At 40.2% G+C, this 234,394-nt stretch overlaps 7 protein-coding genes, 1 long non-coding RNA gene, 1 other non-coding gene and 1 pseudogene across 18 annotated transcripts in view; 7 read left to right on the forward strand and 3 right to left on the reverse strand.

The window, feature by feature from the left end:
- Positions 1–7,342, reverse strand: part of LOC131333173 (nucleotide-sugar uncharacterized transporter 2-like) — a 9,522-nt gene extending 2,180 nt beyond the window's left edge. The window contains exons 1-4 of one of the 2 annotated variants that reach the window (XM_058367542.1): positions 6,957–7,342; positions 4,290–4,441; positions 3,985–4,193; positions 3,807–3,900 (exon numbers count right to left, since the gene is read on the reverse strand). In XM_058367542.1, the coding sequence (XP_058223525.1) occupies positions 3,807–3,900; positions 3,985–4,193; positions 4,290–4,441; positions 6,957–7,029 (528 nt within the window). In that variant the 5' untranslated portion in view covers positions 7,030–7,342. Of the gene's footprint in view, positions 1–3,806; positions 3,901–3,984; positions 4,194–4,289; positions 4,442–6,350; positions 6,923–6,956 lie in introns of those variants that run through there. The other variant, XM_058367550.1, reaches the window with a different exon arrangement.
- LOC131308714 (small nucleolar RNA snoR100) lies at positions 1,693–1,801 on the forward strand. Its single transcript, XR_009194538.1, has one exon. It is a non-coding gene; the product is annotated as a small nucleolar RNA snoR100 (small nucleolar RNA).
- Positions 7,343–16,173: 8,831 nt separating the features above from the next.
- Positions 16,174–16,863, forward strand: LOC131328871 (uncharacterized). The gene has a single exon (XM_058361832.1). The coding sequence runs from the start codon at positions 16,174–16,176 to the stop codon at positions 16,861–16,863; it is 690 nt and encodes a 229-aa protein (XP_058217815.1).
- Positions 16,864–44,211: 27,348 nt separating this feature from the next.
- On the forward strand, positions 44,212–44,886 carry LOC131328879 (uncharacterized). The gene has a single exon (XM_058361841.1). It carries the CDS (start codon positions 44,212–44,214, stop codon positions 44,884–44,886), a length of 675 nt encoding a protein of 224 aa, XP_058217824.1.
- A 10,287-nt stretch (positions 44,887–55,173) lies between these two features.
- LOC131322427 (uncharacterized) lies at positions 55,174–56,784 on the forward strand. Its single transcript, XR_009198833.1, has 3 exons — positions 55,174–55,298; positions 55,448–55,504; positions 55,885–56,784. It is a non-coding gene; the product is annotated as an uncharacterized LOC131322427 (long non-coding RNA).
- A 35,535-nt stretch (positions 56,785–92,319) lies between these two features.
- LOC131322416 (beta-amyrin synthase-like) lies at positions 92,320–180,287 on the forward strand. The gene is made up of 18 exons (XM_058353738.1): positions 92,320–92,453; positions 93,187–93,399; positions 97,552–97,737; positions 98,383–98,472; positions 98,631–98,828; positions 99,223–99,307; positions 99,733–99,899; positions 100,185–100,490; positions 100,652–100,771; positions 100,870–100,992; positions 101,108–101,206; positions 101,334–101,390; positions 101,499–101,689; positions 101,774–101,951; positions 102,048–102,128; positions 102,236–102,319; positions 102,401–102,545; positions 179,970–180,287. Exons 2-17 carry the CDS (start codon positions 93,193–93,195, stop codon positions 102,512–102,514), a joined length of 2,286 nt encoding a protein of 761 aa, XP_058209721.1. The 5' UTR covers positions 92,320–92,453; positions 93,187–93,192; the 3' UTR covers positions 102,515–102,545; positions 179,970–180,287.
- On the forward strand, positions 162,160–180,287 carry LOC131322419 (beta-amyrin synthase 1-like; annotated as a pseudogene).
- A 3,468-nt stretch (positions 180,288–183,755) lies between these two features.
- On the forward strand, positions 183,756–186,034 carry LOC131316423 (uncharacterized). The gene is made up of 2 exons (XM_058345782.1): positions 183,756–185,005; positions 185,581–186,034. The coding sequence occupies exons 1-2, from the start codon at positions 184,408–184,410 to the stop codon at positions 185,658–185,660; spliced, it is 678 nt and encodes a 225-aa protein (XP_058201765.1). The 5' UTR covers positions 183,756–184,407; the 3' UTR covers positions 185,661–186,034.
- A 2,419-nt stretch (positions 186,035–188,453) lies between these two features.
- On the reverse strand, positions 188,454–206,298 carry LOC131316431 (protein FAR1-RELATED SEQUENCE 3-like). 8 transcript variants are annotated; one of them, XR_009197126.1, is made up of 7 exons: positions 206,068–206,296; positions 200,528–202,869; positions 200,322–200,411; positions 197,185–197,334; positions 190,272–190,388; positions 190,010–190,055; positions 188,454–188,822 (listed from the first exon to the last, which is right to left on the reverse strand). XR_009197126.1 is itself a non-coding variant. In XM_058345816.1 (7 exons), the coding sequence occupies exons 3-6, from the start codon at positions 202,757–202,759 to the stop codon at positions 190,278–190,280; spliced, it is 2,583 nt and encodes an 860-aa protein (XP_058201799.1). In that variant the 5' UTR covers positions 202,760–202,873; positions 204,234–204,397; positions 206,072–206,296; the 3' UTR covers positions 188,454–188,822; positions 190,272–190,277. The 8 variants fall into 8 exon arrangements, 6 of the variants coding, with proteins under 6 accessions (XP_058201799.1, XP_058201790.1, XP_058201782.1 ...); XM_058345816.1 differs by lacking the exon at positions 190,010–190,055 and adding an exon at positions 204,234–204,397 and having other exon boundaries at positions 200,528–202,873; positions 206,072–206,296; XR_009197127.1 differs by lacking the exons at positions 188,454–188,822; positions 190,010–190,055 and adding exons at positions 195,399–195,714; positions 204,234–204,397 and having other exon boundaries at positions 190,291–190,388; positions 200,528–202,873; positions 206,072–206,298.
- A 1,755-nt stretch (positions 206,299–208,053) lies between these two features.
- LOC131323585 (vacuolar protein sorting-associated protein 36) lies at positions 208,054–229,799 on the reverse strand. 2 transcript variants are annotated; one of them, XM_058355449.1, is made up of 10 exons: positions 229,364–229,799; positions 227,900–228,214; positions 226,447–226,653; positions 217,694–217,787; positions 217,553–217,610; positions 217,330–217,399; positions 211,634–211,769; positions 211,448–211,532; positions 208,591–208,642; positions 208,054–208,381 (listed from the first exon to the last, which is right to left on the reverse strand). In XM_058355449.1, exons 1-9 carry the CDS (start codon positions 229,682–229,684, stop codon positions 208,591–208,593), a joined length of 1,338 nt encoding a protein of 445 aa, XP_058211432.1. In that variant the 5' UTR covers positions 229,685–229,799; the 3' UTR covers positions 208,054–208,381. The 2 variants fall into 2 exon arrangements, with proteins under 2 accessions (XP_058211432.1, XP_058211424.1); XM_058355441.1 differs by lacking the exons at positions 208,054–208,381; positions 208,591–208,642 and adding an exon at positions 209,728–209,830.
- Positions 229,800–234,394: the final 4,595 nt, after the last annotated feature.

Below are 234,394 nucleotides of genomic sequence, written 5' to 3' on the forward strand. Positions count from 1 at the left end.
ACGGAATGGCAGCTAGAATGTAGATCAAAAGTGCTCAACCTTCTTGATATGCATCTGCATCTTGTGCGACTAAGTGTACAATGAATCACTTCCATGCAACTAAATAACCTGATTAAAAGCTTTTGGACCATGTCATTAGGTACAATTTCTAGAGGTTATTAAGGCCTCTGTGGCTGTGTGATAGAGTAGAAGCCCATGAGATAGAGGCCCCTGGTCTCTTAAAGGGCCCTGTGGCTGTGTCATAGAGGAATAGAGGCTCCAAAGAAGGTAGCTGCTACAGGAAAACAAAGCTTAATCTTGGTCCCTTAAACGGCTCTGTGGGTAGTGTAACCTGTGTACACAAATGGGCTGCTCCATTGTCATGCATGACTTGCTATTGCACATTGGCCGGCCAGAAAATGTTACTGAGCCACAAAGACGCGGACATTGCCCATAAAGTGGGGAAGACTGCGGCACACAACACATCGATAAGATATGCAACAAGTGACTGAAGTATAATGAACCACCTGCCTGCCGCTGAATAACTAAGGCTTAAGGACTTGGACCATATTCTAAGGTCCACTTTTAAAGGGCCTAGGCCAGCAGACGGTGGGTCATATAGTTTGGTTGTAGTAAGATCAAGGCTCAAGCCCTAACTAATAAAACTCAAAAATAGTGTCAACTCAACTTACCTAACATAATGCTTATTGTTAACCAAGATTCCCCTCTGCATGTTATGGAAATCACACCAAGTCCCTACCAGTGTTCCGCAGTTTGAAAGTGCTAAACTTCCTTACAATGGTTCCCAAAGAGTGTAATGACTCTTCGACTACTACTACCCGTAAATACAGAATCTACCTCCAAGCCACTCTTCTTCTTATTTTCTTTTTATATAAAACTAAACAACGAAAGTAAATAAACACCACAATGTTGACAAGGTGCCAACAAAAAAGATGTTCTCAAGTCCTCTAGGAAACAGTGCGCTGCCCAAGAAAATAGGTGTGACCACCAAAAAGCCCCTTCCCAAGAAAATGTGTGCCCACCAAAACCCCTGCAATCCGCCGGAAGGTCGCTAGAAAACCCATTGCCAACAACCACCCCCAAAACCCCTCCAAAAGGCCAACTGTCTACTGGCTACGTCCCCTAAAAACCATTGTTGCCGCAGTTACGCCTCAAAACCCCTAAAACACCTGCCGAAAAACCCCTTAATGACTTAATCGAACCCTCGAAACAGTGGCTCTAAGCCGCAACACCCAAAACCACCGCCGCCACTACGACCCCTTAGAAGACCATTCTACAATCGCCTCAAACAGACGCCCCTAAACATCTCAAATCAAACCTCCCAAAACACCTCAATCGAACCTCAAAATTCCACCCCCAACTGCTACAACCACTTAGTCACCAACACCACAACAACCCCTCAAAACCCCACCATTGCTGCTCAAATAGAACCCCTAAACGTCGGCCTCAAAGCCCCCTCAACTCAAACCTCAAACGCAAGCCCCAAACGGCTGATCCCACAATCACCGCCGCCACTACAACCCCTAAAAACCCCATCACCGCTGCTGTCAACAAATGGCTCAGTTGGACCCTGAAATTCCAGCCACACATCCGTCAATTGTCTCCTCAAATCATCAATGCAAACCCCCAAGCCCCAAAAAATGGACATGAACACCAATCCAGATTTGTGTGCATACCGATGCTCTGGACTATCAATGAAGGAAGCATGGTAATGTGCACATAAATTGAATTGAGTTTCTAGACTTGCCTTCTCCAATGCCATTTGGCTTTGATTTGGGGGCATGGTTCCACAGCCAAACAAGTATAGGGGGCTACTGTTTCAATGGTATTCTGAAAGCAGCCACTTTGTGCATATTACCAAAGGTTAGGCCTGTCTCCAATCCTTCCCCGCCCATCCCCCCAATTATTGGGGACTACATGGGTTCTGTTGTTGTTTGTTTGTGTTAAAAAACAACCCAAAAGAAAATAACACACAAACACAGAGCGAGAGCGAGAGAGAGAGAGAGAGAGAGAGAGAGAGAGAGAGAGAGAGAGAGAAGGGGGAGAGAAACCCTAATAAGAACTTGTTTCTAGAGAGAAGGGAGAGTGTTTGGTTTCCTAGAGAGACAGAGTTTTCGGGTACTATATGAAACATGTAGGACACTAAGAAGACATGGCATGCTCCAGACTCGTGTCAAATATGCCTAATATGTGTCTGGTTGTCTATATAGTTTCTAGTTGGACATCCTAGGCAGAGGCTATGACACTTTGGGGACAAGGTAAAGATGCATTGAGAGGTCCAAAGACAATTCTAGAACTTAGCCCAAAGAAAAAATCTCCATAGATGCTTAATTGACGAATACTTAATTGAGTGACAGTTGACTTATATCTTCACAAGGTTAAATATTATTTTTTGTATTTTACTACACACACAGAGATAAATGTGACAGAGAAAAATATGACATCTAAAATTTCGGAAAGGTAACAGTTGGACCTCGTCCAACCAAACCATGCTTTACTGTTACAGGTTAGCTATTGATAGCAAACTTGAAGTCATTTCCCATTCTGCTTTGGGAGTTGTGGTATTTTGGCACTTGTATTACATATTGGGTTGCAAGACAGGCCATCACTAATACATCCCATGAATCAAGTCATATTCCTTCTCTGTGGTATCACTGGTTTGCTATGTCTAAAATACTCTTTGGTCCTAGTAGTAGGAGAAACATTCTACCATAGACATCAATGCATGCCGAAACATCTTTCATAATGAAAAGCTTTATATGATGCTTGAAGAAACCCTTACTAAAGAGTTCCACACAAAATATAAGTTGGACTCACACATCTTTCTTCCCTGCTTTTCTACGATGAAAAATGCAACCATGTCTCCACACATGAATTGTCCTTTCATGGATTCAAAAACGCTCTCCATTTTGTGGCAGAATCCCAACTCATCAGGCCTCAATAAAACTAATTATTCCTCCAAATTTGGCCTTCTTTGAGCTCTCAACACCCTAAAATATTTGCTGTCCAGAAGTTCAGGCAACTACATCAATCTTCCAAATCAAGCCAGTTAGCACTTTTCACCTACATCAATCTTCTAACTAACAATCTTTCTATCCCAAGCAAATCACAAACCCGGATAATTCTACATTTCGATTGTGTTAAACATCTCATGCACAGGCCAAAAGAGTCTCTCTTTGTTACAACTAGTGTGTTCTAGCGGGTGTTCGGTGTTTTTGGTTGGCATCTTGCCTTCCTTTGGGTGTGGTTACGGTTCTCGGGTGGTGCCTTTGCCGGTGTGCCCGTGATCCTTTTAATCATTTTTCCTTTCAAAGGTTAATAAAATCTTGTTTTGCTGATAGAAAAAAAAACACAAGGCATCTACACGTTTGGCATGTCACCATTCTGACATTTTTCCCTCATTGAATGTAAATAAAAACAAGACAAATGTGGATGTAGTATGAAGTGAAATGTGAGTTATTAAGCACAAATCACCCAGGATAATGGAGTAACTACAAAACCATTACGATTCTCTTTCAGTCAATTTGCTTACTTTTAACAGGGCATAAAGAAATCAGACAACAGAGAGCATGGAAACCATGCTTGCAAAAGGATGAGACCAGAAATCTTACTTGATTACATCATACATTCCAGAGACATATCTCGTATTATTATCAAGACTTAAGACTATCCCCTCTGAACAAATAAGCTGAAAAGAAATCAAGGAATCCATGTTTTGACACCCACACAATTTTGTACTCAAGCAATTGATTTTCGGAAACCAACAATGTTGCGAAGCTATATATGCCAAATGGTGAAAACTATACCTTCTGGAAAGAAACTCTTTTCCGAAAGAGCATTAACTCAGCTAAAACAATCGTTGGAGTTACAGCAATCTTAGCCATCTGATAGAACCCAACACTGAGGAATGTAGATTTTATCAAGACCTTATCCAAATTCAAATGGAAACAAATAAGCATAGCCAAGAGGGATGCCACATCTCACCTATTATACTTTAAGCTGACATTAGCAAGGCCAGTAGAGAGAGACATAACTATACCAAGAGCTGTTAACGAAGAGTATTTGGTTGATTTTGAGGGAGGAGATGTGGAAAGGAAAGATAACGCTTTCAGAATAGCCATCAATAGCCAGCTACATAGATAGTGAATAAAAGTGAGGAAAATGGGGTAGTTGAACCCAACTTTGCCAAGCACCTGATCCAAAGAGGAAAAAAAAATCTAGCAAGTTATCATCCCAAAAGCTTTTAGTTATTGTTTGGATAAACATGGTGGAAAATTAAGAATGCTGACCAACTTGTTAGTCAAAATAATGCTAACAGAAACGATAAAGTTGAATGTGAGGGCAACAGTGGGTGCCAATAACAGTTGATGTTGCCGCTTTGAACTTCCGAACGAATGCAATTTGCTAAAGACAGAAGCCCGCAGTTCCTCAAGTGCTTTTCCTACGTTAACAGGAAAGATGGACAAAGATCAATAGAGCATAAAAAGTAGAACTGACACACTTTCTTTGGTACTAGCACATTCTGTTTTGGGGAAAGAGCTGAGGAATTTCAAGCAGCTGCCCTAACCATCCAGCGACATGAAATGACCTCAATCACAGTGTCAAAACGTAATATTAAATAACTGAAGCTGTCAAGTAGATGTGATCGAGAAGTACACTCAATATTAATATAACAGATCTGTGTATTGCATTAAGAAGGTAAATGTATGAAGTACACTCAATACTTCTATTCAAAAGCTGTGTTGTGTGTTTTTGAAATACGCTCAACACTTGTGTGGAAAATAGACCACATAACCAATTGGACACTCTAATAGTTCTGCCTCCCTGGGAAGGAAATAGGACCATACTGAATTACCTTACCTTGGAAGACAAATTTCTTAAACTTAAGGCTCCACTTTTTTCAGATTTGAAATATTTTCCCCAAGGTTTTAACCCAATTTCTTTGTTCAGTTGGAGAAATAACAACTAAAACATTTTTGGATAAAAGGACAAAAATGATTCGTGTTATAAATCTCCACAAGTCCTATCCTAAATATTGATCAGTCATTGGACTCTCTAGGCTTTCGCAATCGTCAAGAGCCTGAAAAAAAGAGATTGATCTCTAGACTTTAGATGCCTTGAGAGACTAATCTATGGAATCTAGAGCATAAGTGGATGATCAATAGGAAGGCAAAGCACAGCTTGTAGTTCCTGTGTTCCGACTTTACATCTCAATCAGATATACAAATGGTTCTTGATCAGGAGCCTTGGTCATCTGGAAAACCACAATTGATCCTCAAACCATAATTGCTTGGTTTATCTATGGAGAATCAGGAGAAATCTGGCATTAATTAGGCCCTTATTGCCAAAAGGCCTCTGGCACAACGGCATCAGGGGTGCACTTAGGTGCTAGGAGTACGGATGTTAGGAGTTCAACTACTCTAAGGTTTTAATCTAACTATTCTAACAACACTAACTTTCGCCAAGCAAAAAAAAAAAGAAATAATAATCAGGCCATTATTGGGTTTCATCGTCTAGTTTAAAGCGCTCCCAGTACAAGTCCATGTCATGATTGGGTCCAGCTGGTAGGTAAGCTTCACTCATCTGTTCAGAGGTACACTTACTCCTGAGGGAACATCGTCAGAAGCAGTGGCGACTTCAGAAGTTTTCGTCACGATATTCATTAAGATGGACATTATTACTTATTACTAAAATATCATATAAAAACAACTACAACATACTGATGTTAACGTTTTCACAAAAAAACATGTGAATAGTGAATACATCACTTCTATTTGATTGATGAAATCTCTACACACGGAGTTTTTTTGTTTTCCATACACATATTCAAATAAATGGTATATGTTTCTGCCACTATTTCAAATAAATGACTCGAGTCATGTTATATTGACTTAATAGTGCCACATGTACATTAAATCCAATAGTTTATAAATTGCTTAGAGTTTGTCGTACTGTTCATAACTAGAAAACTGATACTTGCACAACATACAATTCCAACACTTTGGGCAGGCAGTGAGTTGTTTGATCAGTATTGAAGATTAATTAGGTTAAATGTTCAAAATAAATGAGAAGGGTCTTCAAAATTAAGCAAAGAGTTTTCATATGACAGACTAGCCTTATTATCTATCTAGATCTTGTAAAATGATGGCGCTCATTTGCATACAGCATATGCATTGCTTAGGATAGATGGCCCAGTGGCGCAGAGACTATAAATTCAAGTAGCTCCATTTGGGCACCGAAACTGAAAGGGGATATATATGTTTCATGAAAAGTCTTTTGCACAAAAAACTCTTCCAGCAAAACAAATCGAGAGTTAATGGAGCATGCAACTTCAGAAAAAGGCGCATTACTTTGGACTCTCCAGTTCTTTATAATCATCCCATTTCATCAGAAAAAAGAATGCTGTTTAGAAGTTACACTTTGCAGGTTTCTACTTCAGGCCTTGAGTTCAGATTTGAAAGTAAGTAAGACCAGCCAAATTCACTTCATATAACATGCCAAACGAATATTTAGAAAGAAAGAAGAACAATGAAATTAAACAACCAGCAGAGAGAGTAAACCACATTAAAAATAAAAACTGAGTAAACCCCAGAAACTGCCCCTACTTTGGTTTCTCCTGAGGTCAAAACGTCTCACGTGCTATCAACTCTCTTATGTGCTATCAACGGTAATGGGATCAGTCCATACGTGGCTTCCCCGGCTTTAATCGGACTCCCCGCTAGCGGTAACGGTGGGTTTGGGTTCCCGGAATGCGCGTAAGCTGGCCAGACACTTAATTTATAATAAAAAATAAAAAACCTAGAAATTGCCTGGGAAGAGGACTAGACGAACAAATTACCCATTATGCAAAAACGAAGGACCGCCAAATAGCATTCCCATAGAAAGTGAAAACGTAAAACTGTAACCACAAAAAAAAAAAAAAAGAGCAAAGGGGGAAATGTTTTTTTTTTATTTACCACTGTCGCCAGCGTCGCTGTCCTTGCGCTTGAGCATTTTCCGGACATTTTTTCTGCTCAAGAAATTGAACATGGCTTCCTTCCTTAATGCTCTAGCATCCACTCCTCTCCAACAATAGCAAGTGAATAAGGGGGAAACGAGTAACAATCAGCAAAGGCAAATGGGTAGTAATCTCCCAATCAAGAATGCAGCTTTAAGAGAGAGAGAGAGAGAGAGAGAGAGAGGAGTTGTGTGCAGTTGAAGAGAGCGGTGATGGCGGAAAATGGGAAAGGTTTGTCGAGGGCGAAGTAATTTGAGAGAGAGGAAATCACGGGCCTGACCGACAGAACAGAGTTGGAGTCCACACTCTTTTCCTTTCTTTTTCTGTGATTTTTTTTTTTTTTGACAGTCGAGGAAAGTGGTCGTAGGATCAAAGTAGCGTACGCTATTCATGTGAACTGACTTTGTCGCCACGTGCGGTGTTTATTTATGATGATTGTCCGTATCAACTCGGATTTGTGGCAATTTTAGAGCGCCGCTATTCGCAGCCTTTTATTTTCTCCAGTAGCTCACTGCATTTCGATAAATGGTTGTTGAAAATCATAAATAACATTTCGGTAAATTGCTGTTGAAAACAAGATTATATTTCGGTAACTACATGTCGAAAATATGTTCAACTTTCGGTAAACAACTGCTGAACATGCTTTTTCGGTAAACATCTGTTGAAAAAAATATTATATTTCGGTAATTGGATGCTGAAAATATATCTCAATTTCAGTAACTAACTGTCGAGTATAATTGAAAATTTTTAATGGGCTATGGGAGTAAATAGAGGGCTGCGAATAGCAGCGCCCCAATTTTATAGGATAAATTACATTTTGCCCCCTCTAACTATCACCTAAATACACTATATCCCCTTTAACTATTTTTTTTGGCACTTAACCACCTTTAACTACCAAAACCTGGTAAAGGTAGATGTAGACACCCCAATCCGGACCTCGAAGGGTCTTTGAACGTCCCAGTGATGAAATAAATGAAACAATACCTTCGAGAGCTTAGATAAAGGATCCCTTCAGCCCAAACCAAAAGCCCAAAAGCCTTGGACTGGACCTTTAATACCGCACAGAACACTTCTACACTGCACGGCATAATAGAATTCATTATGCCGCACGCGGTCATGAGGTTAACTGCACGGCATTTCAGGTAAAGTTCTGACTGGCTCAGCTAGTTTTCAGTCACGCCCACTTGAGCCACAGCTACAAGTTGGCTAAGCTGAAAAGGCACTTCTGGCCCGCCCAGAAAATACCTCCACCATTTGAATTCAAAATCATTGACTCTTGCCTATAAATACACCCCTCCACTCAAGAGAAAGGGGCCTTGAACCCTCTTTCTCTCTCATCATGCTTTCACACCCACTCCTCACTTCCAAGTTTTGAGAGAGTTTGCTCTAAAAACATTATCTGGGCTTCTCCTTTCTCAAAGTCCCCCATTTTTCTCCTCACCATTAAAAGTGAGTCCTTTTACTCACTTTAAAATCCCAACTACCCAATATACCCATCTATTACACATATCCACACCTCTCTTTCCTCAACTGACCTCACCAACGCTCATCCATTGTCATCCATCCTTTTCCAAGTTCAAGACCAGAGGTAAAAACCAAGTTTTCTTGGGTTAAACTCAATCTTGACCCAAAGGGAGCTTTTTCTACTGTCAGGCTTACCTATTTGGTTAAGTTTTGATTTAAAAATCATTTTTAGAAAATAAAACAGCCACTGTCCTGAATGCACCACGCCACACGGCGTATCAATGCGTCGCGCGGCGTAGTGTGTTCAAACACACGGCGTTTCATTAGCTACTTTTTTTTTCTTGTTCAAATTGTCTGCATCAAAGTTATCTTTCATAAGACCTGTTTCAGTTGTTAAGAAACTAGCTATCTGAGTTCTCAGAATGAGACCATATCTACAAGCCATGTTTCGTTTATAAACAAAGTTTTCTTGATCATCTCAAGCGATTAAACACACTAAAAGTTGTTTTGTGTCAATGGCTTGATGAAATTGTACTGTCCTAAAGTGATCTAATGACTGAGCATCTTCGAATGCCTGTTAAGAGTGGTGAAAGCCATATTCTGAGAGCTGATGACAGTCTGATAACAGAAAAGATACCCCCGCACGGCATATTGTAAAGCCGTGCATGACATTATAGTATACCGTGAAGGAGATCACAGTGGTCCAGACAGTTTGTCCATAAACTTCTCTTTTCTTTTATGCATTGCATCATCTTTATCACCTCTATACAAACACCACCACTTGCATGTCAATGTGATATATTTTCCCATGTCCCTTCCCCTCTTACTTAATTATTAAACAGCTTTATTTTTCAAAAGATTCATGAAGATTTTCCCTTTTGAAAATGTTTAGTAGAGACCGGTTTCACCGGGCGAGTATGGTGTTTTTCGACAAAACCTTCCCCATTCGTAACGTGGCTCCCGGACCCAAAGTTTTGACGTTTTTCCCTAGACCAAAATCCTTTTTCAAAAGGAGTCATCGGTTTCTCGGATCATCCATCTTAAAAAAATTCGGGTGGTGACTCTCTGTGGCGCGCGCCGGTCGGGGAAGCCCACAATGGCAACTCTGCTGGGGAACTTTGCATTAATCAAAAATTTAGAAATTAATACATAAATGAACAATCTTTTAAAAATCTGTCAAAACAGTACGCTCCATGCTACCGAAGAACAGAATGGTGACGTAACAGGATTTTACATCTGACCAATCCGAACTGGGACTTTTACTATTGTTCACTTGCGTAGTTTTCTCCAAAGTATTGATTAATAAAGTGAGCCAAGCTTGAAAAATATTTTCGAAAGAGAAATTTTTTTTTTTATGTCTTTTGGAAAATAAAGCTCTTTGTTATCATATACACTCTGCACCGCATAAGCCTTGCAAGTGTGTTTCAGCAATCTTGCCCGGTTTACCGGTGACAAGCTCTCTTGGAATGCCTTGCAACCCTCGACGATGATGAGCCATCGTGCTGTTCGACCATTATCTTGCAATACACTTGACATGGGGAGTACATCTTGGCTCTGGTCCGGGGAACCCTTTTGAGACCCAAATCGGCCTTTGCACTCATACATAACCATAGAACCATCCCAACTAAGACAGGAACCCATGGTTAGGACTTACGTGATATATCATGTTTACATGTTTCCCTTCATGTACATACATATCATTCATGCATCATTGCATTCTGCAGGCTAGGGGGTAGGGCTCCCTTAGGATTCGGTCAGTCTAGGAAACTTTAAATCCATGGAGTTTTAGATACCTCTGGTGTTTGCTATGCTCGAACGGCTCCCCTGGTCCAGGACTAACCTTAAGTGTGTATGTATTTGGATTTCGGCAATCATATTGCTTTGTCTCGAATGGTCAAGGTAAGGAGATTGGCTCTGATTCCAAAACATTCGGAATTTAACCTGCCTGACAGCACCTACCCAGATTGTCAAAAATCTTCTGTGCAAACACCTTAAGCGAGATCCAGATTACTGTAGGTCGTAGGTCTAGTTTCTAGGAAGAACGAGGAAGGGTAGGTTAAGCATCCGTGATGAGTCTTGAGTTTCCCCTCTTGCTTTGTTGCCAGTTCAGAAACATTGGTCATCCGCAAGAAGAGGCTGTACTCAATTGGTTTCATCCCTCCCAAAGACTGGTTCGCATAGACACCCTGGAAGGTACGCAGTTGTTTGAGGTTCCGGTAGTACAGGAAGAGCAACCGTCAATAGAAACACCATAGGAACCGTTAGCAGAAATACCACTTGAAAACCCCTTACCGATGGCCAACCAAGGGGATAAGGTAGAGGAGCTTAAGCAAAACATGGTCGCCTTAGATACTCAGTTTAAACAGTCCATTGCCAATGTCGATGCACAGCTCAAGGCTTCCGTTGTGTCCATGAAGAATGACATAATCATGGTAATGGAGGCCATGCAAGAAATTAGTGATAAGCTTCAAAACAAACCTTCACCACAGTCCGAGCAGCTCAAAGAAGAAGTGCCTATTGAAGATCCAAAGTTGGCCACTCTTCTGGCCAAGATCAGCAAGCTAGAGGAATCTGTTCAAGAAAACAAGCGACTTGGGAAAATGAGAAGTCGACATGAGCAAGTTGTGCTTATTTCCTAACGCCAAGTTGCCGGAAAAATTCAAAGGTGTAGACTTTGCGAAGTTTGATGGCATCGGTGACCTAAGGGCACACCTCCAAGGGTATGTTGGCTCTCTTTCCATGCGAGGAATCAAAAAGGAGGCTATGGCACAGTTATTCCATGAGTCCTTATCCGGCCCCACCTTGCAATGGTTCCTCACTCTTGAGGCCTCCAAGAAAAGGACTTCGGAAGACATTGGGACAGCCTTTGTGGGCCAATACGACTTCAATGTTGATCTAAAAATGATCACTCAGGAGTTAGAAACTACCAAGATGGGTGAAAAGGAAAGCTTTGCTGATTTCGTAAAATGATGGAGGGCAAGGGCTGCTCAAATGCAAAACAAGCCAGATCTCAAAGAACAAATACGAATCATAACCAAGAACCTGCTAAGCTCCTTCACCCCATATATGGCCCTTTCCCAAGCCGCCCCAACTTTCGAGACCTTCTATGACTCTGGATTGGCCGTGGAGGAAGCATTACGAGATGGAACTTTGGAGAAAAAGGAAACAGGGTCAAAGTCTAAAAGAGCATATTCTGGCAATAGTAACGTTCTTTTCGGGAATACCAATCAGGCTGGGACCTCATCCGCTAAACCCGCAGAAGTTAACCAAATTTCTGAAAAACTGAAAACCGAAAATCGAGCCTTCACCCAATTCAGCACCCCTAGGTCTGCCCTACTCAAGAAACTTGCAGAAGCCGGGGTATTAAAACTTCTTCCGCCACCACAAACCATTCCACCAAACCTAAACCAAAGTGTATATTGCAAATTCCACCAAATGCCTGGCCATACCATTGACAACTGCATTCACTTTCGTCATGAGATCCAAAACCTCATCGACAATAAGGGGTGATTGAAACCCCTCTGCCAGATAAACAAAATACCGTCTCAAACCCCTTACCACGACATAACACCTCTTTTTGCATTAATCAAATCACCTTAACCGCGGACCAAACCACCCAGGATTTCGATCCAACCCTTTTCATCACCCCTCATACCGAACCCAAGCCAATTGTGAAAATTCCCGAAGAAACTGCTCTCTGCTTCCTGGGAGAATGGGAAAATACGTGGGGAGACCTCATTTCAGATTGGGAAGAGTTCGAAGTAGCCAACTTTCAAGGGAACGCTGAACCACCATTCAAGCCTAGATGGGAGGTTGATTGATAGAATGTTCATGTTGACCCTCTCGATGGGTTTTCTCTACACATGATGTTCGAAAGGCAGAATGAGAACTATCAGATCCCTAAAGGAGTTTTTGAGTGGGAATGGGATCCAACCCCAAGCGAGTATCAACTCTTAGAATGGAATGACCCGTTGGATACGTTCTCCTTACCTGCAATGTTCACTGAAGAATACCAGCCCGAAATACCAGCCTATGGTTGGCCGGAGCTTGTCCCAGCTTACCCAAACCTCCCCTACAAACCTCTAGAGTCTGAGGTGGCCAGCAGTGAGTTTAACCCCATGGATTACATTGTGGAAGAAGCAGAATCAGAACCCTCGGTCACCTTCTGAAAGACGTCGATGTTGCCATGATGCACTTATGGGAAGATGAACCAAGAGCCAAACCATGGGCTAGTTCCGAAGTTATCAACATAAAAGTAGGAAACGAGGAATGGACTGTGAACAAGGCAATAATGGAAGCTGAACAATGAAAACCAGAAGATCTTTGGAAAGATTTGGTTATCGTTGATTTACCATCCAACCTTCAGGATACCTCTATCGGAACCAAGCGCAAGGCCCCTATTGACTTATGGAGTGAAGAATCGAAGTACCGCCAGATTGATCACTTGACTAGGAGTGGCCGTGTATACCAACCTCCTAACCTCCAAGTTGGAGAATTTTTTAACTCCGCAGCTCCACTAGCTAAAGAGCCCTCAAACCCATTCATTACCCCGACCAAAAATACTTTCCAACCTTTCGCCCCACTAGCCAAAGAACCTTCCCATCCTGAGAAAAACCCTTAAGGGATGGTCAAACAACAACTTGAATAAACTCAAGCTAAAATGTCTGTTTGAGGTGTGCTTGTTCATTCCACTCGACACCAAGAAGGACTCATTCAAGCCCTCTCCCACCTGGAAGTTCCCTCCGATATAACCCCATATGAACTTGTGGCACTCATTAAAACCATACCCATCAAGCATGCCATAGCCTTTACCGATCGAGATCTGCCTGCCAAAGGGACGGATCATAACAAGCCACTCCATGTCACCCTAAAATGCCATGGCAAATAGGTCCCAGTGATTTTAATTGACAATGGGTCAGCCATCAATGTTTGCCTACTCCATGTTGCTTATTGCTTGGGGTACAAAAATAAGGACTTCTCTCCGTCAGAAGTCAAGGTCCGAGCATATGACAACACTTATCGCGATGTGGTTGGAAGCTTGATGCTCCCTATGACTTTTCAAACCTATCAAACTGAGGTGGAGTTTCATGTGGTAAGTATCCCTGCTTCTTTCAACTTGTTACTAGGAAGACCCTGGCTGCATCGACCAGACATTATGGTTGTGCCTTCCACTCTTCACCAGAAAATCCGTTTAGGACTTGAGACTGGAATGCTCACCATTCACGGAGACTCTGGGATCCGCGCACCTACTGAAGACAATGCCCCACTTTTGGAAATCCAGCATGGAGAGGAAGACATTGCTCTAGGCGGCTTTTCACTAGATACCTCCAATTCTGTCTTTTCAATCCGAATTGATGATGACTTTGTCATTAGTAATGTCGCCATAAAGATAATGAAGAAAATGTCTTACATGCCGGGGCTCGGACTGGGAAAGAACCTCCAAGGGCTTGCGAAGTTTGAGGCCCATGGAACCCTCATGTGCACTACCAGCGTCGGTTATTCGCCCTCAAATAACAGTAAGACAAACAAGGGAGACAGACTGGAAGACTATTTTGTCAAGGAGAAGGCGAAACAGGTCTACCGAGGGAGCCAGAACCATTTTGGGATAAAGAGACCAACATTCTATTACCGAGTTTCGAAATATTTGCCAACGATGTCTGGCCAGAAAGTGAGGAAGAATTTGAGGCCCCAAAGAAGCCAGCAAAACCAACTGACTAGATTGAAGTCATTAACATGGGAAGCCTAGCAATCTTGTTTAGGGGGGACGAACCAATGAGTATAGTCAAAGAAGCTGAAGTGCTGATGCTAGGACATGAGGTCCTCGAAGACTTGACTTCGCTCATCATGGATGCCACTAGAGATTACAAGAATTGGGTCTTTCTACCGAGTGCAACATGCCAAGGATCTAACTCTGAGTTTGAGTTCAAGTCTGAATCCGAGTCTTCTGAGTCTTCCAAATCTATTGAGTCAGGCTTGGCACCTCTTGGCCCCACCCCTCATGGTTTTTACTTTGAATTTGAGTCCACCCGTGTGTATGGTGCCCCCGAGGCCTTTGCTAATGATGAAATAAATGAATCTGATTCCGCTTACTTCTCTGACTTTAGAATAAATTATGTCGACCCTGATGACGAAGAGATCGATTTCGATAGGGACATTCCTAAAGAAATTCGATCCCTAGTTAAAAGGGAAGACGAGAGGCATGCTCAGCCCGTAAAAGAAGAAGTTGTTATAATAAATTTGAGAGGTGAAGAGAAACCCTGAATGATTTAGATCAGTTCCGTGCTGTCTGCAGAAGAGCACCAAGCTCTCATAAGTTTGCTAAAAGAATTCGATGATGTTTTCGCATGGTCACATGCTGATATGCCCGGAATCGATCTTGAAATCGTGGAACACCGGATCCCCCTTTATCCTAATGTAAAACCCGTAAAACAGAAACTAAGGTGCATGAGACCCGATTGGGTATTTAAGATAAAGGAAGAAGTCACTAAACAAATCAACGTAGGGTTTCTAATGGTAACTGAATACCCTCAATGGGTCGCAAACATTGTTCCCGTCCCTACAAAGGATGGTAGGACTAGGGTCTGTGTTGATTTCAGGGATCTCAACAAAGCAAGCTCGAAAGATGACTTCCCACTACCGCACATTGATGTGCTAGTCGACAACACTGCTGGGCATGCTTTACTTTCCTTTATGGACGGTTTCTCAGGGTACAACCAAATCCTCATGGCCCCAGAGGATTGGGAAAAGACTACATTTGTCACTAAATGGGGGACTTTTTACTATCGGGTAATGCCTTTTGGGGTCCACCTATCAGCAAGCCGCCATGACCTTGTTACGCGACATGATCCACAAGGAAGTGGACGTCTACGTTGATGACATGATTATCAAAGCCAAGGAACGGGAAGGGCACCTGTCAGCACTCAAGACATTCTTCGAAAGAATCAGGAAATACAGGATGCGCCTTAATCCAACTAAATGCACGATCAGGGTGACAGCCGGAAAGATACTTGGATTCATGATTATCACCCGTGGTATTGAAGTTGATCCCTCGAAAATCAAGGCTATTCTAGAAATGGAGCCGCCGCAGTCTTAAAAGGATGTGAGGAGTTTTCTTGGCAAGGTGCAGTTCATTAGTTGATTCATTGCCAAACTAACTTCGACCTGTGAGCCAATCTTTCGCTTGCTCAAGAAAGGGGTGCCATTCAAATGGGACGACAAGTGCCAGAAGGCTTTTGAAGCAATTCAGACTTATCTACAAAATCCACCGGTATTAACGCCTCCCGTGTCAGGAAAACCTTTGATCCCATACCTATCAGTCACTCCATCCTCCATGGGATGTATGCTGGCACGGGAAGGAGATGATGGGGTTGAAAGAGCCGTATACTACCTAAGCAAGAGGATGATTGGATCTGAAGAACGTTATACTCCGTTGGAAAAAACATGTTGGGCACTCGCTTGGGCTTCCAAAAAATTGAGACATTACATGCTGACCTATTCAATGAGGCTAATTTCTCGAATGGATCCCCTCAAGTACCTATTCAAGAAACCGGCTCTTACCGGAAGGATGGCACGATGGTTATTGATGCTATCAGAGTTTGAATTAAAGTATGTCACCAAGAAGTCCGTAAAAGGAATCTGTTGCTGACTTCTTAGCCGATTGCCCAGTTGAAGGAGGTAAAGATGCCGAATTTCAGTTTCTTGATGAAGACATAATGACTTTAACCGAGGATATTTGGAAGCTATACTTTGATGGCGCTGTGAATCAAAAAGGGTTTGGAATTGGCCTGTTGTTAATAGCACCCGATGGATCTCACATCTCGCTCGCCTTCAAGCTGAACTTTGAGGTCACCAACAATCAAGCGGAACATGAGGCTTGCATTGTGGGTATGGAAGCAACAATTGAGATCAGCACAGAGAAATTGGAAGTGGTGGGAGATTCCAATTTGGTAGTATCACAGGCCAACGAAGATTGGAAAGTCAAAGAGCAAAAACTGAAGCCATACCATCAGGACCTCGAAGACCTCATCCCCCATTTCAATAAGGTGACTTTCACTCATGAACCGAGGCTCGAAAATCGATTTGCGGATGCCTTGGCAACTTTAGCATCCATGGTCGAAATCCCTATAGGTGTGAAACTGAGGCCGATTGTGATCGAACAAAGAGATACACCGGTATATCAACATGTCATGACTGTTGACGAGCCCGATGACGGTCACCCTTGGTATTACGATATTTGGAGGTTCGTGGAAAAAGGAGAATACCCCATTGAAGTAAGTAAGAAGGACAAAATCGCCCTCCAAAGGATGGCAGCTCAATACATCATCTGCGGAGGAAATTATTTCGAAGGTCACACTGTGGCATGCACAAATTATGCATCCATGGTGCAGAAGCAAGAAGGGTAATGGAAGAAATTCACGAAGGTGTGTGCTGCCCTCACATGAATGGCATGATGCTTGCCAAGAAGATCCTTAAATAGGGGTATTTTGGTCCACCATAGAGACAGAATGTGTGGAATACGTGCGGCGTTGCCACAAGTGCCAGATCCATGCCAACCTCACGCATGTCCCACCATTTGAACTACATCAAATGACCTCACCATGGCCTTTTTCAGTATGGGAAATTGATGTCATTGGGAGAATTGTACCAGCGGTGTCTAATGACCCACAAATTCATTTTGGTGGCCATAGATTATTTCACGAAATGGGTAGAAGCTGCTTCTTAAGCCATTCTAACTGCAGTTCAGGTCGCACACTTTATCAAGCAAAATGTCATCTACCGGTATGGAGTTCCTCAGGCATTCGTATCCGACAATGGGGTTCATTTCAAGGGAAGAGCTAGAGAAGTCTTAGAAGAGTTCCAGATTCAAGTACACAAGTCAACCACTTATCGGCCGCAGACCAACGGTGCCATGGAACTAGCCAATAAAATGATCAAGGCCATCATGGAAAAGACCATTCAATTCGCAAGAGATTGGCATGAGCAGTTACCGCTAGCTTTATGGGGATATCGCACATCCGTACGTACACCAACAGAGGCAACTCCTTACTCTTTGGTTTACGGTATGGAGGCTGTACTTCCCATTGAGTTGGAAGTTCCATCTCTTCGGACTATGATCGAATGTGAGGTCCAGGAAGCAGAATGGTTAAGCAATCGATTTGAAGAGCTCATGTTGTTTGACAAACGTTGGTTGAGGGCTCTCTATCATATTCAAGGGTATCAAAGGAGCATTGCTCATGCGTTCAACAAAAAGGTGAAGCCTAGGGACTTGTCAGAAGGTGATATGGTTTTGAAGGAAATCCGGGTGCCAGTCTACGATCCATGCGGAAAGTTCTGACTCAAGTGGTCCGGGCCATACATCATCAAGACCATCCTATCCAAAGGAGCTACGCAACTCATTGACTTGGACGGAAATGAATTTTCAACTTTGGTCAACCTGGATTAACTCAAGCGCTATTATCCCTGAGAGAAGCTCGCTGGGCTGAAAAACCACAAGGGCGGGTAGACCCAGGCAAAAGTTAAAGCAAAAGCCTGCTGGGATGAAAACCCGCGAGGGCTAGGCAAAAATTAAGGCATGCAATAAATGAGCTCGCTAGACTGAAAACCCAAAAGGGCGGTACTAAGCAAAATTTAGAGCGCAAAAGGAGAGTGTCAAAACCAGAGCGAACCCTAACCTGAACTACATTATGACCTAATTCCTTTGACATAAGGATACGTAGGCAGCCTTACTCTGAGGCCAGGTCACGATCAATCAAAATAAAAATCCAGGTTGTGAGAGTTCAAAGCATTGAATCAAGGAAAGGGGAAAACCCTCCACGACTCATTTTATTACAATAATCGCTTCTAATATATAAGGCTAAGCATGACTATCAAAAACAAAAGGTGCAACATGATAAAGATAGGGTCCATAATTTATTCCATGGTCAGGGTAGCAGGATTGAGTCAATTTCCTTGAGCTCTAGCCCTAGCAGTAATATCTCTCCTAAGCCACTTCCGGTAACTCCTGCGAACCATCACAGACGGATAAGGGTGTGCATCAGTCACTTCATGAGTCCTCTAGAACCGCTGGTAGTTGCAAAGAACGGAATGGCGAAACAAGGGCAGAACAATATCGACCATAACCTCTGCAGGGGCTTCCTATCTAAGGCCAAGCTGACGCTGAATTCAATATGGGATGTAGAAGGTAAAGGCCTCCAAACCAGCAAGGACGACCCACTGAGGGCCCATGAAGTGTACAGTCATAGGAGGAAGGTCTAGCCACGAACGCTTCCACGAATGGTCTCAGCCCGCAGACGTCTAAAGAAGCTGACCCACTCAGGAAATCGCCTGTCTGCAAATTCAAAATATCGGAGAGACAACAGCCTAACCTCATATGCCTAATTGCTCGGAGGAATGGTTAGCACATTCACCTTATTGCAAAGCCAGATCTACAAAAGAGAGAAAAATAAGTAAGAAACCTAGAGAGCCGAACCGAACATTGAGGTAAAATGAGAACATGAAAAAAAAAACCCCGGAAAAAGAGAGCTGAGAAGCCAACCTGCAGGAGGAGAGGATTACCCCCGAAAGTCTCAATCTCTCCAGAACGAACTCTATCCAAACCTATTAATGTCTCAGCCAAAACCATCGGGATCACATCTTTCCGAGCCTCGATTTGAACGAAAATACTAACCAGCGCTGAGCTAGCATGACCAGTGGAGGGTACCAAAAGGTAGGCCGCAAGCAGGCACATGCAAAGGGCAGTCATGCGCCGAGTTTGATAAGCTATGTCCGCAATATCACCTGGAGGAGAAAACATTTTGATAAGTCGCATCACGTTGAAGTGACCGTCGTTAACTAAGTAGCGAGCAACACCATTACTCAATCCAAAGGCCGTGGTTAGAGCCTTGTGGACGCTCTCACGAACAGGAGGGATAATGACTTCTCCTGAGCCGAAGCCGCCAAGGTAGGCACGAAACTCCTCCACGGTAGGACAAAGTTCTTGCTCGCCAAAACAGAACACATGGACCTCAGGATCCCAAAAACTCGCGGCTGCCCTCAAGAGCTTAGGACGAAGATGAATGTTGCGAAGGTGCCTCATGGAGTAGAGGCCATGAGCCCGGAAGTTGAGCCAATCGATGCCCTCCATTGAAACTAGCCATAGGTGGAGCGAACCGGTGAGCGAAAGGGCCATTGGGAGGAAAAATGAGCTTTAGAAGAATGAGAGTTGAGTGGAATAGAAAGAATTTGAAGTAGAAGGCCAGAATTTATAGGAAGAATGGAGGAAACAATTTCAAGGAGCCTTAGGTTTCAAAAGTGCAAATTTTTCATGTGTCTTGTATGGCAAAAGGCTTGGTCATAGCATGGGAGCACAATGTAGACATGCACTGGCTCAGAAATGCCACTACACAGGTCAAACTTCAACCATCGTGCAATCTGCCTTGGGAAACAACAAAATGCAGGCTGTCAAGAAGATAACCCGGCGCGGTGTATTAGGGCCACGCACGGCGTATTAGATCCGGGAAGATTAACACGGCGTAGCTTGATACCCCGTGAAATCTTGAGGAATGATGCATGGCGTTTTGAAAACCCGCGCGGCATATTGCGTCTGCATTTCTGCAATTTTTGATAGCAGAGGAATGGAATGAATTTGAGGCACCTCGGGGCACCGTCAACTACCAGAACACACTTAGAACACACTCCAACAAGTATTTGGGACTTTAAGGATGTTTCGTTTCAAGTCAACTCCCGAAATTCAAGGTCGTGGTGCAAAAAGTCAACATAATCCCATTCTTAAGCAGTGTCAAGGTGTCAAATCACGTCTTGGTTCGTTTCAAGCCATTTCTTCGAGTCTCACAAGTCACTACGGTCAAAGGTGACTTGGTCTGAGTTCCAGTTCGTGTCCCGAGTCAAAATTCGAAGTCGTCACCTTCCAAAGGCAACCCTTTCTTAGTTTTCTAACATGTTCTAAGCATAAAGATGAATTTCCGAGTTATATGTTAACTTTCAAGGGTTGTCACAGTCATATTCGAGCCCGTGGCAAGGGCATTTGTGTAAATTCTCAAGCGAAACGTCAATTTTTCCAAGATCAAGTAATTACTTCTTTGAATTCTACTTCTTTGTCAGCATATCTATCATTGCAAAACTGTGTACCAGACTCATTTTTGATCATTGGCTAGTTGCACATTACGGTAATAGTCTTGGTTGCTCAATTTCTTTGTACAAACAACAATAAAAGAAAATTGAATGGCAAAGATATTAAAAGAACAGTTTTTACTCATAAAATATATGAATCTGTAGGAAGGTATTCCCGAACAGGTACAATTAATGACTGAACACGTGGTATATGAAAGGACATGGTGGATGAGACAGGTCACACCGCCATAGAAGGTGGTGAACGGCCATATGGACCAGTGACATATGAAGTCATTTGTCCAGGCAGTCTGTTCAGCATATAAGGACAAAAGACATGAGAAGTCATTGGTCCAAATAATTGATAAAGACCAGTGACATGTGAAAATCACTGGTCCAGATGAACTGTTCGGCAATGAGGTGGCCGAACAGGGAAAGAACTATTGAGAAAGTAGCTTCAAATGCTAAAGCGGAAGGAACACTTTACAAGGTTCCATAACAGTGGTATCCCGTAAGGAATAAGATCCCAAGAATGTAGGATCTAGGAAAGATACGAAACGGAAATGGGATGTTCGGCCAGTCATGAAAAGGAGTCCTAAAAAGGCTAAGCTAATGAACTGATAAGGGAATAAGAATCCTAGATATCCTGGGTTTCCTATACGAAATAGGAATCCTAGGGCAACAGGGATGCTTGGGTAGCAAGCATCTAAGAATTTATAAATACGAGGTAAACCTAGAGGTAAAAGGTATGAAATATAAGGCATTCATACTGTTTTCCTACTGATAATTAGGGTTTCTCTGCTAGTACGTGATACTAACTTAGGCATCGGAGGGCCTTTGCCACAAGAGGCAAAGGTGCGCTCACCCCTTGTCTGTTTTGCAGATTAGGGTTCCAATAGTGAACTAAGGTTCCGGTGAAGAGGTACGAGTAGCCGTTACAAATCAGTGTTGTTTAAAGTATTAATTGTTTTCATCCCCCTACAATTGGCGCCGTCTGTGGGGAATGATAGAGTTCTCTAAAAAATACGACCATAGTGGAAGAAAATCCAACAACACCACTCGATCCAAAGAAACTGCTAGATGGAGGTGGACATGGGAGGACCACGAGTAAGGGCCGCCCCTTACTGTTCATAACAACTCTAGGAGCAGAGAAGGTAGGATAGCCTTAAGGTCCACAAGAAGGAGTAAATCCCACCAAAGGGATGAGTCGGTTGCACATTCAAAAAGTGTACATTACAACGAAGATGTCCTCGATAAAAAGAGGCAAGAAATCGAGGAGTATGCTCGTTTGATCAAAAAATGAGAGCACGAGATCCGGGAGTTAGAGAGAATCCGAGAACACCTGGAGGACTCTGGACTTTCACGGAGAAATTCCAAAGGAGACAGGTATGATATGGTGAAATACAGAAAGACCCCTTTCACGAGGAAAAAGAAGCAGAAGTCCCACCTTACGACGACATAGAGTTTCTCCACGAAAAGAGAAAAGCAGGAGTAAGAGCCGAACACTGGAACGGCGAAGGGCTTCTTCAAGAAGAAGAAGGTGCAGGTGCCGAAGTTCTACCCCTGAAGAAGAAGGGACCAGAAAACATCATAGGGACAAGTACGAGAGACCTGATTCTGATTGGGAAAAGACCAGACCCAACAAGACAAAGAGACAAGAAGATGAAACCATGACTGCACGAGAAGCAACAAGGAAAACACTCAGGAATATTGCATCATCACCCTTTGCAAGAAAGTTACAAGAGGCTAGGTTGCCAAGTAGAGTGAAACACGGAACGTTCATCCTCTACGAGACAGATGCTGATCCTGTGGCACATATACAGCATTACCAATAGGCGATGTTTATGCATGAAGGGGATGATGCAATTTATGTGCAACATGATTCCATCAAGTTTGGGGAAGGTGGCTTTGTCTTGGTTCCATAAGTTGGGTCTACGCTCCATCCGAACCTGGAGACAGTTAGCCGAGGAATTCACTGCTCGCTTTTTGACGAGCAGAAGAGCTCCAAAAACTTTTGAGAGCCTCTCCTTCATGAAGCAAGGAGAGGATGAGTCAATCAAGAACTATGCGAAGAAATATTGGGAGACTTTCAATGAGATTAAAGGTTGTAGTGAGGAATACGCAATAGCCACATTCAAGACCGGGTTGCCAGTTCGGGGAGAACTGTGTAAATCCTTGAACATGAGTCCAGTAGGAACACTGTCAAAGTTAATGGAACGGATAGAGCAGCACTCCAGGAAGACGGCAAGGTGGTTGCTAAACAAGTCAAAGGGCCTGCGAAGAAAGCAGATAAACCGGAGCCCAAAACTTACCGAGAGAGGAAAGACTATGGGCAGGCTAAGAAAGATCCGTACAAGGATAAACAAGCTCCTGATCCCAAATCTTTCTTTTCTATTACCACGGTTTGGAAGGAGCCCATTTATAGGATTCTTTATCAAATAAAAAATCAGCCTTACTTCAAATGGCCTCGAAGTCTAGGTGGAGATAAGAATACAAAATGCGCTACGAATCAGCACTGCAGCTACCACAAGGACTGGGGCCACATGACTGAAGACTGTGAGATGTTTAAAAGGCACCTTGATGATCTGGTCTCTCGAGGCTATCTTAAGAAATTCATTCAGGAGGACCCTAAAAATAAGGGGCAAGCCATGGAGATGGATTACGAGCAGAATACTAAAGGGGTAATCCATATAATACATGGATTGGCCACGCCTTACACAAGGAATGAGGTTAGACTGCACCAAAGATAGGTCAAACATAACCAGCATGTTATGCTTTTGGGAAAAAAGAGAGGGCGAGAAAACGACACATGCAACGAAAGCATAGTTTTTACAGACAAGGATTTGGGAGAAGTTCAACTACCCCATAACGATACTCTGGTCATAACCCGACGAATTGGGGAGTACGACATTGAGAGGATCTTGGTGGATTTGGGGAGTTGTACAGAGGTTCTCTATTATGACGTCTTTAAGAAGTTGGGACTGGCGCAGACAGATTTAGAGCAATCAATAACACCCTTGGTTGGGTTTGATGCAGGAGCAGTTTGGCCCCTTGGAAATGTTACATTACCTGTTCGGGTGGGGTCGGTAGCATTAAGGACTAACTTTCTGCTTGTAGATGTTTTTTTCTCCTATAACACAATTATAGGGAGGACCTGGCTACATAAGATGAGAGCAGTTTCCTTAACTTATCACCAAATGGTAAAATTTCCAGGATCCAATGGGATTGAAAAGATCTGGGGTAACCAGAAGGTGGCTCAATAGTGCTTGATTTCCATTGTCAAGAAAGTCCAAAAGGCCCACCAGGTTCACACCGTAGAACTACCAGATCAACCCACTATTGAGGATGTCGGGAGAAGACCAGGAGAAAAAGTGGTTGAAGGCCTAAAGAAAATACTGATCAACGAGACTGATCCTAAATGATATTTTTTAATTGGGGAATCACTACCAGCCGAAGAAGAAGCCGAACTGATGGGTTTCTTAAGAAAACATGTTGATGTGTTTGCATGGGTGCCAGAAAAGATGCCCGGAGTAGATGCGGATGTAATTTGCCACCATTTAAACGTAGATCCTCAGCATAAGCCTGTGATTCAAAAGAAGCGAAGAGCAGCCGTACAGCATGTAGATGCTGTTATTGAAGAGGTCGACCATTTGTTGGAAGCTAAAGCAATACGAGAAGTTTACTATCCAGAGTGGCTATCCAACACTGTGGTAGTTAAAAAGAAGAACGGAAAATGGCGTGTCTGTGTGGATTTCACAGACTTAAACAAGGCTTGTCCGAAAGACAGCTTCCTTCTTCCCAGGATTGACCAGTTGGTTGATGCAACTACTGGATATGAGCGGATGAGTTTTCTCGACGCATATCGAGGATATCATTAAATTGCTATGTTTGGACCTGATCAGGAGAAGACTTCTTTCATTACACCACGAGGGTTGTACTGTTATAGCGTCATGCTCTTTGGACTGAGGAACGTAGGGGCAACATATCAAAGACTGGAAACCATCATATTCAAAAAGCTCATTGGCAAAACTATGGAGGTTTTACATAGACGATATGGTGGTAAAAAGTAAGACCAAACAAGGACACATAGCGGATTTAAAGGAGGCCTTTGAAATCCTGAAAAAGTACAAACTAAAACTCAACACCTCAAAGTGTGCGTTTGGAGTTGGTTCTGGGAAGTTCTTGGGCCACCTTGTAACCATAAGAGGGATTGAGGCAAACCCTATCAAATAACGGCCCTACAGAGTCTACAAAGCCTTAGGACAACGAAAGAGGTCTAAAGATTAACTGGAATGCAAACGGCCCTCAATAGATTCATTAGCCGGTCAAGTGACCAGTGCAGACCCTTCTTTCAATTATTAAAGAAAAGGGAAGGATTTGAATGGGGAGCAGAGTGCGAGCAGGCTTTCTAGGACCTGAAGAAGTATTTGGCTAAGGCCCCACTCTTATCAGCTCCAGAGCTAGGTGAGTCTTTAGTTTTGTATCTAGCTATTTCCGAACATGCTGTAAGTGCAATGTTGTTAAGGGATAAGGGATCCGAGCAAATCCCTATCTACTATGTGAGCAAAACATTGCTAGAAGCAAAATCGAGATATCTGCCACTCGAGAAATTGCTCCTGGCGTTAAGGACAACAACTAGAAAATTGCCACATTATTTCCAGAGCCATAGGGTTGTGGTGTATACTGAGTTCCCATTGAAATCGCTGCTACGAAAAACAGACTTCTTGGGAAGAATTTTAACTTGGTCCGTAGAATTAAGCCTATATGACATTGATTATCAGCTGCGCACGGCAATCAAAGGCAAGTGTTGGCTTACTTTGTGGCAGAGTTCTCACTAGCAATAGCACCATTGCCTCCTACGAGAAAGGAGCAGGTAACTGGATCACCATTTAAGAAGGAGAAAGCACCAGCCGAACAAGATCCCCCATGAATGGAAGCTGTTTGTTGACGGATCAGCATGTAATACTGGTTCAGGAATTAGGGTTGTGCTTTTTCCACCTGAATGAATAATGTTGGAGCTATCTGTTCTGCTTGATTTCAGTGCATCAAATAACGTAGCAGAGTACGAGGCACTCTTAGCTGGATTAAGAAGTGCAAAAACCCTAAAGGTAACACAAATTAGGGTATATTGTGATTCACAACTTGTGGTAAATCAACTATCCGGGGAGTACGAAGCTCGGAGTGAGAAGATAACAACCTACATAGAAGCAGCCAAAGATTTGCTTGATACTTTTGAAAAGGTATACATCGAGCAGATGAGCTCTGGACAGAATGTCCATGCAGATTCACTAGCCTAGTTGGCTGCAGCTGTACCAACAGAACTCAAGAGAAGGGTGGCTATTGACTATCTTAGTGAACTTAGCATTGGAAGAAGTGTGGAGTTGGTTTTGGACGTGAGCCAATGACCAAGTTGGATGGATCCAATTGTGGAGTTTTTACGAGATGAAACACTCCGCTTTGATAAAAAGGAGGCTCACAAAATAAAAACCAAGTCTGCATGGTTTTGGCTGTCACCAGAAGGAAATCTCTATAGAAAATCCTTCATTGGTCCATATTTACTTTGTGTGCACCCCGAGATGGTGCAAAAATTCCTCCACAAATCCACGAGGGGACATGTGGAAGCCATGCTAGGGGCAGGCCATTGCCCACTGAGCAATTACCCAAGGTTATTGGTGGCCACACATACAGGAAGATGCAAAGGTGTACGTGAAAATTTGTGAGAAGTGTCAGAAATTCTCACTAATGATTCGAACCCCAGCAGAAGATTTGGTGCCATTAATGAGTCCTTGGCTGTTTGTTCAATGGGGAATGGACATCATGGGTCCACTCCACAAAGCAACTGGGAACAGGAAATTTCTGCTTGTAGCAACTGATTATTTCATAAAGTGGATTAAGGCGGAGCCTCTGGCCAAGACAACAGAGCCTATGATAGAGAGGTTTGTTTGGAAGAGTATAATTACTCGTTTTGGGGTACCCTATTCTTTGATTATAGATAACGGGTCCTAATTTCAGAAGAAGTTTAAGGCTTTCTGTGCCCAATACGGCATAAGAAATTATTATTCAACCTCAGCCTACCCTTAGAGTAATGGGCAGGCAGAGGCATCCAATAAAACCATTCTTGATGGGATCAAGAAAAGGTTGGATAAAGCAAAGGGAAAATGGCCCGATGAACTGCCCTTGGTCTTGTGGGCTCACCGAACAACTCCTAAGAGGTTTACGGGAGAGACTCCCTATTCATTGGCATATGGTACAGAGGCAATTATACCATTGGAAGTCGGTCTGCCGACTAATAGGACCATTTTGGTTGAAAGTGGAGGCAATGACAGAGCCCTTGATATCGAGTTGGATCTGGCCAACGAACGGAGGGAGAGAGCTCTGGTTCATTTGGCCTCATATCAGAAGCAGCTGATGAAAAACTACAACAAAAATGTCCACCCATGAGAATTTGGTGTTGGAGACCTTGTGTTTCGTAAGATGCTCGGCAACACCAAGGTGGCCAATGAAGGCAAGTTGAGGGCCAATTGAGAAGGCCCATATTGAGTTACTGAAATTGTGGGCATAGTAGCCTACAGATTGGCAGACCTGGATGGGAACCCGGTGCCAAGGCCTTGGAATGTCCATAATTTGAGGAAGTTCTTTGTTTAAAAAACTTCAGTTTATTTTTTATTCTGTTTTAGGATGCACATTGTGATTGTGTGGGAATTATGAGTATATTTCCCTTGTTTTTATTCTTGTTAGTTGTAAGAGATACGAATAACGCCCCCTTGAGTTATCAGATCATGAATAACAAATTATAAATTTTTTCAAAATTTATGGTCTTTTATGGTTGTGGATTTCCACTTCCTCTTTTTGTTTAAAATACGGAGCTAGCAAATTATACACCGCCTTTCCTCGCTTCGTATTGGGGAGCAAAGGAGTGTAGTATGAATTACGAGCAAATTCAAAACTCCACAAAATACGAATATACTTGGTTTTTTTGTTCAGGTACGAATAAACCTAGAATACTAATAATTCTGCCAATATGAATACATTTGGACAGTAATCTAAGTACGAATATACTTGGTTATAATTCCAAGTATGATTACTTGAGTATGTTTCCATAAGTACGAGTACGTTTAATGGGTGTTTATTCAAGTACGTGATACTTAGGCAAGTACGAGACACTTGCAAGCAAGTATGAAATAAATGCTTCTTCTCCAGGTATGAAATACTTGGCTAAAAACATAACGAGCATATGTTCAGGAGTAATTGACTAAGTATGAAAACACTTGGGCACAAACATAATAAGATATGACTAAGAGAACTTAGATAACACTCATGGATACAGACAATTGCAAAGTATGCAAAAAATCAACAGAGGTACCAGGCAAACATTTCAAATCAAGAGTTTATGGCCATGAGGGGCCGAGCAAAACGATAAAACTTTAAAAAGCCACCAACACATAAGTTATGCCGCAAGGGACCGAATACCTGTGTTATCAAAAGTATGAATGTACTGATGCCACACAGGGCTAAAGACTATGGTCACGAAGGACCAGCAAAAGTTTTTAGGATATAAAGTACTTATCCACAGAATCGGTCTAAATTCTCGATCACCGAGGGAGTTTGATTGGGGATTTCTGCACTTACTTCAGTAGTAGAACCACCACCAGCAGCATTCTCCTCCAGATTGACAAGTTCGTTAGTTGTTTCTTGAATAGGTGATTGAACAGGATGATGAGAATCATGGGTACCAGTGGGTGTATCCTCTCTAGCATTAGCAAAATCTTTAATCTGTTGCTCAATATCATCTTTTGGATGCTCCACTGGTTCATGAACGTTGTGAGTACAGGTGCTCGGCAGATCATTGTCCTCCCAGAGGGGAGAATCTTCAGCAACCCCCACCTTTGTTAAGCAGGCCTCCCAGCACGCAGCCCAAATCTGATCTTGGATGGCAGGCATCTGGTCCACATAACTAGTTGTCGCCGTATCAAAACCCTTTTGATACCCTTCTTCGAAAGATGTCTTCTTTGTGCTATCAATCTCTGCTAATGCCTGGCTAAGGCTGTCCTCGGCTGTCTTAAGTTTGCTCTTTGTCCAATCAAGCTCTATTTTTGCTTTGTCTCTTTCTTTTTCAAGTCTAGTGATTGTTTGCAACAGCTTGGTGTTGTCTCTCAAAAGCATGTTGCGTTCTGGCTCGATCTCTTGAAATTTCTGGCCCAGCACCACCATCTTTTGAATGAACTGGGAAGGTACCATGTATGAAACAACGAAGTTAATGATGAAATATAGTACGAGACGAGAAACGTTGTAACTTAATCAAAGACACAATTTTCCTTACCTTAATACCACTAACAAGACCAGTGGCTACAAGCCGATCAGGCGGGGATCCGGATTCTTTTTGCATGTCCACTGGAAGCAGCAACCCATGTGCAAGTGCGAAAGCTATTTTCGAGGAACTAGCACTGTCCCCAACGTGAACGGGACGGTCTCCCCTTATGAGAGGGAGAGCCCATGTTTGGGGAAGTACTTGAATGGTTGGAGATTGGGGGTGATGGATATCCATATCAGCCTGTGTGGTAGTACCTGTTTGGTCTTCGGCTCTTGGACGTTTGTCTCGGTGGGCATCACTGACATCGAGAACAGTGTCTGCTCCCCGAGGAGACGAAGAGGAACGAGCAGAATCGCCTCTGTTGCGGCGAGGTGCAGGAGGAGCGTTCCTCGTAGATGCCACCTGGCCAGTACCACGTCCTCGTGATGATACAGTCAAGAGAGAGCTTAGGTCCATGGGTTATCGAGACATCGTACCAGAATTTGGTGGAGATGGGGAATAAACAGATGAGGAAGATTGACTAGTATCACGATCAGCAGCTGCCTATTCGGGTTGTTGTTGAGAAATAGCCTAACATTGGGAGGACCTTCTAAGAACCACGCGGGGGAGGGGAATGCCTTCAGAAATTGGAACTTCACCTTGCTATCCAGCAAATGTCACTCCGGCTCTAGATCTTGAGTTCCTCGGCTGGGGAGCAGTTGAAGTTGACGCGACACTGGTGCTTGGGTTTGCAAGCCTTCTGTCGATAAAACCCTTGTAGGCAGGGCGTAGCCCAGTAAGACGTTTGCGTCGCGACTCCTACCAGCTGTCGAAGTGCTAGGCTTCCCTGTGTATTTTAGGATCCTGTTGATCTCTTCTGTTCGGACATAGCTGGGTTCTCGTCTTGGACACTTGTTAGCGTTATCCGTTGCAGATTAATTAATCAACAAGGGTTAGAAAATGCAGAAAAACAGTAAAAAGAAATTACAAATAAAGCAAACACAATTAAGAGCATACGTGGGTAGCCCCAAATGTGGGGGCAATGAAGGCCCACCATTTGGCCATCTTCCCCCATTGGCTCGAATGCTCCAGTAACGTAGAGGAAGTCAATTTCATGATCACGAGCAGAATCTGGCAAGTTTATCACGAGACACTTCTCTGCCTTTCTAACCTTGTAGTAATAGTGTTATACTCTGGCTTAAGCACAATGCTATACCACCATTGGATGTCCCATAAGCCTATTTGAGTTCCCAGGATCCAATTCAAGGCTATAATTCCAATTACTAGTCTAAATACATTCATAGAAACTTGCATGGGGTAAGGCGATACCAATTCAGGACTTGATGAAGTAATGGGTGAAGGGGGAAACGAACTCCACCTTCAACAATGGCTACAATGAGGATACACATTCTATCCCAAGTGCCACCATCCCTATCTGCTCCTAACGGGGCAAGTTCGAGCCCCACATTATCTGGAATATGCCATAGGGCTGCTCAAAAAATCCGGTGAACCGTGAAACCGGTCTGGACCGAACCGATCCGTACCTTTTGGATTTTGTCCGTGGATTAACGGTCCGGACATGGATTGAAAAATTAGAAAACCGTGACTTGCGGTTCGGTTCACGGATTTTCATTAGGAAATCGTGGATTAACCGAATTGGACCGTGCGATATTTATTTTATAGAAATAATATATATATATATATATATATATATATATATAGGTGTGTGTATTTATTTAATAAATTGTTAGTAATGTTAACACTTTTTCCCACCAATTGTAAACACCCCAATCTGGACTTCCAGATTAGTTTACTTATGGTATTTAATTCCCTGATGATGAATTGGATCAAGAACACCCCGGAAATGATAAGTGTTTGAGCTTTGAGTGTTTGCAAAATCCTTGAACCTAATCTTAGCCTAAGCCACTTCAAAAGCCAAAAACCCTACTGACGCGCGCTGATTTGAAGCCTGCGCGTAGATCAACTTGACAAGTGTTGGTCAATGGTCAAAGCTTGACCGTTGACCAACACGTGAGTAGGTGGTACACGCGCACTAGGGGCAACCATCGCGCGCCGGGGCGCACCATCGCACGGCAGATTGACTCCCGCGCGCGCCGGTCAAACTGCCAGGTGGTGGTCAACAGTTAAAGTTTGACCGTTGACCATCGCACGCCAGGGCGTGCGATGCTGACTCCAGCGCGCGACAGTCCAACCTGTCGCCATCACCTTTATGGGCTAGTAAGCTTAACCACCAAGTAAACCTCAGCCAGCCTCGTGGACTGGCTGAGCTTCTCTCCTTGCACCAACCAGATTTACCTCCTTCTCCTCCTATATATATCCCTCTTTGTTCTCTTTCAAAGGGTTAACAAAAATTGGCATTCAAAGGTTTACACCCTAAGCACCACAAAGAGCATAGCTTGTTCTTCTCCATCTCAACATTTTCAAACACCTCAATCAATCCTCAAACCTCAAAGCTCAATCATCCGTTCAAACTCAATTTAGGTATAGCATACCTACTATTTTCTGTTCTAATCCCTGAGGGGGGCTGGCAGGACCAAGGTTGGTAATCAATACCTGACCTGGTCTTAAAGCTGGCAAGATTTCAAAAATCGTTGTGGTACGGACCCACTCAGGCGCGCGACTGTCCCAGTCTGTGCTCGCTGGTCCGTGTGGGGATTGGTTCCTACTATTTTGTGCTTTATTTTGTATATAGATCACTGTTAAGCATGTTAAAAATCAGTTTACTGCTTTCCTTAGTATGAACTGCTAGCCTTAATTCAACATGAGTTTTTGCTGTTATGGAGTACCCCTGGGATCATTCTGGACCTGTCCCAGAACCCAGAAACATGTAAACCAAGCACTGGTCTGGTTGCGTCAGGGCGCGAAAATCGCGCGCCAGAGCGCAACCCTCGCGCGCCAGAGCTCCTCTGACAGTGGCTGGCCTTGCATGGGTAGTTTGGGCTTAGGCCATTATTTTGTCCCCACACAGTTTATGGGATGTTTTATTAGTTTGTAGGGCTTTTTAGCCTTTAAACATTGCTTAGAACTGTATATTATGTTGCCTATAAACTGCTTGGTTTGTCCTGGGTGTGCACTGGTCCTTCCAGAGTCCAGAGAGTTTGAGAATAAGAGCTGTGGGTTTGAGCTCACTGGCGCGCGCGTGTCTTGGAGTTGCGCGCGCATGTGTGAACAACATGCGGTGACTTGTTCAGTGCATGCTGGTTTCTTCCTGTGCATGTCACTCCAAAATAGGGGCTTCCCAGTTTGTTTAAACTCCCACAACAGTCTGTTTTCATCCTATACTAACTGCCCATCCATGCCATCTATCACATCTTGCAAATTGTTACGGTTTTAATCCCATTAAACTGTTCCCCTACCCTTAATTGGCTAAAGAATTGATTAATCAAACAGAATCGCAAATATTTTCGCAAATGCCTAAGTAGAAACCAATCTTCGGATTGGGCGAGAGGGGTTCCTTAAAACCCTTCCCCTCTCGTAACCTGGCTTCCGAACCCAGATATGGTTATGACGGACCGGTGCCTTCACTTTTTCAAATCAAATAGTGCGGCAAGCATTTCAAGTTCGGTTCCTTGGGTGTCGAATCTTCAAACACAAGGGGCGACTCTGAATTAAGCGCTCGTCTGTCAAAAAAGCGTACTCATCGATCCGCCCTATTTTTTCGGGCATGCTGCCCACACCAATTTTAGTATTTTATCTTAATAATGAGATATAGTGTAGATGTACATAAAATATAGGGAGTAAATCGAAGTTTTTTTCGTATAAATTACGGGTAACCCTAGTTGAGTTTCAGTAGTTCGTTTCTTTTCCGGTTCTTTTATGTTATGTAATGTACTATAATGATACAATCCTACTTGTGTTTTAGATTCTTTTGAATTTGATTTCTGAAGTAAGCCTTTAGTAGTTTATGTAACAAGTACTTTCTGGTGGTGTTAAACTTAATTCTTAATGTAACCTTATTCCCTTTTATTGTGGGATATATGCTTGAACTTTATTTTTTGCTAAAATCCGTGGACAAAACCGTAACCGATCCGTGAGTCCCGGATCGGATTGGAACCGGACCGTAGGACTTTTGGTCCGGACACGGATTTCATTTTGTAAAAACCGTGACTAGTGGTTCGGTCCTTGGATTCCTAGAAATTCAAACCGAACCGGACCGCGAGCAGCCCTAGAACATGGTATTCAGCCTTAAATGCCGCCATAGCAGTGGGGGTCTCACAAAGTTTTCTAAATTTACTGGGCTTGGGGCCATTATCATCCTCATTTGCCATGAATATACTCGAGAGCACCAAACGAAACGAAACCAGAAATGGGTATGATCAAACCCTAGAAGCTGACTTATCTAAGAAGATAAATCTCAGAGAGAAGAACAAGGAGTGAGAATAGAAATCTTACGAGATTAGTTAAATAGGTGTCTGCGACACGAGAAAGTTGCAGACGATGGCAACCGCGGTGATGGTAGTTGAAACTTTCGCCTGGATCTTAGAGAGAGAAAGAGAGGATTCGAGTTTTGGGTGAAAAACCCAAAAGACCCCTTTTTTGGGTTTAAGAGAGAGGACGGAGACGAAATGTCTACTCTCACACCGTTACATGATAAGTAACGGGAAAATGAGGTTCAGCATATGCCATTTTAATGCCGTTTAAACAGAACGTCAGATGAAATTTAATGCAGAGTGTACAAAACACATCATATGTGGTCATTATCTCGAGAAAAGTGATGACCAAGCTGCCAAAAAGAAAATTATATATATATATATATATATATATATATCAAAAGCTTTACCAATAGCCCCCGAGCAGTGGCAAAAGGAAAAGCTAGGGAGCAATTGTAAGAAGGTATTCCCGAACAAGTACAATTAGTGACCGAAAACGTGGTATATGGGAGCACATGGTGGATGAGACAGGTCACACCGCCGTAGAAGGCGGTGAACGGCCATATGGACCAGTAAGAGGTGAAGTCATTTGTCCAGGCAGTCTATTCGACATATAAGGACAAAAGACATGAGAAGTCATTGGTCCAAATAATTGATAAAGACCAGTGACATGTGAAATCACTGGTCCAGATGAACTGTTCGGCAATGAGGTGGCCGAACAGAGAAAGAACTATTGAGAAAGCAGCCTCAAATGCTAAAGCGGAAGGAACACTTTGCAAGGTTCCATAACAGTGGTATCCCGTAAGGAATAAGATCCTGATAATGTAGGATCTAGGAAAGATACCAAACGGAAATGGGATGTTCGGCCAGTCATGAAAAGGAGTCCTAAAAGGGCTAAGCTAATGAACTGATAAGGGAACAAGAATCATAGATATCCTGGGTTTCCTATACGAAATAGGAATCCTAGGGCAACAGGGATGCTTGGGCAGCAAGCATCTAAGAATCTATAAATACGAGATAAACCTAGATGTAAAAGGTATGAAATATAAGGCATTCATATTGTTTTCCTACTGATAATTAGTGTTTCTCTGCTAGTATGTGATACTAACTTAGGCATCAGAGGGCCTTTGCCACGAGAGGCAAAGGTGCACTTACCCCTTGTTTGTCTTGCATATTAGGGTTCCAACGGTGAACTAGGGTTTTGGTGAAAAGGTACGAGTAGCCGTTACAAATCAGTGCTTGTCCAAATACAGCCGGTAGGCGTTCAGATCGCCTTTTCCTTTTTTTACTCCTCGATACTCCTTCAACCAACGGAGGGCCCGAGGGAGTATCATATCCTTGGGGCACGACGTTGTGGGAGGGTACATATCCAGTACCTCGTATGTTCAAAGCTGCAAATCAAAGAATTAAGAGTTAGCACAAGGCATGCAATGAATGAATGGAAAGCTAACACAAAAAAAGGATTCAAGATATACCTCCCAGACTCACCAATAGCCACCAAGGCTCTTCCCTGCTCCTCGGGAAAGAGACCCCATGAAGGCGTAGCACGCCCCCAAAGCCGCTCCACCTCAGTCAAAACGGGCAATCTCCCCGATATTCCTCAGGGCTAGCAGGAATGACAAGTGCACTTGGTTGCGTCTGTTGGGAAACAAAGACGCACCGAGCACGTATAACAAGAAGCACCTCGCCATCTGCTCCTCCTGAACTCTACCCTCCGTGGGCTCCATCCAAAACTCCAACAGCTGAGCGTACGACGCATCCCCCTTCTCTGCCCTCAGCCGATACCTTAGGAGACGCCTCTGAAGCTTGGGGTCTCTCCACGCCGCAGCATCGAAAGGGATAGGGTCACCTCTGACCCTTAGGCCGGTGATCGCCACAAAGTCCAATGGCGTCACCGTCATCTCACCGAAAGAGAATTGGAACGAGTTTGTCATGTCCCACCACCTTTTGGCGAGTGCCCTCACTACTTGGCTATCATTACTCGCCGTCGTCAACACACTGACGAACTCTCTAAAACCAGCCACCCTTACCATCTCCCTCAAGGCCTCTGGGAGTCTTTCCCAAAACTTCAACACATCGACCGCACCCCCGTAGCACGAGATCGTGATCGCCTGTTACAACAAATGGATAATATTTAGTAAACGGGCATGATACTCAAGATAAGCATGATATTCTAAAGCATGGAATTGGAGAGTATAGTACATTGTATTGAAATACGAGTATTAAAGCATACCTTGTCTTGTCGCAAGGACAGGTGCTGCCGGGGGTCCCTTAGAACCAAAGCCTCGTCATAGGCGGTCCTTTCAAGCCTGTAGGCGTCCAGCAGCGCAGGCACCACCACGTGCCGAAGTGGCACGTAGGACTCCTAGGTAAAAAGATGGTCCTCCCCTAAGACCGCAGTTGCCTCGTCCACCACGGTCCTCCGTGGGACCAAAACCTCCTCCTCTACCTGTGGCCCCTCGGCCGCTTCAGTCTCAAGCTCGGCCCGGAGCTCCCTCTCACGGGACTTGAGCAAAGCCTCCGCCAACCCAAGAACCCCTCGTAGTGTCTCCACCAAATCCTCTAAGGACGCCTTCTCTGAGTAGTCACCCACTCCTATATGGCGTGACGACCCTGCACCTGCTCCACTACCTACAAACATGGCCGGTGTCTCCTATTCCTCCACTAGCTCATCCTCGACAATGGGGTCCTTCCCCAAGTCAGCTCGAGGCTATCTCACGAGAGAAGCCTCCATCCCCTCTGCTGTACCTTCGGGCCGTCACCACCTTCGGCCTCCGTGGCCCTCTCCTCCAAATTATCATCAGCCCCCGATTGGCCCGCACCCTCGACCTCGCCCCTCGACTCCATTGCACCCGAGCCTTCCACACCTTGGCCATCACCAGCCACCCCTCCACTGCTGCCACCGTCGCCACCCACCATGGCAGCCGAGGTCATGGCCTCCTCGGCCATGGCTGCCGAAACTGAGCCCCCCATGGACTCCGAAACTTCCCCGATCACTGCGTCACTCTCCGGAGGGACTGGGGACTATGTAAACTCAACCCTTAGTGGCTGATCGCCACCAGGCATGCCTATGTCGTCCATGATCAAATGTGAGAGAGAGAAAGAGCGGAGAGAGTCGAAAAAGAGATGCTCGGGAGAGAGAGAGAGAGAGTGATCGAGAGAGAGAGAGGGAAATTTTGAATGAGGCGTACTGTATCCCCTCTCAAACCGGCTCATCTAGGATCAAAACTGAACAGGGTTTAAAACCTATAAGGCTGCACGACATTTTGGCTAAAGCGCGCGGCATAATGATCAAACATGCAGAATTCTTTGAACTGTCATGCCGTGCGTCCCCTGGTAAGTTACGCACGGCGTTTTAGGTTATTCCAACAGTTCAAATTCTGAATAGTTTCTGGACGTTCAAGGTCGTGATGTTTTGGGTTCGTTTGAGTTTGTTCAGAGACCATGAAAAAAAAAGGATAGATATAAGCAAGAATAGGGGACTTTTTCATTCCATGAAACCGGGGTAATCCCCGGAATTTTCATTACATTCGTTCAAAAAAAAAAGGGGGAAAAAGAAGAAAAAAAGCAAAAACAAAAGAAACAAAATCCTACTGCCTCTTTTCTTTCTTCCATTTCTTCATCTTCAGTCATTTCCCTCGCCGGATGCATCATTCGCTCTATCCGAACGGCCGTCGGACCCATTCGGATTTCCCTCAGAATCCTCTGCATTGTCCCCCGACTCGTGCCCTGGTGCGAACTCAGGATCGTTCTTGTCATCAAGTTGGTCGAAAGCAAAATCCTGCAAATTCGACACCGCACGACGAAGAGTACGGGTCGTCGAAACAAGCCTTGCAATCTGTCGGGTGAGTTCCTCGATTTCCTCGCAATAAGAGGCCATTTCGGCCTTGAGGGAAGTGACGCGTGCCATGAGGTTCGAATCCGCCATTGGATTGGTTTCAGAAGTTGGATGCGATATGCTTTTCGGGAAGAGAGAAGAATACGGAGAGACTTGAGAGATTTTGATGGTGGTGCATGGAATGAGGCACCACCCTCCCTTATAAAGACGATAAAGCCAACGAAAGAGCACGCCTACATTAATGGGTGCCCTTAAACCAGCCGACTATTCTCGGAAATCGAAGAGTTGCATGGAAAAATGAAATGCCGCGCGTTCTAATGCTGAGCCGCACGGCATTTTTTCTTTGCATGGTTAAATTATTTTTTTCTCGGAAATTGATCAACCTAGCCACCAAAATCCTCTTGGGAATCAAACATTCCAGCCGTTTTGCAGAAGAATCTGTTGGAATGAGGCGCCTTGATTATAGGATCCTCGTTCCCCGTGACTCGTGATTTTCGTTCCCCGGACCTCGCCGTACACGTGTTCGTCCTCTGGGACTTCTCAAAGTTTTTCAACCTCCGGGGATTACTGTGATTTCTCATCCCTTGGGACTTGCAGTATTCCCTGCTCGTCTCGCCTCAATTTGCCTCCCGAAGACTCGTCTCGAATTTTCGCCCTCCAAGGGCTCGTCTCGCCTCAATTTGCCTCCCGAAGGCTCGTCTCGAATTTTCACTATCCGAGGGCTCGCCTCGTCTCAATTTGCCTCCTGAAGGCTCGTCTCGAATTTGCCTCCCGAAGGCTTGTCTCGAATTGTAGCCCTCCGGGGGCTCGCCTCGTCTTAATTTGCTTCCTGAAGGCTCGTCTCGAATTTTCACCCCCCCTGAGGGCTCGTCTCGAATTTTTGCCTCTTAAGGGCTCGTCTAGAATTTTTGCCTCCTGAGGACTCGTCTCGAATTTTTGCCTCTCGAGAGCTCGTCTCAAATTTTTGCCTTTTCAGGGCCCGTCTCGCACACACAGTTATTCACATTTAATTCACGACACTTGGCACTATAGGCACTCAATCTTCTTAAAGTTTGTAGCATGATTTCACAATTTCGTCCCCTGGGACTTGTTTTACTTGCATTGTCCCGATTGAACTACGTTGGTCTGATCCCTACACACAGGATACGTAGGCAGCTCCACGAGCACGACCACCATTGTCATTTGCTTGCATTTCAGTTTTCATTCATTTTTATCTTCGTTTAAAGATCTTAGAGCAACGGATTGGGATGCCTATTCTTTAAGCGTCACTCACACCAATCAATGGTGTCCGAATTACGTTAAAGAGGGACTACTGTAAACACCCCAATCCGGACCTCGAAGGGTCTTTGAACGTCCCAATGATGAAACAAAGGAAACAATACATTTGAGAGCTTGGATAAAAGACCCCTTCAGCCCAAACCAAAAGCCCAAAAGTCCTGGACTGGACCTATAATACCGCACGGAACACTTCTACACCGCAGGGCATAATAGAATTCATTATGCCGCATGCAGTCATGAGGTTAACCGCACGACATTTCAGGTAAAGTTCTGACTGACTCAGCTAGTTGTCGGCCACACCCATTTGAGCCACAGCTACAAGTTGGCTAAGCTGAAAAGGCCTTTCTGCCCGCCTAGAAAATACTTCCACCATTTGAATTCAAAATCCTTGGCTCTTGCCTATAAATACATCCCTCCACTCAAGAGAAAGGGGCCTTGAACCCTCTTTCTCTCTCATCATGCTTTCACACCCACTCTTCACTTCCAAGTCTAGAGAAAGTTTGTTCTAAAAATATTCTCTAGGCTTCTCCTTTCTCAAAGTCCCCCATTTTTCTCCTCACCATTAAAAGTGAGTCATTTTACTCACTTTAAGATCCTAACTACCCAATATACCCATCTATTACACATATCCACACCTCTCTTTCCTCAACCGACCTCACCAACGTTCATCCATCCTCATCCTTATCCAAGTTCAAGACTGGACGTTAAAACCAAGTTTCCTTGGGTTAAGCTCAGTCTTGACCCTGAGGGAGCTTTTTCTGCTGTCAGGCTTACCCCTTTGGTTAAGTTTTGATTTAAAAATCATTCTTGAAAAATAAAACAGCCACTGTCCTGAATGCACCACGCCGCGCGACGTATCAATGCGTTGCGTGGCGTAGTGTGTTCAGACGCACGACGTTTCATCAGCTACTTTTTTTTCTTGTTCAAACTGTCTGCATCAAAGTTATCTTTTATAAGGCCTGTTTCAGTTGTTAAGAAACCAGCTATCAGAGTTCTCAGAATGAGACCATATCTACAAGCCATGTTCCGTTTATAAACAAAGTTTTCTTGACCATCTCAAGCAATTAAACACACTAAAAGTTGTTTTATGTCCATGGCTTGATGAAATGGTACTGTCCTAAAGTGATCTAATGAATGAGCATCTTCGGATGCCTGTCAAAAGTGGTGAAAGCCATGTTTTGAGAGCTGATGACAGTCTGATAACAGAACAGATACCCCACACGGCATATTGTAAAGCTGTGTGTGACATTACAGTATACCGTGAAGGAGATCACAGTGGTTCAGACAGTTTGTCCAAAAGCTTCTCCTTTCTTTTATGCAATGCATCATCTTTATCGCCTCTGTACAGACAACACTATGTGCACGTGAACGTGATATATTTTCCCAGGTCCCTTCCCCTCTTACTTACTTATTAAAGAGCTTTATTTTTCAAAAGATTCATGAAGATTTTCCCTTTTGAAAATATTTAGTAGAGACCGGTTTCACCGGGGGAGTGGGGTGCTTTTTGACAAAACCTTTCTCATTCGTAACGTGGCTCCCGGACCCAAAGTCTCGACGTTTTTCGCTAGACCAAAACCCTTTTTCAAAATGTGTCATCGGTTTCTTAGATCATCCATCTTAAAAAAAATCCCGGTGGCGACTCTTTCGGGCGAGCGCCTGTCGGGGAAGCCCATAATAGACCTTCCGTTTAGATTCTGCTATGTCTTTGGATGGAAAGCAACATGTGCTGGTCACATGTCATCTTTAGTTCAATTTTAAGATAGACATGCCTTTTATCTTCCATTCCCCACCCCAACGTCTAACTCTTTACCTTTTCTATAGAACAAAACAGTGAAGCACCACAAAAACCTTACCCAACTTCTCTTTTCCTTTTATCGCCTCTCTCTGTATCTCTCTCTCTCTAAGACCACCACAGGAAGGCAACAATTCCAACCAAAGCTTTAATGGCGATTTTGGGGCTCAGAAATAGACCAGTCGACCGTCGGCTTTCATGAGGGTTTCTAGGGTTTCAGGGCTCGCATCCGACAACAACAGAGAGATCTCCTCTCTGCTCAACTTCGTGCTCTCTTCTTCGATCTCATCTTATCTCTCCTCATCGTCTTTTATTTCTCCGATAGGGCTCCAACGACGTCGTTTGTCATTGGTCTGAGTGGACGTGACGACAGCAGTGGAGGACTCATCGATGTTGTTGGTGTCGTTTCGGGGTGGGATTGTTCAAGCTTGAAGACAAGGTAGGCGTTGTCGTCTACAAAGATGGAACGACCATGGTGGTTGAGGGAGTTCCAAAGGAGGGTTTCGTGGGTTTGCCGGAGATGAGAAAGTTGCAGTTGGGGCAGCGGTGGAGAACGATGGCAACGGATTTAAGCTCGGCGGTAAAAAGGCAGTTGTCGTCGATGGGGTTTGATATTAAGGCATAGTGGAGGAGGGCGTTGAAGATGGGTTTGGGTAAGGGGGTGCCGTTGGCGACGACGGTTATGGTGGCGATGATGGTTCTGTTTATTTGGACTCTGTTTTGTTTCTGTTAAACGTAGATTTGTGAAGAGCAATAACCGGTTAATAAGGGTTCTTTTTCCATTCCATCGCGTTCATCTTGTTGAATTATTGATTTGAGAGATAATTAGAGATGGGTTTTGTGAGTACTATGATGTTTTTTTTCGGATTTGGAGTGGGTGTCTCAATTGGACTCGTAATTGGGTGTTATTTGTTCTTCTTCTAGCTGAGTGACGTCAATGGTGTCCGAGAAGGTGGTTTGGGTTCGATGATGGCTATGGGGTAGAAGGTGGTTTGGGTTGCGTTAGGACTCTTGGGAGGGGAAAAGAAGATTGAGAATTGGACAATGGTGTCGTATCCGTAGAGGGCAAAATGGGAAGTTAAGATTTTTCATTAACGGCATCTAAATCATTTGTGATTTACATAGTTAGAGGGGGTTAGGTGTTGAGTTTCAAAGTTAGAGGGGGTAAACTGCTAATGAATGTTAGTTAAGGGGGTTAAATGTAATTTACCCATTTTTTAAACCCGAGGGTATGGGCTAGATTACCGCTTCTCGATTGATTCAGAAGGTTAATTTTACCGTCCACTTGTGGAAAACTCAATAAGAGTCAGAGCAAAACTCTGTTTGAACTCATTAAACAATAACTTGTGAGGCTTATACGGAAAAAAGTCTTACTGGGTATGTAACTTAAATTTAATTGAGAGGTCAAGCACGTATGATTAATTAGGACTACTCTTCTTAGATAAATGCATGCTCGAAACTTTGTCTCAACCCGAGCAGGAGATTGGTTGCCCACTATTCGAAAAGGGTTGAGTAAGGATTCTCTTAACTCGGATTTGTGGCAATTTTTTTAACTCACATGTGCAGGCTAGCTTAACGATTCTTGATTGATTCGGAAGGCTAATTCCACCGTCCATTTGCAAAAACTCAAGAAAAGTTTTAGCAAAGCTATGTCTGATCTCTGTAGCAGGCCGAACATAGAACTTCACTGTGGTACGGACCGAGCCTTGTTCGTGTCAATCAGAAACCTTGTGCACGGCTCCTATTCCTGTCCTTCATCGCCACCCCACTAGCCACAGGCTCAGCGGATTACAAGCCCGTGCTCGGCCACTCCCTTGCAGCGTACCCTTTCCCGTTGGTCACGTGCCAGGGTCGGCAAGTCGTGCTCAGCCACCTGCGTAGCATGGCCGCTGCCGACGACGGATGGCTGTTGAATTATGCGTCTTCCCACGCGTAAAATCGATTATAACAGAAGATGATCATGGGTGCACATGGATCATGCCAGCTCACCCCCAAAGCGGTTACCAGTTCGGTGACGTCACGGTGACATCGTCTGGCTCGAGCAAGGCACGTGCCTGTGCTTGGAGAGCAAGTCAGGGAGACTCTATAAATACTGAAGGATAACGCTTCTGGAGAGGTACGCACTGATACACGCGAATATCCACTCAAAACCCTAGTCTCTTCCCTTTCTTCCTACACATACTTATCCTCTTGCCGGAGGGCCTTATCGGGCGACCCCCGGCTAGGTCTTAGTCGTGCGCTCACTGTGCAGGCTGTGGGGAGAAGGCTAGGAGACCACTGTACCAGCGGGGAAGGATTTAAGCCAGAAGAGACGGGCCACACAATTGGTGAACCCGACGTGAATCCTTCTCAGCTTCTGATCCAAACGGCTCAAACTCTCTTCCAAACCACCTTCCTCTCAAAAAGACAGTCAAAAACTCAACGGCGATGGGCGGAGATCCACCGAACGTTTCCGTTTCGGGGGCCAAAGACGCCAGTGGAAACGCAATTCTTCCACCGTTTTTCGAAAGGCACATGTCCATCTCGCTCCCCCCCAATTCCGGGCTATCTCCGGCCGCGGACGACATAACAATGGCCTACATCCGCCTTCTGCAACGACAAGACGACGAAAGGGATAATGAACTTGCGTCGCTAAGGGCAGAGGTGGCCCAGATGAAGCAACATTTGCAGGACGCAACCCCAGCCGCCTCCAGATCTACCGGAGGCGGACGACGGAAGCGAAGAAGCTCTCCTCCTCCACCTCCACCACGGGACCACCCCAACGAGGCGGGTCACCGCGTCTCCGTCAAAGACCGCCTTGGGTTTACGCCAGAAAAGGGAGACACCAGGGAACTTATCCTCTACAAACGACCTACAACATCTGGTACGCACCGCTCGATGACCCACCACGAGCGAACCCGCACACGAGACACCGAATCCTTCACAAGCACGTACTCGACTGGTCGCGCGGAGTTCTCTCGCACAACGGCCTCGCGCCGAAGCCGAGACTCCGTAGAAACCAGGCGCCACGTCTCTGAACGCCTCGAGGGGATCCCACCAGAAAACATGGATAATGAAAACGACGTTCGGTGGAATGGGAAAGGCGTATGGATCGAAGGGGCGGAGAACGGGAACAAAACCTATTGCGATAAGGAGAAGTCCGTCGACCACCCCCATAGGGAAACAACGGACCTACGGGACAAGCTTCGAAGCCGGGTACGCGAGAAAACCTCAGAAAGAGAAAAGCACCCAAAGAGGTCGCGCACGGATGTGCTCGGCAAACCACCGCGTCCAGGATTTGAGCGGCAACTGAAGGACCTTGGAATCTCACCCTTCACCTCCCACATCATCAACACCATTGCCGAACCCAACTTCCACCTACCAAAATTCACGAAGTTCGACCCAAGCACCTGCGAAGCTTACACTCACCTGATTCACTTTCGCTAAACCATCGAGCTATGCACTACAAAGGATGAAATCAAATGCAAAGCGTTCTCGTCCAGCCTCGGTTCTCTCGGACTCTAGTGGTTCAACAAATTGCCCGCTGGATCCATACGGAACCTGGCTGACCTTGAACGCGCCTTCAATACTCGCTTTATCACCAGCAACAAAACAGCCAAGGAGCCTGAGTCCTTGTCCCAGATGAGGAAACTCCCAAATGAAACACTCAGGCACTATGCCGAGCGCTACTGGCAACTTTTCAATGAAATTCCCGAAATCGACGAGTACTGGGCCGTGCGCACCTTCAAAAATGGGTTGGAATCTGGTAGCAAAATACTCGACGAACTGGCTATTCGACCTTCGCACGACATGGGAGAGTTGATGTGTGTCATAGAACGATTTTGTGCCCTTGAAGAATTCTACGCGGACCGAGCCGCTCAGGGGATCCCCAATTCAATAACCTGCCTACCGACGACAGCTCCTCAGCTGCAGATACCAATCGTAACTCAACAATCCCAGCCAAAGAAACATGTTAACAACATCAAAGAAGGGAAGAAACGCCAACTAAAAGAGCATGATTACGTGGCCGAAACCACCCACTTTAAAGAACCCATCTGGTCCTTCCTAAAGGAAATCATGAGGCAACCATGGTTCGAGTGGCCGCAAGGCAAGCTCGGCACGGACAATGGACAAGCTGATCAGAACCCAAGGAAGAAGTGCTCCTATCACAATGAGCTCGGCCACTACACAACGGCATGTGCTCCGTACAAGGCGCTGTTGGAGCGTCTGGCGGCCCAAGGCCATCTCGACCAATACATCGATCGAGCAAAAACACCCGCCCGCCCACCTGTCGGAAATCCCAACCTCAATGAACCACGACCGACGATACATGTCATCTACGGCCCAGTAACAAAAGAATCTGAAGCACACCTCCGAGCCGACCTCGATCACGCCTCCACTTCTAAACAGGTACTTGCTGTAAGACCCGGGTCAAAGCGACCGCGCCCGGACGAAACGCCCAAGTGGACTATCACTTTCACCGAGCGCGACCTTGAGTTCGTACAAACTCCACACTCTGATGCTCTCGTCGTTACAATGCAAATCGGAGTCCACGATGTCAAGCGAATCCTCATCGACCAGGGAAGCTCGGCAGAGGTGATGTACTATGATTTGTTCAAAAAGCTCGACCTCCCAGAGTCAGCCCTACAACCCGCCGAAGTCCTTCTAATCGGATTCAACGGAGCACCGGTTTGGCCACTCGGACGAATCTTCCTTCCGGTCGTCGCAGGTTCGAAAACATTAACCATTTAGTTCATCGTCGTCAACGTGTCGAGCCCGTATAACGCGATTCTTGGCCGAGCCTGGCTTCATAACATGCAAGCAATCGCTTCGACCTACCACCAGGTTGTCCGCTTCATCGCCTCCAATGGACGACAGGAAGACCTGCGAGGTGACCAAGTAGCCTCCAAAAAGTGCTACGTCTCGGCCGTCCACAACTCCGCCAAAGCCAAAGAAGTACAATGGGTAGAAGTCCCCAACATGGTCGTGATCAACGACGTCGGCCAGAAAGCCGAAGACAAAGCAGAAGAAGACCTCGTCCAAATGCCAATCAACGAGGATGGCTCCCAATTCTTCCTAATTAGCTCTTCCATCAGCGAGACTGACTACGAAGAAATGTTCCAATACCTCAAGAAAAATATAGAAGTCTTTGCCTGGACCCCCAACGAAATGCCGGGGGTCGATCCCAATTTCATCAGTCACTCCCTCAACATCAAGAAAGACGCTAAACCAGTCATCCAGAAGGCACGGCGTTCTGCAGCCGAACACGCTGACGCCGTTATCGAAGAAGTCAAGCGTCTGCTGGAAGCCAATGCCATCCAAGAAGTACAATACCCAACATGGTTATCCAACATGGTGGTTGTCAAATAGAAAAATGGCAAATGGCGAGTTTGCGTGGATTATACCAATCTCAACGACACTTGTCCGAAGGATTGGTTCCCACTCCCGAAGATTGATCAACTTGTGGACGCGACAGCAGGCCACGCTCGGTTAAGCTTCCTCGACGCCTACTGTGGCTACCATCAAATTTCCATGGACCCCGACGACATGGAGAAAACAGCTTTCATCACACCATACGGCATCTTCTGCTACCGTGTCATGCCCTTTGGACTCAAGAATTCAGGTGCAACGTTCAACAGAGCAATATTCAAGATGTTGCAAGAACAAATCGGCCACACCGTGGAGGCTTACATTGATGACCTTGTCATCAAAAGCAAGAAGGAATCCAACCACCTCCGAGACTTGGCGGAAGTCTTCGAAATCCTCAAATTCCACAAGCTACGGCTAAATCTTGAAAAATGCGCGTTCGGAGTGAACGCTGGGAAATTTCTCGGACACCTGGTCACTCGAAGAGGTATTGAGGCCGACCCTAACCAAATCAAGGCTGTTAAAGATTTGCGCCCACCAAGGACGATCAAGGAAGTACAAAGACTAACTAGGATGGCAGCGGCCCTAAACCGATTCATCAGCAAATCCTCAGACAAGTGCCACACATTCTTCCACGCCTTGAAGGGAAAAAGTCGACGCAGCTTTGCATGGACCCCGGATTGTGAATCAGCTTTGGCCGAACTAAAAGAATACTTAAACTCAGCCCCGCTAATGGTGAAACCCAAGGAGTTCGAAACATTATATCTCTACCTCGCCGTGTCCGCCCACGCAACTAGTTCTGCACTCGTGCGGCGGGATGGCGCCATCGACATGCCAATCTACTTCACAAGCAAAACACTTTTTCCAGCTCAAACTCGCTACGTGCCACTTGAAAAATTAGCCCTTGCTCTTGTCTCAGCGGCTAGGAAACTCCTGCCCTACTTCCAATCACACCCCATCGTCGTCTTGACAGAACACCCCCTCAAAGCTCTCTTTCGGAAGGCAGACCTCTCCAACTGGATATCAAAATGGGCTGTCGAACTTGCAAACTTTGACATCAGCTTTGAGCCATGAACGGCAATTAAGGGCCAGGTGTTGGCCGACTTCATAGCAGAACTCACTCCAGCAGACGCAGTGGCACTCAATGCTCCAACACCACCGGACGTTGCCGAACGTAGCTCTGCAACCATGCCATGGCACCTTTTTCAAGGCGAGACTTGGTGACTTAACGTTGACGGGGCTTCCAACAGCAACGGAGCCGGAGCAGGGGTAGTCTTGGTCTCACCTTGTGGAACACTTCATGAAAGCTCTCTCACCATCGACTTCCCAGCCACCAACAATGAAGCCGAATATGAAGCACTCCTCGTTGGCTTACGCTCAGCCATCGCAATGAAAGTCACCAACCTCGCTGTCTACTACGACTCCCAACTCATCGTTAACCAAGTACTCGGCGACTATGAAACTTAGGACCCTCGAATGTTGAAATACCAAGCCACGACAGCTAAGCTCATCTCTCAGTTCCGCAATTTCAGCATCGAACAGATCAACCGTGAGCACAACGCACACGCGGACGCACTTGCAGGCCTCGCCTCAGCATCCACAGCTTCAGAATTCAGAACCATCAACTTCGGCAGCGTTGACAGCCCGTCTTTTGAGCCCACTCTAGAAGTACTCAATGTCAAACTTGGTCCCAGCTAGATGGATGAGATAGTTGCGTTCCTAAAGCATGACGCCCTACCCACAGACAAGAAGGAGGCTTACCGTGTGAGAAACAAGGCCGCTTACTACTGGCTTTCTGAAAGCGGCCAACTATATAGGAAATCCATCTCCGGACAATATCTCCTCGTTGTCCACCCCACCCAAGTGCCTGAAATTTTGAAAGAACTTCATTCAGGCAGTTGCGGCTGCCACTCTGGCGACCGCTCCCTTTGTCAACGTGCCATGAGCCAAGGATACTTCTGGAAGAACATGAAGAAAGATTGTGAAGAAGTTGTCCGCAAATGCCGATTGTGCCAGCTGTTTTCACCTATCTCGAAACAGCCTGCCCAGAACCTTTCTCCCATCACTAGTCCCTGGCCCTTTGCCCAATGGGGGCTTGATATCGTGGGAAAGCTGCCAACAGCTCCTGGAGGCTTCAAGTTTCTGATTACAGCAACAGACTACTTCTCCAAATGGGTTGAAGCTGAACCCCTCATAACGACGACTGAGGCTGATGTCCGAAGATTCGTATGGCGAAACATTGTTACCAGGTTCGGCGTCCTATACGCCATTGTCTCTGACAACAGAACTCAGTTCGTCGGTAAGGACCTCACCAACCTGTGTGCCGAGTTTGGGATACGTTTCTTCAACTCCACACCAGCCTACCCCCAGGGCAATGGCCAGGCAGAGGCCACAAACAAAACCGTCTGCGCCGGCATCAAGCGTTGACTACACTCCAAAAGAGGAAAATGGGCTGAAGAATTGCCACGCGTTCTATGGGCTTACCGGTCCACACCAAGGCGTTCAACGGGCCAGACACCATTTTCAATGGCGTTCGGCATGGAAGCCGTCATCCCGTTGGAGTCCAAGTTTCCAACCCTCAGAATAGAAACATTTGACCCCAAAGCAAACGACGATGCTATGGCACAAGAGCTGATTTTGGCAGAAGAAAAGCGTGATGACGCTCGCCTGCACCTCGCTGAATACCAGCAGCAAGTAGCCAAGGGATACAACTGCAGCGTACGAATCAAAAAGTTTAAGCCAGACGATTTGGTTTGGCGAAAAGTTGTGCAAGCCAGCAAGAAAACAAAATTCAAGCCCAACTGGGAGGGACCTTTTCGTATCGTCAAGATTGCTGGTGAAGGTGCCTACGTGCTGGAGGACATGAATGGGAAAGTTCTAACTAACCCATGGAATGCACATAACCTCAAGAAGGCATACATGTAGCCAAACACTGTTCCTCATGTTCGGCCACTGTTTATCCCATTTTTCTTTATTGGCTTCGGCCCAAGTCTTTACATTTCAACCTGTATTTCTTGTTTATGGAGTCAAAGAAATTTTATCGACCAGTTTCTATTTGCAATTCCAAATTCCTTTTTCTTACTTTACATTTTACCCCGGCTTACTTGGCCAACCACAAACGATGACTTCGGTCACACCCACAAACGGCTCCTAAAAAAGCCACCTGCTTCGGCCACTATTACCGCCCAAAGTAGCAAACAACAGGACATATGGTCCGCCAAACCTAAAACACACATCACTGATGGAACTTAGGTTTCGGTTCGGATTGGCAAGACGCTCTGGTCGGCCACCGACAGGTTACACTCGCACTTCGGTGAGCAAACCAACCACACACAAACAAGACTCTCAAACGCTCTTTGGCCTAGGGGCTAACACTTTGGCCAAATCCTTAACTACTACAAAGGGCACCAAGCAATCCCACGCAATGTCAGAACAACAAATTAATGTTCGGCAACCTGTACTTCAACTTTGGTCTAAGCTCGGCTATTACTAAAATCCCGTATGATACATCCACATTAAATCAAGATATTTGATTACTTCGCCGAACCCAAACCAAAGTGGGGGCTACGGACAAACTTCACATGAAAAACAAGCTAGACCATCAAAACTTCATGAAGACATGAAAGCGATCAATCAAGTTCAGCACAAATAAAGGCGTTGCAAAAGAAGCCAGCCATTCAACTTTCAAAAAGAAAAATGTTACTGAAAATCCTAAACTAAGAGGTACGGCATAGTAAATTGTTCGGTGTCGACCCCTCATCAACTATTACACCTGGCATGGCAAAACTCCCAAGTTCGGAGTTGTCCAATCCAACAAAAAAAATTTCAAAGTTCAAAAAGAAAAAGAAATCCTAATCTTGTGGAACGACATCAGCAGCCTTTCCACTCTCGGCCTCGGCACCCTTCTCGCCATTCTTATGGGCCTGCTCGGTGTCCTGCTCGCTACTTCAGCCACGCCCCCTTCAGCATCTCCAGCCTTTTTTCCACTTAAGCCATCCCCACCTTCAGCACCGAGACCAGTAAGGTCATCAATATCCTCTTCACTCTCGGAAAGCTCCTCTGGAGGAAGTGGTGCACACTCCTCGTCGGTATACGACAGCACAAGCTCGGGCACTTCGGCTGCAGGAATTGACTTTGTCAAATTCATGTCCGGCTTCAGCTGCATGACCTCACACGCAGCTTTCACCCCAGCCTTATATCCTGCTCGGTATGCAATAGGGATCCTGCTCTTGATCTCTTCATTCACCATCGACCGAGCCTCCCTGACATACTCGGCACCAGCCTTATCATAACCAGCCTGGAAAGCCTTCTCATCCACCTCCTTCATTTTCCTCTTCTCCCTTCTCAACACCTGGCCTAGCTCACGCTCGGACTTCTTGACTTTGTCCAGAGCGTCATCCCTCTCCTGCTCGAGTTCGGCAATTTTGGCCTTGGCCAACTTCAGACCATTCTTCGCCGCCTTCGATTTTTCATGCCCAACTTTAGCATCATCACGATAGCGCGTCCTCTCGGCAGCCAACAAATCAGCCTGATCGAAAACACGCAGTAGAGCCTGTCCTGCCTGCAGAATACAAAACGATTAGTCTCGGCAACAAAAAGTACAGCTGAACATCATGTCTAAAAATATTAAGTGATCAAATACCTGAACCAGGTAGGCGCTAGCATGAGCGATGCTCGGCTGCAGCTCCCTCGGAACCCTCTCCATATCCCTCGGTAGGGCAAGACCGTGCAACATAGTGACGGCCAGCCCTGGCTCCAGTTTAACGTTATCTTCAACACTGACAACCCTACCCTCAGCTATAGCAAATGAAGGTGCGAACTCCTGCATAATCACTTGGCCCGCAGAACCCGCCGACTTTTCCATAGCTTTGGAGCCACCAGCAGCAGATGAATCAGTTTGGTCTTTGAGAACTGGCGTCGACGGCCTGGTAGGAAAGAAGTCACGAGTGAATGAAGGTGCGAACTCTTGCACAATCACTTGGCCCGCAGAACCCGCCGACTTTTCCATAGCTTTGGAGCCACCAGCAGCAGATGAATCAGTTTGGTCTTTGAGAACTGGCGTCGACGGCCTGGTAGGAAAGAAGTCACGAGTGACCTTCTGCTTCTTGGAAGCAGGTTCAGCTGTCTCAGCTTCCTTCTGCCGAGCAAGAGCACCATCCCTAAGGTTGATCTTCACAACGTTCCTCCTTCCCATATCGTTGGCAAATTTCGGTATAAGTGATCGGATGGGGGGGATGCTAATACCTGGGAATTCGGATGGCTGACTCTCCTTGAATCAGAAATTGACAGACTTCTTAAAAGTCGGGAACTTGAGTCGAGGTTCCTTCACCCTCTTGCTCTGCTTAACTCCCCCCACCTGTTTCTCAGAAATCTTTTTACCACCGGGCTTCGTGCTTGGCCCTGCCTCGTCCTCTATTCTCTTCAACTTCCCTTTATAGGAAGGTACGTAGCCAAGCAGCGTCGGCGCGTCGCGGCAGAATTGAGCCTTCAACGTTTTGACGTTCTCTTCAACAGCCAGTGACTGCTGTACCTTCGTAATCGATCGGTGATCTGCAAAAGGAGAAGATGTTAAATAAACAATAGTAAAGCAGAGTGAATTATGCTCGGCGAATTGAAATCAGAAAAACAACCTCGGAATTCTTTGATCTTCGGAACGCTATGCAAACGCGTTGATTGATCGCCGAACTCGTAATTACCGCAAACTTCAACATAGAAGTTAGCCCACTTGTCGGTATCGGGCAACCCGTTTATCAGGGGCTCCTTACAGCTGTGCGTTGACAAGTAGCTACGTTCGGTCTTGCCGTGCCTAGACATAATGTAGGTCTAAAATAGGTCGGCAACTGAAAACTCAAGATTGTGGAGTTCCTTTAGCTTAATCACGGACATCACTATCCTATAACTATTGATGGCGAAAAAGTGGGGTACTATGCCGAACCTGGCCAGCAGTTCCCTTAGGAATGGGTGAAGGGGAAAACGGAGCCCGGCCTCACAAATAGCCATGAGAGGGACGGTTATGTGCTCGAGACGATCCACCCGTTTGTCCCTAATTCGGTCACTGGCAACCCTACTGACGACGACGTCATCTGGAATATTGTATGTTCGGCAGAAGTTAGCGTACTCGTCAGGATGGCCGCTGAAGTAGTGAGCATAAGGACAAACCTGCCCTTGCTCATAAAGATCGGCGACATCCCTGTTCTCGTATGAAGTTTCGGCGGGAGCAGAACGGGAAGAAGCAGCAGCTTCAACCTGTGGACGAAGTCTAGACTCGGCTTCAGGATCAAGTTCGTGCTCGGATTCGGACTCTGTACTAGTGGTAAAAGTTATCTCAGGCGCAGTGTTGTACCCGCCATCGTATTCGTAGTCGCGTTCGGCGTTGGAATCATTGGAACCAGACATATTGGAGGAAATTGAAGAGGCCTGGCGTCGACTCCTGTACCTCTCCACATATGCTCGGATCACGAGATCTGTGGAATCGTCCCCTGAACTTTCAGAGTCGGATGAAATGATGATAATTGAGTGAGCCAGACCTAACAAAGATAAGAGTGAAACAATGAAAACCCTTGTCGTTGGCTAGAAGGCAGGGATCTTGCTACGTTCGGCTACCTAAAACTGGCCCACCCTATTATCACATTCCACAGATCCAAGTTCGGGAAACACGGACTCAAGTCAACAAGCTTGGCCAAACCCATTGTTGGCCAAGCTTATCAATGTCAGAAATTGGGGCTCGGCCAGCCTCGCCATCGGCCCAGACCACCAACATCAAGGTTGGGGCTCGGAAGAACACATTGAAGCTGGAGATGAACAGTTCGCCCATCTCCAGTAATACACTGTTCACTTGGAACAAAAAACCCCAGAAAAATGAACAGAAAATGCAGAAAATTTGCATAAACAACGAGAGAGATAGAGGAAAGAACTCGTACCTATGATTTTCAGCAAGATCTGGTGAAGAAATCTCTGGGAATCAAGATCAGGAGATGAGCCGTTGTTCTTCGAGTTCTGAGAATGGAGTTCTAGAGAGAGAGAGAGAGAACGTGGCCCTTCTCTCTCTTCGCGTCGCCCTTTATATAGGGCTAGGGTTTAAGATTTGAAACTCCCGCCCATCATTACACCGCCGAGCTTTTGGCCATTCAGCGTGTGACACGTGGCAAAAAAAGGACAACCTGCAGAGCTTGCCAGCCGTCCTCTCACCAGCCGTACCCAGCCGTGGAGCGACATCTAGCACTCCTATACTAGGGTTCTCCACCAACGGCTGATATTGCTTCTGAAGAGAGAATGGATCAGGCTCGGCTAAATCTCACCTTTAACAAAGAAAAATCACGTTCGGCTCTCGTTAGATTCAGCCAAGGCATGATATCAATCCCTACCTCATGCTCGGCATTGGTAGGGATTGAGGGGCTATTATAGCAGGCCGAACATAGAACTTCACTATGGTACGGACCGAGCCTTGTTCGTGTCAATCAGAAACCTTATGCATGGCTCCTGTTCCTGTCCTTCATCGCCACCCCACTAGCCACAGGCTCAGCGGATTACAAGCCCGTGCTCGGCCACTCCCTTGCAAAGTACCCTCTCCCGTCGGTAACGTGCCAGGGTCGGCAAGTCGTGCTCAGCCACCTGCGTAGCATGGCCGCTGCCGACGACGGATGGCTGTTGAATTATGCGTCTTCCCACGCGTAAAAGCGGTTATAACAGAAGATGATCATGGGTGCACATGGATCATGCCAGCTCACCCCCAAAGCGGTTACCAGATCTATTCGGTGACGTCACGGTGACATCGTCTGGCTTGAGCAAGAGACGTGCCTGTGCTTGGAGAGCAAGTCAGGGAGACTCTATAAATACTGAAGGATAATGCTTTTGGAGAGGTACACACTGATACACACGAATATCCACTCAAAACCCTAGTCTCTTCCCTTTCTTCCTACACATACTTATCCTCTCGCCGGAGGGCCTTGCCGGGCGACCCCCGGCCAGGTCTTAGTCGTGCGCTCACTGTGCAGGCTGCGGGGAGAAGGCTAGGAGACCACTGTACCAGCAGAGGAAGGATTCAAGCCAGAAGAGACGGGCCACACAAACTCATTAAACAATATCTTGTTGTGAGTTTTATACGGAAAAAAGTCGTACTTATATTGGTACATAACTTAAATTAATTGAAAGGTCAAGCACGTATGATTAATTAGGACTACTCTACTTAGCTAATGTTGAAATGTGTCCTATATCGCCTAGACATGCCCCATCTGTACTGGTTATAAGGCCCCAATTTCCATTTTCTTAACACCTGGGTTTTAAGAAGTAGTGTAGGCTGAGCTTTTTAACTTGATATCAGAGCTAGGGTTTCAGAGGTTTTTTCCCTTTGTTTGTGCCAAGTGTTAGAGTTTGTCCCACATCGGTTACCTTTGTTTGTGCCAATTGGTTTGGAGATGCAGTTAAAAAGCTCAGTCCACACTACTCCTTAAAACCAAAGGGTTAAGAAGAGGGAAATTGGGGCCTTATAACCATTACAGATGGGGCATGTCCAGGCGATGTGGGACACATTCCAACACACCCTCTTGGACCACAACACATGACAACCAGACAACGGTCCACCAAACAAAGGCCTAACACCAAGCTCAAATACCATGTTAAAGCATCCAATTTCAAACTAATTGGCAAAGAGTGGAGAGGCCACCTAAACTCATATACTAGTTTTGGAGGAGATAATTAACTGATGTGGGACAAACTCCAACAGCTAAATGCATGCTCGGAACTCTGTCTCAACTCAAGTAGTTGATTGGTCGCCCACTATTCGAAAAGGGTTAAGGATTCTCTTAAACTGTCCCAATTTCCTACAAGAAGAAACCCAAGAGTCTTGGGCTCGTTTGGATGGGGTATTGAGAGCGGGTATTAGCTTTCCTCCCTCCTAAGACCGTGGAACCCAGGTTTATCACCTGATTTGGCAACCCAAAAACGCAAGGGTATTAGGTTTCCCTCCCTCTTCTCTTGTACTGGCTAATACCCCCTGCGGGGGGATTATTTATGGGTGGATTTTTGGGTGTTATTAGTTAATACCCCCGGATAAGGCCGAAATAATATTCCTTCCTCCTCCATTTCAATTACAAAACAACTTTATCCCTCCATTTTATCCTTCATCCAAACCAAGTACTATTTTATCCCCTCATTTTTAATACCTCATCCAAACCAACAATTATTTAATCCCTTCTTCATAAATATTACATCAATGTGGGTCATCCCTTATTAACCAATACCCCTACTATTTTATCTCCCTCACAAATAATACCTCTAACCCTTATCCCGCATCCAAACGAGCCCTTAATCCTAATACGACAACCACCCTTAAGCTTAATGGGATGGCTAAGGCTATTAGACGTGTTAAATGTCAACCAAATCCGCACTCCTAAGTCCAAGAGACCCTAACCTAAAGGAATTCAACCTCTCATGTCCTTCCCCTACATAATAAGAACCAGTTGGGGAGATTTTTTGCTTGCCACATTTGGTCAATTTTTCCAATTTTACCCATCATCTGCTATTGATGTGTTCTTGTTCTGACATCCACAATTGTCATTTTACTTCTTGGACATTGTGGGGTATGTGGCGTGATATGAGGATAGAATATCTAGGTGGAGAACACGTACGCCTTCTCAACTCCCATAAGTAGTTGCTTCTCGGCCTTCGCCGTCTCTCTCTCTCTCTCTCTCTCTCTCTCTCTCTCTACACTTGACTGTATACCAGCGCAGTCCAAATCTCCGGCCACAACTTACCCCAAAAAATAATCTTCAGCCACATACACAGCCATTGCCATGCCGGTGAGTAACTTGCTCTCTCTCTTGCATAGGTTCTCCTTATCTCTCACTAATCTTGCATCTTCTCCCCCCCCCCCCCCCCCCCCCCCCCCCCTCCCCTCTCTCTCTCTCTCACCCACTGATTCTTTGCTTGCTTTGAAATTTCTTTGCAGATGTTTAGCACATAGCTGATTCCGTTTCAGATCTACACTTTTAGGTTACGGTTTCTGGTAAGTTCTCTTAGATGATTTCGGTTGTACAATTTGGTTCAGAACTTTAGCTATCGTAATCTTTCCTTCTGATTGACTTCGGTTACTTTAAATATGCAAAAATTTTCCTATCGAAGGAATGGATTGTTTGTTAAATTTCGATTTCCTACTTAAGTGTATATTTCAATTTGTGGATGTTAAGAGTGCAGGAAAATTTATGAAAAGTAATGGAGTATTTGTTGTGATAAATTGAAATCTAAAAATCAACAAACATGTGATTTGTGCATGTTAAGATTAATAATCTCACGGGCTGTTGCTCAATTAAAAAAAGTATTATGATGCTTTTCATGTGGTTTTTAAATGATGTGATGATTATTTATGGTTTATTTTGTTGTTTACAGTTTGTTTATCAATCAAGTAAAAACATTGGCTTTTATTGTTAGCTTCGAGTTTTGTCATCGAATACAAGGTCGGTGTTTGTGTTCCATGATGACCTACGATTATTGAGGTATCATTCCCTTCTTTGTCCTCATCTCTGCAATTGTATGCATGCCTAGGTAAGGGAGTTCTTTTCTGAATTCATTACTCGTTCTGTGTTGAGTGTGTTCCAAATTAATGGTTTGTGACCTGACTACCAGAAATCACACAAGGTATACACCTACGGTAGGATCCGTCATCTTGGCAGGAATTCTTTTAAAATTGGGAACCTATGGTTGTAGATCTAGGGTTTTCTTTGAATTTTGTTTCTATGTACCTGATTTGCCCGCCTTGCATGTGTTTGTTAGTGCTAATTTCTCTGGGCATTGATTGTTATTGTGATTGTTGGTATTGATTTTGCAAAGAGGTAAAGTTGGTTATATGGTTCTTCGGTTGGTGTGTGAGAGAGAGAGGGGGAAAAAAAGGTCAAGCAAAGAAGAAGAATTGAAGGAATGAATTTGGGTTATTGAATCTTGATTTGCTTCTCTTGGTAAGATGTTACTCTAGCAGCTAGTTTGATACCAATTATTAGTTTCAGTGGTTTGATTTTATGGGATCTATAATGAAACCATCATAACTTGGGTTAAGAAATTATGTAGTTAGATTTGGTAGAAATTGCTAAAACTTAATTTGAAAGTAAAGAACCTATAGATTTTGACTAAAAATATGTTGATAGTATAAGTTACCCACTGAATTGGTTGTTCAAGAGCTCGAAATATACCTTAGTTGTGCTGAAACTTGGGACTCGAATATGAAATCAGTTGACTAATTACTGCAATCATGTTGGGTATTCCGGAAAATGTGTTTTTATATTCTAAAAGTTATTGGTGCCTAAATTGCTGAAATTGTTGAAAAGCTGTTTTTACACATTCACTAATCCTCACTGAATTGGTTGTTCAAGAGCTCGAAATATACCTTAGTTGTGCTGAAACTTGGGACTTGAATATGAAATCAGTTGACTAATTACTGCAATCATGTTGGGTATTCCGGATCGAAAATGTGTTTTTATATTCTAAAAGTTATTGGTGCCTAAATTACTGAAATTGCAGAAAAGCTGTTTTTACACATTCAATAATCCTCACTACCTTTATTAATTATTACCTGGTACATATATTCTTTTCCTCCTCTGCTTCTTCCATGTAAACTATTTTCTCATTATGTAATAAGAGAAGTTAAGATTCAGATCGCCATTAAAAAGATAGCATATAGATATGTATTCTCCATTTCAGAGCATGCATGTTTATGTGATCTATTTTTTTATATTTCATTATCACATAAACTGAGTTCATGCATTTAGTATTTATTCGTACCACGCATGTTATTTTATAGTTATTATTAGAATGTCTCTATACATACATACATATATAAGAGAAAGTACAAAAAACTGCACTAAGGGAAAACCACACAAAACTGCACTATGGAAAAATTGCATTGCTAACTGTTATGTTGAACTACCTTGGTATATATGTTTTACTGTTATGTTTAACAAAATCTGCCTTGGTTTCTCCGTGAGAAAAAATAGGACTTCCTCACTTTCTAATTCTACTGCTTAAGTTATTTCCCCTAAGAATTCTCTCTTGAGGCCTGTGTTTTATATACAACCGCTATAAAAGAACCTTTGGATTTTGTTTTGTTGCAGATCCATCACTTTGCTCATTTACACTAATCTTATTCGTTACTTCTGTTACCACACAATTCCAGTCCATGAAAATACCATGTCTTGATTTGATCGATGTTTGAAGAGGCTAAGGATATTTGCTATGTTTTTTGCATTGATCTAATTTTGAATCTTGTCTAGCAAATTTCCTTCAGATCATGCATGTTTGTAACTATTCTTATGACATATTTGTAAGAAAACTCTCATAGCCAACACAAACCACACCACCTAATCAAACAACTGACAAAACATACTCAAATCTCCCTAATTTGCAGGATCAAATTTAATGTGGAAATCATAGATCCAACTTGAAAAATTGAGGCAACAGTATTTCCAAAAGTTGCAACAGAATTTTATAGCCTCATGGCAGCAGATGCAATGCATGTAAGACAAACATACTCAGATGTGGATAACTTTGTTGAGGATGTAATCCTAACTACCCGTCTTGGGAATTTGGTGTTGTTGAGATGGTTGTTGGAGTTTCCAGATTCGATGATATTAAACCCAATATACTTTGTTTTAGCATTAAACATGAGAAGTATAACATTATGGAATTTATTGTTTGATGGTATTTGATGAAATGTGTAAATTCTTTATGAATAAAAAAATCTATATCGAAAGTTGTGCAATTAGCCACAAAATGAAGGAACTTCTCCAAACTATAACTTTCGGCAGACAACTACTTAAGACCAAACACTTGATAAAACTTATGCATACAACTTTTGCTATGATCAACTACATCTATAATATCAGGAACTACCAAAATCGATCTCCACAACGGGCATGAAAGACGTGCCTTGCACGTCGCCATGCACCTAGCCTATATAAATAAAGGCCTTGAAACTAGCATTGCACACGGTTCGGATCGGATAGGATTTCTATGAATCCAATTCTAATCCGCAAGTCACGATTTTTTGAAAATGAAATTCGTGTCCGGATCAAAAGTCTGATGGTTTGGTTTCCAAGTTACTGTTTGGTTCCAGTTTTATTCACGAATTGCATCAACCAAATACTTCATCACATGTAAATACATGATTCTATACTCAAAAAATGTAAATACATGATTGTACTCCAAAAATGTAAAAAGATGATTACAGTAAGCACTTAGCTAGTATTCTATGTTCTAAAACACATTACATCAACTCATCAACTATCCAAGCAAGAATTCCATTTCACGTTCCAGCAAAGTACTATAATAAAAACAAAAACATAGATCTTCCATTCTCAACTGGCAAGATATGAAACTCATTCTCTAATTGGATTAAGAGAAATCTTTTCTAGAGCTGCAATGACATGAATGAAGCTAAATTATGTGTAAAATTAATTATTTACTATATGTTACATATATATTATATTTTTTATTTTAAAATATCTCACGGTCCGGTTCGGATAATTCACGATTTTCAAATAAAAATCCAAACCTAATTCGTATCTCAAGATTTTTTAATTTTTAAAATCCGTGTCCAGACTATTAATCCACTGATAAAATCCGAAAGGTACGGATCGGTTCGATCTTAACTGATTTCATGATTCATCGAATTTTTTGTGCAGCCCTCCTTGAAACCATCAAAGGTACACTACTCATACTTGTCACTTGCTTGAGTACTTTCGACATTACTGCAAGGACAAGGGCTTTGTCCCCAAGCCCAAGCCTCTCAGTCCATGCCCTTGGGCCGGGCAGGGCTGGGCTAACTTTCCTGTTTACACAAAACAACTGCCGAATCCTCCCACTTTCCTCGATCTCCTCGGTTTGTTACATACGGACAAAAGAAGCAGAGGATTTCTGACCAATTAGTTAGGTATTTTCCTTTTGTGCTTCCTTTGTATATACTAGAGTCCGGAGCACACGCATAGAAGCAAATTCTGATAAAATAAGGTTATAAACACATCAATTACTTTTAACCATTTGTTGCGCATATTTTATCCGAATTCGACATGCACACGCTTCGCGCATGCTCCGGTCTCTAGTAATCTATGAGACACAATGATGTATGTTACTAATAATTGACGATAATTTTTTATACTTTAGTTTTTTTGTGAAAATGTTTAAAAATTGACTTAAAAGACGGATTTTATTTTATTTTATTTTTATCCCCGTACGTCTCAGATTTCAAACAAAAGCATTAAGCTTTTGGCAACCATGGATTTTCGAAATTTGCTATACAGAAAGGAGAATCAAGATCATAGGTGTGTAAGTTGCAACTGCACGTCGTTTATAAACGTGGGGTACTGTGTTTGGTTATTTTACTTTTCTAACCTTACAGTTAATAGGTGCGTATGTTACTTTAAAAGTAAATTCATTATTTCGTTTGTGGCAATTTAGGGAGAGGAAATGTGAGCCAGCCTCATTTTGGAGTTCTCACCAAAGTTTGCTCCAACTTTATATATTACTGTACAGAATAGATGGTTTGGGCACTTTCTGTTTCCTTAAAACTTCACATGTAAATTTCTAATGTCCATAGAAAGCCATGTTTGTAGACAGAGACCTAAAAGAAAATTTAATTAATTTGGGTATTTCAATAGCCCATTGAGCTTTTACGTACCGTTTCATTTTTGGCTTGATAAAAAAAAAAAAACTTCAATTATTTAATGCTCATCAATTTGCATTCGAATGATTGATTTTTTTTTTTCTCCGATAATACCTAGTCAATGTCCTTAATTTGTATCTCACTCTAACCAATATCTGGTCGAAATTAAGTTTGTAAGTGTTGTGTAGTACGAAAGATCTACAACGAAGTTGAAACTTATTTGGGCATAATTGCACATAGCCTGACTTGCACACGATTTGCACTCACATTACGTGTGTCCAGCCTTTAGAGGATGAATTAGGGGCTGTTTGATAAAACTGAAAACTGAAACTGAAAGCTGAAAAATTAAGTACTGAAAGCTGAATGCTGAAATTTTTAAGCTGAAAAGCTGTTTGATAAATATATTAAGTACTGAATTAAAAAAATGATGAATTAATTTTGTTCCAATTCTCTTTTAATTTACTAACAGTCATAATATACTTATGGTAATGGTGGAGGAGTGGTGGTGGTGATGGTGGCGGAGGTGGTGGAGTGGTGGAGGTGGTAGAGTGGTGGTGGAGTGGTGTGGTGTGGTGTGGTGGAGTGGTACGTGGGAGTGGTGGTGGTGGTGTAGTGATGGTAGTGGTGGTGGAGTGGTGGTGATGGTGGTGATGATGGTGGTGGAGTGGTGGTGGTGGTGGTGTAGTGATGGTGGTGGTGGTGGTGGTGGTGGAGCGGTAGAGCGGGTGGTACTGATGGTTGTGTAGTGTAGTGGTGGTAGTGGAGTGGTGATGTGGTGGTGGTGGTGTAGGTGGTGGAAGTGGTGTAGTGGTGGTGGTAGGAGCGGTGGTGGTGGTGTAGTGATGGTAGTGGTGGTGGTGGTGGTATAATGGTTGAATATAAGTACACAAAAATTCAGCCAGAATTAAGTAGCTCAAAGCTACTTAATTTTTTTCAACTTTTTAGCCTATATTTTAAGTGGTACTTAATTTGTTAAGCAATGTAAAATGTAGTTATCAAACCTACTGAATCGCTTATTACTTAATTGATTCAGTTTTAAGTGCTGAATTTAGGTTATCAAACAAGCCAAGGCACCTTTTGACTAACTTTTTGGAGACACTTGTGTATGGGGTTTTTGGCATTTTAATATTTTCTATTAGATTTGAGTTAAATTTCAACATCACACAACATTCATTTCAATGAAAGGAAATCGAAAAAATATAAATAAAAAAAATGACCAAGGTCGGGAGAAAAAAATTCATATAAGATGATGAAAAAACTAAAAACTCCAAAAGACAGTTTTTTCGCACCTAGATTGGCTTTTTGGAAAAACAAAATTTTGGTTGCGTTGTCGTATATGAATTTGTTTCAATTTTGGTGTATGTTTATATAATTTTCCCATCTAATATTTGATATCAAACCTAACCGTCATGTCGTGCATGGAATCGGGCGCACCTATATATGCGGATTGCATTGGTGTGGCTTTACACTGAGTCACCTAGCTGGGAAATAGAGGTATGTGTTTACGTTGGCCGTGGAGCGTGGTGGTACATTATCATACTAGAGGTCAGGGCAAACGCGATACGTGTGCAAATCGAATTTTGACAAAATTTAATCAAACAAACAATATGTGTAAAGATATTGGTCAGAATTCGGCTTGCACATGACCTCTAATGTATATTAACAATTCTATAAAAAAAAAGTTATGGAATTGAAGAGAGTAGTTAAATACCTTAGGGAGGAGTTTGGTTTCACATTTGATTCTCTTTGTCAGCAACTCTTGCGGCAAACTCACCTCACACGTAAATGTATGTATGAAACGACAGTGGGAGAAGTTGTAGGGATAAGTCTGAGGTTTACGCCGGCTGGACTGGGATACCCTGTATTAAAAAAAAGAAAAGAAAGAAAATATATCAAAAAGTATATGTAGTGGAAGGACCGTTGGTTTGAGCTATGTTTGGTAGGACTGCAAACGAGCCGAGTCGAGTTTTACCGTGCTCAAACTTGTTTATTAAGTTTTTAACGAACCCGAGCTCGAACTCAATGACAACTTAACGAGTCGAGCTCGGGCCGAGCGGGCCTTGGCTTGACTCGAGCTCGAGCTTGTTCACGAACCTTAATGAATCAACAAAATACACACACACACACACGCACGCACACATAGAGTTCGGATCAGGTTAGGAATCCCTGACCTGATTCCGGTCGCACCTTCCCTTTTCAGATCAAATTTCGATGATCTAAGCCGCTCAATGTGTTCAAAATGTGATTTTAAGGGTACCTGCGAGAAATCGAGAAAAAAAACACCGTGAAGGGCTTGATTTGAGCAATTTTTTTTATTGAATTGTTCAATAAAAAACTGTTCGGATCAAGCCCTTCCCGATTTTTTTTTTGTGCCAATTTCTCACAAGTACCCTTAAAATCACGTTGTGATCACATTGAGCGGCTTAGATCATCGAAATTCGATCTGGAAAGGGGAGGTGCAGACGGTTTGAACGGAAAAAGATGTGGACTTGATCGGGACTGTCTGTATATATCCTCGCATAGGCCTAATATAGCCAAAATATTTTGATTGTAAATATATATATCTTTCATTTTTCTATACTCTACAAGAAAATGATCTCAATTTTAGAATAATAATAACATATAACATGTTTTTGTAAGGATTCTGCACCAGAGTATCAAAAATGCTAATGCTAATTGTAATAATTAACGTAAAACGTCTACTAAGTCTTGGCTTGCGAGCCAACTCGAGCCGAGCCTCTATTGGCTTGTGTTCGGCTTGATAACAAAACGAGCCTAGAATTTGAGCTTGAACTTATTTATTTATGTCTCAAGTCGAGCTCGAACGAGCTTACCAAGCCGAATCTCGAACGGCTCGCGAGCGGCTCTATTCGTTTGCAGTCCTAATGTTTGGTAGTTTCCCCTGTTCTTCTTTCACGCCGTACGCATGGATGGGGTCATGGCTCCAGCAACTTTCCATCATCCGGCCAAATCCTGACTATCGTGCAATTTCCGCGTACGCAATGGGAACTTGCCTAACTGATGATCACGTCGCTGCCTCTGCCCATTTTCTTGTTTTGCTGGTGGCCCCACGTTCCGTTCATATTGCCCTTATGTGAATGCATGTTATTGCAGGAGTTTGAAAGTGGGATCGAATAACTTCCAATATCACGGCCTGAAGATAGAGAGGAGAGAAAGTTTCTTTTTTTTTTTTTTTTGTGGGTAAAACACCTTGAAATAGAAAAAAGACTAATCGAATATATAACCTACAGATGGCAGCATACTCCAGGAGGAAAAGAAAAGGAAAGAAAAAAAAAATTGCGGGTTGCCTACATCAAACGGCTACGTAGAACTATAAGGAAAGTAACAAATGTTTTCTATCCACCAGAGGAGGGAAGAAAACAAATGGCTACACATGAATGTTTCGAATCCATTTTGAGAGAGGGAGAGGAAACAAACAGCAAAATGGGAACAACTTGTAGCTGCCTTGGTGCAATGAATGATCCTGTTTTTGGTGTAGGTGGCAGATTAGGGTGTTGTTAGGGTTGGGATTTTTGGGCTTGGCCCATTTTTATTGGTCTCTTGTCAACGTTTGGATCTCGGATAGCCTTAGGTTAATAATGCGGAAATTAATAGAATTTCTTTTGCCGATAAAAAAAAGAATGATCCTGTAATTTGTAATTTCGATGAATGATCCTGTCTCGAATGCTGGGGTGGTATTGCGAGGAAACAGATACTTGTGTTTGGTAGCAAGACGACCATGGGCGACTAACCAGATGAAGTAGACGTCAATGGGTCAAAATAACTTTCTGCAATATCCCACACTTCGTTTAAGTTACAAAAATGACCATACAAGTAGAAGTGTCAAACGGGTCGGGTCCGATCTATTTAGCTCCGTGCTAATTGTGTTTGTGTCGTGCCGTGTCGGCCCGTTACTTTATTTTGTCGTGCTATTTCTTAACCATGTTGTGCTGTGCTCCTGTCGGAACGTCTCCTACCGAGTTTCGTCGGAAAGGAAAAAAAAACTCCGAAAAGTGTAAAATATTTACTAACACAAAAAGTATAAATTGTTATGTTACAGTATAAAATAAGAAATTAATATTCCTTTTGGTATTCAAATTAGTATTTGGTGTGCCATGCCCTTCGGGCCCATCTAGAACCGTAATGTGCCGTGTTCGTCTAAGACTGTGTCGTGTCATGCCATGCCGTGCCCAGCTTATTTCCGTGCTCGTGCTCGTGCTGAACCCATCTAAAATAGTGCCCGCGCCGGGTTGTGCCACATTTGAATGTGTCGTGCCCGTCTAAAATCGTGTCAGTGCCATACCGTGCCTGTCTAAAATCATATCTGTAACGTGTAAATCATATCTGTAACGTGTCGTGCCGGCCCGTTTGACACCTCTACGTACAAGTGTTCGCCTTATTTTATTCCTAGATCGTGGAAACTAATCAAGGACCATTGATTAACATACAGTGCCGATACGAAGTTGTCGTATCATAAATAGTACATTAAAATAGCTCTCTGAGTTTTTCTGGACTTTTTGAGTTTTTTTTTTATTTTGTCCGTATTTAAAATTCTTTCTAAATTTTTAGTTTTACGTCAATTTTTTTTTACTTTTTGATTCGTCTCATTGAGATGAATAAGAAAAGTAATTTTTTTTTATTTTTACCCAAGTATTTTGAATAAGGACCACTTTTAAGCTCAAAAAGTCGAATTTAGTCCAAAAAAAATTGGCGTAAAACAAATAAGCGCGAAAAAAATTTAAATAAAGACAAAATGTTAATTTTTAGAAAAAGCTAAAGCGAAACTACTTAGTATGCACCTAAATAGGTTTTGTCTGATTCAGGATACTTCGTATCGAGGTGAGCATGCATTTGATGGAAAAATTATTGGGTGCATGGTTTTAAGGCTTTGTTACGGACTCAGATCGTCCCTACATAACTCTCTCCTTACATCTACCACACATTTTCACTGTGACGTCCCGTAGTCAGGGAAAAGATCCGGGTTGAGGCCGTGGGTGCATAGTGTTAAGGCTTTATTACGGACTCGGATCCTCCCCACATAACTCTCACCTCACATCTATCACACATTTTCACTGTGATGACGCCCTGCAGTCAGGGAAAAGACCAGGGTTGAGGCCATGGTTATCCCAAGGCTTGATGGAGGGAAAAGACCCAACTAGTCACGAGTCTCATATCACTTGGTGAAGTGTAAGTTGTGAGCTAAAAGTTGTAACGCCCCTAATTTTGGGAACGTTAAATGGATAATTTCATTGAAAAACTAAATAGAGTCTGATTTGATATTACATCATAATCTTAATAAAAGTACTTTTATACAACGAAACAAGGGGGTACTAGGGTTTCTATCTACTGCTCCGCTTCTTCCTCCATCCTGGCCAGCTCCTCAGCCCCAAAAGCTTCCAAGGTGTAGAGTTCACTCTGTTTGTCTATAAAATCTGACACATTATATCGGCGTCGCCACCAATATAATATGTCAGGGTCACCAAAGGTAATACCGTGAGCTACAAAAGCTCAATAGAACAACTCATACCCATTAACCCTTAAATTACGAACAACGATCATAAATTCAATGATTTCCTCATAGTTCATTCATATTTGACAAAACAGTTAATAATGACACATCCACATTCATTATCCAAACTAACGTTGGTGTCCATTATTTTTCGAGTTTCTCCTACGCGACTCATCGTAGACTGTGTCACCATTTTCCACATTTCATAACCATATCAACATTTTCAAAATCGTTTTTAACACACCCAACATCGGTTCTGCCGTTCCGGTCTCCCGAGTATCCTCACAATGGTTCCACCGCACCGGGTTCCCATTGGCACACTTTGCATTGGCTCCTATCTGCGGATAACCATGCCACACACCCAACCTCGGTTCCGCTGTTCCGGTCTCCCGAGTATCCTCACAATGGTTCCGTCGCACCGGGTTCCCATTGGCACACAAAATACACACCACACAATGGGCTACCACGTCCGGCCACATTGTGGTTTCCAAAACATTTTACCTTTCCAAAACACGCCTTTTCATTAATCACACCCTAGGTGTCATGTTTCTAATTTTCTCGATTTCCGTGTCACGTTTTCATGCATAGACTCTGCGGTAGGACTTTTCACATACGTAATCATTCATTGAAATCTTGAAACTAAACTACACTACTACAATAATAGATATGTATCACACTAAGGAAATTCACAAAGATCACGGTTTTCAATAAAAGTGTGATAAAAAGTGATGCTTAAATTTTTATATCGCAGTTTAACTCCAAAACTGAGATAAAAAGTGGGTTTTAACACGGAATAAAAGACCTCGCTCTTAAGGCGAGATAAAAGGAAAACAACCTCACCTTTGCGGCGTGACAAAAGATTTTAGGGCGAAAAAATGAGATAAAAGATCTCACTCTTGTGGCGTGATAAAAGAGAAAAAACCTCACCCTTGTGGCGTGATAAAAAATTTTAGGGCAAAAAAGAATGAGATAAAAGATCTCGCTCTTGTAGCGAGATAAACGACAAAAGACCTCACCCTTGTGACGTGATAAAAAAGAGAAAAGATCTAACCCTTATTGCGTGATAAAAGATTTTAGGGCGGAACAGAATGAGATAAAAGATCTTGCTCTTGTGGTGAGATAAAAAAGAAAAGATCTCAACTTTGTAGCGTGATAAAAAACTTAGCGCGAAAAAAAGTGAGATAAATAATCTCACTCTTGCGGCTAGATAAAAAGCCTACCCATTTAGGCGGGCGGTTTGAATTTTCACGTGGGCGGACTGATACTCATTTAGGCGGGTTTTGAAAAGTTATGTGAGGAAAACGATGTCGTTTAAGGACTTTGAAAAGTTTTTTTTTTTTTTAAGGTAAGAAAATAAGCCCTAATTACACTCATCCCAAAAAATCTTTACGTTTCATTTTCATCTTCACGCCCAAAAAGATATATAGAGAGAAGGCAAATTCCACGAATGGGTTTCACCAGTGCCAGTTGTTTCTTCGACGACGGTGAGTCGAGAATGGAGTTGGGTTTTGAGATTTTGGGGTCCGAAGTTTCTTGAGGGGCCTATTTGGCTCGAGATCGTCGTCGTCAATGGGTTTCTGAGGTTGTCTTATTTTTCAGCTAAAGAGATCGTTGGCCCTGTTTTCGGTTGGATTTGGATAAAAATTAATCTTGATTTTGTGTTTAGTTTTTTTTTGGAGCCTATTTTGATGTGCCACCGGTCTTACTCTGTTTCATTACTGATCACAAGAGGATTAATTAGCAGGGAGAGAAAAAAGTACTCTTGGATTCTTGCCTCTTAATTAAGCAATGATGAATTGGTTAAGTTGAAACTATTTGCCAAGTAATTCCGCAATCTGTGTTACTGTGTATGCAAGGATGGAGCCAGAGGGTTTAGTGGCGGCGGCCGCCACGTCAAGAATTTTAGAAAATGCAATTATTATATGTGACAATTTTTTTTATCTCCAACTTATATAGTCTTGCTACTGCTAGATTTTTTTCCTTATTTTTTTATTATATTCTAGTCATAAATCTTCTATTTTTTTTTCAAGAAAGAAGACCCAAAAAAGTATTCCAAAACTAAATTTAATGGGCCAAAGTGAAATAATATAAATGATGATGTGTAATTAAGAAAAAGAATTCCACACTCTAACCCTAAAACAATTTAACCTAAAAAAATTAAGGAAATTTAATTATTATGCCATTATCGATGCCCAAAATTAAAATTAGTCTTTTTTCATACTCCATGTGTAAATGACAAACATCATTTAGTTTAGTTTTTGTTATGTTATTTTAATTTTTTCTGGAGCCGATGACTATTAATATTGTAATGCATTTTTGTATTGAGGATCAGTCTTTATGAACTTTATCTTGACTTTAATTGAATCCCCGCTAATAAGCGGTGGATGAGATCTATCTCCAAATTAGTCATTCTATTAGGTTGGATATCGAGTCATGCAGAAAGATACCCCATTGAGTATTCAAGCCAGCATAAGGAAATTAATGAGTACGAGGGTATATATACACACAGAGAGATTTTCTAGTGCTTTGGGAACACAACCACGTAGATATTCTTGTATTCTTAATTTATTTTACTTTTGCTTGAACCCAATCAAATCTACAACTATGACTATGCAACCAAAACTAATGAGCTAACCAAGATTAAGAGTGACCAATCTGATTCAAATATAGCCAGGTTCATTAGAAAACATTATTTGGAGACAGTTGCATTCTTTACTTTTTATAATCACTTATATCTCTGTGTCTCGTGCCACTTTTAATTAATTAGTTGGAGATAGATTCCTTAAATTGTCTTTCGAAATTATTCCAACTATAACATTCACGAGATCGAGAATTAAGAACCAGATCAGAAGTTACTATGGGAGGATTTCTTGACCTGGGAATTATCCTGTTGAGAAGTACGTATGTGTACTATTCAAATAGTCTTGGTCTCTCTTTTTGGTTTCATTTAATTGAGAATGATTGTTTGGTGTCTAATGAGAGAATATTAGCAACTTATTGTTGAGCGAGGGAATCAAAAGGACTGAATGAAATTCATTTCCCATTAAATTAATAGGTCCCCACTTTATCAGCTGGTGGCAAACAAGGGCCTCATACGTTGTTATTGAAGCTGACTGCAAAAGTCTTCACTGAAAGTTTGCTAAAATAAACAAACGAAATGTCTCAATTGCACATTGAATGAGCTTATCGCCACACACAGTCATTCTTGTATTTGAGAAGGATTGTGTGTGGAATTTTTTTGCTCAAATCCAATATTGGAAGACTCCACACTTCATTAATTTGTTTGTTTGTTTATTTGTTTGATTGAAGATTCGTCCATTTGGATTGGAGAAGCCAGTAAATGTTATTTTTTTGTTGTTGTAGAAATTAGTATTTTGCGAGACTTGATTTAAGTGAGAGTTTTGGTTAAGAGTTTCTGATTGCACTTTTGGTTAGAGAATTTATAATAAATGGTCATACAATATAATATTGCAGAATGAATGAGCATGGGATCCACATTATAATATTGCATCATTATAATGTATGACCTATAATGACTAGCGCCAGCTGACATGTTAACCAAGGATGGAACAAAGGGGGTCTAATGGCGGCGACTGCCACGACAAGAATTTTAGAAAATGCAATTATTATATGTGACAATTTTTTTTTATCCCAAACTTATATAGTCTCACTACTGCTAGGTTTTTTTCCTTATTTTTTATTATATACTAGTCATAAATCTTCTATTTTTTTTCATGAAAGAAGACCCAAAAAAGTATTCCAAAACTAAATTTAATGGGCCAAAGTGAAATAATATAAATGATGATGTGTAATTAAGAAAAAAAATATTCCACACTCTAACACTAAAACAACTTAACCTAAAAAAAATTAAGGGAATTTAATTATTATGCCATTATCGATGCCCAAAATTAAAATTAGTCTTCGTTTGTACTCCATGTGTAAATGACAAACATCATTTAGTTTAGTTTTTGTTATGTTACTTTAATTTTTTCCGGAGCCGATGACTATTAATATTGTAATGTATTTTTTTTTATTTTTTTAGTATACATTTCGCCACTACTAGGGTAAAATCCTGGTTCCTACCTTATGTGTACGTAATAGATAGGCATGCAATGTTATGTCAGAGGCATTTCCAAATCACTCACTTTCTCTAATTGGAAATCAATTCAGTGCTAAGCACATGACTATATTGATGGCGTACGTAAACCTCTGGATTAGACCAAATGTGAAGTTTCAGCGTATGTATTTTTATATATATTTTAATATCATGTTAATTGCATTTCAAAAAATTCAGTAAATTTTAAAGAAAAAAAGTTTTTTCACTTTAGGAAGTAAATATAAATATTTTTGTTTTCCTAATGTAACAGAAGTTCTTGGCTAGCTTAGTGGTAAGGACTTGAGAAATCAACCAAGAGTGCGTGGGTTTGAAACTTGGCAATGACAAGAAAAGATAGTCTAATAGATTCAAAGAAAAGATCACGCGCAATAATTTTTCATCTCAGTTTATGGTGTGATTATTTTGAACTTTCAATCACGGTTACAGACCGTGATCTAAAGTGACATACAATCACTTTCAAAAAAGAGAAACAATCACGCCCAAGAAAAATAATCACAACTTATAATCATGATAAAAGAGAAACGATCACGCCTTTTGGCCGTGATTGTTTCTCTCCTTCAATCACGGTTTATAATCGAGATAAAAGAGAGTGACTTACAATCACATCCAGATCCATCACGGTAGCAGGAGCGTAATAAAAAACTTACAATCATGGCCAATAGCTGTGATCTTTATGGTTTATTGTAGTAGTGCTAGCAAGATCATCCAACTCTATATAACTAATCATGCTCAAATCACCACCTAAAGCATAACGTCACATGTACGGACGCATTTGGAGTGAAAATTACTTATGCTTTACTACAAGACAAGTAATACGAACAATTCATAATACATACTCATAACCATCTAAAGATCAAAATACGAATACTTTTATCAATGATAAGATCTTATCTTTTGAAAAACCATTTTTTCTTCCTTTGTGGGAAGTTCAAAACAACACATGTTTAATAGAGTAAAAGTCGATTATTCCAACGTGTTCATACTTCCATTAGCGAGAATAAGTTTACTAATTATCATGCATTTCAAAACATTATAGGTGATAGATAACCTTATATATAGGGAATCTACTTATACTTTCAACATACGGTTCTGCGTTATACGTTGAGTTTAGTGGACAAAGGGACTCTACCTTTCTTCTTGGCGGTAGTGACGACTACGGAATGTAAGTTGACGGTCGGGCGGCATAACTTCCTACAGTAAACTTCCTGGAGCTTTGAAAGAGAGAGATTTTCTCTCGAAACTACTTCGTGGTTAAAACTACTAAACTTTATGGATTGAAAGGGGGTCTTAGGATGAGTTTTTTGAAGAACTTCAAGAAGAACTTAAGAACAAGCAAGAACAACAAGAACAAGGTAAGAATACTAGAATTTCTTAGAGAGAGAAGTTGGAGGATGAAGGTGTGAGTTGAATGCTTGGACAAGGGTCCTATTTATAGCAAAATTTGGCTCTCCCTCTCCTCCATTTGGCCGGCCATATCTCTCTCTCTCCCCCATGGATTTGCTCCATTGTGTTGTCAAATCTCACCTTTAATCATGCTCATGCCTTATCAATCTATCCTAGGTGTAAGGCTAAGTAATCATGGAGATCTTCCAAGGCTTTAAAGGCAATCTTAGGTAATTATAACCTAGGTTGGTAAGTCTTGCAAGGAAGAACAAAATGATGGCTAGGCTAATGTGTAGTCTTCCCATGTGTAGTCAATCCTAGGCTAGGTTGTAGTCAATTTCTAGGATGATTAAAGGCTATGTAGTGTGCTTGAAATAGTCTAGGAATGGTTGGCATGGCCATAAATAGACTTAAGGCTATAAGGTAGCTTGTTGGAGTGACCAAACACATGCACACACCTCACCCTTTCTCTCCCTCTCTCTCGGCTTCTCTCTCCCCTCCCTCCCTCTCGGCCCCTCTCTTCTCTCTCTCTCTCTCTCTCTCTCTCTAGTACAATGTGTGTGTGTGTGTATATATATATATCTATCTATCTAGAGAAAATCTAGGAAAGTAAGCCTTGGAGGGTAATTATTAGGTTTAGGGTTATTAGTCTTAGGTTGGCATGCATGACAAGGCTAAGTTTGCTTCATTTGGAAGCAAAATGATAGCTTCTTTTGGTATGACTTGTCTTGTCAAATATATATACACTTTGGTAAGTCTAGTCTCCATTATCCCAGAGATAAAAATTTCCATAACAAATATTATCCAATGGTTAAAGAGGTAATGATGATAGATGTGACTAGATATGGTTAGGTCCAAGTAGGCTTATAAGGCTAAGGTAGGTCATGATTAAAGGTTAAGCTTCCAAAGGTAATTATATGGACCAATGGTTAATAGTTTCCTAGAAAGTAAGTCTATGGTCAAGTAGTCATGATTAAAGTAGGTTATGAGTGCTACTTTTGGTAGTATCATGATTACTATCTTTGTCCAATGATTCTTAAATGCTAGGGAAAGGTAACTAAGTCAATTGGTACTTAGATTTGCCTAACTAATTGTTTGGAAACAAAACCTATTACCTAAAGGGTAAAAATTTCCCTAACAACTATCGTTCAATGGGTAAAGAGAAAAGATACGCTAGGAAGATATAATGATGAGAAAATAAGTCAAGAATTGACTAGTCATGAAAGTGCAATGATTACATCATTTGGTCCAAAAGGTTCAATTAGGGTTTGGATGGGTTCACAAGGCTCAAAGACGGTCAAAAATGTCCATCTAAGGTTAGGAGATTGTAACTAAGTGAATTGATAATTCGGTTTTTCCAACTAGTCGGTTGAAAACTAATTCTACTTGCCATGTAGGATTTCTAGTCAAGAAAATGAAATTTAAAGGACTTAAATCTAATTATGACGGATTATAGAAATTTAAAAGGAATTTTAAAAGCAAATCCAAGTAATTAAAATAAAATTCAAATATTTAACGAAATTTTTATTTACCAAAAATTAGGGTCGTTACAAAAGTACTATAGATTAAAACCCTACCTTGTACAAGGCTTTTAAAGCCGTGAGGGTATCAAAGCTCATTGGAACTTCACAGTTAAACGTGTTTACCGTAGTCCTGGGATGGGTGACCTATGTATGTGGAAGTCCATGGAGCTTGGACGGCTAGAGCAGACAATATTGTACAAGGCAGGAGCAAGTCATTACAAATCTTTATTCAATTTAACTTAAATTAATTTTTAGTATGCGTGTTGTTGAATGATTTATGGTTTTGAATTTTTTTTTGACTTGCTTGAATATTTTGTTTGATATAAATTTAAATTAAATGTGCACCTTGATTTGTCATATGCATATCACGGATTTTACTTTGTTTCTATCCATTTTGTAAGAAAATTCTATGACTCTAAAGTTAGTTGTCATCTTCGAAACTGTGCATAGCACGGGTCTTTGCTAGTTTAAAATATATCACGAATCATAACAAATGATTGACCGAAACGCATAGTAAAGCAATAATTTCATTCCAAAGAAAACTCTTGGAACGCCATAAAATTGAGCTAATGTGTAAAACTTCATTCCTGTTAGCTTAATCGGGGGGAAAAAAAAAAAAGAAGATCAAGAAAAGAAAAGAAGTGTTCATTTCTTTGATCAAGTATATAGATACCGATCTTAGAGATATTTAAAATCACATAGCGTAGATTGATCAAGTATATAGATATCGGGGCCGGTTCAGCTCACACCCATTTTGACATCTTTTTTGACACCCGATTTTATTTTGGGTCCCACTATGATGTTCCGAACCGTTGATCTTGTTTAAATTAGTAAAATAAGGGGCCCTGCAAAAAATCAGCTCATTTTGATATCCGTAAGTGCTTGATCCAAATAGTTTTACAGAAACTGTGACAGGAACTGGTGTTTGCAAAACTGTTTGGATCAAGCCCTTACCAATATCAAAATGAGCTAAATTTTTGCAGAGCTCTCTATTTTACTCATTTAAACAAGATCAACGGTTCAGAATAGCATAGTGAGACCCGAAAAAGTGAGGTGTCAAAATGGGTGTAAGCGGAACCGTCCCCATAGATTCAATCTTAGAGATATATAGAATCACAGAACGTAGATTATACATTGATCACATATAGATAGAGCAAAAAAGGAGGTGGCTTTGAAATTTGAATTGAACAAAAAAGGAATCCAATTTTAAATTTTGAATTGAATAAGAAAAGAAAGGAAACTAATATTTATCCCACAAATCAAGGGTTTGTTAATAAAAGAATCCTGAAATCTGGCAATCGAACACGCGCCCTGAAGGACCAAAGTTGTCTACCCTTCGACCCTTTTAACAACGGGTCGAATATTCTATTTGAATCCAAGACTGGGTTTTTGAAAAATAAAAATTGATCCCCTCTCTCTCTCTAGACAAGTCTGAATCAAAGAAGAAATGAATTGTCACCTAATTGGATTATTTTCTCTTCTTGTGTGTTGAGGCTGCCGTGAGTTTTTTCCCAATAGAAATGACAGAAACACCAGCACAAAACATGACTGGTTAAAAACTGGAAATTAAACAAGGTACGATGAACAACCCAAAGAGTCTTATTGAAATAAAGTTTGGCAAATTGTCCACTCTTTGGCACTCAATTACTATCAAAAGTCACCAACTTTAACAAGCGAAAGTCGCTAACGACACTTCTTTACTTCTTCCACATGAAAGGTGAGTTTAATTCTTGCCACGAGCGCGAGTGTTTGGTATGGTGGCTGATGCCCTTTGAGTTTGCCCCACATGTATGCAGCTTACTGGCTCTTAGCTGTACCATTTTCTCATCCTTTTAGGAATAAACTAGACGTCTATCGAGTGGAGAAAAAGGGAATAAAAAACAAAATAAACGAAAGTCTTATTCCCTACTAAACTACAACTTAACTAAAATGGGCCGGTCGGACACGCACAGATTTCCTTAGAGCTTCTTTACTACTGATTCATAAAAAAATAAAATTTACCCTAGTAGCAAACCAGCACGGAAATCGCAACACCAAAAAAATAAAAGTTATTCCAATATTTTTTGATTGTGTTTATTTAATTTGAATTTCATGTGAATACGTCAACGAAAAATGATCAAGCAAGTCAAATAAAGAAGACAAAGTTTAAAATGCCAGAACAACAAAATATTACCATGGAGTTGTAAATTTGTAATACTATGGAGATGTATTACCTTCTCTGCCCTTTTTCACCGATCAAATAAAAGCAAAATAATAAACTTATTAGCAATCTAAAGACAATTCTCATATAACATACCCAAAAAAATTGGGCTGTAAACATTAGTTCAAGGGTCACAATAATCTACTCCTATGAATTAGATGTGCAATTGAATTACCACTCCTATAACTTATAAAAAAAATAAAAAATTACATATTGCTTGTTATTAAACAGTCAAGCATCTGACTAAAAATATAAAGTATCGAACTTTTCTATTCCTAGATTTTAATTCAGATGTTTTAGTCTTGATATTGATCATCTAACTTCTACACAGAAGTAAATGTTTCAAATCAGTTCTTCTGCCTCCAATTATTAATCTTACACATGCGGCACGACTTGTAATGGGTAAGGCAATCGGTAAAATCAAGAATCGGTGGGTAAAGAAAGACGTGCTCGCTTGAAAAAGAAAATTAATTTTGGCACTCCAATTTTAACTTATGGCACTCCACTTTGAGGTTGTTTGATAAAACTAAAAATTAAAAGCTGAAAAATTAAGTACTAAAAGCTGAATTTCTCACCAGTACTAGGGCCACAACGGAATGCCGTCTCGTTGAGGATGCAAATTTAATTAGAAATAGTCATTGATTTCAACATTATGTCAATCCTAATTAAAGACAAGTGAACTGTACATGTGATGCATATAAATTTCTCCAATGGTTAGATCCCAAGTCCAATCTATTGAAAGGGTGGTCCTCAAGAATTAGTTGCGGTAAGATATAAGATTAATGAAAGGCTTGTTTTGCCCACTGATTCATAGGTGGCTCATTAAGGGAAGGATGGGGAGATATTACCTACAAGTGACAGAGAGCGAGAGAGACAACCACCCGGAATATGTGTGTGTGTGTGTGAGAGAAAGAGTGTGGTGGCCAAACCGCTTTCAGTTTTCAGTTTTATCAAACAGCTCCAAAGTAAGTGCCAGTAGGTAAAATTGGAGTGCTAAAATCAATTTTCTTTTTCAAACGCGCGCATATTCTTTACCCACCGATTATCGATTTTTGATTACCAATTGTCTTACCCATTACAAGCTGTGCCGCATGTGTAAGATTAATAATCGGAGGTAGAAGAACCGATTTAAAACATTGGGAACATGACGGCCCATGACGTGTTTTGATAATTAATATCTGCCAAGGACATTTTTAGTATTAACAAATATTCTAAACATGTCAATGGCGGGTATTAATTAATTATCAAAACACGTCATTGACCGTCATTTTTCCCTAAAACAGTATTTAACTTCTGTGTAGAAGTTAGATGGTCAATACCAAGACTAAAACATCTGAATTAAAATTTAGGAATAGAAAAGTTCGATACTTTTTTTTTGTATCAGATGCTTAACTATTTTTAATAATAATAATAATAATAATCGAATGTGTTATCTTTTTCTGTATATTATAGGAGTGGTAATTCCACCACACATCTAATTTCACTAATCAATTTAATCCTATGATTATCAATCACCACAACAAAGGGATTCTATTCAAAATTCATAGATTATTGTGACCTTCAACTAATGTTTACAGTCCAATTTTTTTGGGTATGTTCCATGAGAATTATCTTTAGAATGCTAATACATTTATTGTTTTCACTTTTATTTGATAGATGAAAAAGGGGAGAGAAGATAATACATCTTCATAGGATTACAAATTTATAACTCCATGGTAATATTTTGTTGTTCTGGCATTTTTAAACTTTGTCTTCTTTATTTGACTTAATCACTTGACCATGTTTCGTTGGTGTATTCACACGAAATTCAAATTAAATAAACAGAATAAAAAAATATTGGAATAACTTTTTTTATTTATTGGTGTTGCGATTTTCGTGCTGGTTTGCTACTAGGGTAAAATTTATTTTTTTATGAATTAGTAGTTGACCAATCACTTGTTGTCACTTGTTGCAACCACAGGCCTCCTGACTAATGATGACTTTGCTCTAATACATAGTATAGTATGGTAACTTTCTTTGTGATTGTCAACCAATGAGGTATAGTGGTGGATGATATTCACCAATTTTTTAATTAGTTGCGTTTGGTAGCTGTCAGGATAGTATAATTTTGGTAAGAAAAATGGTGTTTGTGCTCTCTTATCATTCTCCGCTCCTTTTTGAGGAATGCTAGGTACAAAGAAAACTAATTACCCGATCCATTTAGCTCCGTGCCAATCGTGTTTGTGTCATGGCGTGTCAATTGGTAATCGGTAATCAAAAATCGGTAATCGGTGGGTAAAGAAAGAAGTGCTCGCTTGAAAAAGAAAATTAATTTTGGCACTCCAATTTTAACTTATGGCACTCCACTTTGAGTTTGTTTGATAAAACTGAAAATTAAAAGCTGAAAAATTAAGTACTAAAAGTTAAATTTCTCAGCAGTACTAGGGCCACAACGGAATGCCGTCTCGTTGAGGATGCAAATTTAATTAGAAATAGTCATTGATTTCAACATTATGTCAATCCTAATTAAAGACAAGTGAACTGTACATGTGATGCATATAAATTTCTGCAATGGTTAAATCCCAAGTCCAATCAATTTTCATAGGTGGCTCATTAAGGGAAGGATGGGGAGATACTACCTACAAGTGACAGAGAGCGAGAGAGACAACCACCCGGAATATGTGTGTGTGTGAGAGAGAGAGAGTGTGGTGGTCAAACCGCTTTCAGTTTTCAGTTTTATTAAACAGCTCCAAAGTAAGTGTCAGTAGGTAAAATTGGAGTGCTAAAATCAATTTTCTTTTTCAAACACGCGCATATTCTTTACCCACCGATTATCGATTTTTGATTATCAATTGTCTTACCCATTACAAGCTGTGCCGCATGTGTAAGATTAATAATCGGAGGTAGAAGAACCGATTTAACACTACTACAAAATGGAATAAAGATCACGGTTCAAAAACTAAAAAGATCTCACTTTTTGTAAAAGCGTAATAAAATGTTATGGACTATAGTTTTAATCTCAGTTATACGAAAAAACTGAGGTGGAAAGATTTTTTAATCTCAGTAATCTAAAAAGTGAGATTGTAACTTCAAGAATAGATTTCATTCTCAAAAAACTGAGATTATATATGAAAGAATATATCTCGTTTCGAAATAAACTGAGATGAAAATATTTTTTAATCTCAATAATCTAAAAGTGAGATTGTAACTTAAAGAATAGATCTTGTTTTTGAAAAACTGAGATAAAAAGAACCTTTAATCTCAATCATCTAGAAACTGATATCGTAAGTTAGAGAATACATCACATTTTTTTTAGACTTGAGATGAAAGCTCTTATATAGGAAAAGTTGAAAGTCGATTACCCCTTAATCGACTACGCGCGCAATACCCCTAAATAAATGTCACTCTCAACCATTCTACAAAAAAATATTTCGTCAAAAAATGGGGTACTTTCGGCGATGAAAATATATTTCGTCACCAAATGGATACCTTTGGTGATGAAATTTATGAATGTTGCGTTTCGTCGCCAAATGTATTTCGAGTATAACTCTATGCTCAAAACTCCATTAATTGAGATAATTCAAATTGGGTTTGAACAATAACACAAATGGCTACAACTTTCATGTTTATCAAAATTTCTAATTTTAATATTTGAAGGTTCAAAATGATGTTCGAAATATATTTTAATGTTAAATGCATATGTTATATATTAAATATTTCAATTATATATGGAAAAATGTGTATGATGTAGTTGGTTGAAGCTTCTATGAAAAACTCAAGAGACTTTAGATTCAAAACCCAGCAGGATAAATAAAGGGCGATTTTTTCCTTTAGGAAAATGCCACTTTCAATCTCGGTTTTTTTAAAAACTGAGATTATTACTCTCTAAACAACTACGGTTTTATAATGAAACTGAGATGTTAAGCTATTAAAGGTCACGGTTTTTTCTTTTTTAATCACAGTTTTTATGTTTTTAGTCACGGTATTAATGAGTTTTAATCACGATTTTTATCCTGTGGTTAAAAGATAGAGACTTTTAGTTACACCTTGATAGACCACGGTTTTGAATGCGAGATTAAAAGTGAAAGATCACACCAAATAACCGAGGTCTTTATCTATTTTTGTAGTAGTGTAAAACATTGGGAAAATGACGGCCCAGGACGTGTTTTGAAAATTAATATCTGCCAAGGATATTTTAAGTATTAACAAATATTCTCAACATATCATTGGCGGGTATTAATTAATTATCAAAACACGTCCTTGACCGTCATTTTTCTCTAAAACATTTAACTTCTATGCAGAAAGTTAGATGGTCAATACCAAGACTAAAACATCTGAATTAAAATCTAGGAATAGAAAAGTTCAATACTTTTTTTTTTATCAGATGCTTAACTATTTTTAATAATAATAAGCGAATGTGTTATCTTTTTCTATATATTATAGGAGTGATAATTCCACCACACATCTAATTTGACTAATCAATTTAATCCTATGATTATCAATCACCACAACAAAGGGATTCTATTCAAAATTCATAGATTATTGTGACCCTTCAACTAATGTTTACAGTCCAATTTTTTTGGGTATGTTCCATGAGAATTATCTTTAGAATGCTAATACGTTTATTATTTTCATTTTTATTTGATAGATGAAAAAGGGCAGAGAAGGTAAGACATCTTCATAGGATTACAAATTTATAACTTCATGGTAATATTTTGTTGTTCTGGCATTTTTAAACTTTGTCTTCTTTATTTGACTTACTTAATCACTTGACCATGTTTCGTTGGTGTATTCACACGAAATTCAAATTAAATAAACACAATAAAAAAATATTGGAATAACTTTTATTTTTTTGGTGTTGCGATTTCCGTGCTGGCTTGCTACTAGGGTAAAATTTATTTTTTTATGAATTAGTAAACAAACTCGATCTTTTATGAATTAGTAGTTGACCAATCACTTGTTGTCACTTGTCGCAACCACAGGCCTCCTGACTAATGATGACTTTGCATTAATACATAGTATAGATAAGATAACTTTCTTTGCGATTGTCAACCAATGAGGTATAGCGGTGGATTATATTCACAAAGTTTTGGGTTGCATGCATTTGGTAGCGGTCAAGATATATTGTATAATTTTGGTTAGAAAAATGATGTTTGTGCTCTCTCACATAATTGAGAGAATTTGTTGCCATCTTTAATCAGGGAGCCCAATAGGAAACATACCCCATTTTCTTCACTGTTTGACTTTAGACACATATAGTATATATACATACAGTAACTCTAATGCGTTGTCCGTTGGCTTAGTGGTCAAGGCCTAAAATTTAGAGGTTTAGTACTCTCTCATATACAGCATTTGCTCCGTTTTCGAGTGGAGCCCTCGCTAATGGACATTAAATTTTTATGGTCCGCAAGTTTAGTCGAAGTGCGGATAACTCATTTTTCCCTAAAACAATATTTAACTTCTGTGTAAAAGTTAGATGGTTAATACCAAGACTAAAACATCTGAATTAAAATCTAGGAATAGAAAAGTTCGATACATTTTTTTTTTCAGATGCTTAACTATTTTTAATAATAATAAGCGAATGTGTTATCTTTTTCTATATATTATAGGAGTGGTAATTCCAGCACACATCTAATTTGACTAATCAATTTAATCCTATGATTATCAATCACCACAACAAAGGGGTTCTATTCAAAATTCATAGATTATTGTGACCCTTCAACAAATGTTTCCAGTCCAATTTTTTTGGTTATGTTCCATAAGAATTATCTTTAGAATGCTAATACGTTTATTATTTTCAATTTTATTTGATAGATGAAAAAGGGCAGAGAAGGTAAGACATCTTCATAGGATTACAAATTTATAACTTCATGGTAATATTTTGTTGTTCTGGCATTTTTAAACTTTGTCTTCTTTATTTGACTTACTTAATCACTTGACCATGTTTCGTTGGTGTATTCACACGAAATTCAAATTAAATAAACACAATAAAAAAATATTGGAATAACTTTTGTTTTTTTGGTGTTGCGATTTCCGTGCTGGCTTGCTACTAGGGTAAAATTTATTTTTTTATGAATTAGTAAACAAACTCGATCTTTTATGAATTAGTAGTTGACCAATCACTTGTTGTCACTTGTCGCAACCACAGGCCTCCTGACTAATGATGACTTTGCTTTTGTACATAGTATAGATAAGGTAACTTTCTTTGCGATTGTCAACCAATGAGGTATAGTGGTGGATAATATTCACCAATTTTTTGGTTGCATGCATTTGGTAACGGTCATGATTGTATAATTTTGGTTAGAAAAATGATGTATGTGCTCTCTGACATAATTGAGAGAATTTGTTGCCATCTTTAATCAGGGAGCCCAATAGGAAACATACCCCATTTTCTTCACTGTTTGTCTTTAGACACACATAGTATATGTAGGGGTTCGATTTAGAGGGACCTTGACCTGAGTTAGTATTCTTCTTCCCTTGCTCCGTTCACCCGCCTCTGAACCTGCAGTAAGTCACTAGGGCTAGAATAGCCCAGTGACCCTCCGACGATCAAGTTAGATGTAGGGAGAGAGGTTTAGGTCTAGGGTTAGGGAAATATGGCATACCTCTCAAAGATGAGTATCCCTTTGTATTTATAGACCTAGGTTTACTTGGGCTCCAAGCTAGCGCGTGAAGGATACGCTCGGGTAACCGCCTCAGATGACATCACAGATGATGGGTTGGATAAAACGGTTACGAAGCACATGGCCAGACCTGACCTAGATGATCCTTTCCGCCACGTGTCGCTCTTGGTCCCCTCTTGCTATGCTACATTCTGCCAAGAGACCTTAACGGAATGCACACTTCGGTAATTAACCGAAGTGTCAACAGGAGACTTGATACCGAGCAAGTAAATAGAAGGATATACACCGGCCCGTGCCGATATGAGGCCTCGATTAATGGTGGTCCGGTTAGATTACCGAGGCCATGACCGAAGCCCCCACAGTATATATACATACAGTAACTCTAATGCGTTGTCCGTTGGCTTAGTGGTCAAGGCCTAAAATTTAGAGGTTTAGTACTCTCTCATATACAGCATTTGCTCCGGTTTCGAGTGGGGCCCTCGCTAATGGACATTAAATTTTTATGATCCGCAAGTTTAGTCGAAGTGTGGATAACTCATTTTTCCCTAAAACAATATTTAACTTCTGTGTAGAAGTTAGATGGTCAATACCAAGAATAAAACATCTGAATTAAAATCTAGGAATAGAAAAGTTCGATACTTTTTTTTTTTATCAGATGCTTAACTATTTTTAATAATAATAAGCGAATGTGTTATCTTTTTCTATATATTATAGGAGTGGTAATTCCACCACACATCTAATTTGACTAATCAATTTAATCCTATGATTATCAATCACCACAACAAAGGGATTCTATTCAAAATTCATAGATTATTGTGACCCTTCAACTAATGTTTACAGTCCAATTTTTTTGGGTATGTTCCATGAGAATTATCTTTAGAATGCTAATACGTTTATTATTTTCACTTTTATTTGATAGATGAAAAAGGGCAGAGAAGGTAAGACATCTTCATAGGATTACAAATTTATAACTTCATGGTAATATTTTGTTGTTCTGGCATTTTTAAACTTTGTCTTCTTTATTTGACTTACTTAATCACTTGACCATGTTTCGTTGGTGTATTCACACGAAATTCAAATTAAATAAACACAATAAAAAAATATTGGAATAACTTTTATTTTTTTGGTGTTGCGATTTCCGTGCTGGTTTGCTACTAGGGTAAAATTTATTTTTTTATGAATTAGTAAACAAACTCTTTTATGAATTAGTAGTTGACCAATGAATTAGTAGTTGACCAATCACTTGTTGTCACTTGTCGCAACCACAGGCCTCCTGACTAATGATGATTTTGCTTTAGTACATAGTATAGATAAGGTAACTTTCATTGCGATTGTCAACCAATGAGGTATAGTGGTGGATAATATTCACCAATTTTTTGGTTGCATGCATTTGGTAGTGGTCAAGATAGTATAATTTTGGTTAGAAAAATGATGTTTGTGCTCTCTCACATAATTGAGAGAATTTGTTGCCATCTTTAATCAGGGAGCCCAATAGGAAACATACCCCATTTTCTTCACTGTTTGTCTTTAGACACACATAGTATATATACATACAGTAACTCTAATGCGTTGTCTGTTGGCTTAGTGGTCAAGGCCTAAAATTTAGAGGTTTAGTACTCTCTCATATACAGCATTTGCTCTGGTTTCGAGTGGGGCCCTCGCTAATGGACATTAAATTTTTATGGTCCGCAAGTTTAGTCGAAGTGCGGATAACTTGGCCCGAATACCTTGTTAGGATTATAAATAAATAAATAAAAAGAATTCATACACGGCGGAAAAAAACCCGACAGCCCATTGTCTAACATGTGTTATTCCTTTTGGTAGTAATTCACTTTCAATGGTGGGAAAGGTAGACCTGTCAACGGTGGGATTAAAATTCAAAAGTGCCAAAAAAATTTGACAAATCCACTGATGATGATGTGTTTAGGCAATTTGGCAGAAGGTATAGAAATTGCTGACTCCTACCGGCCGAAAATGTATGGTCTCAATCCTCCCGACGCCAGGGGCGTTTCCACTTTTCCGCCAACAAAAACTAGAGCGTTTCCATTCGATGCACGGGACAAACAATAAATTTTGTGCGACCTCGATATTTTATAGCGGAGCCGCATAAATATTTTGCCCCGTGCATCGAACGGAAATAACGTTAGTTGATAGAAAAAGAACCATGGGTGCGTGTTTTCCCTCTGGAACAACATGCCTGTTGGGCCAATCTGGATTGTCCATACTCGCCAACAGACGACTCAGATTGCATCTCAGCAGAACAACAATATATGGACGGTCTAGATTTGTTTGATCGAAATGTAATCTGAGCCATCCATTGTCGAGTATGGACGGCCTAGATTGGCCCAACACGCATGTTGTCCGCTTAACAAGCACCCCAGAAAATATAGTTTAAGAAAAAAAAATATCAATGTGAATTTTTTGGTTCCGTGCATTGAACAAATATTAAAACAAATTAAATTACTTCAAAAAAAAATCAAATTAAATTGTAAAAAAAAAAAATCAAACATTGTACCCGTTAATTGCATTGGATAAAAAAATAACATTAGTTTTTTGCAACCCCGTTTATCGAACGGACACAACGTTAGTGATAAAAAATATAATTTGATATTTTTCCAGTCCCATGTTCTATGAATCTAGAGTGCCAAAAAAATCAAACATTATACCCATTCAATGCATTGGATAAAAAAATAACATTAGGTTATTTCCAACCCCTTGTATAGAACATGCACAACACGTGAAGACCCCTGCTAGGCATAAAATAATTTTTCCAAAGTCACTCACTCTCACTCTCTCTCTCTCTCTCTCTCTCTACTTTCCCACGTTTTTCTGTCTTCCATTTTTTTAAAAAAAAAATCAAAATTCTAAGAATTTAAGATTGAGGGTTGAGAGGCTTTTGGCTTCAACTATATTTCTATAGTATATTGATAGATGATAGATAGATAGATAGATCAATCGATGGATCGATCCCTAAAAACTTAAGGCATCTTACCATGTTATTCATGTTAACAAAAAAGTTATTTCATTTTATTATCTCGTTCGCACTAACAAAAAAATTATCAACAATAACTTTTTTACTCACATATCCATCAACAACTTATTTACCACCGGAAATAACTTGACATTTCTCAACTATTTATTCACTATCAAAAACACCTAACAATTTTTCAAAAAAAAAAAAAATCTACATGTTTTTTCATTAGTGGAAACATCCTGGATACACACCACCAATATCTTTGCCCTTCGGAATCAGGGATGGAGCCACCTTTAGAGAAATAAAATAGTTGTTTGATACTTTTTGTCTCACGTAAAAAAAATTGCTCTCGTTTAAAATTTTGTACTTTTTAGACTCCTCTCGTTGAGATGAATGATTAATCCAACAAATATAATGCAAATCTAACAAAAATTTAAAAAAAAATACAAACAAAACACACACAAAACAAAAAAAAATTTACAAGAACGCAACCTTAATTTGCTACGGCCTGACTAACGGGTGCTATACTGCACCATTTAACATTGTAAATTGTGGTGGTTAATTCACTTTATGTCACCATCATGAGTTGAGAGCTTTATATATTCGTTGCTTTGCCAAATTTCCGTTTTCCTTTGTTTTTTCATTTGTTTACACTTTTTATCCTTTACAAATTTACAATTTTTGTTTGCTTTTCTAGGTTTGCTTGTTTTTTATTTCTTTCCAGATTTACTCACACAGACACTGCTATAGTCACCACACATGTTTACTGCACGCATGTGGAACCCACTCCGAGTCCCACAAAATTCAAAAATTGTAAAATAATTTTGTGAAGTATAAGGAAAGAGGCCTCTTCTTTAGTGGACTTTTCATCAGTGGAGTCCCGTAAAAAATCAGCTCCTTAAATCACTTTTGGTTTTGCCCACATTTGAAAAATGTGGCATCTTCGTTTGTTGGAAGCTCATTTAAATCAAAAGAAACAATTGTCCATCCATTATCCTACAAATTAGAGATATAAACTGTCAAAAATGTAAATTTACACAAGTATATACATTGTACTTTTTTTAAAAGAGGAAACACATACTTTTTTTTTAAGAGGAAACACTTATACTTGATCATCTGCCATTATACCTTTTTTTTTAAAGAGAAAACACATATATACATAGGTATATACATGTACACATCCATATCCATACACAATAATGATAGAAACCACCAAAAATTGAAATTTAGGAATTGATATTACCAAGGTTGCACTAGATCTTGAGCCAATCGATCAACACCCATTCATCTATTAGAGAAAAAAAAAACGGAGGCAAATATGTATCCAAAGGGAAGCAAATCAAGCAGTAACCATTACCCAATCAGACAACAAATTGATCCATCTTGGAGAAGTAGAGAACCATTACCGAATCCACAAGTCTGAAATCTAAACCCCATCCACCTTCTTAGCTCTCAAATGCCTAAACCAGTTCATCCCAAAAAATCCTCATCGGAAATTGTCATTGACTGTGACGGAACCCTTGTTGGAGAATCACAACCGACTATGACAGAACCCACTATTCTTCATCCAATTGATTAAGCTCCTTCCAAATTTTTTATTTCTAGGGTTCTAAGTAAAAAGGAAATGGAGGGGGAAAGGACAAAATGAGGGGAAAATGACCCATTTTGGAAGGGTTATTCAAGAGTTTTCTAAGCACCTCAACAGTGGCAGTGGCAGAGCCAGAATTTAGATACGGGGGTGGCACCAATTGAACTCAGGAAAACCACTACATCACGCTTTCTCTCCTAACAAGCACCATAAATTCGAATCTCTAAGACAGGGTAGCCGTTGCATCCCACTTTCTCTCATAACAGAGAGCGTAAATTCAATCTCTAAGAGGAGGAGTCCCCTCATTCCGCTTTTTCCTTTGGCGAGCACCAAAAAATTTGACAAATAAATTGATAAGTTTCAAGGGGTGCTAGGAGAAATGAGAATTCCTCTTTCACCCTAAGTGTAGAAAAAGAGAGGAAGGAATTGCAATTTGTAATTTATTCATATATGTTTATATATAAATCGACATGTACGCGAATTCAATTTATATGTTTATTAATACCATCATATTTCCGTTAAGAAACATGCAATACAAATACTAAACTTGTGGAAAATTATTAATGCCAAATGAATCGTGTTTATTTCCAATTAATGAGAATTTAAGCAAATAGATAGTGAGAGAGAGGGAAAACAGTGTGAAACGATACATATATTTTCTTGAGAGACGGTTTTTGAAGCATGAGAGAAGATGATGAGCCCATCAGCTTTGACCAAAGTGAGTAGTCAGAGAGAGGGAAACAGTGTGAAAGGGTAAAAGTTGGGCGAGAAGAGTTTTTGGAAGGAAAAAAAAGAAATTAATAGCGTCAGGGGGAATCGCGAACCCCCACGTGTAGACCCGAGTTCTCGGAAGCCACCTTAGTCAACCACCTAAGAAAGTTCAACTTGTGATGTGTTGTCTGCATACAGAAAAACCTCGTACCATTTCGTAAAAAAGACTTTACAAAAATCAATCGCGAACGTCTAACGTATTTTTGGACGGTTCGGATTGAAAATCAATTATAACCAATAACAATTAATTGTGACCGGTCAGAATTGAAAATGAATTTCAGTCATTGATTGCGCGAATGGACTGCTGAGATTGCGCCGCTTCGTGAACAGGTTGTTCACGGAGCTTCCGTGAATAAGTTTCTCTCGTCTGCACATATTTTTATTTAATCTATTCTATGTAATTTACGTTGTTTTTTTTTTGTATTTCGGAATCGGTGGTGACACGTGCCACCTTCCTCTATAGCTCCGCCCCTAACCTCAAAGCTTAATCAAGAGTTTCTAAGACACCAACAGAAACAAGTTTAGAAGAAGAACGGTGAAAAGATGGAGGCCTGGAGGGGAAATGATGCCTTTAGAGCATTTCCGATGCATACTTCATAACTCCAAATCTTTCTCAATTTCTTCATTTTTGAGGGATTATGCACTCTAACCAATCCTCCATTTTTGCCTCTATTTTGGATGATTGATTTTCATTCTCCATATTCGGAGTATGAGGAAGGAAAATGAATAATCCTCCAAAACCACTTTTTGAATATAAAACTAGATATTCTCTTCGTTCCAATTTGATTGTCTATCTTTTCATTTTTGGATGTCCAAAATAAAAGTCCACTTTGACAAATCAACACAAAAAAGGGGCCAACTTTCCCTTTTTACCAAACTTCAAAAAGGACAAAATTGTGCATGTATGAGAGAGAGAGAGAGAGAGAGAGAGAGAGAGAGAGTTAGTTGTATTCAAAATTAGATTCTTGAACTGACTTTTGGACTTTGCCACCTAAAAAACCTCTAATTTGTTTTCTTCTTGTACTGAAACAACCAGTTTCCATTTAAATTGTACCTTAGCTATTCAAAAAATGAGGGGCGAAATTGGAAAGTTAAAAATCTTTGCAAGTAATAATTACACTTCTTTAAAAAGTTGGAATCCCGGAGTGGAACTCACAAATTAGAATGGAGGGAGTAAATAATTGAAGTTGATATTAAAGTACACAATTATTGGACTCAAAGCGAAATAAAATTTGTAATGAAGATAAAAAATAAAGACAGAGAGATTTATGGTTGGAGTAAACATGAATAATGAACCCTCTAAAATCACTTTTTGAAATATAAAACTTTGTTTTAATCCTTCCACGTAGAGTTATAGAGAAACAAAAAGAAAGAAGAGTGCTGATATTGGTACATACAATATGTACATATAATGTACATATAGATTTTGTGGGACCCAATTCGGGTCCCACAAAGATGATCCGAACCGCTTATTATTTTTAAAACATCTTTTTATGGAGCCCTGTAAAAAATCAGCTCAACCCGATAGCGGTAAGGATTTTTTCTGAATTTGTAGGGGCAAAACTAAGCAGTTAAGTAGTTTTGCCTCCACAAATTAAAAAAAAATCCTTACCGATATCGGATTGTGCTGATTTTTTACAGGGCTCCATAAAAAAATATTTGAAAAATAATGGGTGATTTGAATCATCTTTATGGGACGCGAGGTGAGCCCCACAAAACTGATATGTACATAATATAAGTACATTTTATATGACCCCTAGCATTTTTGGAGAAACAAGGACCCGCCAAAGCCAATTGTTGGTGTAATGGTTGGTTTGTCATTACTTACATAATTAAGGACAGGCTTGTAAAATCACTTAAAGGTAGTTTATGACTTTATGCGATGTCAGTTTGCATTGCGAATGCGCGTGCAGGGACGTAAAGGGCCCACATACACAACGCCTCATCACACCATTTGCTAACATCACCAAATAAACTAGCTAGATATCACAAGTAAAAGTACGGAGTAATTGATTTTATAAAGTAAGCACGAACTGACTCGAGCAGCCGGGCGAAGTTGACCTCGAATTCGTTTGCATTCTCGTCGTCATATGGAAGACTAAAAGATAACAATAACACAAAAAAAGGTAGATATCACAAGCGAAAGTAATTGATTTTGTAAAGTAAGCACAAATTATTTGTATTCCCGTTATCATATGAAAGACTGAAAGATAACATAAACGTGCGAAAAGGTAGATACTACAAGTAAAAGTAATTGATTTTGTAAAGTGTGCACAAATTATTCGTATTCTCGTCATCATATGAGAGACTGAAAGATAACATAAACAATCGTACCTTACCCCTCCCAAAAAAGCATAAATGTGTGAAGGGTTTAAAGGAGATTGATTTTAGGACTGATTCTAATTTAAGTATGAGAAAAAAATTACACTAAATATAAACCGTTAAAAACTCATTCAAAATGCATATTCATCTCACACCATTTTCCTTCCACCAAGGGAATGATTTTAAGTTAAATGGGAGTAGTTTTCATTCAAATTTCACACTTAAATTTCAAAATATATATACTACAACGAAAACTCCAAAATTTATGATCATCTTGGCACGGACGATTCAGATTGAATTTGAGCGCATGCAGAGCTGAACCATCCATTACTCGTTCAAGATTCGAGTTGTCAATTGCTGAGATGAACGATTGAATCGACCGCTTGACACCCGCTTGGCAGGGATTGCTTTTCAGCACCCCCTTTGGCCTCATTAGTACAGTTCAAACATTAATACTTATGATCACGAAGTTTCTATCTTGGATTCCTGATGTGCATAGGTATGGCCGATACAGTGATATCTTGAATAGTTATCTTGAATTCTTGAAAGATACAGTTGTTCGGTGATACGGTGCAGTCATTAGAGGGAAAATATTTAATTTTACATGGATATAATATCAATGGTCTTTGTTTTGTTTTTTTTTTATGAGAAAAAAGTCAGGAGAAAGTCGGAACTTTTTTTTTTTAATCTCAAAAAGCACGTTTATTTATTTATACAAAATGGTGGGCTCTTTTATGCTATGTGTTGTCCTGAAGAAGATGTGAAAATTTTATATTCATCTCAATGAGCAGAGATAACTCAAATGTTATAAAGTGATCATTCGTTATACTCCTAAGCAATATGAGACTATATTTCTTTAATATCCCTCCTCATGTGCGGGCATTTGAGTTCTGTCACATTTGGCCATTTTTTGGGTCCTATTATCGTGCAACCGTTTTGCTGGTTTGTTATCGCGAGTGTAGATTGTAAATTTTTAAAATGTGAGATGAAATGGGCCCCGCTCTGATATCATGCAGAAACTTTATATTCATCTCAAAATTAATTGGCAATGAGTAGAGAGGTTCCAAATGTTATTAAGTGATCACCTATTTTACTTGTAAATAATGTGAGACTTTATTTTCTTATCAGAAGATTTTTTATTTTTATTTTTGAATCATTAATACATGGACTAATTTGCTAGGATCGATGCACTTAAATCATTCCTTCATACATATACTTGTTTAAATTGAAAGGTTTTTATTGTGCCTGAACGGTACAATTGTCTGGTGATACCGGTGGTGAAAACCCCCATCACCACCACCTTTTTTCGCTTCCACCGTGTGTTTATTGTTGATCTGAACCGTTCATCTTGTAGACCCTACATAGTAGTATATGCATGCAAAATATAAACTTGATCGGATATTGATAGGGATATCAAAAATTAAATTTTGCTTTGTAGTAAAATGGATTGTCTATCTCTATTATTATTGACCGAAATCAGATCGTCCATTTTATTAACCAAAATCCAAATTTTGATATATCTATCGACTTCCGATCAAGTTGATTTTTTTACATGGCAATACTATATTGCGTGTCTTAAAATATGAACGACTCATATCACAACAATAGATACTCGGTGGGGCCCATAATAGACGGTGGTAAAAAAGTGGAATTTTATACCGACAGTTGATAGAATTTATTCTCAATTATTGGTATTCTCATCATGATATGAGGACTGAAAGCTAACATAAACATGCGAAAGGTTTATTTAGCTGAACGGGCTTGAGATTGATTTTAGGGCTCCTCTCCAACTTGCAAGTATGATAATTTGTTTACACTAAATATAAACTGTACTTGAAAAACTCATTCGTAATGCATATTCATCTCATATGGTCATACCATTCTAGCTCCTACCACCAAGGGAATGATTTCAATTATTTAAATGGGAGTAGTTTTTATTTAAATTTCATGCTTAAATTTCAAAATATTTGTACTAACGAAAACTTCAAAATTCATGTAATCATTTGAACATGAAATTTTACGGGCCCTGCATATATTGTGGCTCCGTCCATGTTTGGAATTGAATTACTTGACATATCTATCAATTACAAACAAACATGTCTTTATCTATTGAAAGTGTTTGGATCAAGCACTTTCCGGTTATATTTTGAGCTGATTTATTGAGGGTACCCTTAACATGTTTTAAACACATTGAACGGTTTGGATCATAAAAATTTGATCAAGAACTATGAGATTAAGATTTGGGATTTTTTTTGGGTTGTTCCCGGAACTGCCCCATTAAATACCCCAAAGTTTCTGATCAAATTTTGATGATCCGAACCGTTCAATGTGTTTAAAACGTGTTTTTTTAAAAGTACCATGGTAAATCAACTCAAGATATGACCGAAAAGTGCTTGATACAAAATAGTTTTTCATAAAACAATATATATATATATATATATAAAACAATAGTTTTTCATAAAACAATATATATATATATATATATATATATATATATATATATATATATATATTTATGAAAAACTATTTGGATCAAGCACTTTCCGGTCATATTTTGAGCTGATTTCTCGCGGGTATCCTTAAAGACATGTTTTAAACACATTGAACGGTTCGGATCATAAAAATTTGACCAAAAAATATAAGATTGAGATTTGGGATAATTTTTTGAGTGTTTTTTAGTTCCCAGAACCGCCCGCATATCTACCTAGAAATCTATATATTTGGAAGGGAAGCATTGACATGCTCTTCTTTGTCTTTTTTTGTCTCTTTTAATTACTATCAATCACAAACAAACATTGAATTTTCGATTGACCGGAAAAAAAAAAAAAACACGAACAAACATTGAATTTTTGATTGACTGGAAAAAAAAAATCACAAACAAACATGTCTTTGTCTTTTTTGTCTCGTTTACTCAGGATGTATTCCACTAACTAAAATAAGTATAGTACTTACTTTTTCAAATAAATAATTATTTTTTGAATTAAAAGTAATGTATTATGAGAGGATGACTTATTTTGTAATTAAAGCGGGAAATTAGTACTTAAAAAATAAGGACCTCAACAAAACAGGGCCGGAGTACATCGAAAGATAAGCAAAATTGTAGGGTCTAATTAATTAAAACAAACTGACGAACACCAAAGTGGAATGTTGCATAAAAATATAGGGCCAATGACATAGTTTTCCCATGTCATTTGTGTATAAATACGGGTTCCTCTCTTCTAAAGGCGCATACTCTCTCTCTCTCTCTAAGTACTCGATCTTTGCCGGATCTGAAACCCAATAACTAAACAACAGAATCCAACCAACTTGGATACAACAGGTAGTCCATATCTCTCTCTCTCTCTCTCTCTCTCTCTCTCTCTCTCTCTCTCCTAGATACCATTTCGAATTTGTCGCTAAGAATGCTATTTTCTTACATAAAAAAATTCATAATATAATATACAAGTAATTCGATATTTGTTTGATATGACATTCATAACCTTGATTTCCACCATTGCGGCATTTTCCTTTTGATAGCCAGGCACTTTTATTAAAGGCAAAGTGTGGTGTTATTAACGCCCAGTTTTACCAATTGTACGTTGTCAATCCATGTATGTAATAGAAGCTAGGACAATACTTATTCCAGCAAAACAGAGTTGCCGGCTGCTCTTATCTCTCTCAGTGGCGGAGCTAGGATTTTAAATCAAGTAAATTCAAGAGCTCAGAGGGCCGGGGCCTCCGGACCCAACCTAGCTCGCCACTAATTAATCTCTCTCATCCGATAAAAAAAAAAACATAAAAGAAGGCCTATTTTAAAGAAGCTGGCGAGTAATAAATCTTCAACGTATATGATGATATATTGACGATGTACTAGTACTTATAGTTCAAATCTAAACCGTTGTTGGCCTGTTGATGATGATAATAACTAAAAACTGCAAGTAATATTTAGCAGAATATAACGTGGAAGCTAAAGGTCGCACGCTATAATTTCATCTCTTCCCTCCATCGAAAGTGTTGTCAGGATGTTGATGTTCATATAAAAATTAACAACCGAAATTAATATCATTGCACAGAATACAATGTGGAGACTAAAGGTGGCAGAAGGCGGAGGTTCTTATGAGCCTTACCTATACAGCACAAACAACTTTGTTGGGCGCCAAATATGGGAATTTGATCCCGATTATGGCACCCCTGAGGAGCGCGCCCAGGTTGAAAACGCTCGCCAGCTCTTCACTCTTAACCGCTCTCGAGTCAAGCCCAACGCTGATCTTCTTCTTCAATTTCAGGTTAGGATCATTTCTTCTTCAGCAGCTCTCTCTCTCCATTGTTTTTTTGCAATTTCTCTGATGTTTGATGATCGCAAGCATAATCATTACGTATGATCAAAATAACCAGAAAATAAAAAAATATGTATCTCTGTAATTGCTTGCCGAGTGGTGAAGAGAAAAATTAACTATCCTGAGGACACTTGATTATTTCATAGACTTTCTTTACACTTTATTTCGTAATTATTTTTTCCCTTTTTTCTGCTTTTCCTTAAAGACAGAGCCGGCTTACAGCCAAGGCAAGGAAAGCGAGCGCTTCGGGCCTTCGAAAAAAATTTAAAAACTAGGGCCCCCAAATTTTTAGGATTCCTATATATATATATGATCCACAAAAAATTGCACTAGACTTCTTTACACAAAATAGGCCAAATTGAAATTTAGGAGCCACAAAATAAGCCAAAATTGTGGAATTATTCATTAGAAACACTAATGCATTAAAAAAAAAGAAAAAGAAAAAAACTTAAGAGTCGGCAGGAACTAGCAAGGAAGATATAGCCAATCAAGGAATTCTTTAAGGCCTCTCTTTTACTAGCAAGGAACTAGCAAGGAAAATACTTGCACAAGGAACTAGCAAGGCTAGCAAGGAAGATATAGCCAATCAAGGAACTAGCAAGGAAAATACTTGCACAAGGAATTCTTTAAGGCCTCTCTTTTACTATCTCCAACTCTTCACCTCTACCAAGTAAGTTTTTATTATCTTAGCCAGTTGACCTAATTGGTAAAATTTGTAGATCACTTTTGTATGAAAAATATAGGGTGACCTCATTCAAGAGGTTCGCTTCCGACTTCCAAAACTTATGAGCCGGCCTTGCTTAAAGACAAAACAGAGGTCCAGTCGAAAAGTACAGACCAAGCTTTAAGGCAAATTTCATCGACAACCCTTTAGATTTTGCCAAATGGCAGATACGTCCTTCACGTATGAAGAATGAAAATGAACCCTCATGTGGTTTCTTTGTGTATTTTACCGATACCTTAAATTAACAATTTTCTGTGTCCAAATGACATGAGCAAAAAGTGACTAACTTACATCTGGAAATTCATCCTTTGTAATAGTAAAAAATAATAAATACCCATCAACTCTCACTTTCAATCAAAACAATTTTTTTATCAATTGAAAGAGCTGTTTTGATAGGAAAAATAATTAAAATTTATAATAGCCCTTGACTTATTACTAGTTGAAAGAACTGTTTTGATCAGAAAAGATAAAGTTATTTTCTTTTTGGTTAAAAATATGAGAATTGGGAGCTTTTATTTTTATTTTATAAAAAATAGTGAATCAAGCAATATAACCCATTTCTTGATGATTTCATGATGTGTTTTGGTCAAATAGTTATCCATGGTTGGAGCATTAGTGAAATTAACATTGAACACAAGGAATTTATAGTCATTTCTCATACATTAAGAAGGAATTTGTCATGAAGAAAATCTCAGGGGGTTAGTGAAATTTACCCAAACTTTAGTTATTTTCTCTGCTTTTGTTGAGTAGAAGATTACCGAGGGACAAAAAGTAGGGGAAGTCTACGACTGCCAACGATCTTTCCATTTAGGCGAACACCACACGGATACTCCCAGGCGTTGAGTTGATTGGACGATGCTTTAGATGTCATCGACAGTAAATAAAGTTGTGAGAAAAAAAATTGTAGTAATCAAGTTACGATGTGTTTTCGGTAGTAAATAATTAGTTGTTGAGAAACATCAAATTATTTTCGGTAGTGAATAAGTTATAGATGAGTCTGTGAGTAAAGTTACTGTAGCAAAACAAAATATTTTGTTAACAAGTCGTTAGTTAGCGTGAATGAGATGATAAAATACCGAAACTTATTAACTTGTGCGAACTGTGTTTTTTTTTTCGCAAATTACTACCGGATATCTATTGATTCTATTTATAGTTGACCGACTGTCCTCATGAATGATTTTGCATCGTGGGGAATTGGGGATGCAAAAGAGTCTCAGTCAACTAGTACGGAGTATGATTAGGTTGAAAGTGTTGTGTAGACACGTATGAAGCCGGCCAATTAGCCATGACCCTCCATTTTTTTTTTTTTTAGAAACATGACCCTCCATTTCACTTGCTATTATTATGCCCACGACACTACCTACACAGTCGTCGCAAGCAATAACAACACGTTGCTTCTTCTTTTTCCCGGGGAGGAAAAGTACGAATTTAAGGCGGTGGTCCAACTAAAGAAAAAGAAGGTTTTTGAAAAAAAAAGATAATTTCAAATTTAAATATAACGAAAATAGAAAAGAAATTTTTAATTTTTTTTGTACCGTTTAAAAAATTTCAATAAGATCTATCAAACAAAATCCATATTGGTAAGAAAATTATTTGAGTTAGCACATAATTTTTGACCTTAAAATTATCTTCTTTTTCTAAAAACCGTCTTTTTATTTCGTTGGAACACCACCTAAGACTCCGTTTGTTTCGAATTTCGATGAATGTAAAATGTTTTTTCGAAAAATAATCTTTAAATTTTTATTTTTGGTCGTTTGATTGACAATTGAAATTTTTTTTTAGAAATCGATAAAATAGTGTAGAGAGAGAGGATGGCTTAAACGATGGAGAGATTTGAGAATATTGGAATTGAATGTCAGTCATGACTGACGATCTAGAAAACTGAGCAGTGAGAATTGTAGTAGAAGGTAGTGGGTTCATTTAAAAAAAATAAATTACAGAAGATTTAAGGGTAAGTCATTTCCATCTAATTAATGAAAAATATTTTACATATAAAATGTTTTCCTCATTTTTTACACAACCAAACACCAGAAAATAGATAAACATTTTACCGAAAAATATTTTACGCCCAAACAAATGGAGCCTAATTGATAATAAGAATGAAGTACAAGAAACGCAAACCTTAGAAGGAGACGGCTAGCACAAAACAAAAGCAATAAAAGGCCTACTCCCAATAAAATTGCAAAAGTAACTAAACGATCACATATGGAAGTATGACCACTCCAACACCCGCAAAAAAAAAAAAAAAACTAATGGAGAATAACGAGCAGAAAAAGAATACTAGTACCCCACACGACGCTGTGGTGCTCAAAACACGTAGGATCGTTCCAACTATCTTCAATGGTATGCTATCGCTTGCGCTTAGGGCTGCATACCTTTTGGATTCCTGAAAATTTTGACTATAGTCAATATCCATGAGCCCTGATTTTCTGCTACAAGCCCTGAGCTTGATTGGGCAAGCCATATGACGACCTCATCCTTGAAAATTCTATTCTTTGGAGGCCGTGAACCGCATAGGTCTGAGATACCTAAGCATGCGCTTTGGTTAAGCGCACCGTATGATGACCTTCATCCTCAAATCCCTAATACCTTTATCCTCGAGATTCCTCACACTTGAACTCTCAATTCTATGTTAGTGTTGGACACAATATCATGGGACAGGGTGCCCCCAGAATCAATTTTCGGTGTAGCCAATCAGCTCAATCTAATATCGGTAAGGATTTATTCTGAATTCGTAGGGACGAAACTGCTCAACTGCTTAGTTTCACCCTACGAATTCAAAATAAATACTTACCGATATCGGATTGAGCTAGTTTTTTATAGGGCTCCCAAAAAATACGTTTTAAAATTTATGGGCATTTTTTTTTGTATTTTTGTCGGACCGGGGGTGGTCCTCACATGAATGTAGTGTCAATATGTAGTGTACCTAGTATTTTTTATAAATAAATTTGTGTGTATTCACCGGATTAACTTTTTTTTTTTTTTGGATCGGCACCGGATCAACTGTTGTTTAATTGTTATTAGTACAGAAGCATTTTGTCATCAATGCTACGATAAAATTGAGTCGTTATCGTTCTCGTGTAACCACCTTGGCATACAAATACATTGACGCCCTTAAAGAATTGGTCACATGCACTTTAGCCGGTCTGACTTAAAGTTTGTATTGCACGCGGCCGCTTTAGTTCTCTAACAAATTTCAAATTGTAAGGGTCATTCCTATTTTTTTTTATCCCATATTATATTGGACAAACCAGAATTTCGCTTTAGGGGCTGCAAAACTTGAAAGATGGAAATCATCATATGATTCTGCTTTACAGGGTATCAAATAAAGTACGACATGTTCGTAGATTCGGCTAATTCTCCTTCTAAAAATGCAGTTGTTGAAGGAAAATAATTTCCAACAAACTATTCCAGCAGTTAAGGTCGGCGAAGATGCGGACGTAACCTATGAGGCTGCCACCGCCTCCGTGAAAAGGGCATTGCGTTTCTCCTCAGCCATGCAGGCCAAAGATGGCCATTGGCCCGCTGAAAATGCTGGCCCGCTATTCTTCCTGCCTCCCCTGGTAATTGTTTCCAATCACTATTTTCCTATCACCTTTTAAATACAGAAGCAAGACGGCCACAGCATGGAAATGCGGTGTCCGTCTGCCGTACATCTATTGGGGCCCACTCCAAACTCCAGAAAAATACAAAAAAATATCTATAAATTTTGAAATAATATTTTATAAGGTCTTGTAAAAAAATCAGTTCCAACAGATATCGATAGGTATGTTTTTTTGAATTCTTAGGGGCGAAACTAAATGCAGTTATGAATTCAAAAAACAGGACTCCATAAAATATTATTTTAATATTTATGAATATTTTTTTGTTATTTTTTGGGATCCGGAGTGGGCCCCAATAGACGTGTGGTGTACCTAGAATTAATGCATTACCGGGCGCGCATCTCGATGAAGAAGAAGCCCATTGCACGAAATTAACTTCGTGAAATCTCGGAGTTAGAGTACACATCCACATGTAAGGGTGACTTTGTAGTCATACAATACGAATTATTTGTGGAAACTTTACATCCATCTCAAAATCAATTGGCAATAACTGGAGATATCCCAAATATTATTAAGTGATCATCCAGTTCACTCCCAAATCATATGAGACTATATTTCCTTAACATTATCATACCGACTTTTGCTAAAATGATATGCCAAATGCAGGTCATGTGTCTGTACATTACCGGGCATCTCGACGAAATATTTTCACCAGAACACAAAAAGGAGATTCTTCGGTACATATACAACCACCAGGTAATTAAGCCTGGAATTCTTTCTCGTACTCCTTCGTGAAAAGAAACGAAAATTATATTTTCGCATGTTAAGCTTTAGCATAGTGTATATAGCAGCGAATGCGAAAACAACTAGTGCATGCAAACGAGAAGTGCTAATTGTGAATGTGATTGTAACAGAATGAAGATGGAGGGTGGGGATTCCACATAGAGGGCCACAGCACCATGTTCTGCACTGTACTCAGCTACATTTGCATGCGTATTCTGGGTGAGGGCCCGTTCGGGGGCAGAGACAATGCTGTGAAAAGAGGTCGAGAGTGGATCCATGATCATGGTGGTGTAGTCGCAATACCCTCTTGGGGGAAGACATGGCTTTCGGTATGTATGATGATCATTAGCATAAAGTAGATTATCAGTTAATAACTAATTGAGAAACCCTATAGTATCACTTTATTAGTTATTAACAGAACATATCAGTTTGTCACTTAGTAAAAGAAAACAGAGCACAACTATTTAAAGAAAAATAGAGCACGATTGTAGATGATGATCGACTTCAACAAGGCAGCAGAGAGAGAGAGAGAGAGAGAGAGAGAGAGAGAGAGAGGTGTTTGAATTACGAAATTACCAAAATTAGATTAGAAAAGTTTCTCTTCTGAGGTTCACGCCTCACCTATCGGGGCATAAAAGAGGACTGAGGATTGTTAATGCGATTTCTGTTTGTACTAATATTTTATTAATTATTTACTAACAGGTCTACTTATTGTTTGTGTAGATATTTGGTCTATTTGATTGGTCAGGCTGCAACCCCATGCCACCAGAGTTTTGGATCCTTCCTCCTTATTTACCTATGCATCCAGGTATATTCTACTACTCAACACAAATGTTTTGATAAAACTAAAATGTGATACTAATAACTATTAATTATGTTGCCAAATGGTAAATGGTAAGTTCAAATTTTACTTACCATGACTGAGTTATTTGATTATGACTTAAGTATTCTTAATTAGAGTTTCCTTCTTTTTAAGATTGAAATACTCAAAGGTCTTAAAAAAGAGAGAGACTTTCATGCACAGGGTAACTGGAATACTTACCATGTATCTGCGAAAAGAAAAGTGCATAAAACCCATTCTTTTGTAACCATTAAAAAAAGTGCTCTAATGTTGTAAAAAAAAAAAAAAAAAAATTAGAGTTTTATGCACTTAAGCATGTGATTTTAGCAAGATTTTCAAACACACACACACAAATTTACCCTTTCTTTACATATGTTCACTTGTTTATGCAGCAAAAATGTGGTGTTACTGTCGAATGGTTTACATGCCAATGTCGTATCTATACGGGAAGAGGTTTGTTGGACCCATCACAAATCTTGTTCTGCAGCTTAGGAAAGAGCTTCATTCTCAACCTTATGATGAAATTGATTGGAAGAAATACCGGCATGTTTGTGCAAAGGTAGCTACGTCACATGTTCTTTTATGTAATGCCTACAGAACTACGCGTCCTTTGTGATTTACGCTACGTCCTTTAGCATTTTTTTTGGTTAGAGTTTCAAAGCTGTAACATTGGATTGCATAAACTAGACCTTGAAAAAAGAATTGGCTGTCAGATGTGTGATTATCAGTATTCGTGGTTTGTAGTCACTAGTTCAACATTATTCAAGGTTAATGTGTTACATAACCAAATATAAGAAACAAAGTCAAGTGATCTTACAAAATGTCTTGTACTGGATGGATGCAGGAAGATATGTACTACCCACACCCCCTGATTCAGGATTTTCTATGGGATAGTCTTTACATATTAACTGAGCCGTTACTGACACGGTGGCCCTTCAACAAGTTGGTGAGAGAAAAAGCGCTTCAAACAACGATGGAATACATTCATTACGAAGATGAAAACAGTCGATACATCACCATCGGATGTGTTGAGAAGGTTCTCTGCATGCTTTCTTGTTGGGTAGAAGATCCTCATGGTGATTATTTTAAGAAACATCTTGCCAGGATTCCAGATTACATGTGGGTTGCTGAAGATGGAATGAAGATGCAGGTATCCACTCCTATATCATTATCTTGTACTAAACCTAAGCGATATTGTTTTCTAGTCGTTGATTATTTGTTGAAAATTAACGACTGCAAACAAGAGAATGAAAATTCTCAGAATATATTTATAATGCTAGCTAGCTATTGCTGAATTTTAAATTATTGCAGAGTTTTGGTAGTCAACAATGGGACACAGGCTTTGCAGTTCAGGCACTTTTGGCTTGTAATCTGCTTGAAGAAACAGGGGAAACTCTTAGAAAAGGACATGATTTTATAAAAAACTCACAGGTATATGTAATCGGCCATTCTTCTACGTAAAGTACATACGTAATTTTTTTACTTTTCACAACCACGTATTGATCTTCCGCGTCTCTTGGATTTCAAAGGTCAAGAACAACCCTTCTGGTGACTTCAAAAAAATGTTCAGGCACAACTCGAAAGGATCTTGGACTTTCTCTGATCAAGATCATGGCTGGCAAGTCTCAGACTGCACTGCAGAAGGGCTTAAGGTGAATCTGATCTTTCTTTTCTCTTTCCTTTTCTCATCCATTATGACGCGTAACTTCATATCATTAAATATCGATGAATTAACTTGTTCAATAATGATTTCCTTTTCCTTTGCAGTGTTGTCTTATACTATCACAACTGCCACCAGAAATCGTCGGTCCGAAACATGAGGCAGAAAGATTGTACGACGCCGTAAATGTCATCCTCTCTTTACAGGTAGGGTGTATTTCAAAATTACACAAAATAAGAAGTAGCATATTAATTCCATGCACTCTTGTTATGTTGATATGGTACAAGGTAATATAGACAATGAAAAGCCATTGATGATTGTTAAAATTTTCAGAGTAAAAATGGAGGTTTATCAGCTTGGGAGCCTGCAAAAGGAGGGGCTTGGCTAGAGGTAAGCTACTCGATTTTCGTCTAAGTTACTATTTTGAACATAAATAAAGGCAAGTTTCTTTTTCTTCAGTTAATTATATTCTTGTTTCCTGTCAATTTTTTTTTCCAGCTTCTTAATCCCACGGAGTTTTTCGCGGATATTGTAGTAGAACATGAGTACGTAGAATGCACAGCAGCAGCAATCCAGGCTTTTGTGCTATTCATGAAATTATATCCCGGGCGCCGTAAAAAGGAGATCGAAGCTTTCATCGCAAATGCAGTTCATTTTCTTGAAGATATCCAAATGCCAGATGGTTCATGGTATTGTATCAGTTTGACTTCCACAAGCATTCTCTCTCTCTCTCTCTCTCTCTCTCTCTCTCTCTCTGAATAGATGATGTGCAGGTATGGCAACTGGGGTGTTTGTTTCACTTATGGAACTTGGTTTGCACTTGGAGGTTTGGCAGCAGCTGGGAAGACTTACTCTAATTGTGCAGCTGTGCGTAAAGGTGTCCAATTCCTGTTGTCGGTGCAACGCCAAAATGGAGGTTGGGGAGAGAGCTACCTCTCTAGTCCCCTCAAGGTTTTTAACTTTTTAGCCAAATTATATCAAGTTAATTTTATTGTATGTGACTCAAAAACACGTAACATTATTTCTTTCAATTATTTATCAAAACAGAAATATGTACCGCTGGAAGACAACCGATCCAATTTGGTGCATACTTCATGGGCCATGATGGGTCTAATTCATTCCGGTCAGGTGAAAACAACTACTAGCTCTTGCGTTACACGATTAGTTAGATATGTTGAAAAAAATAAAAGATCCATGTACAAAACTTGTATGTGACGTTCTCGACATTGTAACAGGCTGAGAGAGACCCGTTACCTCTACATCGCGCTGCCAAGTTGCTAATCAACTCACAAATGGAAACTGGAGAATTCCCCCAACAGGTGATTGATTCACTTCACATTTCTTAAGTTGCAATCTCTTTTTTTCTCCTCTAACTCGATCTTTACCTTGAATCACCACAGGAAATAACTGGAGTATTCATGAAGAACTGCATGCTACATTATGCAGCCTACAGGAATATATACCCGCTATGGGCGCTTGCAGAGTATCGAAACAAGGTCAAATTGCATGATTAATTGTTCAAGGATCTCAGCTCGATCACGCCATTTCTTGAATCTCTCGGCTCATTGTCAATAAAATGCATGTATCAAATTTTGAAGGTTTAGGTTGTTCTTTGGTGTACTTAGTAGAAAAATGTAATGGATCAGTAGCGCTATTGATCAAGAGGCTAAAAATGTGCTCATAAAGCTGATTCAGAGGTCACGGCCGACTGATGTTTCCGAACAACCTCTCTGGATGAAATTGTAGCCATCAAACCGCCAACTTTTGTTTACACACCCAAGTAAAATAAATTAATACTAGCATGGGGCAGGACTCCCCCTTGGTCCCTTTTTCCATCTCTCTCTCTCTCTCTCATTTTATGAATAGATCCAAGCACTTTTCCTACTCTTGGCTAATGTCATATATAAATCCAAGCACTTCTCCATATCTTGGATACCTCATGAATCTACAGAATGTGTCAGTTAACTTGTTTGAATGATGGATATATACCATGTGTGAAGCCTTTCTTGAATTGGTTTCTAGGAGTGTTCAAACGGTTTGCATCTGACACTCGAACCCAATTATTTATAGACTCTACTATGGGTAGACTTGGATTAATAAGTCACAAAAGTTTAACGTAAAACTAACAAATGTGAAAAAAATTTGAATACTATACAGATAAAAAATAAGTTACTACTATACTTTTAAAGCCAAATGAGCCCTATGTTACTTATGCGGTAACTTTTTATATACACATAGCCCAAAGGTCAATAGTGATGACCTTTTCTAGACACTTATAACGCTCTTGAGATATATCCATTTTGGATTTTTTTTTATTTATAGAAAGAGTAAGAAATGCATTAATAAAGAAGAGTTAGTACAAGGAACGGAAAACATATGGGCAGAACAAACCAAACAATCTAACGAAAAACATATAGCCAACACTCAAAGGAAAGCAAAAAAAAACAATGAAAACGGAAGCAACGAAACACATTCATAGATAAGGATCCTCTGGCACCTGCCAAAAAAAAAAACTATTAGAAAAGCACGAGCAGAAAAACGATACTAGTATATCACACGACGCGTCGGTGCGTGGAACATATGAGGTTTGTGACAACTGTCTTCAATGGTATATATGCACTTGTTTGTGCTTATGCGTTGCGTATGGTTTGAATGCTTTAACAGTTTGGACATCATCAAGGTCCTTGAGTCATGATTTTTGCCTACGAGCCCTGCGTTTACGGGGACTTGCCATCTGGCGATCTCCTTCCTTAGCAATGTGTAGTGGCCCGAATAAATGGGTCTGATCACCGACCAAGCCACTAACTATGTCAAGAGGGGGTCCGGATAGCTCAACCGGCACTCAGCTAGGGGATGTATTCAAACGATAGCACAATCGCTCGGTGACAGATCCTCTCGTACATGACGTTCGGATTATTCACCGGTACAACTAGGCTTGATTGGAAGTCATATTCAGGACTCTTAGGTACCACAACTCGGGATTCTAATGAAGTCGTTCGGGAACAGTCGACCCGAACCTTGCAACTGTAGCTCGTGTGATCCAAGGGAAAAGTTTTGTCCTCGTGCATCCGAACGCTCGGTCACATGCATCATCATGACACCGAGACGGTTACAACACGAAGATCATCATTGCAGGCTAACCTAGCCATGTCCTCTGTAACTGCCTTATCTGGTGCATCACTTCTGATGTCACCCGAGGCGGTTAACCTGTGGAGGATTTTAAGTTGTTTTTAGATGGAATTTGGAAGGTGATATTATGATTGTGACTTTGTAGTTTTTGGGGTGGAAAGCTCCCAAGTTTTGGTTGGAAGTTTTCTGTTTGTATGGGTGTTCCTTTTTTTTATGAGCAGTCTTGTTGCTCATCTCTTTTCTAGTTCTACTATTCCCTCGATGTACCCCGTTGAGTTTTTATATAAAATGTTCATTTGCCGAGAAGAAAAAAATGCCACGGTACCATTTGTTCCTGCCACGCTCATTTACTACCCAGGGTGCTACGATGACCCAATTACCGTTTCTAGAACTGTCCATGTACTGAGATATTTACTACCCACGGTAGTTAGGTTTTCTTAACTACCGTTTCTAGAACTGTCCATGTACTGAGATATTTCTTCGCACCTTTCCCATTGATCGATAATCTTAATCTACATATTTTGATATTACCTCCGTCTCAAAATGGACCTTTTTGGATAGTCGTATCACTCAAACAATAAAATGTATCATAGGTGCAAACAACAACAAGAACCTTTACCATATTTCCACTAATTTTTTGATATTTTTTTTGTTATTTTGTTCATCCTTTTTGAATTTTTATTAGACATATTTTTTTTGGATTAATCATTCGTCTTGGTGAGAGAAGTCTAAAAAGTATTAAAAAAATTCAACTAAAATGTTGTTTTTTATGGACCTTTTCAACTTAGGTCCAGATTTTCATTACTTTTTATTCCTCTCATCAAAATGAATATATGATTAATCCCAAAAATTATGAAGAAAAATTAAACAAAATATTTCGAATAATAAAAGATATAGCAGTGGTAATTTTTTTAGTGGAAATGTGATAACCGTGGAAGATTTCTTGCATGTGGTTAATTGGCAGTGAAATTTTGACGTACCCAAAATAATAATAATAATAATAAAATTGGCAGGCAGAATTTCAGAAAGCTATTCTTTGTTGGCTGCTAGGATAGCATCAAACTAGATTTGGAATGTAAAAAATACTATACAAATAGATATTCACTACACGGAAAGTCCCGCGAGGGCCGGGGTATAGTAATGCATAGGGCAATTGGGTCATTCTAGCACATTAGGTAATCAATGAGCGTGGCAGGAATAATTGTTCCCGTGGCATTAGTAGTCTCCTCCTTCAATATAACTCACATAGAACGCTCCATAAATTGTTAGTACTTTTTCACTGTGCATAAAGAGTCAAAAGGCTTTTTGTTAAAAAAACAAACGTTCTTAGTGAATAAAAATTTAACTTTTAGCATAATTTTCTAATCTTTTGACGTTCGTCACTACTTAGAAATCGACAAACTAAACAAATATAAAAGAAATATTTTATATTTGTCAGGTTTTCTTGATATATTTCTTTGCCGATCAAAAAAAATAAAATAAAATAATTTATAAAGAAATCCATCACACATGTAGGCATATAGGTCTGTCCTTCGTAATTTTTTCGCTTTTGGTCAATATTTTTAACTTTTAAGTTCCATTCAAAATTAAATATAACTTCATTAGAATTTACAACTGAAGAACAATAACTGAAGACATGCAACTTGAAAAAACTAGCAACTATAATATACACGGTATAATGATTAAAGATAAAAAAAAGTTTGAACAAAAACAAATGGATAGCTATTTCCGTTGCATGGAAAAAGTGGCCATATTGAGAGATCGGGCTTGAAACTTCTTTCCCAAATTAAACATTCATAACTGATTTTATATTGACTTAATTAATAACTAGCTATAGTTTAGAAGGCATTGGTTAAATATAATGTAACGACCCTGGTTTTTCGTAAATAAAAATTTCGTTAAATATTTGAATTTTATTTTAATTACTTGGATTGCTTTTGAAATTCCTTTTTAATTTCTAATAATCCGTCATAATTATATTTGAGACTTATAAAATTATATATTTTCGCACCAAATAATCTAGTCATTTTCTAAAGACAAGTGTGCTTATAGAAGCACTTGTATATTTTCCTAATGAGTAAAATAAAATCTTTAAATTATATTTCTTGGCTAAAAATCCTACTTGACAAGTAGAATTAGCTTCCAACCAGAAAAACCTAGTTACCAGTTAACCTAGTTACATTCTCCTAACCTTAGATGGACCTTTTTGACCATCTTTGAGCATTGTGAACCTTTCTAACCCTAGACTAGAAAATCATTATATTTTCTAAGTGTACTTTTATTTTATTTTATTTTATTTTTTATTTCTTCTCTTTCTTTACCCTTGGGTCAATAATTACTAGGAAAAATTTTATCCCTTGGGTAATAAAAGTAAGTCAATTCTCTAGATTTTCTAAGTACTTATATATCTAGATATATGTACCTTATAAGGTATTTTACTAGATTTTCTAGGTACACAAATAACCTTATATACAGGTACATGTACCTTATAAAGATATTTTTTCTAGATTTGCTAAGTACACCTATATATTTATATATAGGAATATATACGTCATAGCCATTATTATATTTCTAGGGAATCCTAGACCATACTTCTAACCTTTGCCCATTGGATAATAAATACTAGGGGAATTTTTACCACATGGATAATAGAAAACCTAGACTTGCCATTGACCTCTAAAGATATTGTCCTAAGATTTTTAGGTACACATATATGTTTATATATAGGTATATGTACCCTATAAAGTTATTGTTCTAGATTCTCTAAGTGCACATATATGGTTATATATAGATATATGTACTTCTTAGCTTATTATATTTCTAGGAATTTTGACCATATCTTCTCTAGATTGACACTTGAAAGCCTTACTCTTTCCTACACTAGATCACATAGCACTTAAATATACTTATATATGCATAGTTATATATAGGTACTTTGTACTAGTGAGAGATGGAGAGATATGGGAGAGATTTGGAGAGTACATTGACACGATTTTTTTACATCCTTACAACCCAATCTTTGAACCATCACTTCTTCTTCCATCAAATTTTCCTAAAAATCTTACCCAAGTACAAAATCTAATCTTTCAAGGTCATACCTTTCATAATTGCCCATTTATCCATTGGACAATAATTGCTAAGAAAAATTTTATTCCTTGGGTAATAGCCAAGAATTTTGCTATAAATAGCACCCCATTCTCACCATTCAACTCACACCTTCCATTCTTCAACTTCTCTCTCTAGAAAGTCTTGTATTCTTGCCTTGTTCTTACTTTGTTCTTAGTGTTCTTGAGGTTCTTCTTGAGTTCTTCAAGAAACTCATCTTAGGCCGCTACTAAACCACCACTCAACCACCCTTTCGATCCAAAAAGTTTAAGTAGTTTGGTCAAGAACTAGTTTCGAGAGAAACCTTTCTCTTTCGAAGCTACCGAAAGCTCACCGTAGGAAGTTGCTCCATCCGACGTACTTACTTTTTCCGTAGCCGTACCTACCGCCAAGAAGAACGGTAGATTATCTCTACTTACCTACTCTACGTACGTATATTGTATGTTGTTTGTATATCAAAATGAATGAAAGTATTTATATTTTGATCTTAAGGATGGTTAAGCATGTATATATGATTACTTGGATTACCTGTTTGATGTGTGATAAAGCATAAGTGGTATCCACTCCAAAGGCATCCGTACATGTGGCGTTATGCTTTAAGTTATAATATGAGCATGATAGAATAATATAGAGTTGGATGATCTTGCTAGTTTAGTTTCAAGATTACAATGAATGATATATGTGTACGTCAATGAAAAGTCCTACCGCGAAGTCTATGCATGCAACGTGATACAAAAATCGAGAAAGTAGAAACATGACACCTAGGGTGTATTAATGGCAAGGTATGTTTTGAAACCGCAATGTGGCCTGACGTGGTAGCCCATTGTGTGTAAGAAAACCCGCAATGTGGCCGGACTTGGTAGCCCATTGTGTGAATTTGTGGAAACCGCAACGTGGCCGGACTTGGTAGCCCGTTGTGTGAAGGAAAAACTCGCAATGTGGCCGGATTTGATAGCCCATTGCGTGGATTGTGAAAACCACAATGTGGCCGGACATGGTAGCCCATTGTGAAGATTGCCAATGGGGCCGGACGTGGTAGCTTCATTGGTAATATGGCTTGGTTATTCGCAGAGAGGAGCCAATGCAAAATTTTGTGTGCCAATGGGAACCCGGTGCGGCGGAACCATTATGAGGATACTCGGGAGACCGGAACGGCGGAACCGAGGTTGGGTGTGTTAAAATGATTTTGAAAATGTTGATTTGGTAAATGAAAGGTGAAACCAGTGACACGGTTTACGAAATGACGCGTAGGAAAAACTCAGAAATCATGGACATCAACGACTGTTGAATAGCGAATGTGGCTGTTTTATTGTTAACTGTTTCAGTTAGATATGTATGTACTATGTGGAAATCGTTAATTTTGTGATCTACTGCTTGTAAGTTAAGAGTTAGTGGGTATGGATTATTCTATTAAGCTCTCGTAGCTCATGGTGTTACCTTTGGTGACCCTGACATATTATACTGGTAGCGACGCTGATATAATGTGTCAAACTTTGTAGATGATCAAGGTGAGCTGTACATCTTGGAGACCTTTGGAGCTGAAGAGCTGGCTAGGATGGAGGAGCAGGTAGAGCTGTAGTTAGGAACCCTAGTTTCCCTCCCTTTTGTAATGAAAGTACTCTCAAGGAGGTTATGATGTAATAATGAGCCAGACTCTATTTAGATATTCAATAAAATTGTCTATTTAACGTTCCCAAAATTTGGAGCGTTACATATAAGCTAGCATAAAGCATGTGCTATGCACGGGAACGTAATTAACATAGCATAAAACAACACTTAGTACTGATGTTTTGACGAAAATCCATAAATCTTTTTATGTATATGTTCGGCTCCGAAATGGCTCAAGGACTGAGCGGGCGTGTCAGGACTTGTCGCGTCCAACGTAAAGGACTAGATGCCCTTTTTCTGACTTCGTAACCGTGAGAGCGAAAGTGCTGCAAATCTAAGGGCTAGATTGCAGTGATGGTTCGTGGTTTTGCTTTAACGAGCGAGGACTTAGCAATTTTCTAACCGTGTAGGAAAAGAAGTAACAACGTAGAAGTAACTTTATTATGTCGTAATAATAAAGTTGAGGGTACAAGAGATATAGAAACCCAAATTACTTGAAGAAGTAACTAAGTGTGTAACGACCCAGATTTTTGTCGTATTTTTTTAATACAAATTTGAAATGTTAAATACTAATTCAATAATTAGATAGATTAATTAATTAAAATTTATTATTATGTGTATAACTGATATTACTTAGAAAATCGTATTTGAAATATTTATACTTTAGAGCATCTCTTACCCCTCCTATCTAAACCCTAACTAGAATCCTATTAGATCTAAACCTCCACTTCCCTCTCACGCTCTACCACCACCATCCTTATCCTTCAAACTTGCATCTCACCTCCCTCCACTACTCCTCTGTATTAGCTATCCATCTCCCTTAAATTTCTCTAAAAAAAAAACAAACAAACAAACAAACCAACTCCCACGTTCCCACACTCCACCTCCTCTACAAAACTTAATCCCTCCCCACTCTTTCATATTTTTCGGGAGAGAGAAAGAGAGAGAGAGAGAGAAATGTGGGCTTCATCATCTATCCAAAATAAATAAATTCCAACTCCATTATTCATTCCCCACTCTTGGCAGAGAGAGACAGTAGAGAGTAGGATACAAAGTCTTTAACTCCATTATTTGTTCTTCCCATCTTTGTTTTATTTTGTTTGATCAAGAGAGAAACAAACCCCTTCCTCAAAATTCACTTCCATTTTACTGAAAGAAAAAAAAAGGGGAAGAAGAAAAGACGATCACAGAGTTCCTCCATTGCCGCACCGTTGCCGCCGCCGCTCACCTCCACTTTACTTTAAATCCTAGCTAGAACTCCAACGACCAAGGTAGATTTTTCTTTACCCATTAACTCTAAGTATATTAAAATAGTTTCGACATAAAATCGTGACTTGGATCAATCCCATGCAAAGTGAAATCGAAACTAACAAATATTGTTCGAACAAGTCGAACACATCACGTCTGGGCCCTACAGCCACCACGTTCCTACCTCACGGATGCCACTGTTGGTTCGCTCCCACAAATTCATTTTGGCCTTTCTTTGTACTTTCTCGGTTATGATCTGTTTTGTTCCAATTCTCATTATTTTGCATGTTTGAATTTCAGTTAGTGGTGGATTAACAAGAATGAAGTCTTGAAATCTAGAGTTACTTAATTAATCAAGTGTTATGATACATACATGCAACAAATAAATTACATGAGAAAATACGATAGTTTATTAAGTACCAAATTAAAAGTGGTATGTCAAAGTTTTGGCGATGAACTGATGAAGGGCTATGAGAATGAGTTTGGCCTTAATGGATTAGTTTACAATATAAAAACCTTTTAAAAAAAGAAAAGAAAAGAAAGAACTGTATATATACAATTTTTTTGTTTAAAAGGAAAATACAAAGTATAACATTGTGATGTCTTAATGAAACCCAAAAATCACAAGGACAAATTCAAATACTTTGTGAAATTCTTTTGTCTTTTGAATTATCCATCATGTTATGTTTTATTGATTCCGCATGAATTGTTGTTATTATTTATCCACCTGCGATTACTCTGTTATGAAAATGTATCAAGATTATTGTGAGATAAGGTTGAACTTAAGCTCACCGAAGATGAGTGTGTGGTGGTTCAATTATCATGTGTAGGCGATGATATTATGATATGTTTACTCGTCATTTGAATGATTGCTTTGTCGATTGAATTGAGAACATAGAAAGGACATTAGGGGCATTGGATGAGTTATGGACTTAGAGAAATTATGTAGATGTTGTCATGGTTAAAGGAAAAAGGTAAAAGATGAAAGGTTGCGGGCTTAGCAGGACCTTGGGGGTAGCCTGGCAGGACCTCGTGTGATCGGGGGTAGCCTGATAGGACCTTTAGGGTAGCCTGAAAAACCCAGTGTAGCTAGGGTGGCCAAGCAGGACCTCAGGGGTAGCCTGGCAGGACCTCAGGTATTGGGGTAGCCTAGCAGAACCTTAAGGGCAGCCCAATGGACCTAGAATTGTGGGGGCACCCTAAACACCTTAAAAGTAAGTCATCTTCAGGGCTTTTCTTGTATAATTCGTATCCCACGAGAATGTAATTCATGGCTCTCCTTCTTACCTTCCTAGAGACCCTATGATGAGGCCTCTTTAGGAAAGAAATAATAGGTGTACGCCAATCATTCTCAAGCTCGTCATCTGATTCTACTCCTCTGAAGTCTAAAGTAAATACTTCCAGTCTTAGACCTCTTCTCCTTACAGAATGTAACAATCTTTTGGACTATGATGATCTTGTGAATAGTTTCTGAAGCTAACTTCAGGCCTATTGAGGCCTGATCCAAGCTGTTGGCTTTAGTGTTCATACTCTTTGAAATGTGTTTAACAGTGACATTGTCAAAATCTTGAATTAATTGCACGACTGCCATGTAATAAGAAGCTAAGTCCTCACTATAGCATTTGAATGTCCCTGCCAAGTGGTTGATTACAAGGTTTGAATCCCTAATAACTTTTACTTCTCTTGCCTCTAGATCCTTAAGCATTTCAAGGCCTATAATAACTTCTTCATATTCAGCTTGATTGTTTGTACATGGGAAATCAAATTGAAAAGACAATTCAGTCCTTAGGCCTTGGGGAGAAACGATAATTACTCTATAGATTGATCACGCTTGTTTGTTTGATCGTTTGCTCATAAACCAAGATCGTGGATATTCCCATGGCTAGGAATATCGCCACACGATAGCGGTTATCATCAAAACAGAGTCGCCACCTAGTTTATAAAAACTAGGAAAAATAGATAGAGATTTCGGGTACAGGAGCCAAAAGTACAGTAAGGGGAAGGTGTTAGGCATCCCTATCTACCCAGTTGTGAGACTGGCCCATAGTTGTTCGACATATGATTAATTCATGCTTTGTTTAATTCTAACACATGGCTTATTTATTAGCCTTTAAACAATTAATGGTGAGCCAAGACAGTAATTGAAGCATGGATCAGAATAAGCAAAATAAAATAAGCTATCCCAAGGAAATGGATCTCACATCCAATGAATAGATGTCACGGCCGAGAGATCCTCCTGGTTTGATATATCGGTCGATGGATCGAAGATCCAGCCGATGTTCTTCCTCACACCAAACTTTACGACTAACAAAAGATCAAAACGCTATGATTATAGTACAAAAACGTAAAAGAGATCAAACCATAAACCCATAGGGCTCACCACTTTGATCCCTCAGTTGGTTGATTGCTTCAAATTGAATGTAATTGACTGATTTTGCTCCTCAAAACCCTAGGTCTAGGGTTTGAACTTCGGGGTTTGATCGTCGGATTAGCGGCTGCCTTCGGGAGGCTGGGGCTTTTGTAGTGGGGAGTTTGAAAGAGTATAATAGCAGAATTTTGTGGCTAGGGAGGGTGTATTCTCTATATGATTTTGGAATCCAAAGGCCCCATTATATAGGCATAGGGATGACACACCTCAACCAATCAAATCGATCGATTGAATTAGAGTTATATGGCAACACAAACTCCTCATAGCAATCTCCTTGCGTAGCCCGAACGCATCGGGATTTGGCTGCTAGGGTTTTGTGAACGGATCAAACGATTGACAGAACATTCCAAAATTTGGAAAATGGACGATCTGACGACCTGTTAAAGGATCTGGCGGCTGAGGAATTGATGTTGCGGCCGAGGGATAGACCTGGCGGCCAAGTGATCGATCTCTCAGGGAGATTTTCAAGCAATAGGCTTCACGGGTGAAGAAATGATGCTGAGGCTGTGAGATCAATGTTACGGCCGATCAAAAGATTCTCCTATAATTCTGTATTTCTGTCTAAAAGGCTGTTTGACTCTAGATTGGGTCCTCTAAGTGGCTAGAAGTTCTCACCATAAATCCTAAGGTTCACGAGAAGTCAATCAGCAATCACTATATCCATATCATCATCGGGATGGTCCCCAAGGTGGGACTTGAAATAATCGTTAGACCAAATTGGGGTGTCTACAGATGCCCCTCTTTGACTGAACTTAAGCGGATCGCGAGACATGTTTAAGTAAGTATCAAAAGCTGTAAAAGCAACTCAATTTGGTCCAACCACTATTCCAAGGGTTTTTTAAAAAGGTTTTTGTTATGGTCGGGCTGGGAGGCTGCCTATGTATTCCACAAGGGAAATTCAGACCAACCGTAGTTCGGAGGCAATAAAAAAAGTAAAAAGTTTGGAGGGTTAGAAAAAGAAAACGTACATTCGGGCTGAAAAAGCCATAGTGCAATGTACCTGGGCAATGCCAGGATTTTAGCGGAGAATAGTTGAAGGAGTGCGGGGCTGACGGGGAAAATTTTGCGGAGAGCTTCCTTAGTATTTTGGGGTAGATCAATACACAGCGGGTGAGTCATTTACTTTTCTTGATCATCCTTATTTTGACTAAGGAGAACTTGGTAGAGCAGCCCATCCTTACGAATGAGTTTGATGGAATAGATGTAATTGGGTGGAATCCGAACCATCTTGCTGGGGATGAATCGAATGCCGGTTTTGAGATATGGGATGGAACCCAAGCCATCTTCTGGAGACGAGTTGGATGCCAATTTTGAGATATGGGGGCACGAGGCTAGTAACCGGAGCGCAGAGCTTGAGATAAAGGAACCGAGGCGCGGAGCCGGTAGCAGTCATAAGGCGAGACCCTAAGGAAATAGAGCTTAGAGCTTGATGTGATAGAACCGAGGCGTAGAGCCGGTTGCAGTCATGAGGTGAGAGCTTGAGAATTTAAAGCTTAGAGCTTGAGGTGATAGAATTGAGGCATGGAGCCAGCTATAGTCATGAGGGTCTGAGCACGGAGCTTGACAGAATTGAGGCATAGAGCCAGTTGCATTCGTAAGGCGAGACCCTGAGGAGTCGAAGCTTAGAGTTTGTAGAGATAGAACCGAGGCGTAGAGCCGGTTGCATTCTGAAGGTTTGTGCACGGGGCTTTCCCATCATAAATTTTTGGCGTAAAGCCAAAAGATCGAGGCGCTGGACCGATCAATAAAACCGAGGCGTAAAGCCAGTTGACTGCAAGATTGACCTGTTTCATGAGTGAGAGAGAAATGCAAAATATGTATATGTGATGGTCATGGTTAGATGTAAACAGATATGATAATGGTTATGCTGACTCGATGTGATTGATGCAATATGTGCACCGGCCCTAGTGTGTGTGTTTGATTTAAGCGTAGAGCTTCTTTCAAGTTCTGGACTTGAGCATTCAGAGCATAGAGCTCGAGCATTCGGACGACAGAATTCGAGCATTCAAAGTACAGGCTTTGAGCATCCAGTACGTAGTGGTTGGGCATTCAAGCGTAGAGCTTGAGCATTCAAGTGTAGAACTTGAGCATCCAGTATACAGTGGTTGGGCATTCCAAGAGCTTCGAGCATTCAAAATGTTGGATTTTGAGCATTCAAGCGTAGAGCTTGAGAATAGATGATATCTTGGTGATAGGGGCGTAGAGCCTATTGAGGATTGTTACGGCATAGAGCCAGTTGAGATAGTGGGCTTAGAGCCGTTGAGATAATGGACTTGGAGCCGCTGAGATAATAATAGTGGTGATAGGGCATTGAGCCATTGAGTAATAAGCTTGGAGCCGCTGAGTGACTTGCTTGATAGTGAATTCATGGGTGTAGAGATGCATGAGATAGTGAATATGGGTGTGGAGCCGCTAAAAGGGTGAATATGGGCTTGGAGCCATTGAGTTTGCTCGATAATAATAGGCGTAGAGCCGTTGAGTGACTGAAATGGTTGAATAATTTGACGGCGGTGAATATTGCTGATAGCAAGCATAGAGCTGTTGAGTTGCTGAAGTAGTGAGCATAGAGCTGCTGTACGATAATGAGCATGGGCGTAGAGCCGCTAAGTGATCGGGCCTAGAGCCGCTGGGTGATTATGGTAGTGAGCATAAGGCATTGAGCCGCTTAAGACAGGCGAAAGCCGCTGAGTAGGCAAGTATGGACATAGAGCTGCTAAGCTATTATGGAACCGCTGAAATGAGGTAGAAGAGTGAGATAGCAAGCGTAAAGCTGCTAAGATAGTTAACTTAGAGCTGTTGATGGTGTTGATGGAATTGCTGGAGTGGAATTGTTGGAATGGTAAGCTTATAGGCATGGAGCCGATGGGTAGCTTGATGGTAGTGGGCATGAGATGGTTATAGGCATAGAGCCACCGAAATAATGAGTAAAGGCAAAGAGCCATTGGATGTAATAGGTATGAGTATGAAGCTACTGAGTGTAAAGCTGTAAGGCTGCTGGGTGAACGAAGTTGTTGAGATGGTGAGCTCAGGGTTGCTGAATGATGGTGAATTTGGAGCTGCTGTTGAATACAGAGCCGTTGAGGAAAACAGGCTTAGAACTGCTGAAGTAGTCATAGTTGCTGAAGGTGCGAGGAGCGTGAAGCAGTGAGCTTGTGGGCATGGAGCCGCTGAAGTAGCGAGCGTAGAGCTGCTAAGGTGGTTACCTTGGAGCGAGCATAGAGCTGCGGGGATGGCGAGCATGGGCGTTGAGCCGCCGAGATAATGAGCGTGGAGCCGCTGAGTTTGTAGGCATAGAGCCGCTGAATAGCTTGGTGGTAATGAGCAAGGAACTGCTGCTGAAGGAGTGAACACGAAGCTGCTGGGATGATGGGCTTGGATCCGCTAAGGGTGATGATGGATTTGATGAGTGATGGTGCTGCTGAATAGTTGAAGTGGCGTTCATGGAGCTATTGGAGCGAGCATAGAGCTGCTGAATGATGGTAAGTACAAGCGTAGAGCCTGCTGAGTGATCGGGCATAGAGCCGTTGCGTGATTATGATAGAGGGCATGGAGCTTAAGCTTTGTAGAGATGCTGAGATAGTGAGCTCGGGGCTGCTAAGCTTTTTGAGCGTAGAGCTCGAGTTTTGGTGAGCTTGGGGCTTATAGTTGGTTAAGTGACCATCATCTGGTGGGGTCGTTGTTACGGAGAGAGAGCTTTGTGTAGGTTTTGATATTTTCCATGCTCAAGTATGCCCTCAAGGCTGATCATGTTGCTCGGGAATGCCCCCAAGGCTGATTCAATCATTGGTTTTGTTGGTCAGGGACCCAAAACTTCACATTGGCTTGAATTAGTGCACTAGGTGGCCAGGAGATCGATATCTCGGTCGAATAATGGATGTCTCGGCCGTGAGAACGCCAAAAGTTAAGGAATAGATCCTACGGCCGAAAAATCGATGTATCGGCCGAGAAATCGATGACTTGGCCGTGAGAATGCCAAAGGTTAGAAAATCGATTTAAGTTTGGTTTAATCGATTTCACGGCTCATTTTTTCTTTTCTCTCTTCTCTAGTCCGAGACCTCCTCGTCCCCCGTTTCTCCGACCATTGTCGTCCAGCCGCCGTTGTTCCTTCGACCACCACTGTCGGTTTCGACCGCCATCACCGCCGGTCTTGGCTGCCATTGTTGCTTTCTTTATCTCTTGTTTTGAACGCAATGGCCACACCACCTTTTGAAGCCGGTGACTTGCCGTCATCATCTTCTACGGACGTTGGGGGTTCGTTCTCGCACCCTCCATGCAAGTGCGAGTATTCTTCTTTTGACGAGGAGGTGATTGAGGAGCCAGGCTTGTTTGTTGCTGATACCTACGTTCTTCCTTCATGTAGGTTAGGCTATGGTGGTTTCTTGCAGTACCGTCCTCCTGTTGGTGGCCTAGAGGCCGAGGTGGTTTGCAGGGAGCCTGAGTAGCACTTGAGTGTCTTCAATGTCTCGGTAAGTTCCCTTAAAAGCAAAAGATTTACTTTAGTTGGAACTTAATCTTGCATGATTAAAAAGGAATTCTCGGAATGAAATCCCTTTTTTAGCTAGGGGCATGAGTAAGGAGAACTCGTGGTTGGATCGGAATTATTTTGTTTAAAAAGATTAAGATAACTGTGCCTCATGTTTAGGCCATGCACGCTTTTTAAATGTTAATTCGATGCCCCTAGCCCCTTTTTTTTTGTTTACGCAATCATGAGATTAACTCCTTTTTGTTCTGGTGGAATTTTGCAGAGAAACAGGAGATTGGAGGCTCGTGGAGGAGGCAAGGAGGTGCACAAGTGGTTCTTGGTACTGCCGAAGCCAGCTCGGGCGTTAATACATCCTGCTGGCTTTGAGACATTCATTCTGGGTCTTAATCTTCCGAAGATTGACTGGTCATTGATGACTTCACTGGTTGAGAGGTGGTGGGATACCACCAACACATTCCATTTTCCTTCTGCCGGTGAGATGACGATCAAACTAGGTGACTTCTCTTTGCTGATCGATTTGCGAGTAGGTAGAGTTCCTCTTCGGGTTGGGAGCGGGTAGGGGCCTTGGAGTGGTTCTTGGGCAAGATGCCTCATTTTCACTCCCGAGGTCATATTGACCTTGCTTGGCTGAACAAGACTTTTATGATGGATGACATCCTTACTCAGGTGAGCGTCGAGCAACTGACGCGGGCTTTCCTTCTTTACCTCCTTGGGCAAACGTTGTTTGCCAACAAGGACGATTCGGTGCATGTGCAGTTTCTGGCTCTTCTACAGCATTTGGAGGCCGTTCGGGAGTTCAATTGGGGGGGATCTGCTTTGGCCACTCTGAATAGTAATCTCGGAGCTTGTTGACGGGACAAGAGGCTCATCCTCACTGGTCACTACTGGGTGCTTAAGGTATTCACCCTTTTCCTTTGCTTGTTTTCCTGTTTTGATTTCTCCTAGTATTGAACTCTGTTTGTCAATCCATTTTTCAGCTCTGGGCTTTTGAGCATCTCCTCCAGTTTCCTCCTGACATGAAACATGAGGATGTAGGTTGTGTTCCTCGCTATGAGCGATGGTTGGTGGGGTAACGTAAGCCACGGTCACCAGTTTTGAGCCTTCCCGAGTGACGACGGGTTCTGGACCGATTGACGATCGATCAGGTACCTCTCTTTCTTCCGTGTATTTCCGTATCCTTGTGTTGGGACTGATTCAACGTTGTTTTCCAAGTATGGTTTAACCCTTGGAGTGGTGTTCCAGAGGACGTTCATCTTGCGAGTTCTAGAGTATTGGACCATACTCGCACCTTTCTTGACGGTCCCTTTTGCCGAGCTTGGTACTTGGGCGATCGAGTGGCTAGCCAGTGGCATCTACATGCCGAGGCCCTCCAGTTCGTTCCTTCTCCACCTCCGACATCGATGAGATCCACCTCCTCAATGTCTAAGGAAGACTTGAGGAATGCCCGAATTTGAGACTGGGCAGGTTTGCTTCTTAAGGCGGGAGATTAAACGGAGTATTGCCGTCTTTTCTTGGCTCCACCTGCTGCTCCTCTAGCTGCTCCTATTTGGCCACGGGCCCTTCTTTTGTCTCCTTCCATTCTGATGACGGAGAGGAGGAGCGCTTGGCGCTTATTCCTTGTTCAACCTAGCTTTACACCCTTCCAGCCGGGGTTTCATAGGTGTTACCTCTCTTTTGACTGTGCTTTTTCTTCTTGTATTCTGTATTCCAATGTGTGTAATGTTTGATTGCCCCATAGGTACCCACTGAGGTAGTATAGGAATGGTTGCACGCTTATCAGAGTGCAAAGGCTTTGGTTCGAAGGCAGCGTTGTCGGATCCTTGAGGTATGTTTTTCCCCATGCATTTCCTTTGCTTTGTATTCTTGGAATCTGAATGCTTGTATTCTTTTTCTTGTAGCTTGAGGCTGAGCGGACACCAGCTGCTGTGGGCACACGCCCCAAAATTTTTCAATTTTTGCCTTAAAAATCAGGTGCGCCCTTTATCGGTAAGCGCGGCGAAATGCTTACAATTCAGAATCACCACTCGGGTTTTACGGTGAAACACTCAAGGAACCAAACTTGCAACGCTTTGCTATGTTATTTGATTTTGAAAAGGCATAGACTGGTATGTCGTCACCTTCAATATCTGAGGTTCAGGAGCCAGGTTACGAGAGGGGAAGGGTTTTATGGCACCCCTCTCGCCCAATCCGGAGATCGGTCTCTACTCAGGCATTTTTGTAAAACATTTACGTTTTTCTCTCATTAATCATTTTTAGCCAATTAGGGAGGGGGAACAGTTAAAGGGGATTAAAACTGTAACAAGTTGCATTTATGTGATAAAGGATGGTTGATGCTTGTTGAAACAGATGATAATAGATTGAGATTGAGAACAAGCACTTGTGAGCATTTTAAACAAACTGGAGCATGCTGTTCCAGAATGAGGCACGCAAAGGGAGGCTATATGCAATGGTCAGGCCACTGCATGTAGGGACTACTTGCGTGCGCCACAGGTAAACTGGCGTGCGCCGGTAAATCTAAACTCACAGCTCTTTTTTTTCTCAACCCTCTGGGCTCTGGAAGGACTAGTGCACACCCAGGACAAACCACGCAGTTAATTTAGCAGAATAAATGCAGTTACAAGCATCAGAGATGGCTTTAGAGCAATAAAATGAATAGAACGCCCCATAAATAGTGTGGGGTACATAAACAGAGGCCAAGGCTCGACTGCCATGCAAGGGCCAACCACTAGACCCATTAACACTGTCATACGCCAGTTACACCACTTGGTCAATGCTTGGTTTGCATGATCTGGGCTCTGGAACACGACCAGAAGGATCCCAGAGGCCTTCTAAGATAGAAACAATAGATAAGAAGCTGTACAGTTCTAAGATACAGAAAGCAATAAACTGGATCTTATCATGCTGAAAGGTGATAAAGTAAAATGAAGGCAGAAAAATGGATGATCGATGATCCCCACGCCAGTGTTGCACGTATCACCATTACTGGCATACAGCTCATTTCTACCGGCGTGCGCCATTGACTACCATACTCGATCCTTGAAATGCTACCAGCTTTAGGGTCAGTATTGGTATTGATTACTTGCCTTGACCCTACTGGCACCCCTCAGGGGTCAGAACAGGTTACAGAACAAAAGGTGGTATACCTTTTCATTGGCCTTTGATTGAAGGTTTGAGCTTTGAACTTGGAGTTTAGGGGATGGATGAGGAGTATGGGAGTGTGATGACTGTATGAAAGAGGGTTGGCTTCCCCTTCCAACTGATGGGAGAAGAGAGAAAGCAAGAAGAAAGGAGAGGAAGGGCTTGAATGCTCTTTTATGAGTCTTAACCTAGTGAACCCCTTGCATATAAATGCAAGGCGGGTATTTATAGGCCAGGAATGGACTGAGGAGAGGGCTGGTCAGTTAGGTTAAGGGTTGGTTAGGTTAAAGAGAGAAGCCCCCATGCATTTAAATGCATGGGACTTGGGTTGAAAGGTGGTGTAGGAGAGAGGGGGAGCCGGCTGCACAAGGGTAATCATCAGGGGACTGTAGACTATGTCAGGGTGGCCACAAAAGTCTCAAGCACATGGTTGAGTAGTGATGTGTAACGCCCCGAATTTTGGGTACGTTAAATAAGTAATTTTATTGAAAAAGAAACTGAATCGGGCTCTTTATTACAACAAAACTTAAAAGAAGTACTTTTATTACAAACGGAAGGGAACTAAGGTTCCTAACTACTGCTCCGCTTGTTCTTCCATCCGGGCTAGCTCTTCGGCTCCAAAGGCCTCCAAGGTGTAAAGTTCACCCTGTTCATCTATGAAGTCTGACATATTATACCGGTGTTGCCACCAATATAATAGGCCAGGGTCACCAAAAAGGCAACACCGTGAGCTTAAACGCTCAATAGAATAATCCAAACCCTCTAACCCTTAATTTACAACGATACAACACATAGTCAAAGAATTCCTCATAGCATGCTTATCTAGCCAATTTAACTAACAACAACACATTCGTATACAATAAACAATCAACGTTGGTGTCCAAGATTTGTGAGTTTCTCCTACGTGACTCCTCGTAGACCGTGTCAACATTTTCCACATTTCATAAATGTATCACCTTTTCAAAAACTCGTTTTTAACACACCCAACCTCGGTTCTGCCATTCCGGTCTCCCGAGTATCCTCACAATGGTTCCGCCGTCTCGGGTTCCCATTGGCACACATTGCATTGGCTCCGTAACGCGGATAACCAAGCCACACACCCAACCTCGGTTCCACCGTTCCAGTCTCCCGAGTATCCTCACAATGGTTCTGCCATGCCGGGTTCCCATTGGCACACAAAACACACACCACACAATGGGCTACTACGTCCGGCCACATTGCGGTTTCCAAAACATTTCACACTTTTCAAAACACGCCCTTTCCTAAACCACACCCTAGGCGTCATGTTTCTACTTTCTCGATTTCCATGTCTCGTTTCTCATGCATAGACTCCGCGGTGGGACTTTTCACATACGATATCATTCATTGTAATGTGCAATCTAACAAGATCATCCATTTTAAACTACTTGACATGCTTGAATCACTTAATAACGAACATCATGCATTTCATACGTTTCCAACAAAAGATAACATTATCTACTTTAAATGAGATGATTAAAGTTACTTCCTAATGAACTTATGTTTGGGTACAAGACTATATTTGGGAACGTAGGTAAGGATAACTACCGTTCTTCTTGGCGGTGGTCGGCTACGAAGATTTGGTCGTCGGTTTTGGATTTCGGCGGTGTAACGGCGTCGGTTTGCTTCGAAAGGAAAAGAGATGTACTTTCTTTTCCTAGAAACAACTTACTAACTTTAACTAAGCTACTTTAAAGATCTAGTGGTGGTTTTGGAAGTGGTTTGGTGGTTTCTCTCAAGAACTTTCAAGAACACAAGAAAACTTAAAATTTCTAGAGAGAAGTTGGAGCAATGGTTGAAGGTGTGAGTTCAAAGCTTGGGGTGAGCTTTTATTTATAGGCAAACTCTGTTCGGATGCAAACAGACTTTGTCAAAGTATTTCATACGTTTGATCTCTTTGTTTGCTTTCAATACTTAGCAAATCTTGTGAATCATCATTGCTTGTACTCTTTCAGGTACTTAGAAATAAATGCTCTAAGTATCTCGTACTGCAGTTAAGTTTCACGTACTTATGAATTTCTAAGTATCTCGTACTTTGTTTAAAAAATACTTGTGTTTGATAACTTTTAAGTTTCACGTACTTAAAAATCCATACAAGTGTTTCATACTTGTAAACGTTCTAAGTGTCTCGTACTTGTTTGGACTGAATTTAAGTTTCACGTACTTAAAAAACAAGCATACAAGTGTTTGTTAAGTTTCACGTACTTAAGAACAAACATACAAGCGTTTTCATACTTGTTAAGTTTCGCGTACTTAAAAAACAAGCATACAAGTGTTTGTTAAGTTTCACGTACTTAAGAACAAACATACAAGCGTTTTCATACTTGTTAAGTTTCGCGTACTTAAAAAACAAGCATACAAGTGTTTGTTAAGTTTCACGTACTTAAGAACAAACATACAAGCGTTTTCATACTTGTTAAGTTTCGCGTACTTAAAAAACAAGCATACAAGTGTTTGTTAAGTTTCACGTACTTAAGAACAAACATACAAGTGTTTTCATACTTGTTAAGTTTCGCGTACTTAAAAAACAAGCATACAAGTGTTTGTTAAGTTTCACGTACTTAAGAACAAACATACAAGCGTTTTCATACTTGTTAAGTTTCACGTACTTACATGTATAAGTGCCCGTTCCCTACTCCCCAATACGAATGAGGGAAGCCCATAATTCGTATTCTTAAGACAAATACTAAGAATGCAACAGTTATACTGCTAAAAGTGATTGTATTCATAATTTGTGAAACTCAAGAGGGCGTTATTCGTACCATTTGCAACTAAAATAACAAAACTAGAACAAGGAAATTATATTCGTAATTCCCACATAAGTACGTAGTGCAATCTAAAACAGAATTTTAACGCTTTTTAAACAAAGAATTTTCGTAGATTATGGACATTTCAAGGCCTCGGAATTGGATTACCATCCAAATCTGCCAATTTATAGGCCCCTATGCCTACAATCTCGGTTACTCGATACGGGCCTTCCCAATTGGCCCCCAGCTTGCCTTCGTTGGCCACCTTGGTATTGCCGAGCACCTTTCGTAGCACTAGGTCCCCCACACCAAATTCTCGAGGATGAACATGCTTATTATAGCTCTTTATCAACTGTTCCTGGTAGGAAGCCAGATGGATTAAGGCCCTTTTTCTCCTCTACTCGGCGAGATCAAGCTCAATTTCTAGGCCCCTATCATTGCCCCCACTTTCTAGTGCAGTCCTATCGGTCGAAAGACCAACTTCAAGAGGTATAACAGCCTCTGTTCCATAGGCCAATGAATAGGGGGTCTCTCCCGTAGACCTCCTAGGCGTTGTTTGGTGAGCCCACAGCACTAATGGTAACTCGTCAGGCCACTTCCCTTTAGCTTTGTCCAGCCTTTTCTTGATCCCGTCAAGGATAGTTTTATTAGACGCCTCTGACTGCCCATTACTCTGAGGGTAGGCTGGGGTGGAATAATAATTTCGTATTCCATACTGGACACAAAAAGCCTTGAATTTCTTCTGAAATTGGGAATCCATTGTCTGTTACCAATGAGTAAGGGACCCCAAAGCGAGTGATAATGTTTTTCCATACGAACCTTTCTATCATAGGTTCAGTGATTTTGGCCAATGGTTCTGCCTCAATCCACTTAGTGAAATAGTCTGTTGTAACTAGCAGGAATTTTCGATTCCCAGTTGCTTTGTGTAGTGGACCCACGATGTCCATTCCCCATTGAGCAAACGGCCAGGGACTCGTCAAAGGCACCAGATCCTCGGCGGGTGTTCGAATCATTGGTGAGAATTTTTGACACTTCTCACAAATCTTCAGATACACATTTGCATCTTCCTGCATGTGTGGCCACTAGTAGCCTTGGATGATTGCTCGGTGGGCAATGGATCTGCCTCCAGCATGGCTCCCACATGTTCCCTCATGGATTTCATAAAGAAACTTCTGCACCATCTCAGGATGTACGCATAGTAAATACGGTCATGTAAAGGATTTTCTGTATAACTTACCCTCTAGGGACAGCCAAAACCTAGCAGATTTAATCCTTATCTTATGAGCCTCCTTTTTGTCAGAAGGGAGTTTCTCGTCTCGTAAGAACTCCATGATTGGGTCCATCCAACTTGGTCCTTGGTTCACGTCCAAGACCAAGTCTATACTCCTCCCAATGCTCGGCTCATTCAAATATTCTACTGCCACCTTCCTTTTGAACTCAGTTGGTACAGCTGCAGCCAACCAAGCTAATGAATCTGCATGAGCATTCTGTCCAGAACTTATCTGTTCAATATACACCCTTTCGAAGGTATCAAGCAGGTCCTTGGCTGCCTGTACGTAGGCCACCATCTTTTCACTTCGAGTTTCATATTCCCCGGACAGTTGATTAACCACAAGCTGTGAATCACAATACACCCTAACCCGTTCTGCTTTTAAGGTCTTTGCACTTCTTAATCCAGCCAAGAGTGCCTCGTACTCAGCCACATTATTTGATGCACTAAATCCGAGCCGAACAGATAGTTCAATCAGTACTCCATCAGGAGGAAAAAGGACAACCCCAATTCCTGAACCAGTATTACATGCTGATCCATCAACGAATAACTTCCATTCCATAGGATCTTGTTCGGCTGAGGACTGAATCTTCTCGAGTGATGTCTTAGTCACCTGTTCCTTTCTCGTAAAAGGTAGGGGAGCCACTGTAGGAGAAAACTCTGCCACAAAATCTGCCAATACTTGGCCTTTGATTGCCATTGGTGGCTGATAATCGAGTTCGTACTGACTTAACTCGATGGACCACGTCGAGATCCTTCCCGAGAAGTCTGCTTTTCGTAGCAGTGATTTCAATGGAAACTTTGTGTAAACCACAACCCTATGGCTTTGGAAGTAGTGTGGCAGTTTCCTTGTGGCTGTCCTAAGTGTCAGGACAAGTTTTTCTAAGGGCAGATATCTCGTCTCTGCATCCAGTAGCGTCTTGCTAACATAATAAATAGGGATTTGTTCGATCCTCAAATCCCTCAACAGGACTGCACTTACTGCATGCTCGGAAACAGCTAAGTACAAAATCAAAGACTCACCTAGCTGTGGGGTTGACAAAAGTGGGGGCTCGGCCAGATACTTCTTCAGGTCCTGGAAGGCTTATTCACACTCTGCTCCCCATTCAAATCCTTCCCTCTTTTTCAACAATTGAAAAAAGGGTCTGCATTTGTCACTTGACCAGCTGATGAATCTATTAAGTGCTGCAGCCATTCCTGTCAACCTTTGGACTTCCTTAGTGGTTTTAGGACTTTGTAGCCTTTGTAGGGGTGCATTTTGATCGGAGTTAGCCTCGATCCCTCTCATGGTCACCAAATGGCCCAGGAACTTTCCTGAACCAACTCTAAACGCACATTTCGAGGCGTTGAGTTTCAGTTTGTATTTCCTCAGGATCTCAAAAGCTTCTTTTAAATCTGCTATATGCCCCCGTTTATCTTGACTTTTCACCACCATATCGTCTATGTAAACTAACATAGTCTTTCCAAGGAGCTTCTTGAACATGATGGTTGCAAGTCTTTGGTATGTTGCCCCAGCATTCTTTAGCCCAAACGGCATAACACTATAGCAGTACAACCCTCGTGGTGTGATAAATGAGGTCTTCTCTTGATCAGGTCCAAACATAGCAATCTGATGATATCCTCAATATGCATCGAGAAAACTCATTCGCTCGTAACAAGCAGTTGCGTCAACCAACTGGTCAATCCTTGGAAGAGGAAAACTATCTTTTGGACACGCCTTGTTTAGGTCTGTGAAGTCTACGCAGACACGCCACTTCCCGTTCTTTTTCTTCACCATAACGGTGTTGGATAACCACTCTGGATAATAGACTTCACGTATTGCTTTGGCCTCCAGTAGTCGATCGACCTCTTCAATTACTGCATCCACATGCTGCACGGCTGCCCTCCGTTTTTTCTGAATGATCGGCTTGTGCTGAGGATCAATGTTTAAATGATGACAAATCACACCTACATCTACTCCGGGCATTTCCTCTGGTACCCACGCAAATACATCAATATATTCCATCAGAAATCTTATTAATTCAGCCTTTTCGTCCGCTGGTAATGATTCTGCAATTAAGAAATATCTTTCAGGATCAGTCTCGTTGATCTGAATTTTCTCTAAGCCTTCAACCACGTTCTCAGCCGGATTTCTTCCAACATCCTCGATAGTTGGTTGATCTGGTATTTCTAACGTATGGACGTGGTGGACCTTTAGGGCTCTTTTTATGATGGAAATCAAACATTGTTGGGCCACTTTCTGATTGCCTCTAAGTACCTCAACCCCATTCGATCCTGGGAACTTCACCATCTGGTGATAAGTTGAGGAGACTGCTCTCATCTTGTGCAACCATGTCCTACCTATAATCGCGTTATAGGAAGAAGGAACATCGACTACTAAAAAATCTGTCCTCAACACCACTAATCCAGCCCAAACAGGTAGTGTTACCTTTCCAAGAGGCCAGATTGCTCCTACTCCGAACCCAATCAGAGGTGTCGTAGATTGCTCTAAGTCTGTTTGGGCCAGCCCCAGCTTTTTGAACGCATCGTAGTACATTACCTCTGTACAACTTCCTGAGTCCACTAAAATCCTTTCAATGTCATATTCCCCAACTTGTAGGGTTACGACCAAAGCATCGTTGTGGGGTATTTGGACTTCTCCCAGGTCATCATCTGTGAATGCTATGCTTTCATTGCACACATTATTCTCTCGCCCTCTCTTGTTTCCCAGTCACATCACATGCTGATCGTGCTTAACTTGCCTTTGTAACAGCCTAACCTCATTTCTCGTATAAGGTGTGGCCAACCCATGTATCATATGGATTACTCCTTTAGGGTTTTGCTCGTAACCCAGTTCCATAGCTTTCCCTTTCTCCTTTGGGTCCTCCTGGATAAATTCCTTGAGATAGCCCCGAGAGACCAAATCATCAAGGTGTCTCTTGTACATCTCACAATCCTCGGTCATATGGCCCCAATCTTTATGGTAACTGCAGTGCTGATTCGTAGCACGTTTTGCGTCCTTGTCTCCGCCTAGACTTGGGGGCCATTTAAAATATGGCTGATTCTTTATTCGATAAAGAATCCTATAGATTGGTTCCTTCGATACTGTAGTGATAGAAAAGAAAGATTTGGGATCAGGAGCTTGATTATCCTTATACGGCCCTTTCTTAGCCTGCCCATACTCCCTTCTTTCTCTATAAGTTTTGGGCTCTGGCTTATCCACCGTTTTAACAGGTGCCTTCGACTGCTCGGCAACAGTCCTGCCATCCTCACGGAGTATGTCATCCTCCATTCTGGCGTGTTGCTCTATCCGTTCCATCAGTTTGGCCAACGTGGCTATTGGATGTTTATTCAATGAGCGACGCAGCCTTCCCCGAACAGGTAAACCAGTCTTGAAGGTGGCAATTGCGTACTCCTCACTGCAGCTTTCAATCTCGTTGAAAGTTTCCCAGTACTTCTTTGCATAATCCCTGATCTGCTCGTTCTCCTCCTGTTTCATGGTGGAAAGACTTTCAAACGTCTTTGGAGCTTTTCTGCTTGTCAAGAACCGAGCAGTGAAATCCTCGGCCAACTGCCTCCATCCTCGTATAGATCGTGGGGCCAGTTTATGAAACCAAGCCAAAGCCACTTTGCCAAGACTGGAGGGGAACATCTTGCATAAGATGGCATCATCCCCCTCGTGCATAAACATAGCCTGTTGATAATGCTGTATGTGAGCCACAAGATCCGTATTTGTCTCGTAAAGTACGAATGTACCGTGCTTCACTCTGCTCGGCAACCTAGCCTCTTGTAGCCTCTTTGCAAATGGGGAAGCTGCAATATTACTTAGGGCCCTGCGTGCTGCTTCTCGTGCAGTCACTGTCCCATCCTTGAGTTCCTTCGATTTGTGAGCCGTAGCCTTGACCCAATCAGCTTTAGGCCTCTCGTACCTGTCTCGATGATGCTTCCTTGTTTCCTCCTCTTCTGGGGTGGAACTTCGGTCTCTGCTCCTCCTTTTTCGTGAAGAAGCCCTTCTCTCCGGTGTTCGGCTTTTACTTCTGCTTCTCTTTTTTCGTGGAGAAGCTTCGTATCGCCCTTTGTTAGGACTCCTGCTCCTTCTCCCTCGTGAACGAGCCTGCTTATGGACTACCAGAGTCCGTCCATCCTTTTGGGAATTCCTTCGAGAAAGTCCAGAATCTTCTGGGTGCTCTCGTACCTGCTGCAATTCATGTATCTCGTACTCTCGTTTTCTACTTAAACGAGCATACTCCTCGATTTCCCTTCTCTTTTTATCGAGGAAATCGTTATCGTTGTGTATACTTCTTGAATGGGTGACTGACTCTTCTCTTCGATGAGACTTACTCCTTCTCGTGGAGCCAGTAGCAGTTTTGTCTCCTTTTTCTCTGGAGTTATCTCTGTTATGTCTACCAGTGGGCTTTCTCGGAGCACCTGGTGGGGATTTATCTCTTTCCCCACCCAACTGGTCCTTCGGACTAAACGAAGTAACTGGATCTTCTTCCATCATGATTATTTTTCTGAACAATTGTTCGTTTCCCACAGATGGCGCCAATTGTAGGGGGATGAAAACAATTGATGCTTCAGATCACCTTGGATTGCAACGGCTTAATCGTACCTTTTCACCGGAACCCTAATTTGTTGTCGGAACCCTAATCTGCAAAATAGACAGGGGGTGAGTGCACCTTTGCCTCTCGTGGCAAAGGCCCTCCGATGGCAAAGTTAGTATCACGTACTAAAAAAACCCTAATTATCAATAGGAAAATATCAAATAATGCAATGTATTCCGTACCTTTTGCCTCTAGGTTTACCTCATATTTATAGATTTGCGTATGCTTGTTGCCCAAGCATCCCTGTTGCCCAAGCATCCCTGTTGCCATAGGATTTTCATCTCGTATAGGAAACCCAGGATATCAAGGATTCTCGTTTCCTTTATCAGTTTAATAGAAAAGAGTCCTACTCGGATTCTTTTCCATAAAGAGCCGAACATCCTATTCTCGTTGGGTATCTATTCTAGATCCTATATACTCGGGATCTCATTTCTTTACTAAATATCACTGTTCCAGAACCTTCTAGAACATTACTGCAGTCCCACGTATTCAGAGTATCCTCGTTTCCTGTTCGCCTATCTTACTGCCGAACAGTCCACATGGACCAATGACCTTACATGCAGTTGGTCCTTATCATTTGTATTTGGACAAATGGCCTCTCATGCCTTTTATCTTTATCAGTCAAACAGACTGCATGGATCAATTACTTCCCATATCATTGGTCCATATCCCCGTTCACCATACTGCCCGGCGATAAGTCTTGTCATACTTTCCACGTGCTCCCAAACATCACGTGTTCGGCAACTAAATGTATCTGTTCGGGAATACCTCCCTACAACAACATTCCCACATCGTTTTCAATTAGTAGAATATCATCTACATATAGTACCAGGAACACCACCACTTTTTCGTTGCGCTTCTTGTACACACATGACTCACCCGGACATTGATCAAAACCAAAAAAACTTGATTGCTTGATCAAAATGGATGCTCCAAGATCTAGATGCTTGCTTGAGTCCATGAATAGACTCCTTAAGCTTGCACAACATGTGCTCTTGACCATTTGCTATGAATCCATCCGGTTCCATTATGTGGATGTAGATTTCACGGACTTTTGCCAAAGTTCAGCATCTTTACCTTCTAGTTCCTCATTGTAGTTGCAGGGTTCAGCATGTTGTTCTTCAGGGATCATATCATAAGATTCTCCCAAGAATGTATACCGATTGGGTGGGACAACAACCCTCCCATTACGATGAGGTACCAGTGTGTCAACAACTCTTTCTTGCATTGTAACCTCCTGTACTATTGGTGTTGAAGATGTCTTTATCGGTCACTCTCCTCTCAATTTCTTTGGAACAATCTTGCTTATAGGCTTGTGTTATATTACATAGTCCTCTTCGAAGAAACAGGCATTAGGGTTAACAATGACCTTCTTATCCGTAGGACTATAAAATAGTCCACCTTTCATTCATCGAGGGTACCCCACAAACAAGCAAACTTCTGTCATCGATTCCAATTTATCTGCATTCCCATTCAGCACATGTGTTGGTCTACCCCAAACCCGAACATACTGCAGATTAGGTTTGCGCCCACTCCACAATTTTATGGGTGTAGATGGTACTGACTTAGATGGTACCAAGTTAAAAATGTACGCTAATGTTTCTAGTGCATGTCCCCAAAACGAAATTGCTAAATCTGAATAACTCATCAATGATCTGACCATATCCATAAGAGTCCTATTCCTTCTCTCTACAACACCATTTTATTATGGCATACATGTAGCTGACAACTGGGCTGTAATCCCTTCAGTTGACAAGTAGTCCCTAAACTCTCCCAAGAGGTATTCACCACCACGATCAGAGCATAGTGTCTTGAGACATTTACCTAGATGCTTCTCCGTTTCCGCCCTATACTCCCTGAATTTCTCAGAGCATTCGGACTTACGGTGCATCAAATAAATGTATCCAAACATTGAGTAATTATCAATCAAAGTGATGAAATACTCAAAACCACCTCTTGCTTGGACATTCATGGGTCCTCACAAATCAGAATGAACCAATTTCAATGGCTCTTTGGCTCTGCAACCTTTTACTGATAAAAAAGTCTCTTGGTCATCTTACCTTCTAAATAGGATTCACAGACTAGAAGTTCCTCAACTTCCAATGAACTTAAAGGTCCATCCCTGACCAGTCTAAAAATCCTATTCGACCAAGGCATAAATGCCAAAGATACGTTTGGTTCAATTTAGAAGGCTCATTTCTCTTACATGACATATTATTAGTGTTATTCAATTCATGCAGTTGCACCGAAGAAAACATAGGATTAATAAAGTAGAGATTATCCACCAATGAACCAGAATAGATAAAACGTTTATTTAACTTAATAACCACAAAGTTATTAAAATAAATCAAATATCCATCTTTAATCAACTTAGAAACTGAAACCAAGTTTCTTTTAATAGAAGGAACATAAAGACAATCTCTCAAAATTAAACTCCTATTGCTACTAAAATTTAAAATGACATTTCCTACTGCAATTGCTACCACTATCGTAGCATTTCTCATATGTAGATAAATCTATCCATCATTGAGTCTTCTGATTTCCTGGAACCCATGCAACAAATTGCAAACAAGATTAGTGGCTCCCGTATCTACACACCAGGTACTAGTAGATAACACCACTAAACGTGATACAACAACCAGTGAAAATGATTCATCCCGATTGTTCACTTTATTGAGATAGAATGGACATTCCTCCTTCCAGTGTTCTTCTGCCTTGCTCGCAGGCTTTTTCACTCTACCTTGAGGCGCATGAACTGCCTCCATAACCTTTTTTCTGAGACTTGTTCTACTTTTTCTTGCCTTTCAGCTTAGAAGTAGAAACCTTCTCTGCCACTAAGATTGATGGTGGTTTCTTCACAACCAAAAGACCCTCAGCTGCTTGAAGTTCCTTAAGAAGTTTCGCCAAACATAAATACATTTTATTCATATAATAGTTCAGGCGAAATTATTTAAAACTCTCAGACTGCTATGAGTTAAGAACGAAATCGATCTGGGTTTCCCCATCAAATTCAGCTCCAAGGATCTCTAGTTCATTGAGAAGAGCTATCATCTTCAGAACATGATCTCTAATTGCAGTCCCTTCAACATGGGTGATACTTACCAATTTTTATAAAGTTTTTGCTTCCTGTTATGTGGCATTCTCATCAGGTCTAGGAGGGGACTCCTCAGACAACACAAAATTGTGCTCCTCAGCAGTGCAATATACAAGTTCCTTTTTCAGTCAATATAATTCGATCTAGTAAGTTTATTTTCTTTGAGAATAATGACAAGTGGATTGAAAGAGCCCATTTTTGAATATGAGAATCACATAACAACAATTATGAAGGGCAATAAAAACTTGAATTTCATTTTAATATTGGTTCCCTCAACCACATGTTAAAAGGAAAACATTGGCAACCCTACACACCGTGAAGAGCATGTCTCGATGGGAAGGTCATTGTAAACACTCTAATCTGGGCTTCCATATTAGTTTACTTACGATATTTGATTCCCCAATGATGAAATGGATCAAGAGCACCCCGAGAATGTCGAGTGTTTGAGCTTTGAGTGTTTGCAAAATCCTTGAACCTAATCTAGCAGAAGCCACTTCGAAAGCCAAAAACCCTATTGGCACACGTTGGTTGAGGGCTTGCGCGCGCAAATCAACTTGACTGTTCGGCAAAGAGATGGCTGAACAAGGAAAGAACTTCAGTCGAGTGTTGGAGCATAAGGAACATTCTGGAAGAATCCAGAAACAGTGGTATTCCGTTAAAGAATGAGATCCCGAGGAAATAGGATCCAAAAAAGATACCCAAACGAGAATGGGATGTTCGTCCAGTTATGGAAAAGAGTCCTAAAAGGACTGAAGGTAATGAATTGATAAGGAAAACAGGAATCCTAGGGCAACAGGAGTGCTTAAGCAGCAAGCATAAGCAAATCTATAAATATGAGGTAAACCTAAAGGAAAAAGGTACGCAATACGTTGCATTATTTGATATTTCCTACTGATAATTAGGGTTCATTGACAAGTACGTGATACTAACTTTGCCATGAGAGGCAAAAGTGCACTCACCCCCTGTCTATTTTGCAAATTAGGGTTCCGACGACGAATTAGGTTTCCGGTGAAAAGGCACGAATAAGCCGTTGCAATCCAACTGATCCGAAGCATCAATTGTTTTCATTCCCCTACAATTATCTCCGGATTGGGCGAGAGGGGTGCCTCAAAACCCTTCCCCTCTCGTAACATGGCTCCCGAAACCAGATATGGTTATGATGGACTAGTGCCTTCACCTTTTTTCAAATCAAACAGCGCAGCGAGTGTTTCGAATTCGGTTCCTTGGGTGTCAGACCTTCAAGCCCACAGTGGCGACTCTGTTGGGGATATTAAATCAATATTGGTCTATACTTAGAACTTAATACACTTGACAACAATCCCACAAAAGTCTGTCAAAATAGTGAGTTTCGCACTGCTAAAGAAAGGATTGGTGATTTAACAGGATCTCGTGTCCGGCCATTCTAACTGGGGCTTTTCCGATTGTTCTCTCGTGTAGTTTCCTCTAAGTATTGATTAATAAAGAGAGCCAAATTTGAAATGGCATTTGCGAATTTACGATTCTATTCCATTAATCAATTTCTTTAGCATCTCACTTGCATCGATGTTGGATAGTCACGTTGGAGTGTTTTGGCAATCCGACACGGCTTACCAGAGCCTGGGGACCCCGAATGCCCAACAACCTTCGACGATGATAAGTCATTCTACTGTTTGACTATTGCTCTGCGGTTACGCGAGCAACGGGAGGTATATCTTGGCTTTAGTCTGAGGAACCCCCTCAAACCAAAATCGGCCTTTGCATATACAAAGTATTAGAACTCTCCAAACTAAGACAGGTACCTACAGGGTAAGATTTACTTGCATCTAACCCCCATATGTTGTCTACGTGTTACTGCTTTCCCTATCGCTTGCACTGTACATACATACCATTTTGCGTAGGAGTATGTTTAGGGCGGCTTCTAGGTTGTCTCTCTTTCGAGTCTGTCTTATGCTTATTAAGACGTTGCCATGACCCGATGAAGAGTCATGCATCTCGATGGTGCATGTTATCAATTTTCAAAGTCCTTAGATCAACAAGACTTTGGGAAATCAAGACTTTGTAAGTCCTTGTCTAAATATCCAATCGAGATTACAAACTGAAAACAAGGAACAACGGAGAGAATGCCGTGATGCTTATGCCACCTTGGTTATCGTGCGCAGCATGTACACCATTTAGGCTATGGAGCTTTGTCGCCTACGCCACTCCGGTTCCGGTATCATGTCATCTACACCGAATTATTCTGACTCCAAAATTGAACCTTCGAAAACGGAATAGTCAAAGGCTTAGACTATTTTGACATCTCTTAGTGTTAGTCGATCTATTCAAAGGTAACATCCTCGAAAAGAAATTTGAGGATTTTGGCAACGTCCGAACATCATGAGACAGACTTGTCTTTAGTTGTAGAGTCTAGGAGGACACCGACACAATGACGTGTACATTGCATTTCTTTTTGCAATTAACTACTGCTGCAGGAACGTCACTGAGCTTTCAATTGCTTTACAATCTAGTATGGAGCCATTGCACCGAACAAGAGAGTACCGAAAGGAAGAGCCAAACCTACTTGGGAACGTCTTCAGAATACGGTTCAAAGACTTGTCAGGCTAGATTCCCTGTCAGTCGCAACAGAGGCTTTTCCAGGTTCACTGTTGGCCGCCCTACAGTCGGGTTTGCCATCGATTTTGCAAAAAGCCACGCCGCCGGCTTCCCCATCTTCAGCTTCTTCATCAAGCTCCACTGAAAAACCTGCGATGACAGATCAGACGCTCAAGCTTGAAACTATGCTTACGAACCTCCAGAATAGTATCACTGCTATGCAACAGAGGGCCACTCAAACTGATGCTTCCACCACTTGTCTGAATGATCTCATCAACACTCGTCTTCCACCAGCGCCAGTGCTTGAAGAGGAAGGTGAGGACTATGAGGATGTTCATGTAGAACCTGTCTTTGTCGAAGATCCAAATCATGCGGGGCGTCTCATTGTTCAGCCCATTCCTAGAGAGGCTTGTGCGCCTGCTCCAAACCCGAACCTTGCTGCTGTTAGGTTTGTTCAAAACCCTGACATGGCCGCTCTTATGGCCAAGATGGCTAAGCTAGAAGAAGCTGTCTCAAAATTCGAGAAGATCAGTGTAAGAGGAATTGACTTGGATCGTCTCTGCCTATACCCTAATGCTAGGCTTCCCATCAAATTCAAGATGCCTAACTTGGTTAAGTTCGACGGGAGCGGTGATCCCAAAACTCATCTATTTGACTACCGTGCTGCAATGAAGCTGCTAGGTGTGAAAAGTGAGGCTATGTCTCAGCTGTTCCCACAGACTCTCTCTGTGCCTGCTTTCCATTAGTTTTTGTCGCTCGACATCTCTAAAAGAAGAACTTGGGAAGACATAGGAGCTGCCTTTGTCTCGCAGTACAATTACAACTCCCAACTCAAGATGACCACTTGGGAGTTAGAATCCACCAAAATGAAAACAAATGAGTCTTTTGCAGATTTCGTTAAGAGGTGGAGAGCCAAAGCTGCTCTAATGACTAATCGTTCGAGCGAGAGGGATCAGATTCGCATCATTTTTCGAAACCTACAGCCCAACTATGCCAAGAACCTTGTGTTGGTTTAAGCATCTGCAAATTTTGAGACTTTCTTTGAGTCTAGTTTGGCCATTGAAGATGCACTGCAGAGTGGAATTCTGCCTAGGGGAGAGCCCTCATAGAAAACGAAGCCATGGCCTTATTCTGGAAATAGTAGCGCGTTGTTTGGTAACAACAACTACTCCAATACAGCTACAAGTGGGAGCAATGTTCCGGCTTTCAACTCCAATCACGCTGCCGATGTCAATCAGGTTCAAAACGCTCAAAGCTACCGGGCCCGAACCCAACCTCGGAGTTTCTCTGTCTTTGAGGCACCTCTATCCGTAGTGATGGAAAAGCTCATCAAATCTCGGCATCTCAAACCTTTGACCTCAACTTCCCCGCCAAAAGTCCTACCTTCTGGTTACAAGCCTCACCTCTTCTGTGCTTTCCACCAAATGCCCGGTCATCCTACTGACGCGTGCTATCGTCTTCGACATGAGATTCAAGATCTCATTGACAATGGCACAGTTCATGTTCCACCAAAGCCCAACGTCATTTCCAACTCCTTGCCTCAACACCACTCTGACCCTCTGGTTGGTCAAATTTCTATAACCTCCACTCAAATCAACCCTAACTCCACCATATTCAACCCTAGCTACTATATCATCCCAGAAAGCCAACCTAAACCAATCCTACCCATCCTGTTCGAACCAGAGATTAACATGATGGCTGTAGGTTGGGCAATTGAGGTCTTTACTATTGACACCTGGATTGACAGTAATGAGGAACTTACAAAAGAGCGGACTGACGGGCTGAGTTTCATTGTTCATGGGAGCACCGAGTAGGTTTGGTCGAAGAAGCTAAGGAAGCCAAAGTGTTGTTGCTTGGGCTTGACGTCCTCTAGATCCCACTTCTCTGTGAGGAAGCCAAGGGTAACTATAATAGTTGCATTTTCAAATCGCGTCTATTTTGCTTTGACACTTTTGAGTCTGAGTTTGACACAGTGTCTCTCAAGTTGTCTAAATCTAGCTCTAAGTCAGAGTTTGTGCCTTTTGGCCCTCCATGTCGTAGCTTCTATTTTTAATTCGAGTCTTTTACTTCGGCTTCTTCCTCGGCCGGTAGTGATTCCCAAATCAGAAAATACCTTTAAGGATCAGTCTCGTCGATCTGTATTTTCTTTAGGCCTTCAACCACTTTTTCTACTGGACTTCTCCCAACATCCTCAATAGTGGGTTGATCTGGTACTTCCACCGTGTGAACCTGGTGGGCCTTTTGGATTTTCTTGACGACGGAAATCAAGCACTGTTGACCCACCTTCTAGTTACCCCTGATCTTTTCAATCCCATTGGATCCCGAAAATTTTACCATTTAGTGATAAGTTGAGGAAACTGCTCTCATCTTATGCAACCAGGTCCTCCCTATAATCGCATTATAGGAGGAAGGAACATCTACAACCAGAAAGTCAGTCCTTAGTACTACTGACCCCGCCCGAACAGGCAATGTCACCTTGCCAAGGGGCCAAACTGCTCCTGCACCAAACCCAACCAAGGGTGTCGTTGATTGCTCTAAATTTGTTTGCGCCAGTCCCAACTTCTTAAAGGCATCATAATAGAGAACCTCTGTACAACTCCCTGAATCCACCAAGATCCTCTCAATGTCATACTTCTCAATTCGTGGGGTTATGACAAAAGCATCATTATGGGGCACTTGAACTTCACCCAGATGCTCGTCTGTAAAAACTATGCCTTCGCTGCATGTGTCATTTTCTCGCCCTCTCTTTTTTCCCAACCGCATAACATGCTGGTCATGTTTGACTTGTCTTCGGAGCAGTCTAACCTCATTCCTCGTATAAGGTGTGGCCAATCCATGTATCATATGGATTACCCCTTTAGGATTCTGCTCGTAATCCATCTCCATGGCTTGCCCCTTATCTTTGGGGTCCTCCTGAATGAATTCCTTGAGATAGCCTCGAGAGACTAGATCATCAAGGTGCCTTTTAAACATCTTACAGTCTTCAGTCATATGGCCCCAGTCCTTGTGGTAGCTGCAGTGCTGATTCGTAGCGCATTTTGTATTTTTATCTCCACCTAGACTTGGGGGCTATTTGAAGTAAGGCTGATTCTTTTTTCGATAAAAAATCCTATAAATGGGCTCCTTCCAAACCGTGGTAATAGAAAAGAAAGTTTTGGGATCAGGAGCTTGTTTATCCTTGTACGGCTCTTTCTTAACCTGCCCATAGTCTTTCCTCTCTCGGTAGGTTTTGGGCTCTGGTTTATCTGCTTTCTTCACAGGCCCCTTGACTTACTCGGCAACCACCTTGCCATCTTCCCGGAGTATGTCATCCTTGTTCCTGGCGTGTTGCTCTATCCATTCTATTAACTCTGCCAGTGTTCTTATTGGACTCATGTTCAAAGATTTACGTAGCTCCCCCCGAACAAGCAACCCAGTCTTGAACGTGGCTATTACGTACTCCTCATTGCAACTTTCAATCTCGTTGAAAGTCTCCAGTACTTCTTTGCATAGTTCCTGATCGGCTCATCTTCTTCTTGCTTCATAAAGGAGAGGCTCTTAAAAGTCTTTGGAGCTCTTCTGCTCGTCAAGAATCGAGCAGTGAATTCTTCGGCCAACTGCACCCATGTTCGGATGGAGCGTGGACCCAACTTATGGAACCAAGACAAAGCTACCTTCTCCAAACTCGATGGGAACATTTTACACATAATTGCATCATCTCCTTCATGCATAAACATCGCCTGCTGGTAGTGTTGTATATGTGTCACGGGATCAGCATCTGTCTCATAGAGGGTGAACATTCCGTGCTTCACCCTGCTCGACAACCTGGCCTCCTATAACTTTCTTGTAAAGGGGGAAGATGCAATATTCCTAAGTGCCTTCTGTGCTGCTTCTCATGCAGTCATGGTTTCATCTTCTTGTCCCTTTGTCTTGTTAGATCTAGTCTTTTCCCAATCGGAATCAGGTCTTTCGTACCTGTTCCTATGATGTTTTCTGGTCCCTTCCTCCTTAGGGGTAGGACTTCGGCCCCTGCTCCTCCTCTTTCTTCTTGAAGAAGCCCTTCGTCGTTCCGGTGTTCGGTTATTACTCCTGCTCCTCCCTTTTCGTGGAGAAGCTCTATGTCGCCTTGGGATGGGACTTCTGCCTCTGCTTCTTCTTTCTCGTGAAGGAGCCTTTCTGTATTTCACCATATAATATATGTCTCTCCTGGAATTTCTCCGTGAAAGTCCAGAGTCCTCCAAGTGTTCTCGGATCCTCTCTAACTCCCAGATCTCGTGCTCTCATTTCTTGATCAAACGAGCATACTCCTCGATTTCCTGCCTCTTTTTATCGAGGAGATCTTCACTGTAGTGCACACTTTTTGAGTGTGCGACTGACTCCTCCCTATGGTGGGATTTACTCCTCCTCGTGGACTCTGTGGCTGTCCTTCCCTCCTTGTTCTTGGAGCCATCCAAGACGGTTAGGGGGTTGCCCTTGCTAGCCGTCTTTCTGCCATCAGGCTTTCTCGAAGCCTTTGGTGGAGAGTTATCTCCTCCCCCACCTAGCAGATTCTTTGGATCGAGTGGCGTCGTTGGACTTTCTTCCATCATGGTTATTTTTTCAAGAGAACTCTATCGTTTCCCACAGACAGCGCCAATTGTATGTGGACAAAATCAGGTAGTGTTTTGAAGAGCACTAGATCGTAACGGCTTCTTCGTGGCTCTTGATCGAAACCCTAATCTGCAAAACAAACAAGGGGTGAGCGCACCTTTGCCTCTCGTGCCAAAGGCCCTCTGATGCCTAAGTTAGTATCTCGTACTCGTAGAAAAACCCTAATTATCAGTAGGAGAACTATATGAGTGCAACGTATCGCGTACCTTTTACCTCCAGGTTTACCTTGTATTTATAGATTCATAGATGCTTGCTGCCCAAGCATCCTTGTTGCCCTAGGTTTCCTATCTCGTACAGGAAACCTAACCCTCCGAGGATCCTCTTCACCAATTAATCGAATTCCTATACTCGTTAGGACTAGCTCTTCCCTTTATGGGACTTCTTCCATACTGGGACTGTCTTTTCTACTTATCTCATCCGGGTATTGGGTTTTTCTTCTAGAACACTCCTACCGCCTTATCACGTAAGGCTATCTTTTTAAAGGATTTCCCTTTGTTCGGCCATCTCATAGCTGAACAGATTGTCTGGACCAGTGCCTCCACATGTTACTGGACCGTTATGCCGATCTCTGCCCTAACAAGGTAGTACCACCTGCTTTATCTACCACGTGCTCCTTGTATCACGTGTTCGGCCACTAGTATTGCTTGTTCGGCAATACCTCCCTACAATGCCTATTCTTTAAGCGTTACTCGTACCAATCAATGGTATCCGAGTTCCGTTAAAGAGGGACTACTGTAGACACCCCAATCTGGGCCTCAGAGGTTCTTTGAATGTCCCGATGATGTAATAAAAGAAACAATACCTTCGAGAGCTTGGATAAAGGACTCCCTCAACCCAAAAAGCCCAAACCAAAAGCCCTGGACTGGACTTGGAATACCGCGTGGAACACTTCTGCACCACACGGTGCAGTAACATTTATTATGCCGTACGAAGTCATGAGGTTAACCGCATGGCATTTCAGGTAAAGTTCCGGCTGGCTCAGAAAGCTGTCGGTCATGCTCACTTGAGCCACAGCTACAAAATGGCTTAGCTGAAAAAAGCACTTTTGGCCCGCCCAGAAAATGCCTCCACCATTTGAATTCAAAATTCTTGGCTCGTGCCTATAAATACACCCCTCCACTCAAGGGAAAATGAGCCTTGCTTCGTAACTTTTTTCTCTCTTCTTGCCTTTACACCCACTCTCTATTTCCAAGCCTTGAGAATGTTATTCCCAAAAGACATTCTTTAAGCACTTTACTCCATTTTTCTCCTCTCCATCAAAGTTAGTCTCTTACTAACTTTGAGACCTCATCCACCAAAACACCCAACCACCACTCACACCCACACCTATCTTTTCTCACCCGCGATCTCGTCCACCCACACCATTCATCATCCGCTATCATTTCTCATCGTCCGTCCCCATTCAAGCTCAAGATCAAAGGTAAAAACCAAGTTTCCTTGGGCTAGGCTTTGTCCTGGCCCTAAGGGGGCTTTCTTGCCGTCAAGCTTAACTCCTTTTGGTTAAGTTTTGACTTAAAAATCATTTCTAGAAAATAAAACAGCCACTGTGCTGAAGACACCACGTCATGCGTTGCACGGCCTTTTGTTACCTGGTGTTTTCTTGTTCAAACTGTCTGGATCATGACCATCCTTCATTAAGCTTATTTTTGTTGCTGATATGTCTGTCATCAGTATCTTCAGAACAAGACCATATCTACAAGCCATGCTTTATTATTAAACAGGGCCTTTTTGCTTTCTCAAATGATCAAATACATCAAAACTTGTTTTTCGTTCATGGCTTGAAGAAAGGGGTGTCATTCTGAAGTAAGACGGTAGCTGGGTATTTTTAGATATCTTTAAAAGTTACACACGAGATATCTAGAACACCGAGTGCCGTTACGGGTACTGATGAATAGTCTGATAACAGAATAGGTGGGCCGCACGGCATATCACAAGACCGTGCGCTGTATTGTGATAAGCCGTGTGATAATGGTTCTGATCTGGACAGCCAGCTGTTCAGTTACATCATTTCTCAATATCATACTCTTATCATCCCTGTAAAGATAGCACCACGCGCACACCAACGTGATATATTTTCCCATGTCCCTTCCCCTCTTACTTGTTTATTAAAGAGTTCCATTTTCCAAAAGATTTATGAAATTTTCCCCTTTTTAAATGTTTAGTAGAGACCGGTTTTTACCGGGTGAACAGGGTGCTTTTCAACAAAACCTTTCCCGTTCATAACGTGGCTTCCGAACCCAAAGTCTCGACGTTTTCGTTAGACCAAAAGCCTTTTTCAAACAAATTCTCAGTTTCTCGGATCATCCATCTCAAAAATCCGAGTGGCGACTCTCGAGAGCACGCCGGTCGGGGAGCCCACAGGGATCATGGTGGTGAGGCCTAGGGGCCTATGGTTTGACTCATTTTATGAATTTTGTACTTTAATTATAGCGTTCCAATTTTCTGTTAATTATTTGTTCTGGTGTGAGGAAGAACATTGGCTGGGACATCGTTCCCACAGCCGGTACATCGATCCAATAGGATTCCACGGCCGTGACATCCATTTACCGGCCGTGGGATCCATTTGCTGAGATAGTCAGTCTTTCCTGCTTATTTTTTATGCATGCTTTAATTATTATCTTGGCTCATCATTAACTATTAAAGGCTAAAAATAGATTTTGTATTTAGAGTTAAATAAAGCAAACTCTAATCGTACGTTGAATGATTATGGGCCGGTCTCACGACTGGGTGAAAAGGGGTGCCTAACACTTTCCTTTTATCATACTTTTGGCTCTCATACCCGGAATCTCTACCTGTTTTCCTAGTTTTTATAAACTAGGTGGCGACTCTATTTTTGTGATAACCGTTATCGTGTGGAGATGTTCCTAGCTATGGGAATGTCCATGATTCTAGTTTATGAAATGGAATCAAACAAAAAGGATATCTGTATGGCGATGCCCCACTTGGGAGGTGTCTACAGAAGTTCTCTTTCTAGACCATCTTGTGCTAATTTCACGAATTCTGCCTCTGGCAGTTGGAGTTTACATTTGGTCCTAGCTCTCTTAAACCTAGATATAAAATCAACTACTTTTTCATCTGGCTTCTGCCTTAACCTAGCTAAGTCTATCATAGAGACTTCAGGTTCTACATGGAAAAATTGTGCATGAAACACTTCCTCCATTTAAAACCAATTAGCTATTGATCCTGGTTGCAAATTGGTGTACCAAGCAAAAGCTGGTCTAGACAAAGAATTTGGAAATAGTTTCAACTTCATAAAGCCATTTTGAGCAAAATTCTTACATTGTGCACAAAATCTAGCAATGTGTTCTATAAAAGATTGTATCCCATCCCCATTAAACAAAGTAAAATATGGGCTTGTAAAGTCCCTCGGGATCTAGAATATCCTATCTATCCATTCAGTATAAGGCTTCTTATAGATCTGTGGTTGAACAACCCCCCCCCCCGCCCCCCCCCCCCCCCCCCCCCCCCCGCCGGAGAGTTCGAGGTCCATATACCTCTTGGATGAGATAAATCACTTGGTCTCTTAACACTGGATTTTCCCCAAGAAGATTTTGTTATTGGTTCACCACAAGGGTTTATATGAGATCTTCCTTATAGAGCTCTCTATGGATGCCTGACTCTCCTTGATTTTCCCTCAGATGTTCTCCATACACAGGCTGCTGTATCCCACCAGTTGGGATATTAACCTGTGCATTCCATGAAGTTTCTTTCCTAAGATTATCTCCATAAATGGGTGGATGATTTCTCGTAGTAGGCATCCTTTGAGAAGGATTCTGAGGGTTATTAACTCTCCTAATTGGCTTATACCCTTGGTCCAACTCAATGACATCCTCACATCCCCCAATTGTTGGTTCGAATAGAGGATTCACACTTTGTGTATCTCTGGTGTTCCTTTGAGTCCCAGGATTAATGTTAAAAGGTTCTTTTGGGGTATTACTAACAGGCTTTACTGGCCTAACTGGCTCATACCAAGATTGAGGTATTTTCTCTTGGTACATTTTCTCTTTGCCTGGCCTAGATTTCATTTTATTCTGTCCAATATCCTGTCCAAACCTTCCTTCAAATGGACCTTGGTGAGTGCTTGAGTTAGCATGATTGTTCAGTCCAATATTTCCTAGATTGTACCTTGCTGGCTCTAGATCAGGTAACTTATTTTTCATTCTTTCGATCATGGCTCTCTGGGTCTGAGCAATTTCTCTAAAAGCAATCATCATATCTCTGAAAATCTCCTCTTTGTCTTGGTCTTTACCGCTAGTCTGACCCTCTTGGTCATTTCGAAGTACTTCATAAGGAGGCTCTTCAATTCTTAAAGCTATTTGGGGAATTTCAGGGCCAATAGGCAGGCCTTGTTCCATAGCTTGCTCTGCTATAACCTCTTCTTCTGGTTCTAAACCAAAGATAGGTGTTTCTACTTGTTTCCTAACCCTTGGCATTTTGACACCTTCGAGGATTTTCCTAAAGGTATCAATCAAATAACTCAAAATAGGTAACCAGAAAAGAATATAATTTATCCTTTTCAGATTAACTCAAAATAGCTAATTTAATCAGGCAATTGTGTTATCCGTTCGATTACCTCAATTAAGAGGATTTTCCTAAAGGTATCAATCAAATAACAGATTGACACTCTTCAATCAGAAAAGATAATTGAACATAAACAAGTTTTAATCTAATCACAAGTGAGTTTATATACAATTACTCTTAAGATTTCGACAATAATAATTCAGAAATATAGGCACACTTGAATTGAATCAAAAGCAAGGCTATATTTGACAACTTTTTGGCAAGAAAAAGATAGAAAGATATAAGATAACTTGAATTTAATCAAAAGTAAGCTTACATTCAAATAAGTCTTCAAACTTTCAAAATACTAAACTAACTAAATTACTCTAAGTCCTAAACTACTTTAGATCTCTGAACAACCATTTTGTATGGATTGTCAGATGATGAATTTGTCGGGGGGGTCTTTCTCTTCAATTGTCTCTTCTATTTATAGACAATAAGTCTGTCTTTAACCTGCATTCTTCACGTTTTCTTTTGATGCCCACGTCTTCGTTCAAATTTGTCTCAAAACGTTCTTCATTCCCTCCAAAAACGGTTGCAAAGGCCTTCGAACGGTTACTTGACTTGGTCTTCTCATAAAACTCTTCTCCTTCCACGTTTGTTGATGCTGATCGTGGTTAATTTCTGGGTAGTGGGTTCCTGTTTTTGTGCAACATGGATTAGTGCTTCAAAATAATCTATTCAGATGATTTGCTGTAAACATAACCAATTTCTCCTGATGAAACGAGACCTTAATGACACCGTTCGATGGTTTGGAGAATTAATCAGCGGTTGTGCTTAATTATTGTTTTAAATCTTATCTGTTGATGACCAAATGTGGTCGTTTCCAATCTAAACGATGCCATATAGTACTAAAATAACATCGTCATTAAATCCTTTGATCTTCTGTATCTTAGGCTTAATTATGATGTGTTTTGATTGGATCATACACTATTTGGTGTCACGTGCAATTTTCTTGTTAGGTGGCATATTTTAGGATGTAAACAAGATGGCAAAATCAATAGTAATTAATACTCATACAACCACATTTTAGAGCACCTCTTTTATAGTTTGGTGATGGAGAAATATAGTGTCATCGTATTAATTGATCACCCTTCATTCATTTGCTGTAATTAATCATGACATTCGTACTCAACTAATTTTTGTATTGACTTTGACGAATGCATCAAATTTAGGTGCTTGCCAGGAGATTGCTCTGTCTTGATTCCCCTTTTTTAAAGGAGTTTTTTCCTTTTCGATAAGGCACCATTTTAAAAGGAGTAACTGGCATGCTTATAGGTTCCGCTGCCTAGTGCAGTTGGCAACCTATCCTCTCCTCCATCCAGGAAGCAGAGATTCGAGGCCCCTTGGGGGCGGTTGGGATCCAAAGCTATGGAAAGCTACTGAACTCCCCTAGTAATCTAACTATCCACTAACTCCTGCTGACTAAAAAATATGGCCAAGAAAAAAAAATTGGCATGCTTATCTTGAAAAACATAAAAACTGACATGTGGTCCCAGAAGATAGATTATTAGGGTTGCTCAAGAAATCAAAAGAACTACCGGTAGATGGGGCTGAACCATTTTATTTGGTCTCACTTTACTGGTTAGCAAGTTGGTCATACTTCGGAGAAAATTAAAACGGCTATTTTGGAATTGTTGTTGGTTCTATGCGGAAAACCACTGTTAGACCCAAATCGGATCGATTTATATCTCACCACTTTATTCTTGAAGTTCCATAACAAGTACAATTACTATTCACAAACTTGAATTCTTTATTTTCTCTCATCTTTCTCTCCAATCCAAACAATTGGAGGGAAATTTTTTGACTTTCCTTTCTTTTCTCTTACTTTTCCTAAGTTTCAAACAAAGCCGTAGGATGGAAAGACTAGGGCCACCCCAACTTAATTTGCTACAATCCGGCTAACGGGTGTCATACTGTACCATTTAACATCGTAAATTGTGATAGTTAACTCACTTTATGTCATCGTCATGAATTGAGAGCTTTATATATTTAATTTGTTGCTTTGCCAAATTTACCCTTTCCCTTATTTTTTCTTTTGTTTACACGTTTTATCCTTTCCAAATTTACACTTTTTGTTTGCTTTTCCAGGTTTGCTTGTTTTTTTTTTCTTTCTAGGTTTACTCACAGACAGTGCTACAGTCTCCACACAAGTTTTACCGCATGTCTACTGCACACGTGTGGGGTCCACTCTGGATCTCCCAAAAATATAAAAAAAATACTCATAAATTTTAAAATAATTTTGTTTGGGGCCCTGTAAAAAATCAACTTCCTAAATCACTTTTGGTTTGCCCACATTCGACAAATGTTGCATCTTCATTCGTTGGAAGATCATTTAAATCAAAAGAAAACAATTATTCATCCATTATCCTACAATTTAGAGATATAAACTTGTCAAAAATGTATATATACACAGGTATATACATTGTACTTTTTTTTAAGAGGAAACACATATACTTGGTGATCTGCCATTATACTTTTTTTTTAAAGAGAGCACATTTATACACAGGTATATACATAATTAGATACACATCCATATCCTTACACAACAATAATCAAAAGCGCCAAAAATCGAAATCAAGGAATCAATACAAACAAGGTTGCACCAGATCTTGCACCAAATCGATCAACACCCATTCATCTAAAAAAAAAAAAAAACACAGACGCAAATATGTATCCAAAGCCCAAAGGGAAGCAAATAATCAGACAACAAATCGATCCATCTTGGAGAAGCGAAGAACCATTACCGAATCCACAAGTCTGAACTCTGAACCCCAGCCACCATCTCAACCTTCAAATGCCTAAATCAATTCGTCCCAACAATCCTTGTCAGAAATCGCCACTGACTGTGATAGAACCCTCCCCTGAGAATCACAACCGACTTTGACGGAACCCACTATTAATTCTTCTTCCATTGATTAAGCTCCTTCCAATTTTTTATTTCTAGGGTTCTAAGTAAAAAGGAAAAGGAGGGAGAAACGACCCATTTTGGAGGGGTTATTCAAGAGTTTTTCAAGCACCACAAGCAATGGAGGAGCTAGGATTTGAATACGGAGGTGGCACCAATTGAACTCAAGGAAACCACTACATCCCGCTTTCTCTCCCGACGGGCATCATAAATTCAAATCTTAAGACAAGGAGCCGCTACATCCATCTTTCTCCCATAACAGGTAGCATAAATTCAAATCTCTAAGAGGAGCAACCACCACATTTTGCTTTGTCCTTTGGTGAGCACCAAAACATTTGACAAATAAATTGATACTCCTTTCGTCCCGATTTATTTGTCCAATCTTGAATTTCCAACTTATTAAGGAAATTTGATCTTTTGATTTGAAAATTTACATAATCTCATCTATTGATTTTGAAATTGGACAGTCAATTTGAGACATGTATAAGTCAAAAGGGGAACAAACAAATCGGGACGGATAGAGCAAGTTTCAAGGGATGCCAAGAGAAATAAGAATTTCTCTTTCACCCTAAGTGTAAAAAAGGAACGAATTGTAATTCGTAATTTATTCATATAAGTCTATAAATCGACATGTTTGTGAATTCAATTTATATGTTTATTAACACTATCATAATCCGTAAAGAAACATGCAGTAAAAATACTAAACTCTTAGAAAAATATTAATGCCAAATGAATCATGTTTATTTCCAATTAATTAAGGAAAATTTATGCAAATATATAGTGAGAGAGAGGGAAAACAGTGTGAAACGATACATATTTTCCTGAGAGAAGCCTTGAGAGACTGTTTTTGAAGCAAGAGAGAAGATGATCGATGAGCCCATCAGCTTTGACCAAAGTGAGTAGTGAGAGAGAGGGAAAACAGCGTGAAGCGGTAAAAGTTGGGCAGGATGAGTTTTTGGAAGAAAAAAAGAAATTAATAGCGTCAGGGGAATTGAACCCCGCGTGTAGCGGTGCAGGCCCGAGTTGAAGTCATCCCTACATAGCTCCGCCCCCGTCCTCAAAGCTTAATCAAGAGTTTTTAAGACACCAGCGGACAGCGGAAGAAAAAGGAGAAGAACGGTGAAATGATGGAGGCCTGGAGGGATTTTGGCGCCTTCAGAGAAAAAAGGACCCGCCAAAGCCAATTGTTGGCGAAATGGTTGGTTTGTTATTACTTACATAATTAAGGACAAACTTGTAAAATCACTTAAAAGGTGGTTTCTGTGATGTCAATTTGCATTGGGAGTACTGGGGCTCCGGATCCCATGTCCGATTACCCCCATCCCACCCCATCCCACTCTCCTACGCATGACACGTTACTCCCTTGGTTTTCTCCTCTAACTCTGTTTTTATTTTTTATCAAACGGAAATACATTTCTAACTCTGTTAAAATCGGTTAACCTCTAATTTTATTTGAGGTCTTGTGGAACAGAAACTTAATTATGAAAGTTTTAGAGGAAAATTTTAATTATGACCCTTTAAGATAAAATAATCAGAAAAATAAGATATTTTCGATGGTTCAAACAGATTGAAAATTGGAGTACTTAATTTTTTTATATAGTTTATATATTAAAATATATGATTAAAAAATTAAGTGCTTTAATTTTTAGTCCGTTTGAACCATTGCGAAGATGTTTTGCTGATCATATTATTTTAAAGAATCATAATTAAATTTTGTCTCTGAGGCTCTCATAATAAATTTTTTGCTCCATGGGTCCTCAAATAAAGAGCAGAAACTTAATTATGAGAGCTCTAGAAATAAAATTTAATTAAAATAATAAGATCAATAAAATAATATTTTCGCACCGGTTCAAACAAATGAAAAATTGGAGCACTGAATTTTTTAATCATATTTTTTAATATATAAACAGTCTAACAAATTTAAGTGTTCTAATTTTCAATCGGTTTGAACTGGTGAAAAAATCTTATTTTTTTGATAATTTTTTCCTGAAGGGTCATAATTAAATTTTTTCTCTAAGCCTTTCATAATTAAATTTCTGCTTTATAGGATTTCAAAAATAAAAAAATAGGTGGCATTATGTCATGTGTAGAAGGGTGGAACAGGAGATTCCGAGCCGAATACTGGTGCAGGGATGTAAAAGGGACCCACATATGCAACGCCTCATGGCGCCTAATAGTGCCAATTTGCTAACATCACCTTTCTCTTCTTCTTTTAGGTAAAGCTGTATGTTTCGGGCCAGTTTGCGTGCACTTCGGACTAATCCCTACAGTCCTTCCCACATTTGTTTCACACGTTTATGTGTTGGAATGAGGTGACCCCGAGAGTTGTTGGCAATGAGAATCGAACCTGAAACCTTATGATAAAACAAACACCTAAGTCTCAAGCCAAGACCACTTAGCCAACCCCTTGAGGTTTTGCTAACATCACCTTCGGTACAATATTAATATACATCTAATTAATGAAAATAGTATTAATAATGTGCTATATCTGCATCTTCAACCGTCAAAGTACGTGTAGGGAGGTATTCCCGAACAGGTGCAAAATGAGCCCGAGCACGGTCAACAAAGGGTCAACGCACTGTGGACCACTGATTTGAGAAGTCAATGGTCCAGAGACGTTGTACGATTCTCGGTACAATAACATGAGACGTTATTGGACCAGATACAAGGAAAGTGACATGTGATGCCACTGTTCAGATACATTGTTCGGCAAGAGAAAAGCCGAACAGAAGGAGAGCTCCTTAGAAAGGATATGGTCCAAATTGTTCCCTTAGGACCAGTTACATGTGAAGTAACTGGTCCAGACCATTTGTTCGGCTATGAGACGGCCGAACAAGGAAAGAGGTCCTGTCAGATGATGAAATAGAGGGAACATTCCGGAAGAGTCCAGAAACAGTGGTATTCCGTTAAGGAATAAGATCCCGAGAATATAGGGTCTGAGAAAGATACCCAATGAGAATGGGATGTTCGGTCAGTAATGGAAAAGAATCCTGAAAGGACTCTTTTCCATAAATTGATAAAGGAAACGAGAATCCTTGATATCCTGGGTTTCCTATACGAGTTGGGAATCCTATGGCAATAGGGATGCTTGGGCACCAAGCATCCGAATGTCTATATAAACAGAGCAAGCCTAGAGGTAAAAGGTACGCAATACACTGCAATCTTATTGCTTTCCTACTGATAATTAGGGTTTGATCATTAGTACGAAATACTAACAAAGGCATCGGAGGGCCTTTGCCACGAGAGGCAAAGGTGCGCTCACTCCTTGTCTGTTTTGCAGGATAAGGGTTTCTCTGACGAATTAGGGTTACGTTCAAGAGGCACGTGGAGCCGCTGCATTCCAGTGCTGTTCAAAGCACTACTTGAATTTATCCACCTACAATTGGCGCCGTCTGTGGGAAACGAAAGAGTTCCCTTTGAAATACGACCATGGTGGAAGTAGAGCCAGCAACGCCACACGACCCAAAGGATGTGTTAGTTGGAGGAGGGGATAAGTCACCACCCGGGGCTCCGAGAAAGCCCGAAGGAGGACACAAAAGGACCACGAGTAAGGGCCAGCCCCTTACTACCCACGGCAACTCCAGGAATAGAGATGGAGAGACGGCATCGAAGTCCACGAGAAGGACTAAATCCCATCAAGGGGATGAATCGATTGCACACTCCAGAAGTGTATACCGTAGCGAAGACGTTCTTGACAAAAAGAGACAAGAAATTGAGGAATATGCTCGTTTAATCAAAAAACGAGAACATGAAATCAGAGAACTAGAAAGAATCAGAGAACATCCGGAAGACTCTGGACTATCTCGAAGAAATTCTAAAGGCAGTGAATACGCTTTGGTGCAGTATCGAAAGGCTCCTTCACGAGGAAGGAGGAGCAGAAGCAGAAGTCTGACCCAGAGGCGACACAAAACTTCTCCACGAAAAGGGAGGAGCAGGATCCGAACACCCGAACGAATGAGGGTATCTCCAAGAAAGAGGAGAAGCAGAAGTCGGAGTTCTACCCCCGAAGAAGAAGGGAGTAGAAAACATCATAGGGACAGGTACGAGAGACCTGATTCCGATTGGGAACGAATTAGGTCTAAGAGAGGACCGGAGGATGAAGCCATGACTGCACGGGAAGCAGCACGGAAAGCACTGCAGAATATAGCATCCTCTCCTTTTGCAAAAAAGTTACAGGAGGCTAGATTGCCGACCAGGGTAAAGCACGGGACATTCATCCTCTACGAGACAGATGCTGATCCCGTGGCCCATATACAGCATTACCAGCAAGCGATGTTCATGCATGAAGGGGATGATGCAATCATGTGCAAGATGTTCCCGTCAAGTTTGGGGAAGGTTGCTCTATCCTGGTTCCACAAATTGGGCTCACGCTCCATCCGAACATGGGTGCAGTTGGCCGAGGAATTCACTGCACGGTTCCTGACGAGCAGGAAAGCTCCCAAAACCTTTGAGAGTCTTTCTTTTATGAAACAAGGAGAGGACGAGCCGATCAGGATTTATGCAAAGAAGTACTGGGAAACCTTCAACGAGATTGAAGGATGTAGTGAAGAGTACGCAATAGCCACGTTCAAAACGGGTTTACCCGTTCGGGGGGAGCTGCGTAAGTCTCTAAACATGAGTCCCGTGCAGACATTGGCAAAATTAATGGAGAGGATTGAGCAGCACGCCAGGAACGAGGATGACATCCTACGAGAGGATGGAAAGTTGGCCGCCGAGCAAGTGAAGGGGCCTATAAAGAAAGCTGACAAGCCAGAGCCCAAAACTTATCGTGAAAGAAAAGATTATGGGCAGGCAAAGAAAGAGCAGTACAAGGATAAGCAAGCCCCGGATCCCAAGTCATTCTTTTCAATAAACACGGTTTGGAAAGAGCCCATTTACAGGATTCTTTATCGAATAAAGAATCAACCATATTTCAAATGGCCCCCAACTCTTGGTGGGAATAAAGATACAAAACGTGCTACGAATCAGCACTGCAGTTACCACAAGGATTGGGGTCACATGACAGAGGACTGTGAGATGTTTAAACGACATCTTGATGATTTGGTCTCACGAGGTTACCTTAAAGAGTTTATCCAAGAGGATTCCAAGGATAAAGACAAGGCAATGGAATTGGATTACGAACAGATTCCAAAAGGGGTAATCCATATGATACATGGATTAGCCGAACCTTATACGAGAAACGAGGTGAGATTGCTTCAGAGACAAGTGAAACATGACCAACATGTAATGCAGTTGGGAAAGAAAAGAGGGCGCAACGAAAGGGCAAGTAACGAGGGCATAGTTTTTACTGATGAAGATCTGGGAGGAGTCCAGGTACCTCACAATGATGCTTTGGTCATAACCCTACGAGTTGGGGAATATGATATGGTAAGAATCCTGGTGGATTCAGGGAGTTGCACCGAAGTGCTATACTACGATGCGTTCAAGAAACTGGGGCTCACACGAGAAGATTTGGTACAATCAGTAACTCCATTGGTCGGATTTGGAGCAGGAGCAGTTTGGCCGTTAGGCAAGGTAACTCTGCCTGTTCGGGCTGGGACAGTGGTGCTACGAACCGACTTCTTAGTGGTGGATGTACCGTCTTCCTATAACGTGATTATAGGAAGGACATGGTTGCACAAGATGAGGGCAGTCTCTTCAACTTTCCATCAGATGGTAAAGTTCCCAGGGTCTAATGGGATTGAGCACATCAAAGGTAACCAAGAGATAGCTCAACAATGTTTGGTATCCATCATAAAAAGAGTCCATAATGCCCACCATGTTAATACTGTGGAAATTCCGGATCTGCCGACCATTGAGGATATTGGAAAGGACCCAACCGAGAGGGTAGTTGAGGATTTGAAGAAAACACTGATCAACGAGACTGATCCAGATAGGTATTTTCTAATTGGGGAATCACTGCCAGAAGATGAAGAGAATGAACTGATTAGTTTTTTGAAAACTTATGTCGATGTATTTGCTTGGACACCAGAGGAGATGCCTGGGGTGAATGCAGATGTTATCTGCCATCATTTGAATATAGATCCACAGCATAAACGGGTCATTCAAAAGAAACGAAGGGCAGCCGTACAGCACGTTGACGCTGTAATTGAAGAAGTGGATCACTTGTTAGAAGCCAAGGCAATAAGGGAAGTTTATTATCCAGAGTGGCTATCAAATACTGTTGTCGTCAAGAAAAAGAACGAAAAATGGCGTGTATGTGTTGACTTCACAGATTTAAACAAGGCGTGTCCTAAAGACAGTTTTCCTCTTCCAAGGATTGACCAGTTGGTTGATGCAACAGCAGGATATGGACGGATGAGTTTTCTCGATGCATATCGAGGATACCATCAAATTGCAATGTTTGGGCCAGATCAGGAGAAGACATCTTTTATTACACCACGAGGGTTGTACTGTTATAACGTCATGCCTTTTGGGTTGAAGAATGCAGGGGCAACGTTTCAGAGACTGGCAACCATCATGTTCAGAAAATTGCTCGGCAAAACTATGGAGGTTTACATAGATGACATGGTGGTGAAGAGTAAATCTGGGCAAGGCCATATTGCAGATTTGAGAGAAGCTTTTGGGATTTTGAGGAAATACAAGTTGAAACTCAACGCCTCGAAGTGTGCGTTTGGAGTCGGCTCTGGAAAGTTTTTAGGCCATCTTGTAACTCTAAGGGGAATAGAGGCGAATCCCGACCAGATAAAGGCTTTACAAACTCTGGAAAGTTCTCGGACAACGAAAGAAGTCCAACGATTAACTGGGATGGCAGCAGCTCTTAATCGATTTATTAGCCGATCAAGTGACAAGTGCAGACCTTTCTTTCAGCTATTGAAGAAAAGGGAAGGGTTCGAATGGGGAGCAGAATGTGAACAAGCCTTTCAGGATCTAAAGGGATATCTGGCCTCTCCTCCCCTACTCTCGACTCCAGAAACAGGTGAGTCTCTGATTTTATACTTAGCTGTTTCTAAGCATGCTGTAAGTGCAGTACTTTTAAGAGATAAGGGATCCGAGCAAATCCCAGTCTATTATGTGAGCAAAACTTTGTTAGATGCCGAAACAAGGTATTTGCCCCTCGAGAAATTGGTCCTAGCACTAAGGACAGCAACTAGAAAATTGCCACATTATTTCCAGAGCCATAAAGTTGTGGTGTACACTGAGTTCCCATTAAAATCACTGCTCCGAAAGGCAGATTTTTCGGGAAGGATCTCAACTTGGTCCGTTGAATTGAGCCAATATGACATCGACTATCAGCCGCGCACAGCAATCAAAGGCCAGGTGTAGGCAGATTTTGTGGCAGAATTCTCACCGGCGGTTGCACCTTTGCCTCCTACGAGAAAGGAGTGTGAAGCAGAGCCTCCTGTAACGAAGAAACAAGCATTAGCCGAACAAGATCCCTTAGAATGGAAGTTGTTTGTTGATGGTTCAGCTTGCAACACTGGTTCAGGAATTGGAATTGTGCTGTTACCCCCTGAAGGGTCAATGTTGGAATTATCTGTTCGGCTAGGGTTCAGTGCTTCAAATAACGTGGCAGAGTATGAGGCACTCTTAGCTGGTTTGAGAAGTGCGAAAACCCTAAAGGCTGAACGTGTTAGGGTGTATTCTGATTCACAGCTCGTAGTCCATCAACTGTCCGGGCAATATGAAACCCGGAGCGAGAAGATGGCGGCATATGTACAGGTGACCAGAGATCTGCTTGATACCTTCGAAAGGGTGTATATTGAGCAGATAAGTTCTGGAAAGAATGCTCATGCAGATTCATTGGCATGGTTAGCCGCAGCCGTACCATCTGAGTTTAAAAGAAAAATAGCCGTGGAGTATCTGACTGAGCCGAGCATTGGTAGAAGTATGGAGATGGTCTTGGACGTGAACCAAGGACCAAGTTGGATGGACCCAATAGTGGAGTTTTTACGAGATGAAATACTCCCATTGGACAAAAAGGAGGCACATAAAATCAGGACCAAATCTGATCGGTTCTGGTTATCCCCAGAGGGAAAACTATATAGGAAGTCTTTTACAGGACCCTACTTGCTTTGTGTGCATCCTGAGATGGTGCAAAAATTCCTCCATGAAATTCACGAGGGAACCTGTAGAAGCCATGCTGGTGGTCGGTCCATTGCCTACCGAGCAATCACCCAAGGGTATTAGTGGCCGTACATGCAAGAAGATGCTAAGGTGTACGTAAAAATTTGTGAGAAGTGTCAGAAATTTTCACCAATGATTCGAACACCGGCCGAGGACCTGGTGCCGCTGACAAGTCCCTGGCCGTTTGCTCAATGGGGAATGGACATAGTGGGTCCACTACACAAGGCAACTGGGAATCGAAAATTCCTACTAGTTGCAACAGATTACTTCACTAAGTGGATTGAGGCTGAGCCATTGGCCAAGATCACTGAACCTATGATAGAAAGGTTCGTGTGGAAAAGCATCATAACTCGCTTTGGGGTACCTTATTCGTTGATTACAGACAATGGGTCACAATTTCAGAAGAAATTCAAAACTTTCTGTGCCCAGTATGGGATAAGAAATTATTACTCGACTCCAGCCTACCCTCAAAGCAACGGACAAGTAGAGGCTTCGAATAAAACAATCCTTGATGGGATTAAGAAACGTTTGGATAAAGCAAAGGGGAAATGGCCCGATGAATTGCCATTGGTCCTATGGGCATACCGAACAACGCCTAGGAGGTCTACGGGAGAGACCCCCTATTCATTGGCATATGGAACGGAGGCTGTTATTCCATTGGAAATAGGTCTGCCGACCAACAGGACCACTTTGGTTGACAGTGGAGGAAATGACAGAGCATTGGAGATTGAGCTAGACTTGGCCGAGGAACGACGAGAGCGGGCCCTGGTGCACTTGGCCTCGTACCAAGAGCAGCTCATCAAAAGTTATAACAAGAATGTACACCCACGAGAGTTTGGTATTGGAGACCTTGTGCTACGAAAAGTGCTCGGCAATACTAAAGTGGTTAATGAGGGAAAGCTAGGGGCAAATTGGGAAGGCCCATATCGAGTTACAGAAATCGCGGGCATTGGGGCTTATCGATTGGCGGACTTGGATGGGAACCCAGTACCAAGACCTTGGAATGTCCATAATCTGAGAAAATTTTTTATGTGAACAAATTTTTCTTTATGCACATCGTGATTGTGTGAGGGTTACGAATAAAACTCTCTTGTGTTCCAGTTTTGTTATTTTCGTTACAAGGGGTATGAATAACGCCCTCTTGGGTTTCACAGTTTATGAATGAAGTTATTTTCTTAATATAAACTGCTGTTTTCTTGGTATTTGTTTTAAATACGAATTACGACATTGTTTTCCCTTATTCGTATTGGGGAGCAGGGTATGGGATATCCATTTCAGTACGTGATACTTAAATAGAACGCAAGTACGAAATACTTGTATGATGTTCCAAGGTACGTGAAACTTAAAGTGTGAAAACACTTGTGTGGAACTTAAAGTGTGAGAACACTTGTGTGGAATTTAAAGACCACGAAATATCCAAGTACGAGAAACTTAACATTGCATACGAATACATGCATACAAGCATACGAATATATGCACAAACAGTCCACAGCATACAAAAATATGCACAAACTTGGAAAGCATACGAATATATGCATAAAGTACGTGACACTTTAGCCGATTTAAAGTACGAAACAACTTACATAAGTACGAAATACTTAAACTTTTCACAAAACATCCATGATAGAAATATGTGGAACAAGTATCTTGACAGGAATCATTCAAAACACAGATATAAAGAAAGGCAGAGCTCATTCATCTTCAGTGAGATCTTGCACAGAAGAAGGAGCAATTACAGGAGCTACTGGTGCAATCACATCATCAGTGGAAATTTCCTCTCCACGTTGACCATCACTGACTTCCTTTTGGCCAGGATTGGTCATATCAATCTGAGGCTCCACTTCAGAAACAGGTTGCTCAGCAGACACGTTCACCACCTGCTCATCATTCATCTCTTCTGCAATATCCTCCTCTTGACTGACAGCACTGGGTAGTTCAATATTGGTCCAGAGAGGAGATGATTCTGGAATCTCAGCTTTGGCAAGGCAAGCTGTCCAAGAAGCCACCCAGACTTGGTCTTGTATCCCAGGCATTTGGCTTGTGTAACTTTCCGTGGCCACCTTGATCCCTTCGTTGTATCCCTTCTCAAATGCAGCTTTGGTTTCATTCTGACTCGCCTCGAGTTCCTTCAGCGTCTGATTTAGGCTGTCCTCAGTCCCCTTCAGTTGTCCCTTTAAACCATCAGCCACTCCCAAGGCTTGGTTTCTTTCTCTCTCAAGCCTGATGATGGTGCGTTGAAGCTTGTCGTTCTCACCGACCAGTTTGGCACGTTGGGGCTCAGATTGGCTGAGTTTTTGAGCCATGGCCACCATTTTTTGCATCACCTGGAAACGTTCAAAACAGTTAAACAAACGCTATGGTATACTATGGTTTACAAAAGTGAAATTTTACCGCTGCATTGTGAGACATGAATGAGCTTAGAAGGTTGTCAGGCGAGCTCGCCACCTCCTTCTGCATATCTCCTGGCAGCAGAAAAGTTTGAGACAAGGCAAGGGCAGTGCCTTCTGACTCAACACTGTCCCGAGCAGTGATAGCTCGGTTCCCGTGTGAGAATGGAGGAGCCCAGAGGGGAGCAGGTGATGAGGAGGATGTAGGGGGTCTTTCTTGAGTTTCCTCCACTCGTTGACGTTTCTCACGGTGAAGGGCTTCAATCTCTTCAAGGGAAAATCCTGGGGGAGCATCTGTTTGAGTTTGAGGGCGACGACCACGACCTTGAACACTTTGGCCCCGACCACGACCTCGACCAGGAATGGTGAGGAGGCTGCCCAAGTCAATCGGCCGGTTCATCTCTGAAGTTGAGAAGGTACGGCCGCTGGAAGACGAGTTGGATGTCGAACTGGAAGCTTCCTCAGCAAGAGGGATTGGTTCGTCAGAGATCGGAGGTGTCCGAGAACGCCTTTCTTCTTGTTCGGGAACTGGTCTTGAAGGGCCAGCTATTGCAAGGGTATCAGCTGCTCGGGTTCGCCGATCAATAAACCCACCGTATGAAGCTTTGTAGCTGAGAAGCACTTGAGCTGCTCTTGCTCGGCCTGCAAGGTATGTCCCTTCGCCGTTGAATGCAAGTACTCGTCTGATATCAGCTACGTGAACTTGTGGGGTTATGATGTTATAACCACGGTTGATATTTGATGCTGAAACAAAGCACAAGTAATTAGAAGCACGAAAAAGCTCTCCCTATGAAAAAGGACAACACATATGAAATTAGGGAAAAGAACTAACGTGGGCTCCCGAATATGTGAGGGGCATGAAAACCAATCACTTGGTCGTCCTCATCTCTGGGTTCGAAGTTGCCCGTAACGATCAGAAAGTCATCATAATCCCCTCGAGCAGAGTCAGGGAGTTCAAGGACTAGCTTTTTTCTTGAATCCCTACTTTTTAGATAATAAGTAAGGGCAACCCCAGTTCTGGAAATACTGTATAGATGGTGAATATCATACAGGCCTAGCGAAGTCCCTAACATTTGGTTCAAAGTATTTATGCCCATAACTACCCTGAAGAAATTAGCAGAAACCTGCATTGGCGAAAGCCTGTAATACGCTAAGACTTGGCGGAGCAGAGGGGCTAGGGGAAACCTAACTCCGCCTTCAACGACGGCTACTACTGGAATATGAAGGGTGTCAAAATCGAAGCTTTCACGAATGGCATCCTCAGGAGCCAAAACAGTAGCTACGTTGTCAGGAATCCCATATCGAGATCTAAAACTAGCCATGGTTTGAGGAGTATTACAATGTCTACGAAATCTCCCCATTACCAGAAAACCTTTTGGGGTTCTTTGAAGTATAAAGAAAGGGGACGATGAAACCCTAACGAAAGATTGTGAACAATCTACCAAGAGAAAAAGAGCAGTAAGGAGAGGAATGATGACTTACGAAAAATAGTCGATTGAATCCCTAAAAGCAGAAAGGAGGAGGTCTTGAAATGATGAACAGAGCTTCAATGGCGGGTAAACCTTGAAATCGCCTCTTTCTGCTGAGGAAGTCTAAGAGAGAGATTGAGATTTTTGAAAATGGGACGAAAACCCCAAAAATACCCCAAAAGTGGGTGGCGTACGTGAAACGTCATCCCAGACGCCGTTTGAGCGTTCCGTTTTCCCATAAACACGTCTGTTCGTATTTAATGAAACGCAATACGATGATCGACGCGTGTAAAGGTTAGGGCTAAAAGCCTGTGACGGCCACAAGAAAAGATGATTTTTTCTTAAGCAAAGTGATGAAACATTGCCCCAATATGTGAAATAGGGTGCAGAAACAAAGTGAATTTGTTCGGTTAAAAGCTTTACTCGTCATCTGAGTAAAATATAAACGAGCAAAGCTGGGGAGCAATTGTAGGGAGGTATTCCCGAACAGGTGCAAAATGAGCCCGAGCACGGTCAACAAAGGGTCAACGCACTGTGGACCACTGATATGAGAAGTCAATGGTCCAGAGAGGTTGTACGATTCTCGGTACAATAACATGAGACGTTATTGGACCAGATACAAGGAAAGTGACATGTGATGCCACTGTTCAGATACATTGTTCGGCAAGAGAAAAGCCAAACAGAAGGAGAGCTCCTTAGAAAGGATATGGTCCAAATTGTTTCCCTAGGACCAGTTACATGTGAAGTAACTGGTCCAGACCATTTGTTCGGCTATGAGACGGCCGAACAAGGAAAGAGGTCCTGTCAGATGATGAAATAGAGGGAACATTCCGGAAGAGTCCAGAAACAGTGGTATTCCGTTAAGGAATAAGATCCCGAGAATATAGGGTCTGAGAAAGATACCCAATGAGAATGGGATGTTCGGTCAGTAATGGAAAAGAATCCTGAAAGGACTCTTTTCCATAAATTGATAAAGGAAACGAGAATCCTTGATATCCTGGATTTCCTATACGAGTTGGGAATCCTATGGCAATAGGGATGCTTGGGCACCAAGCATCCGAATGTCTATATAAACAGAGCAAGCCTAGAGGTAAAAGGTACGCAATACACTGCAATCTTATTGCTTTCCTACTGATAATTAGGGTTTGATCATTAGTACGAAATACTAACAAAGGCATCGGAGGGCCTTTGCCACGAGAGGCAAAGGTGCGCTCACTCCTTGTCTGTTTTGCAGGATAAGGGTTTCTCTGACGAATTAGGGTTACGTTCAAGAGGCACGTGGAGCCGCTGCATTCCAGTGCTGTTCAAAGCACTACTTGAATTTATCCACCTACAGTACGCACAAATTATTTGTATTCTCGTCGTCATATGAGAGACTCAAAGATAACATAAACGTATAAACATGTGAAAAATAGATACAAGAAGTAAAAGTAATTGATTTTGTAAAGTAAACACAAATTATTCGGCCGATCAAACAAAAAAAAAAACACAAATTATTCGTATTCCCGTCGTCATATGGGAGATTGAAAGATAACATAAACGTGCGAAAGGTTTAAAGGAGATTGATTTTAGGACTCCTCCTAATGTAAGTATGAGTAAAAATTTACACTAAATATAAACTGTGAAAAACTCATTCACGATGCATATTCATCTCATACCATTCTCCTTCCACCAAGGGAATGATTTTAAGTTAAATAGGAGTAGTTTTCATTCAAATTTCATGCTTAAATTTCAAAATATATACTGTATACTACAACGAAAACTCCAAAATTCATGCATATGATTATCTCGGCAAAAACTGCTCCGATTGAATCTGAGCGTATATAGATCTGAACCGTCCATTTCTTATTCAATATCCTAGCCAACGGTTGCCGAGATGAACGGACGAAACGACCGCACGACACCTGCTTGGCAGCATCCCCCATTCCATAACCTTTGGCCTCATTAGTGCAGTTCAAACATTAATAATAATCACGAGTTTGTATCTTGGATTCCTGATGTGCATAGGTATGGCTGATACAGTGATGTCTTGAATGGTTATCTTGAATTCTTGAAAGATACAGTTGTATGGTGATACGGTGCATTTATTAGAGGGAAAATATTTAATTTTACATGGATATGATATCAATGGTCTTTGTTTTTTTTTTTTTTTTAATGAGAAAAAGTCAGGAGAAAGTCGGATCTCGTTTATGCCATGTGTTGTCCTGGAGAAGAAGTGAAAATTTTATATTCATCTCGGAGAGATACCAAATGTTATTAAGTGATCATCCATTCTACTTTCAAAAAATATAAGACTCTATTTCCTTAACATCCCCCCACATGTGCAGCCACATTTGAGGTCTATCACGTGTGGTAACTTTTTGGGTCCTATCATTGTGCAGTCTTTTTGTAGGTCTGTCATCGCGAGGTATAGATTGTAAATTTTTAAAATGTGGGGTCTCGCTCTGATACTATGTGGAAATTTTATATCCATTTCAAAACCAATTGAGAATGAGTTGAGGGTCTCAAATGTTATTAAATGATCACCTATTCTACTTCCAAGTAAATGTGTGGGACTCAATTCTTTAACAAAAGATTTTGTTTTTTTGAATTATTAATACATAGACTAATTTGCTAGGATCGATATTTGTATGGACATGCAAAGCAACAAGTTTTATAGATCGATGCACTTAAATCATTCCTTCTTTCATAGATACTTGTTTAAATTGAAAGTTTTTTTATCGTGCCTGAACGGTACAATTGTATGGTGATACAGTGCATTGATTAGAGCAAAATTATTCGTATTCTCATCATCATATAGGAGACTAAAAGATAACGTAAACGTACGAAATGTTTTAAGGAGATTGATTTTAGGACTTCTCCTAATGTAAGTTTAAGAAAATTTTACACTAAATATAAACTTAAAAACTCATTCGCAATGCATATTCATCTCATACCATTTCTCCAAGGAATGATTTTAATTAGTTAAATGAGAGTAGTTTTCATTTAAATTTCATGCTTAAATTTCAAAGTATATGTACTACAACGAAAACTTCAAAATTCATGGAATCATTTGAACATCAAATTTAACGTTTTATGTTTCGCCCCACATAAATATGTATTGGCTCCGTCCGTGTCTGAATTGAATTACTTGACATATCTATCAATCATAAACAAACATGTCTTTATCTTCTTTTTCTCTATTTTACCATATACCTATATATTTGGAAGGGGAGCATTGACATACTCTTCTTTTATCTTTTTTGTCTCTTTTAATTACTATCAATCACAGACAAATACGTATTGAATTTCGCTTGACTGGAAAAAAAAATCACAAACAAACATGTCTTTGTCTTTTTTGTTTCTTTTATTTTGGGTGTATTCTACTTACTAAAATAAGTACAGTATTTATTTTTCCAAATAAGTAATTATTTTTTAAAATTTAAGGTGATGTATTATAAGAAAATAACCTGTTTCATAAAGCGGTAAATAAATACTTAAAAAATAAAAATCTTAGCGGAACGGTGCCTTACTTTTCTTTCTCTCTCCTTTAAGATATTAGTGGAAAGTGACATTAAGAGTACATCGAAAGATAAACAAAATTGTAGGGTCCAATTAATAAAAACCAAGTGACGAACACCAAAGTGAAAAGTTGCATAAAATATAGGACCAATGACATAGTTTTCCCATGTCATTTGTGTATAAATTACGGGTTCCTCTCTTCAATAAGCACTCACTCACACACTCTCTCTCTCTCTCTCTGAGTACTTGATCTTTGCTGAAACCCAATAACTTAACAACAGAAGCCAACCAACATGGATACAACAGGTAGTCCATCTCTCCCTCTCCCCCCCTCTCTCTCTCTCTCTCTCTCTGATTTGTCGTTAGTAGTGCTATTTTCTTAAATAAAAAAAATTCATACTATAATATACATATTTTATTAAAACAAAAATAAAAAAGTAATCCGGTATTTGTTTGGTATGACATTCATAACCTTGATTTCCCCCATTGCGGCATTTTTCTCTTGATAGCCCGGCAATCTCCTTTATTAAAGGCAAAGTGTGGTGTTATACATTAACGCCCAGTTTTGCCAATTTTGAAAGTGTACGTTGCCAATATATGTATGTAGAGCCAAGCTAGGACAGCACTTATTCCAGCAAAACAGAGTTGCCGTATGCTCTTATCTCTTTCAGTGGCGGAGTCAAGAAGTAAACTCAGGAGCTTAGGATGCCGGGGACCGGGGCCCCTCGGGCCCCAACATAGCTCTGCCACTAATCTCTCTTATCCGGTAAAAAAAAAACCATAAAAGAATGCCTAATTTAAAGAAGCTGGCGAGTAATAAATCTTTAATTTATATGATGATATATTGACGATGTACTGGTATCTAAAGCGTCGTTGGCCTGTTGATGATGATAATAACTAAAATCTGCAAGTAATATTTAGCAAAATATAACGTGGAAGCTAAAGGTCGCAGAATATAATTGTATCTCTTCGCTCCATCGAAAGTGTTGTCGGGATGTTGATGTTCATGTAAAAATTAACAACCGAGATTAATATTATTGTGCAGAATACAATGTGGAGATTAAAGGTGGCAGAAGGCGGGGGTCCTTATGAGCCTTACCTATACAGCACGAACAACTTTGTTGGGCGCCAAATATGGGAATTTGATCCCGATTATGGCACCCCTGAGGAGCATGCCCAGGTTGAAAACGCTCGTCAGCTCTTCACTCTTAACCGCTCTCGAGTCAAGCCCAATGCCGATCTTCTTCTTCAATTTCAGGTTTGGATCATTTCTTTTTCACTAGCTCTCTCTCTATTTATTATTATTATTATTTGTAATTTTTCTGTGTTTGATGATCACCAGCATATATAATCATTACGTATGATCAAAATAACCAGAAAATATAATTCAAGAATGAATTTTATGATTGCCTGGAAAGCCAACAAAAAATTGTACCTTTTACTCAATGGTTTTATGGAAGGTATTGGCTTGAATGTGATAGATCCATAAATGTTATACAGGATTATCATAGGAATTGGAGGTCTATGACAAGAACTGTGATTCGCGCAGTTCATCCTCCAACTATACCTTTGTCTATTGAGGGCAATTCTGAGTCTGATCCACCTTTGGAAACTGCTGCTTTTGTTAGACCGACTAACACAGATCCAAATGGTAAAATTTATAAGCAGAATAATCATACTAATGCTTGTCTTAATACCATTGGAGACCAATTGGTCAGAATGGAAGAGCAAATAGCAGAATTAGAAAATTCTTTTCTTCAGTCTCAACATGAGACTATTAATAAAATCCAATATCCCAAAAATTTTCCTTATAGTGGAGCTGATAGGTATTATTATCCTAGACCTACTCCACAAGATATGCTTTATGAAGAATCTGGTTTTCAAAAACAGATGTCTTACAGTGGTAGGACTATCTATGAATGGAACATAGATGGTATGACTGAATATCAAATTTTTGGTGTTGCACATCAAATGATGATGTATAGCACAATTTGTACTAATAATAAAAATGAGGATAAGGAAGTCGCCGGTTGGATCACAGTTGGATTCACTGGTATGCTTAAAGGTTGGTGGGATAACATTTTAACCACAGACCAAAGACAAGAAATTTTAAATGCAGTTAAAACTACTGAGACTGGCACAATAAAACAAGATGCTGTTTACACTCTTGTCCAGTCAATAATTTTACATTTTGTTGGTCATTGGGATAACCCGAGAAAGGAGTAGAGAGCTACTTCAAAATTTAAAATGTCCAACGTTAACTCATTTTCGTTGGTATAAAGATGTGTTTCTTGCAAAGGTTATGCAAAGAATTGATGCTAATAGTGAGCATTGGAAGTCAAAATTTGTTGATGGTTTACCTTATTTCTTTGCTGAGAAAATTAGGAAGAAATTGCGTGACCAAAATAATGGTCTATCCATTGATTATAATAGATACACTTATGGTCAGCTTATAGCCATAATTATCCAGGAAGGATTGACTTTGTGTAATGACATAAAGTTGCATAATCAATTGAAGAAGCAGAACCTAACCGGTAAACAAGAGTTAGGACAATTTTGTGACCAATTTGGTTATGATCTTCCCCAGTATTCTAAACCTCATAAGAATAAGAGTAGTAATAAGACTACTCGAAAATATTCTAAAAAGAAGTATGGAAAAAAGAAACATAAGGATAGGGATGAGCCATCGAGCTCAAAAAATCCTAAGAATGCTGCTAGAAAGCAGAAAAATGAAGGTAAAAAGAAGGTCTCTGCCAAATGTTATAAATGTGGCAGAATAGGTCATTATGCAAACAAATGCAAGACCAAAAAGAAATTAGAAGAACTTCAATTGGATGAAGGGTTAAAACAGACCCTTTACAAACTTCTAATTAATTCTAGTGATTCTGATTCCGAAGATCAGATTAATGATCTTTCTGAGAATGAAGATACCTCTTCTAAATCAGAAGAGGAGGAGATCACTGATAATTGCAATTGCAATGGTATTGAATGTTCTACTTCTGATGATTATTGGAAGGCAATAGTAGAAATGAATGGTCTCAGTGTGAATGTTCTAACTGAGAAACAGCAGGGTCTTCTAGAAGTTATCGATCAAATTGATGATCCCCAACTTAAGATGAAAGTAATAGAAACTTGTATATCTTCAATGAAAGAAGAAGAGGAAGAAAGACCCCAGCTTCCTAATGAAAATTATAGTTTGAAAATTATTCTGGATCGTCTAGAACAGGTAGATAATTTTAAACCTGTTACAATTCCTGATCTAAAGAGTGAAATTAATACTCTGAAGGCCGAGATTCGGTCATTAAAGACTTTCCAGAGCAAAGCTGCTCAAGAATTTTATGATATCAAGACAAGATTGGTTGTCTTGGAAAATAAAGGCGAACCAAGCAAGGTTGATGATTTGGCCTATTTGAATTCCATAAACAAAGTGGTTTACCAAAAATGGCATATTAAGGTTAATTTGGTAATCCATAAGGAATACACTATCAACAATATCATTGCCTTGGTTGATAGTGGGGCGGATATGAATTGTATCCAAGAAGGAATTATTCCAACCCAATATTTTGAGAAAACTTCTCAAAGTCTCACTAATGCTAGTGGAGAGAAAATGATAATTAAAGACAAACTCAATAATGTTTACATTTGTAATAAGGGAGTTTGTTTAGAAACAACATTTCTATGTATTAGGAATCTTCAACAGGAGTTAATCCTTGAAACTCCTTTTTTATCAATGTTGCTTCCCATGAAGACTAGCACGGCTGGAATATCTGCTCATATAGGTGAACATGAGATATTTTTTGAATTTGTATCTCCACCTGTTTACAAAGAAATCAATGATATAATGAGAAAAATTTCTCATAAAGATAAACAAATAAATTTTCTCAAAAAAGAAATTCAAATAATGAACATTGAAGAGGTTTTACAAAAACCCTTTTTAAAAGAGAAAATTTCTCAAATAGAAGAGAGTTTTAAAAAAGAAATTTGTAGTGATATCCCTAATGCGTTCTGGGATAGGAAACAGCATGTTGTTTCATTACCTTATGAGAAGGATTTTAATGAAAAAAGAATTCCTACAAAGGCTAGACCTTCTCAAATGAAACAAGAATATTTGAAATTATGTCAAAATGAGATTGACAGTTTATTTCAAAAACAATTAATTAGAAAAAGCTATTCTCCTTGGAGTTGCACAGCTTTCTACGTTAATAAAAACGCTGAAAAGGAACGAGGTGTTCCTAGATTGGTTATTAATTATAAACCATTAAATGAAGTCTTAATGTGGATTAGGTATCCTATTCCTAATAAAAAAGACTTGTTGGATCGACTGAATAAGGCAGTCATTTTTTCTAAATTTGATTTAAAATCAGGATATTGGCAGATTCAAATTCAGGAATCTGATCGGTATAAGACCGCATTTGCTGTTCCATTTGGTCATTTCGAATGGAATGTTATGCCTTTTGGTCTGAAGAATGCACCTTCAGAATTTCAAAATATTATGAATGATATTTTTTATCCCCATTCTGATTTTGCAGTTTGTTATATTGATGATGTTCTAATATTCTCTGAGAACATAGATCAACATGTTAAACATCTTAGAATTTTTAAAGATGTGATAAAAAGAAATGGCTTAGTTGTATCTGCACCTAAGATGAAATTATTTCAGACTAAGGTCAAATTCTTAGGTCACAACATTCACCAAGGGAAAATTATCCCTATTGATAGAAGTATAAAATTTGCTTCTAAATTTCCGGATGAAATTAGAGATAAAACCCAATTGCAAAGATTTTTAGGAAGTCTCAATTATATAGGAGACTATTATAAAGATTTGGCTCAGGATTCTGCACCATTATATGATAGACTTAAGAAGAATCCTCCTCCATGGTCTGAACAGCATACTAGGGCTGTTCGAAAAATTAAATTAAAAGCAAAGCAATTGCCTTGTCTAGCAATAGCTAATCCTGATTGGAAGAAGACTGTAGAGACAGTTGCCTCAAATATAGGATATGGAGGTATTTTGAAACAATATAATACTAATTCTAATAAAGAAGAATTAGTAAGATTTACTTCTGGTTTGTTTAAAAATGCTCCAACCAACTATAGTACAATAAAGAAAGAAATTCTTTCTATTGTTAAATGCATAAATAAATTTCAAGATGATTTACTCAATCAACAATTTTTAATCAAAGTTGATTGCAGTGCAGCTAAACAAATATTGAAACAGGATATTAAAAATCTTGCTTGAAAACAAATTTTTGCCCGTTGGCAGTCCGAATTATCTGCCTTTGATTTTGAAATTGAATACATAAAGGGAGAAAATAATTCTCTACCTGATTTCCTTACCCGTGAATTTTTGCAGGGATGAATCACAATTATTTTGTTTTGCAAAGAACAATATTTTTGCAATATCTGAAATTGCAAAGAGCTGTTTTCAACTCCCATGTTGAAATGACAATTTTAAAATGGCCTCATACTCGTAGTAATGTTCTACGATGGGTTCATACCAGAGAGGCATTATTGAGACATTATCAAAAATATGGAACTGATGATGATGAAGACTGGGATATGGAATTTCTCCAGTTGACAATTGACAGGCTTCAATCGGAGTTAATATTATTATCTACTGCTTAATTTTGCAGAATGAACAGGCCACCAGACAGAGGTCGTGGTCGTGGAAATTCTCCTCGTGGCAGGGGTCGTCCGAAGGTGACCCAAGCAGAAGTAGAAGCCTACTTGAAGGCTCAGAGATTGCAATATCCATCTCTGCAAGAGGCTAATTTCGCCTCACCATCATCACCTTCAATGGCGGAGGTTGTTCAAACTGAAGAAGTCTTCAGAACCTCAGAATTAACTGAGACAATTATGATCCTGGAATCTCAGGATGAACAATTCAAAGATGATCCTTGGGAAATTAGGTCCCGATACATGGATATAATGGGATATCCAGTTCCTGAAGGGAAATATCGTCCTTGCTATGAGCAAATGCTAATTCAAACAGGATCTGTGGAATTTAGCCACACTTACGAAAAGGTGGATCAAAAGAATGGTCCAATCAGTTATAGCAAAGCCATAATAAAGATGGTTATTCCAGTCCACAGATGGGGAATTCACCCACAAAAGTCAAGAATATTGACTATGAAAAAGGATAATATAACATCCACAGTCCAATATAATAGCCATAATAAAGATGGTTATTCCAGTCCACAGATGGGGAATTCACCCACAAAAGTCAAGAATATTGACTATGAAAAAGGATAATATAACATCCACAGTCCAATATAATTATTGGGATTATATTGAGGCTTGGACTAAAGCTTTTTATTATCAAAATCCCAAGAAGAAGCATTCTTGGTTTTTTAAGATATGTCCAAAATCTGTTGGACAAATTGATTTTCCAAATTGGTTTATATCTTGGTGGAACAAATTTGGACCACATCCGGATTATCTTCCACAAGATTTACAAGAGGAAATAGAGTCCTTCATGAAGTTTCAGTCTCAATTATGGGGACCCAATATTCCAAAAGGAAAATTATTCCTTCAAGCTATGGCATGTTGCGGAATCCCATGGATCTGGAGATGGGATATTCAAGTTGCCAAAGACAATTTTGGATTTCCAATTTTAGAACGATTCTACCAGCACAAATGGTGGAAAGGGCTCCAAATTGAGGAGCAACTATCAATAATAAAATTGAAAAATCAAGAGCTAGCCAAGCAGGTTCAGCAGAGGGAAAAACCCTCAATCAAGAATCCGTTCTTGGAAATTTCGGCTCAAATAAGGGCCAAAAATCCATCCCTTTCTGATGAAGAAATTGTTATTAAAACAATGGATTATATGAAGGATCAATTTTTACAATCGGTCAATCAAGCTTCCGATGATGCATCCATGACATCAGCCACCAGCAATGAGGCTGACAGCAATCCTTTTACTTGTCTTGCTGGCGAATCTCAAGACCCTTATGAAAAAGGTCAGCATGAGCCCACATTGGGTGACTTTTGGGACAGCATGGTGGAAATTGTGACCACTCAAACCCGTAAAGGAAAAGAAAAGCAGGACCAATAATGGTTGCTTAGCTTCAAATCAAATTTTGCTCAATAACAGAGTACATTATAAGTGTTACTTGAAAGCTCAATAATGGAGTATTTTCAAAGTTACTCAATTATAGGGTAAGTTTCGGTGGAAAAGTTGGTCTGTCAATTATTTCCACAGTTATACAGTTGTATTGTAATAATTTCTTTTCCTGTAGAGTCCTCTATATAAAGGACGCGTCTGCTTTTGTTTAGGCAGGTTTTTGGTTTTGCCCTCTCTCTCTGTAAAAACCAAGCACTCCGCCTCTCTCTCCCTTGTAATATTTGCAGTCTCTTTCCCTTTAATAAAAAGGTTAGTTCTTTTCCGATCCTTTGTAGTACATATTTGTGTACATATTTGGTATCAGAGCCATTATGGCTTAATTTTAGGTGTTAGTGCAAACATAAGCCATGATATCATGATGAAGCCTTTACTTCAAATAAAATGTTTTTATAATCGTTAACTGAAAACTTAAATGTAAGATAACATTCAAGGTAGTGGGACGTCACCCAAGTCGCGTTCGGATTTGTCCGGCCATGAGGACCCGGGAAGGGTGATTTGGCCTATTGCTCCGATAAATCGTTGACAGACGTGCTATCAGGAATGTTCCCTTTCATTTAAAAAAAAAAAAGGGCTGAATTATGTTATAATGGAATATGTAAGCACTAACACACCCATCTCAATATGAGAAGGCTATTTCGTTCTGACAATGATAGAATTAAAAATTCTGAATTAGTAGAATATGCTAATGTGCAAGAACAATTAAATCACTGGACAATTCCTCCAGTACGTCATTCTGTCATATATAGACATGGAATGTTTGAATTGAAAAGTAGCATGGCAATTAAAACTGTTGAAAGAACAGAAAGCCTGGAATTGAATGATAAGATAATTAATCTTATGGATCGCACTGATCTACTTGCACACATGCAAAATTATAGATATGTTCATATAGGTTTTTGTAATTGACTAGAATTATATTTATTGAAATACCAACTCCTAAACTCCTGATATTTTGGGAGTTGAAATTCTGCATTAATTTCTTTCCTAAGTTCAGCCCCTATTATCATTATTAAGACTAAACGCCATCTCACTAGCAGTAGGTGATTCTACTGTGTTATTTTGGTGAGTATAAACACCATGAGGTATTTGGTTTTGGGATAATCTTATCCCAATCAAATTCTCATCCTCCACAGGATGATGTGATTCTGGAATCTCCGATGTCGAATGTCGACTAGTAGTAGGTATGCTAACTCTATATGGAGTTTGATTATTACGAGAACTCAAACTTCTCTCATAATTATTGACCTGAGAATTTCTAAAATTTAAGAAAACAGTGCCATCATTATCTTGAACTATTTGTTCAATTGTATTGCTAATGGGTCTAGGTGGAACCGTATTAGGCATAGTCCAGTTATCAGGGAAGGTAATTTCTTCCCAATTAATCAACATATTAGTTGCAACATTTGATGTCAACATATTAGATTCTACTAAGGTAGTTCTATCTGTGGGTCGCATCATTCGAACCCTGGGATTCATGGTATTCATAACCTTATAATAAATTCTATAAATTACAGCAATAACTTCGGATCCAGGCAGGAAATCATAACCTCTAGTCTGGATTCTACAATTCAAAGCTTCTCCTATATTTCTATCCGTAAGAGATAAAGATAAATCAGGGAAAGCATTAAAATAAACAGGACCATGACTCAATCTGGTCTCAATAGCCCCAATAATTGAGGATCTCCAATTATTGCACCTTCCATCACGCAAAGTGACTTGTAAACAGGTGTCCATTCCAAGTAATGTTAAAGGTTTAAGGGCAATCTGCACTAAACCTATATGAACATATCTATAATTTTGCATGTGTGCAAGTAGATCAGTGCGATCCATAAGATTAATTATCTTATCATTCAATTCCAGGCTTTCTGTTCTTTCAACAGTTTTAATTGCCATGCTACTTTTCAATTCAAACATTCCATGTCTATATATGACAGAATGACGTACTGGAGGAATTGTCCAGTGATTTAATTGTTCTTGCACATTAGCATATTCTACTAATTCAGAATTTTTAATTCTATCATTGTCAGAACGAAATAGCCTTCTCATATTGAGATGGGTGTGTTAGTGCTTACATATTCCATTATCATTTGATGTGCAACACCAAAAATTTGATATTCAGTCATACCATCTATGTTCCATTCATAGATAGTCCTACCACTGTAAGACATTTGTTTTTGAAAACCAGATTCTTCATAAAGCATATCTTGTGGAGTAGGTCTAGGATAATAATACCTATCAGCTCCACTATAAGGAAAATTTTTCTCTTTTTCCCCTAAAGACCAAACGGAGCTCCATTCGGAAAAACAAACAAAGCTTTAAGTGCAAATTTTATTGACAACATTTAGATTTTGCCAAAAGGATCCACCTCATTCACGTATAAAAAATGACAATGAATCCTCATGTGGTTTCTTTGTATATTTTACCGATGCTTAAATCGACAATTTTCTGTCCAAACACGTGATGAAATGAACAAGAAGTGACTTACATCTAAAAATTCATCCTTTGCAATAGTAAAAAGTAATAAAAACCCATCAACTCTCACTTATTTTCTATCAAAACAATTTAAAATTTATTAATAGCCCTTTTCTTTTTACTCGTTGAAAGAACTGTTTTGATCAGAAAAGATAAATTTATTATTTTTTGTTAAAAATTTGAAAACTGGGAGCTTTTATTATTATTTTACAAAAAATAGTAAATTAAGCAATATAAGCCATTTTTTGATGATTTCATGATGCGTTTGGTGAACAACAGTTATTCATGGTTGGAGAATTAGTGAAATTAACATTGAACACAAGGAATTTATAGTCATATCTCCTACATGAAGGAGGTATTTGTCATGAAGAAAACCTGCAGGGGGGTTGTTAGTGAAATTTACCCAAACTTTAGTTATTTTCTCTATCTTCTGTTGAGTAGATAGATATTTTTTTTGTCATACAGTATACATCATCAGAGGTTAGCGAGGTGTTAATATGTTAGTTAACGGAGATCAGAGAATATCCATAGCCCTGAACCCCAAATCTATTCCCCGTTAGACTCGAACTCAGGTCAGTATTGGATAGAAAAATGAGACAACGAACTTGACAAAAAAAGACTACGTGAGATTGCCAACGATCTTTCTATTTAGCGAAGACCACACGGAAACCCCCAGGCGTTGAGTTGATTGGATGATGCAATCTAAGGGCCGGTTCCAACTTCCACTAACACTTTTTTTACTTTTAGAAAAAGTGCACGTTTTGTTCTTTATTCAAAAAAATTTCGCACTTGTTAATTGTGCGCCAAATTTTTATGAAATATTGATTCGTCTCGTCAATAGGAAATTTTTTTACTTTTTCTCAAATATTTTGAGAAATAACCACTTATATTTTTTTTGCTTAAAAATGGTTATTTCCCAAAATATTTACGTAAAAGTAATTTTTTTTTACTTTTTCAATTCATCTCGTCGAGATGAATCAATAATCTAAAAAATGTTAATGGAACAGGGTCTAATTTTATCTATTATTGATTCTATTCCTAGTCTTCGTGAATGATTTTGCATCGTGAGGTTGAAAGTGATGTATTGACAAATATGAAGCCGGCCAATTAGCTACGTCCCTCATCCATTTCACTTGCTACTATTATGATTTATGCCCACGACTATTTGCACTACACCGTCGTCGCAATAAACACGTTGCCTTCTTTTTGGGAGGAAGAGTAAGAAATTCACGACACAAAACAAAAGCAATAAAAAGCCTACTCTCAATAAAATTGCAAAAAGTAATTAAACGATCACATATGGAAGTAAGACCACTCCAGCACCTACAAAAAAACTAATGGAGAATAACGAGCAATATCCCACATGACGCTGTACGTAGTGCTCAAAACATGTAGGATCGTTCCAACTACCCTCAATGGTATGCAATCGCTGGCGCTTAGGGCCTGCATACTTTTTGGAATCCTAAAATATTTAACTATAGTCAATATCCATGAGCCCTGATTTTCGGCTACAAGCCTCGTGCTTGATTGGGCCGGCCATATGACAACCTTATCTTTAAAAATTGGAAAAATGACGGCTCAGGACATGTTTTGATAATTAATACCTACCAATGACATGTTGAGAACATTTGTTAAAATTGAAAATGTCCTTAGCGGGTATTAATTATTAAAACACGTCCTTAACTGTCATTTTCCCTTGAAAATTCTAATCTTGAAGGCCATGAACCGCATAGGCCTGAGATACCTAAGCATGTGCTTAGTTAAGCGCACCGTATGATGACCTTCATCCTCAAAAGCTCTATCTCTAAAGTCCGTGATACTCTTATCCTTGAGATTCCTCACACTTAACTCTCAATTGTGGTGTTAGTGTTTGGCACAATATCATGGGACAGGGCATCTCCAGAATCAATTATCGTAGGAGCCAATCAGTTCAATCCAATATCGGTAAATATTTATTCTGAATTCGAAGGGGTGAAACTATGAATTCAGAATAAACACTTACCAATATTGGATTGAGCTGATTTTTTGCAAGGGTCCCCTAAAAAAATATTTTAAAATTTATGGGCACTTTTCTGTATTTTTGTCGGACTCGGGGTGGTTCCCACATGAATATAGTGTAAATGTGTAGTGTACCTAGCATTTTTTATAGGGCAAATTTTCGTAGTCGTCCCTCTAGTTTTACGGTTGTCTCAATTTTGTCCCTCTAGTTTCAATTGTCTCAATTTTGTCCCTGTAGTTTGTTTTACGTTCCAAATCAGTAAAATCGTTAACACCGTTAATAAAACTAACGGAAAAATATGATTAAAAAATTAAGTGCTCTAATTTTCAATCCGATTGAACCGGTGCGAAGATCTTACTTTTTTATTATTTTATCCTAGATGGTCGTAATGAATAGGTACTGTACATACATGTGATCCTCGGACCTCGACATTCAAAATGTTAGGTTAACTAGACGAGGAAGCATCAACGGACTTGTAGCTTAATGATACTTTCTCACCCCTTCCACATGGAAGGTGAGAATTCGATTCTCACCAAGAACGCGAGGCTTTGGTGTGGTGATTGATGCCCTTTGGACTTGCTCCACCCGTATTCCGCTTAACGGTATTTCTTTCCCATCTCCTTAGAAGTAGGCTAGTACATCCATCGAGTGACAAAAAATAAATCATCATATACCGAGGACATGTTGTAAATCATTCAATATCGGACAAACCAAAATTTCGCTTTTGGGGCTGCAAAACTTGAAAGATGGAAATCATCATATGATTCTGCTTTACAGGGTATCAAATAAAGTACGACATGTTCGTAGATTTGGCTAATTCTCCTTCTAAAAATGCAGTTGTTGAAGGAAAATAATTTCCAACAAACTATTCCAGCAGTTAAGATCGGCGAAGATGCGGACGTGACCTATGAGGCTGCCACCGCCTCCGTGAAAAGGGCATTGCGTTTCTCCTCAGCCATGCAGGCCAAAGATGGCCATTGGCCCGCTGAAAATGCTGGCCCGCTATTCTTCCTACCTCCCCTGGTAATTGTTTCCAATCACTATTTTCCTATCACCTTTTAAATACAGAAGCAAGACGGCCACAACATGGAATGCGGTGTCCCGCACATCTATTGGGGCCCACTCCAAACTCCAAAAAAATACAGAAAAATATCTATAAATTTTGAAATAATATTTTATAGGGTCCTGTAAAAAAATCCGCTCCAACAGATATCGGTAGATATGTTTTTCTGAATCTGTAAGGACGAAACTGAATGCAGTTACGAATTTAAAAAACATACCTGCTGATATTTGTTGAAACAGATGTTTTATAGGACCCCATAAAATATTATTTTAATATTTATAAATATGTTTTCTATATTTTTTGTGGGACCCAATAGGTGTCCGGTGTACCTAGACTTAATGCATTACAGGGCATCTCGATGAAGAAGAAGCCCGTCGCACGAAATTACTTTGGGAAGTAAAAAAATCAGCTCCAACAAATATCGATAGGTATGTTTTTCTGAATATGTAGGTGTGAAACTGAATGCAGTTACGAATTTAAAAAACATACCTACCGATATTTGTTGGAACATATGTTTTATAGGACCCCATAAAATATAATTTTAATATTTATAAATATTTTTTTTGTATTTTTTGTGGGACCCAATAAGCGTGCGGTGTACCTAGACTTAATGCAATGCATTACAGGGCATCTCAATGAAGAAGAAGCCCATCGCACGAAATTAACTTTGGGAAATCTCGAAGTTAGGGTACACATTCACGTAAGGGTGACTTCGTAGTCGTACAATACGAATTATTTGTGGAAACTTTACATCTATCTCAAAACCAATTAGCAATCAGTAGAGAAGTTTCAAATGTTATTAAGTGATCACTCATTCTACTCACAAGCAATGTAGGACTATTTTCCTTAACATTATTATACCGACTTTTGCTAAAATAATATGCCAAATGCAATCTTACAATCTATTCCGTTGAAGACTTCAAAAGCCATTTGGATGGCATTAGAAAGCATAAAATCTGAGTTCTTTTGTAATTCTCTTTTTTCCCAACTCTTGGTTGATCTTTTCTTCTTCTCTTTTTGGATTGTTGGCTAGCATATGATTGGATTGATTTTTTCCTTTCAATGATGCTTGCCTTATCCTTCTCGATGTACCAATTATCAAGTTTCTAATATAATTTCTTTGCCTATAAAAAAAAAAAAAATGCCAAATGCAGGTCATGTGTCTGTACATTACAGGGCATCTCGACGAAATATTTTCACCAGAACACAAGAAGGAGATTCTTCGGTACATATACAACCACCAGGTATGCCTTTATCCTTCTCAATGTACCCACTAGTGCATGCTAACGAGAAGTGCTAATTGTGATTGTGATTGTAACAGAATGAAGATGGAGGGTGGGGATTCCACATAGAGGGCCACAGCATCATGTTCTGCACTGTACTCAGCTACATTTGCATGCGTATTCTGGGTGAGGGCCCGTCCGGGGGCAGAGATAATGCTGTGAAAAGAGGTCGAGAGTGGATCCATGATCATGGTGGTGCAGTCGCGATACCCTCTTGGGGGAAGACATGGCTTTCGGTATGTATGTATGTATGTATGTATGTATGTGTGTGTATATATATATATATATATGATGATCATTAATTAGCCTTTTGTATCCAAATTATAGATTTTGCTTGACCGAATTTTAAAGAGTAATGGCATCAATATTTGCGTTTTACTGCTAAAGAAATCTCATCTAGCTAGAGTAGTATACCCCAAAGTTTTTAGAGGCGAAAGCGCAAGGCGAGGCGCTTGACCCTCCATGGGGCTAGGCGTATGCCCCGAGGCATTGAAGCGTAAGCCTTTTAATTTTTAATTTTTAAAATAATTAAATTAATAAAATAACTTAAAATACAAAAATGCACATTTTATAAAAGATAGATTCATACAAATAGATAGCATAAAGTAGATTATCAGTTAATGACTTACCTTATCCATGGGGCTAGGCGTATGCCCCGAGGCATTGAGGCGTAGATGATGATCAACTTCAACAAGACAGCAGAGAGAGAGAGAGAGAGAGAGAGAGAGGTGTTTGAATTATGAAATTACCAAAATTAGATTAGAAAAATTTCTCTCCTGAGACTCACGCATCACCTATCGGGGCGTAAAAGGGGACTGAGGATTGTTAACGCGATTTCTGTTTGTACTTGTATTTTATTAATTATTTACTGATAGGTCTACTTATTGTTTGTGTAGATATTTGGTCTGCTTGATTGGTCAAGCTGCAACCCCATGCCACCAGAGTTTTGGATCCTTCCTCCTTATTTACCTATGCATCCAGGTATATTCTACTGCTCAACACAAATGTTTTGATAAAACTAAAATGTGAAACTAATAACTATTAATTATGTTGCCAAAGGGTAAATGGTAAGTTCAAATTTTACTTGCCATGACTGAGTTATTTGATTATGACTTAAGTATTCCTAATTAGAGTTACCTTCTTTTGTAAGATTGAAAAACTCAAAGTTTAAAAAAAAAAAAAAAAAGAAGAAACAGAGTGAGAGAGAGACTTTCATGCACATGGTAACTGGAATACGTACCATGTATCTGCTAAAAGAAAAGTGCATAAAACTCATTCTTTTGTAATCATTAAAAAAAGTGCTAATGTTGTTTTAAAAAATAGAGTTTTATGCACTTAAGCATGTGATTTTGGCAAGATTTTCACACACACAAATTTACCCCTTCTTTACATATGTTCACTTGTTTATGCAGCAAAAATGTTGTGCTACTGTCGAATGGTTTACATGCCAATGTCGTACCTATACGGGAAGAGGTTTGTTGGACCCATCACAAATCTTGTTCTGCAGCTTAGGAAAGAGCTTCATTCTCAACCTTATGATGAAATTGATTGGAAGAAATACCGGCATGTTTGTGCAAAGGTATCTACGTCACATGTTCTTTTATGTAATGCCTACAGAACTACGCGTCCTTTGTGATTTACGCGAAGTCCTTTAGCATTTTTTTTGGTTAGAGTTTCAAAGCTGTAACATTGGATTGCATAAAACTAGACCTTGAAAAAAGAATTGGCGGTCAGATGTGTGATTATCAGTATTCGTGACTCGTAGTCTCCAGTTCAACATTATTCAAGGTTAATGTGTTACATAACCAAATATAAGAAACAAAGTCAAGTGATCTTACAAAATGTCTCGTACTGGATGGTTGCAGGAAGATATGTACTACCCACACCCCCTGATTCAGGATTTTCTATGGGATAGTCTTTACATATTAACTGAGCCGTTACTGACACGGTGGCCCTTCAACAAGTTGGTGAGAGAAAAAGCGCTTCAAACAACGATGGAATACATTCATTACGAAGATGAAAACAGTCGATACATCACCATCGGATGTGTTGAGAAGGTTCTCTGCATGCTTTCTTGTTGGGTAGAAGATCCTCATGGTGATTATTTTAAGAAACATCTTGCCAGGATCCCAGATTACATGTGGGTTGCTGAAGATGGAATGAAGATGCAGGTATCCACTCCTATATCATTATCTCATAGTAAACCTAATCGATATTGTTTTCTAGTCGTTGATTATTTGTTGAAAATTAACAACTGCAAACAAGAGAATGAAAATTCTCAGAATAGGGAGCAACAAAAATGTGAATTAGATGCTCCATTTTGTTGCAGACTATATTTATAATGCAAGCTAACTATTGCTGAGTTTTAAATTATTGCAGAGTTTTGGTAGTCAACAATGGGACACAGGTTTTGCAGTTCAGGCACTTTTGGCTTGTAATCTACTTGAAGAAACAGGGGAAACTCTTAGAAAAGGACATGATTTTATAAAAAACTCACAGGTATATGTAATCGGCCATTCTTCTACGTAAAGTACATACGTAATTGTTTTACTTTTCACAATCACGTATTGATCTTCCGCGTCCCTTGGATTTCAAAGGTCAAGAACAATCCTTCTGGTGCCTTCGAAAAAATGTTCAGGCACAATTCGAAAGGATCTTGGACTTTCTCTGATCAAGATCATGGCTGGCAAGTCTCAGACTGCACTGCAGAAGGGCTTAAGGTGAATTTGATCTTTCTTTTCTCATCCATTATGATGCATAACTATATATCAATGAATATAGATGAAACTTGTTCAATAATAATTTCCTTTTCCTTTGCAGTGTTGTCTTATACTATCACAACTGCCACCAGAAATCGTGGGTCCGAAACATGAGGCAGAAAGATTGTATGATGCCGTAAATGTCATCCTCTCTTTACAGGTAGGGTGTTTCTCAAAATTACACAAAGTAAGAAGTACTAGCATATTCCACTCTTGTTATGTTGGTATGGTACAAGGTAATATGTATAGAGTATGAAAATCCATTGATGTTTGTTAAAATTTTCAGAGCAAAAATGGAGGTTTATCAGTTTGGGAGCCTGCAAAAGGAGGGGCTTGGCTAGAGGTAAGCTACTCGATTTTCTTCTAAGTTACTATTTTGAACATAAATAAGGGCAAGTTTCTTTTTCTGGGGTTAATTATATTTTTTGTTTCATGTCGATTTTTTCCAGCTTCTTAATCCCACAGAGTTTTTCGCGGATGTTGTAGTAGAACATGAGTACGGAGAATGCACAGCAGCATCAATCCAGGCTTTTGTGCTATTCATGAAATTATATCCCGGGCACCGTAAAAAGGAGATTGAAGCTTTCATCGTAAATGCAGTTCATTTTCTTGAAGATATCCAAATGCCAGATGGTTCATGGTATTGTATCAGTTTCCACAAGCATTGTCATACTCTTACAAATTCTCTCTCTCTCTCTCTCTCTCTCTCTCTCTCTCTAGTCCCCTCAAGGTTTTTAACTTTTTAGCCAAATTATATCAAGTTAATTTTATTGTCTGTGACTCAAAAACACGTAACATTATTTCTTTCAATTATTTATCAAAACAGAAATATGTACCGCTGGAAGACAACCGATCCAATTTGGTGCATACTTCATGGGCCATGATGGGTCTAATTCATTCCGGTCAGGTGAAAACAACTACTAGCTCTTGCGTTACACGATTAGTTAGATATGTTGAAAAAAATAAAAGATCCATGTACAAAACTTGTATGTGACGTTCTCGACATTGTAACAGGCTGAGAGAGACCCGTTACCTCTACATCGCGCTGCCAAGTTGCTAATCAATTCACAAATAGAAACTGGAGAATTCCCCCAACAGGTGATTGATTCACTTCACATTTCTTAAGTTGCAATCTCTCTTTTTTTCTCCTCTACCTCGATCTTTACCTTGAATCACCACAGGAAATAACTGGAGTATTCATGAAGAACTGCATGCTACATTATGCAGCCTACAGGAATATATACCCGCTATGGGCACTTGCAGAGTATCGAAACAAGGTCAAATTGCATGATTAACTTATTCAAGGATCTCAACTCGATCACGTCAGTTCTTGAATCTCTCGGCTCATTGTCAATTCTTGCTGTAACAAAATGCATGTATCAAATTTCGAAGGTTTAGGTTGTTCTTTGGTGTACTTAGTAGAAAAAAATGAAATGGATCAGTAGCGCTATTGATCAAGAGGCTAAAAATGTGCTCATAAAGCTGATTCAGAGGTCACGGCCGACAGATGTTTTTCAATCATGGTTTCCGAACAACCTCTCTGGATGAAATTGTAGCCATCAAACCGCCAACTTTTGTTTACACACCCAAGTATAATAAATTAATACTAGCATGGGGCAGGGCTCCCCCTTAGCCCCTTTTACCACATCTCTCTCTCTCTCTCTCTCTCTCTCTCTCTCTCTCTCTCTCTCTCTCTCTCTCTCTCATTTTATGAATAGATCCAAGCACTTTTCCTACTCTTGGCTAATGTCAAAAATAAATCCAAGCACTTCTCCATATCTTGGATACCTCATGAATCTACAGAATGTGTCAATTAACTTGTTTGAATGATGGATACCATCTGTCAAGCCTTTCTTGAATTGGTTTCTAGGAGTGTTCAAACGGTTTGCATCTGACACTCGAAGAGTCTCGAACCCAATTATTTACAAATTCTACTATGGGTAAGTTTGGATTAATGAGTCACAAAAGTTTGACCCAAAACTAACAAATGCGAAATTTTTTTAATACAGACAAAAAATAAGTTACTATTCTACTATTAAAGCTAAATGAGCCCCATGTTACTTATGCAGTCCCTTTTTATATACACATAGCCCAAAGGTCAATAGTGATCACCTTTTCCAGATACTTGTAACGCTCTAGAGATATATCCATTTTGGATTTTTTTGAGAAAGAGTAAGAAATGCATTAATAAAGAAGAGATAGTACAAGGAACGGAAAACATACGGCCAGAGCAAACCAAACAATCAAACGAAAAACATATGGCCAACACTCAAAGGAAAACAGAAAAAATGATCAAAACAGAAGCAATGAAACACATTCATGGATAAGAAACACATTCATGGATAAGGATCCTCTAGCACCTGCAAAAAAAAAAAAAACTATTAGAAAAGCACGAGCAGAAAAACGATACTAATGTATCACATGATGCTTCGGTGCGCGGAACATATGAGGTTCGTGACAACTACCTTCAAATGGTATGTATGCACTCGTTTGCTCTTATGTATTGCATATGGTTTGAATGCTTGAACAGTTTGGGCATCATCAAGGTCCTTGAGCCGTGATTTTTGCTTATGAGCCTTGTGTTTACGGGGACTTGCCATCTGGCGACCTCCTTCCTTAGCAATGTGTAGTGGCCCAAATAAATGGGTCTGATCACCGGCCAAGCCACTATGTCAAGAGGTCCAGATAGCTCAACCGAGACACTCAGCTGGGGGATGCACAATCGTTCGGTGACAGATCCACTCGGACATGACGTTCGGATTATTCGCCGATACAACCGGGCTTGATCGGAAGTCATAGTCAGGACTCTTCGGTACACACAGCTTGGGATTCTAATGAAGTTGTTCAGGAATAGTCGACCCGAACCTTGCAGCTGTAGCTCATGTGATCCGAAGGAAAAGTCTTGTCCTCGTGCACCCAGACGCTCGGTCACATGCATCGTCATGATGTAGGCCAAGGCGGTTACAACACGAGGATCATCATTGCAGGCTGACCTGGCCATGTGCTCCATAACTTCCTTATCCGGTGTGTCACTTCTGACTTCACCCAAGGCGGTTATTCGAGCATACCCTCCACGCGTTTACTTGGGGACCAAGTCAAATGAGGTCTATAAAAGCAAAGGGACTCTAACCTAAAGAAGTACGCCGTCTCTCCCTAACCCTAGACCTACCTTCCTCTCCCTAGATCTGACTTGATCATCGGAGGGTCACTGGGCTACCACCAGCCCTAGCGACTTGTTGCAGGTTGAGCGGAGGACACACAGAGCTGTACGGAAGGAGCCAGGAGTGGAGCCCGAACCGACTGATCCAAATCCGAACCCCAATACAATATTATCCTGAAAAGCCCGAATTTGCATAGACCTGGTATGCCTCAATATTTGCATTGTTGAGCGAGCCATAAAATGACTGCATCCCTTCGAAAAAAACTTTTGAATTCCTCTCCACGGATGTGGGTCTTCAAACAAGTTCACGATTTAGGAGAAGAAAAAAAAAGACAAAGAGCTTTTCTATTGGGAAAGTTAGGGACGGCATGCAGTAATTAAAGCAGTGGGAGACGGGGAGGAGGTCTAGTGGTGCTGGTGGTAGAGATAGGGACATGCAGCAGCAAAGTGGCGGCACGTACGCGAGGACGTGGTCTGGTGGTGCTAATGGTAGAGAGAGGGCATTACAAGGGGGGATGAGCTCTTCACTATACCTCATCCCTCCATGCCTTTCCATACTTGCAATTTATGGGCTCTTCCTTGAACATCAATTATGATCTGAACTGTTTATCTCGTGAAACACGTCAAAAACAATATGACTACAAAAAGTCAAATTTTTAATCAATTCATTATACAGACGTGGAAAAGTCGCATTTTATGCTGTAAAAGCTAGGAATGGAAAACGGGTTACAAACTTAAACCTTACAATTTACAGAATAAAATGCAACCTATACACATATTTATGAATAGCCGGCCGATTTGATTTTTAACTGTCATGTATGTTTCCTTTCGCGTGTTATGCAAGATGTGAACGATTCAGATTATGGAGAGATGAGGTATATATGGCCTAGAGCTGATTCCTGCAGAATGGTGATGGTCTAAAAACGTGATAGGTTAATTATTGTCGTCTCACTAACGGCGATGATGGTGGCGATGGCAGTTTGGTATTGGTGGTTTTCGCTCTTGATTGGCAGCGGTGTTAGGTTCGCTTTGAGCAGCCACGGAGCCACCCTAGGTGCATTGGGGGCACAGCCCCTACTGCAATTTTTTTGTTTCAGTTTTAGGGTTTTTTTTTCAATTGGTAGTTTAAGTTTTATTTTAATCAAACAATATTACTTTTATACAGTTGAGTTAACTAGCTAACATGATTACGTGCATGTTAATTAAGGAATTTTGTGAATAACTAAAAATATGGTGAATATTATCTATTTTATTTAGAATTCATACTAGGTCCCACTTCAATAGTCAAAGCCATTTTTCAACATTTCAACGTTTTAATTGTTTATTAAAAATATACTATCTCAATTAGACATTCCTAAGTGTTTAATCAAACTATCTAATTAACTTTGTGTTGCAAGACCATGTTATTTGATAAAATACTTTTAAAAAATGATAATGGACTACTGTACATTTTTTTTCTGAAATGTTCTACAAGATTGTAAAAAACTTTATTATATGCTAGACTTTTGTAGAGAATTCTAAAATATTTTAGAAATGTGAAGAAGAAAATATATTTAGTAGGAGGATTCTAATTAAAAGGAGAATGTAGGTTGTTAGATGAAAATAATCCTAGCCGTTCATTGAGGAGGTAGATGACTATAAAAAGATAGAATGTGGACATTTGTGAGTGTGCATTTGTAAAAATTATTGTTCAAATATTCACCCATCTAAAATTAATTGGGAGAATTTGTACCTACTTCAATTTTTCAAAAACATACGAAAGTTGATAAACGATATCGTCATTAATATAAAATATAGATACTTATAATTCATCCATCCATCCTTGTTATGACCGAATTTTTTTTATTTTATAGTACTCCATTGATGCATATTCCTAGTTATGCTATGGGCTTTGAGGTTGGGGAATGGAGGTGGAGACTAGGAGACATATGAAAGAAGTTGGGGATACCATATGTGTCTTGTTTTTGGTGGAAGAAATACCACATCTTGTGGTGTGATATCCCTATTACACAAAATACTTTCTTGTAACAAGGTCCAGGCAACACCTCAATTGCCAAACTTAAAATAGAGGATCACTTAACGGTTGTTAGAAATGAGAGGTGGATTACATAGACAAGACAGAACATATAGGTATATGTCTACATTTGTCTATATTTAGAGAGAGATAGAGAGAGAGTCCACAATGGATGGACAGGAGTGACCTCCGGATGTTGGGCCTCTATTACCAATCCCTCTTATAGCCCCTGGGAGAGGCAGCAGAGCAAACTGGTCGGGCTGGTGCCAAGACCTACGTTCCTTCAAAACAATAAGAGGAAAAACAAACCCATTAATTCCCCCACAGGAACGTGTAGCAGCATTGCATTTTATATACATTGCCTACTATAGCACCACCCCCACCCCAATCCCACCCACCCCTTTTCGGCTGGCCGGGGCGGTGGTGGTTCATCCTACATTTTCTCCCACCACCACTACCGGCATTGCCACTATTTGATATTTTATGTATGCAAATACATTCATAAAAAAAAAATATTGTCAAGAGACAAGACTGTATGTACGATATTAATCGATTCATAAAATTGATAATACGCACAGAACATAGAAGGAGATGGAGGAAACAAACATGATCGAGTCGGAGACGACTGATATGGTCACGACAGAACCAACAATAAAAGCATCGTCGGTGTCTCTGTCCTCAGAAGACGAGGAGTTGCAGAGGCTGGAGCACGCACCTCCATTCTGGAGGCCCAACAACCACCGAAAGAGGTTGTCGAAGCAGCTATCTATGTGCGAGACTCCCCGTGATATCGCATGGGAGAGGAGGAGACGGCAGATCATAAGGCAAGAGCGGATGAAAAAGCACCACCAGGCTGAGATGTCGATGATGATTGATTCGGGAGATCAAGATATCTTAACAGACGACGACCTCAACGAGCTCAAAGGTTGCATAGAGCTTGGGTTCGGGTTCAACGAATTGGATCAAGATGGGAAGAGGCAATTGTGCCACACATTGCCTGCACTGGACCTTTATTTTGCGGTGAATCGACAGGTGAGCCCTGTCTCTACCCCGACGCCTACGAATAGTAGCAACAGACTCTCGTTAGGAGGAGATCAGTCCTCTTCTAGATCTCTTGGTAGCCGTTCATCATCCTTTGACAGCCCTGGAAGCGACTTTGATAATTCTAGTTGGAAGATATGCAGCCCTGGTACGTACTTCCATTTTCATTATCTCTCTCTCATTATTTATGCCAAAACTATTTTTGTTAATGCCAAAATTCTAATGTATGAAAGACTTGTATCGCATGCAAGGATAAGGCTCTTATGCATTAAAATTTTGGCATTAACAAAAATAGTTTTTGGCATTATTATTTTCCGGTATGTTTGTATGCTCACATCTATCAACATATATATGTTAGTAGCATACTCATCTTCCTTGCCAGAATGATTTACCAGAGCAATATTGTTGTACAATCAATTGTCCAAAATGGTCGAATACTATTAACCGTGAGCTACGTACCTGGTAGGTGTTCCGATTTGAAATAAAGAAAACTTAAAAAAAATCATTATTTTTTTAAATTTTGGTTGAAATAGTATTACTTCTATTGAATCGAGGAAATTGGCTAATGTTTATTACTTAACGTACAAATAAATGATGTGAGAAGTTGAAATGAGTCTTATGATATACAATTATCATATCAAATGGAAAAACCAAAGAAAGAAGTAGGAAATGAGCGACTTTTCATATACAGATATGATCTAATCCATTGACGGTTAATTGTAGGCGACAATCCTCAACAAGTGAAGACGAAGTTGAGGCATTGGGCTCAAGCAGTTGCTTGTTCTGTGATGCAGTCCTCTTGAAAGGTGGGATGGATTTTATAGAAGAAAAAAAAAACAGAGAAAACAGACACACCACGATGAAAAATGGTGTGGAGTTGTTACTCCACGAGTTCGAAGAAAAGCTTCATTAGAGGAAAATGCTTGTACTCTGTATCCTCTAGGTTCTTTTCGCTTTTCTAGTCTAAACAAATTGTTTGGGCGCAGGTTTATGTAATAAAGTTATGTCACCATGTCAAACAACACAACTGCTTTATAGGATGTACATTGGGCTTCTTTTCCTTTGAGATTTGATATGTGGGAGTTAGGGTTGACTTGCTCAATTGAGCATGGATTATTAATCATAAAAAAATACAAATTATTTAATGTTCTCAATTCCAATGGGATATCATTCAAAAGTTCCAAAATTCTGTCACTTCCAATTACTAAATATATACACTGTACATGTGTTTATTATTTTTATGACTCATTTATTTGTTTGAGGTTATTATTTATATGAATTTAGGAGGCTATACGTATTGATATTGATGTGTCAGGATGATTATTTAGTTCTATTGGTTACTCCCTCCGTCCCTTTTTAAGTGTACGTCCAGTTTCGTAATTTCAATTTATTAAAGAGATGTCATCATTACATATTTCACATCCACTTTTACCTCTATTTTCTCAAATTATCCTCCACTTTTACCCATTAACTTTTTAAACGAACAAAATGATAATTGTACAAATTTTTACGTATTTACTTTTTAAAATAGTCACTAACTGAGAAACAACCCAAAATGAAATAAAGAACTCTTATTTTGGGATGAAGGGAGTATTAGGTTATTGGACCGTCCAATAGTACTCTACCCTTTGATTACAAGTTTATGGTTTCCTTTATATATAGATGTCTCTGTGTGTGTTGATTTGGATATGAAGGCCATTCACGGGGGCGAACTCTAATGGTAGAGGAGTAAAACGAAGTTATAAATGGAAAATAAAGTTTTTTTCTTTTTTTGGAAAATATAAGCTTAGTTGAAATCAAACTGCTAGTTTTGACAGAGTGATCCATCAAAACTAAGAATTAGAGAAAAATGAGTGTTTTGAGTATCTTGTCCCAAATCTTATTAAATAAAGAGAGATTGAAGATGATGCAACACTGTACAATTTGAGGAATCAAGTGGCGGAGTACTTAGAGTGTTGTGCGATCATAAATACTTGCAAAGTTTAAGGGAAAATTGTATTGTACTTCTATAAGGCTTTATATAGCTTACCCCAACTAATTGAGACTTAAGGCTCGATCTAGTTATATTCGATTACTTATTTTCTTTTTGGTCAATCTATAGAGAGATAATTTACATCATATATGAATTACAAAACACAAAGTACAAATCACGGACACTACATCAATTGGTGAGAGTTCACGAGATAACCAAACTCAACAACTCAACCAACACAAAATATAAGCCCATCATTGGGAAGAATCAAAAAAGGAAGGAAGAGCCCCTCCAATGGGAGAAATTCTTTGCTACGGCAAGATTTGACCCCCTGACCTTCGAAATAGAAGTGTACAAGAGTAGCCAACTAAGCAGACCCAATTGGTTTGTTTTGTTCGATTACTAAAGCCGCAAAATTTTGCATGACAATAAAATTTCACTTAGTCTCGAGACTGAAAATTATAGGCCAGATTATGGTCCAAATTAGCCTTGCTAGGAGTAGCAATGGAGCAGATGCCATAGTTCAAAATTATTATGGGATATCGATATCACAAAATACGATGTCTCAATAGAGCTCAACGAAAACAGATTCATATGGCCGACTCCAGTTTTTCTTTTTGGTAAGTACAAGCCAATTTCTGTCAAAAATCAAAGGAGGAATGCCAACCCGAACTTATGGCATGGCTCAATTTGGCTTAGCTTGATTACTAGAACTGCGAATTTTCGCAGGACGCTGAAAATTTTCAGACTCTGTCATAAGACTGCGAACTGTTGGCCCTATGGCCCAAATCAGTCTAGATAGGAGTATCATATCCTAATGAGGTGCGGGCTTTGCATCTCACATTCATTAGGCTTCCCTCTTCGGGCCGGCCGAAGACTAGCGGTAGTCAGTCTCGCGTCGGATCAGGGTTGAGTATCCGTTCCTGATTCCCAAAACCCCTTTACACCTCAGAACCCACCCGATCCCTAGTGAGGAATTTTTTGGTCTCTCCATTCCCACCCCTAACAAGAATCGAGTTCCCAGGCCTCCACGATCTCCAAAAACCACTACCATTTTTCAGTAATCGGATCATATGAACAAGGGCAAAACACATGCACGAGCTTGTTTCACGACTGATTCCACCTGGGTGAAAACAAGGGCAATACTATTGCATGAGCTTGTTCTTGGACTGGTCTTGTGCAATAAACAATGTTTCCCTCTAAAAGAAGCAAACTTTCCCTTTGATTTCTCAATGGATTCTTTCCAATATGTTGTCTCTACATGCCACACAGAGAGAGAGAGAGAGAGAGAGAGAGAGAGAGAGAGAGAGGAGTGAGGAAACATGCGTGTGCGTGCACAGAGAGAGAGAGAGAGAGAGAGAGAGAGAGATTACAGATGTCAGCGCTTGACCCTAGTCGCCGCAGTCAGAGAGTAAAACAGCATATTAAACCCGATCCAAATCCAAAACAGTTAGCGGGATGGGGTGGAGGCGTAGCGGACCTAGCTGTGTTGGGGACCTTGCACCGCTCCAAAATGTTAGAATAGAAGAAGAATAAAATAGAAAAGAAAGGCAACTACCAGCTTTGCCTTTTTTCAGTACCAACACTAACTCATCAGTTTACCTTAATCTAACTAAAAAACGAGTAAAGAAATCCTTCGTTGGTGAAGTAGAATAACTGTGCAATGTTTCGTGGATACAACCGAACAGATATAAATATATTCCTAGTAAGATGAAATATACATGGATCCATAGCCGATGCTCGTTTGATACATTTATAGGGAGGGTGGGCTATCCCAACTTAACATGTACACAAGTAGTTTCCAGAACGTGGGGTTACTGGAAAATAGAGGGTGACCCTTTTCTAAGAACGAGTTAGAATCTCACGCTACGTCTACTACTATCCATATCGGTGGCAATGGCATTGATCGAAACATCAACATGGTAGACTAGTGATCATAAACAAAAAACGAACACACCTCCGCTGCCTCCATAGCAACCGAGTAGTTCTTTTCCTGCCACACAGAAATTACAGTCATCCCACAAAAGACCTCTCTTTGCAAAACTAATTACAGTTGAAAGGAAACAGAACAACTCGCTTTACATAATGAACATCATAAAATGGTGTACTTAAAAAATTACACGCAGAATCAACCATTGATGTCAGGCATAATGTGAGGATGGATGACACCATATACAAAAAATGGAACAAGGCCAAAATGGTTAAAAGGACTCTCCTTTAGAACCCTCACAACCAATCTAGAGAGGATGTCAAGCATCCACTTGTATCAAAGTATCAATGAAATAGAGCGAATCCAAATTAACATGGTAGAGCAGTACAGCACGCTCACAGCGAGACAGCATAAGGATTGTGGCAGTAGTACAGTGTCTCAAAGTTCAATGACTGTAGCCTAAGACGATGCGACACTCATGTTTTTTGCACCCAGGTCAGCACTTTACTCTTCGTACTTCATTTTGGGCGTGGAATTTTGCCAGATGTTATCATTTTAAGTTGGACCCTTAAATTTCGAAAGCAATAGACTACTTACTGAAGTAGAACCTCACCCAAGCCAAGTCACACATCGGGAAATTGGGAAAAGAGGAAATGGTATATAAGGATTTGCAAGCAGCTACTGCATAACCTGAGGTTAACCTTTTGAGCCACATAGTTAAGCTAAGGGTTAGCAAGTCAGCTGGCACGGGTCGTTCTAGTTGGTATTAAAGCACAACCCTGGTCTACATGGTGGGAGCCACCTCTAGAATCTGGTACGAGCACACAGATTGTGCTGTACAGAACTAAGTGTCACACCATAACAACCACGAAAAGGTTGTTGGGCCAATACAACGAGGACATTGCATCATAAGGTGAAGAGATTGTGAGAACCCCACCTAAGCCAAGTCCCACATCGGGAAATTGGGAATGAAATGGTATATAAGGATTTGCGAACAGTTACTGTATAACCTGAGGTAAACTTTTTGAGCCACGAGGTTAGGCTAAGGGTTACAATAGGTTGGATTTTCATGTAGTTTGATGCATGCCAGATCTATGAATCCATGACCCTTCTTTCAAATTGAGGAACCTATAGGCTATGAAAGGTTGAACCTAGCTTCTGGTGGCAGTGAGTGCTGTTCCGCAAGCAAGCACGACTCAAAAAGTTTAAGGAACACAGAAAATTAAAACTGTGCTTTGCCCAGCAAGCACCTTGTGGACTGACAAGTTAGGGCCATAGCTCCTCCAAAGCACTTTCCTGATCAAATTACACCAAACCCAGAATGACAAGAAATCCCAACATATAGAAGTTAAGAACTTGCACTGGACAGCACTTTAACATATGAAAATGTTTCCACTTCAGTCACGTGTCATCACTAATGCAGATGTTCCTTCAATACTAGAATAAAAGAAATTTCTGGACTGTTGATGCATTATGCCATAATCAAAATAACATATAGAAGAGAACTCTTACGGATTCTTAAAGTTGCTCACGAATGTAGGCCATTGATCTCAACATGGAACCTAATGTATCTCTTGAAACTTGAAATTTCACCTCCGTTTCTCCAGTAGTAGTCTTAGTATCTTGGAGCTGATAATGCAAGGATGAACTCAATAGTTAGAAATGCCAAAGCTCACGGAACACAAGCTAGTTTCAAAATTGCTTATTAAACAGACTTCTGGTCACAGAAGTACAGCAGAAAAAAGCCACAAAAATCTTCCAACTGAAATTTTGTTTTGTTTCTCAAGAGTGGGACAATTTTTTTTACAATGCCTAATTTCATTCTTGTTTTTTTTGGTGGTTGTAAGAGTCAAGGGAAAGCTCAGAGCAGTTTCGTTTCAAATAAGGAGCTCTTGTAAAACTATTAAACAGAACCCATGGTAGTTAGAAAATGCTGATTAAACAGACTGCTGGTCACGGAAGTATAGAATAAAAAATCCACAAAACTCTTCCAACTGAATTTTTGTTTTCTTTCTCGAAAGTGGGACAATTTCTTTCACCACGCCTAATTTGATTTTTCTTTTTTTGGGTGGTTGTAAGAGTTAAGGGAAAGCTCAGAACAATAAGGCATTTAATAAACTCACATAGCCCATTGAAAAGGTTCAGAATATATTGCCAACTTGCATGGTATCTACTACATAGACACTATGACAGTAAAGCTCCCTAACCATCTCCAATTATGAGAACAATTTACAATTTCAGCTTCCTAACCATCTCAAATTATGAGAACGACTTACAATTTATTTATATTATTTTTTTGATAAGTAATTTAATATATTAGAAATAACGCATTAAGGGAATGCCGCCCGTATAAAAAAGGCCATAGACAAAAAGGCCCTATACACCACTATGTGAGATAAACAATTCAAACCAATCTAGACATTGATCAAGGGAAGGATTACATTCTCCCTTGTCCCACCTATACAAACTACTAACCACAAAACTTTTAATTTTAAATAAAGGCTTTTCTACTCCTTCAAAGCATCTCACATTTCTCTCACACTATATAGTCCACATCAAACAAAGCAGAATCATGGCCCAAACATGCTTCCTTCTTTTTCCCACTTTAGCACCCCTCCAAGCGATTAAGAGTTCCATAACGCTCTTTGACACAACCCATTGTAAACCAAACCAGTTGAACACCACAGACCAAAGCTCCCAAGCCAAAGGACAATGGATTAAAAGATGATCCACCGTCTCTACATCCCTCTTACACATACAGCACCAATTAACGATGATCCACCTTTGGATCAAGTTGTCAATGGTAAGAATCTTCCCTCGCGCCGCACACCAAACAAAAAACTCACTTTCAACGGTGCCAATGCTTTCCAAATCGCTTGCCAGGGAAGGATGGAGTTACCGCTCCCACTTAACGCTTAACAATAAGATTTTACCTGAAAAGATCCTGATTTTGACAAATCCCAACGCATCTCATCACCCCCAACTCCTATCTCTTGTATACCATACACTCTAGAAAAAAGTCATCAACTCTTCCTCCTCCCCATCATGAACATGCCTTCGTAACCGGATGTCCCAGAACAATGTCCCCCTCATGCAGTAGAAGATAATCTGAAACTGTCGCATCCCTATCACAAGCCAAAAGATAGATTTTCGGAAAAACCTCCCGCAAAGTCACATCCCCAAACCACACATGGTCCCAAAACTTTACCCTTCTCCCGTCACCGACCGACATGTGAGTATTTTTAGCAAAACCTTCACATCCATTCATGATACCCCTCCAAAGAGCCACCCCATACGGCAACCTCACATTACCTGAAGACCACCCTCCCCACACCCACTACCATACTTTGCAACAATCACTCTCCTCCACCATCTCTCTCTCGCAAGAAAACCTCCAAAGCCATTTTCCCAACAAAGCTTGATTGAAGATCTTTAACTTTCTCACTCCCAACCCTCCTTTTCTTATGGGAGTGCACACATTATCCCAATCAAGTAACCCACACCTCCCCAAAGGAAATCTCTTTGTAACTTCTCTAGCCGCTTAGCAACTGACACCGGAATAGCAAACATAGACATGAAATAGGTAGGCAAGCCAGAAAGTGTAGTCTTCATAAGCGTCAATCGACATCCTCTTGGAATATATTGACGGTTCCATCCCGCTAATCTCTTCTCAAATCTTTCCACAATTGAGTCTCATACTGCCTTTGATTTGAAAGATGAACCCAATGGTAATCCCCAATACAACACTAACACTGAAAACGACAACACCCTACAACCCAAGATTTGAGCGAGCACATCAATATCAACAACTGCCCCAACCGGAATCATCTCTGACTTTCTCAAGTTCACCTTGAGGAAGGACACTGCCTCAAAACACAAAAGAACACAGCAAAGATAGCCCACCTGCGTCGGCTCCGCATCGCAAAATATAAGAGTGTCATCCGCATATAAAATGTGAGAAACCTTCAAGCCCTCACCATCTTCCTTTCCAACCTCAAAACCTATCAAAAAGCCACCTTGCACTACCTTTTGAATCAAAGGACTGAGCACCTTCATGATTAATATGAAAAGAAGTAGAGAGAGAGGATCACCTTGGCGCAAACCTCTAGAAGTGTGAAAAAACCCGGCTAGAGTCCCATTCACCAAAACACGAAATGCAAGCTCTTATCCACTTCCCCCACCGACCACCAAAATCCATCCGATCCATAACATAAATCAAGAAATCCCAATTTACATGATCATACGCCTTCTCAATATCCAACTTGCACACTAATTCTGGAGTTCCGCACTTCAGTCTCAAATCCGCACATTCATTAGCAACCAAAACCACATCAAAAATTTGCCGGCCCTAAATAAAAGCATTTTGGGACTCTGAAACAACTTTCCCCACCACCAACTTCAAACGAGTCGCCAAAACTTTTGCCAATAATTTATAAGCTCCTCTAACAAACTGATAGGCCGAAAATCTCGAATATCCCCCGCCCCTCCCTTTTCAGGAATCAAAGCCACAAAAGATGCATTCAAACTTCTTTCGAACTCATCGTACTCCCAAAAGTGTTGAAACATTCTCATCACTTCCCCCCTTACTGCCCCCCACCAACGTTGAAAAAAGGCCATCAACGTTCCATCGGGTCCAAGTGCCTTATCTTCATTCTTAGCTTTAAGAGCAGCCCTCACTTCCGCTTCATCAAAAGGCCTTTCCAAACAAGCTATGTTACATGGATCCTTCATTTTGGCTCAAGCACCCGTATCGATGTGTCCGACACCCGTATCCTTTTGGACACTCGGATCCTCTAATTGTTAAGATACTTTCAAAAAAGGAATATCAAATTAGCTAGAACAGCGATATTCGAGTATTTTACATAGACAAGAAATAGGGAAATAGCAAAAACATAATTTTCTTAACCCTTTTTTGTTTGAATACATTTGTAAACATAATTTATGGTACATAATCTGTGAAAATTATGCAATATATAATACAAACAAGAGTTCAAGACGTGTCCCCGTACCCGTACCCGTACCCAAGTTGGGGACACATATCCACGTATCCTAAGATTTAAGTTTAGGAAGGTCCGACACTTGGACTTGCACCCACACCCAATACTCGCACCCGAGTCCATGTAACATAGCAAACAAGAGGCCTCCTCCACCGAAATAGTGTCAAACTCCAAATCATCAACTTGAGGACGAAAACCCCTCTTCCTTAAACAAACCCTCATAGAAGTGAGCAATTCCATTTTTCATCTCTTCATCCTTGTCCAAAATTCTGTCACCTATTTTAATCTTCCCAATAAAATTGTTTCTCCGATTACAATTTGTCATCCTATGGAAAAAAAACGAGTGTTCCTTTCGCCCTCTTTCGACCTGTAATGGTCTGTGTTTGAAATTCATAACTGTGACAGTTGCAGAAAATGCAGACTGCGGGTGATGATTCTGCTCCGAAACGCAATTTCAGGCTCAGACCAAGAATCATGTTAGGACCATGTTTCTAGTGAGATAGAATCTGTTGCAGCCGCTTCTGGATGGTAATTATTTGAAGTTACAGCTATTCAGTAGTTTTATGATGTTTTATGTTAGCCAGGAAGTCCTATACGAGTCTTTTAGCTTTCTATGTTCAAGCCACTCAAGAAGTCCAATACAACTTTGGAGTGCACGATTTTCAAACAATGAGATGCACTTGGAACAATGAAAGTTTCAGTCTTGTAGCTATTTTTTTCACTGTGTTACATTATGCAAATAGCGAATTGCATTTGATGCGTCTGCCTTTATTCCTGATTATGCAATTAGCGAATTGCATTTGATGCATCTGCCTTAAGGTGATGAAGATCAGCTTTTGTTCATGGAATCATTAACACTATATAATAAGAATCCAAAAGTGTTCTCCTGTCCAAAGTTGTTAAGGGCGAGAGGCGCACCGAGGCACAAAGTCCGGTTGGGACCTAGGCAAGAGGTTATATCAGTATGTTTAACCTAGACTACCTAGTCTCTGTGATAAAATATAAAAGAAGGGCACGCCTCTGCGCCTTCCACAAAGGCATGCGCCTTGTCCGCGCTTCTTTCAATGCGCCTCACCTCACTTCATGCAAAGCCCCTGTGCCTCGCGCCTAGGCACGTCTTTGACAACTATGCTCCTGCCCTGCGTTTTTTCCAGTAATTTTCCAAGATAGTCTGGACGTGATGAAGATCAAATTTGTTTATGAAACCTAGATTGCATCGAAGTGCCTGGAGATCGTCGCAAGGTGACACTAACGTGTGATGTAATCATACGCATGAGGTCAGCATATATGCTGAAGCTGACTGTCGGTGATCAGATATTCCGATTTGTCTCAATGCTGTGGGAATTATGGTATTTTTGGGGAATTTCTTGAAGCCATTTGACTAGTGTTTTCCATTTTCGAATGTTTTTTAACATTTTGGAACTCGATTTTCAATCTGCGATTCAGGGTGTTACCCAAGGTTTTTGACAGCCTAGATCTCTCATACTATTGCCGATTTACATCATAGAAGGTGGAATTTTTTGTTCCTCTAGACGAATCATTTTCTCAGCATAGTAATGTTTCTAGAGTATTTGAGCTTTATGAGAAGATTTACTCGACTAAGCCATCTGGCAAATCTATATGAGTATTACAGCACTCTTACAAGTTTGTAGGATCAATTGTTGCAACATCGTCCTTTACCACTGATTGATGCAACATCATTGGGCGGATTTCATGGTTGCTTCACTGCTTTCTGGTTTAGGCCATGATCTTCGCAGGTTCAAAGATCAAATCCTTGCTAGTGAGACTCTCCCCACTGCCACTATTGCATATTCTCTCGTTCATCTTCTGGCCAGTCATCTTGCGTGCCCCACTCTCTTCTGCTCTGGTCTCTAGTAGTGGTGGTCGCGGTAATTTACATGGTGATGGCCACAGTGGCAGCAGCAGTCGTGGTTTCCGTGGTGGCTGTACTGGTGGTCCTGGTGATAGAAAATGTGATTATTGTGGTGCTACTAATCGTACAAAGCCCTGTTGTTGGAAGAAATATGGTAAAACCCAATAATGTGCATCCAGTCTCTGATAACACTCCACTGCCCCACTCTCAGCCATCGTTAGATCCTAGTTATGGGAACTCCTACTCTAACTATCGTGATGCAAAAACTACTCAAGTTAGAGAACTAGTTCAGACACTGCATTCGCATTCAGTTTTGCCCCCACCATCTGCTGCTATTTAGCAAATTCAGGTAACATTGCATGTGCAGCCCTTACATCTCCGTCTTGAATTCTAGATTCCAGCGCTAGTTCTCGCATGTCTGGTAATTCATCTATTTTCTCTGATTTACACATCTTAATCATCATATTGTGTTAGCCAATGGTTCATCTCGACCCATTAATGGGAAAGATGTTCGTCATCCCACTCGTTCCTTACCCATACCTTCTAGTCTTCATGTTTCTGATTTTCCCTTTAATTTATGTAGTCTTAGTCAATTGACCAAAGCTTTAAATTTTTCAGTAACCTTTTCTCCTACTTGTGTTTTTCAAGACCTCCAGACAAAAATGATGAAAGGTTTGGGGCATGAGAAGGGCGGTCTTTATTATTTGACCGCTGATAGTACCTCCCGTCTCTTCCTCTATGTTAAGTGCAACAATATCTCTCCTCCTCATTGGCATTTTCAGTAGGGCCATCCTAATGTGGCCAAGCTTAAGTTAGCTATTCCGGCTTTGAGTTGCATGCCTAGTCTAGGTTGTGAAGCTTGTAAGTTAGGGAAGCATCATCATATTTTTCACGTAGTAGTCATGATCGTCAAACTGAGTCATTTGATGTAGTCCAAACAGACATATGGGTCCTTCTCGAACTCCAAATATTAATGGGTATCAATTATTTGTTATATTTGCTGATGATTATTCTTGCATAACTTGGCTATTGTTGTTGAAACACCGATCTGAGTATGTTATATCTAAATTTTGTAATGAGATATTTACCCAATTTGATAAGCGGATTAAAGTTACTATTCTCATAATGCTTTGGAATATATGCAGTCTGTGGTTGACTCATCCTGTGTCAATCGTGGGATTATTCATCCAACTTCTTGTGCTCACACTTTTCAACAGAATGGCATCGTTGAACACAAGCAACCCTCTACTCAGGTATTTGAAAAGCAATTATTTCTTCTGGTGTGGTTAGGGTGTACATAAATGATTGAGCGCTAAAGGACAATATAACGTAAACAGTGCCATATCAAACAAAATTGCAACAGATAATGAAAACTATCAGCTCGCAATCTGAGTTTTGAAAACATATTAAAGCAAAGGTCACATAGTTAAGTAGCATGAGGGAAAAAAAAAAAAGGAGGTCAAACTTGATAATAAAGAACAAGTCGATTTAATTTAATAAAACTATATAACCAAACATCGGATGCACACCCAATCAAATACCTCAAGGTGCATACCTTCAGATTGATAACTGCAACTCTGTTGGCTGATGCTGAGAGCTGTTGACTGATATAAGCCATGGATTTCAACATAGGCTCCAGCGTACCCCTTGTCAATCTAAACTGCACGTCTGCTTCTCCCGAAGGAGTTTTACCATAGTCTTGCAGCTAGTTGAAAAGAAGGAAAAAGGAAGTGAAACTAAGATATAACTACTGCTTCATATAACCTTACCACAAGAAAACTAAAGAGTAGAATCTTGTAGAACCCTATATACTGCTTCTTATGGAAAATCATGCTCAATGAGTACAGATAGTAATATGACTACCACATTATGATCAAAAAAGACTACCACATTTACTTCAGAAGGTCTTTAAGGTGAGCGTCTCCCATTAGGCCTAAAGTGATGCTGTGGTATTTTTTTCGTATTTTAAGATTCACGCCAAATTTTTTGGATTATTCATTCGTCTAAACAAGAAAAGTCTAAAAAGTAAAAAAAACTACAACCAAAAGCAAAAACAAGTTCACTAAAGACAAAAAGTTTGAAGTAGTTATCTTTAGTGTAGTCTTATCTGAATTTCTTTCCATTTCGGTCCATATTGTCATATTTTTCTGATTCCTCCAGTGTTCTAAAACTCGGAAATACTCGGCGAGTACTCGGTACTCGGTGCCTAGCCAAGTAGAGTTAGGGCTACTCGGTGAAATTACTCGGCCAGCCGATTACTCGGCATTACTCGGCGAGTACCGATTACTCAGTAAAACAAGATGACTCGGAAGTGGGGAGAAAATCGAAAAAAAACTGAAAAATGGGGTAAAATACATAATATGTTAAATTTGAAGGGTCGTTAGTGTAATTTCAGTATAGTTTTATACTAACCCTAATCGAGTGAACACACCAATCAAGCTACTGCTGCTGTTCCTCTTCTTCTTCGAGGAATAATTGACTACTAATTTCGTACTTCGTTTTGTTTGGTTTGAACGTTGAACTTTGTAATTGACTATTAATTTCGTATCTAGTTTCATTCGGTTTGAACGTTAAGCTTTGCAATGGACTAGTAAAACTTTGCAATGGACTAGTAATTTTGTACTTAGTTTCATTTGGTTTGAACTATGAACATTGAACTTCTCATTATGCATTATGAATATCATTTGGGGAACATATAAAAAAAAAAAAAATTCAAGTAATTTCTACTCGCCGAGTACTCGGCCTACAAGGTACAAGGTGGCCGGCCGAGCGAGTACCCAGTACCGAGTTTTAGAACATTGGATTCCTCTCATTGAGACAGTGATTGATTGTAAAAATTAGGACGAAAAACTAAATAAAAGATGACTAAAAGAAAATATTACCAATTGTCTTTAAGACACATTAATTTAGGCCAAACACACTTGTTTTTCTCTACGGTTTTGTCAGAGCAGTATATGTGTAATTTGAAACTTCAAAGCACAAATACAAAAGGATTCTCTCTTCTATCTCCATTACTTTCTCCTTTCATCTTCTACTTCTCTTTATTGTTTCAGTATTTCCAACACTTCACACAATTAATGACAAGGTCCAGACACTTTGTGATAAAATAACCTCTGGGATGAGAGATAAATCTGATTCCTTTGTCTTAAGCAGCATAATTAGCACTCAAAACTTAATGCAATAAGTGAGAACAAAGTAATGTATTTGATAGCCCCAATTTGATTCCCCTATTAACCATTTAAGTACTTAAAATAGGCTTAAGTCTTAAGTTACAAAGTTCTTAATCCACAACCCCACTAATACCACCACTAAAAAGCCACTAGCATGACTAATCCAACACCAAGCAACCACTACCCCAACCAAAATTACACACCACCACACAACATCTACCACGGATGTTTTCAAATCAGGATACTTATCGTGTATCGTTTTTCTCACTTTATGAATCATATCGGAATAGGTATCGCGTATCGTAAGATACGTTAACAAAAATAAATATACAATTATAAATATTTATACCAATTAACACCCCAAAAAATCTATTGCATATATGAAAAAAGAAGTTTTTAGGATGAAAATTTCTAAGTTTTCCAAGTGGGGCTATCGCGTTGAGGTGTTCTAGTGTCTTGGCCAAGGGAAGAAAAGAGGAGTCGTTATCTGAATGATCGACATATGTTTTTTCTTCTATTTGAGCTTTGATGGATTGAGATTGGGTTTTCTTCAAATGGTTTGAACATTGCCATAATTAGATCAAACGATTTAGAACGTGTTGGGGGTTCTGCTTCGTAAAATAAGGTTTGATTTTTAGTCAATAAGTAATCGTAGGATATGTACCGTATCGAGATATGCAATTATATCATAGGATACATCATAGTATCGTACCATTCCGATACAAGAAGGATACGAGGTGGGATACGTATAGTTTTTCAAAGGATACGAGGGGGGATACGTATAGTTTTTCAAAGGAGACGATACAAATTGTAAGATACGTATCCCGTACCATAGGTTTTTAACCACCATAACAATCAGGGGTTTAAATAGAGGCTGTTAAGTAATGGATTTTGGACCTCCGATTCCGTTATTTACCTATAAATTGCTTGATATATGGTTGTATCACCAATGCCGTTATGTTTCCCGATACCCCGATTTAAAACCGTGAGCCCAACCGTATTAGAAACACCACCACAAATCCATACTACTGCCGCAGCTGCCACCCAACCACCACCGCTATCATATGACCGCTACTAACAACAGCTGCCACATAACCAACACCACCATCCCCACCATGACTATCCAAAGCCACCTTTACCATGATTACCCCAGCCCACTCACCAACTATTGACTATTGTTGTCGTCATTCCTCCCATCGCCAACATCACCACCACCGCAATATAAAGGGCCAAAGAGAAAATCAAAAAAATTCATAAATTCCTGTTGCCATACATGTCAAACAACTTGATGAAATTCAGCACTTACATTTTAGCTCATACCAAACACGTTCCACATAGAAAAAATTAGCATTCAATTCTCATTATTTAGTTTAAAGTTTTCAGTTTTGTCAAACACCACCATACATAGAGATTTAAGCAAATAGAGAGAATCACAAAACAGTGGACCAAAGAAACAGTAGCATGGCTAACTGATCAAAGATGTCCATGAACAAAAAAATGAAATACAATACAAACAGCATACCTTCAGGTTAATTACAGCTACTTTACTGGACGATGTCGAATTTTTATTTTCAATTACCCAAGTCATAGACTTGAAACAAGTGAGCACCACCTAAATAGAAGATAGTCAGAAGAAGTAATCACTTTCTCTGCAAGTAATTGAATAACAAAAAAATCACCACTTGATGTGTCATAACATAAGGCACAGAAAAGACAATTCATTCATACCGTGTTATCAGTACCACCACCATCACGGGTAATAGAAACAGGAGCCATGCTAGGCTGATTCAAATCAGCAACAGGAACCCCAACATCGTTAAGATTAAAGTGATGTGGCATCACATCATGCCAGGGCCACAATGGTGGACTCATATCAAAAGTCGGTATAGCCGTCTTCTTGCTATTGTCTTCCTGAATACTTCCACTTCCGTGAGAGGAAGGAGGTGCAACTTTAGCCACATTTTTCTTTACATCTGCAATCTTCCTTGCACCATCTCTTAGAGCAGTCATCGCTGCATTATAGGTCTCGGCAGCAATCGCCCCTTCCTCTGCAAACTTAACAGCTTCCCGACATAAAGTTTTGAAGCGTGAGGTCAGAGAGTCAATAAATTGGGTATCTGCATCATTTTCTGCAGATCCAAAACCAACTCTGGCATTCCTTGTCCATCTATTCAATATGTAATGGGACGGAAGGGTCAGAACATTTGTCACAGTGAAGACAGTCAATATGTGCCGACATAGAATGCCCGAGTACTCAAACATCTGGCAGCTGCAAGTTGCTTTCATTTCAGACATATTCAACATGATCATGTATGCCTTGTGATCAAGCTCATATTTAGCAACCCTAAATTTGCTGACCACGCCATCCCCCTCAACCTTATTAGCAGTATACACAAAAGTCTCAACCAACTCCTCCTGAAACTTGGAAAAAACTTTCTTGGTGTAGAGATTTGATGCCTGTTGTTCCATTGGTGATGGAGTCTTCAGCACTGGCGTTGTGCAAATCGTATCATAATCAGCTTCTATCTCCCTTTCCAATGAATTTTCTAAAGCTCTTTCATACTGCTTAAAAAACATTGGTATGGTAGTTTGTTGGTTCACGTATCCATCAAAAAAGGAGCTAACCCCTTGGTTTGATGAAAGTGCAGCAAAGAAGGTGCCCCGAAAAAAGACAGGCGCCCACTGCTGCCGAGCATTATAGACAGCTTGAAGCCACTCATTCTTACGAAGATCATATCGATCTAGGAGTGATCCCCATGATGATTCAAAATCCTCAACTGTCTCAGAAAAGTTGATGCAGCTATAGAGCTCCCCATAAAATGAAGGATGCGCAAGATATACATGAGCCAACCTTTCTTGACCTTCTCTCAAGATATGCCACTTGCAAATGCAGTGCCGTGTTTCTGGAAACACCTGAGAAATAGCTGCCTGGATGGCTCTATCTTGGTCAGTGGTTATAGAAACAGGTGGCCGATCATTCATTGCAGACAGCCATGTCCTAAATAACCAAGTGAAGGAAGACTCGGACTCATCTAAAAGTAATGCACAGCCAAACAAAACCATCTGACCATGATGATTTAGACCAGTGAAAGGAGCTAATGGAACCAGAAACTGATTTGGTCGATACATTGTGTCAAAAATAACTGCATCGCCAAAGTGACTATAAGCTGTCCTTGATCTTGCGTCCGCCCAAAACACATTAGTCATGCGATTGTCATCATCAAGCTGTATTGCATAATAGAAACCAGGATTTTCAGCCTGCATCTTCTTGAAATAGTTGAGAATATTCTGAGCGTCTCTTCCAAGGATTCTCTTCCTAATACAGGGTTGAACGTAATTCATAGGACCAAAACTCTTACCTGCACGATTCGTTTCGACGGGAGAGGCACTCCCAACTCCACGATTAGGATCATACGATACATGATTTCCATCCATAGAGACAAAAACATCACTGGGGGCATCAAGTGTTTCAACCACATTCTTTGTAGCACCAGCAAAATGCCTCCGAGGGCGAAGATAATGAACCCTTCTGGGACTCACTATAGAATGGTTATGATCCTCAACAAATTTTGTCACAACCCAACTGTCTGGATCCTTTCTCTCTATCCTTAGCATAGCGTCGCAGTTTTCAACATTCTTCCTTTTAAAAACCTCCCTAGAACATGCAAAATCCCAAGTAACTATAGGCCCATCAGGCTTGGTACGGCTGTACTGACCTACATGGGTGCTAAAACCCACACGCTTAGCATATGCCTCGTACAAAGTCTTGGCAGCTTCTTCAGATTCAAACTCCATTCCAATGGACGGTTTAGAGTTTTCATCGTCGTCGTCCAGATTGTGAGCCTCTCTGTCAGAAGAATTTTCTGCCATACCCTGTTTATCAGCCATATTAGATGAAATATTGGCCTTCCGATGATTTTCTCTGTTACCCCCCTCAGCCTCAACTACTTCAACATCCATTCCAGATGAGTGAATCCTGTCGACCCTTAGTCTCTATTGCCAGCAAGATTATTGGCAGTTCTGCATGCTTTTCCATTATACATCAAAAGGGAAGTACGCCATATGATTCCCTGCCTATATAAGTGGCAGCATCAGTTAAAGCAACTCAAAATGATAGCACAAGTACGACATCTAAAAAGAAACCTATGAACAGGTACATATAAAATTAAGCACTATGCACAAATGTTTCCACTGCGACTTTGACAAAGAACAATACAAAAGCAAACAATTATAATTATTTGACAAAAGAATAAGAAAAGGGGAGCATCATATTGCCAGTTGCCTAAGAACATGCACCTGACATGTAAATTATTGGAACTAAGAACATAGGCGATTGACTGATTGTACACCGCAGGTTGAATATCTTTCGAGACCAAGAGTTCAACAGCATGTAGCACGGACTAAGACACAAACGGCAATTCTAAAAAAATGGGGAGACGGACACACCAGGGACACAGCAATTTGTTTGCATTAGTTTTTCCAGCCATTCAACCTACATTGTAATCACTAAAAATTGCTTAGGGCTCCTATCCAATGCGTTGTCGAAAGATGGTGTATACCATAAGTACACATTTTATATTACACTATTGGCCCAATAAACATTCACCCAGAAAAAGCTTTTGAAATTTAGAAAACCACCCTACAATGTCCCCTTGTGGCCTTGTGTGTCCCTGCAGTGTCCTCAACTCCCCCATTATCTCAGGTGTACACCCAGCGACCAGCGTGTCTTACCATAAAGATATTAAACTTTAATGGACACGTCACGGGGAGCGTCCATACGTATTTTGGCATGTGTTGGCATGTCTGAGTCGTCCGACACAAATATGACGACCTCCTATGTGTGTTGGTAGTTCATACTTCTTAGTTCATAGGCTTAGCACTTCTACACCAATTGAAATGCTTAAAACCAGCCCTACGAAATGGAAGGGTCAACATCATATGTACTTATACCAAGGTGGCCTTTAGTTGGTGATATTTTTGTGCACAACAACAGGTTGTGCACATGCAATGCATGTGCTCTGAGTAATCTTATGAAACTCACTAGACCATAATTGCTGACGACAAGAATATTTAACACAATTGAGAGGGGATTAAGAGGAGATAAAACATAGAAACTGAAGCAGGTGAGAAACAATGAAGATTCAAAAAGTTTCATGGCGCAACTTTGCAATAGAAATGGTTACACATCTAAAAAGAGAGCACCAAAATGATGTCTTCTCTTTACAACAATAAACATAGGGGCATAAAAGGAAAATAGATTCAGAATTACCCACAAGAACGATCCAAAAAAGTATAAAATCAGAAAGACCAACCAAATTTGACAAAGTTCAACTTAATGCAACAACATTGTAATTAAGAGTCACTAAATAACAGGAGTAATTATTAAACTCCATTTATTGCCAAATCATAAAAAGTGGCATATCAACATTCTTACTGCATAACTTCTAGATTCCAGTTAGTGTTTCCCTCAGCAGACTCCAATGGCCAATTCTTTTCAAGGATGGAAGTTGCTTCAAGTCAAGTTTACCAGAATAAGTCATTGTCACAATGAAATGATCCAAAGCAAACCGCGGTTTCATGTTTTCCGCCAGCAAAAATCTACGAGTAGCAAGGCGTGCTTAGGTACTTTTAAATAAAAGCAAAGAATCCCCCAAAACCTTTGTTCAACTTGAAAGCTCCTAATAGTTCGAAACCTTCTGCTGAGGTCAAAGCCTAAAACAAAAAATATATGCAACGTCTAAAACAGTGATTCTTGTGAGCTGAAGCAAAGACAAAAACTTCATTAAAGATTTTTTTTTTTTTTAATTTCATTAAAGCTGAAATAAGAAGAACAACATATGCCTAGCAACTTTAATCTGGATCGAGAATCTAACTGATAGAGGAAACACTATGGGCTTTAGGCTGGCACAACAGTAATTGCTTACTGCAATCATGATATGAGATAAAATTTGGAATCAACTTATGTACTAGAGCTGATCCACTAAGGTAGTGAGCAAATAGTGTAGGAATGTAGGATCATATCCCAAAGATAGTAAGTCTTTACTTTCTTATTAAGGTAAGTCCTTTTCCAAGATCAAACTAAGAATCCATATAAAACCAAGATAGTAACCTTCCAAAAAATTCTAAAGATTTAAGAGAAAATGTCTATGCTCTATTATTCTATTAAAGATGGAATAAAAGATAACACTATAACTGAATATTCATCCGAATTCAAGTTTGAAACTCACAGAATTAACCTAATTTGGACAGCCCGAAAAATTGGATAGATCTAGGAAGAATCTCATTTGGTTATATATGGTAGACCCAACTGAGATACCAACAAAATTGATGGCTACTTTGAACTTGTCCAACAATCAACGGTATCAACCACACATCTATGACGAAAAAGTTCCAAAAAAGAAAAGTTACGTGAATAATTTGCCAAATCTGAGAGCATCTACTTTGCAGAATTAGAGTATCATTATGTACGCTCACAACAAAGTTTCAGACAGATGTACAAACCACCCCTTCAAAAAAATTGAAGTTTTTTCTAGGACAAAGGGCATAAGTGCAACTTAGGTGTTCTATTGGGCTATGTGATGTGAAGTAACACAAAAGCAATAATATACTAGTAGTAAACAGTGTATGTAGAACTTGGAAACCTAAATCCTCGCAGCAATTCTCATCCTCCATATAATCTACTCGATCTTGTACATAATATATGTGATAAACAAGCGTTTAAATTCAAATCAAAAGATCCATTTAGAAGCAACTAATCCACTTACAAACAAATGACCTAAAAACACAGCATTGTGCCACTGTAGCTTTAAATGTCCACCATTGGAGTGGAGTATCCAGAAACTATAATAGATAAAGAAACCCTACCTCCATTATCCAAACAAACAAAATTTTGCGAGTACCGCCAATAGAAGAGTCGTTGTCTACACTCAGTAGCTCTCTCAATGCAATTTTTTTTCAAACAAACAAAATTTTGCGAGTACCAGCACTATAAGAGTCGTTTTCGACACTCCATAGCTCTCTCAATGCAAATTTTTTTCCTACTGATTCCATATGTTTTATCTTCCTGATATAGTATGAATTTTATTCGGCCGATCAAAAGGAAAAGGCAACAATGCGAGATCAAAATGCAGCCAAACAAGGCCTCAAGTAACTCCAATTGTTAGAGAAGCACAGACAACGACAAAGGAATACCGAAACAGTAAACCCTAGTGGCTTCCGCTATCGTCCTGTTGTAAAATTAAGACGTAATGAGATCAGAGAAGCATAACGTACCGGCTGTAGCTCTGTTGATAGTACACAAATCTCTCTCTCTCCCTCTCTCTCTCTCTCTCTCTCTCTCTCCCTCTCTCCCTCGGCCTCAAAACCCGGACCAAAATCGTTGCTGATTTCTTCTTCTTCGTCGTCGTCTTCCAGTTTTTCCGTCGTTAACCTTCCCAGCTTCTACTCCCATTCGCAATTGTTCTCTACGGACACCTGAAAGAACGAATTTATTTATTGATTCTGCAGTATTACATTCTTGGCTTATCTGCATCCCTACAAAACATTTAGTATCAATTTCGTCCCTACCCTTTTAATTTTAACCGATTTCGTCCTTGCCGTTATTTCCCAGACGGAAATTGCTTATGGCGTAACACTCGTTACCAAGGTTCTAAATAGTAGTATACTGACTTGGGTACCGGTTTTTTAATGGGTGCGATACGTACTAGTACCGGATAAATACCGGGTACTACTTAGGATTTGTCACTTTAAGTAATTATGTTTATAAAAAAACTTTGGATTCATTAGGTTGCGTTCTTTTACATTTAACTTTAACTTAACTTATTTTTTCTCTCATTTTAGAACTTAAATGAAAATAAGTTAATTTCATCAATTCTTCTAAACTTAAACTTAATTGACTAACACACTCACAATTACAATATAAGTTAAGTTTAAGGATAGAAAATAAGTTAAGTCAGAAGAATGGACTGAATTAAATATAAAAAAAAAAGAGAGAAGAAGTTGAGTTTAAATTAAGTGTAAAAGAACACAACCTTAGAAAAATCGTCATCTTGGCTAGAAACGTTGTGCGATGGAATTGCCGTAGACATCAGTTGAGGCTGTAGCGTAAAATGAATCAAATATGATAATATACAAAAGATATATGTGGCCCTCAATGTGTGATTTGAAAAAAAAAAAAGGTTAGACTAGTTGTTCCCCCGTTTGATAACAATGATAGATTGGTAAAATTTGTAAGGAGATAGGATTAGAATTGAAATTGATAATGACAAGGGATTAGTAATGAGTTTGTTTGTTTGAAATGAAATTAGATGATGAGATTATTAGTATTATGTTTGTTTAAGATGAGATTAAATAATGACATTAAATTAATAGAAAGAATTGGTAATAAGAAGGGATTGAGACTGGAATATCAATACCATCTCTCCCACGGTATTCCTAATACCCACATTTTGGGGATTCGTAATCCCACCGGCTTGGCAATCCACTCCAAATTAATGAAACCAAACAAAGTATTAGAAAACCTATCACCTTCATAATCCAATTCCATCCCCCAAAACTTTTATCAAACAGCCCCCAGGAGTAGAAAACATGAATTATATATGCATTTATGTGTATAATGCAAATGGCTTTATGTTGAAGAGCTCACACTAGCAAATAGATGGATTTGTACTCCATTTGTCTCAATTTCATGATTACTCCTTGTTTACTATCGCAGTTTAAGCTAAAGTCTTTTCTTGTGTTAAATCGTTGTGGACGTGTTTCTCGATATTGTAGAATGTCTGGCTGAAGCCTGCAAACCGTTTATATACTTCAGACAAAATCCAGTGACAGACCAAATTATACTTTCAACCATTTTTTGCAAACCCTAATCTAATGCAATAGAAGCTCCACAAAATCCATTGATACAGTACCAATATATAACAGATAACAGATTTATAACATAGGAAATAACGAGGGAACAGATTCAGAACATATTTGGTAAATTTGAATTCGATTGAGGAAATTGACGAATGGAGACAACATGATCTATAGATCGCCAACACTTATTGTTTTTTTCCGGCAAAAGTGTTAGGATCCAGGACACTCGATCCATGAAAGTGTCCGGGAAAGAAAATAGATGGTCCAGACTGACGGTACCATGGACCATCCATTTTCTTTCCCGGACACTTTCATGAACAGAGTGTCCTGAACTGTACTAGGAAAAAAGTAATATTCTTTTTTCTTTCTTTCTTTTTGGTCGACACAGGCTCCACCACTTGAAGTCGAGACAAATGATTCTTTATCTGGTTACATTTAACAAAAACCTCGGGGAAATAAGAATCTGATTAAAAAAAATTACTTTCTGCTTCTTTCCCTTATTTTGATTCCATGAGTCTTCTCTACGCTACAAGATACAAAAGCATAAATACACGTATAACCTCCAGCCCCCTTTTGCTTGCCTAATCCACCATTATCTCCAAATCCATGCAACTACATGTGAAGGACTACACCACCAACACTTTGAATGGCAAACTTCTTCTCAAATCCTTCGCGACTGCCAAGTTCTCGGTTTGAAGGCCGAGACCTCAAGCGCCTGACGTTAACCTAAAATATGCGGGTGAAAAGTAAGTAGATGAAAAAAGAATTAGAAATAGAAAGCAAAGATAGCTGCACTATCTAGTGCGCTACTTTCCAATGAACGCAGATGAAGTAGACTTTCCACGAAAACAACAATTTTCAATACAAATGAAGGGTTTGAATGCAGATGCATAAGTGCATAACAATGAGAGGGATTGATGAATAGAACATCTAACCTAGAAGCACGCAGTACTGACCCATAATCCATAAGCACTGTGATCCTTGACTCTGCAACAATAAAAACTTTATGACAACCACAATTTCCCATTTAGCTATACAAAGTACAAAACAAAATACAAGTGGCTTTAGGTAGCCAAAATTGAAATTCATTTTACTGAGGGAAAATAAACCATTAGCACACAATGGTGGAGAGCCTCTGGGGTGACATTTCAGTTGGTCATCATGCATCGTCTTCACACTTTCCTTGTTGAATTTCAAAACAGAAGTGATTTCTGCACTCTTCTTTTTTGTCATTATTCATGCGAATCTACAACATTGTCACTACTTGATTGAATCTAATTCACTTTTCAACGCAAGGGCGGTACATTCATACAAGTACTGACCAAAAAAGGGAACACAAATAGTAAAAAAAGGAGTGAGAATTATTCCCCTTCAAACATCAAATTGACACGGAAAACACAGATCACTTTACGATTCCAAAAAGGGTACTGTACCACTCTTTCCTTGTCACGACCAATGTTTAATTTTGAGTGTTAGAAAAATCATCAAAGGAGCCATAACCCGCGCTGTGTGGGTATCCCAGTGCCCTCCCCCAAAGATAAGATGCTTTACCACTTTGGAGAACCAGAACTCCAGCACCTTTTTTTAATTATATCTTCAATACCAAGCTCTCGACCAGCAATCAAGCCCAAAACACTCTATCAAGCATCAGAATAACCCCCAGTTTTCTGGGTGAGCATCTGCACCAGGAGAGTTATGTTCTACATCTTTTGAGAAAATGGGCAGAACAAACCTAGTAAAATTGTTAAACCGGACCTTAACTCTTGTTGAACCCATTAATATGTTAAAATGAACTGCACAATGCTAACGTTCAGTTTTTACAAACAGCTATGTTTCTGAGATAATGTTGGAGGTCAGGTTCTACCAAATGAATATATCCTTAAGAAACTACTACTTCTGATCCACAACTAATAATTCAAGTATGCTTCACATTGTTTCTCAGTACTCTAAACATGATGGAACAAGCTACCAAGAACTCCAAGAATCGTTCAGTATGTAATCTGTGATATTGAGCAGGTCTGAATTGATGACCTGATTTCAAAAATAAAAACCTGCAGAAGTCGTCTCCTGCAGTGGTAGGAGACTACCTAAACAGGAAAGTGATGAGAGATGAAGTCAAAACAGGTGGGCAGACCAGAAGAAAGAATCTCTGCACACTTAAGTGTCCAGCCAATTCTGAAATGTATCAAGGGTAACCAATGAAAGGCACTTTCGGATTTATACAATCAATAACTCCTCCGAGACACTTTGTGATATTCGTGATCCCAACCAAATGAAAGGTATTAATAACATTATTCTTAAAAACATCGCAGGAAACAACTTGTCAAAACACCTAAACATCTAATCTACAGCATCTACCTAAACGAATCTAACAAACATCTTCAATATTTTTCCCTATGGAAATAACGAGTTTCTGCAACATTAGCTTTATGAACTTATCATTAAGAGTATGGCTATACAAACTAACAAAAGTCAAATTAATTTCCTTCTGACAAATGTGGCCATATAGTGGTTCTTATCGTAATATTAGTGGGGCCCCTGCAAGTACCAGAGTATCGTCATGGGAGTTCACAACTGCAAGTGAGAAAAGTTTGTTTATTTTTGAAGTTCCGATACCATTTTCCATTCACAAAGCGCAATTTAGTGGGACTTAAGGCTCGGCTCTGTTTGGTTTGGTTTGGTAACATCGTAGGATCATCTCAACTGAAGACCAGGGAAACCCAGAGAAGACCCAACGCACCTCCAGATATGCAGTTATCCATGTTATGTTACCGGGGACGGCTGCAAGATTTTAGTACAGCGGTGACAAAAATGTTTTAAAAAGACTTTGTATACAAAACACTATATAAAATAATACATATTTATTATGATTGAAAATTTATGGGGCCTAATTTATTTTGTTTTCTGAGCTATATGATCTACTTACTCACAAACTTAAGTGAATTTTCATTCTCCGACTTTCTGAATCCAAACCTTTTAAGGCAGCAAAAAAATACAAACTTGCTCGCCCCAAATCCCCGATAACAAAGAAGAAATAGAGAAGAACGAGATAAAACAAGCCACCACTCAATCCACAGATAAGAGTAGGGGTGCTGAAAACCACAAAATACTAATTGAATCATGTGCGTTTACAATATATTTCACGCGTGGATCCTCATTGAGCAACACAGGTATGATCCAAAATCTATAATGGAAAACTATCTAGGGCTGTGGTGTCGTAGTGATAAGTTGCTTGGGGTGCCTTGGTGACTAGGACATGAGTTTGAATCTATTAGGTCACATTTAGGGACACTCATGTCAATTGATCGTTGGTCAACATGCCCTAGGTAGGATTAAGGTTTAGCCATGGCTCAAGCCAGTCTTAAGCATTGCTATAGTGCTTGCGGGCTGCCCGTGCTCCCAGGCCAGTGTAGGCCCCTCTAGTCCGACCCCCCAACAACTAGGCTACTTTGGTCGGATTTCCAAGCGCTATCCCCCATCCCACCATATTTTGGTCAGCCAAAATAGCAGGTAGAGAAACCTCAACATACACACTACGATGCAGGTGGTCTGCTACAATTCAACTAGGTATGCCTTGAAAGAAGTGCCAGTTTTGGTGGAGTATAGGCCAGCAGGCCCAGCACATAACCTGAAGTGGGAAGAAACAATGTACTATTGCTTCGGTCTATAAGAGAACAGAGGAGCAGTTTCATGTGCCAGCAGGGGAAAGTTCCAGATTAAGCCTACCCAGCAAAAAAATTATGCAAGGATAAAACACAGGGTAAGAATTCATCACAATGGATTTCCACTTACAGGTATACGTCATCTAGATTGATGTCTTGAAACAGATTGACATAAAACCGAAAGCCATCAGGGCTTACATCTCTGCACAGGAGACCTGCAATAATATTATCATGGTAAAATTGTCAATATGTTCAGCATATTATCAACATTCTCCACAAATAAAAGGACGCAAAAGAAAACATCGCAAAAACATACCCTTGCTCTCAGCAGTTAGCAGATGCTCCTTAGCCATAGCTGGAGCAATCCCCAGCATAATAGCAGCATCACTAGCACTGATCCCAGTTTGGAGGGCTTCAGGCTTCAATGCAAGTGACTTGATTCCCGACAAAACCTATAATTATCAGAGCAACTTGGTTATTGTGGAGTAATCTGCAACAGCTCTTGAGTACAAACTTTAACCTTGGGGGCATGAGTGAGTGCAAGGCCCAGAAAGGGATGCGTATAGCACCGGTCAGAAGATCAAAGAGGACTCACCCCCAGAAGGCGAAGTTGCAGGTTCATAAATTGCAGATAGTAAAAAGACACAGCACATACAAACGTAATATTTGCCGCCACCAATAAATTTTCCCATCCTCAGAGTCAATATCAAAGCGAAGGTTGCCAGACTAATTCATGGGCGGTAAGGATTGCCATGATGCTGACCACAAGGACATGTGCATTTAAATACTGAATGGGTTAATGTTAGTTGCTTCAACCCCCACCACAAACACCACACCCCCCCCCCCCCAAGGGATAAGCAAAAGTGTGCCTCCTCCATTTCACGACTGCACACTTGTTTGTTTAGCAAAAGTTTTTAACAAAAACTCCTTAGATAGCATACTTATCATACCATCGTTATGCAGGTTTACAAAATGCTAGGTGGAGATGTGCAAGAACTACATTCTCCGAGGGGTGATTGATGCAGTAGCTTTGAGGGTAATTATGTCATTTTAGTTTTCCGAGTGTTAGTAGAGTCTTGAGTCTATATATAGATGAGTTGGTCTTTTGCTCTACAATTTAGGAAAACCTGAACACTATTCCCTTCACCCGCCTTGCACTGAAAAGTAAGAACAACACCTCCATATAACTTCTTTGACAAAGCAGCATTCATCTTCCCATTACAAGATTTTGTTCGTATTCTTGAGTCATCTAACTCAAAGAATTGATTGTTGCTACCAAGTCCAATGGACAGAAACCCAACTGAATTTACATTCAACTCTCTACCAAGAAAAGGGAATTCAATAAACCCTCACGAGCTGTCATTGCATCTTCTAGAGACCACTTTAGTGATGCTGCTTCTTTGGGTCCAAGCCCATCCAAAAATTGCAGAGGACTAAATAGCCAAAGTAATGTTCAGGCCCACTTGATTAATGGCATCCACCATTACTCTTTCAACCACCCCGTACAAGTCCTCCAAAGGACAAAGTCTCCACGAAAGTATCTCTCTTTGGACCACACAGTGTTGCAACCATTGCGACTAGATTTTGGACAAAACGCCCGAGAGCAACAACCCGCCTAACAATACCTGACTCAGAGAGCTGCTTTCTTGGAAAAAGAGAATCCTCATATAGGCAAATAAAAGATTCATCATCACACAAAATACTAAGTCCATCCATTTGATGACCAGCATCCCCAGGATCAAGTGCCCATTCCACAATTCAGACTTACTCACTGGACCCACAAAATCACAGAGATAATAGCATTTAAAGTCGGCTATCACCCGAGTGATCACTTGAAGATGTTCAAAATTGATACTGGGGATGCTGGTCATCAAATTGATGGACTTAGTATTTTGTGTGATGATGAATCTCTTGCATGCCTATATGAAAATTCTTTTATTCCAAGAAACCAGCTCAGATATTGTTAGGTGGGCTGTCGCTCTCGGGCGTTTTGTCCAAAATCCAGTTGCAATGACTGTTCGGTCCAAAGAGAGATACTTCCCCGGATACTTTGTCCTTTAGAGGACTTGCTTACTGCCGATGAGAAGTATGAGGTGATTGAAAGAGTAATGGTGGATACCATTAATCAATTGCGCATGAACATTACATTGGCCGGCCCATGATTGGCTATTTAGTCATCTGCAATTTTTGGGTGGGCTTGGACCCAAAGAAGCTACATCACTAAAGCGGTCTCTAGAGGATGTTGGATCAATGACTGCTCGTGAGGGTTCATTGAAATCCCTTTTTCTTGGCAGAGAATTCAATGCGAATTCAGCAGGATTTCTGCAGGGTGCTGGACTTGGTAGCAGCAATCCTTCGAGTTAGATGACACAAGAATATGGACAAAATCTTGTAATGGGAAGATGAATGCTGCTTTGTCAAAGAAGTTATAGGGAGGTGATGTTCTTACTTTTCAGTGCAAGGTGGGTGAAAGGAATAGAGTTCAGGTTTTCCTAAATTGCAGAGCAAAAGACCAACTCACCTATTTATAAACAGACTAAGGACACCAAAATGACATAAGTACCCTCAAAGCTACTTGATGTAGGACGGTTTTAGGACACTCAGAATATTGCGGCCTACAATAAGAATCGTGGTGGTTTTGGATGGGGAAATAGAATATTATTTGGCTAAGTGCGCTTAACAGGAGAAACGAAAGAAGAAGCGAGAGAAGAGACATAGAGGTGCTTCACCCTCGCAAGGGTTAGGCGGTTTCCGCAAGGAAGGACCGCAGCCCAAACCCCAATTACAATGGCCTCAGCCTTGTAAACTCAATTCATTAATCAACTCTATTCCAAATGAAAGATTACATCTCAATTTATAATCCATGGGAAAGACTCTTCTAATTCCTAGAACTCCAAATGAAATGAACCTAATTAATAAATACATCCAAAAAGATATGTGAATGAACCTAGATATAAATGCATACATTGTATCTACTAACGTGTTTAATGCCTCTAGATGAATATTAATGCAAGCACTAAATTAATGATGACCCTTTAACTAACAAACTACTATGGATGACCCTTGATCTACCAATCCTTGTACGAACCATGCAGCTCTTGATTAGAGTCTCTGCAACTAGCAAAATACCCTAATCTAGCAATTTATTAGTTTTTGTTGTCCTCATCACTACGGCATCAGTGACACCATCATATAGTTTTTGATATCATCTGAACAAGTTTGAAAGTTGTATTTGGTCAAACCCTCCCTCCCTCCCCTTCCTGAAGCCCCACTCCAAGGACAGGTTAAGAGTTAACATATTGAACAGCATCACACTAACTTTGTCCCACCCCCCAATGAACAAGAAAGGCGTGCCTTTTGCTTCTTGTTATGCCTTAGTTTCAGGACGCCATACGTTCTTATTTGGTCACAACTAGCCAGTTGTTGAAAATATTCCTGGATTATTATCAAATGAAACAATATATTTTCCCAGATTAATCAACTTCACACGACCTTCAATTTATCATAACATGTACATTTATCACCCTCAAGGACTTAAAGAACAAAACGGCCAGGTAAGTAACTAGAATATGGTTACCAAATTTTTATCTGTCATTCTTGGTTGAACTTCAGATATACCTTCCACTAGTATATAGGGGCAAATAATTATCTACTCCTATTCTGGCTTACATGTAAACTATAATTAACTTATAAATGCAAAAGGATGCACGCATCACAGAGGTTTATAAGATCTCAACCTATCCAGTAATCTGAGCAAGAACTACATGCAATAAGCAGGTTTCAACTTCTGGGAAGAACATACTCACAAAGATTGGATGGCCCATTGGCCCTTTTTCACACAGCTTACATTTCTTTGTTGAGATGTTTGCAGATGTTACCAATGGTATCTTTGGCTATTCGCCATGAAACAGAAGCCATGGTTTTAAATCCTCTCAATTAGATTATGATTAGTGTCATATTGCAATTATTAGCGTATCATTATTGTTATTATGAACGTCTGAAATAACCATCAAAACAATGTTGTTTCCTTCCTCTCTCATACTTCCTGTGCATCCAAAAAACAAGGAAAGGCAGTTTTCCCCACGCTAACTCCTCCATACCTCACACTGCCTTATTGTCAAATGTTCCAGCATCTCACCATATGCATTTCGTGACAGGATACTTGTACCTCTATCTGACCACGAAAGTTTCAAGGCAAAGCACGAGAAATACTTTTAGAAACATGGTATATACTTGATTCCCACCTTCAATAGTTGTTACTCAACAAATTTCTCAATCAAGTTGTGGTTTCATTAAGTAACTCTAACATATGACCTATATTTGTGGCAAACAAGAAAGCTAGCTTTGTTCAGAAAGATGTGATGCCACAAATACCTTTTTTTTCTGGAAAACCACCTATATGACCCACCTAGGAGGGGAATAATGAACAAATTTCTTTTACTGGATGTGCAGTCATGGACAACCCACAAGGCCTTCTACATACCTAAGAGAAAAACCAAAGCAGGTGAACTACAGAAAGATGTGCCCTCACGGGCCTCACCTAACCACATGCAAGCACTGCATACTTTGTTCTTCATTTCTTGGAATCGCACTTCATAGTTTATTTGAACAACCATAAATTAGACCAGCCACATCTTCCCCATTTGAAATTTCATGGCACAACAAACTCAAAAGAACGAGCATAAACTAACCTATGAGCCCCAAATTACATCAACTGCAATATATCTCAACCCCAAAAGGTAACTAAAATTTCCATATTGGATGACTTGCTTCATAAAACAAATTAACAATTGCTGCACTTCAACTAGGGCATTCCATTGTCTAAAAAACACTACCTTATTTACATTTTATACCTCGTACAATTTGATCCATCTAAAAGAAACTGTTATGGCTCATTAAAAGGGAAAATATGTAGACGAAATGTTTGCCGATTCTCAGGTGCTGTGGTTATGAAGGCTGGGAACGCCTTAGTAGCAAATAGTCAAAGGATATCTGTGGCACAAGCAACAGTCAGAATTCTGACTTCATTCAGTTGCAATAGGCGTATGGAGAAATCTAAGGAAACTTAATGAGCAGGGTGACTCAGTGCCAGGGTCACAAGGGATCTACACCCTCTGTCCGCATAGTTTGTTCATTTTCACTATTTTGGCCATCAAACAACATATTCTATATTTTCCGTTCACAATTTATTTATTTTTTCTTTTGATGAGTTTGAAAACGTGGTCATCAAAAGACAATTTATATCGTTGTACAAACTCTCCCAGGGCTTGGGGTAGGGGCTACTAGTTGCATGGGTGGAGCACCTGCAAAAGGTGGCACAAGTTTACACCATTCAAGCCCCCACAAAGCCATCCTCGCCTATGGGAGCTTTGAACCCTCAACCCCAACGTGGATAGCATGGACTTATGTCAAACTCACAAATTAAAAGACAAATTAGATATTAGCAAATAAACTCCTGCTACATAAGCGACGAACTTACAAATGGCTTATGCACCTTGGTCCTTACATCCAGCGCACAACAGATTTTATTTTTTTTCAAAAAGAAAATGTTTGGACGGTTGCAGACCTGAATGAGACGTCAATACTACGCTATTCTGAACCTTGATGAGGGAAGCCTTTGATAGAATGCAGTCTATCCATTATAATTCAAGCAAAAGTAACAAGAAAATCACAAACACAGTTTTCATATATGAATAACACGCTCTGGCACATATATTCTTGCTCCTGCTGCTCATTTCCGTGACATAGGTATGAACCACAAACCAGTGGCAAGTAACCAATAGTTGAGTAGTCATCCCTATAAATTTATATTTCATTTATTCTTGATGTGAAGAGACTACTTGCCACCTATTTAAACTAGACTAGAAAAATTATGCAACCGAACACTTCTTCAGTCATGAGTCCGCAGACCCACTCACAGAGACACAAAATAGGAAAAAGATGGGGCGTGCGAAAAATACAAACAGCATATACCATAAGAAAATAGAACTTAGGTGCGGTGAAAAAGATTACCTTCTCGTCATTGTATGACTTGTTTTGGATGACCATGACACCACTATCAAACTTCCGGAGCATTACTGGACTGTTCAACAAAGTGGAGTATAATAAACAACTTACATAGCTTAAGGCCTGAGCTTAGGATTAAGAAAATGCATTAGCCAAGGATGGCAATACTTGATAATATTGCATCATAATCCCAGTTTCTCCTTAAAGACGCCCCATACGCAACACTTACACATCAGCATTCTTCCAAAGAGAACACGCTTGCAATAAATCCTCAGGTGAGATCAGTTCTGCACCAAAGGATACCACAAATGAAATGAAGGACTTCCAAATTGAAACCAAAATGATGAGAGATAAGACAATTATTGCAGACCTGTACCACGTGCACGATTGAAGACACAATAAATATCTATTAGATTGATCATTCCTCCAGATCTCTCCAATGAGATTTTGACAAAATCTGCCAACTAAGGACCAAGAAGAAAATGTCACAACAGAAACTGAAGGAAAAAGGAAAACCTATTTCCAATTAGTTATGATAACACCATAAACAGTTCCCATTCCAACTTCAAAGTAAAGACGTAATGTTTCATGCAAATGTTCGGCACAGGTTCGACAAATGTATGCCCTGTGAAGGAACCTAAATGAAAACTTAACAGAAAATAAATTGGCACTGACAAGAAATACTGAGCAAGCTATATATGCAACCTATTTGGAAACTAATTCCAAAGACACTCTGTAAATATGCAGAAAGCAGTAGTAGTATTTGGGTTGATTCCTTATCTGCTTAGGTCTCTCTCTTTTCTCTCTCTCTCTAGAAACAGAACCAGAGGAGAAGAAAAAGAGAACAAAACCTAGGGCTTCTACGCTTGGGGGGAGGTGCTTCCTCTCTCCTCCTCCCCCAGGAGTTCCTCCTCTATATTCAAAACGATAGGCAAGTAACATGAGGTAGTTGGCGGCGATGCTAGATGCTGCAATCGATGTTATGGGTTTCGACATCCGGGTTTCCTCAGATCGTTTTTGGGGGTCGAATCGACGGCTTCACGGCAATCAACAACGGGGCGTTCGGACGGCAACGAGATCGGCCTTGGTAAGGTTCTTCGGTTCTTCTGTCTTCTCCCTCTCCCTCTTTTTTTTCGACCCCCTTTTCCCCTGTTGTGCCGCATATTTCCTTTCTTGCCGTCTTCACGCTTTGGCTCTCCTCGTCTCGGCTGTGTTTCTATTCAAGGATCTGCCGGCCTAGTAGTTACCTGCGCTTTTGCCTAACGGCGAGGCAGATCGGATCGGTTTGGGAGAATGGCCAGCGGCCTCCTGCCGGTATCTGCTGTTGAGGGATCCAGTTTTCGCCTAACGGCTAAGGTTGAGTGCTCGCGTCTGAGTTTTTGGGCTTCCCTCCGTCTGTTCGTGTCCAGTGGTGGTAGCGTTTGGTGCTCGGAGGTTGTCTGGATCGGACGGCACGGCGGTGGGTTGGTGGTTAGGCTGATGTTGTGGTAGCAGATGGAAGGCAGGAATTTGAAATGTACAGTAGTTAGGATTAGGGTTTGGGGTATTCCTTGGGCTGAGCTATATTGTAATATCTGGGCTTTTTGGCCTTTTTTCTAAGGCTTTGTTCCCTTTTGTGGTGTTTTTGGGCTTCATTGTAATATTTTGGCTTTTAGGCCTATAGGTGTATGGGCTTGTTCCCATTTGGATGTACTCCAACTTTTGGTTGGATTCCCTTCCCCCCTTCCCTTAATAAAATGTTACTCTTGCCTATCAAAAAAAAATATGCAGAAAGCAACGAATATAAAGCTCTGAAATTGCAAGGTAGGAGGACTCCAACTTATAATCAGAGCATTTTAGAGGGACAACAGAAAGTCCTTCCCTATTTGTATTTACTTCAGTAGAACTCAAAGAAGAAAAAGCATGATTTGTGGTATGATCTAACTACATGCCTCCACAATAAAAGGGTGGACCCAAGGGTTTCCGTAGCTCCCTTGTCGAAGCGCAGACAGGTGCACAAATCAAGTCCCCCAATAACGTATGTTACATGTAAATTGATTTTCATGAAAGCAAATAAGCAATAATACACACTTTCTTCCACTTTGGATGAAAGTCGGGATGCACCAAGATCATGTTTATTCAATCTCTAATATCATAATCAAGCACTTGTTATGCATTTGCTTGAATTTGCACATTTTGCAACCCACATATGAAAGCGTTATAGGTTTGCTTGGCCAGTGATAACTCTCGGTTGGACAATCATATTCGTTCAGGAGGGTGGGTTGGGTAACATGGCCTTCTGAAGATTCCAAAAATCCCTAGTGCATCTATAGCAACGGCTTCAGGACTGAAATTATAGGAAAAGTACCTAGACCATGACCATAAGCACGCCAATCAAACCATTGTCTCATCATAATACGTTCATGATGTAGTATGTAGTAAGGGTACCTATGTCATTTTGTGCTCTTAGTAGTAAGGGGTCTATATATATGTGTTGGAGTCTCTTATTTGGTAGCTTTTATCATTTTGAACAAATATATTATGAAAAGCTAGTCTCTTTTGTATCCCATTTGGGAGTTTCTCTCTCTACATTATCTATGGGTATCTTTGGTTGCATCATTTGGTATCAGAGCTTCTAGGCTCAATCCCCACTGTTCATCTTGCCGGAGACTTCACCGGAAACCTAAATCTCGCCGGAGCTCCCAAATCACTCCAAATCCTCAGATTTATCCAACCCAACACCTTATACTTCGATTTCGACCCTATTCAGACCTGAATTGAACCAAAAACCTTCGGATCTGACCTGTTCGAACCTAAATCAGCCATTTCGGGACTGTTCAAGCTCGATTCAGAGCATTTCGAGCAAGACCCAATCATTTCGAGTCTTGTTCTACCTGTTTCGGACTTCAAACAGCTGATTTTGACAACACCCAGCCTTGTTCGAGCTTGAATCTGTCATTTCAGAACTCAAATCGAAGTTTCAAACCCAGATCTGCCTGTTTCGGACCATTTCGGAGCTGCTACAGTGATTTCGGAGCCTGCTACAGTGATTTCGGAGCCTGCTACAGTGATTTCGAGACTTCTACAGTGATTTCAAGCCTACTCCGTGGGTTTTCGGACCGATTTCAACCCATTTTTGCTGATTTTAGACCAGATCTATGGTGGGTAAGTGTCGAATCCTTATTTTCTTTGCTGGGTTGTTGCTAGATTGCTCCGTAGTTGTCGATTCAAGTATGATTACTGTTGATTAAGTGTTTTGGGGTTTGTTTCTGTTGAAATTGGTAGCTGAGTTGACTGGATTTTCATTTTTTGGGGTGGATTTACTTGTTTGGAGTTGAATTTGGGTATTGTCATGGCTTATCGGGCTAGAGGTAGAAGAGGAGGAAGAGGTAGAGGCTTTGTGGTGAACAATGGTGAAGAGAATGAGTTTGGCAACCAAAACCATGAGATTCAAGAGCTGAGACAACAAGTTGCTACCCTAACGGCGATGGTGCAAGGCTTGCAAGTGTCGCGTGCGGGTAGTGGAGGGTCCGAGGACTCTCAAAGTCACTTTGACAATCCTTTTGGTGATCTGAATTGGCGTAGGCCACCTTCCACTCACTCTCCTTATAGGTGGGAGAAGAACATCAAGATTGAACTTCCCGAGTCCAATGGAAGTCTTAATCCGGATGAGTTTGTTGATTGGATAAATAAGGTTGAAAGAGTGTTTGATTATGGAGATGTCTCCGAGGAGAAGAAAGTGAAGTTAGTGGCTATCTGTCTCAAAGGAAGAGCTTCCGCTAGGTGGGAGTAATTGCAAGGAACTAGGCTACGAAGAGGAAAAGGAAAGATTAGAGAATGGGAGAAAATGAAGAAGAAACTCAATGAGCAATTCTTGCCTTTCAACTATATGCAAAACCTCTACAATAATTTGCATAATCTCAAACAAGTTGGAAGTGTTGATGAGTACACAGAGGCTTTTCATCAACTTATTGCTAGAGTTGATTTGAATGAAAGTGAAGATCAAATGGTTGCAAGGTACATAAGTGGGTTGACAATCACAATCCAAGATGCCCTTGCTATGCAAACTTTGTGGACTGTTTCGGAAGCTTACAATCGGGCCTTGGTGGCCGAAAAGCAAGAAAAGATGAAGTTTTTTAGATCCGAGCAGCAAAAGGAAGCCGGTTCCCCGTCCGGGCAGCCCTTCTACACCTCTTTTCAAGGTGGTTCTTCTTCTAATGGCGGTCAAGTTGGTCCTCCGGGGTTTGATAACCAAAATCGTGGGGATAAAGCTTCAGCCTCTGCTCAAAACCACCCTCAATCCGGTGTTTCGGGGGCTCGAAAACAAGCCCAAAGTGGGGGATTCAAATGCTTCAAGTGTGGGGAACCGGGTCACAAGTCTTCGGATTGTCGAAAAGCTTCCAAACAAAGCACTTTTTAGTGAAGTGGAGAAAAGTTATGATGATATTCCCTTGTATGATGATGTCGCTTGTGAAGAGATTGGTGGTGACTTGGAAGAGGACGTGGGTCTTTCACTTATGATCAAGAGGACTCTCCTAACACCTAAGCAAGATAATGATAAAGATTGGTTGCACGCCAACATATTCTATACTACTTGCAACATAGAAGGGCATGTTTGCGACATGATCATTGATAGTGGGAGTTGTGACAATATGGTATCTCAAGAGGCGGTTGACAAACTTCAACTCAAAGTGGAAGAGCATCCCGATCCTTATGTTCTTTCTTGGTTCAAAAGGGGAAATGAAATCAAGGTGAACAAGAGGTGCTTGGTGTCCTTCTCCATTCAGCAAAAGTACTTTGATGAAGCTTGGTGTGACGTGATACCTATGGACGCTTGCCATATCTTACTTGGCCGTCCATGGCAATACGACCGCGATACTCTTCATGATGGAAAGCGGAATACCTACACCGTGCATAAGGATGTGCAACAAATCACCTTCTTACCCATGACGGAGAAGGTAACTACAAAATCTCATTATTGCCCGATGTTATTTGCTTCTAAGAAACTTCCTCCAGTTAATTTGGGTATGATGGATTTCCCCAAAACCACCAACAAGCTCTTGAAAGAGGATGATATTGTGTTTGGTCAAGAGTTGACAATGAGGGAAAAGTTTGGGAGTGACTTTGAAGATTTTCCTATCTATGACGAGTATCTTGATGACGACGAAGGGTTTGAGGATGTGGAGCATGTGGTAAAAGAAAGCCATAGAGGTGCATTGGATTCATATTCAAAGTATGAGATTGTGGGAGATCCTCCAATCCTTGAAGACCTTGTAGAGCCAACGGGTGTGAATTGTTTTCAAGTTTTGCCTTCCGCGTTCCCCCCGATGCATGATATACAAGTTTGTGAAGAATTGGTGACCAAACTAAGCTTCATGGGACAACTTGAAGATCCCTTGGGAATGGTCTTCACTCAAGAAAGTCTTGGGTACGACGTTTTCCTTGTCTTTGAATCTTCAAATGGCGACTGGTCAAGGTACTTTTGGGGAGGATGTCTTAGAAAATACCTTGATGTAGCTTTGCCTTGTTTAAGGCATGCCAAGTGGATTGCTTACTCGCACACAAGCATGGATGCGGTGGACATGCAAAAAACAAGCTCATGTTTAAGATTGGATATGCTATGAGGGTCGTGTTGGGTCGAAGCACTACAACCGTAACTTGAGGACAAGTTTCTTTTTTAGTAGGGGAGTATGATGTAGTATGTAGTAAGGGTACCTATGTCATTTTGTGCTCTTAGTAGTAAGGGGTCTATATATATGTGTTGGAGTCTCTTATTTGGTAGCTTTTATCATTTTGAACAAATATATTATCAAGAGCTAGTCTCTTTTGTATCCCATTTTGGAGTTTCTCTCTCTACATTATCTATAGGCATCTTTGGTTGCATCATTTCCCCTCCCCATTTACCACCCACACTGCTGCTTGCACAAACTGATCCATTTGATCGAGTACAATTTGGTGGCCTAGAATCTAATTCAGGTGTGCAGCCACCTTGAATTCTCGATATAGACGAAATTGTGGTGGCAACGCCAATGAAAGATTTTGCAGTAGTGGTCTCAGTAATACTACTTGATGTTTGGAAAGACAATGACAACCCCAGGATAAAATACTTTGCAATCCCAAAGGAAGTTCACCTTTAGTTGGCGAATACAATGAATACCATGTGCGTTTAGCACCAAATTCCACTTATTCAAATGTAGAAGGTTCCCCTCATCATGCACTTGGCTCTCCTTTGTTGGTCCTAATATGGCTTTTGCTTTGTCTAATTGTACCCCTGCATGGTGGAAACAAGTGGAGAGCTTAATTCACATCGTCTGGAACAAGTGAAGTGCTGGTTACGTAGTTTCTTCATCAATGTAATGTTGAATTCCTACTGCCGCAAGCGTCGCCATAGAGGATGTTGAGCTCCCTGTTCTTCTCTAGTTTTTTCAGTTTTTCTATGTTTTGGCTAGTGGTGTTGTGAAGATAATGATTTATGAAGTGTGGGTACAATGACGTCTGCACTCAAATTATTAGGCTTGTAATTAAGCGTATCATTACTTGTTAGTTATTGTATTTTCATATCAAGTCCATGCTCACTACTCAACTAGCTTTTTTTAGTATGACAACATCTTACTTTTATGATAGTTATGATAATGGAAAGATGTGATGTGGTAGCTCCTAACAAGAAAATGTCAAATTTTAAAAATGAAAGCACACTAACAAGTACTGACGCTCTAAATTACAAGCCTAATAAATTGAGCCTAATTAAACCCTTCACTAAAGGGTTTTAGGTTGTGGTGATTATGCATCGTCGTCTTCGACTCTTTGCAGTGCCCCCAGACCAAAGCACCGGAAAACTTAAAAACTAATGAAGAACAAAGAGCTCAACATCCTCAATGGCGGCACCAAGCAGAATAGGAATTCAACAATACATTGATGAAGAAACTGCATTACAAGCACTCCACTTTTTCCAACATGCATGGAAACAATTAGACAAATGCAAAAGCCGTATTACGACAGAGGATAGCTGAGTATGTGAGGAGGGTGAACCAATTACGTTCAAACAAGTGGATTCCAGTGCTCTACGTACATGTTATTGATTATATTTGCCAACAAATGACCAATTTCCTTTGTGATGGCAAGCATTTTATCCAGGGGACGTCATTGTATTTACAAACATACAACACAAGTAGTATTATCGAGGATTACCAACTATGTAGTAGAGTAACAAAAACAACTATGTACTATTAGAACTACAATTGCATAAGTATCAAGGCTCGGTGAGACATACCCAGATTACCAACTATGTAGAGTAACAAAAACAAACTGTCAACCCACAAGACGGACTCCTCCATGTGATGGAAGAATCTAATATTTGTGGCAAGCGACTAAGCCTTCATTCTTTGCTTTCATACACATCCACACCTTCAACTGGCCATTACCCCTTCCACCTCTCCATTTTGAAACCAGGCAAACCAAAAATTTGACTCCACAATGCAGAGAGTGGAGGATAACTTCGGAAATCAACTCCCCATCACTCTTGCACACGCAATACCAAGTATCCAAAACATATGCTTCTTTGTGGACTGCCTTCCACAAAGAAGCAATCTCTGTAGGTGGCTCCAAGAACCAAATAAGCAAATACCCTTCCACGAAAAATCTAGCCCTTCCAAAAACTACCAGTGATGCTTCACTTTTTACCATTGACTCCATCTTGTATTCGCCTCCAAAACAAACCCACATGCTGAACTCATAAAGCCTCTCCCCAAGTGAAAGGCAACTAACTACGGACCATGAAGTCACGAAACCTCCACTAAGATAAAAAGCCAGTGCAATCCAGTGATCTACTAATCCCAAATTTATCAAGAAAAGTGATGGTATATTGGAAATCTCTTTGAAGAACGAAAAATCTGCCCCTCTCATCATTTCTATTGACCCAAATCTGCTTGAACCTAGTCTCTGCATCCCATGGATGATGAGGGCCAACCTGTTAAAGAATTCAGCTTTAACAACAAATTATTTGATGTGTGTGAATGCATTTTGTACTAAATGTCATCACAGCCTTTGTATTGATCTTTCTATGAATACGGACTACCCAAAGAAGGGGAAGATATATACTGAAAACCTTTCGCAAGAAAGGTATAAAGGGGGCAATCCAGAGGTTGGACTTCTTGGAGAACCAAAGGCTGATCCTTTGTCATTCCAACCTTTAGACTGCTATGTAACCCCCTCCTTACACATGGACAAAGTCCAATTTTTCCTCCAGAATAGGAAAAATCTTCTGGAGCATGGTACACATACATGGAAGATTCTTAATCCTACTTATAAGAATGCTAATGTGACAACCCATCCTATCACAGCTGCAGACACCAAACTCAATCAGTAGCCAGAAAATGCACTTGCTTAGACCCGTATGCTCATTCATAAGAGCATAAATCCTAGACTACTCCGAGCTACGATGGTACTCCTTATTGTAGTCGAATCCGTCCAGATTAGAACAACCAACTTGGAACATCAAAAGTATTCTCAAATTGACATTGAAAATCGACACCACTCTTCAATTGGTAGCAAATGTTGCACCTACTCAATCTAAACTTCTCTTCTCAAAAACAATAGTTGTACCGTGTTATTCAAGGTAGCAACCTATTGACTCAACTCTCCAATGTCATTCCACTCACAATTTGGGTTGTCATCATCAAAACCGTCACCATTGTTCACCACAAATCCTCTACCTCGATCACCTCTTCCTCCTTCTCTAGCTCTATGAGCCATCTTTCAACATCAATTTCCACAAACTCATATTCGAACAAGCAACAATCAACCTCTAAATGAATGGAAAGAAGCATAACCCCCTCTCGATAATCGTTAGCCAAGAATTGAGCGGATGTGGAAATACATTTCTTTGATTTGCTGGTGTGCACATGCAGTGCCCTCTTGGCACCTTCCCCAATTTAATGACTCATAGATAGAAATAGAAATAGAACATCAATCATAGATTACAGCATTTAAGCCATTTTATAAGTTTTTTCAACTCAGTTCTTATATCACACCCCAAGATCAAGGCAATGAGGAGAAATCACTTTGCATGTTTTACAGATACGAGTAATTAATTAGACAATAAGAGAACTTCAGTCAAATAAACTGTTTAAGGAGACAGAAGAGTACCTGACGCGACAACTGCTGGTGATATAAAGCACCAGCAGACTCTTTTGTGACTGGGGATGCAATACCAACACTCAGTAACCAATCTTGCATCTCTTCTTTGGAAACCATCTCGTCCTCATCATTTGCTACACTGGCTTGATTATTTGAACCTGATAAAAGTTTTAGCCTCATCGTTTCTGCAAGCATAACCATCTCTTTGGCCTTGCTCTGCAAAACACAAGAATTTTTTAGCATTTAAAGATAGTGACCGAACATAACAGAAACTTCTGACCAAAGCATGGCGCACCTTTAATTAGCAATTTGATCAACGAGGAAAAATCATAAACATTAACTAAATTTAAAAAGGTGGACTAAATCCATTAAACACTGGTATTGCAAAGGAAAAAAAAATTCAAGACTGGAGAGAGGTAGATAGATAGATAGATAAAAAAAAATTTGAAAGAAAACTTAATGGGGACCATGCGCAGAGGGATGGGTTGCTTTTAGAGACCAAAAGAGAACAGTCATTGTGATAGGGAACTCACTAAAATTGCTTTAGGTGATTTTCCCAAGTTTGAACAGTCTTTTTCCTCAATTAAAAAACAAACAAACAGAGTATCGTTGCTGTAGGGATGGAAATCTTGACCTACTCTTGCAGACCCTGCCCACCCGGAGTCCAGACCGACGCACACAGACTAGGACAGCTGGTTCCCATTTTTCCCACTCTGGTTTAGGAAAAAATGGAGAATCCGGTCAAGGAAAGGCAGAGGAAAATCTTAAGCGCCATGCCCCTATCCCTTCGGTATTAACATTTTAACCTTGTTTGTATCCTACAGTATTTGGGATAGAATATAAAGTATATAATCAGATGATGTTCTCCGACAGTAAGTATGCAAGGAAATGTGGGACAACTTGTAGACAGGTGACGACTTCCTTCCATGTACTGATTAGTTGTTTAAGATTCTCTCACAGACACAAAAGTTCTCTCATATGTGAGCAGGTTGTCAGACACTAACAGGCACTCTGGTCATGCAACTAAATAGGATAAACAATTGGGATATTACTAATACTGCCACAGAGATGTACAATAAGCCCTTCCCAATCATGGAACCAACAAAAAGCAAAAGAGAAAAACAGAGAGGAACAATAAGCCGCTCTGGTGGATCATATACCGTCTGTAATGCTCTAGACTCTCGAGGAGTTAAGGTACTCTTAAGATGCAAGTCTTGAACCTAAATATCCAAATTGAAGACTGAGGTTTGCAAATTTTCTAAAACAATCAATTGAATTAGTTGAAGTCTCAACACACTGTACTTTTACCAACCTCAAACATAATGAATTATGATGGACAGACAACATCAGAAAATTGTCTGCCAATTGGATATTTAGTTTCCAATAAAAGCCTAAACAGTTCAAATTCGACTAAAAATTGACTTTCCACAAGGTTAATTCGATGTGGAGCTAAAAGGCGTACCATGAGAGCATTCAAGTCCTGAAAAGCATCTTGCAAGCTTTTATCAGTGCTCTCCCACATCTCTTGTTCCTTCCTCAGTATCCCGGAAACTCCAACAACTGGCATTCTCAATCCTCCTCCTCCAGAACTCGACCCACCATCAAATTTTCCTGAACCTGACCCACCAGAAGTACTCTCCCAAGCTCTCCCCCTCCACGCCTCCAAAAGTTTCCCCAAAAGCGAATCAGGGTCGGAGTTCTTACCCCTCAAGACAAGCGTGATCACCATAGACCCCGTTCCTCTCTCGTCCACTCTTCCTTCGGATGCAACTGAGACCTGATACCAGGGACGGACACAAAATTTGAGTATTAGGCGAGGGAACACTACAAAGAAAATTTGGAACATATGAAGATGAAATCAATGATGCCATTACATATTGCATAAATACTAATCAAAAAAGTTATCATACATACTTTATGATCAACCTATACATGCAATTATAAAGATAGGATCATGCATAACTACATAAATGCATACTGTTCATCCATATCTATTTCAAAAGCAAAATACAAAACCTAGTGTCCTACCACTATGTAAAAGTAAGAATATAAAATTATGGTCGATGCTCTTTCGTTGTGTAAAATGCATTTATATTGGAACTTGGATGCGTGGGTGTAAGGTTTTGAAACAAAACATTGGATTTTACTGTAAAATGCATTTATATTAGCACTTGGATGGGTAGGCATAGGGTTTTGAAAGAAAACATTGGATGGGCGAATCTATATAGTTTTACAAATTTTAGAGAAAAAACCACCACAATTATGAAGAAAATTTAAAAATTGCTCTATCACTGTGTAAAAGGTGAAATATTCGATAGTTTGGGAGTACATTCACATGGTGCTCCAAACCACCCACAACCACATTCTCGTGGGGTCCACGACTAAGTGTATAGCCCACATAAATGTGCTTCTAGAGTGTTCTGGACTCTGGAGGGAGCACCACATGGCAGTACTCCTGGACTACTAGATAATTACTCGTGTAGAAGTTAGAATCTAATTGAATTTCTGTTTGACCGGAAGAAGAAGAAGAAGTTAGAATCTAATTATTCATCAAGTAAAATGCATTTATCATAGAACTTGGATGGGCAGGTATAGGGTTCTGAAAGAAAACATTGAGGGAGCGAATCTACATAGTTGCACATAAAAACTACAACTATGAAGAAAATTTTAATCTGGATAGGGCAGTCGTCCGGACTCATCTGCCCTTTCTACTGTACTTGCCTAGAACCGAACCCTAGGGCTGAAGTAAATATCTTCGTCCAAAAAAAATTAAATACTCCAATTTTATCACCGCTAAACAAAAATTCTGTAGCCGCCCCTGACGAGCGAATCTACATAGCTTCACATTAAAACTATTAGCAATTATAAGAAAGTTTAGAACTTGGGTAGGGCGGGCTCAGCCGCCCTTTGGTTGGTCCATACTTGCCTGGAACCGAACCCTAGGGCTGGAGAACATGGTCTTGATCACCGACTTCTTCTTATGATTAGAAGAGGAGGAAGAGGAGGAGAAGACGTGGGAGACGGCGGCGAGAGGGATGGCGCATGCGGTTGCGCCGTCGGAGGGGATCCAGAGAAGGCGGTGGGTGGTGACGATGAGGAGTCCGGATTTGAGGAGAGGGAAACTAGTAGGGTTGTCTTCGCACTCGACGTCGACGGAGGAGAGGAGGGAGCATTCCACCTCACCTTGCTGGAGCACCGGCCGGCCGCTCCCCGTGAGTTCGGCCGCAGGTAACCACTTCCCGGCCATTGAAAGAGAAGAACAGAAAACGAGAGCAGAAATTAGGAGAGACGGAGAAGAACACGACGGAGGGGAATTTTCACTTAGGCTCTGTTTGGAACTAGAGGAAAAGAAAAGAAAAGAAAAGAAAGGAAAACTAAAAAATTTTCCCTTCTATTGTTTGGTTGAGAGAAAAAAAGAGAAAAAAACAACAATTTTAAGTTTTGAGAATAGTAAATTTTCCCTTCTTTTTTCCTCTCATTTTCCTTTCATTTTATTTTATTTTCCTTTCTTTTCTTTTCCACAAGTTCTAAACAGAGTCTTACCGGTCCTTTGGCTATCTTGGTGAGAAAAGAAATGAGAGGGGTGTGGTTTCCCTCGTTAATGAGAAAAGAAAACAAAGGATCGTGGTTTCTTACCGTCTCATTTGGATGGACAAAATATAGATAGTGAAAAAATAAAAGAAAAGAAAGGATTGTGATTTCTCACCATCTCATTTGGATAGACAAAATATAGGTGAAAAAAGAAAAGAGAGGGTTGTGTATATTTTACCAATATATCCTTCCTTTTTATTCCAATTTTCAGCCTTATACTGTACAACCTCTTCTTCTTCTCTTCTTCTTCCAAAAAAAAAAAACCCCTCACAGTTCTCTCTCTCCGTCGCCGCCCCACGATCACCACCATCACTCCCGTCAATCGTCTTCCTAAGAAAAGAAAAAATTCGTCTCCCTCACAATCGTCTCTTCTTAAAAAAAGAGTCTCACAGCCCTAGCCCTAGATCCACTTGGTTGCAGAGTGGTGATGGTGGGCTAAGGAGAAGAAGTGTTGGTGCGGCGAGGGGAGGCGGAGGAGGGGTAAAAGTGGGATCTTCTCTCTTTCTCTCGAAATCTCACCAAAATTGGTGAAAAAAGAAATAGGGGCAGTAAGGGGGTCTGGTCTCTCATCGTCTCCTACACGTTTCTCACCTTTTGTTCAGCCAAATGTGAGAGAGAAAGCCTTATCCCTCACTTTCGTTTCTTTTCTCTCGAAGTCACTCCATCCAAACGGGCTGTTAAAGCAAAATACTAAAAGTGTCGTTCTTTGTCAAAGATTGTATTATAAACGCTCGGCAGCACTTACTGAGCACTTACTACAAACAACTTGGATAAAGCGAAACTAATCGTCTAACAAATGCCAAATAAAGTCAAACTAATCGTCTAATAAATATAAAAATTTTAAATCCACAAGGCAATCGATGTCTTGGATAAAGTCAAACTAATCGTCTAACAAATACAAAATTATTAAATCCACAAGGCAATTGATGTCTTTCATCCTAAGACGCAACAACGACACTTTTATACAATTTAACATCTAATTAGGAATCTCAAATGAGAAAAAGTGCAAAGTTAAAGAACAAAAGACACTAAATACCCAAACGATCAGATGCACTTCAATCCATGATGAACGCATCAATGAACTCCCAAGAACTACTGATCTGTCAAGCCGCCACGAGTTGTCCCGCCAAAAGACATCTTGTAGGGATAGAATGGTAAAGCAGATATCGTTGTGAAGAAACCTCAATTGAGAGTATCCGATCTGTAGACAAAATTCGTTCAAAGACGAAACTAATAACGAAAGACCATGGTCTTCCCCTCTCATCGCCGCACGTGGGTATGGAACCCACATGGGGAAAGGAAGGGAAAAGAGAAGTTGTGGTGGTGGGGGTTGAGAGAGAGGGAGCGAGAGATAGGGCCGGCTATTATTTTGGAGTATGGCTCTTCTGGGTTCTAAGATAATGATTTCCTATAAGCAACCAAAAATAAGTCCCAAATCAAGAAAGCAAAAAAACAAAACAAAATAAGTGTGAAAGCTAGTATTTATAATAAAAAAATCCGAATTTCTATTGGGTCAGACGTCACAATTAAAATGGAAGAGAAAGATAGTAGTTATGAAGAGAGGAATGAGAAAGACCAAACAAAAAAACAAAACAAAATAAGTCTAAAAGCTAGTATTTATACAAAAAAATCCGAATTCCTATTGGTCCAGACGTCACAATTAAAATGAGAGAAATATAGTAGAGTGAGAAAGAACAACCAATTAGTGTGATTAGTTCTTCAGTCCTCCTCCTAAGAGAGAGATCTAGAGTTCAAATCTTTATGGAAGAGGTGTTTGACTTTCGTTGTAATTACTAACTCTTTAACATCTACTAATATCCTATCGCCTGGGGAAAAAAATGGAATGAGAAACAAAACTGGCCAACGAGGCTTTATATAACCCGTAAATGATTTCTCCGGTCAATCTAGCAAATGTATATCATATTTGGAGGGGTTAATGTTGTCAAATGCACAAAATCAATTTTCCTGTCAATGCTAACGGAATTACTGACACTTGAGAAGAATTGAAAATGTGATGCCGTATTTTCATGGTTTTACATTGGGAACTGATTGGAATATAAATGTAATTTCTAATGACTTATTCAATCAGAAATCACATTTTCAAATTAAGTATGAATTTGATCTCATCCATCTTCACAGGAATCCTAGATTCTCGGCTCTATCCATAAAAAAAAAAAATGACATGTTTGACTTTTAATAAATTTCCAAATCTACTTATTCAATATAAAATTATCAATTAATCCAAACAAAAATGCTACTCACACAACAATCCAAACACAACACCAAAATACAACATCTCACATACATGTGGGCTCCACACACACTACTATGTGTGGGCCCCACATGTATGTGAGAGATTGTGTAAGTTGTTGTGTTTGGATCGTTGTGTGAGTATCATTGTTGCCAAACAAAACATCAGCATAGAATTACTTCGGTGATTGGTTGAATGGGAGGAATCGAATTCTTAGCCTTGCCCAAGATTACAAGCATCCAAAAAGGATCTGAACAAGTTACCAAGTTTGTTTGCTAAGATTGTTTACGAAGTTTGGGTCCCAAGGCAATGTTCCCATAAAAAACATGCTCCCAAGACTTCTCACACAAAACCCAGGGGGAAAGCACACCGGCGTTGTTTGCGGTTGTGGGCCTTGTGGCCCAAATATGAGCTTCATCTAGTGGCCGAAGAGTGATTTGATTGATCACTTTGTTCAACTCATTGAGTCTATCGAGTACACAAAAAATACAGGTTTTAGATTAAGAAACTTTAAACAGCTAGTATAGATTTTCAAATTGAATTTCATGATAAATGTGTCTCAATCATATCGATAACAAATATCTGATTAGCAGGATTTTAGCACAACGACAAACTTGACGAGCCAAACAAACTAAATGGATCACACTTGAAGGTTTGGGATGAGCCCCAAATAAGAGTATAGCAAGCCCCTTCGATAAATTATATCTACAAACAACTTTTGCTTGATTAAACAAATATATATTATTTTTTCACTCAAGAAGTGAAATTAGAGATTGGAAGTAAAGAATGGCGGTTATAATCAAATTTTACTCATTACCTTTGTATTTTTAACTTGGCAAAATTAAGAATAGGTTGGAAATGCTCTAAAACTAGAAAAAAATTCATCCTTTTAGACCAAAAAAATAATAAAAAAGACTAGAGAGTTGAATTTATAAGCACATAAAGAACTAGTTACATCTCAAATTTGGAAATCCCGAATAGAGCTCAATTTCATGTAAATGCCAGAGTATATTTTTATTATTTAAAGATTACACATTGATAAGGGTTTGAATCAAGGATTTTTTACCATTTTGATTCACTGCACACTGATATAATTATAGTATTTATCTTTCTTCTTATATAGTACTTTTCTCAAAAAATAAACCACCGCTAACCATAAAACTAGGTTATGATATAACAATAGCGTAACAATTAATTACATGTTATATTTCTTACCAAGAAAATTAAATAAGCACATATTGCCCCAAGAAAATCGAACCAAGAAAATTAAATCAGCACATATTGGCCCAAGAAAATCGAACAGATGATTCTTTGATATCCATTCTTTTTCTAGTAACAATACCAAATCATAGTTAAGCCATTCACCCAGAAGTTTTTTTTTTTACTGGCAATAAATTTATTAGGAAAAACTTGACAAATGATACATCAAGTTGGGAGAAGGGGAATCCAACCAAAAATTAGGAAGAAAACCAAAAAAAAAAAAAACACACCCAAGAGCCAAGGCCAAAACTCCTAAAAGGGCAAAAAAACTCCTAAAAGGGCAAAACCCATACAAAAGAAGTTGGGGGGGTGCGATACAGAAGAAAGGTGGATTATTGTATATAAAATCATATACAGTATCTATATTGTGGGATATTTGAAAGTTGGTGTGAGATGACACTCACGTTAATGGCTAGGGTTTGAAGGCGCCCCGGTGCTTCAGTTCGGTGGTGGTGCCTTTTTTGGTGTTGATGTGGTGCAGTAGCTTGTATGTTAGAGGGATTGGAGATAGAGAGGGGTGGAATTCCTACTGAGCTATCACTTATATTAGTCATTTAACAAACGTTGTACCAAAAATAATCCTATTATGTTTAATGGTATTTATCATTCATCAATTTTTAACTTAACATTAAATATTAGTTCAATTTTAGTAAGAGAAAATTTTGAGTTCATTAGAAATTTTGAAAGATTTTCTGACCTTTTATATTTAACTTCGTAAAGTGTAAAGAAAAAGAAGAAAACAAACTTCATGAACAGAGGAGAAAGAATCAAGAAAAACACATGTTTCTATGCTTAGTAAATTCTCTTGGTTAACCATTGTTTTGTGCAATTGGCAAGTGACTGCCTCCCCTTTGT

The sequence above is a fragment of the Rhododendron vialii genome, chromosome 1a, assembly GCF_030253575.1.
Source record: "Rhododendron vialii isolate Sample 1 chromosome 1a, ASM3025357v1".
In the NCBI taxonomy this organism is placed as follows: Eukaryota; Viridiplantae; Streptophyta; class Magnoliopsida; order Ericales; family Ericaceae; genus Rhododendron; species Rhododendron vialii.

Bases quoted from the DNA above. Each gene is read 5' to 3' on its own strand.
- LOC131322416 (XM_058353738.1), top strand. From the start codon at position 93,193: ATGTGGAGACTAAAGGTGGCAGAAGGCGGAGGTTCTTATGAGCCTTAC. The intron at 98,473-98,630 runs GTAATTAAGCCT...TGATTGTAACAG, and splicing joins GGTACATATACAACCACCAG to AATGAAGATGGAGGGTGGGG. The intron at 99,308-99,732 runs GTATATTCTACT...TTGTTTATGCAG, and splicing joins TTATTTACCTATGCATCCAG to CAAAAATGTGGTGTTACTGT.
- LOC131323585 (XM_058355441.1), bottom strand. From the start codon at position 229,684: ATGGCCGGGAAGTGGTTACCTGCGGCCGAACTCACGGGGAGCGGCCGG. The intron at 217,788-226,446 runs GTACTCTTCTGT...CTTGGTCCTTAG, and splicing joins ACCAGCAGTTGTCGCGTCAG to TTGGCAGATTTTGTCAAAAT. The intron at 217,611-217,693 runs GTCTGCAATAAT...CCTTTGGTGCAG, and splicing joins CAATCGTGCACGTGGTACAG to AACTGATCTCACCTGAGGAT.
- LOC131328879 (XM_058361841.1), top strand. From the start codon at position 44,212: ATGAGGCAACCATGGTTCGAGTGGCCGCAAGGCAAGCTCGGCACGGAC.
- LOC131316423 (XM_058345782.1), top strand. From the start codon at position 184,408: ATGGAGGAAACAAACATGATCGAGTCGGAGACGACTGATATGGTCACG. The intron at 185,006-185,580 runs GTACGTACTTCC...GGTTAATTGTAG, and splicing joins TTGGAAGATATGCAGCCCTG to GCGACAATCCTCAACAAGTG.
- LOC131328871 (XM_058361832.1), top strand. From the start codon at position 16,174: ATGACTTTAACCGAGGATATTTGGAAGCTATACTTTGATGGCGCTGTG.
- LOC131316431 (XM_058345807.1), bottom strand. From the start codon at position 202,759: ATGGATGTTGAAGTAGTTGAGGCTGAGGGGGGTAACAGAGAAAATCAT. The intron at 200,412-200,527 runs GTATGAATGAAT...TCTTCTATTTAG, and splicing joins GTGGTGGTACTGATAACACG to GTGGTGCTCACTTGTTTCAA. The intron at 197,335-200,321 runs GTATGCTGTTTG...CTTTTCAACTAG, and splicing joins TAGCTGTAATTAACCTGAAG to CTGCAAGACTATGGTAAAAC.